At 39.6% G+C, this 225,460-nt stretch overlaps 2 protein-coding genes and 1 pseudogene across 3 annotated transcripts; all 3 read right to left on the bottom strand.

Moving 5' to 3' along the window:
• Positions 1-53,033: 53,033 nt before the first annotated feature.
• LEPROT (leptin receptor overlapping transcript) lies at positions 53,034-65,025 on the bottom strand. The gene is made up of 4 exons (XM_090269570.1): positions 64,966-65,025; positions 60,793-60,868; positions 55,761-55,947; positions 53,034-53,334 (listed from the first exon to the last, which is right to left on the bottom strand). The coding sequence occupies exons 1-4, from the start codon at positions 64,979-64,981 to the stop codon at positions 53,218-53,220; spliced, it is 396 nt and encodes a 131-aa protein (XP_090125696.1). The 5' UTR covers positions 64,982-65,025; the 3' UTR covers positions 53,034-53,217.
• Positions 65,026-70,289: 5,264 nt separating this feature from the next.
• DNAJC6 (DnaJ heat shock protein family (Hsp40) member C6) lies at positions 70,290-192,601 on the bottom strand. 2 transcript variants are annotated; one of them, XM_090269568.1, is made up of 19 exons: positions 192,434-192,601; positions 109,613-109,763; positions 108,515-108,564; positions 108,263-108,411; positions 99,441-99,563; positions 95,587-95,720; positions 94,874-95,068; positions 93,918-94,035; positions 91,885-91,964; positions 90,862-91,055; positions 90,673-90,753; positions 87,562-87,996; positions 84,836-84,970; positions 80,884-80,952; positions 79,559-79,693; positions 76,145-76,408; positions 73,690-73,832; positions 71,996-72,172; positions 70,290-71,359 (listed from the first exon to the last, which is right to left on the bottom strand). In XM_090269568.1, the coding sequence occupies exons 1-19, from the start codon at positions 192,546-192,548 to the stop codon at positions 71,258-71,260; spliced, it is 2,850 nt and encodes a 949-aa protein (XP_090125694.1). In that variant the 5' UTR covers positions 192,549-192,601; the 3' UTR covers positions 70,290-71,257. The 2 variants fall into 2 exon arrangements, with proteins under 2 accessions (XP_090125694.1, XP_090125695.1); XM_090269569.1 differs by having other exon boundaries at positions 79,574-79,693.
• On the bottom strand, positions 99,850-99,929 carry LOC150015039 (U4 spliceosomal RNA; annotated as a pseudogene).
• Positions 192,602-225,460: the final 32,859 nt, after the last annotated feature.

Below are 225,460 nucleotides of genomic sequence, written 5' to 3'. Positions count from 1 at the left end.
GAGTCCCTAAGGCGGTTTGACGTTGTAGTCAACACCGGCAACTCCTGCGGCGCACCTGAAGCCAAGCTGTATTGACTCCGTCTTTCCCTTGGACCCTTCAGCTGCGAAGAGAGGGGGGGTCTGCTGCATGGGCAACAGCAGACCCTCCATATCACCCTGCCCAGGCTCTGTAGCTTCAGCTCCACTGGAGAGGACACTCCAGCGTCATCGCAAGATGTCGATTCAACACGGGAGGAGACAGATACCGTGTCACTCCTGAGTCGGACTGCACAACCATTCTCGGCGGTGCAGATAGACTCTTAAGAAGCTACACCATCGTCTCTCGAGACGGACGGCTGCCGACGATATATATATATATTCTGAGGGCAAAAGTTGTGTCTCATCAACTTTCATCACAGTATCTTGGATGTAGAAATTGTTCAGTTAATATGCATTGGACTAAAATATAAAAGGTATCTCTTGTGGTTTTCCATTTGTTTAATTAAGAACAAAAAAATGCTTTATTTTATAAATAATTACTTTACAATGATTTACCTACAGCATTATTTAAAATTCCCATACCAAAAAGAGATTTTTATTTTAAATTTCTGTAGAGTATATATGAATATTATACATAACATAGTCTCAATGGATTTTAAAATATACATGCACAGGAAAAAATGATGAGAGACATGCCAAAATGTTAACCGTCTTTGAATTTGGAAATAATAGATGAGTTTGTTTAGTTGTTCATTTTTACCATTCCAAGTTATCTACAGTGACCATATGTTACTTTTATAGTCAGAAAATTTGAAAAAGTTATTTAAAAATAGCTATGTAAGATCATGTGTTCTTTGGAAACTAATTCTGGAAGCTGGAGCCATTCTGACCCTCCTTAAGGCAGCCCAATTACTGTTGAGTTCTGTTCATTGGCAAGTTAATCCAAAGTGCAACTCATTTAGGCTCCTAATTTGTTGAAACATCTTTTCTTGCCCCTTAGTGTGCTACTGGCATGGATGTAGAAGACAGGTATTATTCTGACTGCTTAAAAATCTACACAAGAGCAATGAAACTCACAGCAGCTATTTAATCTGTGATCATAGGCTATTTAGAATGGAAAGGCAAGTCAATTGAATTGTTTGTTTACAAAAAAGGTTGTTATAAATAAACAGTTAGCTAGAATCATTTCAGGATTTTGAAGCTAAATGAAGTTTTCATAGAAATGCATTTCAAATTTAAGTCTCTGTGAACCTTAAAGGATAGTGGCCAATATTTCTGATAATCCCGATGATTGGAGCACAGATAATATATATCAATTTTCACAAAGCACAAAGCACTTTGTTCTCTGCAGGAGTATAATGGGATCTGAGGGCAAAAAGCACCAAGTCTATTCACTGGCCTGTAAACCAAGTTTCATAATTAAGCTGCTGCACAGTATACAAATTTACAATGAAATTTGTTTGTTTGTTTGTTTTTTTGATTGTTTGTTTTCCCAGAGCCCAGGTTCTAGTTCTGAACTAATAGGTCATAACATATATGGTCAGTATTTTCTTAATTATTTTAGTTACTTGGCTTGATCATATCAATGTGATATTAAGGAAACCTTTATTAGTAATTGTTCTACTAGATAGATACCCAATTCAAACAGGTTGTAAAGGACACTTACTATTTTATCAGCTAGCTTCTCTTCTCTCTCTCTATCAAGGTTTTGGGTATTTAGCTTCATTTGGTTTGCTTTTGCTTGTTTGTTTTTGGCAGAGAAACTACTCCTTCTGCAACTTCAAGCATATGAGCCTAAGGGGCAGGGCTGCAAGTTATAGCATCCTGGCTTCAGAGGCTACATAGCACGTGTCCAAGCTGGATCTATCAAAATATCTCACACTCCTGACCCTGTAATTGGTCACTGGGGTGGGAGCATGAATAGAATAAAGCCAGTCAAGATTGTTGTATGAGGAGATATAGTCAATACTTCCAAGGTAAGTAAATATGGGACTGGGTTGGGCATTTGAAACAGTAGGGGAACCACTCTGTAAACTATAGATGTAGTTTACTGTACATCTGAAACTAATACAGATTAATATAATGGAAACTGTAATTGGAAAATAAAATGAAGATTGTTCTATGAAGTTTTTCAAACAGGATCTGGGATGGAGGATCAAGGGGCAGAAGTCAAGGGGTGCTTCCACCCCCAGATGGTGAATCTATGTGGCTGTGAGCTACAGCTGCCAGCAGCCAGGTTCTCTGCCACAGAAGAGAACATAATCTGCAGTAAAAGACAGAATTTGAATTTTATGCCATATAAGAAGATGTTCAGAAAGTGTCACAACTTATTATGTAACTGAACTTAATTTCTTCACTGAGATCCTGTATTATCAACAGATAGAAACTAAACCTTAATGTATTCAGATTCCTGTTTCTTTTCCTTAAGCTCACTCCTAACTTCTAAGCAGGGGACAGTGGGTCAGATAGGTAGGCAGGGCCCAGGATAAGCAAAGGTTTTGACCTTTGGTTATCTGTTGAATTTGTCATCTGACTCATCCTGTCTGTTTTTCAGGTGTTGATCTACATGGGTCCATGCCAAAGGTCACTTCATTATCAATGACTCCTTGCTTGCCCCTCTTTTCTGAAATGCACCAAGTAATGTTCTACCAACACTTCTCTGGTCTATAAGCAGCTTGGTGAAACTTTCCAGGCCTCAGAACCCTATCTATGCTACTCTCAGGAACAAGCATATTGTTCATACATCTCACTGAGTCAAGTTGGAACTGGAACTGTCCGAGACTGATTCAGAATTGACGGCCTCCATCAAAGAGCCATTTCTACATGCTGCCCCATGTTACCCCAAATGCCAAGAACACTGGGTCTTCTCTCCACCCCTAGCTTTATCTAGGATAAGGAGCAATGGCTCTTTCTACTCTGCGATTCTCTCAGCTCTTGTGGATTCTCCCCAAACTTTTCGGGAGCGTCTGTTGCTGCTCCCCTATAGGGTTCAGTCCTTGGATATAAACTTCATAGGTTACTTCAAAATGTTTGTTTTAGTTGTAGACTGGCTATACAGTAGTCTCCCATATTTGTGGAGACACATTCCACGACCCCCCAGTAGATGCCAGAAACTGCAGATAGTACCAAACCCTATATATACTATGTTTCTTTCCACACATATATACCTATGATAAAGTTTCATTTATGAATTAAGCACCGTAAGAGATTAACAACAACTAATAATAAAATGAAACAATTATAACAGTTACTGTAATAAAAGTTAAGTGAATGTGGCCTTTCTCTCTCTCTCTCTCAAAATATCCTACTGTACTGTACTCACCCTTTTTCTTGTGATGATGTGAGATGATACAATGCCCACATGATGAGATGAAGTGAGGTGAGTGACGTAGGCATTGTGACATTAGCATTAGGCTACTATAAAGGTTACTTGAACACAAGTGCTGTGATACTGTGACAGGATATTTGATAACCAAGACTGCTACGAAGTACTAATGGATGGGTAGGGGACGCAGCGTGGATATGCTGGACAAATGAATGACTCATGTCCAGGCAGGACAGAACAAGATGGCACAAGATTTTATCACATTACTCAGAACTGCATGCAATTTAAAAGTTATGCATTATGTATTTCTGGAATTTTCCATTTAGTATTTTTGGACCACCGATGACCACAGGAAACCGAAACGGCAGAAAGCAAACAGTAAATACACGGTATTCCTGACGACTGTACTTGATATTATTAAATACATTCAATTTAAAACACCAATGAACACAAATCCCCACCGATTTTTGTTTGGTAATGGAGTCATCTGCATGGACAGCCTCTTTTTTTTAACGGTTCCTCAACTTAGCTCTCTTTGCTTCCCCCCTTGGCTTTGGTCTTTTCCCCCTAACTTAGGATGGCTCGGTTAGTCTTCAGAACCTAAATTCACTTCTGGCCTGTGTTTTTGAGACTCAAAACACAGCCTGCTATAACATCTTCTTCAGTGGCAATGGATAGAAAAATGCCCATGAATGGAAGAGGATTATGGGCTAAATAAATGAAAGTACTGAGGGAAAACATAGGGGGTAATAGATGAAAATATTTTTCCACAAAAAGAACATGAGGGACAAGTGCGGCCTGATGGTACTGGCTTCTGCCTTAGGCTCCACGTCCCTCCTAGAATGCCTGCCTGTGCCTCCTTGCAACTTAGCTGGTCAACAACTCTTCCTTTAATTCTGGAAGCTACTTCAGGATCTTTCCTCAATTTCCGCTTTTCACTTAAATTAATTGATGCTACACATAGCTAACCTAACCTAAAAGCTTAGCCAAAAAAGGACATTTTTTCTTTCATGGAAACAGGAAAATTTAAATAGCTGAATAAAAGGAATAGCAGACATGCAGCTGGTCTTCAGGAATCCAGAAAAACACCAATAACCTTCTCCATGTCTTATCTCTGCTTCCTACAGAAAATAACCACTTCAATTTTTATAGTTCCTTCTATTTTCTTCTAATATTATTTTCCTCTTTACCAGAAGTGGGACAATAAATTATGCAAAAAACTGAACCCTAGGTAACTTGAGTGCCTGCCATGACAACTTTCACATTGGCCACTTTCACTAAATTTCTAAGATTCTTGTGGTAAAATGAATTAAAGCTGAATTCCCTTAATGTTTCAAAGTCAAATACTCATTTAGATCAATGGTTCCCAGACTCTGGATTTCAAAAGTGAAGTTTAAAAAATGTGTGGTGAACCAGCATAAGTTGGCCAACTTTTGGTTCTGCCAAGTAAGGGTTTAGGGAAAACAGTGTTTTGTACATTCAGCATCATTTCACAAAACTGAGGACATTTTTAAAGCCAAAGAGGTAGGCAGGACATTTGCTCAAGTTAAAATTAAAAGGAAGGAGTGTCTTTGTCCCCCAAAACAGAGAGTAGACAGCTACACACTGCATCTGTCAGAATGCTGACAAAGAACAGATGGCACCCTCAAAGGGTTAAAGTAAAAATACTTCAGTGAAAAGACTATTTATAGAGATACAGGCAAAAATTTGAAAAATGCAGCAAGGGAGGGTGAGTGACCAGAACCTAGCCATAGCAGGAAGCCTTTATAGTTCCTGGGCCTAAAGAGGTAAGGAAAGGGAACAGTGAGAACTGGCATCCAAGGGAGCTGGAGTTGGGACAAACACAGCCAGGCTAGAACCATAATGAGGAAGGGAAAGTGTGGGACTGAAAATACCATACCTATGTTTTCCATCCAGCCTGGACCCAACTGGAAACCAGAGGGCAAGGAGGCCAGGTGTTGCAGTCCATAGACTCAGCCTCCTGGAAGACATACAAATCGTAAAAGGATAAACAATGGATTCAGGGTGGGGGTCCACTAGAACACATTGATATACTCTGGTGAGCGGCCTAGGACCAGATGGAAGAAAGGGTGTATTTAAGAATGATTTTTTACATTTCAACTGCCAGGAAATTCGAAAAGAACTTGCATTTTTAAGATATAATGATGTGCCCTGATCAGCATGGCTCAGTGTATTGGGTGTCATCCCAAAAAGCGAAAGGTTGCCAGTTATATTCTCCATCAGGGCACATGCCTGGGCTGTGGCCCGGTCCCTGTTTGGGATGCATGTGAGAGGCAACCCATTGATGTTTCTCTCTCACATTGATGTTTCTTTCCCTCTCTTTCCCTCTCCCTTCCCATCTCTCTAAAAATAAATAAATAAAATCTTTTAAAAAGAGATAATGGAGCTTGTAATTATATGCTTGAAATATTTGTCAGTTAAGTAGCTCAATACCCAATAGTGTTACATCAAGTGGTGCTCAAATGGACAACTTGTTCCGGTTCTTTAGTTTTATCACACTCATTAAAAATTCAATCTTCACAGGTATAAAATAGAAGCAACACTCAACACTTTTATTTAGTTTGAAACATTTTGAGCGAAGTAAGGAGACATCTGCACTAGAGGTTCCCAAATTTTGCTATACATTGATATCATGTGGGATCTCAGCTCTTTAAAAAAATAATGATGCCTGGTTCACACTCCAGACATTCTGAATTAATTGGTATGGGGTGAAACTTGGCATACAAATTTTTTAAATATACTCTTTATTTTAGAAGTTTTAGATTTAAAGAAAAGTTATAGATGTGATTTCACTCAGATGTGGGACATAAAACTGAAAGCAAGAAATGAACAAACAAGAAAAACAAACAAACAAAAACACATAGACATGGACAACAGTATGGTGATTACCAGAGGGAAGTGGGTAGAAGATAGTAAACATATGGTAACAGAAGGCAACTTGACTTTGGGCAGTGGGCATACAATGCAAGATGAAGATCATGTATCGTAGAAATGTACCCTTGAAACCTATATAATCTTATTAACCAATATCACCCCAATAAATTTAATAAGAAAAAAATTTGTAAAGATAGTGGAATTTCCACGTATCCCACACCCAGTCTCTCTCTCATTAACTACCTTACCATGGTGCATTGGTCACAATCAATGAACCAAGATCAACACACAATTTTTAAATAAAGTCCATACTTTATTCAAATTTCATTAGTTTTTATCTTATGTTCATCTTCTGTTCCAGAATCCCATCAAGGATACCACATTATATTTGATCAGCATGTCTCCTTAAGCTCCTCTTGACTGGGATAATTTCTCAGATTTTTCTTGTTTCTGATGGTCTTGATTGCACTGAGGAGTACTGGTCAGGGATTTTCCATCCTTCACTTGAAGTTTGTCTAATGTTTTTCTCGTGATCAGTTGTAGTTACATGTTATCTGGGAAGTAAGAATATAGAGGCAAAGTGCTGTTCTTATCACATAGTATCATACTATATACATACTCCTCACCATGACATCACTATAACACTGACCTTGATATCCTGGCTGAGATCATGTTTATCAAGTTTCTCCCCTGTAAAGTTACTCTTTTTTCAACTCTTCCCATAACTGTACTCCTTGAAAAGAAGTCACCATGTGCAGCCCACATTTAAGAAATGAACTTACTCTCCACTTCCTTCAAAATGAAGACCTACACAAATTATTTGGAATTCTTCTGCATGGGACATTTGTCTATTCTCTCACAGTTGTTTATTCAATAATTTATAAATACCATTATGGATTTACAGATACTTATTTTACATTCTGTAATCCAATACAACTTTTTTGTTGAAATCGTTCCAGCTTTGGCTCTTAGAAACTACTTCTTTTTCTTTTTAAGCCCATGGCTAGTTTTTTTTTTTAAGTTATTATTATATTTTATTGATTATGCTCTTACAGTTGTCCTGATTTTTCCCCTTGGCTGCCCTCCACCCAGCACCTCCCACTCCCTCAGGCAATCCCCACATCATCGTTCATGTCCATGGGTCATGCATATAAAGTCCTTGGTTGTACCTTACATCCCTGTGGCTATTCTGTAACTACCTATTTGTACCTCTTAATCCTCTCCCCTCCTCACTCATTCCTCCACTTCCCACTCCCATCTGGCAGCCATCAAAATGCTTTCCATTATTCTGCCTCTGTTCTTGTTTGCTTAGTTTGTTTTTTTAGATTGAATTGTTGATAGATATGCATTTTTGCCAATTTATTGTTCAAGTTTTGATCTTCTTTTTCCTAAGTAAGTCCCTTTAAATTTCATATAATAATGGTTTGGTGATGGTGAGCTCTTTTAGTTTTTTCTTGTCTGGGAAGCTCTTTGTCTGTCCATCAAGTCTAAATGATAGTTTTGTGGGTAGAGCAATCTTGATTGTAGGTTCCTGCTTTTCATGACTTGGAATATTTCTTGTCAACCACTACTAACCTGCAAAGCTTCTTTTGAGAAATCAGCTGACAGTCTTGTGGGAACTCTTCTGTAGGAAACTAACTTCTCTTGTTGCTTTTAAGATTCTCTCTTTGTCTTTAACCTTTGGCATTTTAATTATGATGTGTCTTGGAGTGGGCCTCTTCACATCCATCTTGTTTGGAACTCTGGGCTTTCTGGATTTGCCTGTCTATATCCTTCACCAAATCAGGGAAGTTTGCTTTCATTATTTTTTTAAATAGTTTTCCAATTCTTGCTCTTTCTCTTTTCCTTCTGGCACCCTAATGATGTGAATGTTGAAACACTTGAATTTGTCCCAGACGCTGCTTATACTATCCTCGTTGTTTTGGATTCTTTTTTCTTCTTGTTGTTCTGATTGGTTGTTTTTGCTTTCTTATTTTCCAAATCATTGATTTGAATCTCAGCTTCATCTATTCTATTGTTTTTTCCCTGTAAATTGTCCTTTATTTCAATTAGTGTATCTTTCATTTCTGACTAGATCTTTTTTATGCTGCTGAGGTCCTCACTATGTTCTTTGAGCATCCTTAAAAACAGTGTTTTGAACTCTATATCTGATATATTACTTATCTACATTTCATTTAGCTGTTTTTCTGGAGTTTTTATCTGTTCTTTCATTTGGGCCATGTTTCTTTGTCTCCTTATTTTGGCAGCCTCCCTGTGTTTGTTTCTATGTATTAGGTAGAGCTACTTTGACTCTGTGCCTTGGTAGTATGGCCTAATGCAGTAGGTGTCTTATAGGGTCCAGTGGAGCAACCTCCCTTATCACCCAAGCTGGGTACTCAAGATGTGCCCTTTCTGTGGTCTGAGTACACCTCCTCTTATAGTTGAGCTTTGGTTGCTATTGAAATGTCAATGGGAGAGGTTTACCCAGGCAAGACAGCTTCAAGGACTGGCTGTGACCACTTACCACCACCCTCTACCCTCTATGAATGACCAGCCATGCAGGGGCAGGGAGGTAGTACTCTGATGTGGTATGTAGGTGTCCACTGAGTGCACTGACCCTAGGGTTTCCCATGGTGCAAGCCAAGGTCAGCTCCCAACTGTGTTTTTCCCAGGGCTACCCTTCCTGAGCTATAAGCAATCTGAGATGGCTGCTACTTGTGTTGAGCTTGGAGAATCCCAGGCAAAGCCAAACTGAGAATCTAGGCTGGTTGCTGCTAGTGCTGGGCCTGGGGCTCACTGAGGCTAGCTGTTTATTATTTGAGAGGATTTAGGAAGTTGTGCAGCATGAGCTAAGACCAGTCATTCATATGGAAAAGCAACTTGGGTGGACCTTTAAGTTGTGTGGGGTAGAGTCTCTGGGAATCTCTAAGGCAGGTCAAAGTATTAACTGGGTTAATGGAGTCTCAGATATGGCACCACCTTGCCAGTTTTGTGGCTCTGTGTGGGGGACGGTTTAGTAAAGAGACAATGGCCTCTGCTTACCTTGATGCCAGACACTTCAGTTCTCCCAGTATGCCACTGGTGCCTGTCAAGCTGCTACCCCCATGCTGGAGTTCAGAGAGAGTGAGTCTGAGTAGGTGAGTCCCTCTGTGTGTTCTTTAAGAGGAATTGCTTGGTGCTCCAGCAGTTTCTTCCACTGACTCAATCCCTGCTGGCTTTTGCAGCCAGAAATGGTGGGGAACTATCTTCCTGGCACCGAAACCCTGAGTTAGGGGGCCTGGTGTGTGCTGGGACTCCTTGCTGCCTAGATTTCCCTCCTGAATTTTTACCCACATGTGGATGTGGGACCCGCCCATTCTGCATCTATGTGCCTCCTACCAGTCTGGATGGATGTGGATTCTTTAATTCTGTAGATTCAAACTTCCATTCAACTCAATTTCTTACTGTTCTGAGTGATGGCTGTTCTATATCTTAGTTGTAATTTTGATGTGGTTGTGTGAAGAGGTGAGCTGTGTCTGCCTGTGCCACCGTCTCGACCAGAAGTTTCTAAACTCCTTATTTTAGCTGTTGTCTCCTTTTGACATGCCCCATCATTGTGGGTATATTGATTTATTTTTGTTTCACTTTCATACTTTCTAGCACTATAAGATGCTCCAGGCTCATCTTGTGTGTTTTCTGTATAATCAGCCGTTTCTCCAAGGATTCCTGGTTCCTTTTGTTGGAGAATAGTATTAGAAACAAATAAATGGCTGCTAGAAGTGTCCTTGCTTCTAATCCTGTTCAGCTGACAGAGCAATATATATACATACATATGCATATAATTAATTCATGTATATACACATATCTATAAATATTTCTATATGTAAGCATCTGTATCTAAAGCAAGGTAAGCGTGAGTTCATACTGATGTCTCCAACTCTAATCCATAACAACAGGGATCATGCCTGCCTCCTCCCCTTGCTTACATATAAGCTCCTACTTCAACAGTGAGAAACCTGGCTCCCACTATCAGACATTCATTTACTTAATTGTTTAATTCTAGTACACGTATAAAGTGGTTTCAGAATTGTTAGTCTATGGCCCCATAGGAGACTTTATCAACAAGAATACAATGTTTATGTACAATTCCTTTTTCCTTTAGTCTTAAAGTCTCCACTCATTTCCAGTTATTTTGATCAGCCAAATTTCCCCTAACTCTTGCAGTGAGGTTTCTATTCATACATTTGTAGCACACCTAGATTGTTTCATCACATTCTGTACTCCACTCTTTGTGCAGTAGAGTATGATGGGTTTTGACAAATACATACTGTCAGGTACCTACCATTACTGTATCACACAGAATGATTTCACCACCATTATCATCTGTGTTTCACCTATTCAACTTTTCCCTTCCCCTAACTCCAGAAATGAGTAATCTATTTATTGGCTCTGTAGTTTTGCCTTTCTAAAATTTCCTTTTAATACAGTCATACAGTAGGTAGCCTTTTCAGACTGGCTTTTTTCACCTAGGAATATGTGTCTACCATTCATCCATATCTTTTGTGTCTTAATAGCTCTTTTTTTTTTACTGCTAAATGATATTTTATTGTACATATATGCCACTGTTCAGTTATACATTCACCTATTGGAAGGCACCTCAGTTGTTAACAAATTTTGGTGATTATGAGTAAAGCTGCTATAGACTTTCATGAGCAGGTTTTTGAAGCAATAAACTTAAGTTGCTTTAAGCCATCTAGTTTGTCATACATTTTTAAGGCAACACTGGAAAACTAATATACTCACTGAGAAGACTGAGGAGGGAAAGTCAGAGAGGTGGCAAGGAATCTAGTGTTTCATAAGTCAGAGGCAAAAAATGAATGGAGAGTTATTTGGAATCTCAACTACTCTTGACACTTTAGATAATGTCTAAATTGTAAAGTGTCCTGAGTCTAGCATTATATAACTGTATGGCACTTATTATTAATATTATAAGGAATTGATAGACATTTTCAGAAGTAGAGAGATCACTTCTGTCTAAAGGATAAGGGAGCATGGCACTGAGGTTGGAATTTAAAGCATAAATAGGATTTCAGTATGCAGAAATGGAAAGTATGCAGCTGGGGGTGGGGCACATTGAATGAAATTACAGAGGGAAAAAGAATCAGGACATATTGAAGGGATGGCCAACAGAAAACAAGGTCTTTATAAAGAAAATGTTATTTGGGGTCAGATCATGGGTGTCCTTAAAATACTGTGATAAGAAGTTTGAACTCCTCTAGAAAATGGGACATGGCACAATGTGAAGTTAGGAAGACTGTGTGAAAGATGTTGTATAGATACTGGTAGGTGCCAAATGGAAAAACATTGGGAGACCGCAGATAAGGAAAACTAAAGACTATTAGAATGCCCAAAGGAGAGATTCTGAAGATTTGAACTAAAGTGACAGTGAAGCTCTGCTATATGCCAGGTCCCCTACTGACTACATTCTATGTTATTGCACTAAGCCTGATAACACTTCTCTGTGGCAGAATTTGTTATCCTAAGTGTACACATGCAGAGACTGTGATTCGGAGGTGTTAGGTATCTTGCCCAAAGTCACATAGCTACTAACGAGTGGGGCTGATACTTATACCCAGAAATTTGGCATATTTTTAGGCTCTTTACTCATCAACTTACTCCAATCCACCCTACAGGACATGTTGTAATTTCAGATTATTTGAAAAACTTATTAAATGAGACTACATACTTTTTAATTTTGCACTGCTCCCTCCAAAATGGGAAGCATATTGTGAAAACCCAGCAATTCTTTTTGGAAAACCTACTGTATTATTGGCTTGCAGTTGGTTTACCATGCATCACCCCCTATCTTTCCTATCTCCTAAAACACAATGTTTCTCTATCATAAGCACTTAATAGCTTTCCTTTTCCCACTGGAACCAGAGGACATCAGGTGCATTTTGACATAAAAAATAAAAGTAGCCTTTTGAACTATCTAAGAAGGACTGCTACTCAGTGCACATTGGCTTTCCTTTTAAAATAGAATCACTTAGTGTTTCTCTGTCAGACCCTCACTGATGACCATTTACCCTTGAGATGTACATGAATGAATCAGACAATTTTTAAACAGCACTGAATTGGAGGAAAATGGTACCTTGATTCCTGCTTGTAAGTTTATTGCATCAAAATAAAGATACAAAATTTTAAAGGAGGCACTCTTCTCTGCTTGATGTGATAGGACACAAGCTAGTCTGTAATGAGCTTTTAAAGAAATCCTTCATTTATTCATTTTTAATTAGTGAAATATTGTGAAGTCTAATGGATACTTGCACTTCTTGAGTACTTAAGGAAATGACCAATGTCACTGCAAGGTACCTAGCTGCCATCTTTTGAGAATTTAAACTAAAAAAGAAAAACCGGAGGATTAGGAAAGAAAAGCTCAGGGACCAAACAATTGCTTCTGTTTATATAATAAATGCACTTCTTGTTGCCATGGCAAAGGAGCCAGTCTGTTTTTTCCTAGTTCTCTGTTTCTACCCATTTTACTATATCCAACACCATAAAATGTCATATTTACCATCATCTTTCTCGGGTCATTACATTTATTGATCTACTCTGCATTTACTACTCTTCCCCACAGGCTTTTTTATGGTAATACTTACTTAGATAAAAAATAACTTCAGGTGAGGGAAATGGCTTCAGATATGGTTGGAGGAACGAGGAATCGGGAAGCAAAGGATGATAGAAAGCAGGCAAGAAAAAAAGACCTCACCAGTTACTTAGCCAGGAGGGCCTTCCCAATCTTGCAAAGTCCCTTGGATCCAAAACGAAAACACAAAAAATGCCATCTTAAACAAATTGGTAAACTAAATCAACTCTGTAGAGGTTTATTAGCTTTCTAAACGGAGAATTATACTGATGGAGGTCATATTCTCTTATGTCATTACTAGGCTGAGCTCATCAAAGCATAAAGTCTAAATGAGGCAACTAATAATATGAGTATCTACACTAGTCATATGACATATGGAGTGTTCTGCCCAGTTCAGGCTGCCACATTGTGTCAGCACAGTAACACACTAATGTGTTTTCAAAAGACCGGAACCAAGGTCTTGCAACCATGTTTCGCCATGCATTAGTTTATTTGTGTATTCAAAAAATATTTATCAAGAGCAAATTATGTCCTAAGCTCTGATTTAACTTGAAATTAAAAACAAACAAAAACAAAGAAATAAACAAGTCTAAGAAAGGTCACATTACAATCCTGCCATGTAAGAGAAAATTGAATGAACGGGATGTTTTAGTATAGAAAAAAGAAGACTGCGTTTGGAGAACTGTCCCTGAGAAGACAGCAAATGTAGGAAAGTGCCATAATGTGTAAGAAGCAATCAGTAGGGGTGAAATAAGTGGTTTCATCCTGTTTATATGCCATAAAGCTCATGTGTACAATCAGTTCAAATGTTCTTTCTTTTATTCCCATTCTACCAATCATGAGAGCATAAATACTTCAGTTAAAGGCTCTCATATTCTTTTTTTTTTTTCTTTTTTTTTTTTTACCAATTACAGTTGCCAAGTGATTGGTAGATATCCCAGAAATATGGTTGCAAAACACTCTTTATGGGGCAGAGGAGTTAAAGAAGCCCAGAGTCGGGACAGTAGATAAAAATGAAAATACTAGAGGAATTTGAAGTCTCTGGCACATATTGCTACAGTAGACATTAAAAATGCCCCAACTCTTAGCTAAATTAATATAAATACTCACACTTGAAAGCCTATTTACTTCACTTCCTTTTGTTCAATATAATATGTCCAGTTTTCAGTTAAAAAGGTACAAGACATAACAAAGAGCAAGAAAAAAAGACAGTCTGAAGAGGGAAAGCAATGATCAGAACTAGATTCAAATATGACATAAGTATTCAAATTAACATACTGGGAATTTGAAACAACTACACATACTATATGAAGGACTATAATGAAAATAAAACATGTAATAGTTTAGTAATGTAAGTGGAGAGATGAAAACTCTAAGCAAAAGTCAAAAACAAAGACTAGAAATAAAAAACACTGTAGCAGAAATGAAAAATGCCTTCAAAGGACTTATCACTAGACAGTAGACAAAGCCAGGAAAAGAATGAGCTGAAATACAGGTCAAGAGAAACTCTCTAAACTGAAATTCAAAGTGGAAAAATGAAAATCAGAATGTCTAAGATCTATGGAGCAATTTTAAAAAGATAATAGGAGGGAGGACCCAAAATATGTAATTATATTTTAGAGAGTGGGCCCCTTGTATTGTATTATAGGCTTCTAGAAACCCATCCATATCAGTGTACAAGCTGCTGTTGAGAAAGGCTGCCTTCCACTTCAGTGAATTCTATTTGAAGACTCTTTCAACACATTTGCCCATTTCATGATGGGTGATTTATGAGCGCTCCTACCCACACTGTGCTGAGTGTTCAGCAGTTTTTGACCCAAACTGGAATGACCCCCATACCCCAACTTCCCTATTTACCTGATTGCACCCTGAATGACATGTTTGGGGTTTTTTGTTTGTTTGTTTGTTTGTTTCCCTAGAGGAAAAAAGACATCACAGGGAAACATTTTGCTGATGTGGAAGAGGTGAAACAAAAAACAGCAGAAGCACTAAAAGGCATCAAAATCAACAAGTTCAAAAACTGTTTTTCTGAGCAGTGGAAAAAACATCTCGATGGATGTATTGCATCAAATGGAAAGTAGTTTGATGGTGACTGAAGTTTAAACATGTAAGAATAAATACACAATTTTTTATAAATAAATTCTGGGTTTTTTTGTCCCCCTCATATATGTGCAATTATAATGACAGATGGAAAACAAAGAGATAACAGAGCAGAAAAATATTTAAAATATTATAATAAAGGATAAAATTTTCCCAAATTAATGAAAGACATCAAACCACAAATCCAGGAAGTTCAGAAAACACCAAGCAGAATGAATTTTCTTTAAATCTGTATTTATTTATTTTCAGAGAGAGGGCAAGTGAGGGAGAAAGAGAGAAAAAGAAACATCGATGTGCAAGAGAAACATCAATTAGTTGCATCTCACATGCCCCTGACCTGGGAGCTGGCTTGCAACCCAGACATGTGCCCTAACAGGAATTCCAACCAGTGACCTTGGGCGTCAGTCTGTGGGATGACGCTCAACTCACTGAGATATACCAGTTAGGGCAAGCAGAATGAATACTTTAAAAAAAAAAAATTTACGCACATCATACTGAAATTGCAGACCATCGAAAACAGAGATAAAATTTTGAAAAAAGCCAAGGGTGAAAAAGCCAGTTTATCTATAAAGGAGCAAGGATAAGAATTACAAAGAACTTCTCATCAGAAACCATGCAAGTAAGAAGAGTAAAATAATATATTTTAGTGTTGAAAGAAAAAAATAATCAAGAACCTAAAATTCTATATTCTGTGGAATTAATCTTCAAAAGTGAAGGAGAAATAAAAACTTTCTCAAACAAATAAACAAACAAAAAAAGAATAAATTTATCTCAGCAGAACTGGAGATACAAAAAATGTTGAAATAAGTTTCCAGGAAAAAAGAAAAATAGTGTCATGCTACATTCGTGCACTACTTAATGACAAGATGTGTTCTGAGGAAGGCATCATTAGGCACTTTCATTGTGTCAACATTGTAAGCCCTCTGAGAACCTTCAGAAATGCAGGGGAGGGAGAGATAATAGGTTTCCCTTAAGTTTGGAAAGCATTGGGAACATGTACAGGGTAATTCTGTGAGGTTTTTATGTAAAGAAACACATTACCAGTACATATAAAATTATAGACCTATATTAAAACAGGAATCGTGCAAGTAATTGGCACTGGGCAATTTCATGAGTATAAAATGTTAAACTCCAGTTCACATGGACCACTTTAAACAAAAGGAAGTTGCAATTTATTTTTTACCCTCTTAGTTAGAATATAATATGCCAGCACAGAAACTTCTTTTCAATTACGTTTCTGGCTTTCTGCCATCTTAAAATAAATAAAAGAGTACAGTCCCACTTCCCAGAACAAAAACAACAGCACCATGTAACAAGCCAAAAAGCAAACCTCCAAAGCTGAAGCAATCAGCCCCATATACTACTACTAACTCTGTTTATGTTCATCTCCCTTGCTTACTTAAGTGGCAATGTTTTCAAGATAGACTATTTCATTTATAGTAGAATCCAGATCTGTTAGCAAAGTAGAGGTTGTGGACAGCACATTAGATAAGAAGAACATACGGAAACCTAGGACTAATTGAACTTCATGAAGCAATTTAATTGATTATACCAGTTTGATAAGTAATACAAAAGTCAATAACACAGCCCTTTCCTCAAAAAACTTTCAATCTAATAGGCAAGGTAAAGCAAGCAAATAAAAGGCCATTGGAAAACATTAAAAAAAAAAAATGATGGCAAGCTAAAAAATTCTGGAGATTGGTTGCACAATGATGTGAATACATTGAACAGTACTGAGCTGTACATTTAAATGGTGAAGTGGTAAATTTTATGCTATGCGTGTTTTATCACAATTTTTTTTAATTTTAAAAAGGAGAAAAAATCTAAATAAAGATAATTTATTGACCACGACCCTTCCACTCCCCATCCCCTCCCCACCCTTCCATTAACCCCTGCCCCAGCTGGCCATGGCAGAATAGAGAAGAGAAGGTTAGCATTCATTCGGCCCCAAGCAAGGCTGGATTCTGAAGAGAATGGAGCAAAAGCAAGGTTTTATCCAAGAATATCCACTTTAGAAAACACACACACACATTCATTTAAAATCTACTGTGGAAAATCAGGTATCAAATGCTAAGAGAACAAGTAGTAATATCCTAAAAAAAAACAAAACAAAACAAAACAGAATTGGTGTGGAAGCGCTAGAGAAGAGGACAGAGATGGGCAAAGAACTGACAGAATCCAAGAAGAATTGGCAGAGCACAAGAGTGCACCAGAAACAGAAAAAATACTGGAGCAGTTGCCAACCACTGCTTTGGGCACCTCTAGCTCCCTTTCCAGTTGGGCAAGCAATTCAGGATGTGTAGTGACAGAGTCTGGATAGCTAAACAGTAAGAGCTAATGCTGAAGAACAAATGCCAAGGATCTGCCTAAGAGGAAGGAGGAAGGGGACCAGGAAAAACCCTGGAGAAAGTGACCATTAAAGTGAGCTTTCAAAGATGGGCGGATTTTGTCCTTTGGGATAGTGAAAGCAAAAATGTATTTCCACATGAAAAGAACAGCATAACCACTGATGCTCAGAAAGGCCAGGGATCATGGTAACACACCTTGCAGATGAATTATCTAAAATGTAGAAAAAAGTAAGAATAATGTGAGGTAATCCTGGAAAGAAGGGTAGGGCCACACTATTAAGGTTTTGCAAGCCAGAATCAAGCATTAAACATCATTAAATTGACAACAGTATTTTTAATGTGAGGTAGGGAGAGAGCATATATAAAAAGTCTATTTAAAGACATTTGCGCCCTGGCTGGTGTGACTCAGTGGACTGAGCACCGGCCTGTGAACCAAAGTGTCGCTAGTTTGATTCCCAGTCAGGGCACGTGCTTGGGTTGTGGGTCAGGTCCCCAGAGGGGGGCTTGCGAAAGACAACCACACATTAATGTTTCTCTCCCTCTCTTTCTCCCTGCCTTCCCACCTCTAAAATAAATAAATAAATAAAATCTTTAAAAAAAATCAGATCTAGCAATAGGCTGTGATTTTAAAAAAAGAAGACATTTGCAGTGACTCAGGTAAGATTGTACCCAACATGAGATTTCATCTTAATTATTATTACTTATTAATAATTACTAGTAGAGTATAAATTCCCAGCTGTTAATACCTAGTACATAGTAGATGAATAATAAATGTTTGTTGAATGAATACATTTTACATAAAAAGGAACAGTTAATAAATGAAATAGGAGGGTCTAGGCTAAGATAATGACAATGATAAAATGGGGAACAAATAGAAAAAATTAAGACAAAATCGACATGATTCAATATTAGATCAAAAAAGGAGAAAATTTTTGAAGTTTGGAGGCTGGGTGCTTTGGAAGTGGAGGGAGAAGAAAATGAGTCTCCCACCACCACCTGTGCATAGATAAGATTTTTTTACTGTGACTCTTTCTCATTAGCAGTATAAACTATGGTTAAGCTTGGTAAATATGCACAGTACAGATAGGAGCACAATAAGTAGATTATAACTGACATGAAATTGAATTTACAAATTACCTAGATATATTTTTTGAAATGGCCATGAGGGTGTTCTTAGCTACCTAAAAGAATTCTAAGCAACCTGGATGCTTCAGTGACTAAAAGGCTTAGGTTCCACTCCGTTTTTCTCAGCACAAAATACAAAAAAGAATAAAAGCTAATTAAATAGAAATGTTGCCCTATAGCTCATCTCACAATTTCAGAAGCAATCCATTTTACTTTAAGTGCTCCTAAAAGATAGCTTCTAAAAGGCATACTGGTAAAATGAAACTTAATGTTCCCAGCTCACGGTGTTTCCATCTCTGCCCTGATGGATAGTAAAATAAGCAAGATGATCTACATACTTCCTACTGTAATATCTGGCTATTTGCTAAAAAGGATGTTTGTTCTTTCCACCAGAGATATCCTGAGGTTCTCCTAAGCAGTCAATCAGAGGAGAAATAGGCTCTTTCTTAACAGAGAAAATGATAGAGTGAACCTCATTGATAATTCTGACCACACCTCTCTTTGAAATTTTAACTTGAAGCACAGGTCAAAGATGATACTTGGTTAGCTTAATAGTCAGTTACTTAACATTAGTGAGTTACTTAGCAAGATATTTACTAAAAAAAAAACCTCATTTCTTTCTTCAGAGTAAAATGAGTATTAAACATTTTTCCAGGTGTTACAATCTAAATACAGAAACAAACCTGTTAGCTGGAAATGCAGTCTTTTCTTAGCATTCTTTGACCCCTTTGTGTAAATAAGAAAATAGTTGCCTAAGCCATTTACCATAAAGAGATTTTAAGTATATGACAAACATCAATGACTTCACATCTGGACTAGCAGCAGCAAAATTATAAGACCAAGACGATCTCACTGCCCACAACAAGGATTTATTTGAAGTAAGGAAATGGAAGCACATTATACAATATATATAATAGTATATTGCTCAGCCAACAGATTTTTATCTTGGAGGCATAACTTTGTGGTCATTTGGTCTATCAAATTCCCTGCTTTTCAAATAGTGTTCTATCCCATTATTTAAAAGCAATGGGCATCTGGACTCCTCAGCCTCCCTGCAAGTTTGGTCCAGAGTTCCATGAACTCGATCAATTATTTACATTTCTGTAACATGGTCACAGTGTTTTCTAATTCTTAGTTTAAGGCTGAGGAAATTCATTCAGGAAGGACTTTGGAAGATACTTCCACAAGTCATCCAAGAGGGTGAAGACCAAAAACCAAGCACTTCATCCTTCAAGAGCATAGCGTTGGCTAATAAGAACTTTTCCTTAGACCCAAAGATTTTTTTAAAACAGGATAGGCCATTTTACATAAAATGTCTAAGAAGGGCAGAAAATTATTGTAGAATTATCCAGGGTTCCTAAAACACAGTGTTGATTGTGGAGAATGGCCATTTCTCATATCTCTTTCCTCTAAATATCTTTCTTGCCACAGCCCAGATTGAAACTACTAGGATTCAGGGGGGGAAAGTTGAGAAAACTCACCATGCATTAGGGAAAACAAACTCTACCAGGAAAACAGAAATTTAAGAAGCATACAGGAATTTGTTCTCACAGAAAAAGAAGCCTAGACTAGTCTTCAGAGGTAAATTCATATTAACCCCAGGAAAAGCCTCAAAAATAAATTGTGTTACCACTGACAAATTTTTAAGATTTTTTAAAACTAACATCAGGACTACCAGAAAATGTATTATGCTCTTGTAAAATGTTTCTCTCGGTCCTTGCATGTTGTTTTCTATATTTCTCTTTGGAGGAAGTGACAGCAGAATCTCACAGTAATAAAAATGAAGGTAAAAGCTATTAGCTGTTCAACAGTACTAGGCGTCAGGCACTATGATAAGCACTTCATAGACATTAAGTATTTTAACCCTCACAACAATTCCTATAAGTTGGTAATATTAATCTCATTTTAGGTACAAAGAATTTTAGAGAATTGCAGAAAGATTGTATTGGCTGACAGGTAGCAGAGTCAGGATTCAAATCCCTTTTCTTAGTATTATACTGTTTTTATTGCTGATGAAAATGAAGGCTAGACTCAGTATAAACTTGACTATTGCACTGGCATTTGAGCTATTAAAAAAGTGTCTTTTTTCTTGTGGTTTCTCTCACCCCTAAAACTGAACCCACAAGTGATGAGGGCCGGGGAGTCCCACTGAAACTTAGATTGCAGAAAAACAGCTTGGAAATGGCTGTTTAAACGTTGATTTATTTGGCTGAAGTAAAGAGTGGGATGGAAGATTTGAATTAAAAGGCCCAATGAATGGCCAAGGTTAACATTTGTTTTTATTCAAAATGTATAATTGGAGATGAAAAGTCTAAGTACATCTGCTGATCTGTAAATGTAACCAACTTTATTTATTTAAATGTAATCAAATCTTCCTCGCTGTTGCATTCTGGTAGAAATCTTACTGTATATATTACTATAGATAGCAATATTGTATATATATAGTTAGATAGAAATTTATATGAAATATGTATATTATGTATGTATAAAACAACTAGTTAGCCAATATTTATTTACTATACCTTCAACCATCCGGAACCTAAGAGGAAAACAAAGAGTAGGCAAAATGTTCTCTTTGTACCCATAACAGATACTGTAAACATGATGTACTTTGAGCTCTGCATCATCCCTGCATAGACCCACTCTCAGACAGACCTTACAAACTTGTATCTTACTCATTATTGCTCACAAGCTCAGTATTTGCTAACCCATTTGCCTTTCATTCCATTGCCAATAAGAAATAAAAAGGGAAGATTATTAGAGGCAAAAAGTGACAACTGACAGGCAAATGGTGAAACCACAAAAGTACAGTCACATATAGTAGCTGCTTAATATACTATTGCTAAAATCACTTCTAATTCTGAATTTCAAAACCGAGGCTAAGAGAATGGAGTTTAGAAACATAATATCCACCTATGAACCTCCCATTTACCTCAGAGAGAAGGCTTCATAACAAGCTTAATTACGTTATTCCCCATCTTCATTCTTCCCAAAGGTACTCTCTGTACAGATGATGTTGCAGAAATGTTCAAAGAGACCCACAGCAGCTCCAAAAGAACATTTTTATAACTGATGTTGTAGGCTGACTGTACAAATTGGTAACAGCAGCACTACAGGGTCTATTGTTACTAATCTGTTTTCAAAACAATACTGAAAAATGACCGTTTCTAACCAGAAAGGGAAATAGGCTGGTCTGAGTGTGTGTGCATGTGACGGAGACAATGGATTTACATAAGTGACCTTCAAGATCATCTGTATCCATCTAAGATGCAATGCTCTCTATGGCAACAGTGGAGGCAATAAAGCCAAGAGTTTTACATGCAGACTTCGGAGCCCACCAGACCTATGTTCGGGTCCGGACTCCCTCATCTCTGTTTCTTCACTTGTACAATAGATATAGCCACAACACGTGTGATTAAAGATATAATAATACACACAAGGCATTTAGCCCACTCAGTACAATGTCTGGCTCATAGTGAGCATGCAACACACACCTCTGATAACATTTACGTAACAATGAGCATAAGGTGAGTGTTACTTTTAAGTGCCAGGCAATATTCTGACTTCTTTCATCCTTTCTTTCCTTTTCTTTCTTTCTTCCTTCCTTCCTTCCTTCCTTCCTTCCTTCCTTCCTTCCTTCCTTCCTTCCTTCCTTCCTTCCTTCCTTCTTTTCTTCGTTCCTTTCTTTTTATTGATTCCAGAGAGAGGAGGAGGGAGGGAGAAAGAGAGGGAGAGAAACATTGATGTGAGAGGGAAATATCCATCCATTGTCTCTTGCACACTCCTCCAATTGGGAACAGAACCCACAACCCAGGCACATGACCTGACTGGCAATAGAACCTGCGAACTTTTGGTTTGCAGGACAACACCAAACCAAGGCTATGCTGACTGCTTCCTATGTATTTTCTCATTATTCTTTCCTATTTTATAGATAACAACATTGTTAAGTTGTTCCAAGTCAAACAGCAAGTGGCAGAGCTGAAATTTTAGTCCAAGCAGTTTTAAACCAAGAGTTTCAACCCTAGTAGTTTCTAACTATTGAACACAGATAGCTCCATTTCAAGTGTTTTCTTTCTGCCTGGCATCTTTAATATCAAGCTTCTGTCTGAAGTGGTATCTCATTGTGGTTTTAATTTGCATTTCCAAGATGACTAATGAGTTTGAGTACATTTTCATGGTTTTGTTTGTCTTTTTCTAATTGAGTTGTAGAAATACTGTTTATTCTAAACACTAATTATGTAATTTATGCCATGTCTGCGTATATACATTATATATATATATGTGTGTGTGTGTGTGTGTATATGCTCTAGAGTCCTTCAAAATCGCTCTTTCTACCAACCTACCATCATTCTTCAGTGTTTAAGAAAATTAGTGCTGCTTCATAGATATTTTTTACAGTTTTCATTGTGATTCACTTATTTATAATTCCACACAACAAAGCTTGGGAGTTAGGAAAAGCAACCCCATTTCCTAGGGCTAATAATGGCCAGGGATGTTTGCGGGACCCTGATCTCGTGAGTCCTGGCCCTGACACTTTTCTAATAAACTTTGCTGCCCTCACAATTTTTATAAAGAGCCCTTTGTGCTCTTCTTTGTATTTAGTTCTAAATTTCTATTTTAAGATATACTTTCTGATTTGGAAACTCTGTAATTAAGGAATGACTTCAAAGCAATCTCCAGTTGAATAATATGTGTTGGTTGCATGTTTTGAACATTAATAATATCAAGAAGCCTTCCATTTATGTAGTTGCAACAAAAATACTCATCCAACGTCCTTTATCCCAAATGGCTCAAGTAACTTTAAGAGCTACTCTAAATGTATAGAGAGCTGTGGGAAATGACTAAATAGCACTGAAAGCAGTACTCAGCTATTAAAATGTTCAACAATTAGGCAATCTGGGTGATAGAAAGATGTGAACTAGAAAAACCAGGGCAGAGCTCTGAGCAAGTCCCAGAATTCATAATGTGGACAAGTTATGTGCTTAAGTTCTAGAAGCAGTAGTTGGGCATGTTTTTAAAAATAGTCTTCTTGAACCTGTTTGAGGTCAGGTGGTCTCTTCAGTATGGCATTCCTCTCCTGTGTGGCACCTGGTGTGTTAGCCAAATGGCCCCAGGCACTCTTAGTGTTACAAGGCTCCTGACTCCCAGTGCCCTCCCCAGACAACTGAGGAAGCATTCAAGCGACGTCTCCAAGTCCTACTTACCAAAGATATTTCTCTGACAGGAACACTGACTTACACTTTTTGTATGAGTGAGAACAGTATAGTTTTCTGAAAGGCACTTCGGCAGTTTCATTCATTTATTTTTCATCATTCAGCAAAGAGATATTAAGCCACCTCTCTGGGTCACACAATCTTCTAGGAGCTGTAGACACCACAGGAAATAAAGCAGACCCTTCTGGAGTTGCTAGTCTAGTGAGTGGGGTAGTGTCAGGGGGATGCAGGAGGAAGATAAGTTTATCTGAGAGAGAAAATAAATTAATTAAAATGTTATTTTTAATAAGTAAAAGGTAAAAATTTGGGGGAGAAAATTTAAACAATAATGGGGACAGGGAATGGAAGTCGGTTATAGTTTTAAATGAGGTGGTCAGGGAAGATCTCAATGAAAATGTGACATTTGTCCCAATAATATGATTAAAAGTTTATAGCTACAAAAAAAGAAAGACTGAATGGAAACTCACAAAGTGCTATTTGTGATTAGCTTTAGAAGATAAGATTTGGGGTCATTTTTTTTGCTGTGCTGTTTTCTATGTGTGTGCTTGTGCTTTTAATAAATTGGAATTTTTGAGAATGTATTCAGTCATCTCTATTTTTTAAAAGCTCCCCCAGTCAATGCTGATGCACAGTCAGATATAAAATTGTTTCCTTCCCACCTTATAATTTAGACTCTCTGGTCAAAAAAATCCCAATAATTCTGGTCATATTGAATTCAACATTTTGAGCTACATATATTTTAAATCTTTCTGAATGTCCCATAAATTGATTTAAGAGTTTAAATACTTCATAGTACATTGTAAGAAATAAATAATGTAATCCAAAAGAAGGTTAGCATCCTGCTTAATAAATGTTTAGCTAAGCTACCATCATGGTTGCTATTATTGAGAAAGGCTTAATGGAGAAAAACTATTTAATCTGGACCTTGAAAAAGAAGAAGGATGTGGGTAAAGGATGTAAATAAAGGTCAGACATTGGATTTTTAGGCAAAGGCTATGGCTGGTTAAAGTCATGGGGATTGGGCTCATCATGAGCAAAGATTCCTCCTTCCATCTACTGGGCTATTAGACCACAGGCTCCATGAGTGCCAGGACCGTGTTCATCTCGGTCACTGCTTTATCCCAGAACTTAGCACACAGCACATTATACAAAAGAGATGTACATTTGTTATGTGTTCAAACTATTTTGACTATGAGGAAAAGGTGTCCATTTGAGATGTGTCCTCAAGCAATTTCTACAACATGACTCATCATTTTAATAAGATTCTCACCAGACCCATGCTAAGAAAAGGCGTTAACTAAGACACACTCGTGCTATAAAAATAAAATGCAATTATGTGTTGCATTTGTATGCAATAATAATCCATTTATCTTGTGTGGTTAGGAAATTAATAAAATTTTTAGAGTGGAAATATTGCTGTGATGCTAAAATTATTAAATATTATTTTGAAAAAGGGGGACAGAATTATTTATAATTTTTATTTTTATAAAACTTTGTGGAGGATCTGCACAAGATAGGGGCCTAGGCAGACATGGCCCACCTCTTCACACAATGATTGACCATGGCCACAAAATAAAGGAAGACATAAAAATTACACAAACCAAAATAAAGAAAAATATACAATGAACCAACAGTTATGGGAAGGAAGTTGGGAACAAAAGGAAAAAAAATTCATCCAGAACAGAAAGAAGAAACAAGAATTGATAAAAATGAGGAAAGGATTAGGAACCTCTGGGACAACTTTAAACATTCCAACATCTGAATCATACGGGTGCCAGAAGAAGCAAAAAAGCAAGAAATTGAAAACTTATTTGAAAAAGTGATGAAAGAAAACTTCCCTAATTTGGTGAAGGAAATAGACATACAAGTCCAGGAAGCACAGAGAATCCCGAACAAGTTGGACCCAAAGAGAACCATGCCAGGATGCATCATAATTAAAATGCCAAAGGTTAAACATAAAGAGAGAATCTTAAAAGCAGCAAGAGAAAAGAAGAGAGTTACCCACAAAGGAATTTCCACAAGACTGTCAGCTGATTTCTCAAAAGAAACTTTGCAGGTAAGAAGTATTCAAAGTGATGAAATGCAAGGACTTACAACCAAGATTACTCTATCCAACAAAGCTATCATTTAGAATGGAAGGGTAAATGAAGTGCTTCCCAGACAAGGTAAAGCTAAAGAAGTTCATCATCACCAAGCCATTATTATACAAAATGTTAAAGGAACTTATTTAAGAAAAAGAAGAGGATCAAAACTATGAACATTAAAATGGCAACAAACTCATAACTACCAACAACAGAATCTAAAAAATAAAAATAAAAACAAAAACAAACTAAGCAAACACCCAGAACAGGAACAGAATCATGGGTATGGGGATCACTTGGAAGGTTATCAGCTGGGAGGGGGAAGGAAGAGAAAGGGAGAAATGGTGAAGAGATTAAGAAGCATAATTGGTTGGTACAAAATAGACAGGGGGAAGTTACGAATAATATAGGAAAGGGAGAAGCCACAGCACTTACATGCACAACCCATGGACATGAACTAAGGTGGGAAGAGATTGCCGGAGGGAAAGCGGATACTGGGCGGAGGGGGGCAAAGGAAAAAAAATGGGACAACTGTAACAGCATAATCAATAAAATACACTTAAAAATTTTTTTTTAATTTTAAATCTGTGGTTTTAAACCACTACACATTAGAAAGAATGTTAGCCTTTCCTATTTTCAATCTGTTTCAATTATGGATCAGAAGTTGTGAACAGCCCAAAATACCTTTGGTTAACTTAAGCAAACAAAGTATTTTATTGGAGTATTTTAGAGAAGTCCCTCAAGTTAAAGGAAAACTTGACAACCATTCTTGAAAAGGTCAGGGTCCATGGCGTACCAAGGGTCTATGTGGAAGAAGAACATTGAATATCCATTCAGGGCACTACTAGGATGAAGCAGCCCCCAACAGTTTTGTGTCACACTGCTTAACATCCAAATTCCTACAAGAAAGTGACCGACCTGGCTTGGACCATATGCCCAACCTTGTCCAGGAAAGGAAAAGACACTTCAAATGAGGGATGGTTCCACTGGAACTGAGTACAACTTGCGGAGGGTAGTTTTCCGAAGAAAAACCACAATGCTGTATTCCAAAAGAGAGAAGAATGAAAGCTGATCAACCATAGTACAAGTTTCTAATCTGGTGATAGTCCATTCAGCTATTCAAGCCGCTTTCCCCCTTTACTCAATGGTCTCATACTTCTGTACTTTTTGAGTTTCTAATTTTATAATTATTTATCTGCTCTTTTCTTTTAAAATGGTTGTTTCTTGCTACTTTCCATTTGCCTACTTTGGCTCTTTCAATTTACATACATTTCTACTTTCAGATTACCTACATCCTCTACTCAGCTATGGACAAGGAGATGAAAGAATCAAGCTTGTCAGACATATGTTTATAATGAGACTTCAAACAAGTCTGTGTCTCTGAGTAAAATGCAGGTCACACACGGGTGTATTTGGTGTCATCTCCATTGCTGCTTACAGACTTGTCTTGCAAACCTTTAGTTGTTTAGCTAATTAGATAGTGACTAGATAAGGAAATTTTCTGCAAATGGTATGCTGTCATATTTTTTAAATAACACAATGTTCTTTTATAATTATGTTTTCTAGTTTTATTGAGAAACAATCGACATACATCACTATATAATTTAAGTTGTACAGCAAGATGGTTTGATTTACATATGCTGTGAAATGATTACCACAATAGGTTCAGCTAACATCTGCCTTCTCATATTGATATAATACAAAAATGAAAATAAAAGAAAAAGAGAAAAAATTTTCTCCTTGTGATGAGAACTCTTAGGATTTCCTCTCTTGACAACTTTCCTATGTACCCTACCGAAGTTACCTATAGTCACCATGTTGTATCTTACCTCTCTAGTATTTACCTTATACCTGGAAGTTTGTGCCTTCTGACAATTTTCATTCCATTTCCCCTTCTCCCCCACCTCTGGTAACCACAAATCTGATCTCTTTTCTATGAGTTTGAGTTTTGTTTTGTTTGTTTTTTATGCCACATGTAAGTGAAATAATACAGTATTTTTCTTTCTCTGTCTTATTTCATTTAGTACTATGCCATCAAGGTTCATTCATGTTATCATCGATAGTAGAATTTCCTTGTTTTTATATGGCTGAGTAATATTTCACAGCTTCTTAATTCATTTATCAATCCATGGACACTTAGGTCATTCCTATGTCTTGGCTATTATACATAACACTGCTATGACATGGGGCTGCAGGTATCTTTCTCAGTTAGTGGTTTTATTTCCTTTGGATATATTCCCAGAAGTGGAATTGCTGGATCATATGGTAGTTCTATTTTCAATTTTTTGAGAAGTCTCCATTCTGTTTTCCATAGTGGCTGTATCAATTTATATCATAATTCCACCAACAGTACATAAGGGCTCCATTTTCTTCACATCATGCCAGCATTTGGTATTTTTGTCCTTTTGATGTTGGCCATTCTAACAGGTGTGAGGTGGTATCTCTTTGTGGTTTTAATTTGTAGTTCCTTAATGACTAGCAATGTTGAAGGTTTTTTCATGTACCTGTTTGCCTTCTGTATACTATCTTCTTTGGAGAAGGGTCTATTCAGGGTATTTTCCTTATTTTTAAAATTGGGTCATTTGGATTTTTACTATTGAGTTATATCAGTTCTTTATATATTTTGGATATTCACCCCTTATTAGATTTATGGTTGACAAATATTTTTTCCCACTCCATAGTTTTTTTTCACTTTGTCAATGGTTTCTTCTGCTATGCACAAGCTTTTTATTTTGATGTAGTCCTACTGTTCATTTTTAATTATGTTGCTTGTGCATTAAGTGTCATATACAAAAAAATTATTACCAACACCCATGTCAAGGAGCTTTAGTCTTATGTTTTCTTCTAGGAGTCTTATGGTTTCAGGACTTACATTTAAGTCCTTAATTCACTTTCAGTTAATTTTTACGAGTGGTATCAGCATTATTTTTAAATTCATCTTCAACATAGCACTGAAAGGAAGGGCAAATATTTGCTCTTTAATAAGTATAAAAATTGAGCTGTGGAGAATTTTCAAGTACATGAATGGAAAGGCTACTGCTAAGCCCCAGCGGTCCAGTTTCATTCTAAAAGTTAGTTAATAGATTCAGCTATGTCAATATCATGAGATCTACAGAACCATAGATCAGAGGCAACTTAATACTAAAGGAATCACTAGGGGAATTAATAAGTGTATGAAACAAACAGAAAAGCACAGAGAAAATTCTTTATGTAGCTGTTGAACATACACAAAATCCTGAGAATGGTTTAAGTAAATAAAAGGGAATAAACAGAACAATGTAAGTTAACTAAATGGGAAGAAATATAAATTTCATCATGAGATCACTTTTAGCAACAACTTGGATAAAATACTGAAAATCTGTTTACCAACTTTCAGGTGACACAAAACTGAGAAAGATTACAAATATAGCAAGTGATAGAAGCAAGATTCAGGCTGGAACTCTTGGTTGGAATTTAATCATGGTGAAATTTAATGTAAAATTTTTCTCTTATATTTACATCTAAAATTCAAATTTACAAGCATGGCAAAGGGGCAGCCTGGCTTGACAACAATCACAAGGATTTTGGCTAACTGCAAATATAGAAGTAATTATAATGCTGATGGTAATAATACTTACCTTTTATTGAGCATAGTGCTCAGTGACATACAGGTTCTTTATATGTATTATGTTCATTCTCACAACAATTCTCAAAAGTGGGCATGATCATCATCACGATCCACATATTAGAGGTAAGAAAACTAATAATGTTGGAAGGAAAAAGCCCAGAGGCCAACAACTATTCAGTGTTGAAACCAGGGGTAAAACCTACTTCAATCCATGCTACTGTTGTTGCTTAAAAATAAATGCCATTAGTAAAAACTCAAGGAAGTCTCTTTGCAATGCTCACTTCTCAATTGGAGTATTGTATGCAGTTTTCTGGGGATCGATAACTTTTATATTTATCTATGTATACCTTTTATATAGAGATGGTCACAGTTTATCCTGAGAGCATTCGGAAGTATGCCATACGAGATATGAATGAGGAAACTGAGAGAAAGAGTTTAAGAAAGGCCTTCAAATACACAAATTTGAAAGAGTTATGCATAGTGTTGAGGAGGGGGCCTAGACGTTGGATTTGGTCAGACTGGAATTACCCCCTTAGCTGTATGACCTGGCCTCAGTTTCCTCATCCCTGCAATGCAAACAATGATCCTTTCCTGACACTGTTGTTGGGAGCACTAGAAACAGTGCATGTGAAGCTCCTTGGCACAGCTCAGGAGCATAGAAGTGCTCAAGAGATAGTTTATTACTGCTTTTGGAGGAAGTTAAAGAAGAATGGGCCTTACCTTGATAGGAGCAAGAAGCTTTAGAAATGATAGCTCTCAGAGAGAATTAGCGGCCTTTTGAGAGAGTGAACTTCCATGTCTGGAGGCGCTTAGTCTATTTATATATTTGCTTCAGGGCAATATTACATTGCATTAGATGAGTTGGGGAATAAATGCCTTTCAAAGTTGAGATTCTGAATAAGAACAAATACACTTCCTTCAACCTATAAAGGGTGCTGAACAACCGGCAGCGGGACCATGTTTCAAGCCACAGCAGTGAGATGAGAGTGCACAGAGACACCTTCATCATCTTACCCACCCCACTGGGCTCAAGGGCACCTCCTGTCCAGAAGTCTGATAAGGTAAAGGACTATTTGTAATCCCAGGTTGGGGGCCACTCTTCGTATTGTTAAGTAGGGACTTCGGCATCAATCATGCCACAGGTACATGACCCAGAGGAATAGGTAGTTGAATAGGAGGGAAATGGTCAGACCGCATGACCCCAGGTTAACTTTCTTTGCCACTGCACCCCTTTGCCCTTTCTCCCAAATCACAGCCCTGTTTATGGATTGCAGCACCTGGTCTGAGTTGCATCATTTTACTACCTCAACTAGCATGCCATCAGTGTATTGATTTTCTTTCTTTCTTTTTTTTTTTTTTAATGAATGTTTGGTAATACCTTCTATTATATGATGTTTTGAAGACCTGAGTTGCTCTTGCTTTGCTTTGAATCAGATTTCATAGTAGTATATTTCTTTCCAAAGGCAGAAAAAGGTTTTATTATTTTACTAAAGCCTGGAAGTTCATCTGGGATAATAAAAAGGAGCAATTACAAATTGACTTCAAGCATCGGGGAAGTGTTTGAGGCATTTTATTTACAAGCCAGAGAGATAAAATCTACCTCTTTCAAGTTTTCTTCTTGACACATTCCTATACAGTATAAAATGAAGTGATGGGGTTTTCTAATTTCATGGGATGCTGCATTTTATTTTGGACTTTGGAAAATGTTCACAATATGAAATGTGTTAAAGTCAAAATATATTCTGTCCCACATGTTGCTCCTCCTACCTGGAAATCTCTTTCCCTCACTCTTGACCAGACTATTTTCTATTCATCCCTTATGTCTCTGCTTAAAGGTATCACTTCTTCATAGAGTCCTTTCTGTCTACTTTGTATAGGTTTCTGTGTTCCATGCTTTCATAGCACTCTGCCATTTTTCTCTGTATTGCCTCAAAATTTGTAGTTATGAATTATAACATGCCAGTTCCACCTTGTCTTCTATTATAACTCAACACTTAGCAGTGTTTGGCATATGGCAGGTACTCAACAAATATTTGAAAAACAAACAAATGCATTCTAACTTTTTATGACATGAAATTGAAGAAAAATAACTCAATGTTAAATTCCTAATGTGGGAAGTTTTCTCTAAAAATTAAAAGTTCTACACATTTCCTCACTGTTTAATCAATTTTGGTTCCCCATTTCTTGCTTAAAAAGTATGACACTATAGAATTTTGTTTGTTAGTAGATCCTTCTTGAAGGATTCTCTGTCCATCAAAGTTTCTTCCAAAGGTCTTTCAGAAAAACAGGTCAACCAGGACACTTTTTGACTGGACAACTGGGCAAAAGCACTCATGCACAAAGGTCATGAGCAATGTAAACATTATAAAGGAACAAGTCCTGCCACAGTTTCATTACTGCATTTCCTAATACTTCTAGGACTATGAGGTTGTCAAGATAATGTTTTGGAAAAAGTAAAAATTTAACTAAAAATAAGGGTATATTTAACCAATAGCAGTGTTTTCCAATCAGTTTGCCTCAAAGATTTGTTTTTTGTTTTTTCCATACTCTGAACTAATAACCCCACTCTTAACCATAGATCTGTTAGGGCAGAGACCAATTCCACGTGTCCTACACCTTACCCTTATTTTCTGGCATAGACTAGGTGCTCAACAAACAATCATTAAATATATTAAAAGACCTGTCTAAAATGTGGTTCTATTTGCATAGAGGTAAGTTAAGAGTGATCAAAACAATAAATAAATAGAAACTTCTTTCAACAAAAATTTATTTCTCACATTTCTAGAAACTGGACATTAAAAGGTCAAGTTGCCAGCATGGCTGTGTTCTGGTGAAGACCCTCTTTTGGGTTCATAAGCTAGCACCTTCTTGCTGTGTCCTTACATGATGGAAGGGCAAAAAATAGAAACATTTTTTGTCTTTTTAAATTTTATTTATTGATTTCAGAGAGAGAGATTTGTTGTTCCACTCATTTATGCATTCACTGGTTGACTCTTGTATATGCCCTGACCGGGTATCAAACCCACAACCTTGGCCTATTAGGATGATGCTCTAACCAACTGAGCTACCCAACCAGAGCTAGAAACTTTTGTATCAGTAGGTGAAGTTTGATTATAAAATTGGTAGCTCTTTAATCCAGCATTCCCTGATTACCAATCATTATGAGTACTGTCTTCATTACTGCCACTTAACAAAAATACCTTTGGAACTCCTCTGTGTGAATTGCCTTCTGAAGCTGTTTTTGAATCATATTTAGGAAGATTGTCTTGATTCTTACTCATATCAAATTTATTGTCCCAGAATGATTACCAGATGTCTCAGTCATCCACTTTACTTACCATACTTGACTTCAAATAGTCCTTGACAAGGATTTTAAATTATTTAGTTATTGCAAAAAAATTTGAACATTTTTGAAATCAGGGCAGGACCCTTCTCTCATGCTATTGCTTGGTTAGAGAAAACACTCATTTAAATATCAAGAATGTTCAATGTTTAAGTTTTCACATAGAGTTTAATTCCTAATCACATATACATAAAAGTTTTCACTATAAATCTTAATGGCAAAGTCATAATCAACTTGGGTTATCAACAGTACATCATCATGACTAAAACCAGAAATTTCCCTGTTTGCTTATTTGGGAAGTGAGCAAGTTATTGGAAAGGACCTCATGTGGGACTTACACTACTCGTTTACAAATTTATCAAGTTTGCTAATAGTTGCTGTGATTTATAAATGCTCTTTTATATAATGGAAATAAGATTAGTGCTGCTCTGAATGCCTCCCTGGGCAGAATTAGAACCAATATATCTAAGAAGCAAAACATAGCCAGCCCTGGCTGGTGTGGTTCAGAGGATTGAGTGTTGACCTGTGAACTGAAAGGTCAGTAGTTCAAATCCCATTCAGGGCATATGCCTGGGTCATAGGGCAGGTCCCTTTGTTGAGAGTATGTGAGAGGTAGTTGATCAATGTTTCTCTCACACATCAATGTTTCTTCCCTTCTCTCTAAAAAAACAAATTAATAAAATATTTTTAAAAATTAAAAGGAGTAGCCAGTCATAAGTAATATCCTACTTAAAATATATAGCTGCCAGTTTTTTGGCCTCTGACTTTCGTGCTTTCACCATAAGGGCCTTATCATAAATCTTAGAAATGATGTGATCTTCTTGGTAATGTTGGTGAGGTGAGGGTAGTTATTTCAGTCTCTCTTAGGCTATTATATAAAATGCCCGCACTAGAACAATAAGAGTTTGAAATATAATGTTATTGTTTAGGGAGGTATATGCTCATCTAGTGGTTCAGTGAAATTTGAAGAATTTTAAATAAAAATAATGGTCTAGAATTTAGGGGAAAGTATGTCTCGGAGGATAAGAAGGGACAGCGAGGCAGAGAGGTAAAAATTCCACCACTGCCAGTACCAAGTAAACTTTTTCATTTTATTGGCTGTATGCCACACTTAAGAAGACTTCCTGGCTGGCTCTGACCTAATCTCATATCAAATATCACTGCTGCATGCTGAGCACTCAGATCAGGCATAGGTGTCTCCATTTCAGCAGCTCTGGATCAGTGCAATAATCCTTGGAGGTCTGAGGGGAATGAGAACGAGAATGAATACAGTGCTTGCTGACGGGTATAAAGCTGGGGTGCCCCTGGGAGTTGTTTTGACTGGGCCCAGATAGGTCAGCCAAAAGCCCAGTTAGAAATGTTGTTATATATCAAATAACTATACTCTAGCTAATTGCTATTAATGGTCACTCTCACCTGAATCCAATTATTCTAACTAGGCTCAGTACATTAATTTCCTCTATCTCACTCTTTCTGGCTGGTAAGTCCAGAAGTTAATGCCAAATTTTTCAGTATAGCCCCTGATTTCTTCCTTATGTTCCTTCAAGAGAACCTGGGGACTAGTCATGCATTGCAAACAGCATGAAGTCCAAATGCCCGGGCCCATCATAATCTAGCTGCAACCTCATTTGCTAGCCCAATAAATTATCCTCTTCATAAATCCTTACTCCAATTATCCAGTTCCCCCAAAGACACCCTGTGATGTTCTAACTCTCAACATTTATTCATCACTGATATCCTCCAGTACCTCTCCATACTCAGGAAGTGGCTCAGACATTTACTCTCACAGATTGATGTGGTCGTAGACCAGGGTACAGTGGGCAACTCCATGCTTTACAGCACACACACAGCTCTGGCTCCCCTACACGGGCCCACCTAGCTCAGCAGAGCCTGAGTCTAGAGAGGGTAGTTGCAAACAAGCAGTGTGAAGACCATGTCCACAGAAGTATTTTCTTTGACTCAGTCTAGGTATGCTTGATGGTTAACAAACTTCCAGAAATAGTTGCCTATGTTTTAAAAGTAGACTATTACATATTATGTTTTTTTAATCTGGCTTTCCAGGTTCTTTTGAAATATCAGAAAATACGGCATCTTTGCCTAGCAAAAATCAGCCGGCACTGACTAGCAGCTGTTCTCTCATCTGAGTCTGGTCTCTCCTACTTGCTTCCGTTCCCAGCAACCCCATATTTCTCATACCTAACTTGTTTCACTCATGTGGACTACATAACTGGATGCTATGAACATTTGAGTTTGCATGCCCCCCAAACACACATACACACACACGCTAAGGAATTGCCAAAGCTCATCCTCTAGTACACGTCCTCTAGAGTTATAGCTCTTCCCAGGAAGAATCATGAGACAGAAGGACAGAAATACGCTGGACACCCTAACTTGGCTCAGCCCTTTTCCTAATCAAACGTCATGTCCTTCCTCCCATACCAGAGAAGCGTACAGGTCCTAGAACTTTGTGGATTTTGTTCTCTCTTTTTCCTCAGGTTGCAAGACAAACTATTTACTTCAATTTAGCTATCCATTATTTTAGTAAGTTTTAAAAATCTTTTTAGAATAGTTCTAGATTCACAGAAAATTTACTAAAATTGTTCCCACATACCTCATAATTAATTTTCTGTTAACTTCTTACCTTACTATGGTTTATTTGTGACAATTACAAACTGATGTTAATACATAATTATTGATGAAAGTCCGTATTTTATTCAGATATTTTCAGTTTTTACCTAATGCTCTTTGTTCTCAAGATCTTACCAGGCAAACCTGAGATGAATCCTGACTCTGGCACTTGTTGGATGCATTTTGGGGAAGTGGCTTTATCTCCCTGAGCCTCAGTATCTTCAGCTATGAGATGAAGGCCATTCATTCATTCGGCACCTGTTATGCACTTACTACATACCAGGCACTCTTGTTGCTGGTGTAACATGGATCATGGCCCTATTCTCATTTGGCTTATATTATGTGGTCAGGATAAAGGAACACGGTAAAAAAAAGTGGAGGGGAGAGAAAGGAAGGAAGGGTTATTTCCTAGTGAGTTTGGCCGACTATCCACAGGGCAACCTTCAAGTGACTTTCAGTGACATCCCTACAGGGGACTTTCCAGCAGGTCTTACCAGCACCCTAGAGAGTGACTCTCAGAGGTCCACTTCCTAGGAAATGTCAGTGCAACGCCAGTGGGCTTTCCCAGCAAAGATGCCAACAACACAGCTGGGGATTTTCTACTTGCCAGCATCTCAGCAAAATTCACCATTCAAGGGGCCTGGGGAAGGGGCAGGTATAGAAGCTGGCCTCATAACCAGATAAACATAAAACTTCACACAGAAGTTTTATTTACACCAGTTCATTTTATCTGATTAATTGTCTGGTTAGCAGAAATGAAGAAGGAACTGTGACCTTGAAGATATGTCAATAGAAACTTCCAAATTGAAAAGCAAAGAGAACAAGACTGAAGGAAAAAAGGGACCCAATATCCAAGAACTGTGGGACACGTACAGAAGGTATAACATAGGTTTAATGGGAATTTAAAAAGGAGATGAAAGAGAGAAAGGAACAAAGGAAATATTTAAAGTAACATTGGCTGAGAATTTTCCAAAATTAAAGTCATACCAAATCAAAAATCCAGGGAACTCAGATAATACAAAGCAGGATAAACACTAAAAAAAAAAAAAAAACTACATGTAGGCATAACATATGCAAACTATATAAAATCAAAGAAAGACAAAGAGAAAATCTTGAAAGAAGCTAGAAAGGGGAAAAACATCGAGCTATTTTGAATGAAAAAGGGATTCTACAGAAAGTAAACCTCACAGGGTGATCTAATCATATATTCCTAAGTGAGCAGGTCATGGTGGATAGTCATGCCCCAAGCATATAATTTATTTAGTAAAAGGTTTATCTTTGCCTTAAGCAAGCCCTGCCCATTGTCCTTATACATGCAGGTTAGCACACCTTTGAAAAGCCAGAGCAACCCTCTTTTCAAACCTCTCTGAGGTATACCGCCTTAGTTCATTATCTGGTTGTTTTGCTGGTAGCTGTTTCATTCAGCTGGCAGTATGTTTATTTGAGATGGATGTCTTTCAAGACAGATGCCTGCGCAATCAAAAGCTTAGTGTCAGGCACTTACATGACACCCAGGCATATCCAAGGCACATAGAAGAAACAGCAAACTACTGGCCTGTGAGAACTCAAAAACCATGCTGTTGAGAGCTGCTCAGATTGGGTACAAATGTACCACCAACTTCAGCTTTGAAACTATAGGAGTAGTAGTTTCTTTATCTATGGATTTGAATTCTGTTCTATTAGTCAATACTGGTAAAAAATGGTGACATCTAAAATAGACAAATTTAGACATGGACAACGGGGAGGGATATGATTGCGGGAGAGGGGGTGGGTTGGGTGGGGGAGAGAAATTAGGGGAAAAGGGGACAACTGTAATTGAAAAACCAAAATAAAAAAAAATAAATAAAATAGACAAATTTATATGGAAGAAAAAGGAAATCCCCTATTAAATAAGTTTGAGGCAAAAAAAAATTAACAAACCTGTAAACAGACTGACCAAGAGAAAAGGAATAAAATAGAGGATATCACTATACAGACTATAGGCTTTAAACAATGATATGGAAATCCTATAAACAATTTCAATCCCATACATTTTAAAATTTAGATAAAATTAAAAAGTTTGGAAAGACACTGACAAAACTCATGCAAAATGAGATTACTCAAAGAGTCCTCAACCTATTAAACAAATTCAATTTATAACTTAAAACACACAAGAAATAAAATAGATCAATTGGACTTCAAAATTTTAAACTTTTTGTTTTCAAGGACACCATCCAGAAAGTGAAAAGACAACACACACAATGGAAGAAAATATTTGCAAAGCATTTATCTGACAATAGACATATCGAGAATATAGTAACAAATAAATAAATAAATAAATACTAATAACCAACAATAAAATGACAAATAAACCAATTTTAAAATCAGCATGGATCTAAGACATTTCTCCAAAGACAATTCTCAAATGCCTAATAAGCCCATGAAAAGATGCTTGATGTGATTAGCTTGTCAGGATTAACTCAAGTTTTGTCTCTTTGCCTCTGACCCCTGGGTAACCTTGGAATGTTCTGCCTGATGAAAGTATTTTAACTGTTTACTTCGATCCTAGGCCAGGCCAGGTAGTCTAGGTTTCTTGGGGTGGGGCCTTCAGCCATGCCAGGTGGTCTGCGCCAACAATGTGATGTATGATGGGAGCCTTGGGCGACACAGTATCAGCTCAACCTCTGAAGAGATTGATCAGCTGTGGCTCTGTGGCCCATTCCCAATAAAACTCTGAATGCCACAGCATGATTAAGCTTCCCTGGTTGGCAATACTCCGCACATTGTAACACACTGTGACTGGGAAAAACAAATGTCCACACAACTCCACTGGGAAAGGAGATTTGAAGCTCGATATGTGATCTCTCCTGAATTTAAGCCATATCCTTTGGCTGTAATAAATCACAACTGTGAACACTGCTGAGTACTGTGAATCCTTATTAAACCATTGTATAATCTTGGAAACCAACTTTATCCTCAGAAACATTTAAACACCATAATATTAATGCTTTTGTATTAAATTTTCATATTTGATGCTTTATGTATGTATGTATGTTGTTAAGAGAGTTTCACCTGCTAAAGTTAGCAGGTTAATTTAAATATGTAATTGAGCAATGGATTTAGTCTTCTATTTTAAGTTGAAATTTTCTTATTTATTTGCAGAAATGGAGCATTTAAAAAAAACACCACTAAGTTCATCTTTACCGGTTAGAGACCTCTAACCTTAAAATTGCTAATATATTGAAAGATTTGCAGTTAAAGAAAATTCTCTGTTCAGTTAATGTAATCACAGAAAGCTCCACAGGAAAACAAATATTGACTGTTCCTAGTAATGAGTTTAACCACAGATCTATTCATTATCTTCACATTATAAAAGACTCCAAGAAGGAAGATAAAATTATAGCCAGCTCCCAATGTTATCTTACTCACACTCTGCTGGACACATGAACAAGAAACGCCATTTGGGATTAGAAGGACAAAGGGAAGAATGTTATTCAGCAGCAACTTTGCTCCACATGCAGCATATTAATCTCTATCTAAACAAGTGACATTCTTTTTACACAAAGCAAATTTCAATTGAGTTCATCTTTATTAAGTTATTTACTATTGGCTTTGATTTAACAAAAGATAAAATACAGGAAATAGTGCTAAGGGCAACATTTACAATCTCAGTAAAGGGCTTTTAACCTGTGCTGCTCATAAGGAGGGTTTACTCTGTGGATGAAAAAGGGGTGTTATAATAAAATATAAATTCCTAACTGGGAAGCTCATGATAGGTAGTCACACCCCAAGCTTATAATTTCTTTAGTAAAAGGCTTATCTTTACCCGAAGCCCTGTTCATTATTTCTGTGCATCTAGGTTAAATAACACACTTTTGAAATGCCTTCTTTCAGATCTCTCCTCCTAAAATATAACCACCCTCAAGAGAGCATATAATCTTAACTATTCTGTAATACAATCTCTGTCTTGCTTTCTCTCACCTGCATGTAATCTTCCTGACATCCCCTCCTTAATTTCAAATGCATAAAAGAAACGGCAAACCTGAGCATTTGAAATCTTGTTTCCTGGCAACCGCTGCCAATTTTGGCTCGAATGAAGTCTTATAAAAAATTCTTTACAGGTTTGGATATTCTTATATTGACAGAAGCAACGCAGAAGCGAGGTTTCCTTTACACATAGACATAGAAAATTATGAGTGTGTATATTGTAACTGTACAACCTGGTAAACTTTCACAAACTTAAAACTGCTCTGTAACTATCACTAGATCAAAAAACTGAACATTCCAGGATTCCAAGAGTTCCCTTCATATTCTCCTACTGTAAGCATAGCCTCCAGAATAAACAGCATGAATTTAGTTTTGCCTGTTTTTGTGCTGTCTATAAATGAAATATGTATCAAATGAATCTATAACTGAAATCACTTGATATGTACCCATTTGGGTCTGGTTTTATAGTCACTCTAAATTATATTTGAGAGATTCATTCAGATCTTTGCATGTGGTCATAGATCATTTAGTCTTCTTGCTGCCACATGAAATTTCCACAATTTACTTATCCATTGTACTGTTGATAAGCATTTGGATTGTTTCCAGGTCTGAGCTCTTACAAATAGTGCTGCTAAAAATTTCATCAAATTTTAAGCAATGTTTTAAACATAATAATTTTTTCAAGTCAGAGTTCCAAATCCTTGGAGGTAGCAAAGTGCTACCATGTAACCAAAGGATCACCACCACAGTGTCACCAAGACCGCCAAACATTTTGGGAATTATTTTCTCCGTCTTATAGTTACAAGTAAAATGAGCTTGAGTCTGTAGGGGAGGAAGAAACTTTCTGTAACTGTGAATCACTCTCATTGCTTCATCTGTCTGTCGCTGACCAAAATGCATTTATTTTTGTTTTCTGTGGTTTTTTGGTCTCTTCTCTCCTTCTTTCAAAGACAAACACAGTTAATTTGGAAAAGCAAAATTGTTTTCTTTTTCCCTTTTCTTTGTTTATAAAGTAGTTTTAATTAAAACACAATTAAAAGAATCTCACTAAGAGTACGTCATATCATGCTACCCCTGCTCAGATCCCTCTGGTCGCGTCGCATCTCTAAGCACAAGTCAAAGTCTTTACCGTGACCTGTATATAAGGCCCAGTGGGTCTGTCTAGCCCTGTACACACTACCTCCTGACACTCTCCTGAGGACTCCACCTGCTTGTTCCTCTTCTGGGATCATCTTCACCCACTGCCACTCCCATAACTACATACATCTTCCTGTACTTCCTTCAAATGTCAGAGTAAGCTTTTCCTGACCACTGGATCTTAAATGGAAACCACTATCACCTGCCCACACCCACACACATACCTGCACACACTATCTCTATCCTTTCCATCCTTTTGTGTGTGTGATTTTTTTTTTGCCTTTGTATTTCCACTAACATAACATACATTTTACTTATTTATGTAGCTTATTCTTTGCTTCCCTACAAGAAGTAAGCTGTATGGGGGCAGGGATTTTTGTCTATTTCATTCATTGTTATATCACTAGCTCCTAGAATAATATCTGGCACTTAGTAGGTGCAAAGCAAAAATTTATTGGAAAAATGAATTATACCCTAACAGTAAGTCTCATCATCATACTTGTTCCTTATTACTCAAATCTCTTCTCAACAATCATCTCTATCCACCCTATTAAAGTAGCCCTTCCAACAAGTCATTCTCTATACCTTTATTCTGATGTATTTCTCCATAGCATTCACTACTGTCAAATTTTATTACCCAAATATTTGTTTACTTTAAAGAATTAATTATTTGTCCTGCCCATTTGAAGGTAAAGTCCATGAGGGCAAGGACAAATAATTTTTCTTGTTCCCTTCTGTCTCCTCAGCTTCCTTTTTTTTTTTTTTTTATAAATCAAAAATTATTTGACCACATATTATAGTTCTATTTCTGAAGCCTTGATGCTCTTCCACTGATTTATAAGAGTGTCCTTTCTCCAATATAACATTGCCTGAACTAATGTACAACTTCAGAATAAGTATGGAAATCAGGTCATCTATTAATTTCTTCCAAAATATCTTTCTGGAATTCTGATTCAAATTATATTGAACTTATAGATCAGATTAGAGAGAGCTGACTTCTTAACAATATTTAATTCAAGCCATTCAGGGATGTATATCTGAAGATCCCATAAGCAATAATGGCCTATGCACTACTCCCTGGAAGCACTCTGGGAACTTGGAAAGACCTGAAAGGAAAGGAGCTTTACAGTGTTAAGCCTCATCAGATGCCCTGACACTAATGGTAGCCCCAAAGGCCTGGAAACCACTGACCCTGAAGAGACCGTGTCATCGAGGCAATGAGTATCTCCGTAGCCGTTCAGGGTGGGTAAGGCTCAGTGATGGGCAAGGCAGAAAACTTCCTCATTGGCTTAAGGCCTGAGTTCTGTGTGCTACTCTAGATTTCAACTCCAGGAAAACTTGAGTTGAATTCCTCAACAGTCCGATGAGGTGGGAGGCACAGAGTAAAAGTTGGTAAGAGAAAAATAAGTAAATTAGATGTATTAATCTGAGTTCTCCAGAAAAACAGAACCAGTAGGATAGATACAGAGATAGAAATAAAGGTAGGGTTATGTAAAGAGATTTATTGTAAGGAATTGGCTGATGTGAATATGGAGGCTGAGAAGTCCCAAAACTTGCAGTTAGCAAACTGGAGACAAAGGAGAGCCAAATGTCTGAGAACCAGGAGAGCTAGTATGTTTCAGTCCGCATCCAGCTCAGTGTGTGGGGGAGGGCTGGAGGGGTGGGAGAAGAGAGAAGGAGAGGGAGAGGAAGAAGAGAATTCTCCCTTGCTCATCTGTCTTTGTTTTATTCAGGCCACCAACAAATTGGATGAGGCCCACACACACTGGAAAGAGCCATCTGCCTTCCTCAGTCTGCTGATTAGAATGTTAATCACATCCAGCAACGCTCTCATAGACACACCCAGAATAATGTTTAACCAAATACGTGGGCACCCCATGGCCAGTCGACTTAACCATTACAGATCACTGTTGTACCCAAATTTCTAGACTACAATTAACACTTAATGATTGTAGGATCACTTTTCCGACTCTGTTCAGGAAAGTATACATCCACAGGTTAGTATAGAGGAGAAGCAAAGGAAATAGTAGAAGCTTTTCACAATTTATGAACCCAAGTATTCCATTTTTAAAACAGTGCTGAAGGTAATACAATATGTATTTTAAAATATTAACAAGATACACAACTAAGTATAGACATATACCAGTCGACCTATGGGTTAATATAATTCAGTAATCAGCTCAAACACTCTTCACTCACATGTTGGCAGAGTTTTGTCATACCCAAACAAGATGCAAAGGCAGAACTTGAGAATTACTCACTGTGTTCAAAGAGACAAACTGGAAAATAAATTAAAGGCACCTTTAAGAAGATACCACACAGTCTTAAATTGCCAAGGATTAAAATATAGCTCACAATGCAATCTCTTTAAACAAAATGAACCTATTTTTTGCTAAAGCTATTTAATATCACAACACTAACCCTTCTCTAAGAAACTCCACAGCAATTAAATTGCTATTTCAAATTCAGAGTTCCCGCTATGTGTCAGCTGTATTTGGCCTGATTAAAATATTTCTCACTCCAAAAAAAGAAATCCAAACCAAAATCAATTTCACCTGATAAAGCATGTGAAATGAAACACTTCTAATTGCTAATGCCACCCAGAATTACAAGAGATTCAACAGTTCTCTAAAAGCTTTTCGGTACCTGAATAATCACTTGGGTTATCTCAAAAACAGTGAGGTTTGTAATTGTACTGATTTAGCTTAGAATAAAAAGGCCCATAAGAATTGGCTATTGTCAGCAGTTTCCAACCTGCATGAAAATAACTTCGGATAATTAAAAAAAGAAAATGTCCTTAGAAAACTAGGAAAAGAAAACCAAAAATGTCCCTGGCATTACCCTAATTAATCCTCAAAGTTAACAGTTGTTAAAATTCAGGTCCCATCTATGAGGGCCACGTTATTTACTCTCCAATTCAACCTTCCCTTCTTTCTCAGTTACCATAACCTGGCCAGAGTCCCAGCTAGCACATAACTTCACTTCCTACATTTAGAGCTGTTTCATTTCTAATTTTTATTTGTCAAGCTATAAATGCCAAAGCTAGTTGGCATTTTTTTAAATTAAAAAATACTAGGGCAGAATTATATTCTACCAAATTTAAAAACATACTATGAGGCTACACACGTTTTTTAAATTATGTGGTACTGTTATTGAGCGAAAGGGGGTTCTTTCACTGTGTGGATAGACCACATTATTCATTCATCAGTTGATGGTCATTTGGATTGTTGCCAGTTTTTGGCTATTATGAATAATGGTGCTATGAACATTCATTTACAAGTTTTTGGGTGTGGATGTTTTCATCTCTCTTGAGTATATACCTAGGAATGGAATTCGTGGGTCACACAGTTAACTCAGTGTTTAACATTTTGAGGAACTGCCAAACTCTTACAGCGGTCACATTTTACATTCACACCAGCAATTTATGAGGGCTCCAATTTTTCATATTCTTGTCATATTGTTATTGTCTCCCTTTTCTATTTTAGCCACCCTAGTGGATGTGAAGTGTATCTCATAGTGGTTTTGATTTGCATTTCCACGATGTCTAATAATATTGAGCATCTTTGATGTGCTTATTGGCCACTCAGACATCTTGAGAAAGATACCTATTCAGAACCTTTATCCATTAAAAAAAAAAAAAAAAAAAAAAAAAAAAAAAAGGTCATTTGCCTTTTTATTATTGAAATTAGATGGGAACTTATTGGAGCAGAGGAGTGACAAGATCTGATTTACATTTTACAGGCTCCCTGCTGAGACAGCCTAAAGGAGGAAAAGGTCAAAAGCAGGAAGACCAGTCAGGAGACTAGTGCAATAACCCAGAGAAGACACAATTTGTCTTGAACCAATAGAAGCAGTGAAGGTATGAGAAGTGCTTTGATTCTGGACACATTTTGAAGGTAGAAGTGAAAAGATTTCCTGATGGATTGCATGTGGTATATGCAATAATGAGAAGTTCTGAAACACTTGTTCTGAGAAATAAAATGATAGGGAGTGTCAGAAGTTTGATTTTGGACAAGCCAAGTTTGAGATGCCTATTAGGCATCAAGTGGTGAGGTTACACTGGCAGTAGGATACAGAAGTCAGGGGTTTAGAGAAGTCTGGGCTAGAGACTAATATGCAAACAAAAAAAGGGGGAGTTCTATGGAAAGTAATCTTATGAGGTGCTCTGATAATAAATTCCTAACTGGGCAGATGTCCCAGGAATCTAACTTATTAGTAAAAGGTTTATCTTTTTTTTTTTCCTTTGCTTCAATTGGATGTTTCTTTTTTTTTTTTTCCAACAGCTTTAGACAATTGCCGATAGCTTTTTTTCCCCAAACACAAGAAGAAACAGAACATATAGTTCCTATTTTTAAAGACAAGCAAAGGTTAAGGGAGACAAAGTCAAAGGACACTGTAGAAAACAAAGGAAGGGAGAAGAGGAGTCAGGGCTGATACAGAACACATGAAAAAAGAAATTACCTTAGTGCTGGGCATGAAAATAATGAACACAATATGATTCTTTCAATTGTAAAGAGAAGCAAAGAGAAAACCTGCAACATAGTTTTCTTCAATCGCCAAAGGGGAGTTGAAAATAAGCAGCAGCAGTAACAAATTTCACTCCAATTCCTTTTAAGAGCTTAGGAAAAATCCAAATGTGATCAGGAAATTATACATACTCTCAGAAGAATAGGAATAAACCAGTTCCCAAACTGTCTGGTTGAGAATCTTTGGGATAACAAAGAAAACACAGCATGTTCTAATAATCTGACTTTAGAAGTGGGTTTGGGTAAAAGAATTCGTAAAATTTCCACAACCAAAATGAATTGTCTTCTCCAAAACTAGTAATACATTAAGTGTAAAAATTAATAAACAGAAACTATTTAAAATTAAGTCAGGAAGCTAGAAGAGAGAACTCTCATGCACCTGTCACTCAACATACACTACCGACCTCAACAGGAAGAGGTGACCCTGCAACTTCCGCAGGAAGTGATACTTACTACTTTACTACCCCAGCAGGAGGAAGATTCTTTTTTGCCCAGCAACAGCTCAACCCATGGGAGACTGCTGGAACTCAGCCCATGAAAAGTCACTGCAATTCAAACTTTCAGTTTCCTGCAAAGGACTTTTCATTTACAACAGCTGCTCTCAAGTCTATAAAAGACATTCCCCTCCTTTGTTTCTCTGGACTTGTGCATGGCTTGCCTTTATTTTTATTTTTTAATTTTATTTTTTGATTACAGTTTACATAGTTTTATCTTTTATTACAGTTTGCATTTGTATTAGTTTCAGGTGTACAGCACAGAGAATAGGCATATATATAGGTTAAAGTGTTCCCCCTCAAATAATTCAGGTGCCCACCTGGCACCACAGTTAATTATTACAGTACTGTTTTGGGGATGTAAGGTAAAGCACAGGGAATAGTTTATCTTTGTCTTAAGCAAGCTCTGCCCATTACTTCTCTGTGTCTAGGTTACCACACCTTTGAAATAACCACCCTGAAGAAAGCACATAATCTCGTTAACTATCCTGTAATCCAATCCCTGCTTTGCTTTTTTCTACCTCTTGTAATCCCCTTACATTCTCTCCTTAATTGCAAAGGCATAATAGAAGCTGCAAAACTCAGGAGCATATGTGGTCAGTTTGGCTCAAATAAACTCATAAAAATTTTCTACATGTTTTCCACGCTGCTTGCCAAAGGTGTTTAAAGCCATGGGACAGTGTGAGATCACCAAGTCAGTGAGCATAGATACTGAGTAGAAAAGGTTTTTAAATGATTAAATGAAGTTTACTTATTAACATATGGTATATGTAATTTCCTATTGACTAAATTTCAAATCAAATTTATGGAAAGTATATTAATCCTGTAGCTACACACTAGCCTTCATAAACATTTTACATGACAGCTTGCTTTCACCTCTTACTGATGTGCTTTAGGTCAAAAAAGTCCCATTTTCCAACTGCCTGTGTACCCTCCCCACAGCCTTCAACTTCTCCTTATTAAGCTATAGGGAAGAGTAGGAAAATGTTGGTGCCATTGTTTGGTGGGGTCCCTCTGTTTCAGAGCCTCAGGCTGATTGTCTCAAGGTGACACAGAAACTCTGTAACAGGAAACACCAGTTTACCAGTGAGATTAGTGTTCTAGGAGTGAGCACTGTTGGGACTTGGGCTGTAGTGCATTGGCTTAGGTACAGCTGTGAGACTCGGGGCAAACAGTTAGTGTGGTATCTTGAATACATCAAGCATCAGAGTAAAACCTGTGTTTAAAACTCATTTGACTCATTTCCATCACCAGTAAGTGGATTTTAGCAAAAGCATCATCAAGGAACCACAGAGTCTACAGCAGCAATAGCTGGAAATGCTGAAGAATTCTGAATTTGTCAGGGAAGCAAACATCAAGTTTTGTGGGGAAACCTTTAAGAATCATGACACTTTACATGGTGATAAAATTTAGTTTTCAACTGCAGAGTACACGAAAGTACTGAGGCAAAAGCACGGGTGCATTTATGTTTTAGATTATTAAGTGAAATAATTACTTAGCTAAGGTTGAACTGATGGTTTTGTTACAGAAACAGGTGAGTCCAAAAATCCCCAGTTTGCGGCCGGGGGATGGGGAGAAGGAAGCAGCTTTCAGAACGCCTCCACATGCCTGAGGCTGGTGGCTAGTGTCTTTCTTAGGCAAAATGGCTTGGATGCTTCCAAGACCTCAGGTAGATGGGAGGGGTCTTGAACCAGGGGATGGTATGAAAAAAGCACAAAGAGCCTACGTAAGGTTCTGTCAACGGTCAGAACTGTTTGCAATGCCCACTGCATCAGAGGACGCAGTCAGGGATATATAAGCAGCTGCAGACATTTTAGCTCTCTCTCTCGCTCTCGTGCGCTCCGTCCATGTGGCTTGGAGAAGGGGTCTCCAGGCTGCTTTAAGAGGCTCTCACCATATGGTTTTGAGAAGGAGGAGATCCATGTGGTTTGCAGGAAGAAGGCAGTTTACAAGGAGGCTGAGAATCCAGGTGGTTCTGCATTGAGAGCTGGAGGGCACCACAGCACAGAAAGGACCTCCCCAATCAGAATTGACTGATTGGCAGCTACTGGTAATGCTGAACTGTTTGGAAAGTAGGGAAACAGTTTCTCTAACTTTTCTAAAACTAGCCTGGTTTGGTAGTGAGGAGGCAAGGATATGTGTTTATGGGCGTTTTAAAGAACATAAGACTTAACAACAGAAATCCACAAATAGCTAAATATATATAACTGTTAAATAAACAATTCTTTTTCTTTTCACTAAACTCTGGTATTGAGAGTTATAATTTTGGCGGCGGGCAATCGGGCCCCTAACTAAAGAGCCTGTGGGTTCTGTTTCAATTGGAGCAGCACAGGGGTTCTGTAAGTTTTATTATTGAGTTATTTTAAGGACAAAGAAATGAAAACACAACTTTTGATTTAATGAAATCTAGAAATTAATTTGTGGGTGAAACAGCTGTAATTATCTAGTTTTGATAAGGAGAAAATAAACAGTGAAGAGATACTGTGCAAAGTTTTCAAGTGTGTCCTCCAAATGAGCAATCTTAAGATTAGGGCCATTTTATCTGTATGCCCAATATTAAAGATGAATAATTGTTTCAAATGCTCTGTGCCCGGTGACTACAAAGAAATTAAAAGGAATTGAAATTTATTTCTACTTTTTAAAAATATGAGGAAAGGCTTGAAATGTAAATTCTTCACTAACTTTATTTTTTTTCTTAAGAAATACTTGTTTCCTACTTCTGCAAAAACAAAGGATAAAGCCTGACTGACTTAAATGGAAATTTTTAAGAACCATTGAAGAAAGCATAAAGAAAAAAATAACTGCCCAATTATATTACTGAACAAGGTCTTTTTACTCACATTTCACTGACCCACTCAAAAATTTTACATGTATAGTCTGTGTGGAAAAAGTCCAGCCATTGTAAATGTAACAAGAATGGTTTGTGCGACATCACTGTAACCTGGCAGCCAAGGAGTGGACTGGAATGCGCACACGTGAATAATGATGACTTCACTGTACTAGTTTGTGGGGGTGGTAGACACCATTGAGTGAGCATGTGTACTGTGTGGCCGTCCCATTCAAAATGACTGAGCTAGTAGAGCAATGAATCTGCAACAAATTTTGCATTAAGCTAGAACATTCCTCCACGGAAACTATTTCAATGATTAAGAAGGCTGCAGCATCACAACATGCCCGCTCATACATCATGTCTTGTGCAGTTTTTTTTGTAAAGCATCAAATCATCCAGGCGACTCAGACCCCCTATAGCCCAGGTATGGCACCCTGTGACTTCTGGCTTTTCCCCAAACTAAAATCACCTTCGAAAGGGAAGTGATTTCAGACCATTAATGAGATTCAGGAAAATACAATGGGGCAGCTGATGGTGACTGGGAGAACTGGGTGAGATCCCAAGGTGCCTGCTTTCAAGGGGACTGGGGCATCATTGTCCTACATACAATGTTCCTTGTATCTTGTATCTTCTTCAATAAATGTCTATTTTTGATACAATGGCTGGATACCTTTTGGACAGACCACACACGCGCGCGCGCGAGCGATGCTGTTTAAATTTTCTAAATGATAATGCATATGTACAAACCCTTGGACCAGAGATATTTCCTTAGGAACTGTTTTTTTGTTATGGGCATTTTCTAGTTATGTTGGTATTATCAAATTTCTATAAAAATTCAGTTGGGCAACACAAAGAAATAACCTAATTCAGTATCTTTCTAATCTAGCTGCCTAAACCCACCTGTAAGACATCAGATCTCTCCTAAATCTTTTGTGCATAAGGACACTTTTGTTAAGTAGTATTTTGTATCAGTGCTTTCTTTTCTGAAGTGCACAGAAAGTCTTCAGGACATGTGTAGAACATTTTTAAAGTGAGATTTTCTCTTTCCAATACAGCAAACTTTACTAACCATGTCCCCCACCTCCACCTCCACCCCCAGAGTGTGTAAGCTACAGCAAAGCTGTAATTAGGGACTGGATTCTGTGCAGTTAGCACACGTTCCTGGACTGCTTCACTTCAGTTACAGTAAAATACAAACATTTTAGTTTAATAATGTACACAAGTCTTTGTAAGAGTATAAATGCCAAGTTTTATTTTAAAAGTAAGCATCCTCATCATACATATGTAATAATGCATTCTGAGGCAGTCTTGGGTTTACATTGTAGGGGTTCAGAATGAGTCACCCCAAGGTGTGCTTTTGTGATATGCAGATTATTTTGAGCTGAAGTTAACTGAGACCCTGCAGGATAGAGAAACTTCTGCCCACTCCCCCGACTACCTAGAAGAATTTGAATGAGAGGCCTTGCCCACAATAAGAGATTATCAGAAATAACCTCTTTTGACCTATCTACATGGCAGGGCAAACTACTGGTTTAAAAAGAAAAACAAGCAGTCTTGGAATCTTTCACCTCACATGTGGGGTCACAGATATCATTGCTCTACTCCAGTGACATGGCCACTTACAAGCAGATTAAATCAGGAGCTTTTTAATACACACCAGAATTTTTGCAAATAAGGTGCTCCATGAGGCAGAATGGCAAGAAGAAAATTCAATTGCACAACTTATATTCATCTACAGAATTAATATTTCACAGTTGTAAACAAATTGCCATGCTTGGAAAATGCTAGCATCCTCATAAACATTTTGGTTAAATTATGGTGCAAAATCTAAATTTTGCACTTTGAAAAAGCACATTTTTGTGACATCTAAGCATTTCCTTGAGAGCATAGGACTGTTCTTCATGTAATGAAACATTTCAGCTACATTCTGGAAGAGTCTTCATGAAGATACCTCAGAGGTAAAGAAATCTTGAGGAGATGGTAAGAAAAATCTGTGGGTTTGTTAAGTGGAGGAAAAGAAACAATTATGAAAATAAGGACCAGCTGAAAACTCACCCTGAGGAAGAGATGAGATGTGACAGGGTGCCCCTGCCCCCAAACATTATTATCCTTCTATGAACTGTGGGAACGCTCTCTCCACTGTACTTGGAAACATTGCCATTTTCTGTGCAAGTCACTGGGTCCCAACCTGTGCCCTTGTAAAAATTCAGCAGCAGCAACAAGTGGCAATTGCACAATGCAGGTATTGGTGGGTTTCAGGTGTGGGGAAGATGATCCCGAGTCATTCATTCTTTCTGGGAAGAGTTTGATCATATTATTTATTTCTTATCGCCACATGGTATCAGTTAAACTAAAAACAGATTGGTAGTAAGAAGGTGGGTAATTATAGAATATGAAAAACCTCAGGGGGTGGGTCAGGTTAGGAGGGCCCTGATTGGGGAGAGGAGGCCAGCTAACCTCATAGGCCCGTACCTGGCCCCTAAGGGCGCTGTGGGTTGGAAAGGGCTGCAAAAACTGAAGAAAGACCTTGTTCTTCAGAAAAGATATATAAATTTATACTTCCCTCTCTCCAAACTGTTCACACGCCCCTGTTTCCTAGACCCAAATTTCAGGCAGGTACCAAGGTCAGCTAGCTCCTTTAGGGTTTAGTCCAACACGGAAGGCTTGGCCTGGGAACTCAGTCACCAATGCATGATATTGTTTCTGTGGGAAAGTGTTCCAAAATATACCTGTGAGCCAGTTGTTTGGAATGTGATAGAGAATCCTTTTATACGATTACTTACTTGTAGGCAATTCTCTATGTATAATCTCAGTTTTAGAATGCAATCAATGTGCTTTGAATCTCCGAAATATATTCTATGGTATATACAAAAAAAAGAAATTTATAAGGAAAAACAATGCCCAAAATTTCTGTCACCAAGAAGAAACTGTTGTATTGTACATTCACCTAGATCAAAACTTCAGGATAAATGTCTCTATTTTCACACATACAGCAAATCCAATAATTACCACTTTGACAAACCATTAATTAGGGAATAGCTACAAATATTCTATATGAAAGTATTTTATATCATTTTGGAAATGCAATCAAAAGGTAATGCTTTAAGGCTACATTAAGGCTACCTTGGTTATTTGAAATGTGTATAAACAACAGAGACATTTTTGCAAAAGGTAGTATAAATTAAACACTATTTCCACCTGAGGACAAGAAAAGCTATTATATATAAGCCAACTAGACATTTAAAATGGAATCTTAAACCTTATTGCTATTATCATATTGCAGAACAGACTATCAATCAAAACTGCCCATTTCAGAACACCATGAAATTCTCACTTTAGTTTATCTTTTAGTTTAGGCTACATCAGAATAAAGACTTTTAAAATTAAACTTTTGTGTTTAAAGTAAAATTTATTACAATACAATAAATGTGTTAATTAAAAATGCTGTGTGAAATTATAAAGTGTCTATATAACTTTTCTAATATAAATATTAGAAATAACTTCAACAATTCTATATGTACATAGAACATTGAAAACAAAATCATGCACAAGACCAAAATATAATTTTGCATACTGTCCTCTTATGTATCACTTTCATCTTCTCCTCGTCCCAGTATGATTCCAGAATATGAACGCGTATGCTAATTACTCAGATTACAACCTTAAAGGTTCAGTGTGTTGAATGTATGTCAGTTCTCACACATTGAGGATAATCTAAATAATCACTGCTTACACTATTCTGATCAAGTGGTTCTAATTCCCATATTTCTTTCCCTTCTCAATAGGTCTTGGACATAAAGTTGAGGGAGAAAAACTGTGATTTTTAAGATCCAGCATGACAAGTATCCCTAATGATTCACTTAAAAGTGGCCTAAAGTGTTATATATATATATATATATATAAAGTCCTACGGACATAAAAGACAATGAGTACATTAACATATAAGTAAAATTAAGCAGCTCACACTTTGCTTGCTTACTTGGTTCCATGTCTCTTTAGGAAGGCGGCACCAGAGTCATGAAGAAGTAAGGGCAAATCAGAACTGCTGGGTGTGTGTGTTTGAGGGAGGGCGAGGAGCAGCACAGGGAAGAACGGGGCACACATGTCAGGTTATGAAAGGAAACTAAGCAGAATTACCTATCTATCCTACCTCACCCTGCTACAGCAGGGACTGGTTCCAGCCTGGCTTCCCTCCCTGTATCCCAGTAGAGCTCTGGGGTTCCTCTGTCCCCCAGCAGTGTGACAACAGACACTGCCTTTCAGACAGTGTGAAGGCTTAGCTAGCTGTTCCCTACTGAGAACACTTCATAAACATGAGGAATGGCCTACATATTACAGGTTTGGACATTTCCCAAATACCAAAGAGTCTGAGCTAGGCCTCAACATGAGGGCAGGTGAAACAATTACAAATGAGCAGCTGACACCCAGAGAGGTTAAGAGGTTCAGCAAAGGGGAGGAAAGGGAAGCTGTATGTGACGCCTAGTGCTCTATGACAGCACTTCTCATGCAATTCACTGGGTCTGGGATGGGGCCTCAGGTTCTGCATTTGTAATAAGCGCCTAGGAGATGCCAATGCTCTTGGCCTATGGACAACACTTTGTGAAGCAAGGGTCTACCACACAAAGAGGGAGCCCACTCTGTCTCTCTGGGTCACAAGTGTACCCTGAAGTCCTGAGCAGAACTGAGACCTGCTCCTATCCAAGCACATCCCCAGGTGAAAGGTACAGATGCATTGTATACATAAGCAGCTGTCTACAAGACTGTGTTAACATATATTCTGAGAGCACTACGACCACTATGACCATATGAACAGCCAAACAACATAATTCAACTTGAGTAGATAGAGTGGTCTATTTGCTGTTAACAAAACAGATCTTTCTCATGTAGTCTTCCTTAAGTGAACATGATATAAAAGTACAAAAACCCCCAGCATATTAAATTTCATAGTAAAAGGCCACATGTGCACATACATACATATAGTATGAATTTTAAGAAATTAAATGCATTTTTTCAGTGCTACCACTGCTCCCAGCTAAAATCATCTCCTCTTCCAAATACAAGGAAAAAACCTTGAATCGTAAGGAAAATGACTGCATTGCCCGCCAGCACAAGGCCACAGGCTCCCCACTTGATCTGAAACACAAGAAAAGAGGATTAAATTTTTACTTTCTTCATATCATATTCTTTGCCAATCTATTATTTTCTGCATTAGAAACATCCAATGAAATATTACATAAAACTGCTAAAAGGCTTAATGTAGCAGGCAGAAGACAGTGAATTTACTCAGTAATTAGTCTAATTACTTTGTGACCCTTGTTAATTAAGTGTCCCATTGTCCTTAACATTTCCCCATTGGCCATATTTCTCTACTTGTTTTTAGTAAACAGTGACGGCAGCAAGTAAAACGCATGCAGATTAAAAAGGGTTCAACTGCAACACTAGGCACTGAAACTTCTGTAAACATTGTTGTTTTTTCATGAGAACAGAAATTGGAGAGTTAAGAATTGATCTGTTTCTTTTGTAGGCAAGAAAAGATTTTTAAAATAATCTGCATGCAAATGTAAACAGCTTTCTGGAGTGGCACAGGATTTTTTAGAGGTACAGTTGGGGAGGAGAGTACCCTCTAGTGGGCATTTTTTTGTTTTAATTTAACCAATAGAAAAAAACATCAATGAAAGAGCAAAATTTAAAAAGTACTTCTTGAGGTATAAGACGAATCAGGTCATGACAGTCTTGCATTCAAACACCACCAATCCTTCTTCATTATCTAGATAAGAGTTCAACCTGGCATGGCATCCAAGACCCTTTCCCTGATCCGCTTCACCAACCTTTCTAACCTCACTCAATCACTCCTTTTTTGCTCCATCGTATTGAAATACTGCTCTTTATTCCACATATTGATTGCATTTTCACACTTGGGTGCCATTCCACTTAATAGCCTTTCCTACTTTAATCAAATCCTATCTATCAAAAACCACATCAAATGCCAGTTGGAATTTCTCTCAGTATTCCCAAGGCATTCTGATCACATTTATTGTATGCTTACCTTACAGGCTAGTTTCTGTTCTCTTTGGGAACAGAGACAGTATCTGGCCCTTATTTCTGGTGTCTTACAAGCAGCAGATGTTATAAAAATACTTACTAACTAAATAAACAAACAAACTTGTACATATCTTACATTTGACACTCCAATAAGTGTTTAATTTCATGAAATTAAAACAGTATGTAACTGGGGGAATAAAAACAAAGAGTATGAAAGACAGTGAATATCAAAGAAAGGAATACATTATACCCACAATGTGTTTTTTATTCAGTGTGTCTTCTAATAGCTATATAGTTGTCCCTCAACATATGTTTGTTGTGTTGGGAATTGTGTCCATGATCCTACTGAAGGAGAATTTGATATGATGTTGTGACACTGTGATTTATAATAAATATCTGATCTTCCTCTCCTTTCTCGTACTGAGCTCCTGAAACACTTGCAACTTCCTAAGTGTGAGCAGTGATAGTCACCTTTATCACTGTTAATGAAGTGACTTTTGGAAAGCACCTAAGGATGAGGGCTGGTGGCCTGAGAGGCCAACCATGTGATCAGAGGGAATAGAACTTCTAGTCCCACACACCCCACCCCACCCCTCACCTTTGGGGAAGGGAGAGGAGCTGGAGGTTGAATCAATCACCAAAGGCCAATGATTTGATTGATCATGCTTATGTAATGAAGCCTCCATAAAAACCCAATATGAAGGGATTTGGAGAGTTTCCAGGGAGGTGATTGACGATATGAGCAGAGTGGTGAAGTCAAGAGGACATGGAAGCTCCTCGCCCTTTCCCCATACCTCGCCCTATGCATCTCTTCCATCTGGCCGTTCCTCTTATAATAAACCAGTAATCTAGTGAGTAAGTGGGTTTCCTGAGTTCTGTGACCAAATCAATCAAAACCAAGATTAGGGTCATGGGGACTTCTGATCTACATAGCCAATGGGTCAGAAGCACATGGGACAACCTGGACTTTTGACTGGCAACTGAAACAGAGGATATAGTCTTGTGGGACTAAAGCCTTAACATGTAGGATCTGATGCTATGTCTGGGTAGATAGAGTCAGAATTGAATTGAATTGCAGGAAACCCAGCTGGTGTTGAAGAATTACTCAATGGAGGTATGGGGAAAATCCCATTCCACACACATTGAAACTGGGTGATCAGGACCCATTTAGATGTTCACTTTGAAACTAGAAAGTGTTGCTATTGTGGTCCTGTGGATTGCCCTAAGAAAAGAGGCAAGGATTTAAGAACAATTCCAGAAAAAATAGCTTAAAGTACAATAGAAAAAGCAAGAAATCACTTGGTTTGGCTTAAGGTTGTAAGAACAACTAAGAAAGTATTCTGAATACATGGCCAAGATATTGATAGGTAGATCTAAAATGTGAACTATATTAACTAAAAGTATGCCTCGCTTTGAGTATTAAGTCTAAGCAATAAAAATGAAATTGAGGTCCCAGACACAGGCCTCTGAAGTAAAATCAGAGACAACTGGGTAAAACAATAGAGAACAAAACTCACCACAGCCACACGAGCAAGAATAACAGGAAATCCAAAGGCAGAAACAACAATCCCAGTAGTGAAAAAATAGGCCAGTTCCCGACAGGCACTGCTTGTTGCATCAGAGTCATACGTTGCTCTTTTGGCAATGAAATAGGGAATGGGAGAGATGGCGTGAAATATCAGGACGAACAAGGGCCAGTATACGCTGTTGGTTGGACCCAGAAGAAATGCAAAAAGAAAAGTTACAGTTAAGACATTCTACTGCTTCAAGATAAATATTATTTTAAATATCTAGACCCAAAAATTATTTATTCAATTGTCAGTGTTAGCACTTAAGATGACTTCTATCAGGAACAAATAAGAGGTAATGATAATTAAAAATTACTAGTCATTAATAAACAGATAACTGATATTGTGTTAAGAAACTCCACAATAATTGTGTACCTGAAACCTATACAATTTTATTAACCAATGTCACCCCAATAAATTCAATTAAAAAAAAAACTACACAATGTATAATCTAGAATCTACTGTTTTCTGTTACTACAGAGCTGTAATTTCTTTAAGGACAGAAGCTTAACTTAGTTACCTTTGCTTTTCCTATAAAACATAGTACAGTATTCTCTCACTTATAGTGGGTATTACGTTCTAGACCCCCCCACCCCTGCCCACGATAGGTGAAAGTCCACGAAGTACGAGCCTTACATTTATTTTAGTAGTTATATATTTTTTAAGGCTTTATAAACCCTTCCCACACACTTATAAACCATTCCCAGTCCCTTATTAACCTTTTCTACTCCCTTATTAACCTTTTCCACACTTTTATAAACACTACTTATGTCCTTAAACATATTCTACACTCTTAGACCTACGTAACAACATATGTATACAGTATCACAAAATCCCGCGATATAGCAAAAAATCCGCGATAAATAATTAAATACACTATTTTTAAAAATCCCGTGATACAGTAAGGCTGAGATAAGTGAACGGTGATATAGAAGGACTACTGTACAGTGGTTTACACATGCTAATTCAATAAAGATTTTTTGAGTGCGTGCATGTTAGAAGCCTTTCAATGGCTTAAGAATAAAACCCAGATTCTTTGCCCAGACCTGCAAAGTCTAACATGATCTGATCAATTTACTGTATTAATCCTGTGCCATCTTCCCTGTATCCCTTAATCTGCAGCCACACCAGTCTTCTTTTGGTTCCTTAAACACTAAGCCCATCCATCCCTGCTTCAGGGCCTTTGCACTAGAAACGGTCTCTGCTCAGAATGCTCCTCCCCTGATCTTCTCATTGGCTGGCTCCTTCTTATCATGCAATCTAAACTGAGAGGTCTCCTCCTAAAAATGGTTTAACCTGACCATCCATTTTAAATACCTAAAGTCACCCTTTGAGCATATCACCCTCTTAACTTTCTATACAGCTTTTATTCCTATCTGATATTTTCTTGCTCAAGAGAACAGGGATCTCATTTGTCTTCATCCATCACCAGGGCCCAGAATGATGTGCTTCATTAATATTTGTTCAATGAACAAAATAATAAATAGATCTTAAGTTTGGAAGACATGAAAATACTTATTAGTAAAAATTTTAGATACACTCTAATCTTTATAATAAAAGATTCCAATAATTCTGTAATGCAAAGAATAAAAACTATTTCTTCTCAAATTTCAATGTTTTGCATTTATAAAAAAGTGCCATCTGCTTTCCAATTACATTTCCTCCATAAATACTTCAGAAATATCTTTCTCCATCAGTTAAACATTTATTATATCTTATTCCATGAGAGGGGCATATAGGCATAGTCTCTACTCATATACATATACATATATATACACACACACACCCCATAATATACAGATCACCACAATGCCTTGATTAACACAGATCCACCAAGATAGCCAGCACCTCTGAGCAGGAGTTGGTGTGAAGCCACACTGTAATAAAAGCTTCCCATTTCAACCACAGATCTAGGAGGGCAGGATGGTTAGCCAAAAAGCGAGAAAGGAAAGTGCCCTTAAGAGACTCAGGACAGACGCAACTTCTAATTTTAAACTACAGGAATTATAGGATTTCAAAAATCCAAACAATATTATAGGAAGGGAAGGGGTTTTTACAAATTCTCTTCAAAGCGCTATTGTACCATTGAGGAAAGAGATTGGAGAAAAGGTCTGGAATAGACCCAGCTGTTAGCCTGACATACCAAGAGCCAAGAGCTCTTAATTCTTCCTAGAATACAGCAAGTTTTCTAAGGAAAGTCTGACTGTGTTCCCATTCACAGTAAGCCATTGTGGACCCAAAAAAAGGAGGGGCAGGGGTATGTGTATGTACAAGTTCAGTGACGGAAAGTAGCCTAACAGGGTGATCTGACCATAAATTCCTAAATGAGCAGGTCATGGTGGGTAGTCACACCCCAGGCATGTAACTTCTTTAGTAAGAGATGTATCTTGCCTTAAGCAAGCCCTGTCCATTTTGCATGTGTGCATGTGCATCTAGGTTAACGCACCTCTGAAATAAGAATAACCACCCTCAAGAGAGCATATAATCTTAACTATCCTGTACCTTGCTTTCTCCCACCTGCATGTAATCTTCCTTACATTCCTTCCTTAATGTCAAATGCATAAAAGAAACCGCAAAACTGTCATTCTCCCAAGCGTTTGAAATCTTGCTTCCCAGCACCTGTTGTCAGCTTTGGCTCAGATAAACTTATAAAAATTCTCTATAGGTTTGGACATTTCCTATATCGACAATTTAAATTGTAAATGCTCCCAAAACAAAATTTGGACCCAATTGTTCTTTTAAATACTAGTGAGTTTTTCTCATGGCCAAGATTTCTGTTTGTGTCTGTCTAGTTGTGTCTGTATATGAATGCTGAGAATGTAAGATAATTTTCAGTCTCCGGATGGTAATATCGAAATGAATTTAAAGGCAAGCACTTCTAACAACTGGGTATTTGTAAATTCTCAGAAATATGATTTAAGATTAATCCTTAGCAAATAAAAGCTAGTTTAAGTTTGTTGATTTAAGTATAAGACATGTTTTTTGAGTAGATATTTTAAATTTCATATATTTATATTACATTTTACCTGGAGTTTTATAAAAAGAAGTCCATGTTAATAATTGACTTTGATGTCTATGAAATATTTCTAGAGGTTATAAAATGTCTTTATATATTTGACTTCTTAGTTTTCTTTAGAAATTGAGGCTTTAAGGGTCAAAAATCTCAAAATATGTAGGAATAACTTTATTGTGCTCCAGGCAAGACCCTGGAACAACTTAAAAAGATTATTTTCTCTCCTTACAAAAGAGAAATTTAAAACTAATCAGGCTTGATTTTTGGTTTTTGTGGTTTTTTTTTTTTTTAATGTAAAATTGCATGGGAAACATGTAAAATAAGTGATGAAAGACTTCTAGGATATGTTATGTGGGTAAACAACGGCTGTAAATTAAATGAATAGTTGGGGTGTGGGTAACCCAAGATGGCTGCTTGGTTCTTCAAGGCTCCCTGGCAAACTCCTCCCCCCTTTTTTCAGTATTTACATTCCTTCATGCATCATAGTGCATTCAAACTGAACTTAGATGAAGGAACTTACCAACTAATATTATTGAAAGGAAACATTTTATACTACTGCCAAGGTTTGATAAAGTCACTTCAAGAAAATGCTTCCTTTTATAGGGAGCAACCAGGAGACAAAGACTTTAAAAATCAACTACCACTTTGAGATTCTGTTTACTAGAAAGGACATTAAATAAAGACACTCTCCAACCTCACTGGAAGGGACTTGATCAGGCACCTAACCACGAAAGGACATCTACGCCATCTCTGACATTTGCTTCCACCTATGGAAGACATCAAAGACTCATCTAGGATGAGAAGCAGCTGACATCAGAGGTGGACAGCTATCCCGAGACACTGATAAGGCCTGCATACCTACAGATTGATGCTGAACTCAGAAACCAGTTTAATTGTCTTTACTTGTATGCTAATGACATTAGTTATAATAATATACTTGTTTTCTGGGTTTTGCTAACAGTCCAACTGTTTATAATTATAGAATACAATACTCTTTTTATAGCTACATAAATGTAATACGAGATGCAAAACACAAAAAAATGAAACAGATGGCCAAACTCAGATCATGATAGTTCACAGGATAGAAATGATCCATTTTTTTTTTCGTAATGAAGGCCCATAAGACCTGGCCACCTTCCATTTACCTGCCCTTCCCTTTTTGGGAAAATTCAGCCCCAACTCACTTCTCATGGTTGTTGTATTGCCCCACCCCCAACGGTCCACCATTGCAACACAGTGACCACCACCCCCTGAGCCCCTGTGCCCTGTGCCCTTTATTCTTCATAACACTGTTACCTCTGATAGCATGTACATTTTAAAATCTGGGGTTTTTTTCTGTCTCCCCCACTGCTCTCCGAGAAAGTAGGACTTTCATTTTCTATTTCTTAGTCCCCAATTCCCATAACTGTATCTGGTATACACTAAGCACTCAACCAACAGCTGCTGAATAAAATTTGTTGAATGTTCCCTCCGCCTGAAACGCCCTGCCCTGACTCAGCATAAAGACAACCTCTATGCAGCCTTCCTGACTCTCCCAGGGAAGCTCTGATGCACTTTCTGGAAGCTCTCACTGTACTTTTCACACATCTCCACTACAGCTGCCACCTCCCTCAGTGGATTGTGTACCAGTCTCTCACTCACAACTAGAACCGTAAGCTCCTTGAGGACAGGGCTATGTCTCTTAATTCTTGTATCCCCAGCTGATCCACACCAGATATTCAATAAATGCTTATTAAATGAATATATCAGTTGTAAAAAGAGCTTTTTCTCTGCACAAGCACAGCTGACCAATGAAGGGATTGGGTTCATTATTTGGACATCACTAACTCATTGGTTAGAGCTTGGTGTTAAATTGACCGAACTCCCCAACACCCCCCCCCTCACATACACACACACACACACACACACACACACACACACACAATAGTGACAAAGCACAAAAAGAATAGTTTGTTTTAAATAACTTACCCATAATCTTCTAAGGCACATCCCAGCATAAGAAAAGTCAGTCCAATGGCCCCACTGAAGGATAATAACACAAGAGCTGTGAAAAATAAAACCAAGAGTTAGAGGTTCCAGGTGAGTGGCTGCCAGGGGCTGAAGGAGGAGGGGAGAAATGGAGAGGGACTACTAATGCGCATAGTTTCTCTTGGGGGGGGATGAAATGTTTTGGAATTAAGATAGTAGTGATGGTTGCACAACCTTGTGCAATTACTAAAAACCACAGAATTTAATACTTTAAAAAGGTTAATTTTGTGGTCCATTAATTGTATCTCAATAAAAATTTTAATTAAAAAATAAAAGATCCCAAATTAAGAAGATCTAGCAATTCACTTATTTCATTAGTTGATGTTATATTTGACTAGGAAATCATTGCCTATGTCTGCCGCTTTTAAAGTAGGTGGAGAAAGGTCTCATGAAGTTCCAGTACCCAACTTCTATCTAATGTATGAAGTCCCTTTCTATTTGCCATAAGAAACCAGCTAGCCAATCTATACAACTCCAGTGAAGGAAACCTTACTGCCTCCCTCTTTAAATCTGATTTCTCACCTGTAAAATGGTAACAATGGTGTCACCTTATTAGTAAGCTTATGGTAATTACATGAAATAATCTATGTAAAGTGCTGGGGAAAAGGGGGGCCTCAATAAGTAAATGTTGATTGACGTAAGTATTCAGTTATTTTAGCAATGTTCTTTGATAAAGGTATAAGTCGGGAACATAGGACACTGTATTATACAAATTTCCTTCTGAAAAAAAATTAGTCACTGATTAAACTTGTTAGCATTCTGATTGCTTCCTGTTAACATTCAGAGATTTGGGGAAGGGGAGGACGGTTTTATAAGAAGATGCCAAGGTGCTTTTAAAAACCACCTAGAAATCTGCATATATTAGAGGACAAGGAAGGACGTCAATTCTAATTTATACATTTTTTCCATTTAGTAGATGTCACTTTTTAATGATGTACAGAAGTAAGTTTTCATGTATTGTTTCACTAGCGCATCTCTTCAGTTGGCTTTGTCCCCTCCCTCTCGGGGACAGCCTGCAAAGCTGGGAACTGTAGACGTCCCCCTTCCTGCCTGTGACACCAGCCTCTCAAGGTTCACAGCTGTATATCTCCAGCTGATTCTTTTAGGTCCTTCTTTCTTTTTCAGGAATCGCATCCTCCACGTCTCTTGAAGTTGGAGCTGACCAGATATCCAACTTCATCTCTTTTCACTTTACACTCTTGCTGAGACACTGATCAACCCAAAGCTCCCGGGTACAGCAAGGGCCTGGCCCCATGAATGATGCACCTCCAACTCCAACCTTGAGTTCTCTGCCTGAGTAGCCAACAAGAACCTGAAACTCACATGTGAAAAATTGAAAAATCTCACACCTTCTCCTTCCCAAACACACATCTTCCCTTTGAAGCTTCTACCTTGAAATACCAACACCATCACTGCACTCTATCCTCCAGAAAAACAGCAAATCAAGGAGGCTCAATCTCCTAGACCTCACTGCTATAGAGTGAAAGCTTGTATTTCACCCCCACCCCTACCTCCTCAACAATTCATGTTAAATCCTAATGCCTAGTGGGAAGGTACTGGGAGGTGAGGCGTTTGGGAGGTGATTAGGCCATGAGGGCAGAGCCCTCATCAATGGGATTAGAGCTCTTATGAGAGACCCCAGAGAGCTCCCTCACTCCTTCCACCACATGAGAATACAGGAAAGACAGCTGTCTCTGAACCAGAAAGCAGGCCCTCGCCAGGCATCAAATCTGCTGGCACCTTGATCTTGGACTTCCCAATCTCCAGAACTAATACATAAATTTGTTGCGTAAGCCACCTAGTTAATAGCAGCACTCTTCTCTCGGGCCCTCTCCCACTGCCCTAGTGCAGGCACTCACGATCTCAAGCTCTAGGCATCTCTTCCACTCCTCCCTCCATACAGCAGTGACCTCGCAAACATAAAAAGTTGGTGTCACCCCTTCACAGCTGCTTTCAAGCCTACAAGTTGTTCTGGCACTTGAGGCTTAACACAGCCTACCTAACCTCTGACTACCTCCCCACTCTCCCACTCAAGTCCAGTCTTAATAACATAGATGAAGCTCCTGGGGAGAACACGGTGTGCTCGTCCATGGCCCCTGCCCTCGGTCCCATGCATTCCTCTCCATTTGGAATACACTGTGCTCACCCCCTCCTTTGCCAGGTGAAGCTCTATCAATCCTTTCAGCTTTAATTCAAGGATTACCTCTTGTGGAGAAATGGTCTTCCTTGTGCCTGGAGCAGGGTTAAGTGATCCCATCTGTTAGTTACTACGGCTGCTATTAACAATGTACCAACTGGGTGGCTTAGAACAGAAATTCATTTTCCCACAGTTCGGGAGGCTTCACGGTGTCGGCAAGGCCACGCTTTCTCTGCAGCCTCTAAGGAAAGAAGAACCCTCCCCTGCCTCTTCCTCGCTCCTGGTGGCCTGGCGCTCTTTGGCTTGCAGTTGCCTCACACTGCTTTCTCCCTCCATCTTCACATGGTGTCTCCATATGGTATCCCTATATGTCTCTATGCCCAAATTTCCCTTTTCTTATAAGGACACTAGTTTTTGGTTTAGGGTTCAATCGAATCCACTATCATCTTAAACTTGATGACATCTGCAAAGGCCCTGTTTCCAGAGAAGGTCACATTGACAGGTCCAGAGAAGTTAGGAACATAATTCAACCCACAACACTATCTTTGTGCTCCCGCTGTATCTCAGACGGTTAAACAGTAACTACTTCCAACTCTGTCGCCCAATAACAGTTTCTTATTTATCTTTTTATCCCAAGCCTCATGCATACAGCAATCCCCCGAAGGCTGAACTATCTGAAAAATGCTTCTTTCCCTCAATCCTTTTCCATTCTATAACCTAGCATCCTTCACACTTTCTAAAACATTCACACATAAACATTATTATTTGATGGTTTCTGGGCATGACTAAACACAGTGTAATACTGAGATACTGCTTGTCACTGGTTTTCTGCACTGGCCTCACATGGCTGCCATCACCCACGGGACACTGTCCAAATAAATCACGTTTACTAAACCGATGTTGAAAATAAGTCATCCAGAAATAAGGATGTGTCTGCTGCTAACATCTCACACACTGACATATTTCATAGTGAACATACACATGTGTGCAAATATACTGTATAGAAGTTTATAGCAGGCGAGGAGATCTTTGGGTACATATCAAAGAGAATAGGAACTCCACCAAAAAAACAAGTTATGCTACTCTATTCAAAAGATTAGAAATCTAATGGTTTCCACCCAAAATAACAGGAAGCCTTCCAGTAACCTCTCCCACGGCCATGGCCGGCAGCCCCCATTCCTCAGAAGGCATACAGATAAGGGAAGCGGTGTTCTTGGTACCCCCTTTTTATCAAACGCGCCACTCGAAAACACATACGGCACAAACACCACTTTCTGGTCTGTCCAAATTGAAAGTAGCGATAAAATTTCACCTAATTTGCTTTCCACAAATACAGCCATTTCTGGGAGCTTTCCATTAACACCCGCCTGCAGTCAACTCTGCCCAACAGGAAAAGTTATCAGGAACAAGAGGATTAAGTGCCCCAAATCCGACAACACTGGAGACAATGGCTCCTCTCGAAGAAATGGAAAACTGCGGAACGGCACGAAAAGACAGAGGGGGCGTTAGGGTGGACTTGTCAGTATGTGGAAACCTTGTTAAAAACAAGGCAGATTGGGGTGGGAATCGGGGGAACGCTCGGAGGAACTGTGGAGCCGGTGAGGTGATGCTCCGGGGGCGAGCCCGGGTCTCCCAGGCAGGCGCCGCTCGCCGCGAGGGCTCCGCCTGGAGGGTCCGGAGTGCTAGAAGAGAGCGTGAAGGCTGTGGCTTAGCAAAAGGGGAAAAAAAAAAAAAAGGCTGAGGTTCTCTAAACATCCTTCCACCCGCACCCCAAGAAGCGAAGGGAGTGGGCAACTGCATTCCCACCCGGAGAGGCGGGGAGCGTGCTGAGTCTCGGAGAGGCAGCTGCCTGCCCACGCGCTAAAAGCGCAGCTCCGAGGTCAGCCCGGCGAGGAGGCGGCGACCCCCACCGCAGCACCCACGAGCGGAGGCGGCGACCCCACCACACGACCAGCGAGCGGAGGTCGCGGATATACCTTTAATGCCCGCCATGTCTCCCGAGCTGGGGCCGCGGCTGCTTCCGGCTTCCTGCCACAGCCCCGCCCTCGCCCGGCCAGGGGCTGTACCGCGGAGCCCGAGCCCGCCCCCGCCACGCAGAGCCCCGCCCAAACTCTCCGCAACTCCGCCCCTATTTCTCAGAGTGCCGCCACCATCCCCAGAGCTGGGCTCCTGCCTCCTAATCCACACCCTGGGCGATCTCAGCCAAGACCACTTGCTCTGAGGAACCCCGACCTTGCGCCGTGAGCCCGCCTCAAAGGGTCACTTTGTACTTAACTTTCCTCAAGGGAATTAAAAGTTTTGTCTTGTTGGGACAATCCGGAAAAGTACTTCATCTAACCTCAACGAAAGAGGCTCAAAAAGGGTTAGGACTTCCTTGCTTCACACAGTTCTTTGGAGGAGGTTGGTTGGGGGCCACTTACCCCCTCGTTCTAACCGAGAGCCGTTCCACGTTACCGAGCTGCCCCTCTTCGATTGCTTTCTCTTACTTTTCAACGAAACGGAAAGATAAAGGGGTTCATGGGAACCCAGGTTCCTCTGGCTACCTTGGAGGTATAAATTCTCATTGCCACCTTTCAGTTCCTCGCTAGGTTTACTTTTGCAAAACTGTACACTGAGCCTATTATTGTTTCAACGCGTGTAATTACCTGTGAGTTTCGCTTATCTTTCTGGCTCCTCCCCTGTCTCCGTATAGATCGAAGGAACACTTGTTAAAAACATGGAATTGCTAATACCTGGCTCACTGCAGACCCAGCTACAATCTAGTCAAGATATTTGGAACTTTGTCCCTATTTTGAGTATCCTATTCTTTCTAATACCTGTTAAAGCGCTCAGGGGAAGCTACCTGTCACCCAAACACCAAGAGCCTGTCTTTTTTTAATCTCACTGTAGTGCTCCGTTGCTCTCATTGAGGAATTTAAGGGGTTTTTTTTTCTCCTTAATTGATGAGGATTTCCTAATTGGGTCATATCTATTTCCCCTTTTATTCCCAACCACCCAGCAAGTATCTGGAAAGCCATATATGTGTTTGCTGGAGCCTTCCATGTCAACCTGAGGCTAGTCCCACAGAAAGGAAATGATTTTGGAGAAAAGTGACATTACTTCAGAGGCACAACTTGGTTTGAGTGCTTTAGGCTTAGCAGAAAGAAACTGGAAGCCTGTTTGAGAAGCAAAAAGATGAGGTATTTGCCCCAGGGCAATGTCCAGAATTAGAAAAATGCAGAGCCAGTCTTGGTCTCCAAGTTTCCCCGCCCATACCAGCTGTCTTTTCCAGCTTACTAAACACTTTACTGAGAAATTTAGCCATCTTGCTCCAGGCTTGAACCATCTGACAAAAATCTGCTTCCCTCTTGCCAAATGCTGCACTAAAAAACTGGTCTTCTACTTACCTGTTCCACGTTTCCTCAAGAATAAGAGTCACCAAAAACAGAAAGTAAAACCTTAGGAGCTAAACTTTACTGCTGACTTGCCATCAATTTGTTACTTGGATATATAAGAGCCTGTCCTCTGTCATGCTGTGGAGAACTACAGTGATCTTTGGAAATCTGTTTGTATTTTCTGCTTGTATTCAGTTCTCTCACATTATAAACTACATCTTATTATCTCCATTTTACAGATGGGAAAACTGAGGCCCAGATATTAGTAACTAGTGAGTAGGGAAGCTGAGATCAAGCCCAGAACAGTTCAACTCTGAAGTCAGATGGTCAGCACTTGTGCAGTGAATCTTACACACCAATAAAGCAGGAAATGTCATAGTAATTAGATACAACAGCCCCTTATGTTTTAACAAAGCAATCAAATCCATTCATTAATTTGATTTTCCCTTATATATCTATTTGTATCTTGCATACAGCATACACAAAATAATGGTTGCAGTAACAGAAAATAATCAAGTTCACTTCATATATTGTTGTATCTCTCCCTATCCTATAGAAAAGATCTAGCCTCAAATGCCAGCTCTGGGTAACCCTCTCCAAGCTTCTGTTTCCTGATGTAGGATTTACAAAACTTGCCTTTCAGAAGTTTCTGAGAATGAAGTGAGAAAACCAATATGGCTGTACTATTATATCCGTCGGCAGCCGTCCGTCTCAAGAGACGATGGTGTAGCTTCTTAAGAGTCTATCTGCACCGCCGAGAATGGCTGTGCAGTCCGACTCGGGAGTGACACGGTATCTGTCTCCTCCCGTGTTGAATCGACATCTTGCGATGACGCTGGAGTGTCCTCTCCAGTGGAGCTGAAGCTACAGAGCCTGGGCAGGGTGACATGGAGGGTCTGCTGTTGCCCATGCAGCAGACCCCCCCTCTCTTCGCAGCTGAAGGATCCAAGGGAAAGACGGAGTCAATACAGCTTGGCTTCAGGTGCGCCGCAGGAGTTGCCGGTGTTGACTACAACGTCAAACCGCCTTAGGGACTCCGGCTCCGGATTTTCTGTCGGGGTTTACTCCCTTAGCCTTTCCCCTGAAGAGGTATGCCGCAAGGCAGCGGAGGTTTTTTGGAGTCAGAGTTTTCCTTCTCTGATGTGCCCTGACTGGAAGATCGAACCAGCGACACTTAGCTCGCAGGCCGACACTCAATCCACTGAGCCAAACCAGCCAGGGTGTACTATTATATAAATACTATTATATAAATATACATATATATACATATATATAATAGCACAATCTGAAAGATAGATGCAGTGGCATCATATCTGCCCTGGTGTTGGCTCTTAAGTCCGTGCATTAAGTTAAATGCAAGTATGATGCAATACTATTGAAATCAGTCAATGTTAGTTTTCTTTCTAACTCTCAAGAACTGCTCTTTTTACACGGTCATTCCCTTTACAAAACTTACAATGTAAGTCTCTACTATCATATTCATACATATCTCTGCCAGGCCAAGGAGACAAATAAGAGCAAGGATGGCTAGGTAGCTCAACTGGTTAGCGCATCGACCTGATACCCTGAGGTTGTGGGTTAGATCTCTGATCAGGGCATATCAAAAATCAACCAAGGAATGCATAAATAAGTGGAACAACAAATTGATGTTTCTCTCTCTCAAATCAATTACAAAATTTAAAAAAAAAAAAGCAAATTGATTGCCCTTTCCTACTCATGTTATCCACTGCCCACAACCTGAGGTTTCAGTGTAATTCCAGCTCTAATACTGACCTGCAGCAATACACTGTCTTATTGACAGTCAGTAACAGTAACTACTGTTTAGTGAGTACTCATATAATAACAGTTTATTTACAGTCTCTAATTCCTCCATTACAGGGCTATTAGGATTATCTCTATTTTACAGGTGATAAGATTAAGATTTAGAGACTTTAAGAAACTTGTCCAAAATGACAGTCTTAAGTGGAAAAATCAGGATTCAAATTCAGTCTTCTGGTCTCAAACCAATACTGTACCACCATGCCCAAACACCATGGTTTAGTTTTAAACAACCAAAATATGTTTACTTGACCTAAATTCCCTGATGGATGTTTCCAGTGAGGAAACTGTCCTGTTGCTGTGATAACTATTTCTGGAATTCAACTTTTGTGTTCATTCCTTAAACAATGGTGTTTTATCACCAGCCTTAGGACTCAACTTGAGTGTTCTTGCAGACACAGACAATACAGTGATGGTTCAAATGCCTCTGATTTGCAGCATTTGCTTCCAAATGAACATGCTGCTTCTGTCTAAAAAGAACTAAAATATGTTTTCTATGACGAAGACTCAGACTCCCAGGATCAATCTCTCTGCCTCAGTACACAAAGGAAGCTTTGTAAGCCCATTAATATTCTAGTTAGGAGATCAGGATTTCTATGCTCTTTTTGAAATATAATATTCATGTAGCATGATCAAATCGTGTGTGTCTATGGTGGCAAGGATCGCAGTGGGGATGGTTGGAGTATAAATCCAGAAATACTGTCAGATTACATTTTGGTACAAATGGGCATGTGCTTTTCATATTCTTTCCCATAGCTTTTCTTAAATGTGAATCATGTCAGAAGGTATAATTCAAGCTCATCATTATATTCCTACAAGTGCAAAAATAACTTAGATTTCTACAAATATTTTTGAGCCTTTTAATATACATTACAAATATTTTAGACCAATCACATTTTGTTGTGTGTAACATATTTACAAAACAAAAATATATTACAATAAATATGAATGAAACAGTGAATTTGATCAACAAGAAACTCTCTCACAACCAGATATTTAAAACAAATGCAAAAACCTGTTGATCTGCATATGTTAAGAGTTTTGAGAGAAACAGGGATCCAGAGTTATAATGTATCCGGAAAATAGATGGGTGAACCCAAAGTTAAGTCAGGTATGATTCTTTCTCATTGCTAATTACATAACGTTTAATGATGTTTTAAACTGTGAACATCGATGAATTATCCAAACATGATTCAAAGCTAATATAGGTCTATCATTTCAAAATGTATGCGACATTCACATAATATCCTTTTAATTATTATCATTATATACTGTAGTTCACACAATATCTACAAATGTGAATGAGAAAAAATAAAACAAGTCACAGCAACATGTCTCACATTCCAATTTTAAATAAGACAAGCACATACTGGATCAAATATTATTTTATAATATGTTAATAAATAATACCTAGTTTGTTATGGTTACCTTGAACAGTTTCAGCTGTATATTTTAAAAGAACATTTTTTTGCAAGTTTCACATTGTGAGTAAAAAGAAAAATAAAAAAATCGAACCCTTTTAACAAAAAAAAAAAAAGAAGAAGAAGAAGAAGAAGAGAGTTCTACATAGAACATAAAGTGTAGTTTTTCCTTTTCCCTAATTTGGAACATAAAGCATTTTTAACATGCTGCTTTTCTAGTACAGTTTGCCACAAGAAAATTAAAATAAAAACAAAAAATGATTGTCTTTGAAAAACAATTTTTGAAAGCTTTCACTATATTGAGCATGACCCTTTTAAAATTAGCTTGGAAATCTTTTTGCCCCTCTGCTTTGCATACATAAACTATGCACACTGTTTATGTGCACACCAAAGAAGTCTGCCAATGTCACGGGATAACAATGGCTTACCCTCAAAATCAGAAACAGCCAAAACACTGAACAAAAATCCAGGCAGTCTGACGTCTGCAAAGGTTTCACTCTTGCTTTGCTTTTATAGATGCCCCCGTGTGAAATGTTCCCAGGGATCCCCAACGACTTTTAAAACAATAAACCCCACTGTAATGATCCAAGGGGTCCAGTTTCACCAGGCGGAGAGAGGAACGTGGAAATCCTAACAAGCCATCTAACTTGGTCTGAAGGTAAGCACAGCTCCCTCACTGCAACTGCACATGTCTAGTTACTTGTGCTCAGTGCTGTCTTCTATTCTCTCACCACAACCACCTACAAACCTAGAGGACACTCAGTCCATACCAGATATCTGTCCCCCTAACTTGTGAAGGTGCCAAACTGCTTTACAACGAGCTAAGAACATTTTCATGGCTAAGCAAAAGGAAGAACATTAAGCCTTCCTTTTGGCAAATTTAGATGTTTCTTTCAAATCAGGTTATTATTATAATATTAAGACTTTTCATTGAGCAACCAGTTTTCTAAAGGGAAAAGAAGGTAGCAGCCCAACTTTCTGACCAAGAATAATTATTTCTACATCTTCAGAGTCCTTATTTTCTTTAACCAGTGTTTTCACTAATTTTTACCTTATCCAGGAAGAGTTGATGGTCATCACTGGATTGTAGTATAATTACTTCCTACAATTCAAGTCCTTTTGCATCTATTAGTGCTCTTGACCAAAAGAAGTGTTATGCTAAAGGTCGCAGTAAATTTCCATTAAAATAAATCTCGGTGGTTGTATACATTCCTGGAGTCTAAAGCCATTGTTCAAATTATATCTTTCCAAGAAAACCTAAAAACCATTAGTTAAAATCCATCATATAATCCTATTACCATAACCTTTGCGCATTAATCCTATTTCCCAGAAAATGAGATGGGTGTTATGCTTTGGGTGGCCTCTATTTCCCGTTTCCCCACAATACACTGAGTAGGCTCCTCAAAGGGCAGGCTGGAGCGTTGTGACTCTGCAAGGTCATCTGACTAAAAGGTCCTCTCCTGCTTTGGACCTTTTATGGTGGGGACTTGAGAAAAACAAACATCCACATTCCTTATCAATTAGGAATCAATTCACAAAGTAATTTAACAGTTTAGTACTGGATACGTGTTACTGGAGTTTTTGGTTCACCTTTGAAAACCTCAGAGTTGTCACACACACTAGGCATTAGCACAGTCTGCAGCAGAGATGGAAAATTAATACAAGGGCTTTTGGCCTTGATTTTCAAATTCAGACCAGGCATCATTGAGCTCCATGAAAATCATCTTTGCATATTGTTCATAGGGCTGCCCAGTAGCCTACAGAAAAAACAAAGCACACATTAGGCACCAGACACCAAGATTTTATTTATAATACATTTTCACTGCTAAAAGTGGGCTCTACGTTATTGAAATGTTTTTCTGTTAGGCCATTTCTCTTCTTACAGTGCAATCTACATGACCCTAATTACTATAACCTCCCCAGAATGCCCTGTCCCTAGAAATTCATTTATGGTAGTAGTAATCAGTCAATGGGTAGATAACAGAGAACTTATTACGCAGCAAAAGATTCTTCTCTGTTTTCCAGAGTATTTACCAAATGACAAAGGTGTATGACAGGCTATCTTCAATTGATTGTATTTCTAAACTCCCATTTTCCCATTTCGAAAAACAGCTAAGTTCTCGGAGACACTAAAAATCAGCCACTGGTGAATCTTACACGTCTCTAAGGAAAGCCCTTGTTCCATTATTTGTAATATATAATTTGATTTTTTTCCCCATCCACTTTATAAAATATAACTGTCTGTTTAAAACACTTGCTTTTAGCCCATGGACTCTATGTCATATAAATTGCCTAATAATCAGCAAATCAAAAGTATGCTGTTTTAATACATGTTTCTAAACCAATTCAATGAGGACCAAACAGGCAATACAGTAGGGGTAGGTGACGCTCACTTTATCTGGGTGCACCACCAGCACAGCCTTCCTGTACACCTTCTTCACCTGCTCAGGCGTCACCAGGTCTGCCATGCCAACCGGCTTCCACTTGGTCTCCCCAGCCCACAGCACAGTGTGCATCGTGGACAGAAGTGCTCTGATATTTCTCTCTTTGCCTTCAATCCACTCCAGAATCTGTAAGTGCAGGGGAATTAAGAAATTCAGAAGGTCTCTGTAGGGATTCTGGGACCCCCTTCTGCTCCAGCAACATCAAAGCACCTGAGGAACCCTGCATGCTCCAAGCTGTTTCCTCTACCTGGGATGCTTTTCCACCTCCACTTCCTGCCTTCTCTTTCTGATCAACTTTTCATCATCCTTCAAAAGCCTGTTCAGGAATGTCATACTGTTCCCCTCTGAGAGCCTGAATTCCTTCCTCTATGCCTGACCTCAGAGTTAATTATTCACTCCTAGACTATAAACTCCATGGGGACACAAACCAGGTCTCTGCTACCTGATTCTGTCTAGTATCTGGCACACAGACACAAAATAAATACCCCTTGAAGAAAAGGAAGAATTTCTCTGAGCTACTCCCTTAAACATGTTTCTATCATAATACGTGCCACACTTTATTGTAACTGTCTGTGTGTGCGTCCTTCCCTGCCTTGAGGCCTAGCTGCCTGAGGAAAGGTGCTGTTCCTCATAAAACACCGTATCTCAGAAACCAAATAACTCCCGGCACAGAATAGAGCTCAAAAAGGTTTGTCAAATGAATCAAACTATTTAAGTCGTTCATTCAAACTATTCATAGTTTGGATCTTCATATTTTGAACAAATGAGATGATTTATTATAGGAACTCAGTGCACATCTATCGAATGAATGGCTTAGTCATGGTCATGATGGCTACTCTCTCAAACAACTAAATACTCTGTACCAACTAAATAACCAAGCATGATTTAAAAGACATATATAACTAATTTTACAGAAAACTGTTAAGTTTGCCTAATGAATAAAACTTATCAAAACGGAGCAAGAACTTTCTGGAAGGAACATAAAGTCTCTGTGATGTTATGTGAAGTGAAAAGTGAAGGCAAACAAAGGACCTTTTATTGTACTCAAAAAAGTACCAAAAAAAATTCTATACATCTTTAACAAATGTTCAAATCTATCTAGAACTGTGTTAAATTTTTCAAAACGATTGGCTGCCTGTGCTGCCCTGGTTTTGGAGATGTTTTGGTGCAGTAACAGATTAGACCCTCAGCTTCCTGTTTGTTAGAGTGGCAGCACATTTAGTATTTTGTCACATAGAAGTTGGACCTCTCCCTCTATGAAGGACATTCCTATTCTCTTGATGTTTTCAAACTCTTCCAATACCTCACACATTCACCAATATAACCACCCTTTTGTTTCCAAGCTAACCAAGGCCCACCTGTTAACATATCTTCTTCTATTAAGTATCATCTGTTTCCTCATCTTTGAAATAAGGGGGTTAGAGTAGCTGGTTTGCAAGTTTAAAAAAAAGAACAGAGAAACATTCTTTTTCTCCAAGTCAAGTCTTACCTAGACTTCCAGAATCAAAAACAGATAAAAGCAAAACTGCTCTGGTGACACGTGGAGGAAAGCAGTGAGGAGGCCAGGAACTAGGAACGCTGATAGCTCCACACACGTGACCTTGTCATATAGGACAATTGCACTAGGTCAGTGACTCACTTACCTTTAATTTCTCAGGATCCATTTCCTTAGCCATTTCTTCCTTTCTCATCTCAGCTATTGTTCGAGGCCCTTTTTTGTCTTTGTGCGCATTGAAACCTTGACCAGAAAGTAGGTCTTCAAAGTCAGCTGCTTTTTGTTTCCCTTCTGCAATATAATTTTTAAAAATCAATGTAGTTTTTACTCTTAAATATAATATCATACCATTGTCTCGTAACACTTAGAGTCTTCAACATGCTTTAACATGCATTAATCCCCTTAATCCTCACATTCACCTGTGGGTAGAGTAAGAGACTGCTATGCCCATTTTCTAAATGGGAAAAATAAAGTCTAGAGAACTTAAGAGATTTGTCCTGAATCATATACCACATCCATGGCAAAGCTAGGACTTAAGGCTAGATCATTAGACTAAGTCCAATTCCATAACTGCACTTCCACTGTACCATCTATTTATAGATGAGGATATTCATGATTCTCCCCCACTCCCTGCCCCGGTCATACAACTAGTTAGCATCATTGATGGAACTAAGGCCTGGGTTTTGGTACTTGAGATCCATGCATGGCACCGCTTTCCTTCCTACACCCAGCTGACAGTTTTAGTCCCTCAGAGTGGTCTTTTCCTCCAAGTCTCGTAGTGGTCTCAATCTTTCTCAGACTGTTTGGAGAAGAAGCCTGACATGGTAGTGAAGAGCACAGACTCTGCAAACAGACTCCCTGGGGTTTGAATTCCAGCTCTGCTACTTATTAGCAATGTTACCTTGGGGCACGTTACTTATCTCCATGTCTCAGTCTCCTCGTCTATACAATGAGGACAGTGTTCTACTACTACTTACCTAATAGGGCTGCTGTGAGAATTGATATTAGCATTTTCAAGGGATTAGAACAGTACATAGCTATTTAAATGTTTGTTAAGTTAAAACAAACAGAACAAGCAATCTATGCTGTCAGTGCCCATCAACCAAAGCTGGAGTCTGAACTGAAACCCATTTGCCATCTCTGTCCTGTAAGGCCCCCTATACACACACTCACACAAGCACACACTGAGACTAGGGATTTTGTCTGTCTTGTTCACTGCTGTATCCCATTTTCTACACTGAAGATGCTCCATAAATATTTGCTGATTGAAGACTCACCCCACATCTACTCAAAATAAAAACAGAAGGGAAGCCACAGACTCATGGAATTGTCCAAGGAACATCCACTACTAACCAAAACACAAACCTGATGTCACATATTCCCAACAAAAGAATCCCTATCATGTCAGTATTATGAGAAGACACCTATGTCATGGCCAGGAGAGTGTGGCAGTTCAGAGCAGGCTTTCTGGAGCCAAATAGCCTGGGTTCAAATCTTAGCTCTGTTACTTACAAGCTCTATGGATTTAAGAAATTACTTCATTGATCTCTGTCACAGATTCCTCATCTACAACATGGGATTTGTTTTGAAGACTATATGAAATAATACATGAAAATTATTCAGAATAGCACCTGACATCAATCGAGTAAGTAAGTACTCAATAGAAGTTAGCTATTACAACTAGGAAAAGTAGAAGTCTTTCTCTGTATGGATTCCACAGAGGGAAAGGCCTGTTTCCTCATCATATCCCTATACATTTAATTCTTGGGTATGATCAAATCAAGGGGAATGCAAACTGTATAACAGGCCTGTCAACAAACTCAAATTTAACCATCCCTGCCAAGGCAAATATGTTTTACTCGTCAAGAATCCCATTCAAAAATAAAATAATAAAAATTCTATATACATATGAAGACCAAATCTGAGATACAACCAGAGAATTAAAAATAAACATTTATATTTGATTAAAAAAAAAAAAAACAAAAAAAGAATACCATCCAGATTATCCTCCAGCCTTAGCTGTTGGCCCACTTTGTGTGCTTTTTAACTTTCTGCTCAGAAGACAGGTAAAAGCCATCACAGGAAACTCAATGGTCTCAGGAACATCCACCGACCAGACTATAAGAAACACTAAATGTCTAAGACATATTCACTCTAATCAGGACCCAAAGGCAAACGTGAACACAGTACTTAAAAGGTTCCCAAACTTTCTCTTCTACCACCTTTTATAAAGGAATGATAGCTTCAAGATCCATCCACCCCTCCCCTCATCCATTCAATATTCATTTAATGCCTCTGATGTGCCAAGTGCTATGCTATATGCTAATGATAACATGGCAAAAATACACAAGTCCCTGCCCTCCAGCTGGTCTCAAATGTGGGGAGAAACAGAAAAGGGAGCCAATAGTCACAAAATGGTATCTAAGAGCATGGTAAACACAGGTACTCTAGGCAGAGTTGGAGGCAGTGATCATATTGTGTCTCTACAGCCATAAGATTGCCTCAGAAACAATCATTTTCTGTCGCCTTCTTCGGACATACAACATACAGGTAGCATGACAGCACAGGCCACCCTATACCAGGCTCCAGACCATCGTTCTTACCCAAATTAGTCGATCCTTTCCCACGTTCATTCTGGACCCCAGGCATGGCCGAGAAGCTCACGTTGTAGTTGGGCCGATTCTGGGGGGAGGAGTGTGGCATGCTAGGCTGTGGCTTAGACTGTGTCTGCTGCCAGTTGTAGCCACCTCCCTGCTGCCACCCTCCACCCATAGGCTGGGGAGAAGCCTTCTGTGGTGAGCTGAGAGGTGGAAATCCCCCACCCAATCCAGTTGGTGTGGTGGGTTTGCTGGCAAATGAAGAACTACCTATAGGAAACAAAGGGGGGACAGAGAAGGTAATGCTATTTTTGAGTGGCTTCTAACTTTTGTGTCCTGAGTTATTGTTTGCAATAACTTTAGTGGAAATTGTTTTAGTGACTAATAGCAATATTGATCTTCCTTATAGTTAAAAAAATTGCAGGTATGTATTTCCTTTAATCCCCACAATGACATTTTTAAGTATGTATTAACAGCCTCATCATTTTTTTTAGATGAACAAACTTCAGCTCAGAGCACTTAAGTGATTTTCTGAAAGTCACACGGCCGGCAAGTGACAGAACTGGGATCTGAACACAAGTCTTTGGCTCCAAGCCAGAGGAGCCCTGGCTCTTCTCCCTGTGCCATCCCTCTTTCCATCCCATCTTCTAAGCAGATTCTATTTCTTCAATGGAGTACAAACTACTGAACGACAAGAACAGGAAAGAAAATATATTCACTCTTTAAGGTGCTATTTAAACTTCAATGATCAGGATTAATCATTGTTTATTATAAGTACAAGCTGTGTTAATGCTCAACAGTAAACAAATATGTTTTGAAATTTCACAAGTAGGTTTCAATTTCACACTCCTTGCATTTCATGGCAGGAGAGTAAATACAGCCAACACTCTGACAACATTGAACATGGTAAACAGCCCTAGCTGCATATTAGAATCACCTCGGGGAGTTTGAAACGTCCCCATTTCTAAGCCACAGCCAGATCAATTAATCTAAATATCTACGGGAGGAACTAAGGCATAGGTGTTTGTATCAGAATTGTTTGATGTGCAAATACCTTAAAGAAAAGAATGTTGTCTTTTGTCTTTCCAAACTGCAGCTACATAATGTGGAAGGTTAATTTTTTACTGTAAAGCAATTACCTAGGAGTCAAAAATTCTAGCTTGTAGCCCTTGCTCATATACCTGTCCATTGTGTGGCTTTAGGAAAGTCACCTACCTATCCTAAGTTATGTCGCCAGAAAAGTAGAGAACTTTACAAAACCATTTTTCCAGCATTTGTAAAAATAACTGCATTTCAAAATTGACAAAGAACTCTTGAACTCCTCCTAGTAGACTTGTTATAATGATATGGGTGTAGCTATTCTGAAACTACTTTTGTTGTTTGACTATTAATGTTGTTGCAATCCAGGGAAAAGGAAGGTACACATATGCAATAGGGGAAGGCAAGGAAGAACCCTGTGGTATTGGATGGGAGTCTAGATATTTCTACCCATTCATCTCTTATCTCTAGTTCCTGAAAAGTAGAGCAGTGACACCTAGCCCAGTACCAATGAACATACTCAGTGTACAGATTTTGATTTCTAATACCATTCCCCACAAAAGGAAGTGAGGATTCTTGGGAGAATGACTGATTCCAGGACTAGGGCATAAAAATTTCAAGACAAGTCTGGAATTGTTATGGAAGAAACGTGGTTCTTCTGCCAACACAGTAAAGAATTACAGATCAGCAAGTTGGTAACCATGTGATATCTAAAATAACACCCCAGTCCTGGCTGGTGTGGCTCAGTGGATTGAGCGCCAACCGGAGAACCAAAGGGTCACTGGTTCAATTCCCAGTCAGGGCACATGCCTGGGTTGCAGGCCAGGTCCCCAGTTGGGGGCACAAGAGAGACAACTACACATTGATGTTTGTCTCCCTCTCTTTCTCTCTCCTTTCCCCTTTCTATAAATAAATTAATTAATTAAAAAATAAAATTAACAAATAAAAAAATAACACCCCAGCCCAGCCATCACTCATAGCCCTTTGCACATGTGTTATGAGCTCAAGCTTTAGAGCTAGAACTTCAGTATTGAAACCTTATTACTTGGGCATGTTATTTTACCTTTTGAGTCCCAGTTTCTTCATCTGTAAAAGGATTATAATAGTCTCTACTTCAAAAAATTACTGGTAAGATTAAATAAATGTATATCTATAAAACACTTAAAATAGTGCCTGTCACATAGTAAACCCCCTAATAAACACTGTTATTAGACTATATATTTATTCATTTACTGTTTGTTTTCCCTTCTAGAATATAAGCTTTAGAAGACAGGCAATTTATTTTTTTCGTTGGTTGGTTTTCATTAAAACAGTATTAGCACATTGAAGGCACTTACGAAATAGCTGTAAAATGAATAAATGGATTTAAAAAATGAACAGTCAATGAGGTTTTATGTGAAATAGAATTTCACCTGATGTTGTTAAAAATTTTCAGCTTACATTAAAATACAAAGAAGGGAAAATAATTCTGGGAGTTCTTAAAAGAAAAAAATTCTAAGAAAAAAATTCTGTCAGAAATGGTAGCATGCTCTCATCCCCTGCAGACAATTTGGCTCTAAATACCCCAGGGCTTTTTGAGAACCTAAACAATCACCAGGGCTAATTTAAACCTTTGTGCCAGGGCTCATGCACCCTTATTTCACAACTCTGCACTGCCCAGAGGAGGGAGGGAAACGAGGAAGACAAGGCTTCAGAACATCCAATGAACTCCTTGAAAAATGTTTTCTTGGTGAAATAGTTTGAAAACACTGCAAACTTGATCCCTTTTGGGGAGCATCACTATGTCCATTATTCCCAGACATTTTTACAGTAATCAAAGTTTACTGAACCCAGTGTTTCCATATTATTTGTTCATGTATCACTTATCCTCTAAGAGCAATTAACATATGACAAAAAAGACTTTGAAAACATTATACAGAGGGTCTATTTAGTGGGTGCAATTTTACAAACTGACCAGAGGGCCCTGCAGCCAATGACAAGAAGAGGGATGCCAGCGTGAGGACCTCTCTGGTAACGTCACAAGAAGGCCTACGCACAGCTGGCCCATGTGGCTCAAATCTACCTGACCGGCCTCATCTCTCCCCGTTTTCCTACACATTCGTTACTTTTCTTGAAGCCAAATTCTGTTCTCAGATGCTTCTGGAAGTTCTAACTGTATTCATGTTACTAATCCAAAATTAGGCATTGGAGAAATAGATTAATAGGGGTTAGTTCCAACCCCTTATTTGAAGCCTGTTTTTTTTTTTTTGTTTGTTTGTTTGTAATCAGTCTCAAGATTTAGAGTATATATAGCTGAAGAAGATATAAGATTTTAGGTTCCAGCTTACTGTAACACTAAAGATTTAGATTTGAGGTTTTGTAGACATAAGCAAATATTTTAACCTGTTAAGTTTGTACCTAGTGTCCCAAGGTCAGCAAAAGGATCCAGAGTCTGGGGTTTGTTTTGATGGGTGGGAGTGCCATGCAAGGATCCTGTTGGGCTGGTGGCAGCTGACTTGCTTCCCATTCCAAAACCTCCTGAAAAGGAAATAAGATCATTAAAATGAGTTAGTTGCCTAAGGCTGAATTCTGAAATTCAGAAATCCAAAGCTACTGCTCATCTTGTCTTTAATGGCAAATTAGGACAGGATTTGGAAATTCGTTACAAGCTTGCTAGACCTTGCTTTTCTGACTGAAGTGAAGAGTGGCTCCGGGCAGGAACAGGGCCCAAAGAAGGCAGATGTTGTTCCCTGCCCACACCTGCGAAGTACTGTCCAGGGTTTACCCTTCCTGTCATCTGACTCCATTCTTTCTATGGAATTTGTAGTCAAGCCTGCATCTGAATTCTAGCTCTGCTGCTTCCTGGATGAGTGACCTTGGGCACATTGTTTAACTTCTCTGAATTCCAACATTTTCTTTCTTTCTTTCTTTTATTTGTTTGTTTGTTTATTTATTTATTTATTTGTCTGTTTTTAGAGAGAGGGGAAAGGAGAAAGAGAGGGAGAGAAACATCACTGTGTGGTTGCCTCTCACTCGTGCCCCCAACTGGGGACCTGACGTGCAACCTAGTCATGTGCCCTTACTCGGAATCGAACCAGCGACACTTGGCTCGCAGCCAACATTTTCTTATTTGTTAAGTAAAAAAATAGGAACTGCTTCAGAAAGTTGCTGTGATGAGCACAGTGTGTGTGTGTGTGTGTTGTGTGTGTGTGCGCACGTGTGTGTAACTTGCACAGTGCTGGGGATGCAATCACACAAGATGGCTTTCAATAAATACCATCTAGCCATGAGAAAGAACTTTTTTATCACAGATAAATCTAGCCTTGAACTAAGTCCTTACGAAGAAGGAAGACCATCCAAATTATATAGCATCTACTTTATGCTAGAAATTTTCATGTGATTTCACTTAAACTATACAACTGTGTGGGATAAGAACTATGATCCCCACTTTATAGATAACAAAAATGAGATTCAAACTTGTAAAAAAAAATCCAAGAACTTCTAAGGGGAAAAGTTAGATATATATCCAGATCCGCCTAGTTCTAATGTACTACCATGTCATCAAATGCAATGGGAAAGTTCCACCAGAACATGTCTTTAGGAAAAAATCAACACAAATTATGTAGGTGGGCTATGATACTCTGTAAGTACTCACTTCACTTTGGGTGAATGGTCAGGCTTTAACAATTGGTTAAGTGTGCATAGAAAACTACCCTGCTGACCTTTACCTGGTTTAGTATGCCAGTCCCAACCTCCTGAAACATCTGGCTGAATGTTCACAGCAGGTGTACTCGAAGCTAAAAATGAGAAGAAACAAAGAATCAAAACAAGATAGCTCAGAGCCCACTTTTCTAAGTTCACACAGGAAAATGCTACACGTTCCATGAAATCTGCATGGCCACCCAGGTCCCAAGGGACTCACTCTCCCTGTGGGCTCTCACCACATTTTGCACTACTTGATAATTTGTGCCTTCATCTATGGTTACTTCCACCAGGGTTGGTAAATGCTATATATTATTTATCTCTGTTTCTACTTTGGCTCACCTTTGTTTTATCTCCATACCAACAAACAAAGAAATATAACTGCCTATGTCTGTCTCCACTAAATTATGAGTTCCTTGAAGGCAGAAATGCCCTGATTCATTGGTGTGTGTCCCATCTCTGTACTTATGTGAAAGTCAGTGGGCAATAAGAAAAGATGAAGAGAACAAACCCAATTCACCTTATGTTGGCATTAACAACTGTTGGAGAGGCATGATCAACTCAGAACGGAAGTTGTGCTTTCTTCTCCACTGTGACGTGAATTGAGAAGGATGGCTCATTCAGCGCATGGGCTGGGCACTGACGACACGCCATCCACCATGCTCATGGCAGGGGTGCATCTACTGTCACTCAAGACAAACTCCTTACAGCTTCAAGATATATTGCCTAGCCCCTCTCAAAATTCCTAATGTAGAACTTTAAAGTGTTCAGCTAAAGAGAATCAGCTGTATAAGAAGAATACACATTGGTACTGAGGTTTTCTTTGAATCTATAAAATGCAAGTAATAAAAAGGATGTCATAAAAAAGAATTTCTTTCTAAGGCACCTCTAAGTTCTGTCCATAAAATCAGTGAGTAATAGGCAAATACTAAATATTAAAAGTGGAATTTAAAATATACACACACCCACCACCACCACCAACACCAAAAGAATCATCAATTCACCAAGACCAGCATTACCAAGCTTTATATGTACTTGTTTTGTTTGCTTAGTACAAACCAAGACATCTTGACCTTCTTATCATTAAGTTAAAAAGAACATGTCATTATGACTAATAACAGTTCTTTACTTTCTATTCTTATTCCACAGTAATCCCTAAAAACTGAGGTGGAAATTAGACCTTTTTTTTTCTATAAACTAACATTCGCTGTCTGACTTCCTTTACACTCTGACCTTACTCTTACATCTAACTAGAATGTAGAACCAGGTGTCAGAAGTTAATGATTATTACTAATCAAACCTACAAATCCTTATGACCACTACCATATGAAAGGCTCCCTGCCAGGGAGCAGAGAACTAAAATACACATTGCCTATTTCAAAAAACTTAAAATCTGTTGGAGAGGGGAACATATAAATTAAAAGGTAATTACCTAATGCTTGTATTCTCTCTGCCTTTTATTACAGTTATTTATTTTTTCTTCCAACACTACGCTCCAGGTGCTTATTCTCCTTAGAGTAGATGTTCACTAAATATTTTGGAGCTCAAAGGTAATATTTCTTGATTTTAAGAAAAGATGGTGGTGCTTTGTGGAAATCTGAGAAAGATGACTCCAGGTTTCCAGCTGGAATGGCTGGATAAAGAATGGGAACAGGTGCCTTTTGCTGAGGTAGAGAATTCTGGAGATGGGCAATTCTGACCTCCCAATCTGATATCTGGGTCTCAAATATATGTTACCTTATATGAAGAATATGCAACTGGTCCACTAACATTGGAATGATCTTTGATTTCCATGACCATGTTGTAACCAGCTCCCAAGACACAGAGAACCAGATTCAGAACTGCCAGGCTGAAGTAAGAACATTCACACCCATGGGACATAAAAGGTAGTTCTCTTATGAAAATGATAAATTCAAACTATTAAAACCAGGAAAATGGCCCTGGCTGGTGTGGCGCAGTGGATTGAGCACCGGCCTGTGAACCAAAGGGTCAATGGTTTGATTCCCAGTCAGGCATGTGCCTGGGTTGTGGGCCAGGTCCCCTGTCGGGGGTGTGCAAGACAACCACACATTGATGTTTCTCTCCCTCTCTTTCTCCCTGCTTTCCCCACTCTATAAAAATAAATTAATTAAATCTTTTTTTTTAATCAGGAGAATTTACAAGTTTATTAATTCTATCATTATGCATCAAAGACGCTTAAGTAGGAGAAAATGAGGTACCTCGTTTTATATTTACATATTAGAAAGATAGATAGCACCTATTGTGTGCCAGTATTTTTTCTAAGCACTAGGGAAGCATTAATGAACAAAATAAACAAAAATACCTGCCTTGCTGGGAGAGGCAGACAACAAAAAATAAATATAACACATTAGTAAACTATTAAATATATTGAAATTGATAAGTACCATGGAAAAGAAAATGTAGAGTAGGGGCAGGGGGATAAATTGTGATGTGAAATGGAGCAGTCAGAGTAGACCCCACTCAGAAGGTGACAGTTGAGCAAAGATCAAAAGAGAATCAGCCAGTGCAATAGCACGTAGGCCAGCATGGCTGGAATGGAGAGAACAAGGGGGAGAGAATAGGAAATGAGGTCACTGGGGTGCTAGAGCACATAGGGCCTATCTGAGCCCTTTTGAGGGCTTTGGATCCCATGCTAAGTGAAATAGGGAGCTCTTTTGAGTAGAGCGATGATGTGACTTACATTTTAAGTAAGTGAGCAAAACAATAGCTTTAACCTCTATCCCTGCATCTTTCTTTCCAGGGAAAACAACTTCCAATCAGGAGATTCTATTAGGTCAGCACTACTCAAGGGTGAGAGGTACATTCGTTGTATGTTGTCCTATGGACCCACCTCAAATAGCTGGAGATTTAAGACTAACTGGAAATCACCATAAAGGTTATTCCTAGACTGATTTCTATTTTGAGTCAGGTTACAGTTTGGCCAATGTTGCATAACTCATCCTCCTTTTACATTAGTGTAACTTCCATGAAGTCAAGCTGATGAGTGGACTGCATTCTCCAGAAAAGGTCAAGGTGCCTTCAACATCAAGAATGGGACACAGTGCTCTAGCTCAAAGCCATCTGTCCTTCACTGAAGGGCCCTAGTTTCAATCTGTTACCTAAGTCATATCCTTTTGCACTTACAAGTGAGTGTGATCTCTATTCCTTCCACACAACCTAAGTCTCTAACATAAAAATATAATGTGGGCCACATATGTCATTTAAAATTTCATAGCTGTCACATTATAAAAAGTAAAACAATTAGACATTGGTAAAGTTAATTTTAAGAATGTGTTTTATTTAGTTCAATATATTCAAAATATTAACAAGTGATTAGTATAAAAATACTAATGAGATATCTTACATTCTTATTTTTTACTAAATTTTGAAATCTGGAATATTATTTTATACTTAGAGCACATTTCAAATAGACTAGCAACATATTAAGTGCTGAATGGTCACTTTGTATAGACAGAATAGCTCTAATTCATCAGGGTGTTATAATCTGAAGTTTGTTCTGTAGAATACCAATTTTGTGGAATGCTCATATCACATTTTATTAATTTGATTCATATTTTTCCACATTTCAAAAATTTCCCCAACTAGGATGTATCTTCTAATCAACTAAAAGTGCCAGCATTTTTTTCTTCCTTATCAGTACATTAAAAAAAAGAGACATCCTATAATCAATGGTGTCATAATTCTGTGCATGTAGCTCTAATACAAAAAAGAATTCCACAGTCAAATAAGTTTTAGAAAAGCTGAGTGAAACAAAGTTAAGCAGACTTGTTTATGGTAAGAAAGGCAGACCTTTTAATATGTCAATATGAATTGTTAATTTCCATAAGATAGAGATGCATTATATAGCTTCTCCCCCACCCCATCCAATACACCTACAGGATACTTTTAAACCTAAGAACCTACTGGTAACTTGTGGAAATCTATGTTCCACTGAACACAATATAAAATACTTCTTACCATGCACTGTAGGTGAAGGACTTCTCGTAGGCTGAAGAAAAGGGTCACTGGAAGCACTGGATGTGTTCAGAAAAGAACCCAGCAAATCTTGACCCAATGGTTTAGAAGGTGCTCCAAATGGGTCAAAGTTGGCACCTAGAAAACAAAGGGAAAAATGTGTTTCTATGTCCCATGAGTTCACTCATTCAATAAATATCCAAGAGTTGTCATTATCACCAGGCCCTAGGCCAAATACTTGAAAAATTACGATGATGTCTGCCTCCTGGCCCCATCTTATCCTTAAATTTCCTCCAGGGCTAACAAAAGTTTATGAATGAACTAAGAAGACTAGAACTAAGGGGGCAGCTGAGGTTTCTAGCAACAATGCAACAACACTAGTATCATATCATTTCTCAGGGTCTACATTGCCTTTCATAAAGAATATCTCTAAAGTGGTATTATTTTTATTCTACAGAAAATGAAATTGAGGTTTATAAAGACAACTTTCTTGTCCAATATCAAGGAAATAATAGGGCTGAAATTCATGCTCAAGTCTTCTGACTCCAACTTCCAGGATTTCCCAAAGACATCTCACATTTCTCAAGTTGTGAAATGAATGTGAAGAAAACCATGCAGAGCAGCACGTATATAACTGTCCTTTAATATCTCATTATTGGGCAAGGAACAAAATTCCCTTTAGCTCTTCATAATGAGATGTTACTTCCTACTCTGTAAGTATGAAACTAATGAGTTGATGTGGGACTGACCTATTCAGGAATAGACAACTAGAGTCAAAGAAGTCAATGAGTAAATCCCACTCTCAAAGCCCAGGTGTTCTGCTATGACTCCATTGCCACAGTGCTCTCCTACAATCCACCAGGCAATGAATCAGCCTTGTGTAGTGCTAGTAAATTCAGTATGTCAGGTACTATGCTACACAAAGTATATCCCTTATCATTTAATACTCACAAAACTTTATCCCTCCTATAAAATGAGAACACTGAGATTTACAGAGTAACACTCTGCATAAGAGGACACTGCATCTAAGTTTGATGCCAACTAGCAGAGGAAGCTAAAGTCTTCTACTGTTTGGTGCACTTCTAATATCGACTTATGTTAAATTAGAGTCATTCTTCAATAACTAAAAGTAAACTTCCCAATAACAAAAGATGGCAGCTCAAAACTGAGTCTTTATAACAATGCTGATATGTAAGTATTATCCCCGTTTTCCTACCAAGATTAGAGTTTTATTAATAAGGCTACACAGATAGTTAAGTGTCGGTCCTAGGATTCAAATTCAGGCCTTTAATTATGGACTGTGTCCTTTCTCCTTCCTCTTAGGGGACAGAATACTTGAGTTCTAGATCTGGGTTTGCCACCAATCAGCTATGCATCCTTGGACAAGTCAATCAATATATATAGGCCTCAATTTGATCATCTGTAACCTGACGTACAGATTGATTTATCTAATGCCTCAGAGGGTTCTTCTAGTTCCGACACTGAAACAGAACTATGTGCATAGGACTATCATGGATCAAATCATCCAAAGTCATTCAAGATGCATGGTCTTAACAGGTGACCATTGACTGCTATGCTATCTTGGATCTTGGGATTTTTAATTTCATGAGAGAGCTTTTATTCACTTTGGTAAGTAAGAACTAGATAGAAGAAAGTGAAGAAGAGGAAATATCCTGGGATTCAGGGTACCTTACATCCTGGCTCACCAGTAACATGTAGAACCTTGAGCCCCAGCACCTACATTCTAGGATTCTGAGGCTCCCTCTTACAAAGAATGCCTCCAGCTGAACTACTGTGAATCAACACCTGCCAAGGTCTTCTGAGAAGTGAAGGATAAGCTTGGCAAGGAAAGTTCCTGCAGGTTACCATATACCTGGAATGTTGAGACATTTCTCTTTATTCTTTCTAATGTGATATTATCTTGGTAACAAAGGGGAGTTGGTTCTTAGAAGCTCTAATAGGCTTCTGCTTACTCAGATACACTGTCTTGCAAATGTCAAAAAACTGTAGATGTCCAGTCATAGGAAGGGTTGAGTCTGTAGCAATGAGCGAGATTGAAGCTAACATGGGGCTCCAGCTCCTTACCTGGCACCAACAGCTCTGCTACCTACAGTCAGCTGTGCTGCTGGAATGAGTCCCTTAAATATATCACGACGTAACTAAGTACTTCTCTGCATAGCCAAAGTGTATTCAGAAAACAATTTCAGGAAGGCATTACAGGAAAAACCAAGGGAGAGCTCTAGAGTCAAATGGCCTAGTTTTGGACCCTGGTGCCATCAATTTCTAACTGTATGAACAGTATGCTCCTAATTTGACTCTAAGCCTCTATTTCCTCAACTATGAATTGGGGATAACAATTGCACCTACTTACCAGGGTTTTCTAAGAATTGAATTGCTGTTTAGTGTTCAATTCTATGTTTGGCAAATAGAAAATACCCCACAAATATCAGCTGTCATTATTAATAATAATTCATCGATCTACGTCTCTAAGCTCAGGTACCAAAGTTCTGAAAAAAATATTAAAGGATGAGAAGCTCAAATATTCATTCTTACCCTGTCCTACTTTCTATTTCCTCTTGTGTTCCCCATTTAAATAAAAATATAGACTTCTGAGGGAGTTTCAGGGAGATCAGAAAAGTCTAGCTTATTAGGAAGGTTCAATTCTACCTACTTGGCCCAAAGGTTATATTTCAAAACTGGGAAGTACAGCACAGAATGGAAACAATTACCTTCTCCCACTCTTAGGGTTGGAGATGCGGAGGCGGAGGTGGCTGACCGGCGTGGTGTTGACTGGGCAGATGCAGGTCCGCTAGGATGAAACACGTCTTCCACCCCCGACTGTCCAGCCTGGGCAGGGCCAGCCGCACCTGCGCCCCCAAACAGGTCACTGAGCAATTCAGAATTGGTGGGAGGAGCCACTGGTGCGGAGAAGTTATTACTCACTGTAGACCCTTCTAAACCCAGAAGGTCCACATCCTCGTGGGGTGGAGGGGCTGCTGGCTCCTGCTGCATTTTGCTGGGTTTTTTGGTTCCATGGTGTTTGTCATCGCTGGCATTGCCGTGTGGACTGGAAAGGGTCAGAAGTTCATCGTCTGATTGTTCACTTTCCTGATTCACTAGGGCAGCATGGTCCTCCTCACAGAATGATTTCTCCGATTTCTGATCTAAGAAAGGTCAGTATGCCAATAAATGTTAGCTACTGGCCACAGCATAGTTTTTAAATAATATATATATATATACTCCAGAAAGAGAGAAGGAGCAGCCCTGAGCAGACAGTGCTCTCAGACCCTTTCCAATGGAAAACTTGATGTTATTTCATGTTACATTCAATTACCATTTGTTGAACATCTGAGTCAGTATAGCATAGGGGCAAAGAGCCAAAAACCTGGAGCCAGATAACCTGGGTTTGAATCCCAGCTCCACTACTTACTGACTCTATGACACTGAGAAAGTTCCTTACTTCTCAGTGCCTTAGTTTCCTCCTCTGCAAAATGGGGGTAATAAACACTACCTAACCTAATCACATGGCTGCTGTGAGAATTAAATGATATATAGGGAGTGCTCAGACTGATGGTAAGAAATAAAGTGTTTATATCTTTTCTTATTAATAATGATAATTATTATTGTTGTTATTCTTATATTCCAGGCACTATGCTAGGTGCTTTAAAAAATCATTATCTCCTATTCCTTTGCTGACTCCTCTCACTGTGTTTTACTTTTCTGTGTGGCCTGTTGCTGAAAGCAAGGCCTTTCTCCCACAGTCTGGAGCAGAAGTGAGCCACACCCTTAGTAAGTAAATAGAGGGAATGGCGCTGCTTAGGATGCTCCTTACACCAACCTGAAAGGAGATACTTTCAGCATAAAATAGGGACAGGAAAGAGGCATCTCCTGGGAAGGAATCAAGATCCTGTTGAGTGATTTTCCAGGCCCTCTTTAGACAACTCCTCCTATGGAACTTTATTATTTAATGTCAGATAGATTCACATTCCAAACTAAGTACAGCTTCCCATCCCTTAAGCCCAATTCTGAAATGCAAAAAGGGAGAGGTTCTCCTAAGTTTGGTACAAAGTAAGCAGGCAGAAAAGGTTGACCAGAGCTGACGTGAAAGTGTTTGTAATCTCCATTATTTCACTCAGGGTTATTACTTCTACATTTCACTGCAGAAATGGTCATGGGTTTGATTACAAGCTGTTGGAGATGTCCTTGGGGATGCTGACATCCACAGTATGTGTGCCAGGTCACCTTTCTGAAATCTGAAAAGATCCTGCATTCCTAAACACATCTGACTCTGCAAAGTTAGGATAAGGAATTGTGCATTTGTGCTAAAATCTATTTCAGAACCTAACAGGAATGATTTCTAAATTACTTACTAAAACTGCAGTAAAGAGATAAACAGGAAGTTTTATTGAAAGTCCTATATGAGAAAGATAAGATATAGGGTGAACCAAGAGGGAGCTGGGACATCTACCTGCTATCTAGATTTCCCAGGTTTCCCATTTTTTAAAATGTTATTGGTCCCATTTCTGAATGTAAGCTTTTCAATCCAAAGGAATCCTATAAACAATTTTTTTTTCACCAAACATGGGAAGTTCTGTGTAGGGAATGGGAATACTGTCTTACGTTCACACAGCTGCTGTGGAAGGTCTATCAAGAAAATTGTAAGCAGATCATTGCCAAAGCCAGTTCCCTATCCATTTCATAGCGGAAGTCCTTATCATTCAGTTCTACACTGAACCCTGCAGTTAACTTCAGCAAACTCCAAAGCAAGGACTGAGACAGCATAGGGTCTTGGGTCTGGGGCCAAAGGAATGCCAGATAGCCAGAAAGAACACCAGATAAAATAACTGCAGGAATGTAACTGCCCCTCTATTTCCTTGCACATGTGGAAACCACTGTTCCACACACACAATTAAGGTTTGACCACTAAACAATCTTCCTAGGGCGGCAGTGTTGAGCCACATGGCCATCTTGCCCTCAGAGTGCAGACACAAAGACCATTGCTAAGGACCGAAGAAGTGATCCAGCCCTAACCTAGACAAAGTCCACATCTTGAGCAACTTTTAATCATGCCCACTTTATCCACAGCCTATTAAAAACAACCCAACAGAGTCACTCACCAAGCAAGTCAGGAACCCTGTCCTCACATGCTATCACCCTCATACCTGATGCAAGTCCAATAAAATTTGTCTGAAAGTATCTTGGATGGTTCCTTTTGATTTCCAATTTAGGGAACCCAAGGACCCCAACTGGTAACAGGATGGCAAATGGGTATCCAATAGAATGCCAATGCCAGTCTACTGATGGCAGCAATCTGAAGTATTATGTTAGAAAGATTCTGAAACATCTCCAGGTTTAGCAAAAAAGGATACTGAGATGGAGCCCGATTTCTGCCATGGTTGTTAAACCAAGTAGCCGAGGTGTATGGGCTTCTGCGTTAGGGAAAGCTCAGCTCTGCCCAGATTTTATATTTTAAGAATATTTAGCTGAGGGTAACAGATAGAGTTCATTTGTGTGTTGGCAGTGTAAAAGAAGATCCTAAAAAATGTCATGCTTATTTGTAAGCCCAGAAAAAATGTGGTCCAAAATATACTACATAGAGAGAAAAGATAACATTCAGCTTAAAATAGCCTTTTGCATCAGTCTAACAGCATTTATGAACTTGAAAGTAGGGAGGTTGCTAAATTTGAGAAAGAATGAGCTAAGAGAGTATCAAATAAGGAGGAACGTGATGACTTCTAAGTGCTGCTTTACTTTGGGCTGCTTTGAGAATGAATCATGTTTATGAAAGAACCTTGTGATTTAATCAACTAACCATAACTTAAAGAAATGCTACGAAGTACCTTGCCAGCAGAGAGTGGAAAAGAAGCCACCTTGCCCAACATGCCTGGGGTTGTCTGGAGGGATATCTACTGGAGCCTGTCCTGCAAGACAAAAGGCCATGCAGAGTCAATGAGACAAAGGAAATACGTCAATGTGATAAATAACACAGAGGCATCCAGCTGAAAACAAAACCATCAGGTGATTCTTACCTCCTAAGGCCAGAGTATCTTGATGCTCCTGGTGAGAAGAGAAGAGGATGCTGGGATTGACATCTTTTGTGCAGTAATGTTCCCACGGTGGGGTTAAGTCTACCACTTTGTCATGGGGCTGTAGTTCTACGTCCAGAGTCACTTGAAATAGCTGAGGATATTTTTCTGGTACATCACATGCATCCAACTCAGGCCTAAATAGGGAAGAAAAGAATAAGATCAGTGAAAAACAACAGAACCAATACAATGTTCAGCACAGAAACCATTGGAGGTTGATTCCTAGGTTAGCTCTGGGATTCATTTTTAGGGGAAAAGCAATCATTAACCAGGTAAGTTACTTTCCTGGTCTGAGCCTCAGTTTTCTCCTCTAGAGTAAAGAGGAAAATAATGCCTACTCAAAGAATTTGGTCACTACTACATATGAAAGCATTCTAGAAAGCAGGGGTGATACATACAGCCAACAGCACCAGCATGGCTAAATCAGTTAATAAAACAGTGGAATAGGCCCAAGGCCACCACCCTGAGCTCTTGAATGTCTAGCCCTCCCAGACTCAGCAACTCCCATCCACCACCCCATCGTCAGCCACCTCCCTGAGTTCTCTAGGCCACACTAAGGGTTAATGTCTGGGCAAGGGGGTCTCCCAGGATCCTGCTTCAATGCTATGGCCTGGAATCCATTCTGAAGGCCCAGTGCTCGCATACTACTGATGAAATCGCCACCCCTACTGAAAAACACAAAGGGATACACAGATGCAAAGGATCACAGCACGGACACTTTTGTTCGCTCTTGCTCCTTCAGGTGGAATTTTAGGCATTTTAGGCCTTTCTGTTTGAAGTCCTTTGAACCATTTGTGTTCAAGACAAATCAAAACACCAGCCTCTCTGCGTTGCTAAGCTACGTGCACAGCCCTGCAACAGATTCGGGGATGCTACAGCACAGCTCTAATGAGCCTCGAGCAACTGGCTCCCAGCAAGTCACAGCTGTTGCAATTGAAAAGGGCTTTTGGCCCAAGCAGCACTCACTTGGTGAACTTTAAAACTGTCGTTTCCAGTGGTATGAACCCAGTGTGAAACTGAAGCTGGAATATCTGAGTGTTGGTCACCTAAAAATACATGAGAGAAGCACAGTACAATCAACAATGAAAAAGGAATCAGATCAAAAGATTATATTTTGAGGAGCCATGAACCTCCAACTGTTTCTAAGTCTGAACCTTCGCTTACTATGAATATTAAATGACCTCTCATTTGAAACAGGCCCAGCTTTGTTTCTAGCCTCTCCTCTCCATGAACTCTGCCATGGCAAGCCATTTCCTCACCTGCCAATGCCCCATGTTCTTGCACACCGCTGTGCTTCAACTCATCCCATTCCTTCCATCTAGAATGCTACTTCTCCAACCTGATAAACTCATCCCTGCCTTGCAAGGTCAGAGCCCCTCTGTAGCCTTTCTGGGCCACCACTGGCTAAAACAAACTGCTCCCATTATAGCATCTAACCCTGCCTCTACTATGGCAGTGCACGTTTGTACGTGTGCAAATTTCCCCTGCTAGGCTAAGCTTTTTAAAGGCAGAGACACAGTCTTATTCTGGTCAGTCCTGAACTCTGAGGCAATGACGGGCACAGAGCAGGCACTTAACAAATATTTGATAAATTAAAATGCAATTACTTGTAGCATTATTTGTAATATCCAAAAAGTGGCAATCATCCAAATGTCCATCCACTGATGAAAAGATTAATAAAAGGCAGGATAGCCCTGGCTGGTGTGGCTCACTGGATTGAGCGCCAGCCTGCGAACCAAAAGGTCTCAGGTTCAATTCCCGGTCAGGACACATGCCCGGGGTTGCAGGCCAGGTCCCCAGTTGGGGGTGTGTGAGAGGCAACCACACATTGATCTTTCCCTCCTTCTCTTTCTCCCTCCCTTCCCCTTTCTCTAAAAATAAATAAATAAAATCTTTAAAAAAATTAGAAAGAAGAAAGGCAATATAGTCATACAATGGAATATTATTTGGCTATATAAAAAAACAGAGTACTAATACATGCTACAACATAAACAAACCTTGAAAACATTATGCTAGGTGAAAAGTGCCAGTCACAAAACACCATATACTGTATGATTCCATTTATATGACCTGTCCAAAATAGATAAATCCATAGAGACAAAATATAGATTAGTGGTTGCCTAGGGGATGGAGAAGGGGGAACGAGCAGTGACTGCTAATGAGTACAGGGATTCTTTTGGGGGTGATGATAATGTTCTGGATTTAGACAACACTGATGGTTGCATAACCCTTTGAAAATGCTAAATACAAACAGAATTGTACACTTGAAAAGGGTGAATGTTATGTGAATTTTATTGCAATAAAAGAATTGAAAAAATATCATTACTTAATCCCATATCCTTAATAGATCAGTTGTTCATTAGCCCCATTTGACAACTTTTTTAAAGATATGCTCTCCCAGCACGTGACCCATCCCAAATACCCTGACTCAGAATCTCTAACGTTGGGCTCAGGAATAGCAGCTTCAGTGTGACTCAGGTGATTGGTCAGATAGGGGGACTGTTGTTACAGGACATTGGACATCCTCCACCCCTAGTAATACCCAGTATCTGTTCATAGAAGGAACTTATAATATATCTGCTAATGGAGAAAGATTAAAATACAAAATGTATCTGCAAGAAGTAAGGTCTAGAAAAAGTCACATTAAGTTATAAATAACAGTGTGATATTTTGGTTAGAATAGGTCTTAATAGCCCCCCTCACACTAACTCAAATGTAAAAAAAGCATTATAAAAAAAGGTACATACTTCTAAAGAACAAGGTTTGCTAGAAGTTCTAGGGCTACCTTCTAGCAAAGTCATCTGTGTAAGTCACAGCCTCTCTGAGCCTCAGTTCCCTCCCCTGTGAAATGAGGGAGATGGGCATAAGCAATCTTTAAAGGCTACTTCTGATCCTAAAACCGTAAGACACTCAAGCCCAAAGTGATGCAGAAGAAAGACTGAAATACTCCCACTGAAGGCTCAGAGGAACTTCTGCCATGATTCTTCCTGAGACCATACCTTAGCCTGTAGCCGGCTCCCGATGGTTGATCTTAAGTGATACATGGAAACAACCACATCTCCTTGCACAGTGATGCTCAAGGGAATGAAGATTTTCCCATCTTGGACACGGTATTCTCTTTAAACAGACAAACACATACATGAGAGAAAGTCCGATGTGATACAATCACACAGGGATAGTCCTCTGTGGCTCTGGCCAAGGGACCTGTTGTTCTCCCAGGCCTGGACCCAGGAATCATTTCCTATCTTAAGCAAAGCAGGAGCACAGCCAGTGCCAACTGGATGCACACTTGTTCCGCCATGGCATGGCATTGGCCTGGTGTCATGGCCCCTCTCACCATCCCCTTTGGACTTCTAGATAAATAATCACCCGTCCCTACTTTGCAGATCTCATTTTCTGCAAAAACATCTGGCCCTGATGTATCTGTCATCCCCTAACTTTAAATTAATGGTAAAAACAGAGACAGAAGGAACAAAAAGTCCAACCGAGATCAGTCTTGGATACTAATCTGCAAAATCAATCTATTCCAAACTAATTCCATTTCACGCTGCCATCCACTCCCTTCTCGCCATACCACTCCCCTACCTCTTCCCACGGGCAGCTGCTCTTTCTCACAGGTTCTATAATGTCTTTAATTACATCACCACCCACCTGGTAGTTCACTCAGAGACCTCACTATCTGACTCTTCTGTTATGCTCACCAAATCTCACCAAGGTCATCCCTTTTTTAAATATCCAGGTCCTCTGTCCCACACCAGTGTCTTAACCCTCATAACAGCTCAGGTTAGTCTCTTAGCTTGTATTACCATTTGAAAGGGGGCTATGACATCCTTTGATTTAGCTGTGCTTTTCTATGGTTACCACTTACGATAAACATTTTTTTTAATGTCAGTCATGATCCAACTTACAGAAGAATTGAGCAGTTCACAAGAAGAAGTGAAGTATCGTGACTTACTTCATTCGTTCAAAGTCTGCACAGGTTGTATATATTTTGGTTTCTCCGATCAGCACATCGCAGTAAGGGCGACATCCATTTCTCTGTTTGTTAAAAAAAGGGACTGGACTGACAGTGATCGACTTGATCGTGAGAGGTTTGAAGTGAGGACGGTATGGTTTGTCTGCTAGGAGGTCACACATATACCCCAGGTATCTGAAACAGAAGGTTATCATTCTGTTGGAGCCCAGCACACCAGAAGAAAGAAGTAACTGATCATTGTTATGATGTTTATTTTTGTAAATTATTAACTTCTAATACAAATTTACTATGTTAATTTCTTTAACATGAACTAGCAAAAGAGAATGCAGCCAATAATTTAGGAAAGCTTTAATCTAGGGACACTTTCCCCTAAGAACTGATGAAGGGGTACTTACTTAATGAAAAACCTTCTGGGAGCTTTATACTAGCACAGTATTTGAACATCTATTCCTATTTAGTCTAGCAAATTAAAATTTACCCAGTTAAAGGTTGGCATTGAAAAATTTTTTGAATTTTATCATCAGAAACACTTTTCATCCAAAACGAACAAACAAACAAAGGTAAGGAGATGCAATTTAAATAAGATAAGGATAATAAGTCAATTATCTAAAAAGGTGTTTTGTTCTGTTTTGTTAACTACGTGATTCCAATTTGATTACATCTGTGCCGACTCCGCATCTAGCTTACTTTACCTCGTGTGGGAAGGCGAAAGTCCTATGCCTGGTCGCTTTGCATATAACAATCGAACAGCTGGTCCAGGAGTAGAGTAGAGATTACAGAAAATGAACATAGCACCAACCAGAATTGACGATGCTGCCCGCCCATCCTGCCAAAGGAAATGCATAAATTTGTCATAAACATGGTCCGATCAGCCACTCACCACTAAAAGAGTGGAGTTAGGGGTGAAGGAGGGAGAGAGGAGAGAAATCCTTTTAACTGGGCATGCCTGTCCATTCAAACTTGTTTACTTGAAAAACAACCTTGGTCCCAGCTATTTAAATCACCAAGAAAAAAGGAGAGACTTATTCTTAGGATGAAATTAACTCTCAACTAACCTAAGAAACCCAGCAAATATAAATTTGATTTGCATATATTTACTAAAAAAATAATCTAATCTCCAAAGTAACTTTGGACTTGTGGCGTCAGAACTAACAGTTGAGGTCTCTTGGTTTTAGGCTGGAGGTAGAGTTCACAGGTTAGATAAATACTGCATTTTATTTTAGAATATGCTATGTATATACTTCATACAATATATGTTCCTAGATTCATATAAAATCATATAAAAGAAGCTTTACCAGATTCAACCTCATTCAATGGAGGAATACATACAATAACATTCCTTACAGATGGTGACCCAACCTCTTCTAGAACAGGAAGTGACAGGGAGCATACTGCCACTTGAAGTAGGCCAGTCTAGTTTACCAAGCTCCTCCTTATACTGAATATGTTGAGTTAAAAGTCAGTGCCACTAGATGATCCTCATTCTTCCTTCTGGGAGGATCAAGAGTAAACTGACTTCTTTCCCCCTGCGACAGCCCTCCCTTTCCATCAACACTTGGTATGTTCCAGGTTAAAAACACATCCAAGCTGTGATGGTTCATTTTATGTGTCAACTTGGCCAGGCTCAGATAACTGGATGCCCAGATAACTGGTAATACATTACTTCTAGGTGTGTCTGGGAGGAGGCTGCTGGAAGAGATCAGCATTTGAATCAGTAGACTGAGTAAAGAGATCCGCCTTCATTAAAAGGGAGGGGACATCATCTAATCTGTTGAGGGCCCAAATGGAACAAAAAGGTAAAGGAAGGGCAAATTTTCTCTCTTCTTGTGCTGGGACGTCCATCTTCTCCTGCCCTCAGATATCAGAGCTCCTAGTTTTGGGACCTTCAGACTCTTGGATTTACACAGGGGGCCCCCTTGGTTTTGAGGTCTTCAGACACAGGCTAAATTATACCACTGGCTTTCCCAGTTCTCCAGCTTGCAGAGGGCAGACTATGGGACTTCTCAGCCAATTTTGAAAATAAATTTGACACATGTATTACTCTCTATATATCCAATTGGTCCTGTTTCTCTGGAGAACCCTGGCTAATACACAATCCCTTCAATTCTTCCTTATTTAATATTTCATTTTAAGAGAGATCATCATTTGGTGTAGTTCCTTTGAACAAGACTCCAGTTTCAAAACAACAGCCTTAAATGTGCTGCCCAGATGTGAAATGCAAGCTATGCCATGTGTTCTAACTAAACTAGAGAGGTAATATCATCTTCCATAGTTTGGACGCAAAGCTTTTACTAACATAAGCCAAGGCCAAGTGAGTTTAAATTCAAGCTAATTCACACCATAAGCTCTGATTGATCTTCCTATCGAACAAAACCCCTAGCTCTTTTTTATTTTTATTTTTATTTTTATTTTTTTTATTTTTATTTTTTTAGATGATGTGTTAAGCTAGTAGACAAATACATTCAATCTTTTAGAATCAGAATTCGAGTCCATATTTATCCTGTGTCTAACTTCACATAGTTTCAGTTAAACAACCAATCTCCAAAAACTTATAAAATCAAGGTTTATTATATGAATCTACCATCCTGAAAAAATTGATCAGTTTGGTCTCCATATTGTCATAAAACATGTTGATTAAAAGGGCAACCAAAACAAACTTGGGAGGTTGCTGATTCATTAACCATCTACCTTTGAAAGCAGATATTCAAACACAATTTCACTAAATGTAAAACAACCTAGCCCAAGTCTCCCAATCTTGATTCTAAGAAACTGGTTATCTTGCAGAAATCTAATAAACTGTTCTCTAATAGTCCTGTTGCAAAAAGTTCAGTTGGTTTGACATTTGTGTTCATCATGAACCAATTTTTGGTGTTTTTCCTAAGAGTTAAAAATCATCTGTGCAAAAATGTATATAAGAATTTCGCTTGAATTGCCATCAGCCTCACCAGCCTGTAACTTTCCAAGATCAGCCTCCTCACTTTTGGAAACAATCTCCCTTCTCTTGCTTGGCCCCTCTTCCCGTTTCCTCATATTACATAAGGGATCCATAATTGCTTTTCCTAGTGCTTTTGGCATTCTGTCACATAATTTAAGTCTAGAGAGTGGATTACTGTTCAGTACTATGAGTCTCTTTTACTATCTCATTACCCATCAGCTTTGTCTTAATTATTGCTACTCCCTTTCTAGCTTGATATCTGTTCCCCTCACAAAGAAACACAATAAAGAAGCTAAAGCTATACCTGTGTCTTAAGCATTTATTTTTGTCCTTATTTCAAGGATATTAGTTCTTTAAAAAAAAAAAAGTTCTCTCAGTCTTCATTCTTTTTAGAATTTAGTCCTCCAGACACTCTTTTAACATGCTCAAAATGCTTCAATATGTGTCCCCTCCTTTTATCTGCCATGCAGGTCTTTTAAAATGTTTTATTAGTTTTTATATTAAAAGTTAAGTATTTGAGGTGGAAAGGAGAAAAAATGTTTTGCTTTTTCCCTCTTAGCCAACTGACTCTCAAGACGAAGGGGGAGAATCATCAAGTAACATCATAGTAAAATATATATACCCTGAAGTTTATAGAAGCAGTGAATATTTCCAGTATTCATGCTCAGGTTCCATTTGTGTGTTCATTTATGTTGTCAACCACTTTTCCAAATCTTTCATGCCTATGTGGTGCAAGGGTAAGAAGACATAGTTCTTGGCTGTGCTATGTTCACAGTCCAGTGGGACAATAGTCAGTTCACCAATACGGTGATGCAATGGATATACAGTGGGAATGTCCCTACTGTCAACAGTGCCAAAAAGATTTTACTGAAAGTTGAGTTTTAAACAACAGGTAAGAGGCCTCCAGAAAAAGGGCTAGAGAAAGCGACTCTATAAAGTCACTTGTCAGAAAAGTCATCAGTCCTACTGGCAATTGCTGTAAAATACAGTCATATTTTATGTGACTACTTACAAGCAAATGGGTGTCTTTTTACTTCATTTTTATTTGAACTCAAAAAGTAATGAAAGCATAGGGAGTAGAGTCAATAATGTTGTAATAACTATGGTGTCAGCTGGATACTAGACTCATCAGGGGTGATTACTGCATACTTTATGTATATCTCTAATCACTATGTCATACACCTAAAACTAATACAATATTTACTTTAACTGTAATTGAAAAAAATTAAAAAATTATTTTCAAAGAGCAAGAAGAAACAAACTTTCCAATGTGCTATGGCAACTTTATTCGCACAAGCTCAATGGCCTTTTTACCTGCTCACTCTCGGCTCTTGCTTCTACCTCTTTATAATACTTAGCAAACTTAGAGGCCCTGTATAATGTGGGTTGTGTACATATCTGCCTCTCCCACTAGTACTCAAATTTTAAGGCAAGAATAATAATGTCATTCCTCATTTTTATATCCCTCAGATCACCTAATTCCTAAGTAGGAGCTCAGTAAATAATTCAACTTAAATGTTACCTGCCGGTGAGTCTGCATAGGGCCAGCAGTGTTGGACTAAACTATACAAACCACCACAGGCAGTGACAACAACAGCAAAGGTTACTCACCAAGCAGTGGACAACACAGACGTTTTTGGGATTCTGTAGTAGCCAGTTATACATATTCCGACACACAGCAAAGAGGTTGTGCAGACTGGGGGCCTGCCGAATGGGCCAGCTGCATTCGGAAACCTAAGGGAACACAGCAAAAGGAAATGAATTCCCCTAGTGACTTCCTCTCCATCAACAGGTGTTACACCGAACAACTGCTTCTGGAAGTGATACTCTGTCCTCTTTTAATATAGCCAGGAACAGTTGAAAGCGGTCCAAACACAGAAAGACTTACTTAATCTGGTAATTTTTTCATTAAAAAATTCTGTTTCAGTAAGGGTATAAAAAAACATTTTAAAATACATTTTAAATTCAGCTAGACCATTTAAACGACATATTTGGGCTTTTTTAATTCTGTGAGGTTACCCAAAATTTTATTTCAATTAGCAATAATTATGTCTCAGATATATACCTCATTGGCTATAATACTACCCACTACACGAAGCTCCAAATTTAATTTCTGTTAAGTATAAAATATTTTGACACGCCTACTAGGTGTTTAATTATAGGTTTATTTTGTAAATCCTGCACTAGTCTTAATTTTATACCAGCTGTCATGACCACATTAGAAGTACAGTAGAGTGAGCCAAGCCTTGTTCAGGGCTCTTACTTCTTTGATGATGGAACCCACAACTCCATGGGGCCAAACTTCAGCATTTTTATTCCTCTAACACACATACCCATTTAACACTTTATAGAACACCATCTATGTTCCAAGACTTCTGCTTGGCTTTAATCTGTACAGCAATCACAGAAGGCAGGTACTGATATGATCCCCATTTTGAAGATGAGAAAACTGATTCTCAGAGGTTGTCTCATCTAAAATCACACTGCTGCTCAGTACCAGCATGGCAACTTGGTCTTCTGAATATAAATCATTGTGCTACAACAGTATATTGGTTGAAATTATTATTTCCCTCAAAATACTAGGGATCAGCCTCAACTGACTAGACAGTCACTACTTTAACTAATAAATAATAAAGAGAAGTTTGGACTTGGGCAAACATTGTGATATCACTAAGCCTTTTCTTAAACTTTTTATTGAATTTATTGGGGAGACATTGGTTAACAAAATTATATATAAACTTCTCTTCATAAAATGTGCATGACAGGGCTGTAGGTACTACATGAGAATGTATTTCAAGGGCTTAGATCAGTATCTGACATATACGAAGTGATCAATTATTATTATTTTATCAAGCAACTGCCAGTGCAAAGCTCTGACATCAGATAGAGCCACAAATGTTTTAAAAGTGTATGCAAAAGTATAGATTGAAGAGGTCAGATCATACATACAAGGCCTTGTTAGGAGCTGGGAAAAGTATTCAAGAAAAAGAGTGACTTTCAAATCTGCCTTTTCCAAAGAACTCTCAAGATCCACTATGGGGAATGGATATGGATGACATGAGAGTCATCAGGGAGACCAGTTAGGAGGCCACTGAGTAGTCTCAGCAAGGGATGGCGGTGGCTTAGGCTTAGACAAGTAGCAGTGGGGTGCAAAAAGGCCTGAGGGGTTAAGAATTAAGGAGAAAAGTAGACTATCTATACACAAGAGTAGGTGATTGATCACACGGTGGCAGTGCGTGAGAGTGGAGGGGTGTACTTAAGAGACAGATGGGGGAGAAAGAGGCAAGAATGACTCCAGGTTTCCAGCGTGAATGGCTGGATAAAGAATGGGAGCAGGTACCATTTGCTGACATAGGGAATTCTAGAGAAAGAACATGTTTTGTGTGGATGGTATCATCAGAGAGTGCTCCAAACTAATATTACTAGCCTAAGAAAATACAAATGTCTCAGATTCCTAATATTTAACAGTGTGGCAAGGGAGGTAGGAGCAATTTGTTTGGTTTGTCCTTTTCTGGTAACCAGATAATAACCAGTCAAAAATAAATAGTAAGTTACGTGTGGTCTCTGTAAATCTGACGTCTAAAAGTAAACATATTCCTCTTTCTGGGGCTGCCAAGAAAGCCCATGCTTTTTGTTAGTCTGACTTCTTTTCTACAAGATGATTATGGGGTAGTGGCAGGGAACCTTTCTGGTTACCCATTTTTCTATACCTTTGCAAATGATAGTTGTGGTTTATTAGACAATGTAGTTGAAATGCTTGACATAGCTAGCAAACAATGCAGGGTCACCCAGTACTGGGGCTTTGTTGATTTAAACTCTGTAACACATTGTCCCTTTTACACAACATGATTTAGGGGCGTTTTTGACCCATAGTTATCCCCCAGATAGTTTTCCCATTGATGTCTTCTCAGGAAACAGAGATGATACACTGATTAAAAAAATAATTGGGATGATAAATTTTTGCCATCAAAGTAATTACAAAATGTCCATTTGCACAAGCTGCTTCCTGTGTGCAATGTTTTTTCTTCCCCAGTAAAAAATCCTATTCATCCTTCAAAACCCAAGTTCAAGTGTTCTCTTGTCTCCGACAGTTTCTCTAACACACCCACAGGCAGAAATGTGTAGTCAACTTGGTCATCTTTGTACCCAGGCCCTTGTCCATTTTCATCTATTGCACCTTCTATCAGTAGAGCAACATGAGTCAGGGTTTTCACCTTGTCTTTACCACTTACTACCTAAGGAACCTTAGGCAAGTTACTAACCTCTCCATGCCTTAATTCTCTGTGTATAAAGAGAAAATGGGCATACAAGAATTAAGTAGTACAAGAATTTAGTAGTACAACAAAGTAAATACAGTAAGTGCCAGCTTATTGTCAAACTATATTAAAATAACTGTTTACATCTGTCTCCCCTCTAGATACTAAGCTCCATGAGAAGAGAGACCATAACTTATTCATTTTTGCAACTCGAATCCAGTGTGCATGTGCCAATTGAATGGCAGGTGTCGGTAGGTATTTGCTGAGTGAATGAGCGAATGAAAGAATGAACCCCATTTGGCAATCTCTTCTTGTAATAAGCTTTGTCTACATGTGGACTACTTGGGGGGAAGAAATGGGTAAATCAATGTTGTTTTTTTTTAGATAGCAACTATGTAAAAGTGTAGGAAATTTGTTTTCCTGGGCAATATTTTTAAACCCTTTAGAAACTGTATGTCACCCACACAAACACTAAGTGTCAGTATCTGTAATGAGTCTCAGCTAAAAGTTGACTAGATTGTTCTTAGCACAATAGGCTAATAGCTTCAGAATAATTAAATCAATCAAGTAAATAATATTAATTTCAAAGTGCTCTATAATTACATATTTACTTGATATATAATTATAGATCATTAAGCAAACATACAATTAGAATTTTTTAAAAGCATGTGCTCTGCCTAAAAGGGAAACAACTTCAAGGCATAAACAAACCCAAAACATTTTAAAAAAGAATTTAATCACTGCAAGCTGTTCCCTGCCCCCCGCCCTCTCTCGGGGTCACAGTTTCACGCAGTAAGCACTGTCTTAGGGACAAGTGACACTTCACTATGCCACCTCCAGTCTCTCTGAACCCCCTCCTGCAGCTGCAGAGAATCAGAGAATGCCATGTGGATTAGAGGGCTGCCATGATATCACCTAGCATGAAAAGAAGTGAAAACAGAACCAGGGCTGGATACAATTCAATTTTCATCTGTCTGTCTTCCTAGGCACAAGATAAGATGGTACAATCATCCCATTTGCTGAGCATAAGGGCAAAAGGTGCTACTGAAAATCAGGCTAAAGAGCCATATCCGGTGTTTTCAGAATCTGAAACAATTTTTGGTGGGCAGGGGTATTTTAGTCAATCATTTATCATGGCATTATTTTTACCCGTGCTAATCGTGGCTATCATTTACTGAACGCTTACTCTATGACAGACACTGCTATCAAATTTATTTCTGAAGCAAACTTGTAGAGATGTGTTCTAAGTATGGATGAGATAGGTATTCTTATTGTCACCCCCATTTTATACAGGAGAAAACTGGGTCTCAGGTGAGGTAAAGTAACTTACCCAGGAAGAGCAGGAGTTGAGATAGGAACATAGGGTGATTTCTAAAGTTAAAAATTTGTGTATATTACATAAATTTTACCTTAATAAAAACAGTATATGTGGGCTCTTTCGATTATACCACACTGTCTGATGAATATTTACTACAATTCCATATCTTACCTTTGTGGGGCTTCATGTAATGGCCATATTTCACCACAGCTGAGACAATTCACCGAAGCTTACAGAACTACAACACGGGGAACCATGGACCTCTGGCCCCCAGGCTGGGGATTTCCTTCTTTCCCGTCATCTCCTGTCCTCACACTGAGGCACGGTGGCAGAGGGAAAGATAACGCATCACCCACCCCATGGCCAACCCCCTTCACCAACCAGCAAACCAAAGCAGAAAACAATGGGGAGCTCTGGTGAACTAAAAGGTTCCCCTACAAAAATCATGACCTCTTAAGTCAAGTTGTTCCCAAAAGGAAAGAAATCCTATGAGAACATGTGGTTTGGGAAGTCAAAATGAAGGAAGAATCTAAAAGAACCAGCTGGGTTTACTTTCGCTATGCTACTAACAGTGTGCTTCCCCTCCTGGTTGGGCAGAGGGAGAAAGAGGCTCAAAGTGGCACTGGAATAGCATTCATCAGTGTTAGAACTTTAGAGCAAGGTTAGATTCGGTGGCCATTCGTCCAGTTTTCCATTTGTCGACAATAGCATAATGTGTAAAGCAGTGGCTCTTGATATTCTGAGGCACAGCTATAAACCATCTGCGCAGAAACGGAACCAGGGCACACACACGTACACACACTCACAGAGTGGATGGGCATGATGAGGAGCAGGTGTGGGTACAGAGAGCGGTGATGATTACACAACATAGTGAGTGCATTGAATTCCACTGATCTGTACACTTACAAATGGTTAAAATGAGATGTTTATGTTACATATATTTTTCCACAATAATAATTTTAAAAGTGAAGTGGAAGCAGATGCTTAAACTCTCTGAGGCTCACGCGTGAAACTAAATACACAGTGGACCCCTGTCTTTTCAACTCAGATTAAGAACATCTGGTTCAGATGATGCATCTCATTAGTTCCCGGGACTTTATTGTCAACATTGGTACTTTTTACTTCCTCCAGGTGGGTACTGGCTAAGAAGAATAAAAAGCCTGAACTTCAATACCTCCTTTGTAGTTCTAAATAGGTAAGCTGGCACCTCGCTTTGAATGTAGGACTATCAGCCATGTGCTGTTTTGAGTTGAATCTTCTGCTAAAACTGAGACTACACACAGAATCCTATTTTTAACTTTCTGTTACATATGCAAATACTAAAAAATTGTTTTTCGATTATTGCATATGATTCCTGTCGACCCTGTGGCTTGTAAGCATACTAATCAAAATACAGAAAAACACCCCTAAGCAAATAAATTCTTCCTGGAAACAGCCTATCTTTGCCACTACCACCCATAATCCCCAAACACACATCACATAATAAAAATGTGAAGTAACTGAGTTCAGGTTTTAAGGCAAAGAGGTAAAGAAAGAGCTGGATTCCTGTGAGTCTATAAATAAAATCAGTCTCCTTTTCCAGCACTGGTATTTATGGAACACTCTGCCATATACGCTTATTAAAATAATATTTAATTGCAGACCTAGCACTCCACTGACCTTAAAGGAGGAAGAAATGGTTCTAGTCTTCACAGACTGGAAAATGAGAAGCAAGAGAACTTTTCTAAGTAATGCAACAATGAGATGCAAATCAATTCACAGTGTTAGTACTGAGGAGAGAAAGGACTAGGAGCTTGAAAAAAGTCACATCAAAAACAGAGTTAAAATGAATATGCTAAGGTTTTAGGATCGCCTACCTGATATGCAGCTGAGGGTTGCAGGAGCTACCCTTGAGGCTCTAGCTCCATTCTGCAGAGTCTGGGACTATCTACAAAGGGTTAAGGACATGCGATCCTGTGTTTTGGGGAGAAAGGACTGGAAAAGCCTTGTACAAATCCTCCCCTCGGTGAAGTTAGGCTAACAAAGAAGGGATGGGGGTGGGGTGGCAATGAGTGGCTTTTTAAGGAGAAGGAGCAGCTCAAGCAAAGAGACAGTGTGTGTCCACTGGTTGGAGCATGGGTTTCTGGGCATGAGAACAGTGAAAGATGAATCTGGAGAGGCAGGCAGAAGCCGGATCATGAAGAACCTCATAGGACACCTTCTACAATTTGCATGGAAAAGAAACAATGCCACACCTTTCACTTTACCAGATTTACTCATGCTTCAAGGTCCAGCTCTCACTGCTGTCTCCCTTCATTAATCGCCCTCAGTGGGTACTGTACACATTATTTGCAGTTGTCTAGAATGTCCTGGGTTTTCTCTCCAACTAGGCCTAAGTGCCTTGAGAACAAGAACCAAATATTTACTTTATTATCTGTGGGTTTAACAGTCCTTGACACATTCGCTTGAGAAACTTGTAGCCATTCCAGGCACTGTTTAGGTAGCAAATAAAATAAACATGCTCCCTGCCCTTTTAAGGAAAGTGAGAGCAGCCTGTGGCAGATGTAATTCATTTTGTAATTCCTGGGCCTTTGGTAAGGTTGTTAACATTGGTCCCGAAATATGCAGTGACACTAATAGATACCTTTCTTTAAATATCTTTATAGCAACTGCTTTTATAAATACTACTCGAAGAGACATTTTCATATGTATGAATGCTTCTATAATGATATTATATCTTTATTTACTTTCAGAAGGAAAATGTTCCAGACTATCACAGATCTTTCAAGATCAAATAAAAGTTCTTTGAAAAATTGTGCAGGATGTTCCACTGTCCTTTGGTTTTAAAAATGATGGCACTGATTTAGTGTCCACACAAGCAAAAAATATCCAATTCAAAAGATTTGCATCTCAGTTAGAAAGAAAAATATCTACCCACGTTTTTGTCTGACTGTGAGTTCACTGCTCTGAATTAGGTAATGGATGGAATAAGAATTGGAAGGGCAGTTAATTCTAGGGAATTTTAAGGAGCTGCATCTAAAATCTCCATCACAGAATGCCAGTTTGGACCAAACCACTTCAGAATTAGTTTCATCCTCACTTCTCAGAGTGGTGCAGGGCAACAGAGGAGTAGCACCCAGGAAGTTGTTAGCAGATTCTCATGGCACCCCCGTCCTGCCAAAGCAGCACTGCTGGGCTGGGGTTCAACGAGCCCTCTAGGTGATTCCAGGGTTGGCTGCAGTTGCAGAACCACTAGGTTACCTCTGGCCTACTTGGCAAACGCCCTGAGAAGAGGGAGTCCTTAACAAAACCCTCCCTTATCAGACTGAACATGAGGGCAGGAACCATGGCATATAGATCAACCTTCTTGTGCTTCTTACAGATCTGGAAACTGAGGCCCAGAGATTATCAATGGCAACTGAAATCTGGAGCAAAATACGTTCTGGCCTCAAAGCTGAGATCCTAGGTACACAGCATAGACCACTAGCTACTATTTTACATATTTGAAATCAAGCTTCATTTTTAAAGGGGCCAAGGTATAGAAAACCCTCTCTATTAAAAGATCCGGCCCTGGCTGGTGTGGCTCAGTGGACAAAGTGCCAGCCTGTGAACCAGAGGGTCGCCAGTTTGGTTCTCAGTCAGGGCACATGCCTGGGTTGTGGGCCGGGTCCTCGCTTGGGGGCATGTGAGAAGCAACCACACATTCATGTTTCTCTTCCTCCCTTCCCCTCTTTCTGAAAATAAATGAATAAAATATTTAAAAAAATAAAAATAAATAAATAAAATATCCAGATGTATTTGCAGAAACAATCATATCTAAAGATTAAATGAAAATATTTGAAGATGCTCTTGAGAGAAAAGCCTTATGTTGGTGAGTAAATCAAGAATTCAATGACAGAAGGAGACTAGACTTTTGGTGGTAAGCATATATATGGATGATATATTCTAGAATTGTACATTTGAAACTTAGCTAATGCTATTAACTAATGTTATCCCAATAAATGTAATTTTTAAAAAAATGAAATCAGTGGTCAGGAATACCAGGCTTGATATTAGATTCAAACCAAAGCCAGTGCTCACAGCCCCTAAATTAGGAATAGTTCTCAGCCTAATTCCAAAGCTCCTTAAGAGGACAATCCACCTTTCCCAGGTAATACTGTCTTGCCTAGGGAAATGGTTAGGAACACAAGCTTTAGGCCACTTACAAGCTGTGTGGTCCTGGGCAAGTTACCTTACCTCTTTGTGCCTCAGTTTCTCTGTATACCTCATAGGATTATTGAGAGAATTTAATAATCCTGCATGTAAAGTTCCCAGCACATTGTACACGCTCTGTAAGTGTTGACTGCTCCTCTCACTACTACTAATATTAGTAATAGTATTACCAAGCCTACAGTGTAGACTATTCATATGCTATCCTCATTTATGAAGGAACCATTTTTACTAAATGTCAGAAAGCTATTTCCATTAATACTAGTGTGTCTGTTCTGGTCTATTTACACTGCCTCACCATGACGCCCAAGTAGCAATAAAGAAAAGTTAAAGGTATAATTAGTGTTATCGTATAAAGGTAGCCAAATGCCTCATGTAGCAGTTCGATCTCCAACTGAGCCTCATAGCAACACACCCTAACAACTGAGCAATCAACCACAACTGATGTGGGGCCCCAACTTAGATGGTATTTCATTGACAGACAGACTTTCCTACAAATATCTTCACCCAAAGAAAATCTCATTAAAGCCCAATGAATGTTTTATGGCTAGAAGGGTCCAGCGTGTGTAGTTTTTCAATACTTCAGGGCAAAGGCTTTGAGGATAGCTCTTAAGAAGAGAAATACCCTGTTATATCTTCAACTATGTGATCCCAGAGCTAAAATTCCTTACCCTGCTGTGAAACTTGGCAGTTCGATAAGACTTGGGTGACAGATTGTACACCGTGTAGTGGTCAAGATGTCTGGAATCCAAAAAGCTTCGAATGTCATCCACCTGATTCCTGAATCCTATGTCAACACTGTCCAGAGGAAAGGACATCACTGGGAGGGTCACACAAAAAGAAAATAGGTTAAACAGGTCAGCTGTCATGATGAGCAGCAATTGAAAATGAGTTTGAGCAGCTCATAAGCATGAGAAACTTACCAATAATTCTGGAGGTAACATAAGTGAAGTCTAAATCTCCCTTCGTGTAGCTAAAAGCAAGACAAGAAAGCCACTCATTAAAATGATCCAAATATGCCAAGATTGCTGTCTCTCAAACATCTGGGACACTTCCCTCTAGTTGGCGTATTTTGACTTCCCTCAAGGCCTTCTCTAACAAGGAACCTTGTTGAGAGAAGACAGCCCATACCCTAAGGAGCTTAAATTTACCACTCCAACCAGTTCACCCCAATAGCCTTTACAAACAGATGCCACTTTCTGAACAGGATCCACTCAGAAAACAATGCTTATTTATTAACAGTGATTGTTTCAGGCTCTTTGCCTACAGAGAAATATCACCTATAGGTGCCAGCAGCTAGGGAGTAGGGAGGGACGTGATGGAGAAAGAACAAATGACATCCTTTTCCTGCCTACCAGGCCCTAGTTGAGGATTAAAATGTTGATTAATATATTAAACTTGACACTTGAATTTCTGATTTAGAACTGCACATTATAACTTAAAGTGACCATAAAACTTTCTAATAACTAAGAATAAAAAAAATTCATATGGTCTACTTATAGAAAAAGTTTTCATATAGTGGAAGGATAGAAAACTCCTCACATTAAATAAATTTTAAAGGGTTATTAAGATACAAAAACAAAATTCTGTTTTGATTGCAATACATGAGTACTGCTTACGCAGGCTGCATAAACATGATTAGCTCATTTAATTCTCAAACATCCAAAGACATGTGTCCTACCAGGATATAAAAGCACAGCTCAGAGAGCTTAATTAACTTGTCTTAGGTCACATGGTTAACAAGGGCAGATAATGCATTAGAACCTAGGATGCTGGATTTGAAAGCCAGGGATGGTGATACACTGTACTGTCATGTACCAATGAGCTGAGTCCTCCCAGCCTGTGCCTGCAGCTTCTGAAGGACTCAGCTTTATGGCTTCAGTGACATTGCTCAGTCAACCAAATCCCATGAAATTACAGCACAAAATTGACAGTCCTTGAGCCAGACAAGCAGTTGGCAGGTAACCAGATCCTTTAGGGGTGCGGCGGTCCATTAACTCAGCCAGGAAGAACACACATACCTAGTGACGGATTGTATAACTCTGGAAGATGTGTCTTTGAGGGTGTCTTTCAAGTTGTCCTTTAGGTTGCTGAAGAGCCTCCCTGCACCTCCTTTCACCATGTCAAAGAGACCTCCCCCATAGCTGGGCTCCATGTCTGGAGATGAGGCACCTGCCAAACAGAAACAGCAAAGGAGGTGAAGGCACAGAACACACAGAAAATCAGACCCTCTTGGTCCCTAAAACATTTGCAGTCCTCCTCCAGCAGTCTGAGACGGATATTCCTGGACTTTGCGTCCTGTTCCCAGCTTACTGACTCTGGGTTACAGCGGTGCTGCTGGTCCTCAAAGACCAAGGCAAGTCCCTCACGGAGCCCCAGGAACAGAAAGCGCCAGAGCAGCACAACAAGCACTGTAACTACTGGTCTCATGTGCCAACTGAGCACTTGAAATGTGGCTTGTTCGAATATAAAATACACATTAAATTTCAAAGACAGTGAAAAAAAAAAATCGTAAAATATCTCAATATTTTTTACACTGATTACATATTGAAATGATAGTACTTTGGATATACTGAATTAAATAAATTATACTAATTAATTAATTTCACTTGTTCCTTTTAACTTTTTTAATATGGATACTAGAAAACTTTAAATTATATGTGCAACCTGCATTATATGTCTTTTGGATGGTGCTGTTCCAAGAAGGAGCAGCAAGCAGCTTATCAGTGAGTCTGGGGTCTCCTCTGCCCTTTAACGGAGGTAACTGTGTTAGGAGACTCATTCTATGGCTATCCCTTAAAGTAAAAGTTCACCTCCATCATGGAAAATATCTTCTGAAGGGCCTTTCTGACAGCTTTTAGACCTCAGAATGCATGGTGGTCATTAGTGCTGTTTGTCAAGTATCTGGGATTCTAATCCCTTCCAGCTTCATAAAATCGTACTTGCTGGCCCCTTGTAGTTTAGCTCAGAGTTTCTCAGCCTTGGCACTATTGACATTTGGAGTCAAATACTTCTTTGCTGGGGGTGGAAGGAGCTACCCTGTGCATAGTGGAGTGTTTAACAGAATCCCTGGCCCCTATCCACTAGCACTGGTGTGCCTAGTTCATAGGAAACAGTTAAATGAATGTACATAAAGCTATTAGCATAGCTCCTAATATATCTAAGGGTAATAGACTATAGTTATACTACTATTATGCACTAAAACTTATATAGCACTATCTGCTAGATATTATTTTAAATATTTTACCTACATTCACTCATTTAACCCATAGCATACCTACAGGGTAGGTAATATTATTTCATTGTATAAATCAGAAACTTGTCTAAGAGTATACAGCTAGTATTAAATGGCAGAGTTGGGATTTGAGCCCTAGGCAACATTTCCAAGCACATACCTCATTATTCTCTTAATATTACCTTGAATTAAATATTTATCATTCCAAATAACTGCTTTAAACTTTTATTACATATGTGGGTATCCATAGAAATATATTAATATTGTTCTCCATTCTTTCAAGCTATATAAAAATGGTTTTCTGTTTGCAACTTTTTTTTTTTCACTCACCATCATTTAAAATTCACCTATGCTGGTACCACACAAGACTTCAGCTCCCTCAAAGTATGTATCCATTACCCACTGAGGTTGGACACTAAGGTTACCCACTAAGACGGACAATGAGGTTGTTTGCTAAAACAATGTAGTTATAAACACATCGACTTGATTACATGGGGGAGATTCTCTCTTGGTTATACCTAAGAGTGAAATGTGCTAGTACATATGCAATGCACATCTTCAAATTTCTAGATAATGACAAATCATTTTCCCAAGTAATCATGTTAGTTTAAATTCCTACTAGTAGTGTATGTGAGCTCCCTCACTCTATATTCTCCTTGACACTTGATACTGTCAGACTTTAAAATGTTTACAAATCTGGAAAGTATAAAGCAGGTTCTCATTTTGGTCTTATTTTGTGATTTCCCAATTACTAGTGAGGCAGTGTATCTTTTCTTGTATTTGTTGGCCAGGCAGCTGTATTTTAAATCATACTTGAGGTACCTATTGTACTCCTACGTGCCATTTAGATGCTCATACATATACCTATAAATACACGTTGACGGTTACATACTTCTTTTCTGATCACAAGAGCTATTGCTGTCTCAGTCACCATTTAGCATCTATCTGAAAGGGAGGCTCTATTTGAAATCACAAAGAACAATTAATGCTGATGAATAAGCAAATGAATGGACACACATTAATAACGTCTACTACTTACTGAGCTCTCCTATGCACAAGGAGCTGTGCTTGGACTTTTACGCTAGTACAATTTCACATAATGGGAGAGGGGGAGAGTGTTTTTTATACCTATTTTATAGATGAAGAAATGAAGGCTCAAAGAAAGGGAAGCAATTCACCTAAGACCTCAGATAATGAGCAGTAAAGCCAGGGATTCAAATTCAGATCTGTGCAATTCCGAAGCCCATGCTACGTCTACCATTTTGGACACTTCTACAGCTCCGTACTGACTCGCAATTCTAACAGCTGTGATTAGGACCATCCTTACCTCGCACAGAGCCCTCCCTCTCCTAGTCCTTGATCTCCTTCACCCCCCTCCTGTGTGCCTTTCATCTGGCGGCTATTGGCAGCAGATGTCCCTTAACAAGCACTCTCATAAATCACTGCATCAGTCAGACCAAACAAACTGATCTCTTTCTGTAGGAGGCCTGAGCCTCTGTCACCCCCTGGCTTCAGGACCCAGAATAAAATGCAAGGAACAGGTCTGCAGGACAGCTGCTCCACAGACTACAACTAATGCTACAAATCTGAGAATGTCCTCTTGGGTCTGATCCCCTGTGATATAGAGCACATTATCTCCTTTTAAACACACCCCCTCATAAAAATCAGTATCGTGTTTTCTTTTTAAATATAGTAAAGATAGAGCAGTACAAAATGTTTATAATTCCCCCATTTCCATTGCAAATTACCATTCCAGCCTGAATACTCTTCTGGTATGTTACTGTTCTAAGACAGCAGTTCTCAACCTTTGGGTCGTGACCCCTTTGGGGGTTGAATGACCCTTTCACAGGGGTGGCCTAAGACCATCGGAAAACACATATATAATTACACATTATTTTTGTTATTAATCACTGTGCTTTAATTGTGTTCAATTTGTAACAATGAAAATACATCCTGCATATCAGATATTTACATTACGATTCATAACAGTAGCAAAATTACAGTTATGAAGTAGCAACAAAAATAATTTTATGGTTGGGGGTCACCACAACGTGAGGAACTGTATTAAAGGGTCACAGCATTAGGAAGGTTGAGAACCACTGTTCTAAGAGATGACACCAAATTGATTATCCAGACCTCTCTCTGACTCTCAATTTCATGCTGGAATAGAACTCCAAGGCACCAACCTATTAAAAGATATAAATATCCTCAATTATCTAAAAGTCAGACTCTCAACATCATTCTGGCAACATGCTCTGCTCAGTAGAGCCTTGGACCCCTGCAGAAACCAGAACCACTGGTCACAGTACATCTGTAAGCATCATATTCCCAAATTGTATGTCAAACTAGCCAGAACACAAAAAGAGAAGAGGGATGCTATCTGATTTGGGCCTAATGGTCCTTCTAGGTGGGGATTCGGGCTCTCCCTGATGAACTACATGAAGGCCAGGAGCACAGGTTCTCCAGAGAATATCTGAGCCTCAGCTGTCTGAGAGAAAGGACAGAGAGGTTTCAAAAAATGACACAACGAAAAGGGAAACAGTACAGTCAGAATGCACTCCAGAAGAAAACAATGACTATAAGTCAGGGGTCGACAAACTTCAGCCCATGGGCCAAATCCAGTTCACTGTCTTGGAAATGAGAATGGCTTTTTCATTTTTCAATGATTGAAAAATGTCAAAAAAATAAGGTTTCAAAGGTGAAAGCAATACTAAGGTCAAATGTTAGGGTCTTTAAGTAAAGTTTTGTTAGAACACAGCCAAATTCATGCCTTTACGTATTGTCTCTGGCTGTTTTCATGTTACGATGGCAGAGTTACATAGCTGTGACAAAGACGTTGTGGCCCACTAATCTAAAGTATTTACTATCTGCCCCTTTACAGAAGAGGTTTTCTAATCCATGCACTGGATGGTTGAAAAGACTTCCATTCTTAGGAACCCACAGCTTGCCACCTCTGACATGTTTCCATATGCTTTGGCTAAAATGGTACCTGGTGGGGGAAGCACACATCCTGGGCTCTGAGGGTGTCAGATGGTGGGAGCACAGAGGACAGAACTGGGAGAGCATGTGAGTGCCATCCAAAGACAACAATCCAGATCTGTGCTTCTAAGGCTCCAAGGAGATTCTTGTTCTGTTATCTTGTGACTTTAAAACATAAGCCCACCAGAAACAAGCATCAGAGAACTAGACTCTGCCCACACCATCATTTCTAAGGCTGTAATAAACAATCTTTCTTAGGATTCCTAATGCTTTCGACACTACAAGCAGCATCCTAGCCCACCCAAGTCATGGGAGCTCACCACAAGTATAACCTGACTAGTTCTCACTGTGCAGTGACCTAAAATTTGTATCTCCTGGAAGAGAATCTGCTTCAAACTGGACTTTTACTTAGCTGTTTGCTCATTTATTTAAATCAAGCTTCATTCCAAAAATTATCTGAGGTGATTTGATCATTCTTTGGAATAGAATATATTTTTAAGAAGACCAGCACAAATGTTAAGGCTGGTCTTAATTTTCTTAATGTAACTAGAAATATAGGAAAAGTTAAGTGTAATTACTTTTCATAAACATCTTACTGGCTATCAGTGAGGGGTAAACACCATGAAAAGTATTGAAAAAAAAAGGAAAATGTTGACAAAGGCCTTCCTTGCCCTGAGAGTCCATAATGCACAGTTGTGATTCCCCACATATACTCCCACTGCTCATACCATACAAGTGCCCATGACACTGTAGGCTGCATACAATTCTACTGGGTAACCCCTAAGAAGAGATGCTCTCTCATAAATACTGTTATCAAAAGAAAAGGATCGTATCTAAATATTTAGCAAAAAAAGATGTTCATCAAAATATTGTCCATTGAGGTAGTGTTCATAGAGGCAAGAGACTATAGCTGGTGTATTATTCTACATAATTAGCTATTAAATCACTATTTAGAAGGGTACAAACACTCATGACAAAGGGCTAAGTAAAAATAAGCAGAATATAACATATGCACAGTATAATCTCATTTTTGTAAAAGAAAAATATTTGAGATGAAAAAGAACTCTGGGCAAACATTCAAGTTCTTAGGACACCAACCTTCCTTAGTGGGTCCTCTAGAAAGTCACTGTCATATAATTCTAGTACCTGTGAGTTATTAATTATTATTATTAGTATTTCATAGTGTTCAGGATCAGCCTGTGTTAAGGGGTGATGGATAATCTGAATTTTGGCATGACAATCAATTCATATTCATGTTCCTTTTCACCAATGGCAGCATTTTCCTCTGTGGTCACTGAAGTGTCACAATGCTACAAGGGTCCTTTCCTGACTTGTGCAAAGGTGGCAACTGCAAGATAGAAATTCCCAAAACTAAAGGGACCCTGCAGAGATGCACCTGAGTAGTCTCTGTCCTGGGAAAATGCTGTTTCTCCTCCACAGCACTTAGCAAAGGTCAAAGAGCCAGTGTCTTCACCACAGAAGGCTTCAGCATCATGGTTAGAACAGATTCATCGTCTCTGGGCTTCCCACAATTAGAGAAATGGATCATATGTGGCCAATAACTACATATATCATAGAAAAGACCAATGTCTTGGCTTCCAGAATCAAAGATGGTTTAAATCTCATTTCCCATTTATTCAACTTAAGAAAAACTTAGAAAAAAGAAAATGGACTTTAAAGAGAGAGATCTTACACTGGAGACTTAGTTTTTCCACCTAAAAACTGTGTGACCGTTTTTAAAAATTGTGGCAAAATATACATAATACAAAACTTTTTATTTTAATCAGTTTTAAGTGTATTAAGTACATTAAGCATTAAAAGACTTAAGTGTATTAAGCATTAAGTAATAAGTAATAAGTATATTAAGCATTTAAGTACATTCACATTGTTGTGCAACCATCATCAGTATACATCTCCAGAACTCTTTCCATGTTGCAAAACTAAACTCTATATCCATTAATGATAATTTACCATTGTCTCCTTTCCTCAGCCCCTGGCCATCATCACCCTACTTTCTGGCTTTATAGATTTGAGTACCCTAGGTACCTCCTATAAGTAGAATCATATCATGTTTTCTTTTTGTAATTGACTTATTTCACTCAGCCAAATATCTTTAAGGTTCATCCATGTGTGGTATTGTCAGAATTCCCTTCCTTTTTTAAAAAATTTATTTATTTTTTTACAGTTCTCCCACTTTTCCCCCCATTGCTCCCCTCTACCCCACCCACCTCTTCTCCCACAGTCCATCCCCACCCCGTTACCCGATCGTCCATGTCCATGGGTCATTTATACTAGTTCCTCGACTAAACACTTGCCCTTCTTTCCCCACTTCTCCCCTCCACCTTCCCGACTGGTCACTGTCAGTCTGCTCCTTGTTTACTTGCCTCTGGTTCTATTTTGCTCATTTGTTTGTGTTGTTCATTAGTATCCTCTGTTAGATGACATCATATGGTATTTGTCTTTCACTGCCTGGCTTATTTCGCTAAGCATAATTCTCTCTAGTTCCATCCATGTTGTCCCAAATGGTAAGAGTTCCTTCTTTCTTTCTGCTGCATAGTATTCTGTTGTGTAAATTTACCTCAGTTTTTTGATCCACTCATCTACAGATGGGCACTTAAGTTGTTTCCAGCACTTGGCTATTGTGAAAAGTGCTGCTATGAACATAGGGGTGCATAGGTTCTTTTGAGTCGGTGTTTCAGGATTCTTTGGGTATAATCCTAGCAATGGAATTGCTCAATCAAAAGGCAGTTCCATTTTTAGTTTTTTGAGGTAATTCCATACTGTTTTCCACAGTGGCTGCACCAGTCTGCATTCCCACCAACAGTGAACTACGGGTCCCTTTTCTCTGCATCCTCGCCAGCACTTGTTTGTTGATTTGTTGATAATGGCCATTTTGACCGGTGTGAGGTGGTATCTCATTGTGGTTTTTATTTGCATCTCTCTGATGACTAGTGATGCTGAGCATTCTTTCATCTGCCTATGGACCCTCTGTATGTCCTCTTTGGAGAAGTGTTTGTTCAGGTCCTTTGCCCATTTTTTAATTGGATTGTCTGTCTTCTTGGTGTTGATATGTGTAAGTTCTTTATATATTTTGGAGCTCAAACCCCCGTCTGAGGCATCATTGGCAAATATGTTTTCCCATACTGTTGTCTTCCTTTTCATCTTGCTGATGTTTTCTTTTGCTGAGCAGAAACTCTTTGGTTTGATGTAGTCCCAGTTGTTTATTCTTTCATTTCCTTTGCTCTAGGGGATATATTGGCAAAAATATTGCTACATGGGATATCTGAGATTATCCTGCCTGTGTTTTCCTCTAGGACTTTAATGGTGTCACATCTTACATTTAAGTCTCTGATCCATCTTGAGTTTATTCTGGTGTATGGTAAACTGTGTAACCTTAAGAATGAAATTTTACTTGTCTAAGGCCTCTTCTCCCTTCATAAATTGGAGCAAATTAAGAACAAAAACTTTCCCACATGTCTCATGGCATCAAAAGGATCAAATGAGATCATGTCTATGAATTTGATTTTTAAGTGGTGATATTTTCTAAAACAATTAGGTATTTTAATTTTAATTCTTAGAAATTCAGCTCTCATGTAAATGAGTCATTCGATTGACTATGTACCACAGGATGCCCAGGAATCCAACTTCAAATGACAATTCCACAGAAAACCAACATTCCCTACATCAAACAAAAGGTTAGTCATGAGACAGAGCCACCACAGTCAAATACGGGCTTTACATCAGCTAGAACTGGTTTGGCTTCAACTGTTGCCACTAGCTAGATACACAGCTTTGACTGCCTTATCTGTAAAATGGAAGCATTCCTAGAATATCACAGAGGGCTGCCCTGAGCACTACGCAAGACAACGTTCTGTAAACCTTAGCATAGAGTCTGGGATACTGTCAGCACTTAGGCAATGATAGCTTCCAGGAGCTCTGGGGAATGGAAAGAAAAAGCCATGACACATGCTGCCTCCAGCAAAGCTAGGCAGCCTCAGCTAAAAAAAAAAAAAAAGAAGAAGCAGCAGCAGCAGCCATGCTGTTAAGTTTTAGAGTTGACAAAGCTAAATTGGAGATGTGTGCAACAAGGACAGACCCCTGGAGCTCCCACTAGAGCACTCGTGAACTCTTCACTTCTGGTAGTCCAGAATCACAAATACTGAATAGAGGTGAACCTCTTTAACCTCTTTATGGCTCGGGGGTTTCCCCTTCCTATCTTGAAGTGAACTGATATGCTACGTGTTATTTGCATGACTAACATTCAAGTTGAGTGGTACTGGTTTTTGAAATACTGAACTACTTCAGTACTATTTGCCGTGTAATATGAGCTATTAAAACTATGAGTCACGTGATGACATTGCACAGCAGTGGCCCTAGACATGGATAGGCCTGGCAGCTGCTCAACAGGCCGAGGGGGCAGAGACCTGGGCATGTGCAGCACCCACCAACAGCTCCAGAGGAGCTCAGCACTGGCAGGCACAGGCCACAGAGCAGGGGGTGCCAATGAGTGAGGTGTTAAGGGTCCAAACCACATGGGAAGCACTGGCACCCAAGTGCACCACAGCCCTGACAAGTAGGCAGCATGCTCAGCCTTTCTTCAGCTGGAATAAGGTGCAAGGGCCCTTAATGATAATCAGTTAATGGGGGAGTTGATTGAAGGACCAGATGTCATTCCTTACGTCAAACCACAACTCGGAAATGGAGATCATTTAGCTAATGACAAGGATACTTCAAAAAATGTCCAAAATCAACAAAAATACTGAAAATTAGAATAAGTCTTTTGTCCTATAAATATTATCGCCTGGTAAGCAGTTATATATGCATGTGTATATTTGTTTGTTTAGAGACTAAAAGGGGGCTGTACTTTATATACTTATATGTTAATTTACATTATCATACCAATTATGAAATATTTTATCACTCCTGATACCATCAAATCAACATGTACAGTGTTTCCGTACGCACTTTTCATGACCTCACTGGGAGAAGGAGCCCCAGCTAAGTGGCTATGGAAAAATCACAGATTCAAGGACTCAAAAATACACAAATAGGGGATGAAATAGATAATTCCCTAAGTCCCCTTCAGTTCTAAAAATCTCGGACCCTATCATGATTGGAAAAAGGCTGCCTGTTAAACACATTCTCCAGGCTATGTACTCTGCTAACCAGTTTTCAGAAACTATGAAATCAGACCCTCACAACTAAGCACAGTGTCAGGCAGCCACCCCACCGAGGAAACTGAGGCTTTGATGAACTTAGTAACAGTCATGGGAGAATGAGATTGGACCTACATCTGGCTGAACCCAACGCCTCTGCCTTTACCCACCTTCCCATCCTGTCTTCTTTCATGAGGGACTTAGTTTCTCAGGTCTCCATTCTCCCACCTCACTTTGCACCTCCATCCTAGGCTTCAGAAGAATCGCACTTATATTAGAATTATTCATGAATGGGTCTGCCCCCCACCAATTCCAGAACCTCTAGCTCTTTAATAGCAAGGACCATGTTTCATGCTTCTTCAGACTTCTCTAAAAATCTTAACAGAGTACCTGGCGCACAGTAATTACTCAATAAATATATGCAAAACTGCACCGCAATAGAATGCAAGAATCAGAGAGAAGAGGGCAAGGATGGCCAGGCAGACCAAACAGGTAAACCTTGGCAGAGATCTCATCTTTGCCTAATCGGCAAATATAACCAAGTGCTTTCAAAGTCTCCTCATACATCTCTGGATTTCTGATTGGAGCCCTGTGTCTTCTAGCACCCACCAGGCTTGCCTGCTTAAGAGACAGAGATTTCATGAAACTTGATAAGAGTTTTATTGTACGTACAGAAGACTAATATTTGATGACCAGACCAAGGAATAGTTTTTATCTTCAGATAGATAAGAGAACCAAATTAAGTAACCATTACTAACTTCTCTTCTTCCAAAGGATCTAAGATGGGAAGAAGAAGAAAGAAGAAGGAGGGGAAGGGGAAAGGCAAGGAGAAGTAGAAGGTGAAGTAGAGGAAGAGGAAGAAGAAAAAGAAGAAGAAGGAGAGGAGAAGGAGAACGAGAAGAGGAAGAAGGAGAAAAAGGAGAAATACAGTCAAAGTGAAGACCACATCGAGACCAAAATGGACTCTGTAAAATAAAGCAAGGCATGGTGGCCACTAACAGGCTGCCAGTGCCAGGGAAATTCTAGCTGAATGAATGCAAAATAATTTATTTCTTCATGGATTATTGGAATCAGGCCATACTTGCCAATTCAAATTCTAGTCAATAAACTCTCATATAAGACATTTATGGGTATTGTTCAATATGAGTCAACAAATATTTTAAGTATTTTATTTACTTATTTTTACTGTTGTTCTATTACGGCTGTCCCATTCCACCCCCCTCCATTGCTCTCCCCTGCCCTGCCTACCTCCCCCCTCTCCCACAGTCAGTCCCCACCCTGCTGTCCATGTCCATGGGTCATTTATACTAGTTCCTTGATTAGACCTTTCCCCTTCTTTCCACCTCTCCACTCCCCTCTGGCCACTGTCAATCTGCTCCTTGTTTCCATGCCTCTGGTTCTATCTTACTTGTTTGTTTGTTTTGTTCGTTAGGTTCCTGTACTAGGTGATATCATATGGTGTTTGTCTTTCACTGCCTGGCTTATTTCACTTAGCATAATACTCTCCAGTTCCACCCATGCTGTTGCAAATGGTAGGAGTTCCTTCTTTCTTTCTGCTGCGTAGTGTTCCATTGTGTAAATGCACCACAATTCTTTGATTCACTCATCCAGTGATGGGCACTTAGGCTGTATCCTGCATTTGGCTGTTGTAAATAGTACTGCTATGAACATAGGGGTGCATAGGTTCTTTTGAATTGGAATATTTTAAGTATTTACCAAGAGCCAGGTAAATATTTCTATGTAAGAGATACTCTCTAATACTCCATCATTATGAAATAAATAAGATCAAATCTATTTAAGGAGATCAGAAGCTCCAAAGGAACTCTAAAGATATAAAGTGGGTTCTGCCCACCACATGATCTCTCAGCTCCACAAAGTGAGAGACCATCAATTTCTTTTTCTCCCCTATCTAACCAAAAGGTCAGGTCTTAAACTGCATTAAATGGACTATGACTTTCCCTCTAATTACTAGCCTCATTACCTGGAACAGAAAACATCCTCACTGTTATCTGACCCTGTCCATGATGGAGGACAGAGATAGCAAAAGACCCACGTCCTGCTTAAAGAAAATACCGCAAAGAAAAAAATGAAGCAAAAATCTTCTTTCCAACATTTCAGTTCCATTTAATAGGGAGAGGGGGCACAACAGAGGCCTCAAAGAGTGACTGAGAGGACAATAACAGTCCTCCCAAATAATCCTCAGACACACATAGACTTTTAGGAAAACACTATTTGTTATGCAGTTAAGCTCTAGGAGATGTTCCTCAACCCCGTCTCCTTCCAATAAGACTGTCTTCTCTTAGCTCCTCCTAGACAGAAATTCTGGAGCTGCCAATGCAAGCAGACTTCTTAGAGGCTAGAAACTATTATAGACAGACTTTGTTGTTTATAAGATCAGCACCCATGTACATATACCATATACTATACATAACACATACATATGCTACACATACACCAAAGGAGCCTTAATACATGCTAAGTGCTAAGCAAGAATGTACAGTTTTTCACACAATAGAACTGAAAGATAGTTGTGCTCTTATTTTTTTAGATAAGGGAGCTGTGTCTCCAAGATGCAGATTTATTCACGCAGGGTTACTTAACTAGAGTATAGCTAAGTGTGACATCAAGCATTTTTCATTTCCTTGGGCATGGTCATGGTCATGTACAGGCAGCCACAGCAATGGAAGTCCTGCTTGGACCACAAGAGGAAGCAGCACATATTTACAACATTGCAACACCCAATGAGTATCAGAAATGTATCCCCATGCCTCAAATGGACACACCAGGAAGGTTAAATGATTTTTCCCAATTATTGCTATAACTGTTTTTAAAAAACAGATTTATTTTCCTGACTGGTATGGCTCAGCTGGTTGGGCCTCATACCACAAAGTGAAAGGTTGCTGGTTCAATTCTCCGTCAGGGCACATGCCTGGGTTACGGGTCCAGTCCCCAGTCGGGGAACTTGTGAAAGGTAAGACGATTGATGTTTCTCTCTCACATAGATGTTTCTCTCCCTCTCCTTCTCCCTCCCTTCCCCTCTCTCTAAAAATAATAAATCAATTTTTAAATAAATAACAGCTTTATTGACATATATAAAATTGATGCAATAGAAAGTGCACATATTTAAAATGTAAACATTTGATAAGTTTTGACACATATATGTGTGGGTATGGGCACACACACATCTCTTTAACTCTAAAGCCTGTGTCCCTCTTACCATATCCTTGAACAGAGTGCCCAGACTGGGAGAAGATAAGACGAACACATGAATCACCACAAAATGCCATCCTTGGTCCTACAGAGCTATGTACTTATGGCCATACACTGCAAAGCTCTGCACTGTGCTAAAAAGTACAAGCTGTGCTTATTTACTTGAGACAAGACAGAGTGAAAATTCCATGTGTAACCACATACTACAGAGCTCAAGAGAGGGATCAACCAATATACAATAAAGAATAATGGGATCGTCCAGCGGTCAGAAGTGCAATTGGTCCAGTAATCTGTGTGTGTGTGTGTGTGTGTGTGTGTGTGTGTGTGTGATTGTGAGGCTGAGGAGAGGAGAATGAAAGGAGATACAATACAGAGATGTAAAGTCTGGTTTCTACTATAAAAAAGGCTTTTATTCAGATTTATATATGCGTATATATAATATATATTATTTTGTTATATAACATATACTTTATTATATAATGGTATAAACACATAATACAGAGGTCATTCATATTCAGTATGGAAAATCTGGGCACATCTAAGGACATATTTCAAGATTATTCTAGAAAAAAGCAAATGACTTAGAAAAGAGGATAGGTTTGGGGATGAAGGAAGAAAAAAAGGAAACCTAGAATAAAACCAGAGGGTGGCCTTGTGCAGTGTAAAACTGCAAGGCAGTATGATTAACTCAGCCCTCTGTACCTGAGGTTCACTAAAACCAAAGGAAAAGAAATTGGAACAGAGAAGCAAGTAAAACAAGAGAAAAAACAAGGGTAACCATCATTAACAAGTTAGAGAAGTGTATATCCTTGCATTTTTAGTTCTCTGTCTTTCTGTACGTTGTGAACCCCAAGAAAGAAGACACCTCCTAAGAAGGGCTCCTTGTGGCTAACTAGACTCAGATTTTTAAATAACAGAGCCTAGCAGCCATTTCCACACAGGGGCCCCTCACACAAACTGCACTTCAGGGAGAAGCCTGCACTGGACTGCCCACCTGCACTGTGTTTCTGCCATCGGAGCAGCCCTTATAAAGGAGTACCTGGAATCCTATTTCAACAAATGGGACTGAGGCTTTCTCATCCAATCAAAGCTGTGCTGTTTCAACCAACCAGAGCAACTCCATTCTGACCAAACAGGATAGTGCTTTTGGGGCCAATCAAACTAAGAGGATTTGGAGTCCTTGTTTGCATGAGGACAGAAAAATCAAGGATCGGGGACAGGGACTTCTGTCTCTATAAACCAGCTCCCCTCTGGCTCTGAGAGTGTACTTTCCCTTTCTCCCGAAGACTGAAGACTGTGTTTCCCAGGCTGGGCAGAAGAGCTGAAATACAGAATTTTTCCCATTGGACCAGCATGGAGTAGACCAACACAGCACGAAGCAAAGCAGACCAGCATGAAGCAGAGCCGAACGGACCATCCGGGAGCAGAGCAGAGCTGTCAGGCCAGAGGGCGCTGGGCCCAGAGCTGCCGGGCCCCCAGGGCTGCCTCACAGCCGTGCTGTAGCACAATTGAGCTGAATACAGTTTCCTTCTTCACTGCACACCAAATTGGGGGTTCCTGTTTGTGGTGAATTGGTGCCAACAACCATCTGTTGACAACATGCACACACATATATATATATTTTTTTTTTTTCTGTAAATATGTACATGAAATAAGATACTATATATAGTTTTGTACCTGGTGGTTTTCCCACTTAATACTGAAAAGTATTTTCCAAGTCATTAATATTTTTTCTCTAACACCTCTCATAGGGCTGCAATATAACTAGTAACTGATATTCTATGCACGACTCACCAAGGATTATTATATATATACATGCATATAAAGTGGACAAGGGTTTGAGGAGCTTATTTCCAGCTTGAGGAGAGGGATGCAGGTGGCTGGATGTAGGAAGGAGAAAAACTTTACAGAAGAGGTGGCATTTGAATGGCAGTTTAGGTGGAAATGGGTTACATGGCATTTCAAGCTAAAGGAGGAGGACAAGCACAGCTTGAGAGGCCCCCAAGTCAAGAAGAGAAGAGACAAGAAGGAAAAGGATCACACCTGAGCGCCAGTCAGAACTGTGCTAGGGACCACGCGAGAGCACTGAGATTTGGACATTACTGTCTCCACTAGACAGATGAGGAAGGAGGAGACTCAGATGATGGGTGATTTGTCTAAGGCACGATCCTGGAACTTGGATATCATGCTGTTTCCTCAGGGAACTGAGAAGAGGCAGAGGGTGTGTCAGAGAAAAAGGGGGGTGAGACTGAGAAGGTGAGTGGTCCACAGGTCCCAGGACGATTGAGGGTCAAGTTAAAGAGGAAGAACTTTTACCTGATCTCAGTATAACTGTTTGTGGGGTTTGGTTGTCACACCAACATAACAAATGACAGAAATGGTTATCAAGTGATTTCCAAGAAGCTCTTCACAGAGCAGATTAATATTGTCTCAGACAAGTGGAATTTCCCATTTCCCCATTTCCTGAGAAGAGCACACCCTGTAGGGCACATTTCAAAAGCCAGAGCTCCATCCTGGGGCACCTGAAGGAAATGCCAAGGCAGTACCTTCAGCATCCACTTATCAGATAAACGCATTAGGAGGAACCTCTGACAGGCGGTCTGTGAACGAGCCGTGGCAAGCATAAAAATGCGCAATGAGGCGAAGCAGATTCAGAGTGAGGACATGTGTAAATGCTAACTAAACAGGGAATGCAGAACACTCCCAAGGTGAATCCTGGGACAAACAAAAAATAAAGAAAAAAACAAAGAAAAACCCACAGCAGCACTCAGAGGAAAAGTGGCTACCTGAGTGCAAAGAGAACCTGCAACTCCTCCGCTCCACTGGTCTCCAGGACAAAGTCTGTGTGGGCCTGGTGTGTGCAGAGACATTCTCATAAAGGCCTGAACACTACCCTCGCAGGTGGAAAAAACATGGAGAACATTCAGTCAAAGTCAAGGACGGGGGTTGGCTGGGCCAGACCTAGGAGACTTTCTGGGTCTGGCCTGGGCACGCAGCAGACTGTGCTAAATCTCAAGGGCACACCCTTCCCTGCTGGGAGCAGAGTGGTTCACAGCCTCTCTTCAGAACCCCACCATGCAGAAAATGGCCCTCCATGTGTTACTGGTGCCAGGGTCTCAACAATAAACACTGCTGGAGAACCAGGAAAAGAGAAGAAGCATTTGGAACCAGCATGATAAGGTTGAAAGAACAGAAGCTTTGCAAATAAGCAGACCCAGACTTATGACCCTGACCGTCCTTCCTTACTACCTTTGAAAGCATGTAATCTCTCTAAGCCTCAGCTTTCTCCACTGTCAAATGGGGCCGAGAATACCTTCCTTCCATGTATGTGGTGAGGTTTAAAAGAGATGATGACAGAGATTCATCTGCCATCTGAGAGGCAATCATAGGTAGTATCAGCCTAGGCATACCTACCTTATTCCCATATGGGAAAGTGAAGGAGATCCTATGGGCAAAACCACCATGAGAAAAGGAAAGAAATGGGCACCTGGGAAAGGTCTGCATCTAGGAACTGCCACGTTCTTCCACTGACTCAGTGGAAAGGCCACTTACTGTTTATAACATTAGGCAAAGAGAAAGCCTATGATACCTTCCTTGTAGAATCATCACAAGGATTAACTCCACCACCTGTAGAAGCACACTGTCTGCTACATTCACAACTTAGTAAGTGGTAACTGGAGGTGGAGGTGTATGTGAGGCCACTTGAATGACGTACAGCATTGGTCTCAATGGGTAACCAACTGGGACTCTCAAGTGTTTTCCTTGTCTGGAGATACTTCATCACAGGGGGATCGAAACTGCACAGGTGAGACATCCAAGAAACAGCCCTCAGAGGGAAATCCTCCAAGTGCTACCTGAGGCAGGCTTCCTAAGCAAAGAAAGGGAATCCCTCCCTGGTTTCCACGTTAGCTCACTGCTCAGGCTGTCTTTCTGGCTTAATTATGCTCCAGTAAGTCTGACAAAACTGGCTGTAAATCATGACAGTGGAAATCCTAAAATAAAAGCAAGATTAATGTTATGACCTCAAACTGGACACAAGGGCCCATTAATTGGAAATCATGGACTTAATTGAATCCTGGGCATGGCACTGCCAGCTGGATTAAATTTCCTCACCTGCATAAAAATATAATGGAAATGCACCAATGACAATGAAGCCAAACAGTAGCTGTTGCAGAGGAGACAGGTAATCGATGATTTCCCTGGCGTACTAGTTACCATCCATCACAAGGGTCTGACGTCATGCTCTGGAGAGTCATCACCACCATTCCCGATCTTCCCTGTCTTCTACACGCTCAAGGGTTCTTTGTAACCTCTCTGAACCTCAGTTTTGAGGTAGTAATTGTTAACTGAAATATATGTATATAAAATGTTCCTATATACAATATATAAAACATTTTAATATATTTAACTGAAATATATATGTTTATACAAACACACATATAAGTACACAAGAAATGTACAATAGCAAGTAGCCATATCATCCTCCCATCTTCGCCATCACCCACTATTATAAGGAGCTGGGAGGGGAAGGAAAATAGGAAAGAGCTGTGTGGCTTCTCTTCTACAGATCGCAGAAATGGCACCACATTCAACACAGATGGATCACTGTACATCCAGGGCCTCGCTGGGCTCAAGGCAGCTTCTTCCTCTGCTTGGCATTTGGAAGATCCAGATTCATGTCTTTTCTATTTCCTATAGTCGGGCCTGAGTGGATCTATATGCTCTTGGGACAGAGATTTACAGGCATCAATCCTCACCCATCACTGAGAGACGGGTATAAGAGTTTCTACTAGAGGAGGACAGAGGTGATGCTGAGTTGGTGGCTAATGTGTCTAAGGCACTGATCACAGTGGGTACTGCAACCAGGATAGCATGCAATGTCCTCAGGGAATCGGGAGAATGTAGAGTGTTAGAGAGAGGGGGAAGGAAGACTAGGAAATTCCAAAAAGCTTGAAGGTCAAATTAACCTTCAAACGAGTACACAGAGTTTTTTAGAATTATGGGGAGGGGTGTGGGAATACTTTCATTGGAAGCTGCAACAAGACAAAATTAATTGAGAATGAGCAAGAAGAGCTCAGTGAAACATAGAGACAGTACTCGATTTTATACCGTATCTGTACCATGCACCAAGCAGGACACCTACCAAGGTAAACAGTCCAAAATACAACACTGAACTGAAGTGAATTAAATGTGTCAAAAAACCACAAGCTCCATTTCAGCCTTAAACCCATTATAATTGCATTGAAATGCTGCAAGGTAATAATGCCTGTAGCTATCATTTATTAATGACCTTCTGATTATTGGAAACTGGGACTATAAACTTTATATCCATTATGTCATTTAATCCTCACAATCACGTTGCCAAGTTAAGTTCTATTATCCCCTTTCCTCAGATGAGCAAACTGAGGACCCAAGAGACAAATATGGCCACGCAGCTAGGGCTCTTCCCCAAGTCTGTCTGACTCCAAAGCCAGTGTTCTTCTCATGACACTTTGCTGCTATACACATGCACGCACTAGTTAAAAACTTCAACCATAAAGGGAAACAGTTAAACCAGAAAGCACTGCCAGAGAACAGAGAAGCCAGATCCCAGTCTGGCGTCTGCTCTGTACATGATCTAAGTATACTTTTAAGACCAGACACTAAGGAGATGAAAACTGCCGGCTGTGAAAGAAAATGGCCTTCTGAGACATAACAGGCAGCAAAGGAAAGCCAAGGCCTAATTATGCTCGCAATCCTTCATGTGGACGTGGTCACACAAAGGGATGGTGGCGGCAGCTTAAAATGCTCTTGCTCATATGTGGGAACTAAAAAGCCGAATCAGAGAGTAAAATGGTGATGACCAGGTTCTGGAGTGAGACGGGATAGGAGAGATGTTGCGACGAGTGGTAAATAAGTCCTAGAGATCCAACATACAACATAGTGATTATAGACAATAATTATAATAATCAAACTTGTATATAATAAAACTCGCTAAGAGACTAGATCTCATTCAATGCACAAGAAAAGAAACGATAATTATGTGACGTGCTAGAGGTGCTAACTATTGCTATAATGGCAACCATATCACAATATATAAATGTATCAAATTAACATGTTGTACACCTTAAATTTACATAATGTTATGTCATATGTATATATCTAAATATGTTCTTTCTTAAATTAGCCTCTTCTTTCCGCCCAATGCCACCTATCCTACAAGGACACACAGTCTTTAGGGTCAGCAGCTGCTGCTCTGACTTTGATTAACATTTCACCAGACACATGCGTAACCATTTCAGTGATGGCAACAAAGCACAGGCGACAAGAGGGCAAGAGCTCAAAGAACCAACCTGTGAACATGCTCTCCATCTTCCCCTAGAAAGTATTCTACAGATTTTGCAGACTCGCCCATTGTCAAGTCCCTTTAAGGTATAAAAGCATATTAGTGCTGACAACCCAGGGTCACAGCCTTCTTTGACAAGGCTACGGCTGACAGAGCTGATAAGGCATTAGCATTGTCTAGGTCTCCCTTAGTGCCTTTTAGATCCCAGATAACAAGATCAGAGTTTACAGGCTCTGAGATTTCAAAGGTGGGCACAACCACAAAAAGGGTCTTGGTAAAGGGGACAACATGAGAGGCTGAAAGCAGGTGGCCTTCCACCATGAGTAATGTGTCCTCTGCAAAAACCAAAGAATATATAAGAGTGGGTTGGCAGAAGCATTATAGAGGTTTGTTTTCCTTCTTTAAAAGGAGGAAACAGGGTTTCAGCTAGTTTATACAGAACCTTTGTACATATTGAAAAGGGCGATCTGGCCCTTTGGTATCTGATCTCAGTCCACACGCGACCCCTCAAACACACCTGTCTGTGTGCAGCAAAACTGTAGAAGCAAATTGTGGCAGCTCCAGAGGAAATTAACTTTCACTGGGCTCCCCATGTGCCGGGTCCAAGCAAGTGCCTCACGCGCACCGCTTCGCATCACCCTTACAAGGACCCTGCAAGAAAGGCTAAGCAGGTCCCACTTTACAGTTGCTGAAATGAGGCTCAGAGAGGCTGCATAATCGGTCTAACTAAGAAGCCCAGCAAGCAGTGGAGTAAGAGGGTCCCAGGATTAAATGCCAGGTTTGACTCCAGAATGCAGAGATGCCAAGATCACTGGATTGAAATAGCTTGGGGTGCCTGTTTAAAAATGCTCAGTTCCATATTTTTTCTGAATCAGAATATCTGAGGGGGGGGCAAAGTCTGCATCTTTCAGAAGCTTCTGATAAACATGGAAGTATATGTATAACAACACAGCCAGGACCCTACACCATACTTCCTGAGAATAAGTGATCTTAAGTGAACATGGGCTGGGGGTTCGGGGAAGGAAGAGAGGAGCTACCATTAACTGAGCACTTCTTACCTGTCAGGTGCTTCATGCATGCTATCATATTTAATCCTCACAACAAGCTGTTGTAAAGGATATCATGATGCTCATTTTGCAGAGGAGGAAACTGAGGCTCGTGAAAAGTTAAGTAACTCTAGAAAGGTCACGTATATAACAAATAGCGGGTCAGAACACGAACCAGGTCTGCCTGGCTCTAAATCCTGTGCCCCTTCACTATCGCATTCTTCATTTCCCATTTGTCAGAGAGAAGAGCAGATGTCTCAGTGAGATCACCAATAGCGCATGCATGGATGGATGGACCTTAAAAAGCCGCAGAGAGACCAAACCCAGTATAAATCAGGCAGCAGAAATGGCTATGTCCGGGGGGCGCCCAAATCCTCCCGCAGCAGCCACTGACACGTCACTGTGCTTTTTATAGAAGTGGGGACAGCACTCACATGAGTGACGCCACTCTCCCTCTTCCCCATGCACTTCCACGTTGCGTCCTCTGCCTCCCAGACACGAGTCCTGGCATTAGGGAATTTCCATTACCTGACGCATGAGAGAAACCAAAGAAGTTTATGTTCCAAATACCTGTGTGCCCTTAAGCAGATGGCTTTCCCTCTCTGGGCCAAGTCTCTTCCTCTGTAACATGAGAAGGTGGAATTAGCTATTCTCCAAGGTCCCTTAACACCAGGTGACTCATGATTCACAGACTCTCTAAAACATAAGTTAAACTGTGATGTATGCAATTTGCTAGGGCAAGGCATGGGGAGGAGCCCCACCAAATTGCACTTGACCTTTTAACTGTCACTAAGAGTGGCATCAGTCAAACAAAAGCATTCCAATAATCATCAAGACTTCTGTTTCCTATTTCTGCCTGGGAAGCCCTGCTGAGGGCCGGAATATAACAGGTTGGTCAGCTGCAAACTCCTTCTGTCCTCTTCCACTGACCTTGGCATTACTCTCAAACTGAAGGACCCCTCTCCATTCACCAGTTGCCCGTTTTTATAACCTTTAAACATCTGCATCTTGCCTTTTTAACTCACAGTATGCTACTAGAAGGCAAGTTGGGTGGGTTAGATAAGACTACACACACAGTGCAGAGCACAGAGCTGTGCACACACTGATACAAAGAGAATTCTAGTATTCTGCTACTAAAAACAGCAAGTGCTCTGGCTAGTGTGGCTCAGTTGGTTGGATCATTGTCCCGTAAACTGAAAGTTATGGGTTTGATTCCTGTTCAGGGCATGTGTCTAGGTTGCAGGTTTGGCCCCCATTGGGGTCATATTCGAGAGGCAAGCAATCGATGTTTCTCTCTCACATCAAGCTTCTCTCTCATTCTCTTCCCTCCCTTCCTAACTCTCTGAAATCAAAAAGCAAGTCCTTGAGTGAGGATAACAATAAAAATAGCTAAATAAATAAATAAATAATAATAAAAAATAGCAATCAGCTAACATTTGAGTGTCCACTACGTACCAGGCATTGTTCTAAATGCTTTACAACCCTGTGAGGTATGTATTATGACTATCTTATATTTTCTAGATGTAGAAACATCTGCTGAGGTTAATAAAGGCAATGTGGACAGCCTCCCATACCACTTGTCAAATGCATACACCAGAAGAAAACATTAGGGGCTGTGTGCCTTTGGAATCAGACAGACCTGGGTCCAAACTCCAGCTCAGCAATTCACTAGCTGTTTCTTTAGACAGGCTGTTTAAACCTTTCTGTGCCTCAGTTTCTTCATCTGTACAGTGGACTAACAACATCTGCCTTGTGGGGTTATACTGAAGGCCAGAGATAAATACCTGTGATTTACTGATGAATAGGCTGAACTGCTACTCAGTAAAAGGTTTTGTGCTAGGTGGTACGAAAACAGAAGAAAGCACAATCCCAGCCCTCAAGCTGCTCACAGTCTATTGATCAGATGAGCATAAACAAAAAGTACAGACCATGTGGGAAGGAGCATTTTATTACGCAGAGGATATCACTGGGACACACAGAAGAGCATCTGAGGACAAGGCAAGCTGAACAGAGTCTGCAGGGAGAAGTGAGGCTAACAAAGACAGATGAGTGCCCAGGGGTATTCAGGGCCAGGTTATTTCCTTCCATCAGATGATTGAGTCATTCCCCAGGGCATTGACCTGGACCCTATTCTCATATCTCACACTCACTTTTGGAAAATATTATATGTGCTACCTTCAAATTTTATCCAGAATCCAAACCGTGTATAGAACGCCTGCTGTCTAAGATGTAGTGAAGTGGAGGGACATGGGGAAAAATACGTATACATATAGTCTGTCCAGAAGGTATCCAGCCATGTAATATGAAAAAGAGACATTTATTGAAGAAGATACAAGATACAATGCACATAGGGCAATGACACCTCAGTCCCCTCCAAAGTAGGCACCTTGGGACCTCACAGAGTTCTCCCAATGGCCAACAGCTGCCCGGTCATCTTTTCCTGAATGGCTGAAATCTCTTCCCTTTCAAAGGTGATTTTAGTTTTGGGAAAAGCCAGAAGTTGCAGGGCGCCAAATCTGGGCTGTAGGGGACCTGAGTCACCTGGGTGATTTGATGTTTCATAAAAAAACTCTGCAAAGACATGATGTGATGCATGAGCAGGTATGTTGTCATGATGAAGCCGCCAATCACCAGCTGCCCATAGCAGCGGCCTTCTGAATCATCTGAATAGTTTCTGTGGAGGAATGTTTAAGCTTAACACAACATTCGATGCAGATTTGTTGCTTTACTGGTTCAGTCATTTTGAATGTGACCACCACACAGTACAGATGCTCACTCAATGGCATCTGCTGCCCACACTGACTAGGACAGCGAAGTTGTCATTGTCCACACATGTGCATTCCAGTTCACTCTCCTTGGCCTCCAGTTCTAACTACCAGGCAACACAGGGGACACAGAAATAGATCACATGCCACCACAGGCATGCCTTCAGAAAAATCCAGATGTTGGGGAAAATTTATAGTGCAAATAACCTGATTTCTCAACAAAGATATTGCAAAGGGACAAAAAAGAGGTGAAAGGGAAACTTTAGATGATAAAGAGAATTAAGAGGCACCAACCAAGTCCAATGCATGGACATTATTCAGATTCTTGTTCAAATAAATGTAATAAGAAAAAATTAAGACTTCTAGTTAAAAGAACTGGGAAAATTTGAACAAAGTAGATATTTGATGATATTAAGGAACTACTATTAATATTCTAGATGTGACAAGGATTTTGTGATAATGTTTTTAAAAGAAGCTCTTATATTTTAGAGACACATTGAAATTTAAGAATGAAGTAATATTATGGGTGGGATTTGCTTCACAATAGTCCACTGGGGCAGGTACAGATGAAACGTGATTAGTCACGAATAGATCATTGTTAAAGCTAAGTGATAAAGACATAGATTTCTGCTTTCTACTTATGCTGTTTCCCCTTTCTACTTATATACATATATTTGAAATTAGAAAGGTATATATATTTGCATATTATACAAGTTATATATCATAATATATAACATACAAGGTCTGTCCAGAAAAAGCACAGCCATTTTTAATATAATAAGAACAGCTTGTGCAACATCAATGTAAGCTGGCAGCCAAAGAGAGAGGACTGGAACGCTCATGCATGAACAATGACGATTTCATTGTACTAGTCAGTGGGGGCGGTAGACGCCATTGAGTGAGCATGTGTACTGTGTGGCCATAGCACTCAAAATGACTGAGCCAATAAAGCAATGAATCTGCATCGAATTTTATGGTAAGCTTGAACACTCTTCCATGGAAACTATTCAGATGATTCAGAAGGCCGCAGCTATGGGCAGCTGGTGTCTGGCAGCTTCACGACAACGCACCTGCTCATGCATCACATCTCACACAGAGTTTTTTGGTGAAACATCAAATCACCCAGGTGACTCAGGTCCCCTGCAACCCAGATTTGGTGCCCTGTGACTTCTGGTTTTCCCCAAAACTAAAAACACCTTTGAAAAGGAAGAGATTTCAGACTGTTGATGAGATTCAGGAAAACACAACAGTCAGCTGATGGAGATTGAGAGAACTGTGTGAGGCCCCAAGGCGCCTACTTTGAAGAGGACTGAGGTGTCATCATCCTATGTACAATGTTTCTTGTATCTTCTTCAATAAATGTCTCTATTTGTCATAATACATGGCTGGATGCCTTCTGGACAGACCTCGTATATATTTTATATACACACATACGGATAAATATAATCCACCTTTTCTAACTACCTATGGTACTTCCAACCATAGATCTAAGTCACCACCATTTCTCACCTGAATTACTGCAGTAGCCTCTTAACTGGTGTCTTCGCCTCCACCCTTGCCTCCCTGCAATCTGTTAGATAGAGAGCAACAAAAAGTATTCTTTTAAGAAACAAGGCAAATCATGTTACTCTTCTGCTTAAAATCTTCCAATGGTTTCCCATCCCACTTAAGAGTAAAAATCAAAGTTCTTATTACGGCCTACAAGGCTCCATAAGAGTTGGGATCTACATACCTCTTTGGCCTTATCTCCTACCTCTCCTTCCTTATCTCTTTGCTGCAGCCACATCACTCCTATAATCAATATATACCTGCCCCAGGGCCTTGGCACTCACTATCCCACTCTTCCTTCATTTAGCCACACAGCTTACTTCCTTTCAGACTTCCTACTCAAGTCTGCTTAAATGTTTCTTTTTCAGAGAGGCTTTCCAGATCACCCTATATAAAGTAGCTCCCACCCGACCCCCACATCTCCTTATTCTAGTTTATTTTTCTTCCTAACATTTTTTAAACTATTTTTTTTTCTGTCTCCACCTACTAGAAAAGGAACTCTGTAAAAGGATAGATATGGTTTGTTGTGGGCACTGTTCTTTCCAAAGTGTCTGGTTCACATATGGTTGATTTCGACCTTAAATTCTGAACTATAAACTAGTCAGCAATACTTCACAGAGTGTTGAGCCAAGGGTGGTGGCGTAGGTTAGGAACCACATTATGGAATGCTTAAAACCCTAAATAATCATTCTCCACACTCTGCATTCAATATAATACAACCAAATACAAGATAATGTTAAAAAGTAAAGCTTAAGGGAAAGTTAAATAGTCTTGAGGAATTCCGGACTTGGGGACATTACAGAAAGCATTTAGGGTTAGTATGCAAAAGAATTTGCAGTTATTTCCTTAAAATGTTTAAAATAATACCCAATGTATAAGACTTTGTCCTAAAGATGGCACTGATGATTTTTAAGATTTTAAAGCTACCATGTTTTTCAGGAGTTATAACTGTACGTACTACAACATCTGGGTTGGAGTCCTGATTCTGTGACCTGCTGGCTATGTTGTGACCTTGGGCAAGTCACATATCCCTCTTGAGCCTCAGTCTCCTCATTCATAAAATGAAAATAATTAAGTTCAGCTCATTAAGGCAGCTACAAAAATGAAGTAAAACGATGTTCATGGAAGTGCTCTGTAAACTAAAAATAAGGCATTGAAGGTCTGTGTTCATGGTCAATGCTGAAGAGCAATGCAATTAGAAGATAAGCTCTTCCTAGAACTTCAATTCTCCACCTACGAGTGCATTTATTTCACCAAGCTGTTATTTTTATTTTTATTGGACGTACATCAAAAGGATCTCTGCTGAGCCTGGGCAAAGAACGAATAAGCCCAGAATGTACCATCAAATCCCCACAATTAATTACTGGACTTGTGTTCTTTTGCTTCCTTTTTTTAAAAAAGAACATCTTGCTATGTATGTTATAAACTTTAAAATGAAGAGCTGAATTAAAATCAGATTAAGAACCCAGGTGCCCAAACAGGAACCACGTGCAAATCTGCCAGTGATTGATGGACTGCTGCCAGCTGATGCACATCTGTGAGGCTCCCGTCACTATAAATAAAAGAATCTGCCATTGTTTTCAGAGCAGCTCAGCCTCTCTGCCCACAGAACAGTCTTTGAGTAGCCTCCAATTTTCTATCAATTCCAGGTTTGAGGCTGGTATAATCATCTGATTGCTAACCCTTTAAGTGCTTGAATGAATTTTAAGAGGAAAGGGTAAGCTGAATATTTTTATAAACTACTGCTAATATCAAAAACATTGCTCCTTTCTTATATATTTTTAAAGATTTGATTTATTTAGTTTTGGAGAGAGGGGAAGGGAGGGAGAGAAAGAGAGGGAGAGAAAAATTCTGAAAGGGACATCGTCAGTGTGACCACTTTCAAAGGTGAGTGTAGTGAAGTGAAAGAAAACAATGATTCATCAAGGACATTGTGGCTCACTCTCACAAATACACCTAAGCAAGGGAGAATTTGACTAGCAGAAAGACCTCACTGAGGCTTGTCCAAAAATAGCCACTGATTCTTCCCTGGGTGTGGAGAGGGGGCGCCACTCTCAAAGAGCTCTGTCTCCTCTTCTGTTAACAAACAGACTCTAAGCTATATAAGGCTCCAACCTGATATTAATTTTATCTCTCAACTCTTTTCCATTGTCTCCACTCAGGACAGTTGCTTTTGTTATTCCTTCTATTAGAAACCTCTTTCAGGCTCTTTTCATGATTGATTCATTCTCATTCTCCCAAATGTCCTCCTGTTAATGCTACTCATTCAGAAAGGTGTCCCCTCCCACCAGCTCTAAAGCAGCCCTCATCACCACCCCACGATTTGCCAAATATTTGTTATTCAGAAATATCCTGTGGTCTACATATGCTGATTTGGGGTTGGGAAGGAGACTTGACCATAGAGACATGGTTTCCTCATAAAATGAGAAGATAATTGGTTAATATTTGTAATGTATAACCCATTCACCATACTTACAAAAGGAAGAAAAAAAAACGCATGTTAAAAGGCAAGGCTATCATTAAATCAGGGTCTAGAAAGGTCTGTGATCAATCAGAGCCAACAGTCTCTAATCAAGCACAGCAAGGCCAGCAAACGTAGGCTTGGCACCACATCTCAGGATTTCCTGAGAGACTCCAGAACACGAGGAAACAGATCAGGTCCAGGAAAATAATAAACATGAGGGAATGGGCAAACTAAGATTTCCAGTCTAGTGTCACACCAAGAGTCAAATCCCAACTCTACCACAAGTAGTAAGTCCTTGGCTATCTCCACACCCGTTTCCTCATGCAGAAGAAAATACCCCAAAGAGCAAGGTGCAGCTACAGGTATAGCACACAGACAACAGCCTTTCCCAGTTTAGTCACCGTATATTTTTCTGTGACCTGAGCTCAAACTTAGCAAACAGGATGTATGATCCAGCCCTTCAACTTGGGGCCCATAACATATTAAAAACAACACTTCCTGCTCAGGTTATATTTAAAAGTGTCTGATTAGTACAGGACATGAGAGGGCTTTATAAAGTGTTAATGAGCAACTCAGATTTGTATGTCATCAAAGTGGATAGGGCAGTGACCTCAGGCCACCAGGGCACCAGGATAAATGGGTGACAGTGTCCTCATGTATTTGCTATGTGACCTTGGGGAAATTACTTCATTTCTCTGGAAAACTTGACTTACAAAGCCGGGGATTAATAATAGTACTTGTCTCCTAGGATTCTTCTGAGAATTGAAGATAATGTGTATTAAGTATTTAACATATGTATGGCAAATAAATAGTAAGTCCCAAATAAATATTTTTACCACTTTGACTTCCTCACCAAAGACTCTGAATTTCAGTCTTGCATGAAGTCCTGAGAATTTCTCTTGACTTCAGTGAGAGGTCCTATTTTGTCATCTTTCTAGAAATGGAACTTTATGAGCCTAGGAAGCCACTGGCTATAGAGTACCAACCCAGGGTCTGCTTTCCTAGAGCTGAAATACAAGGAGGGGCGTGGCAGAGACTGCAGTTTGTCAAACCAACATCCATTCTCCCCTTCTTCTTCCTTAGAAATATTTTTAATCTGGTCCTGTGGATGCCCAGAATAAAAGACTACATTTCCCAGGCTTCCCTTCATCAAGGTGTGACCATGTGACTAAGTACCGACCAATGGGATGTGAGTGGAAATGAGAGTGCAAATTTCAGGGTGTTGCTTAGGGGGAAGAGGTATGCTTGAAAACAAAGGTGTTGGTTGGCCATCTTAGATAAGGAGAAAGAGAGTAACACCCTAAGGAGCATAAAGCAACAAGACAGAAGGAGCTTGGGAACGAGTCATTTTATGGATTAGAGCTGCCATTCAGATCAGGCTTTTATATGAGCAAGAAATAAGCTTTCATCTGTTTAAACAATAATTTGGGTGGCCTTTGTTACACACAACCAAACCTATAGCCTCATAAATATTATGGACGATGTGGAGAAAGGAAGAAGAAAGTCAGAATGTGGTACCTTCGCACATAATAGGTTCTCATAATTACTTGCAGAATTAAGCATCCTCCCTAGGACTCCAGGCAATCAACCTAAATTTGGAATATTGAGATCAGCTCAAAAAACAGGAGAGAGTGGCCAGCTGGAGGGTGTACATGGCAGAATGACTAGGGCAATGAAAGGTAAAAAAAAAACATCTTATTAGAAGAGGCTGTAAGAGCCAGAAGGAGAAAGGTAAGCCAGAGCAATAGGATTAGGTTTCAAGTATCTCAAGGGTAGTAAGTTGAATAGGCCTCCTCTCTTTGCACTCTAGTTTCCTCGTCTGTAATAGATAAGACCAGAAAATCATTAAAATCCCTTCTAGCTATAACATGGGAGAGCTATAGATTCAGAGGAGTTTATGTGGCACCGCGGGACAAAACTACAATCCAGTGAGATATAGTACTGAGAAAGTGAAGGGAAGATTTCCAATGAACATTAAAGACAACTTCCTAGTGATGTTTCTTGTCCTGAAATACAATGGCTCCCTTCCAAAGTCCTGAGTGACCTGACTGGAAGAGTTCAATCAGAGGCTAGACAGGATCCTAGAGGAAGTGCTAAGTTTGGGGAAGACCGTGACATTGAAACAGACTCCGCTCCCTCGTACAGACTGGTCAGTAGACAATCCTGGATTTCAATGCAGTTCTGTCGCTTGAGTCTCCATTTCCTCATTTTAAAAACTGGGATAGTAAAATATAACTTGGAACATATTGTGTTACAAGAGATAATACATGTTAAGCACATAGCACAGTGCTATGTTCATAGCCACTTACGGTAGTCAACATCAACATCATATTACCTTTAGAAATGGAGAAGGAAAAGAGAAAAATGTGAAAAGCTCAGGAGGTAAGAGTCAGTCATCCTGGCGTAAGGAACAGCAGGTAGAGTGCTGGAATCTGCACTGGGCTAGTCATTGCCCGGCCCAAACCAACTCCCCTGGCCATGTAAATGCTGTGAAGTGCTACTCAAAGAGTGGAAGGAGAAAGAGAGCCAGCAGCTTGAGGCTCATTGGAAAAAGGGTTGGGAAGAATTCATCCAGGCTCATCTGCGCATGCAATATGTATGCATTATCTATGACCACTTATAAAATGAGAAAAGTGAGTTATGGCCAGGTAGCTTCGTTGGTTAGAGCGTTGTCCCAATACACCAAGGTTGCAGGTTTGATCCCCAGTCGTGCCACATACAGGAAGCAACCAGAATGCATAAATAAGTGGAAAAACAAATCAATGTTTCTCTCCCCCCACCACTCCCCTTTCCTCTCTCTTTCTTTAAAATCAATCAATAAAAAAAGTTTAAAGTGCACAAAGAGGAAAATACAGAGTAATTCAGGGCCCAGAGAAGCAGCAGCTGACCCAGATTTACAGAGTCGGATAAGGGTTTTCCAGAGAAAGTGATTACTGAAGCAAACGCATTTGGGATGAAGAGTAGGGAGGCAGCTCAAGCCTACGCTGTGTTCGCGGGAGGGCAGAGAATCATAAAACCTCTCCCACTTCCCTCTGAAATGCCGACACTATGTGTGACCAATAAACTGCTATGTTCTTTCCAACTCTAAGGTTCTACAATTATTGCTTCAAATGAAAAACCAAAACAAATTAAATGCCTTACACATTTGAGTTCACTACATTTTTTTTAAAAGATAGTGGTGGATGTGGATATGGTTATAAAAGGGCAACATTAGGACTCATTCTGGTGCTGGGACATTTCCCTATATTGACTGTGGTAGGGACTGACGAACCCACGCAGGTAATGAGTAGCAGAGAGTGCACACACACACACACTCACAAAGACAAATAAGATCAGGAGAGTGTATCAATGTCTTGACTGTGACATTACACTAGAGTTTTGAAAAATATTATCGCTGGGAGAAATAAGCAAAGTTTACAAGGACCTCTCTGTATTGCTTCTCACAGTGCACGTGAATCTATAATGACTTCAATAAAAGTTTCAGTTACATAAATAGCTATAGAAAAAAAGAATATAGTTTTCCAAATTGTAGCTATGAAATGCAAATTCACTATTGAAACTGTGGCAAATCACATAAAAATAAAATGCTAAAATTACTTGTACCCTACTGTTCCAAATTCCTTTTATAATATTTTAATTTAATTCCTTAATTTTTAGAACACTATAGCTCCTTACAATGATTTTCCTGTATGAATATATAAATACATGAGTGTTTATGTAGCTTAATTCAGCACATGGGTTGTTTCTTATTTATTCCAGAACTTTATATTTCAAAAATTTTCCCATCATGTTAAAAAGTCATTAAGCAATTATTTCTGATGGCTATTTAATAATACCATTAGGCATATCATAATTATCTGAGCCAATCTCTTATTTTGGAACATTTTAGGCAGCTTTAAATTAGTCACTACTATAAGTAATTCTACAATAAATTAAATCTAACTGGTTGCTGACATTACTAAGATGAAAGGAAACAAGCCGCTGAATAATAAAATGTTAAAGTTGGAAAAGATCTTAGAAATCATCTGACTAAACAATCCCCATAAGACATATCTACACAGAAATAATTTTTTAGTTATGGAAACTGTGTGCCTATTTCTCACTTTGGGAAGTAAGGACAATGCACCATTTCAACAGCAATTAAATAAAAATAAATAAATAAATGAATAAATAAATAAATAAATAAAGCACCAGCCAGGTTGCTCAGTTGGTTGGAACATGATCCTGTGCACCAAAAGGTTGGAGGTTCAATTCCGCATCAGGGCACATACCTAGCTAGGCTGTGGGTTCGATCCCTGGTCAGGGCAGGTGCAAGAGGCAACCAATTGATGTTTCTCTCTCACATCAATGTTTCTCTCTCTCCCTTCCTCTTGCTCTAAAATCAATAAGCATATCCTCAGGTGAGGAAAAAAACAAAACGAAACAATGACAACGATGAGCCATCAACCTTGTTCTAAGTCAATTTTGACCCTGCAGAATCAAGTAGAAAAAGCATAATTGAAGAAACTATAGAGTAAAAAAATGTTTTAAGATGGAAACATTCTAGATATGGTTCATATTTCCAATTCTCTATGACACTGGGAAATAATTGAACAATTCTAATTTTGTTTCTTCATCCATCAGCATGCCCTCCTCCTAGCAGGTCCTCAATACATATTTGTCAACTGAAGCACATATAGGTACTCAGCTGTTCACTGTTACTCAAACATCCAATGTTCTCCCTCCTTTCTAGTCAGCTTCTGTTTGGAATGGCCTTCCTCGTCCACTTCTTTACCCGAGGAAATCTTGTCTACATTTCAGAGCCAGTACTACTGTCCCTCTTTTTTTTTTTTTTTTAAGTCCTCACCTGAGGACATTTTTTCATTGCTAATAGAGAGGAAGGGAGAGAGAGAAAAACATCGATGAGAGAGAGAAGCCTTATCGATTGCCTTCCTGTATGCAACTGGACCAGGGATCAAACCCACAACCCAGGCATGTACCCTGACCAGGAATTGAACCTGTGATTTTTTGGTTACGGGACAATGCCCCAACCAACTTAGCCACACTGGCCTGTGACCTATTGTACCTCTTCAGAGAAGCCTTTATCAATCCACTAACTTACTTCTCACCCATATTATCTACCCCGTACTTTGTTATAGATACATAAATGCCTGTCTCTATCAATGGCAACTTGAAGGTTTGTCTGCTCCTTTTTCAACTTTGTTTAGGGCTTTGCCAACCACATTAACAGGGCAAGACAGACCCCTCACATCCCCCACTCTGGCTATAGCTAGTGGATGAGAGGAGCACAGGTAACACATATTGAGACAATTGGATTCTCTCCTGCTAGGATTTCGAGTTTGGGATTCAGAGACAGATGATCAGTAAAGACTGATTGCTTGAATTAGTGACATGTAAACTTGGGAACTTCAGGGAAGCCAGATACACAAAGACAGGAAAGTTGATTTACAGAGAGAGAATAAAGAATAAAGCAAAGGCATAGGAGAGCAAAACAAGAACCGTCAAGCACTAGAGAGAGTGTGGCTGCCAGGAGGCTATCAGCTCTGGAGGTCCAGGCCCCACACTCTGACCCTGGAACCCAGAAGGTGACTATAATAACTCCCTCTCTTTGGTTTTCAGTTAAGATGTTTTGAAACAGATCTTTGTTACTTGCAACCAAAGATAGTTTACTAAGACATGTGTAAGGACTCCAATGCTTTTCCTTCAATCCCTTTATCATTCTATTTCTTCCTCTGAAATTACTTTTTCCAACTACCTGAAAAATTCAAATCCTATCCATCCTTCAAGACCAGCCCTAAATGTAACATAACAAGAAAGAGTCCATCTCTGCCTTCTCTGAATTCCCTCATAGAGCACCACTTCTGTGTTTGGCACATGCACATCAAAGTTATTCATGCACTTGTCTTATCCCCATCCCCTTTTAAATTACTTCCTCTCTCTTAAAATGAATGGACTGGATGAAATCAGCAGTTGTCAAACTGGATCTTACACAGCCCCAGGTCCTACAGTTTTGCAAAAGAAACCACTTTTGGGAGTAGACAAGTGAGTAGTCCCAAGAAAGCAGTGTCTGGCCTCTCATCTTTATTTTAACCAAAGTTACTCTGTTTTCATGTATTTCATATATTGCCATCCTGGGTAAGGGTTTATTGAGAAAAGGAACCTAATACTAATCAAATTTGAAAACCCTAAACCAGATAATTCATAAGGCTCCAGGAATCCAGTAATAATAGTGAAATAAAATGACAAAAACAACTAAAATGTTATTGAGCTAGATAGACAGTCTTCTAAATACTCTGTGTCAACATTTAATCATCACAACAATTGTGTGAGATAGATATTCTTTACCTCATCCTAAAATGAGGAAAGTGGAAGAGGAAAGTGGATCTGAAGCCAAGAAACACGGATCCAACCTAAGCTGTTAACCACAATAATAGAATCTTCTAAACTCCTCTAGAGTGGATACCATGGCTTTAGTTTCTTTTTCTTTTTTAATCCCACAGTACAGTATTGGGGCTGGTTGTCACTTAATTGTGCTTACTGAATGAATAAATGCTTAAATGAACAAACAAAGTCTATCTTGGATTCCATGGAAACTGAGACATGAAGTTGAACTTCTCGTACTTTGGCTACCTCCAGATAATAACTCCATGATTTTACAACTTAGTCCTTTTCCATACCATCTCCCCAAAAAGCAAAGGGCCTTTCTGCAGCCAGGAAGAAATTCCTCTTAGATACGGTTTCATTTGCAGTGCTGGCCGTGCCATCAGCTTGATGGGCCATGGACCCATACTTCACCCCATTTGCTACCTTCAACTCATATTCAATACATCCATTCCTTTTATACCAGGATTTCTCAACCTTCATACTGTTGACATTTGGGGCCAGGTAATTCTTTAGTGTATGGCGCTGTGTTTGGCAACACCGTGGCCTCTATCCACTAGATGCCAGTAACATCCCCACCACCACCAACTGTAACAACCACATGTCTCCAGACATTGCTAAATGTTGAAGGTGGTGTGGGACACAAAAGAGTCCCCCAATGAGAACCATTGCTTTACATAAACTAGCTTTTGCAATCACATTGGGAAAAAATAAATAAAGATAGACAAAAACACGCAATGCCTAATCATGCTTAGAACATAAATGCAAGTTTCCCTTCATTCTCGGAATGTCCCTAGGTTTCACCCTGCACCCCCAAAGTTCCCCTTAAACTGGGCTGTGAGCATCCATAAGGTAGAAAGCCTATCGACTGGTGATAAGTCTCCTACATAGTTGTGAGGACTACATGGTGAACACAAATTGCCTTAAAGATTATGAACAGACCCAGAATGAATAGAAAGAAAAAGAAAAAAAAAGTTCAGAACCTCATAAAACGATGAGTAAAATGATCCACCTTGAAGAAACCTCAGGATAATAAAATATTTCCAACATGATCTCACTCAGTTTAACCTCCTGATATAGCCAATACTTATGAAGCATCTATTATAGGAAAGGGGATGCCCTAGGCACCTTTCTATACCTTGTCCCATTTGATTTTCCTAACAATATAATGAGAAAGGCATTATCTGTTTTACAGAGGGGCTCATGGGGTAAAACGACTTGCCCAAGGTTACAAAGCTGATGAGTGACCTCAAAACTTGAACCTAGAACAACCACTGGCGCCAACTCCAGCGCTCTCTCCACTCCTATATTGCAGTATTCTATAAGAAAAATCATAGCCACAATTGATGAAGAGCCAAGAAGAAGATAACAGAAAATCTTTTCACATAGAGCAAGAAAAAAGGATATATATCAAAATGTTAACAATGGTCATCCATGGGAAATAAGTTTAATTATTTTCATTTGTCCTTTTCTCCATTTTCTAAATTATTGTCCTATGTACTACATATGTAACAAAAAAATAATTAAAACCCATTTCCAACAACAAAAATAACTCATGGAAGTATCAACTTTTCATGCCAGTTTTAAATGAACCATTATCACTATTTCCCACTTATGAGACTGCCAAAAATAAATAAGTTTGATAATACTCAGCTTTGACAAGGATGTGAAAAGTAAGTAGTCTTACACACTGTTAGTAGGAACTTAAGTTGGTACAGGTTCTAAGATAGCAATCTGGCAAGATCTGTCGTAATGTGGAGTGCACATACTCTTTCTCCTGGCAGCTCCACTTCTAAGAATTTGTCCCAGGGATATACCACATAGACAGTTTAGTAAAATATATGCTCACCTACCAATAAAGGAACTAAAGAACTAAGACAGTAGAATTCAAAGCAGTTATTTACAGAAAATGAGGTACATCTCTAAGTACCAATGTAGAAAGTTGTCTAGACATGGTGTTAAGTAAAAACTAAGCTAAATAATAGCATGAATAGGATTCCAGGGCACACAGGTATGCATGATAGATGAATGTGTATATGTACATATGTGGTGTACAGGAATCTGCTTATGTCTATGTGGTGGTGTATAAGCTTGCATATGCATAGGGAATTCTGTAAGTATATATAAGAAACCATTTATATTAATTCTATCTAGAGAATAGGACTAAAAGCTGGGGAGAAAGGAAAAGGACTTTTATTTCATTTTTATACTACTCTCTGGATTTTGTTTTAATTTTTTTTCATGAATATGTATCATGCTATAAGCCAAAACAGGGTTTTGTTTGGGTTTGGTTTTTGTTCTTAAGATACAAGAAGCCCCGCTCTCAGGCAATGGCTGAAAACAAAGCAGCATATGAAATAGAACTGTCTTCTGTTACGACTGCAAAGGCTCACAAAACAGGACAGTCTGTGAAAGGCTCCCAGGCTCTGTGTGCCAGTGAGAGGCATAATGGAGACAGCTCTTTCCTGGCACACTGAGAGACAAAGCCAGCTCCTACCCTGTCAGGGTAAGTAAGGCTGCATTTTAAGAACAATAATTAAAGTGAAACCCTGCTATATATATTTTCAAGGAAACCTAAGCTAATTTCCCTAGCAATTAAAACCCAATTTTTCCTGTCCTATCCCTCTAGAGTGTCTCCTCCTAAAGGAGCTGATACATCTTGGTCACAGGGTGCATGATCTCAATTTTCCTCCTTTGCCAGATCTGTCCCTCTGCAATATGTCAGAAGACCTGGGTCATGCTGCTGACTTAGCTATGTATCAGCTCACTGAACTTAACTGAGCTTCTCATCTCTAATACATTTTATTTTTATTTATTTTTAAAGAGAGGGGAAGGGAGGGAGAAAGAGAAGGAGAGAAACATCAATGTGCAAGAGAAACATTGATCAGTTGCCTCTCGCACGCCCCCAGCTGGGGACCTGGCCCACAACCCAGGCATGAGCCCTGACCAGGAATTGAACCGGCAGCCTTTCAGTTCGCAGGCCAGCACTCAATCCACTAAGCCACAGTGGCCAGGGCTGATCTCTAAAACATTTTATTGATGCCCCTACTTCACTGGATAAGCATAACAACTAGATATGATAGAGGATCAAAAAGCACATTGCCAAAACTAAGATGCTGTGAAAATGTTAGTTCACTTGAACTTGACAAAAATATAAAAATAAAGGTTGACCATGAATGCTGAGTAGTACCATTGCTGACCTCATCTGTGCCATGGAAATCCAGCCTACAATCTGGAATTCCTATCAAATCACCTCAGATTCTTTCTTGATGCAAGCAGTGAAAATGGTCCACTAAAAACACAACTCAAACTTCCTTTGCCGTCCGTGGCTCCTGGCTCACTACATGCCAGTTTACACCACTTGCCTGCTCCTTTCTGCAAAGCTTTCTCCCTCTTCTAGGTCTTTGCATGTGCTATACCTAGCACTTGAAATGCTTGCTCTACACCCACTTCTTTTTCTTTTTTTCTTTTTTTGGGGTCTGTTTCTGTTTTTTCAGGTGTCAGCTCAAATGTTACCTCCTCAGGAAACCTCTCCTGACCAGGGTCTCTAGATTAGGCCGCCATCCTCCCACCAGCACCCAGAGTTTTTCTCCAGTCCCTCAGAGCATTTAGCATATGACATAACCCTTTATCTTGGTTTCCTGGTTTATGGTATATCTTCCGCACGCCAATGTAAGCTCCTGAGTGCTGAGGGCTCATCTGCCTCGTCCCCGGCTGCACGGCTGTGCCTAGACCAGTGTCAGCACCCAGCGAAGTGCTTTCATCTACAGTCTCACCCTTCATGCTGCGGTCTTATTTCTCTCACTTGCATTACCTGCCCAAGGTTTCAGTTTGTAGAGGACACAGCCAGAGCTAGTATCTGGGGTTTCTGACTCATGATTCCCTAATACCCACACGGCTCAACAGCCTCTGAGAACTGGACTTGGAAGGGTTGAATATAGGGCGATTCATCTAGGCTTCAGCAACAGGGGAGAGGAAGGGAGAGATCTGCAGGGGTGAGGTTGGAGAGACAGGGAGGGGAAAGTGGCAAGCTATTGCAATATAGCTTGTTGCAAATTAGTAAGCAATATTCTTTCCTTCATCTCAATGAAACTCAGTTACCCACGGGATGGAGGCTTATGAAACCTCTCATCACCAAGCCACGGTGTAAAACACTTTGCTAATTGAAACAGTAAGTGAAATTTTAGGTAGGTCAGATACAGTTACCCAAATTGGAAAGCAACACCAGTGTTCACACCTACTGGACCACATGCAGCAAGCTGGGATCTAAGTCATACACACACCCACACACAACCCCAAAACTACAGTTATCCACACACCTTATGGCATGGGCTCCAAGTCTCCCAAATATGCTGACTCACAGGAGAGGGCAGGAGGAGAGAGAAGAGAGCAGAAGAGTAGCAGAGACAGTGGAGGAGAGAGGGACAAGGGAGTCGAAGATGGAGGGGAAGGAGAAAGAAGAGCAGGAAGAGGAACTGCGGAAGAGGGAGAAAGTGAAAGAGGAATAACTGAGGACTCTTATCCTGCTAAAGATTTTTGCTGCAGTGCTCAAGTGGCCAAATGCTAGTACAATGCAGTCCTGGGGTCAGAGTTTTTTTGTTTTGGTTTTTTCCCCACACATTTGTCTGTTTCCATGGAGACCAAAAATTCCTGCATCAATAATCATCTTCCAGATTCCACTGGTGTGTGAGCTTTCTTCCTGTGCCCACATCACCAGGCAAGGAAACAGAGGCTTGCCCAATGAGAACGGGCATAAATGCAGGATGGCTACCCTACACCATCCTAGCCTCGGCCTGGGCCTGGACTCAGCCCAGGGCCACAGAGCTTCAGTTCTAGCATTTCCACTGCTTACCTGGCCCCTCCCCCAGGCAAACACAGGGCCCACTCCTGCCTCCTGCCCTCTCCGCAGCACTCCCCTGAAGACCTGCACAGCCTGATGGCAGCCTACCAAAAAGCTGAAAGCCTGGTGAAACCTTGTGCCAACCTGACAGTGTATATTCAGCCCCTCCACAAAGCATGCTCACGTGCCTTTTGCAGCTCCGGAAACCAGCTGGTCACGTTTTCCCTTTCTGGCCAAGACTGGAAATATTCCCTCCCCTCTTGCCACCCAGGCTAGATGTTTCTAGCTTCCCCATACCTCCCACGCCACATCCAGGCAGTTGTCAGTCAGTCCATTCGTCTGTGATGCTTCCAGAGCTGCCTCTTTCTTCCACGGTCCCACTGGCACTGCCCTGATGTGGGCCCTCTTCCTCCCCTGTTCTCCCTGTCCTCCGGGTAGTACATCCCTCCCTCCCTGCTAAGTCAGAAAATCCTGGGGCCCAGGAGTCTGTGTTTTCAACTGGCTTCCCAGGGAAATAGGACCAACTGGGAACCACAAACCAGATTCAGCCTATACACACCTGCAAATTATCTCCAGGATTCACACATTCTGTTCTTCTCCCTAGGCCTGCAGTAAGACTTTTGTGGGCCCTAGGTACTTTTTCCTTTGAGTGCTCATTTCCCATAAAAATATATATGTATATTTATTTATTTTGACTGCATTTGCATAGAAAATAATTCCTACTGATATACTCATTTTTAAAATTCTGGATTTTAAAAGAAATTAACCAAGAAGACAGACAATCCAATTAAAAAATGGGCAAAGGACCTAAACAAACACTTCGCCAAAGAGGACATACAGAGGGTCCATAGGCATATCAAAGAATGCTCAGCATCACTAGCCACCAGAAAGATGCAAATAAAAAACACAATGAGATACCACTTTACACCTGTCAGAATGGCCATTATCAACAAATCAACAAACAAGTGCTGGCGAGGATGCGGAGAAAAGGGACCCGTAGTTCACTGTTGGTGGGAATGCAGACTGGTGCAGCCACTGTGGAAAACAGTATGGAATTACCTCAAAAAACTAAAAATGGAACTGCATTTTGATCCAGTGATTCCATTGCTAGGATTATACCCGAAGAATCCTGAAACACCAATTCAAAAGGACCTATGCACCTCTATGTTCATAGCAGCACTATTCACAGTAGCCAAGTGCTGGAAACAGCCTAAGTGCCCATCTGTAGATGAGTGGGTCAAAAAACTGTGGTACATTTACACAACGGAATACTATGCAGCAGAAAGAAAGAAGGAACTCCTACCATTTGCAACAACATGGATGGAACTGGAGAGTATTATACTTAGCAAAATAAGCCAGGCAATGAAAGACAAATACCATATGATATCACCTGATACAGGAAACTAATGAACAACACAAACAAACCAGCAAAATTGAACCAGAGGCATGTAAACAGGAGCAGACTGACAGTGACCAGGGAGGAGTGGGTGGAGGGGAAGAAGGGGGAAAAAAGGGGGGAGGGATTAGTCAAGGAACTAGTATAAATGACCCATGGACATGGAAAATGGGGTGGGGATTAACTGTGAGAGAAGGGGTGGGTGGAGTAGGGAGAGCAATGAGGGAAAAAGTGGGACAACAGTAATAGAAAAACAATAAAAAAGGATCTTAGTGTAAAGATTTTTAAAAAGAAAAAGAAATTAAAACGTATTTGTGGGCTTTAAGATTCTTGTGGTTCCTAGGCACTATGTCTGTTGGATAACTTGGCCCTGCCTCACCCCTGCTCCCAAATCTCCAGTGCCTTCCCACTGCCTACAGAATAAAGCCAGCTTCCTCTGCAGACTCGTCCTGACCTGGATTCAGTCTCTCTTCCCAGCACCACCCACCATAGAACTTCCCACCTATGTGAGCTCCAGCTTCTAGGTCGAAATGTAGTTTCTCAACACATCACACATGATGATGCCACTGTGCCTTAGCCCTCCTCCCCAAATAATCTTCCTTTCCTTCTTCACCGACTGACTTTTGGCTCCAACATCACATCCACTGTGGCCTTCTCTAGTCCTCCTGGTTGAAATCATGGCTCCTTCTTCTGTACCTCTATAGCATTTTGTTCTGTCTATTATTATACCATTTATTCACCCTGTTGTTGGCCAAATATATGGGCACTTCTTTCAGGAATGAACATTTCTAAAATCAGGAAAGGGCTTATAACATATGCCAAAACAAACTCACCAGCTACCTACCCGGTAGAAGACTATGCTGTAAACCCCAACAGTAATTTTCTGTACATGTAAACCCAATGCTACACAGAAGGGACTCAGTCATCTGACTGCTTCCTTGGTGAAATTATTTACATTGTTAACACCACACACAGCTGAATTTTAATTCCTATCCCTAGTACCTCTTAAAATTATGCACTGATTCATTATTGAAATAAAGATATTTAGGATCTAGACTATGGCCTTTGGCATATCAGGTAAAGCAATTAAAGGTAGTAAACACTGCCAGTTCTCTTGGCACGTGTCATGAAATTTTCTAATTCTTTGGACTGTGAAGGACTTATTCCTCAGATACTGAGCTTTCTGTCAAAATCTTCCAAGTATTTGAAGAGATGTTGTTTAATATGGAATAGCTATAATTTAGTCTTTTCCTGAATTACAAGTTTTGCCAACAAGAATATACACAATATAAACCCCAGGATCCTTTTTATTTTTTTTATTCCTCACCCAAGGATACATTCATTGATTTTAAAGAGAAAGGAAGTGGGCAGAGGTATGGGGGTGGGGGGTAGAAACACTGATCAGTTGCCTCTTGTATGTTCCATGACTGGGGATCAAACCCACAACCACAGGACGATGCTCCAACCAACTGAATCACCCAGCCAGAGCAACTCCCGGGATCCTTCAATCCACCTCGATATTATAGATTCTTTCCTAAAGAGGTTCATGATGTTGAGTACAGGTTATAAAAAGCAGTAGGTCCATAATACTTACATATAACTGCAGATAGCCAAAGATGATACAAAGAATTTTTAATATTAAACCTGAAAACACCTAAGAGTCCAACTTTCTGATAATGATGAAGAAACATCACACAGATCTACAGATATCTAAATCATCGATGGTTAGTCTGGGGAAAAAAATTGTATACATTTAGTGTTTCTTTTTTTCTGCTAAAAAAATATGTTACCTGGATGATGAGTTATACAGTAGTTTGCATTTTTTGGTCAGGAGAGCCCAGTCTTTTGGTGAGCTAATTATTTCTTTACATTTTCACATTACAAAACTCTTGGGGTTCTCGACTATGTGTTAATTATCTTTCCCTCCCCTCTAGTGTCCTTGCATATGTAACATGCTCATAAAATGAACTGGTCTAGCTTTGTTCCAACAGTTTCATTTCTTTCAAGTCTGGCTTCATTTCTGTTAAAATCTAGCTGTATGATTATTTTTAGCTTGGATGGACATATTTCATTATAAATGCCCTTTTAAAATATTCAAAATCTGTTCATGCTTTCATTCATTCAAGTATTTATTAGGCTCCTAATAAATGCCAAGCAGTGATGAGAATGCAAAGGTGAATAAGGCACAGCTTTGCTCTGAACTTATAGTCTGGAAGGAGAGACAGGCCAGTCAGCATATCACAACTCACTGTGATGACAGCTATGACAGGGATGCACAGGCTGCTGGGAGGGCATGGAGAATGGCCACCTCATGCAGCCTATAAGGTTTAAGGATACTGAAGCTAAATACTGAAGAATGAGTAGTAGGTAACCTGGAAAAGAGACATCTACATGGCTATGGGAGAAGCTGGCTGAGCAGAGGAAACAGTGTTTGCAAAAGCACAGAGATGGAGTAGGGGCAGGGGACCTACCAGTGAAGAAAAGACAAGAAATTCTGTTGGGATGGCTTACAAAGGTACCAGTCTCCCATCATCTCTAAGAATAAGTTTCCTCACTTGATAGAAAGGGCAGAGACAGCAAAGTGAAGAAAAATTGCAAATATATTCTCATGATGTCTTAAGCCTCAAACTAAAGCTCTAATATGATTCCCCCTTTATAACGGGGAACTAGCTTAAGTATTTCCTAGGTTTTACAGCTAGTAACAATAGTGCAGAGGTTTGATCCCAAATCCCTAGGCACAGACACATGCTGCTTACTCCACCTAATTGGATTCTGGGGAAATGAAATAAAATTACTGTTCAAGTGTACTATCTATTACAAATAGCTATATACATAAAAGGTATTGTTAAGACTAAGCTTTAAATTCTCTAGAGGGGCCTCAATACATTTTCTCCATTTGTAAATATTTCTGTTACAGCAAAAGCTCCACGAACCCCCTATCCTATCCAGTATGTAACAGTACAATCAGCTGAATGAATGGGCAGATTACTGCTACTTTAGAAATGATCCATGAGTTTAATTAAATATCTTAAACAAATGGTGGATACATTTACACTGCACAAGGCCACTCATGTGGGATCTTAGAAGAAAGAACTATAATTAGGCAAGACAGATATAGCTGCACTAGTAAATGAAACTTTCTAAAAGAAACCCCATTCTCAGGGTGCAATCCCTTATTCAAACCAGACAAACAGCATCCTCCCAAAGTGCATTCTCAATTACAAATATGCATCAAAATAGTCATAAAATACACAGTAGTGCCACAACAAAGCCACAGCATTCCCTTAAATAGAAGGGGCATTCCTGCAATCTCTTCATATAGTGCTAGTTTGATCAAGTTGAAGAATCAACTCCTACTAATAGCATTTTGAGATAACAATATTTGTAATAAAAATGCTTTCCCATTACAATAGTTTATCAGGGCAATTCATTCTTCTTCTCTAAACCTATTGAAAGACTCTGATTTAGTGAAAAAGATAATCTTCAAAGAAACAGGACTTGATCATGAGCTGCTGTGTGTTGAGTTACTGACCCTCTTAAATGGCCGCCCCCTGGAGGCCAGAAGTGCCTCATTCACTACTATACGTATTCCCCACAGTGCTCAGCACTGTGCCTGGCATATAACAAGCCCAGGAAATGTGTTGAATTTATTCTAGAATGTAACCTACATTAAAAACAAATTCCAATTCCAAAAATGAAAATCCCTATAAAAGTCAAATACACAAAATCTCATAATTCTTCCATTTTCCTGAAGTGGGACTCATCCACACTCATTTGGAAACTGTTCATTTTCATTTCAGTTATTTGTTTTACATGTTCAATATGTTCCAGGAAGGATCGCAGTGGCATCATCTGGAGTACATGAGAATCTTTAAGATTTAAAGGAGATGATATGCAGTCTAAAGACGGTTTGGACTTCGATAAATCACAGATTTGGAAAAACATAAATGAAATAACCATGTACAACATCAATACCAAAGCTCTTGAAACCATCTGTCCCATCTTCACTTTAATTTAAAATAATCCTGAGAGAACATCCCACCAATACCTTATTTAACTTCAGTAAGTGCTTGTATGGGTAAAATTTGTTTTCAGGCCAGAACACTGGAACATTTGTTGACAATAGTTCACCCCACTTACAGGATCAGAAAAATAGAAAATGGTAGCCCAGGGAGAGTCATTACACAGTTAAACAGAAGCAAGCATTGGTTTGCAAAGTACAGAAATTAAATTCAGCTTAGTTTCATTTCTTCCCAAACAACCTAACATGAATCTTTCCTCTGGAGTGCTCAGATGTCCAGTATTAAAGTTATCAATGTAGAAGAAACCACTGAGCACTTCAATTATAAGTTATCTCTATGTAAACAATCCTCAGATCCCAGTTCCTTGAAAAAGTAAGCAAACAGCTATAATAATACTCCTGGTCCAACATGGACATATTAAATGACTGTACCGCTATGAAAATCACTAAAAGAGCATTTTCAAGAGCGAAAATCCAACTTGTTAAAATGCTTTACAGAAGACAGTTGAAAGCCCAAAGTTTGGAGGCATTTCCATTTTCCTTACATGTAAAGGTTTATGAAATATTAATACACTCAATTCAAAAGTATAAAGATAAACAAGCTCAAAGCCAAACAGAAGAAAAAACTTTCATTGTGCAAATCATAAAAGCTGTGTAAAAGGACTCTAGATCCCAAGTAAAAACTGCTCAAGAAACAGATTTAACCGTAGCAGACAGCCGTATTGAGAAGGGGAAGAGCTTTACACAATTGCATGTAACACCAGCACTACCAGAACAATTGGAATAAATACCGTACCCAGGCTGCAAAAACAATCCACGCACTAGCTCCTTCACCTCTCCCGCTCACCCAGCAAGGGAATGAGAGCAGCAGCCTCTCCCCGCCCTCTTCCCAGCCGCTCCTCACGCCATCCCCTCCCCTCTACTGTCCACCCCTCCTCTCCCCGCTCCCAACTGGTGAATTCAGCAGCCTAGCGAGATTAAGAGGCGCTCATTACGGTCACTGGGCCTCCGGACTGATCTAACGTTTCCTAGCTCCCTGGACTAGAGAAATTAGAGACGCAGCACGGTGGTGGTATTAGATGCCTTAGCCTCCATCCAGACCTCCCCCAGGCCAGAGCTGGGGTGGGAGCCTCGGGCTAGTGGGCTGGGCCGCAACTGGAGGGCCCACGGAGTTCAGCAGGGCGCTCCCGCGGGCGGCGCTACCTGAGCTGTCCATGGTGCTGGCGCGGTCCTGAAGCTGCCGGGCGGGACTCCGCGCTGCCGTCCCGACATTCACTCTCTGCTTGAGGCCACCCCCGCCGCTCCCCGCACTTAAGTCCCCATTACTGTCCACCAGCTGCAAGGATTCATAACCATCGTTGCTGGTCTTTTTCCGGTAGCTCCCGAGGAGGCTCATGAGCAAAACCAGAGAAGGGGGGGGCGGGAAGGAATCAACCTGGGAAACGAATGAGGAGGTGGAAGGTGGAAAGGGCTAAAGGAGAAATTTTAAAAAACAAAGAAAGAAAGGAAAAAAAATTATCAAGTGCCCGACATGACGCAAAGAGGACGGAAAGAGGGAGCGGCCACCGTAGAGGAGCTGTGCGGGGCGCAGCGAAGCCACCGCCCTGGGCAGACCTTGGCTCTGGGCGCCCGGCGGCGCAAGGGAGGGAGGGAAGAAAAGGAGGAGGGAGGGGGAGGGAGAGAAGGAGGGGGCGAGTGCGCGCGTCCTCGGTGCCGCCGGCGCTGAGCAGCGGGCCCTGGCGAGCTCCAGGCTCAGGGCCAGTCACCCTCTGGGTGCAGAGTGCCCAGAAGCAATCCTGTGGGTGTCGCCGCGTCGCCCCACGGCGCAGCAGGGCAGCTCCAAGCTCTCTGGCCCACGGGGAAGGAAGAAAAGACAGGGAGCAAGGAAGGGGAGATTCTCAGGGAGGTGGACTGAAGGCGGAAAATGGGGCGGGGTGGGAAAGGGAGGGGACGACTACGACTGGAGTAGAGGGTGTTTCCGAGTGTGAGGTAAAGAAAGGGGCTGGGTGTCTCAGACAGCTAAGCTTTGAGGACAAGGGGGTCTCTCGGTAAGATCCAGACACGCCCATTTTGTATAACTTAACCTATATTTGCTGGAAGATTCGGCAAGTCAAAGCCACTCCGATGGTTACCATCCTGGAGGATGGGCTTGTAAGTCAACTGAACAGAAAAACAAAAAACAAACAAAACATGTATTTTAAGTCAGGCTATATGTATGCTAGAATAGAAAGAAACAGTAGTATTTTTGCACATTTAACAATGGGATAATCCCTATGTGGATATCAAAGAGCTGGCTATTCTAACGCTAGGAGGCAATTGGGGTCCATTCCACCTAGTGAGTATATGTGACCATTTAGTAACCATCTGTTGAAGAAATAAATTGGGGGAGGGTGGGAAGCACCGTTGAATGAGATGCAATTTCAGTTCTAACATTATTTACTTTGGGACCTGGGGAAAGGACCAAACCACCTAGCTGGCTTGAGGGGATGGCTGGGAAGCAAGCTAAACAAGGATTTTCTTTCCATTCTCCAGTCCCTTCCCATTTTTTTTTTTTTTCCTTTCATAATTTTGGGCAAAGAAAGCAGTTACTCAATATTAGAAGAGAGTTTACCATGAAAATAATGAAGCTTAAAGGTTGGGGCCTCTTCCTTGTGGAAGCCCTTTTCAAGGCTGTGTACCTAACTCAACATTTGTGATTTCATATTCTTATTTTTAAAGTGGACCAAAATATTGTATAAGTTTCACGCCTTACAAAACCTGGATATAACTCTAACCCTCAAAATATAATTACCAAATGTTCATTTTCACCCGAATTAATAAGACTGCAAAGGTATCCATTATTCTCATCATTTCAGGTGAAGACCAGGTGAAAATCTTCATTAAAAATTATTTTTTTTCTGCCCTGACTGGTGTGGCTCAGTGGATTGAGCAACAGCCTGTGAACTGAAAGGTTAATGGTTCAATTCCTAGTCAGGGCACATGCCTGGGTTGCAGGCCAGGTCCCCAGTTGGAGGTGTGGAAAAGGCAACCAATCCATATTTCTATCTTTCTCCTTCTCTTCTCCCGTCTCTAAAAAATAAATAAATAAAAATTTTAAAAAGATCCTTTTTTGTACTAGGATTTGGAATAACTAAGTGAGCTTCTCAAAAGTCATGACAGAGTTTCCTCATCAAAACAAGCAAAAAAAAAAAAAATGCATGTATGTACAATTTGCTTAAGCCCATACACAAAACCAGTTTTGCCTTCTTCTCACCTTTCATGGCTTTCTCTTGCTGCTATGACTGCTTTCATCTCCTATGGACACAAAATCAAACTACATCATCTAAGAGGCCTCAGTCCAAATCATTTGGGATCCAAAGAGTTTCCTGGAAGCTCTAGCTGTATGTAGGTCTACATAAAATAAATTAATTGGGTTGGGAGATGTTTTCTGTTCAAGGATCACTCAAATACAAATTCTTGTAGTAGGAGGATGACATCAGTAGAGGCCAAGAGTGCTGTCTTCAGACTCCAGTTCCTGAATCAGTTGCTTTCCTAACTGCATTACTTGGTGAAGGTACTGTGTGACCTGAATCACAGAGCAGTTAATACTCACTTACAAGCTCAAACAACTTGAGTGGTGACAGTTAAAATTCTAATAAAGTTTTAAACACAACTTTTATACTTCCAATTTTTCAAATCTGTCAGATTGAGCTACATTAGTCATTTGACGAAAGTAATACTCTGTAAAGTCTAGTAAATAAATCTTTTCCAATTACATTTTAAATAATCTTTTTCTGCACATTTCCTTCTCCTTTAATTTATTTTTGACCCTCAGGGAAAGTATATACCCAGAGCCCATCATGTGCCTTGACAAATTCTGGATTTATAATCACTGGATTAAGGGAATTTAGAGACCATATTTGAAAAGTGAAAATTATCATTTTCAAAAAGAGCACTCTCCGTTTTTTTTTAATTCAACTGTTTTCAGAGTTGCAGACATATTCCTGGAAGAAACTTAGATGAAACATATGCCTTTGTATTTTTGGATATCTATCTCCTCAGTTTTCAAATTTAAGGAAAAAACATGAATGGGCCACAGAGACCATTTTATTTTTATCTTTACTCTTAATTTAACATAAATAAAATCAATCAGAATAACTATTTAAAGCCCTACAAGATTAGGGATATAAAGAATATATTGGGGCAGGAAAATACAATAGCTAGATTAATTTACAACATTCTAAAAACTAGTATGGAGCTTAAATTGGAATATACACCAATTTCAACATTTTTTTTTTTTACTATCCTAAGATCAAATTCACAAAGAGTTCACTTATCAATGAAGATCTCATTTTTCTACTCTACAAAATAGAGCATAATAAAGTATCTAACATATAGAGTAAGTACTTAATAAATATTCTCTATTATTACTATTATTGATCTAGCTTGGACACAGCTCTATCCTCAGTGCTTGACAATCCTAATTCCTGGAACAGGAGGAGCTCAACAAAGGCTAGGTATTATTTTTTCTCTGTCTACACCACTGGAAATTTATCTGTGTGATTCTGAATGAGAACTTGCATCAAAAGAAAGGAGATGGTTCTGGTAAAACCCAAGGTGAACATTTAGAGCCAAACTCCCATTTTTCCAAGATCATGATGGCTCCATAATATATATTATCTCAAGAAGACCACATCACACATGGGGCCGAGCCAAAGGATTAGATGCCCTCTTTGGGGAAGAACATTCTTTCCCTTTGCCTTTTTATTGCTGACTTCAATCACTTTTATTAACTTGGTGAAAATTATCCACACTGAGAAATGTTCAGGAACCAGACTCTATTTCTCCCCATCATCTCCACCCCCAAAATGCTCTTCTGTCACAACAGATGCCACATTTTTGTGGTAGGGATAGGAGAAGAAAAATATATGACACAGCTTAACTGGGAATACAATGTGTGCTTTTCTATTTCCAGGAACTATATAACACATTGGTTAAGATCGAGGTTCTGGAATAATATTTTCTAGGACTGAATCCTAGTTACTTGGACTCTTAAGTAACTCTTGGACAAGTTACTTAACCTCTCTGTCTCATTTTCTCTTTTGTTAAATAAGCATATTAATAATACCATAAGAATACGGTTGTAGTGAGAATTAAATCAGTACCTAACATATAGTAAGTGCTTAACAAATGCTATCTATTAGCATGGTTATTATTCTACTATTCTCATATGGATAAGTCACTTTTTTAAGTATATTTTATTAATTATGTTGTTACAGTACTTTCATTTTTCCCCTTTGCTCCCCTCTGCCCAGTATCCCCCTTCCCTCCAGCAATCCCACTCCCCTTAGTTCGTGTCCATGGGTCATGCATATAAGTTCTTTGGTTTCACCCTTTCCTACATTATTCTTAACATCCCCCTGTCTATTTTGTACCAACCGATTATGCTTCTTAGTCCCTGCACCATTTCCCCATTTCTCCCCCTTCCCCCTCCCAGCTGATAACACTGCAAATGATCCCCATACCTATGATTCTGTTCCTATTCTGGTTTGCTTAGTTGGATTTTGTTTTTATTTTTTAGATTTAGTTGTCGATAGTTGTAAGTTTGTTGTCATTTTAGTGTTCATAGTTTTGATCTTTTTCTTAAGTAAATCCCTTTGACATTTCATATAATAATGACTTGGTGATGATGAACTCCTTTAGCTTCACCTTGTCTGGGAAGCACTTCATCTGCCCTTTCATTCTAAATGATCGCTTTGCTGAATAGAGTAATCTTGGTTGTAGGTTGCTTTTCATCACATTGTATACTGCTTGCCAGTCCCTTCCTGCCTGCAAAGTGACCTCTGAGAAATCAGCTGATAGTCCTCTAGGCATCCCCCTGTGGGCAACTGTCCACCTCTCTCTTGCTACTCCCAGGACTCTGTCTTTATCTTTCACCTTTGGCATCTCAATCATGATGCTTCCTGGTGTGGTCCCCCCTGGTTCCAGCTCGCTCAGGACCCTCCGTGCTTCCCGGACCTGTATGTCCATCTTCTTCACAAAATTTGGGATGTTTTCCTCATTTTTTCCAATTCTTGCTCCCTCATCCTGCACTGGTTGACTTTTTTTCTTTCTTATGTTCCAAATCATTGATTTGAACTCTGGTTTCCTTCCCTTCACCATTAGTTTTGTGTGGATTTTCCTTCGTTTCACTTAGCATAGCCTTCACTTCTTATTCGTTTGCCATACTCAAGCATATCTGTCAAGCCTCTGAGCATCTTTATCACCAGTGTTTTGAATTCTGCCTCTGTTAGGTTGGCTATCTCCTCATCTGTTAGGTTGGCTATCTCCTTGTCACTTAGTTTTCCCACTGGAACCTTGATCTGTTCCCCCTTTTGGGCTATACTTCTCTGTCTCCTCATTCTGACAGGCTCCTGTGTTTGTTTGCCTCCATGTCCCAGGTAGAACTGTCACTCGTGTTATGCTGTAAGGGGCAGAGCCTTAGGTATTCATCAGTTCAGGGTGACCTGTTTCACCATGTTGTACGTGGCACTGTAAGTGGGGGAGGGGTCATAGAGGGAACAATGCTGCCTGCCCAGCACTCACCCCTTTTCCGGGCACCTCTCCTACTTCCACATGGAACTGGCGCCCCTCTAGCTGCTGCCCTGCCCATCGTTCCCAGAGTGGGTGGGTCTGCAGATGTTCTAGGACCGTGGGGTCCCTTTAAACAAGTGGATTTTGCTGAGAATGGCAGTTTCTGCCTCTACCCCAACCCCCACTGGTCTGCACAGTCAGAAGCAATGAGACTTGATTTTCGCCGGTGCTGGGACCGTGGGCTGCGAGGTCTGGTGAGGAGCTAGAAACGCTACCCAGGTGTCCCTCCTGACTTTTTAAAACGTGTGACTGTGCTTTCTGCTGGCCCACCACTGCTGCCACCACACCATGTCCTCTCCACCCCGGCTCCACCCCTCCTGCTTGTCTGGATGAGTATTTCTTCTTTATATCTTTGTTTGTTGGAATTCCATGCAGTTTGATTCTCTGGAACTTCTGGTTGTTTCTAGTTTCAAGGTAGTTGTATTCCTTCTTAGTTGTGGAGGGAGACCCAGCGTGTCTATCTATACTTCCATCTTGGCCAGAAGTCGAGAAGGGAATTTGGATAAGTCACTTTTTCAAAAATGCAATTTTCTTTTCTTTTTTAAAATATGTTTTATTGATTTTGCTGTTACAGTTGTCCCAATTTCCCTTCCCTCTGTTCCATTCCACCTGGTGGCCCCCCTCCCTGCAGTTGTCCCCCCCTTTTAGTCCACATCCATTGGTTGTGCATATAGTTCTTCTCAACCTCTTCCTGTCTATTCCATTCCCTCCTACTATGTTTCTTAATTCCTGTACCATCTCCCTCCTTCTCCCCCTTCCCCCTCCCTGCTGACCTCCCCCCAGTATGTTCCCCATACCTATAGTTCTTTTTCCACTCTCGTTGCCCTTTTAGTCTGCATTTGTTTCAATGTCCTAGCTTCTGTTATTGGTTCTTGTGATGCAGTTTTCATTTTAATGTTCATATTTTGATCCTCCTTCTTCTAAACCAGTCCCTTTAACATCTCATATAATAGTGGTTTGGATCTAATGAACTCCTTCAGTTTTATTTTGTCCTGGAAGCACTTTCTCTGCCCTTCTATTCTGAATTACAGTTTCGCTGGATAGAATATTCGTGGCTGTAGGTTTTTGATTTTCATTACTTTGAATATTACTTGCCAGTCCCTTCTTGCCTGCAGGGTCTCTCTTGAGAAGTCAGCTGATAGTCTAATTGGGACCCCTTTGTACATGATTTTTTCTTCTCTCCTGCTGCTTTTAAGATTCTCTCTTTATCTTTAATTTTTGACAATTTGATTATAATGTGTCTTGGAGTGGTTCTCCCTTGGTCCAGTGTTTCTGGAACTCTCTGTGCTTCCTGGACTTGTAAGTCTATTTCCTTCCCCAAGTTAGGGAAGTTCTGCTTCATGATTTTTTCACATAATTTTTCAATTTCTAGTTCTTCTTCTTCACCCTCTGGCAATCCTATAATCTGAATGTTCGGTCTCTTATAGCTGTCCCAGAGGTTTCTGATCCTCTCCTCACTTTCCTTAATTTTTGTTTCCTCTTTCCGCACTGGTTGACTGTTTGTTCCTTCCCTATGTTCCAGTTTGTTGATGATCTCTGGTTTTCATTTCCTCACCACTTGTCTCACATGTGTTTTCATTTGTTTCAGTATGAGTGACTTTCATTCCTTCCCTGTCTTGTTCCAAATCTTTTGTTAATTCTGTAAGCCACCTTATAACTATAGCTCTGAATTGAGCCTCTGAAAAGTTTCTTATTTGTTCATCTGTCAGGTTCCTCATCTGCTGCCTGGAGAGCTGCATCACTGGGATTTCAATCGTTGTCTGCTTCATTTTGACAGATTTGTGTTTTGCTTTGCTTCCTGGGCAGGCTGTAGGGGGCAGAGCCCCATGTACTCGTCACTACCTGGCGACTGGTGGCCCACAACCTATTGTGCTGCTTTGTGTGGGGACGGGGGTCCAAGATGGATTCCTGTCGTTATTCTCTTCTGGGAGACTGGGATCCGTCCACCTGCCCTTTGGGCCTCTCCGTCCAAGGCAATGGGGGGGGGGCTGTCTTTCCCAGCATTGGGGTCGCAAGCTGCCAGAACTCGACTGCAGCCGGGATTGCTCCCCCTGCCGCTATCCCCGCTGCTACCAAAAGAGCGCTGCCCGACCTTTTTGTTCCTGTTCTGATTTCGCCCCTCCTACCCATCCGGACAAGCATCGCTGGTGTATAACTTCATACGTTGGGCTTCCATGTAGTTTTATTTTCTAGAATTTCTGGTTATCTTTTGTTTTGAGGTAGTGGTATTCCTTTCTAGTTGTAGAGGGAGACTGAGCATGTCTGTCTAAGCCTCCATCTTGGCCAGAAGTCCTCAAAAATGCAATTTTCTATTTGTAAAATTAGGCCAAATTCTGTCTTGACTGCTTAAAAGATTTGTTATCATTATGATGTATGATAATAAAAGTGTTATATAAAATGTGAAGTGATTGTTCTGACTCGTTTTTTTTTTATGCATGTCTTTCCCATTAGATTTTCGACTACTTGAGAACAAATATCCATGTTTTGTTCATGCCTGTATCTCCCATTATTTCCAAAAGTGTGCTTCACACTCAATAGAGATTGAGTTAATATCTACTGAATTAATAAATTAATGAATAAAAATGTACTAGCATCACCTAGTCTAGTATATTTTTAAATGGTTTATATTTTGAATTATTGATTTTGAGAGAAAGAGAGCGAGAAATGTTGTTCCACTTACTTATACATTCATTGGTTGATTCTTGCATGAACCCTGACTAGGGATTGAACCCATAACCTTGGCATATGGGGACAACACTCCAACCAACTGAACTACCCAGCTAGGGCAAGTGAATTTTTTTTAACTACATGTTATGGTATACTAGTAGATTATAAAATAAGCTTTGCAATTCATGACCATTATTTTAATAAAAATAAAACAGGAAAAACATCAGTTTGGACACATGGTAAACTATTTCTTGAAATATTATTTGGGGTTTGTGTTTGTGTGTGTGTGTGTGTGTGTGTGTGTGTGTGTGTGTGTGTTTGCTCAAAAACGACATAAATGTATTTCTCACTATGGGTCCCAGTATTAAATGTTTGAATATCTACATATGGCAGAACCTCCAGCACTGAGAGGCCCTAGTTTTCCCAATTTTTAATGGCCTATATACTGTGATTTCTAAATTCACTTAGGCAACTGGACAAAGAATTCTGGCTAACCAGACAGTAAATGAGGGCAGAGCTTCTGCTGTGTTCTCTCTGTTGCAAAATGTATTATGATTAGGTTACTAAAACAGACTTCTTCAATTTTCTGCTTTAGCTAATATATATCAATGAATAGTATTGAGACTTTTTTTGGCAACATGCCAGAGGTACATAATTCAGATTATCACTTTATTGAATAAGGCCTGTGGATATGGTTGGTACAAGGTACTGAAACTAAGACCATGGTACTCAAACTGGCCCCCAATGTTTTGTTTTTCCTGTACTTAAAAAACTTTTTAGCTTAGATGCCTTCATAGATGGTAGAGAGGCTTCAGTTTAAGAGCCACAATTCAATACCACTTCCCAGTGTATGATACCCCATCTTCCCCACTCATTCCCACTGTCAGACAGCCCTTGCAGGCATTTAACTTTGAGACATGTAGTGTAGTGGCCAAAGCCAGAGGGGTAACAACACCAAGACAAGTGCCAAAAGCCACATGCTTAGGCCACAGTCCAGAAGAAAGAACAATAGGCTGGGAATTCCTGCTATCTCTATTATTAATCATCAGAGTAGCCTTACTGATCATTCTCTTTCTCTAAGCAATAAAATTGAAGGTGTTAAATTACATGATTTTCCTGTCCTTCTCAAAACTTTAGTTGTCATTTTTCTCTTTCTTCTCTAAACAAAGTCCAGAGGGGAAAATCATAACCATTTAAGTGTCCCAGTAGCTAAGTCCCAGTTAATCAAGGTTTTTCTATGGAACGTACACACAAAGAGTGGCAGCTGTCAAGAGTTACACACAGAGCAGTGATTTTCAACCAGTGTGCCACAAGAATTTTTTGAAACATGCAATACCTGACTATTCAGTCAGGGGCACTGACCTCTTTTCCCTTAAACTGTCAAATTAAAAAATGACAACAGCCATGGCCATCTGGCTCAGTGGACTGAGTGCCTGCCTGTGAAACAAGGAGTCATCAGTTCAATTCCTGGCCAGGGCACACATCTGGTTTGCGGGCGCAGTTTGGGGTGTGTGAGAGGCAACTGATTTATGTTTCTTTCACACATCAATGTTTCTCTCCCTCTCTTTCTCCCTCCCTTCCCCTGTCTCTAAAAATATGTAAAAATGAAATTTAAAAAATTTTTTTTAATGACAACAGCCAACATAATAATAGCTGTCCAGTTTAAATGCCCTGTCTTGAACCATAAATACACAGGTCAAATAAGAGTTGCATCTTATTGGTCACATCACATAATAAGGCTGCATCTGATTGGTTAATTTTTGGTGCCAGAAACCCTTATATAGAAATATAGGCACTCAACCTTTTAAAAAGTCACTTTGGAGCAAAAAGGGTAGGTAATTACTATTATTACTTTTTTTGTAAATCAATCAAAATTATACCTATTTTTGTCAAATCAGAAAAATATATATTTTTTGGTGTGTCACATAATTTTAGTAATTAGCTTATGTGTGCCATGAGATGACATAGGTTGAAAACCGCTGACAAAGAGCAATACACAAGAGAGATAAGGAAGTATGATAGAAAAGAACTGAATGAGCTGATAATATATTTTTAAATATTTTATATATTCATTTCTAGAGAGAGGTGAAGGAAGGGAGAAAGAGGAGAGAAACATCTATGTGTGGTTGCCTTTTGCATGGCCCCACTGGGGACCTGGCCCACAACCCAGGCATGTGCCCTGACTGGGAATCAAACCGGTGACCCTTTGGTTCACAGGCCGGTGCTCAATCCATTGAGCCACACAGCCAGGGCTGAGGGAAAATTTTGCAATATATATATACAAAGGATTCATATCCAGAATATATAATTCAATAAGACATCTTCAAATCAATAAGAAAAAGGCAGACAACCCACTAGAAATTTTGGCAAAAGTCATAATCAGGTCTTTTACACACACACACACACACACACACACACACACAACATACAAATGAGACTAATAAACTTCTGGAAATTTTTTTAATCTCAAATTTACCATGAAAATTTGAATTAAAACTACAGTGCTATACTACTACAACACACCAACCAGAATGGCTACAATTTAAAAGACTGACAGTATCAAATTTGGTAAGGATGTGGAGCAACTAGATATCACATACAATGCTGATGGGAGTAAACCTCAGTACAATCACTTCATAAAATTGTTTGGCATTATCTACTAAAGCACAATGTACACATACATTATGATCTAGTGGTTTCACTCAATATGTAGGCAACAAAAACACGTACAGATGTGCACCAAAAGATATATGAGAGTGTTCATAGTGGTATTTTATAATATGCCAAAACTAGAAATTAACCAACTGTCTGTCAAAATTAAAATAAAAATAGCAAAGTGGTTTGTTCACTCAAAGGAATACTGTATAGCAATAAGAATGAATGAACTACAAGTGCCACACAAAACAGCACTGGGCAAAAGAAACTAAAACAAAAAATTATATACTGAATGATTCCCTTCACATAAAATTCAAAAACAAGCAAAACTCTGCAGTGTTAGACCTGAGATTAGTAATTACTCCTAGCAGCGGCGGGAGGATAGGTAGTGACTGGAAGAGGACTTCCAGCTTGCTAGTAATGTCCTGTCACTTGATCTGGAAGCCATTTCATAAGTGTATTAACTTTATAAAAATTCATCAACCTGTACACTTAGAAGTTGTATGTATATCCTCTCACTTGAACTTAATTTAAAAGTTTGTTTAAAAGTTCAATATTCTCAGGACATAATCATACTCACAATTCAATATGCAGAATTCTGAATCCATAATTTACCAGTTCATCTCCTGAGAAGACTAAATATGCCTATTTGTGTAATATACTTACTTACTTTTACATATTACCAGTCTGGCCTTTTCTAGTGCTGTCATTAGTTATAAATTTCTCATTCTGGGGTTAAGCTTCTTGATTTTGCTTTTCCTTCAAACATTTTAATGCTTTTTTAATGAATTCAGAGGAAAGTAGCAACAATTTAGGAAGACTAAAAACAGAATCAAGAAAGCTAAAACCTAAGCTGGGAAGCTGGCTTACAATATCGAATCCCCTAAGAACTCAAGGTTTGACAGCACCCCCACCTCTGAATGATGTGGTGAGGAGTGAAGGCAGAGCCTCAGTGCATCCCCAACCATTGCTCAAGCAACTGGGCAGCTGCCATTCCCCAACCCTGGAAGAAGACCAGAGGTTTATTCTGTGGAGAGAGCATCGAGAGGTTCACTGTACAAGGGAACGCCAGGCACAGTTTAAGGCTAAGGAATTAAAATAATTGTTGACATTCTGAATGCTAAGACCCTCAGTGTTCATGAGATGTGTTTACTAAATGGCAGAGCAAAAGGAGGCAGGCTAACAGGAGAGGACTTATTCTTCACTTAATCTATAAAGCTTAATAAAATGAACCTGTTCCCCAAAGACTAAAAAGATAAAATGAATAAAAGGAACTACATTACAAGCAGGAATAAATAATCATTACTGGACAGTCACTGAGGAAGAACTTTTAAGTAAGGATGAAAGGGAGGGAGGCCAAAGAGAACTATAACTGTATCTCATTATTTCACTCATTTAGGAACTATAGTATAATATCAGATTTTTTAAATGTTGTACATATGCTCATCATGCCCTCCACTTTTTACATTGCACTCCTTCACTTACCTGCAATTTTTTAATAGACTTTTAATTTATTTAAGATCATTTTCTAGCAAATCTACCATTATAATTATCTGATTTTAAGTGCACTAGTACAACTGGCATAGTAACCAATATGGTACTACCACTGTATTCCAACCTTTTGTCCACACTTGCACTTAAAAATTCATATATTTTCTCACCAGTGTGCATATTTTTATATGAGAGGAATAATTTTTTTTAAGATTTTATTTATTTATTTATTTTTAGAGAGAGGGGAAGGTGAGAAAAATGCCAAAGGTTCAAGATAAAGAGAGAATCTTAAAAGCAGCAAGATAAAAGCAGAGAGTTTCCTACAAAGGGGTGCCTATAAGACTATCAGCTGATTTCTCAAAAGAAACTTTGCAGGCAAGAAGAGACTGGCAAGAAGTATTGAAGGTGATGAAAAGCAAGGACCTACAACCAAGATTACTCTATCCAGCAAAGCTATCATTTAGAATGGAAAGGCAGACGACAATGTAAAGCTGAAGGAGTTCATCATACCAAGCCATTATTATATGAAATGTCAAAGGGACTTACTTAAGGAAGAGATCAAAATTATGAACATTAAAATGACAATAAACTCACAACTATCAACAACTGAATCTAAAAAATAAAAACAAAATTCACTAAGGAAACCAGAGTAGGAATAGAATCATAGATATGGGGATCATTTGGAGGATTATTAGCTGGAAGGGAAAGGGTGAAGCAGAACTTATATGCATGACCCATGGACATGAACTAAAGATGGTGGTACTGCTGGAGGGAAGGGGGGTACTGGGCAGAGGGGAGCAAAGGGGGAAAAATTGGGACTATGTAACAACATAATTAATAAAATATACTTTAAAAATTAAAAAAAAACATAATTTTCAGGTGGGCCTTAACTCTCATAATGTGGCAGTTTCAGCTTTTGTCAAAAGAGACAAAACAGCATATAGAACATAAGTTGTGGAGTCAAAGAAACCTATGTTGAGATCCTGGATTCACTACCTACTTTGATTACTATTGGCATGACAATGGGAGGGATTTACCCCCAGGCATTTGGCTGCAAAGACTAGCTGCAACCATTGACTACTGACCACCATGAAGTATCAGCTGTACAGGGGGCCCACCTCATGGAGCAGGACTTACTTCAGCAGGGCTCTGGTGTCTGCTGAGTCCACCCTTTGAGTGTGTCACTTGTGGAGGTGGTTGGGTAGTGCTTCAACATGGTCTGAAGCTGCCCACTGGGTGCGCTGGCTCTGGGTCCTCCTGGGAGGGATAGGCCAATATCAGCCCATGCCTATGTTCTTCGGGGGGCCATCCAACATAAATCACAAAGTAATCTGCAGATGGCTGCTACTTGTGCTGGGCTTGAAGGTACCCAGGCAAGACCAAGCTGCAAACCAAGGCTGGATGCTGCTAGTGCTGAACCTGGGACACATATAGTTAGGTACAGAGCATAATGAGGCCAGAGGTTGCTTGTTTGAGAGATTTTAGGAAAGTCTGAAGCATGAATAAAGACACGTCATTAATATGAAAAAGAAACTGGGAATAGCTTGGGTGGGCCCACAGTTATATGGTGCAGGGTCTCAGGGTATCACCAGGTTGGGGTGAGCCTGGTTGATGAAAACTTAGATACGGCATCCACCTGCCAGCTCTGTGTATGTATAGAGGAGGCAGCTCAGAAGAGGAACAATATCCTCCAGCAGCACTTTAGTCTGGCTGAAAGCTTCCCCATGCCCACACCCTGCCCAGTTCTTGCCCTGATGCCAGATAATGAAGTTCCATATGTCTCCGGTGTCTTTCAAACTGCTGCACCAGTGCCAGACAGTGAGTCCAAGTGAGCTGTGCACAGGCCCTTTAAGAGGAACTGCCTGGCACTCCAGAAGCCCTCCATCTCACTCAGCCCCAATCCCCACTGGTTTTTACAGCCAGAAGTTATGCAGACTTCTCTTTCTAGCACTGGAACCCTGGGCTGGGAGGACTAGTGTGTGACAGGACCTCTTGCTCCTGAGGGGGGACCTCTGTATTCGAGATATCCCTCTTGATTATTATCCATCACATGTGGGTGTGGGCAAGCCTGTTTGGTTTCTCTGTACCTCCTACCTGTCTTAATGTGGTTTCTTCTTCAAATCCCTAGTTGTAGGGCTTCCATTCAGCCAGATTTCAGGTGGTTATGAATGATGGCTGTTCTGTAGTTTAGTTGTAATTTTGATGTGGTTGTGGGAAGATGCGGGTACCATGTTTACCTTCACCACCATTTTGACTGGAAGTCTGAAACTAGTTTGTTTCTTAAATTTGTTAATAACCTATTTTCTATATCTAATATTTTAAATTTGTATGCATCACCTCACTAGAGTTACATAAGCCCAACACATTCATTCCTCCCATCATTTCTGCCGTAATTTCCCACAGTATCCACAAGATGAAAGAGATGACCCATGGACTTTTCAATCCTAAGAAGTGATTTGTAGATGATCACAAAAACAAACAAACCCAGATGACCACTGTTCTATCCAACATGGAATTTTGCTATTCAAACAACAAATGCAGAGTACTAATTAACAAAATGAATATTAGGTTCTGGTTTTGTGAGAGTCAGCCCATGCTCATCGATCCCCCAAGCTGCTGCAGGAGGGGGATGCATTAAATGATTCCATGAATGTATCCTGGGCCTCACCATTGTAACTGACTTCAGGCGAGTCAGTGACTGGACTGTAAGTAGGAAAATGTAAGATCTCTTAATTTCTACAACAATGGATTTTTCATTCCACCTAGCTGTCTCTTTTCTTTAAAAATCTAAAATAATCTTCCAGTCCACCAAAATAAACAAGGATAGTTATTTTTAAAAAGAAGAAGAAAAGAAAAAGTCAAGATGTACCCTATCTACTATATTATTTATTTATTCTGGAACATGAATTAGCCTCCTAAACCAAAAACACATTTTCCTATTAAGTAGAGTTTGAGTAGTTAAAAGTGCTAGTGTCTAAATCTCCTTTTAAAAAACTATAAAGGCCCAGTTATTGTTATAAAATACTATGAATTTAGTAGTATTTTGCAGACATTAAAAATGTGGAAAGTTGGTAGTCATGTTAAGTGAAAAAAAAAAATCTCAGCAAAGTAAAGTACATATATGGATATATAAGGCTATCACAGAGAGGGAATACACTCAAAATGTTTTTATCCTCACCAGAGGACAGGCTTACCGATTTTAGATAAGGTGGAAGGCAAGGAGGGAAAGAGGGAAAGAAACATCGATGTGAGAGAGAAACACTGACATGGCCCAACCAGGGATCAAGCCCACAGCCTAGGAATGTGCCCTGACCAGGAATCGAACTGGTGAACTTTTGGTTTATAGGATGGCACTCCAACCAAGTGAACCACACGAACCAGGACCCACACTCAGATTTTAATAGCACATATCTCCAAGGGACAGAAAAATAAATGGTTCTTACAGGTTTTCCAGGGTAACTTAATGATAAACTACCAAATCCAAGCCAAGCTATATGTGTGTGTCATTGTATGTGTGCATGTCTGTATGTGTATGTATATGTGCATACAAAATACCCTCACCACATCCACAGTAGGCCAAGTCCCATAGGAGCAGGAGGGAAAGAAGAGACACCTCCCACTGTTTCTTTTTCCTGCCCTCCCCTCCCCTCCCCTCTGCCACCTTCCCACCACTCCAATTAAGGTAAGTCTGCTCTCCTGTATCCCCCTCTCTTGAGAGCCCTCTCCTTTAACAGTGGTTTCCAGATTTTACCATTAACTTGCAGCAGCAGGAGTCACAGTTGGGTTCATTTTCTGTACCAACACCCCCACCCCCAGTTTGGAGAAAGTATTCTAAATTTAAACCATACAGTGCTAAACTAAAAATGGCTTAGAAAAGGAAACAACCTACCTTGTGCTGGACTCTTGTGGGATTTCACAGGCATGAATTATCTTTTTTTTCTAAGCATATGTAGTCAAATGATTCTTAGGTATTAAAATTACCATCTCCAAGTTCACATCAGATAAAAGTATCTCTTACTAAATACCCAGGGAAGAGGTTGAAGAGGGCCAGAAAGAGTTGGGAGTTAATGATGACTCATGCAAGATGCATTTGGGGTTGTGAGAATGTCATCCAGCTCCAATGTGAGTGCACTCTGGATTTTTCCTCATCTCCTTTCTGAATCAGCCAGTTAGAAAAGACAGAACTAGAGTCATAGGCCTGAGTGTCAGTCCTTATTATATGAGACACTCCCCCAAGCCCCAAGTAATTTTTCCTTTCCAAGGTTCCATTTCCTCATCCCTAATCATTCTGCGATTGGACACTGAATCTGATCGGTGGTTCTCAAGCTTTTTTGTCCCTTGCATTATTTTTGTATTTAACAATAAAACATTAGTTCTTTTTAAAGTTCCCAATGAAGTGTAACACATACTGAAGTGTGGATCGAATCATGTGTTTAGCTCAATGAATTTTCACCAACTGAATGTACTTAAAAAACCGACAACCAAATCACGTGCCAGAACATTACCAGCACTGGAGTAGAGAAACACATCTGAAAAAGAACGAAAAATAAGTGCTTGTTCGTTTAATTTTAATAGAAAAATCTGAGTAATGTGTTAGACATTTCCATATTTGGGTAATACACCAATCACCTAATCACCCTTCAGTTTTAGGTCACATTTGAGTAGAGCTATTTATTGCCCTAACCTAACCCCTAGGACTATCTATTCTAGTGTGTATCTGAGAAGGAAGGGGAGTCTATTGCTAAAAATATGAGATGAATGAATGAATGAACTGAACTTGCATTTGAGAGACTAAGGACATAGGCAATGACATGTAGTTCCCGGGTATGAGTAGCACTGTACATAACCCTGAATCCTGGGAAGAATGTCTAAAAAATACAGTCTCAGCTTTGGTAAAAGTTTGGGTAAAAGTAATGGTAACAAGTTCTCTGGAATGTTTTATAATTTAATCACTCAAGTTATTTTGTAAATTTTAGAATCATATTAAACTTGGGAGGTGAGAGTTGACAATTCCAAATTATTAAAACACAAAAGTATTAAACATTTGGTTGGAGAGCCAGACTCAGAAAAATTTAAAAATCTATATTTTCTGGAACAAAGCAACATAATTTTATAATCATTTCAGAGAAAATATGGGAAAAGAAGATATTGGCAAGCTTTAATAAGCAAGAAACAGTAACTAGAAAGCAACTATACATACCCTTTTTTATTTATATGTTTAAAATGTCATTGGTATCTAGGTTTTTTTGCTCTGCTATTTTTATTTTTTAATAGAGTCCACATTTTTAAAAAACACCATGGTTTGATTCAACTTCCAGTTATAATAGAGTGAATTGTAGCAAACCAACATTCTGCTGAAGACAGTTAGAAAAGCCAGATAAAATCCAAACACATCTGTTTAAAGTAACAGGAGACCTACTGATCGGGCAGGATTTATCACAGAGAGACAAGATGCTCACTGAGGTAAGCCCATCTCTCGGAAAGCCTGTTTTACCCCCATAGGGTATTTGCTGATTTTTGTACTTAGTGAGAAGTTAGAAAAGGGCAGAGGGCAGCCTGTAAGAGTCAGAAATTTAGACACTGTTATGAGGCTGCAGAGACAAAAAATAGAGTTCAGGGCCTAAAAGGCACACCCCACAGGGGATCAGAGAAGTGAGTCTGACGTGAACTTTCTCCTTGAAGTGTTACTAACAGAGCTGCCCAGGGCAAGGGGCTGAGAAGCCAAAAAGAAAGGAGATGAAAAGCAGAATGAACACTTTGCAGAGTAGAGTTTTCAGTGAACCCACAGGACTAGGAAGACAAAACTGGACTTTAGGACCTGCCAAGGGAAACATCTCAGGCTCTCAGGCAGTACTCCTGGGGGCCTAGGATTAGGGAAACCCAGAAGCAGGCAAACTTTAAGTCTACAAAAATGCCTTAGTTAGATAGTACCTGGTTAGATTTTTAGTAATCGCCTTTCTACTGTGGCCAAAAAAGACATTCTCAGGAGGAAGTGACATCATCCAGCGCATCTTCATAAACAATGTTGGACATATAATAAAAATTTCCAGGCATATAAAGAAAGAGGACCAAGAAGAAAAACAGAAAAGATAAACAGACTGTCAAGTGATCTGTACATTGGAGGTCTTTAAAATGATTGTGATTAATATATTTGAGGAAATAATTAACAAGATGGGGTATCTAGTATTTTTAATAACATAATAAAGATTCTAAGTGAAAAATACAAAATAAAATCAAGGAATTAACAGACTGTGTAATAATAAGTTACATAAAGCAAAGAGAGCTGGTGAACCCTAAGAGAGCAAAAAAATAATCAAACTGAAAAAGAGAGAAAAATACTACAAGTACAGAAAATGAAGGAAAGGATATATGGGAAAGGGTAAAAAGGTCTAACATACAAGTAAGAATCCCAGAAAGAAAAAAGAAAATGAAGCAGAAATGATATTTAAAAATATAATGTCAGAGAATTATGAGAATTACAAAAAAAAATCAAGCCATACAAATTCAAGAATGGTTAAACACTGCAAACAAAATATAAGAAATACAAGAAAAACTACACTATAGAAAAACTGCTGAAAATCAAATATAGAGAGAAAATTTTTTAAAGTAGTCAAATGGCAAAAGATGCAACAAAAAATAACAAGACTGAGAGCCAACTTTTCCAAGAAAGGACGAAAGCCAGAAGACAATGAAGTGACATCTCTATAGTAATGGTGGTGGGACTCTGCCCACACCCCCAAATTCTACCACACCTAATGAAATTATCTTAAAAACCAAAGGCAAAATTAATTCATTTCCAGACCAAAAAGATTGAGACTATTCTTTTATAGCAAATATGGACTAAAAGAGCCCTGACCGGTGTGGCTAAGTTCATTGGGCGTTGTCCTGCAAAGCAAAAGATTGCCAGTGCAATTCCTGGTCAGAACACATGCTTATGTTGCAGGTTCAGTTCCCAGACAGGGTGCATACCAGAGGCAACCAATCGATGTTTCTCTCTCACATAGATGTTTCTCACCCTCACTTTCTCCCTTTCTTCCCCTCTCCCTAAAAAAAATTTTAAGTAAAAAATAAAAAAATACTAAAGAAAAAATTTATGGAGAAGAAAAAGATCCCAGAGAAGAAACAGACATTCAGAAAAAAATAAAAATAAATGGCTGGGATCAATATGTGAGCAAATACAAATAAATATGGACTACAAAAAATTATTAGTGTCTTAAGTCAGTTTAAATATATGTATAATTTAAATGATCCAGAAGAGAGGCAGTGGAGAGGGGAGAAGACAGGGTAAATTGAGTTAAAGTGTTCTAAGGGCCTAACATTGTCTACAATGTGATTATGTAAAAGTAGCATTGGGGTAATTTCAGACACACACACATACACACACATGTAAAAAAAAAAAAAAGTAGCCCTGACCAGTGTGGCTCAGTTGGTTGGGCATCATCTGGCCAAGCAAAAGGTCACAAGTTTGATTCCTGGTCAGGGCACATGGCTGGGCTGTGGGTTCAGTCCCTGGTTCAGGTGTATAAGAGAAGCAACCAATCAATGCTTCTCTTTTACATCTATGTTTCTTTCCCTCTTTTTTTTTCCTCCTTTCCCCCCTCACTAAAAATAAATTTTTTAAAAGGTAAAATGGAAATGAAGTGCTAGTAGACAGCAAGAGGGAAAGGTTAAAAATAATGCTTCATTAATTCAAAAGATAGCAAAAAAAGAAAAGAAAGTGGTACATAAAACAGGTTGGATACAAGTAGAAAGTATAATAATATGGTAGGTACAGGCCTTAATGTATCAATAATTATACTAAATGCTTTAAAACCTTAAACTAAAGACCAAGCTGTCAGAATGGATTTTTATAAACTCACTTATATGCTGCTTATAAAAGATATAGATTAATGGAACACTTCTAGGACAGATAATACTTAGAGGAAGTTAAGATATGATTAAATGTTTACTTTGTTTATTGTCTATATGCCTTTAAAAATAAAATTGTTATGGAAAAATAAAATTAAATAATAAATAAATAAAAATACAGACTAAACATAAGAGTGCAGAAAACTTGAAGTATAAAAATGGAAAAAGATATGTCATGTATAAATTAGCCCAGAGAAAGCTGGTATGGCTATATTAATATTAGAAAGGTAGACTTTATGGCAGGAAGCCATAAGGAGAGACATTTCATAATGAAGATATAACAATTCTAAATTTATAAAATACAAACCTAATAACATAGCTTCAATGTTAAATAAAGCAAAAGTTGGAAAATATAAAAACAGGTAAATCCAAAATCATAATGGAAGAGTTTAACCCTCTCTCAGGAACCAACTCAATGAGAAAAAAAATAGTGAGGATATAGAAGATCTGTACTAAAATAAAAATGACACAACTGACATATTAGAACATGGAACCAAGCAACCTAAGTATGCCTATTCTTTTAAAGTACACATACAACATATATAAAAATTGACAATATGCAAGGCCCCAAAGAAAGTTGCAACCAATTTCAAAGAACTAAAATAATCCAAAGTATTCAGTTGGGAAAAAAAACTCATACAGTTTTTTTCCGTACTATGGCTCTAGTAGTGCTTAGTTGTCTTTAACGTCATTCAAAACAATTTCGTAGATTGCATTGTGACAGCTGTCATATCAGCGTGCATTTTTTAAAAAACTTATCAAAATTGGAGAATTTTTGCTCAGCCATTTTGCTATTGAATATGGAAGAAAATATTCAACATTTTCAGCATACTATGCTTTTTTATTTTAAAAAAGGTAACTGAAAGGCAAAAAAAGATTTGTGCAGTGTGTGGAGAAGGTGCTGTGACTGATCGAATGTGTCAAAAGTGGTTTGAGAAGTTACTTGCTATTATTGGCATTTTGGCCAAATAATTCTTTGCTGTGGGTCTATCTTATGCATTGGAAGATGTTTTGCAGCATTCCTGGCCTCTACCCACTAGAAGCCAATAGTAGGATATAGCCAACATACTCAAAGTATCAAATAAATAAAGCTTCTGGTGAAAATGAAAAAATGTGTCTTTTATTTTACGGAAAAAATCATATATACTTTTTGACCAACCCAATATGTTCTCTAACCACAATAAAAGTAAACTAGAAATCAACAGCAAAAGATAACTAGAAACTCTCCAACCAGTTAAAAATTTGTAAGTACATTTCTATATGACCCTGTGGATTAAAAAAAAAAAAATCACAATGAAAATTATGGAGTATTTTAAACTAAATGGTAATAAGAATACGACATAAAATTTGCAAGATGCAGCTAAAGCTATGTTTAGAGGAAAATTTATAGCCTTAACTAAAAATATTTGTTAAAAGAAAATTTTAGCTTCCATTTCAAGAAACTAGAAAAAATTTCAGAAAATTACAACCGAAGCATATTTAAAATAAGAGAAACTCAAGTGGTAGAAATATGTAGCAATTGGCAAAAGTTGAGTATGCAAAACACAGAGTTTATTCTTGCATTATTTATTATTGTATTATTTATTTGTATTACAACTGTAAACCTACTTTTGCCCACCCACATGTAATACAAAAAAAACACAACCAAGCCAAAAAAAAAGCTAGCCATTTGCAAACACTATAAAAATCATAAAATTTTAGAAATAGATTTTTTTAAAAATCACTAGTATAAAAGAAAAACGTAGCCATCGGGGATTAAAAACTAGGGACAAGAACATACAACCTACAGATATTAAAAAGATCATAAGAGGATGCATATAAAGAAAACCTATGCCAATAAATTTGAAATTCAGATGAAATCAATAAATTCTAAGAAAAACACAACCTACTAAAACACCAAAAAATATATAAAACTGGAATAAATCTATACCTATTAAAATTAATGTATTCATAATTTAAAACCTTCTCACAACAAAATTTCAAGGCCCAAATGGTTTCACCAGGGAATTCTCCAGACATTTAAACAATAATTCCAATCTTACTAAACTCCTCCTGGGAATAGAAAGAGAGGAAATACTTCCGAACTTGTTTTATAAGTTCAGCAAAACCTTGACATCAAAACCTAGGAAGGGGGCCACAACATTAAAAAATTACAAGTTAATTTCTCCCATTAACAAAGATATTCTTCAAGAAAACATTAGCTAGTCAAATCCAGTAATATATAAAAAGAAAACATATCATAACTAAATTAAGTTTATTCTAGAAATGCAAAGTTGGTTTAACATTCACAATCAATGTACTTTATCATGTTAACAGAATAAATAGAACCACATGATCATCACAATAGAGACAAACGTTTGGTAAAACTCAGCACCAATTTTCAAAACTTAGCACAGTAGAAACAGAAGATAACTTTCTTAATCTGATAAAAAAAAAAGGTCATTGAAACTAAGTCAACAAATAAAAATCAATTATATTTCTACATCTAGCAACAATTAGAAAATTTAATTTTAAAGTGCTAGTTACAGTAGCATAAAAAAATAATTGCAAATGACAACATTTTTTAGATTTATAACCCCTACATTTCTAATCCTGGAAATTGTAGGGTATATGTAAAATCAGTGTATGTTCTAGGCTCAGAAAAGTACACAAGGTTTTTACTTACCTCTTCAGCAAAACATTTGAAAGTTGCACAGAATGTAAGATACTCTGTCATGGTACAGAACAGTCTGGAGCATTGTAGTACCTCGAGCATTTCTGGTTTCTTCCCAGTGAATGCTTCCAGAGCCCTTTCATAGTCCCAGTTTCTCATGAGAAGCAGTACCATACCCAGCTGTACAACACAGATGCACCAGGCTGCAAACCCAGCTTTATCACATACCAGCCCTGACACCCGAAAAATCACACAGCCGTGTTACAGATCACCCGAGCCAAAACATCGTTTCCTCAATTCACACAGTCACAAGAAGCAATAACAAAAATCCTGGAAAGAATCTGAGTTCTCTAAAAGTACCAAAGTAGGCGTGATGGTTAAGAAAAAACACAGTGTTTTGGGGTTTCCTTACACTTATTTTATTTTGAATTACAGGGATGCACACTGAGTCTTTTTAACATTTAGGGCCTAAAAGTCTGCATCTGACCATATTCAAACTCCCAATCAAACTCTGTAGTAAATTTCAATTAAAAAATCAAATTCTCTCAGGAATCACTAGCATAAACCAATGTTCTAATCCTAGTTTTATCACATTAAAATATGCTACACATAATTTCACTTGCTCATAAAATGTCATGTTTGTTATTTTGAGATAAAATATAGAAAAATAACATAAAAAATTGAAAAGAGAACTATTTGCCCTGAACTCTTTTGTCAAAAAAAATTTCCATCCAAATTTTCAAATTCTCCACTCCTGTTCTTTCATATGTTTCTAAAACCTTGTTGCATAAAACACTTACTAAATAAAAGGAAAATTTAGAGTTGAACTTAAAAATGTCTATTTTCCAAATAAACACAATCTAGAAAATTAGTCAAAAACCATCATTTTCTAAGGTTCATGTTTCCCTTTCATAATAAGAAAACAAATTCTAGTATTAAATGATGTTGAAAATTTTATCAAAGACTTGGCAAATCTGCCAAGTTACTTATTTTTCACCCCTTGCATCCCACATGAATGAATGATTTGGAAGATAAAATCACCTGGGTTTGAACCTTGCTCTGCCACTTACTAGCTATGTCCCTGTACAAAATTCTTAATCTATTTTTTTTACATGCAAAATACCCACTACCTTGCAATGTTGTGACAATATGCAAACCTCCCTGCAGACAGCTTTTCGTGTACTAGTTGTTCATTAAGTAGGAGCTATGGTTATTATTATAATTAGCTGTCATGTGTGCCAATACCTACTTATTAACTCATTCAACTGTTTTCTTCTTAGTTGCCTCATACATATGTTTTTCTGGCTTGCAGAGCACTTTGAGATATGCTGGGTAAATGTTATACAATGTCTCTTGTATAAGACAGCCTCACCAGACTGTCTTAAGACAAGATATACCAAAAATAGGGAAAAGAAAGAAAGGCATCTATTAAACTACAATTTAACCTTTACTGAACACTAGTCATGTGACGGTAGCTTATAAAAATTCAGTTTCTCCAGCCAACATCCTGAGTATTTATTTGCCACTGTCAACCTTTATAAATTTTGCCTGACTCTCTCTTTTGGTCTTTGCAAGGAGAGTTGACTTCCAAACAAGCCACAACGTTTTAATAATTTTTCCGTAGTAGTTTTCAGTACAAAGACTAATTTTTAGTATACTTATGTTTCATATTCAAGTCACCAACAGATCCTTTGGAGCCTACCAAGAGCCCTCATGGTGTGGTTACCATGGTCACATTCTCTTCAACAGACACACACACACACACACACACACACACACACACCACTCTGAGCTGGTCTCTGTTAACACTTAACCACCTCCCGGCCCTGGAAGGATTCTTTAATCTCTAAGAAATTAGCTAGGAAGGGGTTTGGGAAAAATTCAGTCATTTATAACCTGTTTGTGGGCTTGTACCCCCTTTGAAAATCTAAGAAAAACTATAGATATTCTCATATGTAAGCAAAAAAGGACATTCATATAAAATTGCATTTCACAGACTCTTTGCAAACCAAATTAAAGAAGGTATGATTTATTTCAGTGTTTCTCAAAACTTTTGACTGGGATTCACAGTGAGAAATAGAACCTGACATCAATATAGCCCATACCTACACACCAAAATAAACCTAAGTCTCTAAAACAGAAGTTTCAGGGAGCAACATTTACCCTTTCCACCTGCAATGATTTCTGCCATTTTCTATTCAACTTCATCTTTCTAAATGTTGCTTGAGACTCGCTAAATGTCTTTCTTACCACCAGCTGTCTGAAGAACCGTGATTTCTCATCTTTTGAGAAAAGGAAACAAATACAAAAAAATAAAGTCCTAGGTCACTAGTGAGTTTGTGGCAGAAGTCAGAACCTAAAAGGCTCTTTCCAAAATAAAGTGAAACAAAAACTCTAAATACCAACTCACTTCAAGAAAGCAGCTGGGATTTGAAACTTAAAACATGCTGATACACTGAGAAACTGGGAGCGTTTCAATTCCAAACCATGGTGAATATTAACCACAACCTGAGCCTCCAATTCAAGCGGTCTTAACTTCCGAAATCATGCCACAGACCTGGCATAACACGGCATATAAACACATTCTTTTCTTTCCAGAAATCCTTTCTCTAGCCACTGAAAACAACACAAGAAAAGCCAACGGTTTTTTTTGTTTTAGTTGTTGTTGTTGTTTTGAGTTCATCAAAATACTTGGATTACACACACAGGTTTTATTTGTCCATGAGAGGCTGGCTTAGAAACAGCAGTGGATAGGCCCCCTCCCAACTTACCAGGCCCATGCATAGCTGTTTTCTTCCCTGCTAGTTCTGCTTCATCAAAATTTAAACACCAAAACCACACAGATCAATATGTGGGTATGAATGATCCAGAGCCTATTAGATGTTCCTACTATCAGCACCAGCTACCCCAGCCCCTTTTTAAGTCTCTATTACAGACGGTAGGGTGGCTTAAGAGCCTTCAGTATAAACAGCTTGGCAGCTTGAAATAGCAGTCTCCCCAGTGACATCAAGCTGTGTGTGGTTTTTTTGGTTTTGTCTTCTCTCCTTATTTTTAATTTGCAATAATCATTACTGCCCATCACAAGGTGGGAATCTTACTAACAAGCCAGAGAGAGTGACTGGGAACCGGTCAGGAAAAAGCCTGGCCGGGGACCCTGAGCACAGGAAGGAGGGTTTGGGGCCTGTGTCGTTTCCTGGATCACCTCAACAACCTCACTCGGATGCGGGTGACCTGCCCCGGTGCTGCTTGCCATCCTCCACCTGCGCACCCCAGCGCCGGGGCCCAAGGGCAAAGTTCCCTTAACGCAGAGCGCACAGGGAAAAAAGCGGGTTGCGTGCAAATTGATGCGCAGTGGCTCCCGGGAGAGAACTGTGAAAGTGCGCGGGGAAAGGGGGAGCAGACAAACCCTAAAATTAGCGCTCAGGAAGCAGCCGCAGGCCACGGAGAGGCAGAGATGGCGTCCTCTGCCCCAGCGGCCACCCGGGAGTCTGCGTTCTCTGCGCCTTCCTCCGGCAACCAGACCAGGAGCTGGACCAAGGCTACAGAAAGGAAGGGCTCCGTCCTGGAAACCCAATGGGGGAACATGTATAGCATCCTAAGACCTCGGGGTGTATCACTCCTCCCCCAACTGCGGCAAAAATTTAAGGAGCCTCAGAATTTAAAACCCCAGAATCCTCCATAATCCTCGTGGATGAACTTAAAATTTGGTTGGCTCATTTTCAGTGAGCCCTTTTCTTTCCGGAGTTTTCATTTAAATCCCCTTCTCTCCTCCACCGTACCTCCAACAGAATTAGTGATGGGGGGTGGGGAGAATGGTAATGTACCAAGGATCTAGGGGGTGGAGGCTGGAGGAAAGGGGGTAGTTTGCGTCCGAATCTCTCTGCAAGATACAGTTCTGAAGGTCAGTGAAAGCTCCCCACCGAGTCCTCCTAAAAAGATTAATATTCATTAAGGGATTCTCAGTCACCGCTTTTCCTGAGAAGCCAAACTATTTAAGTCCAAAGTATTTCAGATATTCCAGTTTCAATAATGCATTGAAAATCTACATATTAATTCTTGTGAACACTCCCAATATAAAATTACCAAAACCCTGGTAGCTATCAAAAGGAAATCAGTGAAATGGAAAAACGTGTTACTCAGATAAGATTAAATGAAGAAGGCAAATATATGGTTATATTTAGTAGCACCAAAAAAATGGAAAATTGAATGACACAGTATTTGGAAACCAGAAGCCAGTCATTTTAATTTTTGTATATTTTTTAGAATCCAGTCTTTAAAAACAAGTCATGTTTCTTATATAACTAGAATGTTAAAATGATATATGCACAGCAACGCTAAGTCAGCCATGACTATGAACTGAGCCTGTCCGTGGAGTGCCATCTCATCTCCAGCATCCTTTTGCCTCCCCTCTGCTTACCTTTATTTTCAGAATCTTTCATTCTCTCCTTCCTCCCTCTGCTGCAAATAAGCAGGAAAGTCCAGCTGATTCTGCAGTCCTGACTTTTGATTTGTCATTCACAGACAGTCAGCGGTCTCAGGGGCCAAGTCCCTCAACAGAGGAGCACTGGGTCTCTGATAATTGCATGCAAGTCAGTGTGCAGGGTTATAATTTTACTTATGCTGGAGCGGAAAGGACAGGAATGAAAGCAGACATAAACACAAATTCCAAAACATGGCATGGAACTGGATCTGGAGCCTAGGCATGCCTATCCTTCCCTTAGGTTCAGGAACCAACTGTGTAGCACCTCCTTGTCTCTGGAGAGATGTGGTTCAAGTTGAAAGGGGAATGTATGTGCCATTCACAAGGCTTATTTTCAAATGAAGACCTTAACTTTGGAGGGGGATTAAGACCCCTGCGATTTATTGCCTCTTACATATTCACTCATTCAACACACATTTCTTTCACCTCTCTGTGGACCAGGCTCTCTGCTAAGTACTGCAGATACAACCGTGAGGGGGACCAGCCTCAGTCTGCAAACTGCTCACAGGCTGCTACAACAGAGGCACGCAGTATAATACAATGACCTATGAATGCCATATGGACTCAGGTTTTTTAACCCATTTCACCCAAGTGTAAGTTGTTACTCGAGGAGGCTTTAGTGATTGGTTTGAAGCCACTGAGTGGCTGAGCCAGAAATGGGTATGAGGAAACCAGACCATGAGGCCCCTCTGCTAGTGGGCAAGGAAGATTCGAGTAAATCTTTCAAGCATCCGATTCAAGCTTACTTTCATCACACAGCTCAGCTTGCTTCCTTCCTTCCTTCCATTCTTCCTTCCTTCCTTCCTTCCTTCCTCCCTCCCTCTCTCCCTCTCTTTCTCCCTCCCTTCCTTCTTCCAAACGGTATTTGCACCAGACACTATTCTATTTGTTGGATATTCAGGATAACAGAAAACAGACCAAGTCCATGCTCTCGTGATTATTACACTCTTGTGGGAGGATTCAAACAGACAATAAACAAAACAATATAAATATATAATAAGTGTCAATGAGTAGTATAAAGAAAAATAAAGCATGGTTAAGTGGGAGCAGAGGTGCCATTTTAGATACAGTGGTCAGAGGAGGTGATACTTAACTTATTTTATATACAGAAAATTGGTGAGGATCATTAGGGTCCCTTCCAAACATCTTCACTCTGAAGTTGTTTGTTAGGTTTAGAATCCTCACAAGCTCCAAGTGCATTCACTGACGTGTGGTGTTTATTCCTCCGTTATACAGATTGGTAAACTGATATTCGAAAAGATTAAATGACCCAATCCAGGATCTCACTAAGTTGGATGAAGGGTAACAAAAAGAAATACACCTACCTATTGCTCCCATCCTCAGAAATTGATGGGTTAAATACAATATTGACATGGGACATTTGCTGGAGGAGGAGGTGAGTCAAGAGGGTTGAAGATCTCTCTCTACCACTATTAACTGACTGTTTTAGGGCAGGTGACTTAGCCTCTCTGGCACCAGTTTCCTCATCTGTAATGAGGGACTAATCATACCTGCCTGTGTATGTACTGGGTTGTTCAGAAGATCAAAAGGGTGAACAGTTGTAATACTTTGTAACTAAGTACTATATAAATGTAAGGTACCATTATCAACATGCTTAGGCACACTTAAGAGAACTAATTGCTAGTGTTCACCAGTTCATTACTATAGCCCAAGAGTCAAATATAGCTATAGAATGAAAGCCCTCATGACCACTACAGGTTCTGGAGTTGATTTCCAGCTGCCACACTTAAAAGACACCTTGAAATTTTGGGGAGATTTTAAGTATTTAATTTTTGTTCCCATTATTCCTTAGCAGTGGATAATACCTTTCTGCTCCTCTGTGACAACATAAGACCAATAAGGAAATCTGCCTTCATCAGAACTCCTTGCTGCTACCAAATGAGCCATGTTGGCGCATCAGTGATGTCAAAGGAACAGACATCTCTATGGCCAAGGAACAACTCCAGGACAGCCTAACCATGCACCTCTAGTAGGAGCACCTTTAGAGGCTGAGAGGGTGAGGGAAGAAGTAGGTCATGAGAAGCAACTATTCATTCACTTTCATTCAATAAATATTCATTGTGCCAGGCACTGCTCTGAACACTGGAAATAACACAGTGCTGAACAAAACATTCTCTGTCCTCAAAGAGCTATGGTCTCAGGGCAAGAGGTATGCCGGGTTACTGAATTCGGCAGAGGGATGCCAAGGCTTGGGTCTGAATAGTTAGGCATGGACTCTAGAATAGGCCAGACTGGGTTCAAACATGGGCTCTGCCATTTACTGTTCCCTTGAGTAAGCTGAGTCAGGTCCTTGCACTTCTCTGAGTCTCTCTTTCCTGATGAAGATAATAATGGTACCTACCTCTTAGGGTTGGGTGAGGCTCAAACAAGTTAATGCATGTAAACTAGATAACACACGGCTTGACACATAAAGGGCCCCATAAATGCTATAGACTAATATTAGTGCCTTGTGACCTGGGTCAAGTTTACCTCTCTGTGCCTCAGGTTCTACATAAAATGTGGAAAATAATAACTAGCCAGTGCTATTGTGAGAATTACATAATATAAAGTCCTTGGCACAAAGGAGTAGCTAACCCCTGACAGCCTCAGGTCCTTTTTAATCAAACAGTTTTCCCAAGAAGAAAGACTAAGGCTAGGAGGAGTGAGGAAGGCAGCTATTTATATTAAAGAAGAAGTAAATTTTTTGACAGTGTGGTCATTTCTAGGGGGCATCTGTATTTTAGCCAACATTGTATTTCGAAAAGTTTCAAACACAAAAAAGTTTGGAAGAATTGCATGGTGAACTCCATCTTCAAGTATATTTTGCTATATTTGCTTTATTGCATATCTGTCCATCTTTCTGTCCATCCTTAACTGATAGTTTATTTTAAAAATTAGGTTGAAAGAGGTTTGAAGCCCTCTTCAAATAAAAAGAGCCTTTACTTCTCTTCCTGACACAATATTTACAGAAGCTTAGACCTCCTGATTCTATGGCCATTCCAAGCAAGGTCAGGTAAACTCTCAGAAGCTTTGTCTTGTCTCGTAAACTTGAAGGCCACATCCAGTTGAGGGATAAGGACAGACTCAAGCATTGGAGCTTTTCAGAACAAGACAATGTCTCTGGCAGATCCCACACTTCAAATAAACTGGTAACAAGAACCATTATAAACATGCATTAATGAAAATGATGCTGCAGGTCTGGTCAAGATGGAGGCATAGATAGATATGCTCTGCCTCCTCATGCAACCACAGAGAGAATTACAACTAAACGTCAAAACAAATAACACCCAGAACTGTCAGAAAATCAAACTGTATGGAAGTCCAACAACCACGGATTTAAAGTAGCCACATTCATCCAGATGAGTAGGAGGGGCGGAGAAGTGGAGATAGATGGAGAGGTGAGGAGACATGGTGTGATGCGGAGAGGCAGTGGAAAAATAGGTCATCCCACATTAACGTGCAGTAGATAAAAATAGGGAGGGATACCTTGGGAAGTGAGTGATTCCAGCCCCAGGCCAGATCGCACAGCCCAGGGTTCTACACCAGGAAGTAGATCACCATAACTTCTGGCTGTAAAAACTAGTAAGTGTTGGGGCAGTGGAAGAAACTGCTGGATTTTCAGGAGGCTCTGCTTAAAGGGCCTACACAGCCTTAAACCGTACACAAACCCACCCATTCTGGGATTCAGCACCAGGGCAACAGCTGGAAGGGTGCCAGTCCCATACAGGGAGTAGGTGAAGTGACTGGAAATGGGGTGAGTGCTGGGCAAACCTCTAGAAGCTGTGCAGCAGCACTGTCCCCTCTCTGAGCCCTCCCCCCACACAAAGCCACAACGCAGTGAAGCAGGTTGCCCTGCCCTGGCAATTACCCAAGGCTCCATCCCACACAATTTACAGGTGCCTTTTCTACACTCAGCCATGCTACTAAGACAGGGAGTCAAAGAAGCTCTACTTAATACACAGAAACAAACACAGGGAGACTGCTGAATTGAGGAGGCAAAGAAATACAGCCCAATGAAAGAACAGAACAAAACACCAGAAAAATAACTAAACAAAATGGAGATAACCAACCTATCAGATGCAGAGTTCAAGACACTGGATCAGGATGCTCAGAGAACTCATTGAGTGCAGCAAAAACATAAGAAAAGAAACGAAGGCTACACTAAGTTAAATTTTAAAAAATCTACAGGGAACCAACCGTGAAGGGGAGGAAGCCGGGATTCAAATCAACAATTTGGAACATAAGAAAGAAATAAGCATTTAACCAGACCAGCAAGAAGAAATAAGAATTAAAAAACAAACAAACAAACAAAAATGAAGATAGTATAAGAAGCCTCTGGAACATTTCCAAACATACCAACATCCGAATCACAGGAATGCCAGAAGGGGAAGAGGAAGAACAAGAAACTGAAAACTTATTTGAAAAATAATGAAAGAAAACTTCCCTAATTTGGTGAAGAAAATAGACACATAAGTCCAGGAAGCACAGAGTCCCAAACAAGTTGGACCCAAAGAGGACCACACCAACACACATCATAATTAAAATGCCAAAGGTTAAAGGTAAAGAGAGAATCTTAAAAGCAGCAAAAGAAAAAAAAGAGAGTTACCTACAAAGGAGTTCCCTTAAGACTATCAGCTGATTTCTCAAAGAAACTTTGTAGGCAAGAAGAGATTGGCAGGAAGTATTCAAAAAGTGATGAAAATCAAGGACCTACAACCTAGTTTGCTCTATCCAGCAAAGCTATCATTTAGAATGGAAGGGCAGATAAGGTGCTTCCCAGACAAGGTAAAGCTAAAGGAGTTCATCATTACTAAGCCATTATTACATGAAATGTTAAACAGACTTATTTAAGAAACAGAAGATTAAAACTATGAACATTAAAATGACAACAAACTCATAACTATCAACAAATGAATCTAAAAACCAAAAACAAACTAAGCAAACAACCAGAAAAGGAACAGAAGCATAGGTATGAAGAGCATTTGGAGGGTTATCAGCTGGGAGGGGGAAGGGGAAGAATGGGGGAAAAGGTGCAGGGATTAAGAAGCATAATTGGAAGTTAAAAAGTAGACAAGGAGATATTAAGAACAGTGTAGGAAATGTAGAAGCCAAAGAACTTATATGTATGACCCACAGACATGAACTAAGGTTGGCGAGGGGACTGCTAGAGGTAAGGGGGATACCAGGCAGAGGAGGGCAAAGGGGGAAAAATTGGGACAACTATAATAGCATAATCAATAAAATATATTTTTTAAAAAGAAAATGATGCTCCATCTCAACAAATGGATTTAGGGAAAGCTGCAGGTGAGCTCTACTGGTCACCAAGTCCCTTCACAAGTCTGCACAGTCCTTGTCTTGTTAGATGCCACCTCTGACTCACTAGTCTGGTGAGTCATGCCCAGCAAGGAAGGACATCTTGAAAGCAAAGCCAAAGAGAATTTTCAAGAACAATCAGTGGGACCCAGAATTGAAAGACAATAGTCTCTTTATTGTCCCAGCAAAATTAAAATGAAAGAAAATACACTGCTGTGATATAGCGAGTTAAACTTCCCATCCGTACATTTTACTCTGAAGAAAAACTAAGGGGAAAAAAAGCTTTTGCATTCCTTAGAAATTTGAGAGCAAAAGAAACTAAAAGGCTGCCCTGGCCAGGTAGCTCCATTGGTTAGAGCATCATCCTAATACTCCAAGGTTGAAGGTTTGATCCCTGGTCATACAAGAAGCAACCAATGAATGGATAAGTAAGTCTCTCAGTCTCTCTCTCTCTCTCTCTCTCTCTCTCTCTCTCTCTCTCAAATCAATCAATAAAATTTTTTAAAAAGAACAAAAAATCTAGGAGGTTATATTCCAAGTTGGGCAGACCTAATGATGTTTCAACCACTTGCCTGCAACCTCTTCTAGCTTGGTCATTCATTCTCAAAACATGTAGGGTGGGGTGACAGGAGAGTAGCTTCACCTGAACCACCAAATTTGGTCTTCCTCCATCAAGTCAAGCTTCTGTTTGGTTTTCTCAGAGCATCCAAGTGACCATAAAAGAAATGAAAAATTGCCTACTGATGGGTGGAGGTTTGTAATTAGAGCCATGGCAGAAGAGGGAGGCATGATGGTCTCATGAAGCCAGGCTACAAGGCAAGGGAAAGGGAATTAACATATAAGTACCTACTGTGTTCCAGGAAATCTTTGTATCATCATCATATGTTAATTGAGAATTTATTATGTGCAAGCATTATCTTTAAGGCAAGAACTTTCACAGCACACTGTCTGGGTTTGAACTCTGGCAAACTGAGTAACTTTGAAAATGTTACTTGACCTCTCTGTGCTTCAGTTTTCTCATTTGTAAATTAGAGCTTGTAAAATAGGGTTATTGTAAGAATTAAATAAAAATATGCACAGGTTTAGGAAGATGGCTGTTACATAGTAAGCCATGTGTACATGTTAACTCTTGCCACTGAATCTTTTTAGATGAGAAAAAAGAGGCAGAAAGAGGCAAGTTGACTTGACAAAGGACACAGCTGAAAAGTAGCAGAACTAGGGCTGTTCTTGTCATTTTCTTCTCACAATAACCCCAACAGGGAGATATCATCTTCCTTTTATTGGTGAGAGCTTAGAAGCCCAAGAGGGGTCTAGTTAACTTGCTCCTGTCACAGTGGCAAATGGGAAAGTTAAGATTTAAAACCCGTATCTGCTAAGTTGAAAGCCTTGGCACATCGCACCAGGTCACTCGCTCTCAAACTTGAGCACAGATCAGAATTGCTACAGGGCTTGTTAAAAACGGATTGCTGGCCCCCACATCCAGAGTGTCTGATTCAGTAGCTCTAGGGTGGGGCCCATAATTTGCATTTCTAACAAATTCCTGCTGGAAATGTTGCTGGCCCAGAGACCACAGTGGGAAAAACAACTGCTCTACAATCATGCACTTATATGCAGAACAGATGGTAGGAGAAGGTACAGGCCAAAGATTGTAGGTCAACAAGGTTTTCCCACTCAGGCAGTGCCATTACTTCAAGAGCCTAGAAAATATACTCTATTTACATACCTTGTATATTTATTATCTCATTTGATCTTTCCAATATCCCTATAGTGATCATTATTTCCATTTAATGTGATTTGTCTTTAGGGACATATGGCCAGAAAATGACAGTGAGGGACAAAACCACAGATCACCTGGCAAGTGGTGTCCTCTTCTCCAACTAACCTGTCCTGGAAGCATTATCTGCACTGGAGACTGACTCTAGTTCCAATCTGTGTCTTCCCAGGGACTAGCACAGCTCAGGAAAGGGCTCTTCACCTCAGCAACGTTTGGAGGAAATAATTTCTAGTGGGAGGAACTCAGGACCCATTTTCTACCATCGCTTCAAGGACTAGGCAGTCTGCTGCTCACCAGCTATTCACTCCCTTTCCAATAACCTAAAAGCTTCAATATTTGACTAAAATATGGCTCCTTGGAAAGGACAGAAGCATATGGGTGTTAATTTCCACTGGGCTCAGCTTGCTCAAATTCCCATTTAGAACCACTTGCAGTGTTAGGTGTATTTTTTAAATTGTTTGGACATATAAGCCAACAAATGATTAGTATCTAGAATACTCAAAGAAATCCTATATGTGGATAAGAAAGACAAACTACCAAGGGAAAAAAATGGAAAAGACATAAACAGGCATTTCACACATGACCGATTTTCATGTGAAATCCTTCAGCTTCATTATTCATCAAGGAAATTCAATATAAAACCATGCAGTACCATTTCACACCCATCAAAGTGGCAAACATTAAACTGTCTGACCATAGGAATCTCATACGCTACTGGAAGGAGCTAAATTAGCTCAAATATACTGAGGTCAACTTAGCAATAGCTTTCAAAATTAAAGAAGCATATACCTTTAACCCAGTAACTGTCCTTCCAGGCATTTGTCCTATACTTAGAGTCCCAGGAATTCAGACTCTCTCTTTGGAGATACATGTATCTCCTAGAGGATTCATTCAGTACAAACATATGTATTAAATACCCACTATGGTTCAATCCAGTGTTAGGCGGAAAAGATACCATGTGTCCCAAGAAGGTATGTTACTTCTCACAGAACTGCAGCCTTCTGTGGGAATAAAAAAGGGAGTGGAGAAAGAGGAATGGCGATGTGGAAGACAGACCTTCTGGTTGGCCCCGAAGGTACCAGCTGCCCCAAAAGAACTTCCAGCCATGGTTTTCTTCCCATAGCCCATTGAACTTTGCAGCCCGATGACTGAACATATTTGGGGTATGATCATATGATGGAAGATCTGAACTAATATTAATAAAAATAACCACTGCCTGTGAGCCACTATGTACTAAGGATTTTATAAATATTAACTCACTTAATCACAGTAACATTTATAACGTATTATCATCCTTATTTTACATATGATATATAAAAAAGTTTTAAATTTAGAAAGATTTAACACCCTGCCCAAGATCACACAGCTTATTAGTATGTCACGTATTAGTGGTACATTCAAATCATAGTCTGTCTGATGCCAAAGCATATGATTCTAGATGCCCAAAGTGATGGTGAGAGCCTCATGAGAATTTCAAGCTACCTTTTAAAAAAAATCAAATAAAATTGGAATATGCATTTCTTTCATTGCATGATATGTATTAATTTTACTTCTCACTTCCATGACTATAGATATTGGAGATGTGGCAGAAAGGGTGCTGTATGGGTACTCAGGCTCAAGTCTGCCACTCACCTGTCACATAACCTCCTGCACATCACTCTTTTGTTTCATCTTCCTCATCCGTAAATGGGGAAATAAGTCATCTCCTCTCCCTCCTTCCAGGGTTGCTGTCAAGATCTAAATGAGGTTCTTGTAGTTGCCCTGTTCTGTAAACTGTAAATTATTATATAACATAAGACATTATAATGATCTCATCCCCAGGTTGTACAGGGGAACGGGGATGTAGAGAAATGTAGTGAACAGCCAAGATACTAACTGAGGAAAGGGAGGTGTAGCGTGGCAACAGGTGACCTCTGGGAGAGGACGGCTGTGCATACAGTATAGAACTGGTTTTTTTAATCATTAAACTAGGAAACTGATTCTAACTCAGTTTGATTCAGTGGCAATATCCATTTATTCCTCTTTTGTAAATATTCACACAACACCTGGAATAACATTAGGCATGTAATTATCATTCAATGTGTACTTGTTACAATTCCCAATCTATTCAACTACTCAGGCAAGCTAGAGAAATGGGGTGGTCAACCTTCAGCCCTACTGTGTTTCAGCAACAGTTCTTGACAGCAGTGGGAAGGAATTTAATGGGCACACAGACAAAAGTAATCACACACCCTTTGAAAGACACAAGAAGACAATGCCAAGCCACAGAGTGTCCCTAACGACCAATAACAGAAAATCTTGTTTCCAACGCAATAAGTATTTGAAAGATCATTATTGCTGCTCCTTATCAGATTTGTTTTTATAATGTATATTATGTGCCAGCACTTCACATTTATTGACTCATTAATTCATTTAATCCTCAAAACAATGGTGGGGTGGGAGGGTGACAACTACATCAATGACAGGGCTGTAGTGCAGTCTAGCCTCTGCCCTGAATTACATCAGCCATTTTAGAACGTGGCATGTTAGTGTCTCAGAAGAAGAATCTTCAGATTATGGAAACAGATGAAAAGGACAATAGCACATGCACACACACACACACACACACAAACAGGTACCTACAAAGTACCAAACCCTGCCTTAGCCTAGAAAGAAATGCAAAGATGAAACAAATGAGAGCCTGTCATGTGGAATCTATAATACCAGATGAACAGCAACAAATGCCCTATGGGGAATGAGATACTAAGAGAGGTTACAGGTGGCAGGAACTACAGGGAAGGCTTCCAGGAGGAGAAGGCATTCATGCTAGTCTTGACGGGTATGTAGGAACAGGCCAGACTGAACAATGAAGGCATGGCCATTGCACATAGAGAGAAGGTAGCAGTGAGCCAGCAGATCATGGTATATCCCTGCATAGAATACTTTAATGGCTTCCCAACCCACTGAGTATAAAATCCGAACTCCTGGTCATGGCCTCCCCAGACCCTGATCCAGGCACACTGGGAACCTTTCACTCTGGCAGGAATGCTCTCTCCCGCTCCAAGCTAGAGTAACTCCTAATCAGACTTTGAGTCTCAACTTACATCACACTGCCTCAGAGAGCCCTTCCCTGTCCACCTGCCAGGTAACCCTTTCTCCTCTCCCAGCTGACTCATTCCTTCTAAGCACACATAGCAATTTCTAATGGGGATGTGTGTAATGTCTCTTTCCCCCTCTAAAAGTTGTTCCATGAGCTGGGGCCTTGCCTCTCTTGTTCATTCCAGGCCCTGGCATACAAGGGGGCTGGGTAAAAATTGTGGAATGGATGAATGGAGTGAATAAATGTGAATTAAAGCTCTGGTGAGGACAGGGTGCTGTGTTTGGGAAATAGTTTATTGTGGCTAGAGCTTATGAGATAAGGGGGAGTCATCCCAGACAGGTTGGAAAGAGGAGGGTCCTTGAAGGTTGCATTGGGTCCCAATTCATTCCCCCAACTAGTACTGCATTGCAGGTGCCGGCCAGGTGTCGGGGGTGGGGGGTGGGGGCAAATCTGAGTAAGACGACTGTCCCCGACGCACCATGGACTCCTTCTGTCCAGAGCCAAATGAACATACAAGGACTTTTACGGGAAATGAACTGCAACCACCTGGGCCAATGGAAAACGCTTATGGGGGCCTAGGGGCGGAGGGAGAGAGGGGACTGTGCCGAGACCAGCCCCTGCCCTGGGTCGATGGGTCCCCGGGGAGCTTGGGGACTGCCCTTGTTCGCTCGACTGAGCATTGGGGTGCAAGGTAGCCAGGACAGACCTTTGGGCCGCGCCGCACCGTGCTGCCCAGCCCCCACCTGCGGGTCCCCGGGACCGAGAAGTCGGCCCGAGTTGCTGCAGTCGCAGGCAGGCGCCATCCGCGCGTGGTAACAGGTCTTCTGGCCGCGCCCACACTTACCCTGTGCCGCCTTGGGAGCCGAGCGCGTCCTCCACAGCCGCCGGGTGGCCTTCCACGGCCGCAGAGAAGAAAACAGCCTCCGGCTCTTCTTGCCGTCCTTCTCAGTTGCTCCCATCTGTGCGCCCGCGCCCCTCCCACGCCGCTGCCCGAGGGTCGCCTCCTGCCTCCCCCGCCACCGCGCGTCTGACAGGTGCCCGGCAGTCGCCGGGGTAGAAGCGTCCGCCGGGGGAGGAGCTTGCGGCCAGGGAGGGTGGGTGGAGGGGGCGGGGGACGGGGAGAGGGGGGACAGCTGCTGGGCGGTGCCTGCGGGGTGCGGCCTGGCCCAGGCGTGGGCGCAACCATGATGAGCAAGGCCGGGAAACAGCGCCAGGCAGCTTTACCGGTGAATCTTTAGCCATTTGTCCTTCATTCAGGAGATGCTGATGGGACACCCTGGTACTGCTAAGCATCATTAATTAACAGAAGAATCTCAAAGGGTATGGACTTGATTTTGTCCCCAAATTACAGTGATAAAAGGGAAGGTTCCAGAGGTTCAATGGTCTGCCCAGAGATCACACAACTGCTAAATGGTGACAATTCTCAAGTACTGAACTCTAACTATATTTTTTCATACCTTGTTACTGCCTCAGAATGATCCACATTAGATTAGCTGTTTTTTTCCGTCTGACAGATATTTCTGTTTTTCTCATACAACAGATTATGAATCACTCTTGATTTTTTGAGGACCTCTTCTGTCTCTGGGCATTTTTACATACATGCCACTAAACTAAATAGCACACCTGTGGGATGGCAGGTGTTTTTTCATTTACCAGAAGAGGAAACTGAAGTGGCAGAGCTGAGGCTGCCCCTACTCCCCCCATTTTGTCTCCGTCCTGATTTTGTCTGTAATTGGGAGAATCTGAGAGGAAGATCAAAACCAAGATTCCTTCAACACGGCCTTGCTGCAATAACTACTAATGTTTATGGGGTGCTTTTCATGGACCAAATTATTTAACTCTCCCAATGACACCCATGGGAAAGAAATTGTTAATATCCATGCTTAATTAATGGAGGAAACAGGGCATCAGGGAGGTCAAGTTACATATATAAAACCTTAATAAAGATTATATGTTAGGTTGAATTATGAAATTGCCCTTTTTGTAGGCCCAAACAAGTATGATACAATAACTTTAGCAGATGATCAAAATTAAAATCACCAGTGGGGGCAGGTGAAATGGAGAGCTTCCAGATGTGTTACTCTGAGAAAGACACATCATCTTTGTATTGTAATAGTTTGGTCAAGAATATACCACCTGTCAGGGCACAGACTAGGTTGAAAGTCAGGTCCCCAGTTGGGGGCGCAGGTGAGAGGCAACCGCACAGTGATGTTTCTCTCTCTCTCTTTCTCCTTTCCCCTCTCTCTAAAAATATATAAATAAACAAACAATTTTTTTAAAGAATGTACCACCTGAATCTAATTATGGGAAATCTAAATGAGGACTGAACTATTAGAAGTTGGTTAAGGGGGGAGGGGAGTATATTCTTCAAAAGTGTCAATGGCATAAAAGATGAAGAAAGGTTGTGGGGATGTTAGATATTAAAGGAGGGTAAAGAGATACAGCAACTAAATGTAATGCCTGATTCTAGACTGACTTTGTGTTGGAGTTTTTAAACACTTCAAAGGACATCACTGGGTCAGTTTTCAAAAAAATTGAAACATGGATAGCAGATTAGAGTGTTTATCAATGATAAATTTATTAGAGTTGATTACTATATTGTAGTTATGTTTTTAAAATATCCCTGTTTCTAGGAAGTACCTATTGAGGTATTTAGGAATAAAGGACCATGATACATTTAACTTAGCTTTCTTTAAATGGTTTAGTAAAAAAAAAGGGGGGGGATCAATTAATAAAGCAAATGCAGCAAAATGTAAATAATAGATGAGTCTGGATAAAGAGTATATGAGTATGTCTTGTACTATTTTTACTCTTGCAACATCTCTGTCAGTTTAAAATTTATTCCCAAGTAAAATGATCAAAAAAAAAAAAAAAATTTAAGCACTGGAAGGTGTGGCTCAGTTGGTTGGAACCTTTTCCCATAAACTGAAAGGTAGTAGGTTCAACTCCGTTCAGGGCACATGTCTGGGTTTCAGGCTCTGTTCCCTGTATGGACATATGCAGGAGGCAGCGGATTGATGCTTCTCTCCTTCTCTCTCCCTAACTCCCTTCCCTTTTCTCCAGAGTCAATGAACATGTCCATGAGCATGTCCTCAGATGAGGATTTTAAAAAATTAAGTTTAAGAGGAAAAAAAATAAAACAATAAGAATCACTCTACTTGATATTAAGGCCTACTGTAAAGCTAGTTATCAAAAAAACGTGGTGTTGGCAGAAGGATAGACACAAAGATCAATGAAACAGAATAAAGAACCCAGAAATAGACCCATGTAAATATGCCCAACTAGTTTTTGACAAAGGTGTAAAAGCAATACCATAAAGGAGAGATAAATTTTTCAACAAATGGTGCTATAACAATTGGACATCCATTGAGAAAAAAAAAAAAAAAAACCATGACCTACACCTCACACTTTATACAAAAATCAAGTCAAAATGGATTGCAGATTTAAATGTAAAAAATTTTTAGAAAAAAATCTAGGACCTGGAGCTACACAAAATGTTCTTAGATTTGTTACCAAAAGCACAGTCCATAAGAGGAAACTGATAAATTTCACCTCATCAAAATTAAATACTTTGTTCTGTGAAAGACCCCTTTAAGAGAATGAAGAAAAAAGCTATAGACTCAGCAAAAAATACTTGCAAACCATGCATCCATCAAAGGATTTGTGTTTAGAATATATAAAGAAGTCTCAAAACTCAAATTTAAAAAACAAACAATCCAATTAGAAAATAGGCAAAAGGCATGAACATATACTTCACTGAAGGAGACATACAGATGGCAAATAAACACATGAACAGATACTCAGCATCATTAATCATTAAGGAAATACAAATTAAAGCCACAATGGGATATCACCTATCAGAATGGCTAATATGAAATTGAAGGACAACACCAAAATGCTGGCAAGGATGTGGATGGAGAAACTGGATCACTCATACATTGCTGGTAGAATGTAAAATGGTATAGACACTGGAAGAGTTTCACAGTTTCTTATAAGACTAAACACACAACTAGTATAAGACCAGAACTTGCACTCTTGGGTACTTACCCCAGGACAGGTACAAAAAAGAAAGAAAAGACATACACAAATGTTCATAGCAACTTTGTTTATAATAGCCCCAAACTGGAAACAACCCAGATGTCCTTTAATGGGTGAATGGTTAAACAAGCTGTGATACATCCATACCATGGAATACTACTCAACAATAAAAAAACAAAAAACTTTTGCTCTGGCCAATTGGCTTAGTTGGTTGGAGCATCGTACCATGTACCAAAAGATTGCAGGTTTGATTCCTGGTCAAGGCACATACCTAGGTTATTGGTTTGATCCCCAGTCAAGGCAGGTATGTTTCTGTTTCACGTCAATGTTTTCTCTCTCTCTCTCTCTCTCTCTCTCTCTCTCTCTCTCTCTCTCTCTCTCTCTCTCTCTCTCTCTCTCTCTCTCTCTCTCTCTCCTCAGTAAAAACATATCCTGGGATGAGGATTAAAAAGAAAAAAGTAAAAAACTTTTGACACAGGCAACAAACTATATGCATCTCCAGGTAATTGACTGAAAAGTTCCACACTATATAATTCCACTTATAGAACATTGTTGAAATGGAAAAATTATGGAAATAGAGGACAGATAGTGATTGATAGGGAGTCAGTGTGGCTATAAAAGGACAACAGAAGGGATCTTGAAACTGTTCTGTGTCTTAACTATATCAATGTCAATATAGTTATTGTGATATTAGATTATAGTTTTGCACAATGTTACTGTTATGGGCAAATAAGTAAGAGCGTACATGAGATCTCTCTGTATTATTATTTTTTACAACTGCATGTGAATTTATAATTATTTTAAAAATTAAAAGTTGAATCTTTTAAAATAATTACATATCTATAATTTTGTATACTTCACCTTATTATCTAAAATGTGGTTGAGCCAAGATTCAACCTAGACCCATGCCTTCATGATTACACTAACTTTCTCATGGTCCCTGGCTCACTGTGAGAGGTCAAGAATCACCTGCCCGGTCTCAGAGAGGAAGCATGAAGGACTCAGAGAGGTCAAAGGAGCACAGAGACCCTGATCAGTCAGTGTGGGAGCTGGCTGCATTATTCTCCTGTTTGGAATGAGTTCCTTAGTGGTTCAGATAAGTGACACTCTAAAAGTAAGTAAGAGACAGCCCTATTTTATTCTTTCTCTAATCCAGAAGAATAGGAAGATATAAATATGAAACAAAGAAGGGAGGTGGGAGAGACTGTCAAGAGGGTAGTAATTGAGACATGTGCCCTCTCTGTCGGCAATAGACTAAGTGTTCTTCTGCACCAGCCTTCATTCTCCATGGTATCCAAACTGAAGTATGAGAAAAAATAGGCTCTTAGAAGAAAGAATCTAATTAACAAAGCTGTTCAGGTATAGCAGCTACCAACCAACTAATGCCCTAGAAAAGGGTTTCATTCTGTTCCTGAGACTCCTTACCTGGATTCGGGGTTAGGACACCTGGAATCAAGTCCTGGTTACCCAAGCTATCTGTGAAATATTGGTTCTGTCCTTTCCCCTGCTGGCTTCCTATTTTAATCATCACCATCACCTCCAGTTGCACTAATAGAGGGGATTTCTCCCAGGATCTCCCAAATATCCTTCCCTGTATGTCCTGACTCTCACTAAGAGTTAGTAGCCCCACTGGGCCTGGCTCAGAGATTCACCTTTCTTCCAGTGTCCTGATACATTCAGTGGGCCAGAATAGTCCTTGGAGGGGCCCACTTGCTCACTGCTTAGACTTTACTGGTCAGGGAAGGATGAAAGAAACATTCTTTGCTTTGCCCTTTTAGTCCAAACATCATGTGATTTCATGGCACTCCTCCAGCCTGGAGCTAAAACAAGGCCAGAAGTCTCTGGCTCCCACAGTCACAGCTCGCTCCAGGCAGATCCAGGAGGGGCATCTTCTCCACAGTCTTTGGAGTCCATGGGAAAAGAATGCAGCCTCACAGACGATCTTCCACCCGAGCTGAAACATCCAAGTGCCCTTAGGCACATTCATGAGCACTAGCAACATGGAATTTCTTTTTAAATATCACAAATGCAAAACAAGACCGCTTATTTGTACATCTGGCTCATTGGGCATAACAGGATAACAAAAAAAAAAAAAAAAACAAAAAAACTTGAATTTCATTCACATCGTTGTGTTTATGAGTCTAGGTCCAGAAATATGAAACTGAACGGCCCTCAAAGTCATTGGGAGACAAAATTCTTCTGTGTGTGAGCATGTGTGCACGTATGTGTGTGTGAAAGAGAGGAGAGGGGGCTCTGCCACTTATGAACTGTGTGATCTTACACAGCTTACCTAACTTCTCTAAGCCTCAGTTTCCCCATCTGCAAAATGGAGATAGTAAATAGTCCCCACCACATAGGGTTGTGGCGTTTTCCTATTATATTGGGTATGTGACACATTCAAGAGAGTCGACAAATGGTAGCTTATTATAATTCTATGTCCATTTAGAGAGACAATGACAGATAAAATCCAAAGGGGCCTTCTTTTGCAATAAATAAATGTGTGTGTGTGTGTGTGTGTGTGTGCCTGCGCACACACGCGTGAGCATAAAGAGAGATAAACAGGAAAATCTTGATTTTTGGTGAAGGTCACTCTTCAAATCTCATGATTTAGTTCTGTGTCACCTATTATGCCTGAGGCATTCTGTTACCTACCTTCCCTTACAGAGAGTTCCAGAATATAAAAAATGCTGTGCAACCTTAGGTTATCTCAAGTGCTTTCCAGTGTTTTACATTACCCCAGTGGCAATGCCAAAAAGACTGTTATTAGTGCAGGAGGCAATTAACAGCATCCTCCACTTTAAACTTATTTTTCAACTTGAAGTTCTCCAAGTTTACAAGATTATGATATAGTCAAGATTTAAAGAGCAGTACCTATAGAAAGCCTCCCGACTGTGACATATTCAGCAGAAGTGTCTAGTGTGAGAGGAGAGGAAATTGTACATGTGAAATGTTTTCAGGGCTTCTAAGAGATGTTTCCATTATCTATTGCTACATAATAAATCACCCCCCAAATGTAATGGCTTAAACCAACAACAATTAGTTGTTGACTAATGATTTGCAGTTTAGGCAGACCTCAGAGGGGAGAGTTCTTCTCTGCTCCACAGGCTGTGACCTGGGGTCACTCAGGGCTTGAAGATCCACTTCTAAGGCTCAGTTACATAGCTCACAGGATGCTGCTAGCTGGCAGCTGGGAGCTCGGCCAAGAGCCTTGATTCTTCTCCACATGGTTGCTTAGACTTCCTTACAGCATGGTGGCTGGGTTCCCAGAGGAAGAAAGCTGAAACTGCTAGCCTTCCTTTTTTATATATATACAGACTGTGTTTATTGGGATGGTTCTCCACTTGTCTTGATTCAGGGTGCTTTTAGTGCTGCTTCCTTCTGAAGAAGCATTCTTCTGGAAGCCTGAGCTTTTCCTCCTGTAGGCTGACAGAGGACAGTGGATCAGCTGACACACAGAGCCACTGTTCGGGCATGGCTAGAGACAGCAGTGATGTTACAGCGTCCTGGGCAGTTCATGTCCCTGAAGTAGGAATGCAGGCTTTGCACCAGGTGATTCCTCTTGTGTTTCTCTTCTCCTCTTCTGAAGATAGATGAAGGAGATCCTCAGTGAGGAGCATGCTATCATGGGGAGGTTGTCACCACTGGAAAGGTGAAACTGCTAGGCTTCTTAAAGCCTTGGCTCAGAAGTCCCCAGATGCCTTGGCTCAAGTCCCTAAATAGTACTTCCTGCCCATTCTGTCAACTCAGTCACAGGCTCAGCTGTTCAAGGGAGAAGCCATAAGCTTCACCTCTTGGAGGGAGGAGTGACATACACTTTCAAGGAAGTCCGAATAATTTGAAATCAGTCAGCAATATGTGGGGTTATACCCAGAGTGTCATAATTAGACAGCAGAAGCATTGTGCTGAATGAACACTCCTCATAGAAACTGCGGTTCTGCAAGAGGCCCACTAAATGGGAAAATAGGCACAAAAGGGGACAATCATTCAAAGGCAAAATAATAATCTCATAAATTAAAACCATAGAAACCTTTCTTGAGCACCACCTGCAATACTCAGACAAAACCTCATGCCTCTCTCTCCCACTCAGTGGTGTGAAAAGAACACTAGGCTTGGCATCAAAAGGCTGGATTGAGCTTGTCTAGTTTACTTGCCATTTTAATGTCCCTACACAAAGTCACAATTATCTGAGCTTCACTTTCCTCATTTGTAAATTGAGGATAATAATATTTGGCCTTACTAGTTCACAACAGGGCATTATCCTGAAATGCAGTGAAAACATGTATGAAAATACTCTGTTGACAATAATCCAAAGAACTGCTTTGTAAATGTTTTATTAATGAGTGATAAACTGACTTTTTAAGTTCTCAGAACTTTAAAGGGAACAAAACCCCTGGACCTCACTTTCTGCCAAATCCGTGCCTGAAGCCAGCTGGAGGGGATGACGAGAGTGGGTTGAATCCATTGCCTGCAATGCAGATTTGTTACCACAGGTGTCAGGTGCAAAGATGGGGTGAGGTGAGAAGATGAAAAAAGAGGTAGACAGTCCAGCATGGAGTTTGTTTGCCTACTTCATGCGTTACAATGTTATAGTACTAATTCAGGCCTTAAAAAAATGCAGATTCACCTTTCAATTGATGTAAAAATATAAAAGATGTTCATTGAGAGGGGCAGTGTGCCACAGTTACTAAAAGCACCGCTCCTGGTGTCACACTATTCCTGACTCTAAACTATACTGGCACAGTGGCATTAGAAATTTGCATTAGCATCTGTGTGCCTCAGCTTCTCAACTGTAAATGGGGATAATAAGCACCTACTTCCCATGGCTGTTATGAAAACTTAATGAGATTTGTGTAAACACTTGGAATAATAGTACCTGCCAATGACTAAATGTGAGCTGTTTTTTCAAATAATATGCCATGATGTGCACTGTGCTAAGAATTTTACAGACATGATTTATTTATTGACAACAACCTATGAGCATTAACTAAGCACCTACTGTGTGTCAGATACTATCGTAGGATCATGGGATTTGTGAGGAATGAATCATATACAGATCTTGTTCTATGGATCCCATGTTCTATTGGGAGGGAAAAGGAGACAGACAGTAAGCAATGGGTAAAAGAAGTAAGCTGTGAAGTTTGACAGAATATATAAGTGCTATAAATAAAAGAAAAAATAGAGCAGGGTAAGGAGACTAGGAATGCTGGTGTAGGGAGAAGGAATTGGAGCAGGTTATAGGGATTTTTTATTTTTACTTATTAATGTTTTTATAAAAAGAGAGGGAGAAAAGAGAGACAGAAAGATCAATTTGTTATTCCATTTATTTATTCATTCCTTAATTGCTTCTTGTAAGTGCCCTGACAAGGGATCGAACCCACAACTTTGGCATATAGAGATGATGATCTAACCAAATGAGCTACCTGGCCAGGGCAGGATACAGTTTTAAATAGAGTGATCATGTTCAATCTTGTTGAAAGAGAATATTGGAGCAAAGACTTGAAGAAAGAGAAGGAAGTCAGCTATGCAGATACCCAACAGAAGAGCATTCCAGGCAGAAGGAACTGTTGGATCCATTGGATTAAAGACACTACATTGGGAGTGAACCTGATAGGGTTGAAGGATGAGGGAGTGCGGGAACAGGAGTGGATGGAATAGAGGGAGCAAGGAGGAGAAGAGGTTGGGAGTTGATGGAGTAGGGGATTGAGGAGAGCTTGGTAGACTGCTGCTGCTGTTGCTGCTAGACTGTAACTTCCCTCTGAGTGAAATGGGAGCCAGTGGTCAATGGCGGGAACCATTACCGATCCATTTGCTAATAAGTAAACTGGGCAGAGAAAGGCTAAGTAACCACACAAAGTTGGGATTCTTCTACAGATTCTTATACTTTTTATGGAGCATAGAGGGATGATGCAAACAGGGGTGGGGAAAGCAAACATTGAGGAAATGTGGCCTGCATCTCCTCCTTTGTGAAATGAAGAGATTGAATCGATGATCTCGAAGGTCTAGACACGATGGCTTATTGTCCACTGACCTCCAGAGAACAGATGGACTAAAAGTCATGGAAGATACAATGAGACGGCCATTGCTCTTGGTTGGCCAGTTGACCATGATCTTGTGTTCCTACAAACCTTATGCATAGCTCTGTCATAGCTCTTTTCATATTGTATTAAACATACATGCTTAAAAATCTGTCTTCCCTTCACAGACTAAAGCTCCCCATTCTTGCATATGACACTTGCATCTGACATCTAATCACAGGATTCTCTGCACTCAGCAATGGATTTGGCAAAGAGGAGGCTTTCAATAAATATATATGTACTCTGTTTTTGCTTTAAATCAGAACAAAGGGACTTTATTGCAGGAAAGTGGTGATCATGAGTGAATAGCAACAACAGAAAGTCACTACTTCTCTAGGCTAGCAAGGCAGAAGGAGGAGTCACAGCAGTCCACAGGTTGGATCACCAGACAGAAGCTGGAACCAAAGTGACACCTACAAGAAGAAACAGCTTCTGACTCGAAATGCTTTCTGACCTGGGACTTAATGTGCAGCCTGACATGGCCCAGACATCGCCCACTTTGTAGGAGCTTTTCCAGAAATCCTCCCCTATCTTCCCTATTATATCTGGAGCTTAGGAGCAGTGGAGAACACTGATTAAAGGCACAGAATCACCCACTTCTGGGCAACACTTGGCAAGCTGTTAGCCTCTCTGTGACTTGGTTTTCTCCCCTGGAAAACTGGGAAATTAATATCTGTCTCAGAGGGATACTTTAAAGATGAAATGTGAGACTACATTTATAAAGCATCTAGGATTGCCTGGCATAAAGCAATGTTCAAATGATGCTAATCCCCACCTTCTCCTTTTACACAGAATATGTTATATCAAAAGGGTTTTGTAGTCAACTCTTTTCTATTAGAAAAAAACATTTTTTTAATCCTCATACAAGGATATGCTTATTGATTTGAGAACGAGAGGAAGAGAGAGAGAAGGGGAGAGAGAGGGAGAGAGAGAGAGAAAGAGAGAGAGAGAGAGAGAGAGAGAGAGAGAGAGAGAGAGAGAGAGAGAGAGAGAAAGGGAGAGAGAGAGATGTTAATGTGGGAGAGAAACATCTATCAGTTGCCTCCCATATGCGCCCAGGCAGGGGATCAAACCCACAACATTTTTGTGTCCGAGATGATGCTCCAACTAACTAAGCCACCCAGCCAGGTGTGAAGAACTTTCATGTGAATGCTGGGAAAGCTAACAAAGGACAAGGGACCTTCCTGGAAGTTTTTGTCCCTTGGCTCAGAGTATAACAGTGTGCCTTGGTGGGTGGGGAATGAAATACAGCGAGAGTGATTACAGACACATAGTTGAGAGGCCTTCCCTGTGGAGGTCAGGACTGTGGGAATGGCTGACAGGGGCCACAGGAGGGGGATGTGAGGATCCTCCCCACCTTCTTTCTTCAATCTCCTTTTTGAAAATGACAATCCAGTTAAGTGATGCGATAAATGATTTTTTCCTTTGTGTCCATGTCTTTTCTTTTTTCAAGTTAGAATTCTAGGAGTGGATCTTAATTGTATAATTTAAAAAAATTAAGTGTCAAATTTTAGCCCCATTGAGAAAGAAGACTCCACTCGGGAGGCTGTACAGTGGGTGGTAACAGGTAAATAGAAATAAGATGGTCTCTAGGAGGGACGGAGCTCAACCGCATGGGACAGCAATGGCCATTTCAAAGCAGCCTCACCATCCAGGGCTGAAGTTCTCATACCTTTCATTCTACTAGAGAGTGTCTTTGCAATGGTTAGGATCGCGGCACAGTTCTTTCGGAGAAAGCTTGCATGCTTTTGAAGACTTAGACTGTGTATACACTCCCTTGTTAGGGATGAGGTATAATTATGGTTAAAATTGGAACTTTTACCTCCCCTCTGTCATCTGTGTGTCTTTGTTTGTGGCAATGAAGGCTTGTGCTCACCCATATCCACGTGTCTCTCTGTCATGGGGACAAAGCTAGACTAATTTCCCAGCAAGACTTGCAGTTGGTCATGGTCATGAGTCTGGCTACGGGATGGGGGACAGTGATGTACACTACTTAAAAGCCTGGCCTCTGAAACCTCTCACCTAGTCCTCCAGCCCTCTTTCTTCAACACCAGCCGGCTGAAGGCTGAAGAGCCAGTGGCCAACTTTGAAGCCCTGAAGGATGGTAGAACTACCAGAGGAAGGGAGCCTAGACCCTAAACAGCTGCATAAAGCAAATCCCTCCCCCCTTCTCCATCGATCACACTGGACTGAAATGTGAGCAAGAAACCCCTTTGTTATGCCCAGCATTGAGATTCCACTTTTGTTTGTTATAGGAGTTAGAATACTTTTACTGACACACCCATAGAGGCTACATCTGGGGGAGAAATAGCTTACTCTGAGTGGTATCCCTGGCAACATAATGCCAGATGGACACTTCCAAGGGAGGATTAGCTGGAGCTGCATATCAACATCTCTCAAGTGGCCACAAAAAAGTAAATAAGATAATCTCACATAACCATGAGGACAAATTTCTCTGAATTACATTTGCTGGTTTATATTTCCCTCTCCTGTGAATAACTACCTCTGCTTCTTATTATCAATTGCAGGTGTTGGTGATGATGGTGAGAACTGAACCACATGGATAGAGTGAAAGGCATTACAAAGTAGAAAAGTATTTTGACACGATGACTATTTGAAAGACCTTGCTTCTATAAGTTCAGATGGATATATTAGGTTGCCCTCTCCTGTGATACTGATATGCCAGCATGAATTCTTTCTTTCATTAAACAACTTCTTTGAACAGATACTATACCGGTCCACTAGGATACAACTCTGAATGACTGTGGTTCTTTTACTCAAGAAGCTTGCAGTCCAGTGAAGGAGAAGTACATTACACAACCAATCACCCAGACAGATGATCATGCAAGTGGTGTAGGTGATATGAAGGAAAAGCCCAGGATACTTGTACTGTTAGAGCATATAATGGTGGGGGGGGGGGGAGATGACTAAAGTCACTGCAAGGGAAAGTCTCCATGAGAAAATGACATTGACTTGAGACCTGCAGGATGACCAGTTGTTCATGGAAAAATATTCAAGGTACAGAAAGTGAATCCTAATATAGGAGGATTATTATTCCTAATAATAATAACCAACACTTTTGAACTTCCAGCCAAGGTGAAGGCCTAGACAGACATGCTGTGTTTCCCTTCACAACTTAGAAGGAATACAGCTACCTCAAAACTAGAGACAACCAGAAGTTACAGAAAATCAAACTGCATAGAAGTCCAAACAAAGATATAAAGAAGAAATACTCATCCACTCAGGTAGGAGGGGTGGAGCCGAGGTGGAGAGGACGCAGTGTGGAGGTGATGGTGGTGGCAGTGACAGCGTCTGTGGCCAGCTGGCAGAAAGTGCAGTCACACATTTAAGAAAATAGAGAGGGACACAGAGGGAGCACTCCCAGAGCTAGACCAGACCACACAGCTCACTGTTCCAGTGCCGGGGAAAATCAAGCCTCATTGCTTCTGAATGTGCAAACTAGTGGGGGTTGGGATGGTGGAAGAAACTGCTGGTTTCTCAGCAGAGTCCGCTTGTTTAAAGGGCCCCCATGGTCCTAGAATGTCCTCACATCTACCTGCTCTGCAAACAACAGCCAAAGCAACAGCTAGAGTGGTGCCAGTCCCATACAGAAGTGGGAGAAGAGCCTGGAAAAGGGGTGAGTGCTAAGCAAGTGGAATTGTTACCTCTCAGACCCCTCCCACACATACAGTGCCACAATGTGGTGAAACCAGTTTCCCCGTACTGACAAATACCTAAGGCTCTGTCCCTTACAATGTAACAGGTGCGACAGCTCTACATGAGACACTGAGGCAAACAAACACAGGAGCCCATTTAGATGAGGAGACAGAGAAGTATGGCCCAAAAGAGAGAACGAATCAAGGCTCCAGTGGGAGAATTAAGTGATGAGGTGATAGCCAACCTAACAGATGTAGAGTTCAAAACACTGATGATAAAGATTCTCACAGGCTTGACAGATATGCTTGAGTATAGCAAATGCATAAGGGAAGAAGTGAAGGCTAAGCCAAGTGAAACAAAGGAAAAACCACATGAAACCAATGGTGAAGGGAAGGAAGCTGGGGTTCAAATCAATGATTTGGAACATAAGGAAGAAATAAACAGTCAACCAGTACAGAATGAAGAAACAAGAATTGAAAAAAATGAGGAGAGGCTTAGGAACCTCTGGGACAACTTTAAATGTGCCAACGTTCAAATCATAGGGGTACCAGAAGGAGAACAGGAAGAGTAAGAAAATGGAAACTTATGTGAAAAAATAATGAAGGAAAACTTCCCAAATTTGGTGAAGGAAATAGACATACAAGTCCAGGAAACACAGAGAGTCCCAAACAAGCTATATCCAAAGAGGACCACAACAAGACACATCATAATTATAATGCCAACGTCAAAGATAAAGAGAAAATCTTAAAAGCAGCAAAAGAAAAGAAGGGAATAACCTACAAAGTGGTTCCTATAAGACTATCACCTGATTTCTCAAAAGAAACTTTGTGGGCAAAAAGAGACTGGCAAGAAATATTCCAAGTGATGTAAAGCAAGGAACTACAACTAGGATTACTCTATCCAGCAAAGCTATCATTTAGACTGGAAAGGCAAATGAAGTGCTTCCCAGACAAGGTAAAGCTAAAGGAGTTCATCATCACCAAGCCTTTATTATATGAAATGTTAAAGGGACTTATTTAAGAAAAAGAAAATCAAAACTATGAGCATTAAAATGACAACAAATTCACAACTATCAACAACAGAACCTAAAAAGTAAAAACAAAAACAAGCTAAGCAAACAACTAGAATAGGAACAGAATCATAGGTATGGGGATGATTTGGAGGGTTATCAGCTGGGAGAGGTAAGGGGGAGAAATGGTGCAGGAACTAAGAAGCATAATCGGTAGGTACAAAATAGACATGGGGAAGCTAAGAATAATGTAGGGAAGGGTGAAGTCAAAGAACTTGTATGCACGACTCATGGACATGAACTAAGGGGGGGTGGGATTGCTGGAGGGATGGAGGGTACTGGGCAGAGGGTGGCAAAGGGAAAATAAATTGAGACAACTGTAATAGCATAATCAATAAAATAAACTTTAAAAAATAAAATACAAATACAAAAGAAAAAATAACCAATACTTTTATAGTACTTATTATGCATCAGGCAGTGATCGTTTACATATATTTGTATATTTAATCCTTTCAGCAACCCTATGAGGTAAATACTATTGTTCTTTTAATTTTAAAAATGGAAAAAAAATTTTGGCAGAAATGTTAATAAGTTGCTAATAAGTGGCAAAGGAAGAATTTGAACTCCAGTGATCTGCTCCGGAGATTGTGCTCCCAATCACAATGGTCTGCTGGGACTTGCTGCGTTCTAGGCAGGAACAGAGAAGGCCTGTATGGCTGAAGCTAGATGAGCAATAGAGAAGGCAGCATAAGGTAAAGCAGAAAAGTTATGGATTTGGGACTCCTTTTAGGGATGGGGTTGTAGGAAGCTATAGCATACACCAAGAGGTCAAAAAAGTCTTCCAAAATTCCATAAGCCTTCTTGGTCTTTGCTTTCTCCATGGAGCTTGGTCACCCGTGAACTTTGGAAGCCATGACTGTTGGGTGATAGGGAGGTCGTCCTGCCCTGTTAGCAGCTCTCAAAGCCTCTCAGCCATGAGTTCTTCCCTGAGGAGTTCAGCAATTCCCCCTCTGACTGATCTGCCTGTGAGCCACCTCGGTGTCCCACCAATGGGTTCAAGGTTTCTACTGTCCTGAGAAGTGAGTTTTGCTGATGCTGCCTGTGATGCCTTAGCCATCCCAATACACTTCCCTGAGGAGCCCAGAGTAAGCTGAGTGCATTTAACTCTGTCAGCACAATCATGACCTTCGTGCGTTCTCCTCACACTAGTCACCCTTCTCGCAGTCAAGTGCAGAAAAGGCAAGGAGTATCAAGTTTTAGAGCCATATTGTTCAACACGGTATCCACCAGCCACATGTGGCTATTTAAATTTAATCAATAACATTTAATTAATTAATTTGAAAACAAGTTCCTCAGGTGAACTAGTGCTCAATAGCCACACACAGTTAGCGGCTGCTCTGTTGAACAGCACAATTAGAGTGTATCTATCCTTGCAGAAAGTTCTGTTGGACAGCACTGCTCTAGAAACATCCTTTGTGCTCCTTGGGCTCATCTCAAGATCTGTAACCATGGCAGAGTGCTGGGTGAATTTATTCCAAACCCCTATGCTTCTTTCCCATTCAGAGATTATTCTTTCTTGTTCAACTAATGTGCACTGAACATCTACTGCTGTCAGACTCTATGCTGAATATTGAAATAGGCTGAATTATCATTTTGCTAAAAAGTCTTAGATGACTCCAGCAAAATGTTTGAAATAGGGACGTACTAGAACACCCTTCTTTCATGGGTAGGTTGGGAGTGCTCAACCCTTGATCAAATTACCTAATTTCTCTGAGCCTCATAGCACTGTTGTGAGGTAATATGTGAAAAACATGTCATAGACTCAATAAATAGTAACTATTTTTGCTCTCATCATAATCATCATCATCCCAATTGATAGGGAATACAATGGGAAGAGAACTCAGTCTTATACATTATGGGATAGTAATGACTGTTACATGCTTTCCCTGAGGTCAGAGATCTCTCTTCTTAATAGTATTTAGTCACTGGTCTTAGTTCTGTCATGAGCTGCTCATAACAACTCTCAATATATAAAGAATATGCACCCCTGTCCGCTCCCCACACCCAGCTCCAGGTCCTTCTCTCCTTCATTCTGCTTCTCTTTTTCAGTCTCTTTTGAATTTTTTTTTCACACCATTTTCCTGAAAAGCAGAACCCAGAACCTTCCCAAGTATTTCCAGCACTGTTCAAATACTATATATTCAATGTCTACCAAGATACATGGCCATGAGGGGGTATTCATTTAAAATTTTAAAATTAATTTATAAAGGTTTACTTCTGTAACTGAATTTTGAAAGTTAAATGTAAGACTTAGTTCATATCCACTACACACACACACACACACACACACACTTTTTTTACATAAATGTAAAAGTGTAAAATGTGTATTTTTCATTAACAAGATATCTGGAAATATTTCTAATGCTGAGTACAGTGATATGATGGCCCCCATTAATCTGAACACAATACTACATTTCTATTATAGGAACTAAGTTTATGTTAGTTGCTTTGGCAGGGAGATGGTAGTGGAGGAATTTTTAACATTAGGTTGGGCTAGTATAGTGTCATTTAAAATCTCAGAGTGTTTTTTCATAATACTCGTTATAAGCCAAATTCCTTTTATTCTATACTTCTGCAACTGAATTTTTGAAACCTAAATGTAAGACTTGGCATTCATTTCCATCAAGTTGCAATTTGTTGTTTTGACCTAGACTCAGGGTCTTTTGAAATCTTGAGTCTTTCATCCACAGTGATCTCTCCCAGCTGTGAATACAGTCAATATGATTTTACTTCCAAGTCACTGAAGCATCCAAGGCCAAGAGCAGAGGCCTGTATACAATGAAATAAATGTGACCTTGCTACATATACATAAATCTGCTTCCTCTGGCACTGACCTTCACAGGAGTGTTGTTCTGGGGCTACATGTTCTACTGGAGCCTAACCCTCTACTTCCCCCTCTCCTCCACTTTAGGTCTCCCTGTTTCGACCAAAACCAAAAGATAGTGAAGCATGGTGAAGGAGAGAATATATCAGTTTACCTTACAACCTTTAATAGCTTTTATGACAAAAACAAAATTCAACAGAGGAGGAGTTTAAAACAATAGAGGTAAAGTAGGGTTTGGGGTGCACTTAAGATTTCAATTAGAAATTAAATATAGGCTGCTATTCTGCTCTTTGTTCTATTTAGTTCCTTTGTTTGTGTTGTTCTTTAGTTTCCTGTATTAGGTGATATCATATGGTATTTTTCTTTCTTTGCCTGGCTTATTTCACTAAGCATAATTTAGGGGGGAGGGGAGAGGGAGAGAAGGGGGATAAGTAAGGGAAGGGTCTAGTCAAAGAACCCGTATAAAAGACTCATGGACATGGACAACGGGGAGGGATATGATTGCGGGAGAGGGGGTGGGTTGGGTGGGGGAGAGAAATTAGGGGAAAAGGGGACAACTGTAATTGAAAAACCAAAATTAAAAAAAAAAAAAAAGAAATTAAATATAGGTCAGAAACTCATTTGTTGAATTCATTCCTTATTAATCATATCCTTCATCCAGGAGAAGATGAAAGACAGGTGACAGTCACTCTCTCTCCCTGTAAGCAATCAACAAGCACAGAGTGGGAAGAGGAATGCCTCTCGAACACATCACATTTGGGAGAGCCTCTAGTTTGGAGTGCGTGAAGTCATTAATGGGGTTCACAGACGCCAAGCTCTGTCTCCCTCAGGCACTGGCGGGTGCAGCTCCCTGCTGTCCACAGACATCCCCAGAAGCAGCCACTGTTAACTGGTGGACACATACCTTTCCAGATCTTTCTTCTATATCACATAAATAAATATGAATAAAAAATATCACAAGAAAATACTTAGAAACATAAACCAAATTCTTCCGTTGCTATAATTCTCTGATTGAAACCTCTTGGGTCTTTTGTGCTCATTGCCACAGTGAGAGAAGAAAGAGAAAACAACAAAAATAGAGAGCTGGGAGAGGCTTCTCCTGGCTTTGGTTTTCAAAAGTTGAAAGCTTTTGGAATGAGAATGAATCCTGGTAGATACAAAGCCTTTAAAGAAATATAGTAAATAAGAAAAGGAGAGGATTTGAGGACAGAGGAACTGTCCACTTGTCATTTTCCCTACCCTCGGAGAGTCCCCTGGGGAGGTGGGAACCAGAGAGACAGAGAGAAAGCCATGGAGACACAGATTTTGGAATGTCCTGGAGTGAGGGGCTTGGAGGCCTGTCTCTGAGGCAGCACCCTGAGAAGCTGCCCACAGACAGTCTCTCACACATAACAGTGCCTTGGTAGGAAGCAGGAGCAGCAAAACAAACCCTGGACCTGAAGGAGCAGTTCTGTGCCTTTGGGCAGGGTGGAGAAGCAGCAAGGCAACCTCTGGGTTAGTAGGAAGGGGTGACCCAGAATCACACATGATGACATGAAGATGGATATCTTGTCAGATGCCTGTGTTGGCAGAGCACCTCAAGTATCAGGTGGACTGACTGCTTGCTGCCCCACCTTCTAGTTCCTTGGAACTCAGACGCAGCTCTGGAGGAAAGGCAGGAGAGGCTTCAAATTCACTGAGAATGTATCTACAACCTTGATATGGTGAGAGTCAAAACAGAAATCAGACTAAATTGCAGAAAAATAAAAGGAGTTTTATTTCTTGTATACCTGAGTTATAGACTTAATATCTAGCACACACAAATTTTTTTTACATAAATGTACCAGAACCCACGAATTGTTCTTATGTTTCATTTATAATATATCTGAAAAATTTCCAGTGCACAGTGTTACATATATGGATAGACTATGATTGATTATTACTTAGCCATATTCTTTCTGTAAGATATTTGGATTGTTTCCAATTTTTGCCATTTCAACCTTCAGTGGGTATACTTATGTACATAACAGTGTCCATATGTATTTCAGTAGGAAGGATTCCTTGAAGTGAATAGGATATAGGATCAAAAGACATGTGAATTTTTAATTTTTGTACATAGTGGCAATTTGTCCTCCAAAACAACTATCAATTTGCATATCCTGTGATAGTGTGTGTTTCCCTTTACATTATAACTTCTCAGTCTTTAATATTATTAGTATTTTAAGTTTTGAAAATTTGATAGTTAAAAATGTTTTTCATTTATTTTTATTTCCCTAATTGAGAGGCTTAATTGTTAAGAGATCAATAAAGAGTCAATCCTTTTTAACTTAAATTTTTTTCCTGACTTAGTATTTTAAAATATTACCACTTAGAGAATTCTTATTTATGGAGAAACATGAAAGGTGTTTCTTCTAAAGTCAGGAACAAGGTAAGGATATCATTGTCTCCACTACTATTTAATAGTGTGTTGAAAATCTTAGGCAATGTAGTCAGACAAGAGAAAACAACTGGAATTAAAAGTGAAAAATAAGTAAAACTATTTGTTATAGATATCATACATGAAAGTCCCAAGAGAATCAATAATACAAAAAGCAATAATAAAAGAATTTCTTAACAGAATATAAAATTGACACACAAAAGTCAATAGCCAACTGCCAATCAGCCAACTGCTACTGAACTTCAAGAAACTGAAGAGCTAGCACTAGCATTGAGATCAACGAGGCCACTAAACACACTACTGAACTGGACTGGCAGTTTTTTTTAAAGAAAAACTCCCTAGTTTCTGAAGAACACAACGAGATGGTTTACAAGACACTGGGAGTAGCACCAGGATAAAGCAAATAAATAAATATACTATTGTTAATAAGAACCAAGATTTACAGTGTAAGAAGAAAGATATAAAATAAAAGAAGGTATGAAAAAATTCTGTAATGTCTAAGTTTGAACTAGAAGTAGAAGTAGAAGGTTGTTATTTAAGATATATGTGTATTTCTTAACTCTGTCTAATCTCACTGCAATAACAATGAGCCCACCTGGTGCCAAGATCTTAGCCATTTCTAAGTAACATAACCTACTAAAAGAAACCAGAGCTCTGTGGAGAAATGGCTAATTCCAGGAATTGAAAGGGAAAGTACAAGGTGACACTGAGATCTGCCAAAAATCAGGTTAGTGTTCAAATATTGTTGGAGCCATATCAAAAAGAAACATGAACAACTTGAAGAGGATCCTACTTGCCAAATTCAGTACAATTTGAGCATGAGAAAGAATAATTACTAGAGCTAAAAAAGGAGTTCAGCAATGTGTTAGGATGTAAGATCAATATACAAAAATCAGTTGTAGATGCATACGCTAGCAATGAACAATCTGAAAGTGAAATTTAAAAAAAAACTCTTTAAATAGGATCATAAGAACAAAAGAGTTAGGAATGAATTTTTAATTATAGCACAAGACTAAAAAATAAAAAAAAATCATTGAAAGAAATCGAAGAACTAAATAAACAAAAAGGCATCACATGTTCATTGACTGGAAGGTTTAATATTGTTAAAATGGCAATACTCCCCAAATGGATCCACAGATTAAACATAATCCCTAATAAAATCCCACCTGTCTTTTTTATAGAAATTGACTAGGAGAAGCTGATCCTAAAATTTTTAGGAAATGCAAGAGACCAAGAAGAACCAAAACATTCTTGAAAGAAAAGAACAAGTTTGAAGGACTCACATTTTCTATTTCAAAATGTATGCCTAAGCTACAGTAATCAAGACAGTATTGAACTGACATAAGGGTCAACATTTAGAGAAATGAGATAGAATTGAGAGTCCAGAAATAAAACCATATATCTATGGTTAATGATTTTCAACAGAGGTATCAAAACAATTCCAACACATTGTGTTGGTAACTCTATATCTCCACATGCAAAAGAATTGTTGGACCCTACTATCTCCCACTGTACATAAAAATTAACTGAAAATAGATCAAAGACCTAAACGTAAGAACTATAAAATTCTTAGAAGAAAACATAGGGATAAATCTTTGTGAATATGATTCTGGTAATTGTGTCTTTAAAATAATTTACATAGGTAATTGTTTCTTAGATATGACACCAAAAACAAAAAAGAAAAAAAAAATGGTAAATCAGACTTCATCACAATTCACACTTTTGTGCTTCTGAGAACACTATCAAAAAAGTGGAAAACCCACATAATGGGAGAAAATATTGACAATCTTTTATCTGATAAGATTATATACAAAGAACTCTTCTCTTTCTTATGGCACCACGGAGGCTGTCAGCTGCTCCAGGATGAAGTTGAACATCTCTTTCCCAGCCACTGGCTGCCAGAAATTCACTGCAGTGGACAATGAACGCAAACTTTGTACCTTTTATGAGAAGCGTATGGCCACAGAAGTTGCTGCTGATGCTCTGGGAGAAGAAGGAAAAGGTTATGGTTTGAATCGGTGGTAGGAAAGACAAACAAGGTTCTCCCATGAAGCAGGGTATCTTGACCAATGGCCATGTCTGCCTGCTACTGAGTAAGAAGCATTCCTGTTATAGACCAAGGGGGACTGGGGACAGAAGGCACAAATCTGTTCAGGATTGCATTGTGGATGCCAATCTGTGTTCTCATCTTGGTCACTTATAAGAAAAGGGAAGAAAGATATTCCTGATCTCATTGATACTACTTGCCTTGTTGCCTGGGGCCCAAAAAAGCTAGCAGAATCTATAAGGTTTTCAGTCTCTCCAAAGAAGATGTTGTCTGCCCTGGTTGTCATGGTCCAATTGGTTGGTCATCGTCCTGCAAAGTGAAAGGTGACCAGTTTAATTTCCCGTCAGGGCACATGCCTGAGTTTCAGGTTCAGTGCCCCATCAGGGTGTGTGCAAGAAGCAATGGCTCAATGTGTTTCTTCCACTTTTTCTCCCTCCCTTTCCCACGCTCTAAAAAATAAATAAATTTTAAAAAATTAAAATAAAGAAGATGAAATCCACCGATATGTTTTGAGAAGTCCCCTAAACAGAAAAGGTAAGAAACCTAGGACCAAAGCACCTAAGATTCAGCATCTTGTTGCTCCACATGTCGTGCAACACAAATGCTGGCGCATTGCTCTGAAGAAACAACATACTAAGAAAAATAAGGAAGAGGCTGCAGAATCTGCTAAATATTTGGCTAAGAGAATAAGGAGGCTAAAGAAAAATGCCAGGAACAGATTGCCAGGAGATGTAGGCTGTCCTCTGTGAGACCTTCTACTTCTGAGTCTGGGTCCAGTAAAAAATGAGACTTTCTAAGAGTAACAAACAAAGAAAAACAAACATCAAATCTTAAAAAAAAGAATTCTTACAACTTAATAATAGAAACACAAATAAGCCAGTTATAAAATGCGAAAAGGATTTAAATAAGCATTTCTCCTAGGAAGATATATAAATGACCAATAATTAAATATAAAAAGATGTTCAACATCATTATCTCAAAATGAGATAATCAATGATGACTATCATCAAAGACATAAAAGCAAGGGTTGGAAAGGATGTGAAGAAATTGAAACCCACATTCATTGCTGGTAGGAATGTGAAATGGTGAAGCCACTTTGGAAAATGGTTTGGCTGTTCCTCAAAAAGTTAAATAGTTACCCTATGTGACCCAGTAATTTGACTCTCAAGTAGATACCCAAAAGAATTAAGAACATATGTCCACGTAAAAGCATGTACACAAATGTTCATGGCAGCATTATTCGTGATAGCCAAAAAATGGTAACAACCCACGTTCATCAATTGCTGAATGAACAAAATGAGGTGCATCCATAAAACAGAATATTATTGGGCCATAAAAAGGAATAAAGTACTGATCCATGTTAAAACATGGGTAAACCTAAAAACATTATGCTAAATGAAAAAGCCAGCCACAAAAGGCCACTTATATGATTCAATTTATATAAGAAATTTCTATTCTGGAAATGTCCAGAATAGGCAAATCTATAGACATAAAGGAGATTAGCAGCTGCCAGGGGCTGTGGAGAGGGAGGAATTAAGAGATCAATAAATAGTCAAAAATTATTTAAATTAAAAAAAAAAATTCCCCATTATAGTATTTAGGAATTTTTCCATCTACAGAAAAGCTAAAAGAATACTACCCCTGGTACCCTTTGCCTAGTCGGCAACGATAAACTTCTTTTTTTTTCCCACCACATTTGCTTGATAATTGAAGGTCAGTTTGGCTGGATATAAATCCTTGTTCATAGTTTCTTTCCATGAAAATGTTGCTTCACTGCTTTTGATTTCTATATCAAATTGCTTGGTCTTTTTGCCTGCTGGCCCAGAGGAGTTTTCTTAGACATAATAGATTGTCTTAAAGTGGACTTTACTGAGTCAATTTTCACAGTTCCACTGTGTATCCTTTCTTGTTTTTTTTTTTAAAGTATATTTTATCGATTATATTGTTACAATAGTCCCGTTTTTTTCCCTTTGCTCCACTCCACCTAGTATGCCCCTTCCCTCTAGCAATTCCACCCCCCCCTTAGTTCATATCCATGGGTCATGCATATAAGTTCGTTGGCTTCACCCTTTCCTATATTATTCTTAACTTCCCCCTGTCTATTTTGTACCAACTGTTCATGCCTCTTAATCCTTGCACCATTTCCCTATTTCTCCCCTTTCCCCCTCTCAGCTGATAACCCCTCAAATGACCCCCATTCCTATGATTCTGTTCCTATTCTGGTTTGGTTAGTTGGATTTTGTTTTTATTTTTTGTTTTTATTTTTCAGTTGCTGATAGTTGTGAGTTTGCTGTCATTTTAATGTTCATAATTTTGATCTTCTTTTTCTTAAGTAAGTCCCTTTGACATTTCATATAATAATGGCTTGGTGATGATGAACTCCTTTAGCTTTGCCTTGTCTGGGAAGCACTTCATTTGCCCTTCCAGTCTAAATGATAGTGTTGCTGGATAGAGTAATCTTGGTTGTAGGTCCTTGCTTTACATCACTTGGAATATTTCTTGCCAGTCTCTTCTTGCCTGCAAACTTTCTTTTGAGAAATCAGCTGATAGTCTTATAGCATCCCTTTGTAGGTAACTCTCTTCTTTTCTTTTGCTGCTTTTAAGATTCTCTCTTTATCTTCAAGCTTGGCATTTTAATTATGATGTGTCTTGTTGTGGTCCTCTTTGGGTATAGTTTGTTTGGGACTCTCTGTGTTTCCGGGAATTTTACGTCTATTTCCGTCACCAAATTTGGGAAGTTTTCCTTCATTATTTTTTTTAACATAAGTTTCCATTTTCTTGCTCTTCCTATTGTCCTTCTGGTACCCCTATGATTTGAATGTTGACACACTTAAAGTTGTCCCAGAGGTTCCTAAGCCTCTCCTCATTTTTTTCAATTCTTGTTTCTTCATTCTGTACTGGTTGACTGTTTATTTCTTCCTTATGTTCCAAATCGTTGATTTGAACCCCAGCTTCCTTCCCTTCACCATTGATTTCATGTGGCTTTTCCTTTGTTTCACTTAGCTTAGCCTTTACTTCTTCCTTTATGCATTTGCCATACTTAAGCATATTTGTCAAGCCGTACTTAAGCATCTTCATCATCAGTGTTTTGAACTCTACATCTGTTAGGTTGGCTATCTCCTCATCTGATAGGTTGGCTATCTCCTTGTCACTTAGTTCTCCCACTGGAACCTTGACCCATTCCCTCTTTTGGGCCATACTTCTCTGTCTCCTTATCTTGACAGGCTCGTGTTTGTTTGCCTCTGTGTCTTAGGTAGAGATGTTGCACCTGTTACATTGTAAGGGACAGAGCCTTAGGTATTCATCAGTACGGGTGACCCATTTAACCATGTTGTGGCACTGTATGTGGGGGAGGTGTCTGAGAGGGAACAATGTTGCTTTCTCAGCACTCATCCCTTTTCCAGGCTCTCCTTCCACTTCTGTATGGGACTGGCACCTCTCTAGCTGTTGCCCTGGCTATCGTTCCCAGAGTGAGTGGATCTGTGGATGTTCTAGAACCGTGGGGGCCCTTTAAACAAGCAGACTCCACTGAGAGACGCTGTTTCTTCCTCTGCCCCAAACCCCACTGGTTTTCACAGTCAGAAGCAATGAGGCTTTAGTTTCCCTGGTGCTGGAACAGTCTGTGCAGTCTGGTCTGGTGCTGGGAGCGCTCCCCAGGTGTCCCCCCTTTTTAAAATGTGTGACTGTGCTTTCCGTTCGCCTGCTGCTCCTGCAGCTGCCACTGCCACCACACCGCGTCCTCTCTGCCCCAGCTCTGCCCCTCCTACCTGTCTGGATGAGTATTTCTTCTTTATATCTTTGTTGGACTTCCATGCAGCTTGATTTTCTGGAACTCCTAGTTGTCTCTAGTTTTGAGGTAGTTGTATTTCTTCTTAGTTGTGGAGGGAGATGCAGCATGTCTGTCTAAGCCTCCATCTTGGCCAGAAGTCCCACTGTGTATCCTTTCAATATGTAGATTCAGGATTTATTTATTTTTCTGTATGTTTTTATTGTATTATAGCTTTTAATCTTGGTTTTGATTTTTTTTTTTTTTTTTTTTAGAGAATTCAGCTATAGATGTGTTAGAGCTCCTTGTCTTTTATAGCTATCATTTCCTTTCTGAGCTTTTTGCTTTTTTTTATTTTGTTTAATTCTTTTGAAAATTTTCATTTCATTTTCCATGTCTTTTTGGTATATTTAAAATTTTTTCTTATCCTTTCTGCATCTTTTTAGTCCTAATTTTTGAGATCATTGTCTTTTCCTTCAGTTCCTTTTCTGTGTTCAGTCAATTCTTATTGCACATATTTTGTGCATGTGTGTGTGTGTGTGTGTGTGCCCACTTCTCTTCTGCATTTGTGAATTTGATTTGTGTTTTTTATATCTGTTATTGCTTGTCTAATAATATTTGACTCATGCTGGAGTGTTGTGCTATAGTTTCTTCTGCTTCAAAATTTATTTGGTCTTGAGTTTTTTCACCAGCTGAAGAATTTTGATTATCAGTTGATTTCCTTTTTAAAGTAACTTTGTGTGGATGATGACTTCTTTTTTCTGTTTACTTTCAAGACTTGGATTTTCCTAGACCAGGTGTTTCTACAGATAGGGTTAAAGGATTTGGATAGCTATTTTCTTAGTTCAAGACTGCTCTCTTCAGTTGGTACAATGAAATCCAATTTCTTTAATGAATAGCATCTTTTGGGAGTGGGGGGGGAGACTTAGGGAGAGTTTAGTATGTCTTAGATCTTATGAAACTCATTTCTGTAAGAACCTTAATTTGCACTAACTTCTTTATTTTTCCCTCTTCATCACCAAATCTCCAAAAGGTTTCCTTCTTCTAAGTTCCCTTGTTCACTTCCAAAAGCTGCACTCTCTCAAAACTTGCATGTTTAGACTCATGTACTTTCAACCCCTTACTTTTTCATTCCCCATTTTCAAGTGCTCTGTTCCAGCACAGCTGTTCTCAGTATTTCTCTACTTAGCGTGGGACTCTCTGGGACATAATTGAGCTTTGCTTTTTCCCAAACGTCTCTGCTTAACTCTCTACTTCCATGTAAGCTTTATAGCTGGTGCTATTGATTTCAGGTATTTATTTCCCCACTCAAATGAAATGGGAATTTGCAGTATTCTATTTCCTGGTTATGTGGTAGATAGAGTTGTGTTGTGCAGTGAGTTAACTGTGATTTTATTTGCAGTCCTGATCTGCATAGTTTTTGGAAGCTGTGTAGAAAGATTCAATTTAGGCATCTGTCATTATTTACAAAGAGTCTTCATTCTGTAGCCTCAATTGATAAATGCTGACACATAAATTGTTAGATAACTTTCATATGAGCACTAGATAATTGGGCTGTTATATTGGCTTCACATGAAGGAAACACAGCTAAGTTTTTATACAGGTAAATATACAAGATGGTTCCTTCAGGTCTCTAGGCAATTTCAGCCTGCACCCTATTCTCTCTGACCCTTTTGCACTGACAGAATTCCTCATTGTGGTGGGTGCATATGCATAATGTATCCAATGTAGAATGTGCTGGTGGTATGTCCAGAATAGCCTCAGATTGTCAGTGTACCCAGGATGACTGATACATATGACTTAGACCATGGATCTAGACTGTTCATTGAATGTGGACCATCATTCTGAAGAGAGTGGCTGGTCTGTCCTGACTGATTTGGATATGGACCACTCATTTTTATATCCCTGATTCATCCTTGTCAGGAAATCTTTTCTCAGATGCATAGCCCTAGACTGGGGGCATGCAAGGTATGAAGTCCTGATGGGATATGAGATCTCATCTCTCCATTGAATACCTTTTAGGCTTGTTAAAGAAAGGGATCCTATGATCCTAGCTAGGAGGAACGCTGGCCGTAAGAGACTCATCACTTCTCAGATCCTAGTCACCTCCAGGTGGTAGAACCCTCCACCCTGATTCCTGGAAGTTCTGTCCAAGGTGACAGGTGCCTCAATTGCAGAGCCCTTAATTGAGGTCCCTCTAAGTCTTTGGGTAGTGAGAGAATGAGGCAGAACAGCATACTAACCATAAGTAAGCATTGGAGTTGAAGTCTTCATTCTACCACTTACTGAGTAAACTAGTAACTTAATTTCTCTGAGCCTGAAGTTCAACATTTGTAGCTACTGTGCAATGCTGGCCTACTGCCTGGCACCAGGGTAAAACATCAATAAATTTTCAGTTTTTTTCTATTACATATGCACATGTATATATACACACATATAATTCTATTTACACACTCATAATATATACATGTATGTATACACATATGTATATAAAACACACACGTGTGTGTATGTGTGTGTGTAGGTTTCTCCAAGTATGGGTATGGTTTTCATTTAATTGTTGGATGCTTACATATTAACTGGCTAAAATGAATATGAAAAAAATCCCACTCAGTTGAACTCTGGAGTAAAAAACTTTATTTATTTGAATGGGTGGCATTCTCAGATAAATCAGAATTCTATTTAATCATGCATTTTGTCATTTTTGTCAAGCAAAAAATCCTTCCCTTCACACCTGTCTCCTTACTTCATAGATATCTAGCTAGCCACAAAGACCCTCTTCCCTACCTCCTGAGTCTCTAATGCAGACATCCCAAAGTGGATACACTATTTGGCCTGTGCAACGTTAAATGAAAATTTAAATTGCAAACATTTAAACATATTTTTTCCTAGTTTTGTTTTTTTTTATTACCATTTTGTCCCCTTACACCCACCTCCCCTCAGCAGTCACCACACTGTTGTCCATGTCCATGAGTCTTTTCCCTTTTTGCTCAGTCCCTCCACCCCCTGACCTCTCCTGTCCCCTTAGCTGTCATCCTGCTCTTTATGAGTCTGTCTCTATTTTGCTTGTTAGTTCAGTCTGTTCATTAGATTCCACATGTGAGTGAAATTATATGTTACTTGTCTTTCTCTGACTGCTTATTTCACTTAGCATAATGTTCTCCAGGTCCATTCATGGTGCCGCAAAGGGTAACATTTTCTTTTTTATAGCCAAGTAGTATTCCATTAAACATAAGATTTCACACAACTTATTTCTCATTTCTTTTCATTAAATGACTGGACAGCATTCCTGAGGTGATAACAATCGTCCAGAGCTGAGCAGTGATTCCGTTTAGAAAAAGTTCCTCACAGCCCCTCCCCTCCCTCCTGCCTCCCACTCACCCCCCTTTCACTCATTTCTGCTCCTGATTTCTCCCCTGGAGGCATTTGACTCTTACTACTAACCATGCCTTTGTGCTGAACTCTACTACATCTTAGTCCAGACCTATAGCAAAATTACAATATTATTATGTAAACCTGATGAAGCACTTGCTGGCAATAGACTGTGAAGTTAAAACCAGGTCCATACAACTTTGGAGTACTACTCAGCTTTATCCTTATCTCCCAGTCCTGCCTTACTTGGCATGCACATACCTTTCTCTCTGCCTGGGTTAACTAAGCACAACTAGCTCTTCCTGAGTCTCTACTTCATCAGCCAAGTCACTCCCTCTGTGTTCTCTCAAGTATAATCCAGTAATTCCAATAGTTGCATGTAGTGATAATCATATGTAATCATATGTCCATCTCCTCCAGGAGACTATGAGGCAAAACAGAGCAAAAATTGGGCCTTACTTATCTTTGCAACCTCAGAGCCTAATAGTGCTTGATAAAGAACCAATGTTATAATTGCATGACATATACTAAGTCCATTTTTATATCAGTCCACTTGAGCTAAATTATGCTATGGTACCCAGTCTCAGTGGTGTATAAGGTTTATTTCTGCATCATGGATTGGCTGTATCCTGGTTCCATGTGTTCACCTTGGGTTCCAGGTTGAAAGACAGCCCCATGAGACTGACATTCTCATTGCAGAGAAAGATTAGTGTCCACATTCTGGCTCCTAAGGCTATTAGGCTTCTTATCAGAGGTGACACACTTCGTCTCACATTCCATTGGCTAAAGCAACTTAATACACCAGCATGAAGCCAATGGGGCAAAGATGCAAAATCCTCTTAAAAAGGTTAATGGCTTGAACTTTAGTAGGATTTACCACATTGCCATCGCTTCCAGTTCACCTTTCTAGGGGCATGGAAACTTGTAGCCTTCTTTATCAGCTGGCTTCTGCCCAGACAGGAGGTAGGAGAGTGTGAGGCTGGGAGAAGCCAGAGCATTTTCCCTATTGCAGGGGACTCCTCCTGTGGAGGTTCTATTTCCTCCAGGGCTCCATCTCGCGCGAGGTGGGCCTGCTGAGGTTTCTGCTTCTGCTGAGTAGCCCAGGACGCTCCCAATCTATAGGATGTGATCTGCTCACATCATCCAGTTTCACAAATAAATTTAAAGAATGTCCATGAAAATATGTGAAAAACAAAGTGGTGGACAAATAAAGTACTTGAAGGAATACAAAATAAGCCGATGTAGTGCAGAGGAAAAGAAAATGAGGCTACGGATAGAACTCTTGGATTTAGAATCTTGCTCTGCCACCAACCTATCCAGGCAATACCATGTTCTCTGTTTCTCTGTCTATAAATTGGAAGAATACAGCGTTGATAATGGAGTGGTTACAGAGTAGCACATGTAAGAATGAATTATCTGTGAAGATGTATAATGTCAAGTGTAAAAAGCTACACAAATGTTAAATGAATTCACTAGTTATAAGCAGAAAAAAAACTTTATTTCTATCAAATTAAAAAGTATGAATAATCTTCAAGCAAGATAACCAAAATAATCAATAAGACAATTAACAGTTAGAAGAGCATTTACAGATTAGGTTTTGATACTCTGAATTAAGCACATACACCCAACTCAAGAGGGCCCACAACTTTCACGAGCAGGGAAAGCACTGGCTCATCGTAAACACATGACTTCTGGGAAAGTGGAGCAGACACTTCACAGGACAGTAAACCAAAGAGACAAGCTGTCATTAGGTTAGAAAACTGATTTGAGCTTGAGAGGGATCACAGTGAAATGCCATTGGAACTCAACGATTTCCCCCAGAGATCTGTTCATCTCAAAAACAAGAGTATATAAAAATCAGTAGTACAAATTCTCATAAAACTATAAAAGCCCTCTAAACCCTGACACTTACATAAAGACCAAGTTTTCATTTTTCTTCTCTTTTCTTTAAATTAAACACAAATTAATTTGTTTTTATTTAATATGTTTCTGACTGTACAGCCAACACTTTAAAATAAAGAAAAGAACAGTTTAATGACATGGAGTTAGACATACACTAACCCCAGGGAGAAGCTTCTAGGTGTACTGCTCCTTTGAAAAATTTTAAACAGGAAATCTGTTATTTCAAAGATACTGAGCTTCCTGGAATAGCCTAACTATCACGAAGGAAGGAAGGACTATCCACGCCATTAAAAAATTTTCTCCCTTTTGGAAATGTTTCACCATCTCTCCTTCTCTCTCTCACTCACACGCTAATTAAATTGGGGCATTCACTGAAGCATACACAATGGCATTTATTTTGGCAAGAATTGTGCAGTTTGTTAAAAGGAAGATAAGGTATGGCATTTATTAACAAGAATAATTAGAATATATCTGAACAGATGCAGGAAGCAGATTTTTCTTCATAGCTGAAATATGGCTTTACGGCTTTCTGACATCTGGGGGTTGCACACATCCCCTCTGGAGACCAGACAGGTCAGTTGCTTGTGGAAAGGGAAGATAACTTATGACCAGATCACATGCCTGAATTAAAAGAAGTTTCAATTACTGGGTTCTTCTTTTGAGACACCAAATAGGCCAGGGAGTTACTAAAAATGGAGAGAAAGAGAGAAGTAAATCATACTGTGAACATGACTCTGCCTTATGAATTGCCTCTCTGGCAAAATTAACTGCAGCAAGGAAAAATACTATCTGTTAAATGAAAGGTAATGAATGAAATTCATCAGGTAGACCCAGAGGCCTCCCGAGACCCTGTAAGCCAGGCAGAGCACAGCTGAGACCCAGCCCCCTGTCTGTACAGTGTGTAACTACCACAGGACGCACCGCGCGCCCCTCTCCTCTCTCAGCACCAGAGCGCCAGGAGTGAACGAACACATTGTTTTATCTATTAATGAGAACGGAGAGCTCAGACTAAAGAGAGGTACCAAAAAGGCCCAAATTCACGTCAACAGAATCATTTCAGTTTTTAAATACAAGGAGGCAAGATCATTGAAATAATATCTATTACCTAGGGTAATTGTTGAGGATTTAATTTAGACAATGCATGTAATGTGCTTGGCATGAAGTGGTAATTACCAATAACTGCTAAGAAGGTCTATACCATAACATTTGGAAATTTGTGATCTTTATATTTTGAGCAAAGACCTCCAGCAAGCTGGTAAACTGTTTAGACAAACAGCTTAAGTCAAATACTAAACTCAGGTTCCAGTGAACTAAATTGTATAAAAGCCCTATTTATGGGTTTGTACAGGCATCTTTCTAACATTATCCTGCCTCAACAACATTTTAAGTGGCAGGAAAAGCCACAGCAGCACCTCTCTCACTCATTGCTTCCCTACCATAGAAGGGGGCATACCCTCACCGAGGCTGGAGCTCCCCTGAGCTTGGCTCCTGGAGGGTGATGGGGAGTAATGCTGGGGACAGCAGGTAAGACAGGAAGCTAGTTGCCACCGGTCCTGCCAGAAATGTGCGTGAGAAGCAGCACCACCACATCAGATGGCAGGCAAAGGGGCGAGCTTGGCATTCAGAATCATGTTAATGTGTGACGTGATATAGGGGGACGGTATAAAGTCGGGGTTACCCTGTGTTAGGTGCACAATCACCATTGGTTCGCTTGCCAGAACTTTAGGAAGGATCCATTTATCATCAGGGCTTTGTTTGGGGTGGCAGCGTGGGAGTGATTTGTTCTGATCTCTGGAGCCCAGATCTACATGTGAGCACCACGGCTGAGGGTGGCTGAAGGGTAAAGGTCCCTTTAGGGGCACAAGTCCATGGACACAAAAGGGTAGGTGAGGGACGTGAGCTCACCTTCTCCATAGATCAGCCTGGGCTCAAGCCAGCCTACTCTGACAGCCTTTCATTTTATTCACAAATGAGTAGTTACAGAAGAGGACCAAGGACTCAGATTCTCCTGCAGCAGCTTCCTTGGCTTAAGCAAAGGGAATAAGAACAGTATCATATAACTCTTAATGTCACCACAGGGAACTGTTATTTTTGATGTGAGGCCGCTCTTGAATATAAGCAAAACCAACCAGGCTCGTGCCCTGGGCTGCACAGGACAGGAAACAGGAAGTGAACATCCAGGAGCAAACTCAGGCAGCGGAGACAGGAAAACCTGAGTATGAGTCCTGCCCACACTGTTTACTGACAGCAGGAGCCTGGGCAAGACACTCACATCTGTGGCCTTGCCTTCTTCCTTCTTAAGTGTGGGACCACGCCTACCTCACGGATGCTTGGAAGATGAAATACAGGGCAGGGCAAAAGTGGCTTTCAGTCGTGAGTATGCGCAACAGTTTATTCTTCTATTATGATTTATTAATTATTGTATTTCCATATGAACAACTGTACCTACTTTTGTTCAATCCTGTATTTATAAAGGTCCTAAAACTGCACATGTCACTCAGCAGGCCTTTGATAAATGGTACCTTTTTTATGTCTGCTTTAATGTTAAAGAGTATTAAACACAGCAATATTTTCAAGTCTAAATAAGCCTGTCAGGATAACATAAAGCAAAATGAATTCAGAGCTGGTTAGCCTCACAGATTGTAAGGGCAGGTATGAACCTTAGAGACCATTCAAACTACTTCTGCCTAACAGGGGAAGAACCAC

Source organism: Furipterus horrens, unplaced genomic scaffold, assembly GCF_987537825.1.
Source record: "Furipterus horrens unplaced genomic scaffold, mFurHor1.1.pri manual_scaffold_3, whole genome shotgun sequence".
Classification (NCBI taxonomy): Eukaryota; Metazoa; Chordata; class Mammalia; order Chiroptera; family Furipteridae; genus Furipterus; species Furipterus horrens.
Note: the sequence above shows the minus strand (reverse complement) of the source record. Positions and strands in the feature narration are given on the sequence as shown.

What these genes read in the sequence shown, in the direction of transcription:
- LEPROT (XM_090269570.1), bottom strand. An exon ending in TGTGCCTTAGAAGATTATGG is followed by an intron (nt 55,948 to 60,792) that starts GTAAGTTATTTA and finishes TCCAACCAACAG; the next exon opens with CGTATACTGGCCCTTGTTCG. An exon ending in TTCTTGCTCGTGTGGCTGTG is followed by an intron (nt 53,335 to 55,760) that starts GTGAGTTTTGTT and finishes CTTGTGTTTCAG; the next exon opens with ATCAAGTGGGGAGCCTGTGG.
- DNAJC6 (XM_090269568.1), bottom strand. Translation starts at nt 192,548, where the DNA reads ATGGGAGCAACTGAGAAGGACGGCAAGAAGAGCCGGAGGCTGTTTTCT. An exon ending in GGACTGGCATACTAAACCAG is followed by an intron (nt 79,694 to 80,883) that starts GTAAAGGTCAGC and finishes TTTCCTTTTCAG; the next exon opens with GAGGTTTTGGAATGGGAAGC. An exon ending in ACTAGGTACAAACTTAACAG is followed by an intron (nt 76,409 to 79,558) that starts GTTAAAATATTT and finishes TGTTTCCTATAG; the next exon opens with GTAGTTCTTCATTTGCCAGC.